This window comes from Mus musculus, chromosome 17 (assembly GCF_000001635.26).
Source record: "Mus musculus strain C57BL/6J chromosome 17, GRCm38.p6 C57BL/6J".
NCBI lineage: Eukaryota > Metazoa > Chordata > Mammalia > Rodentia > Muridae > Mus > Mus musculus.
Window position 1 is genome coordinate 56,560,117 of NC_000083.6, and position 275,643 is coordinate 56,835,759.

The 275,643-nt window shown below is 51.6% G+C and overlaps 13 protein-coding genes, 2 long non-coding RNA genes and 2 pseudogenes across 68 annotated transcripts; 9 read left to right on the plus strand and 8 right to left on the minus strand.

The window, feature by feature from the left end:
- Positions 1–854: 854 nt before the first annotated feature.
- Safb2 (scaffold attachment factor B2) lies at positions 855–24,559 on the minus strand. 9 transcript variants are annotated; one of them, XM_006524157.3, is made up of 21 exons: positions 24,158–24,555; positions 22,868–22,955; positions 18,805–18,869; positions 18,525–18,728; positions 17,727–17,789; positions 16,762–16,789; positions 15,239–15,896; positions 14,787–14,836; positions 14,086–14,186; positions 11,284–11,433; positions 11,094–11,203; positions 8,779–8,906; positions 7,417–7,508; positions 6,763–6,902; positions 6,210–6,500; positions 5,829–5,966; positions 5,103–5,145; positions 4,388–4,518; positions 3,396–3,508; positions 3,246–3,315; positions 855–1,090 (listed from the first exon to the last, which is right to left on the minus strand). In XM_006524157.3, exons 1-21 carry the CDS (start codon positions 24,542–24,544, stop codon positions 1,087–1,089), a joined length of 3,054 nt encoding a protein of 1,017 aa, XP_006524220.1. In that variant the 5' UTR covers positions 24,545–24,555; the 3' UTR covers positions 855–1,086. The 9 variants fall into 9 exon arrangements, 5 of the variants coding, with proteins under 5 accessions (XP_006524220.1, XP_006524222.1, NP_001025150.2 ...); XM_006524159.3 differs by having other exon boundaries at positions 856–3,127; positions 18,521–18,728; positions 24,158–24,417; NM_001029979.3 differs by lacking the exon at positions 855–1,090 and adding an exon at positions 2,826–3,127 and having other exon boundaries at positions 6,763–6,899; positions 24,158–24,469.
- A 306-nt stretch (positions 24,560–24,865) lies between these two features.
- On the plus strand, positions 24,866–46,178 carry Safb (scaffold attachment factor B). 3 transcript variants are annotated; one of them, NM_001374619.1, is made up of 21 exons: positions 24,866–25,234; positions 28,666–28,750; positions 33,574–33,638; positions 33,719–33,925; positions 35,536–35,598; positions 37,672–37,699; positions 38,528–39,104; positions 39,507–39,556; positions 40,222–40,316; positions 40,706–40,855; positions 40,932–41,014; positions 41,111–41,250; positions 41,327–41,415; positions 42,761–42,867; positions 43,416–43,706; positions 44,030–44,167; positions 44,250–44,292; positions 45,168–45,283; positions 45,435–45,541; positions 45,681–45,747; positions 45,860–46,178. In NM_001374619.1, the coding sequence occupies exons 1-21, from the start codon at positions 25,046–25,048 to the stop codon at positions 45,987–45,989; spliced, it is 2,820 nt and encodes a 939-aa protein (NP_001361548.1). In that variant the 5' UTR covers positions 24,866–25,045; the 3' UTR covers positions 45,990–46,178. The 3 variants fall into 3 exon arrangements, with proteins under 3 accessions (NP_001361548.1, NP_001156772.1, XP_017172934.1); NM_001163300.1 differs by having other exon boundaries at positions 45,441–45,541; XM_017317445.1 differs by lacking the exons at positions 24,866–25,234; positions 33,574–33,638; positions 33,719–33,925 and having other exon boundaries at positions 28,676–28,750.
- A 1,157-nt stretch (positions 46,179–47,335) lies between these two features.
- On the minus strand, positions 47,336–49,655 carry Micos13 (mitochondrial contact site and cristae organizing system subunit 13). The gene is made up of 4 exons (NM_153152.4): positions 49,524–49,655; positions 48,730–48,907; positions 48,522–48,576; positions 47,336–47,725 (listed from the first exon to the last, which is right to left on the minus strand). Exons 1-4 carry the CDS (start codon positions 49,550–49,552, stop codon positions 47,628–47,630), a joined length of 360 nt encoding a protein of 119 aa, NP_694792.1. The 5' UTR covers positions 49,553–49,655; the 3' UTR covers positions 47,336–47,627.
- Positions 49,656–49,977: 322 nt separating this feature from the next.
- Rpl36 (ribosomal protein L36) lies at positions 49,978–54,130 on the plus strand. 2 transcript variants are annotated; one of them, XM_030249907.1, is made up of 5 exons: positions 49,978–50,199; positions 53,125–53,332; positions 53,470–53,564; positions 53,791–53,925; positions 54,008–54,130. In XM_030249907.1, the coding sequence occupies exons 3-5, from the start codon at positions 53,472–53,474 to the stop codon at positions 54,095–54,097; spliced, it is 318 nt and encodes a 105-aa protein (XP_030105767.1). In that variant the 5' UTR covers positions 49,978–50,199; positions 53,125–53,332; positions 53,470–53,471; the 3' UTR covers positions 54,098–54,130. The 2 variants fall into 2 exon arrangements, with proteins under 2 accessions (XP_030105767.1, NP_061200.2); NM_018730.3 differs by lacking the exon at positions 49,978–50,199 and having other exon boundaries at positions 53,279–53,332.
- A 50-nt stretch (positions 54,131–54,180) lies between these two features.
- Lonp1 (lon peptidase 1, mitochondrial) lies at positions 54,181–66,787 on the minus strand. The gene is made up of 18 exons (NM_028782.2): positions 66,365–66,787; positions 63,021–63,109; positions 62,318–62,437; positions 61,808–62,042; positions 60,398–60,459; positions 60,107–60,236; positions 59,870–59,953; positions 59,056–59,276; positions 58,202–58,340; positions 57,638–57,816; positions 56,243–56,330; positions 56,014–56,136; positions 55,810–55,926; positions 55,388–55,528; positions 55,134–55,299; positions 54,758–54,975; positions 54,520–54,684; positions 54,181–54,447 (listed from the first exon to the last, which is right to left on the minus strand). Exons 1-18 carry the CDS (start codon positions 66,755–66,757, stop codon positions 54,268–54,270), a joined length of 2,850 nt encoding a protein of 949 aa, NP_083058.2. The 5' UTR covers positions 66,758–66,787; the 3' UTR covers positions 54,181–54,267.
- A 7-nt stretch (positions 66,788–66,794) lies between these two features.
- On the plus strand, positions 66,795–104,340 carry Catsperd (cation channel sperm associated auxiliary subunit delta). 19 transcript variants are annotated; one of them, XM_006523430.4, is made up of 22 exons: positions 66,923–67,029; positions 71,420–71,474; positions 72,174–72,250; positions 73,394–73,466; positions 75,374–75,491; positions 76,155–76,219; positions 81,361–81,474; positions 87,612–87,695; positions 90,627–90,777; positions 91,679–91,774; positions 92,341–92,447; positions 93,464–93,640; positions 94,319–94,432; positions 94,981–95,070; positions 95,873–95,931; positions 97,957–98,035; positions 99,413–99,465; positions 100,055–100,129; positions 101,126–101,254; positions 102,546–102,729; positions 103,152–103,309; positions 103,918–104,340. In XM_006523430.4, the coding sequence occupies exons 1-22, from the start codon at positions 66,986–66,988 to the stop codon at positions 104,237–104,239; spliced, it is 2,424 nt and encodes an 807-aa protein (XP_006523493.1). In that variant the 5' UTR covers positions 66,923–66,985; the 3' UTR covers positions 104,240–104,340. The 19 variants fall into 19 exon arrangements, with proteins under 19 accessions (XP_006523496.1, XP_006523499.1, XP_006523493.1 ...); XM_006523428.3 differs by lacking the exon at positions 66,923–67,029 and adding an exon at positions 67,986–68,134; NM_175350.3 differs by lacking the exon at positions 66,923–67,029 and adding an exon at positions 68,027–68,134 and having other exon boundaries at positions 92,341–92,423.
- Positions 98,033–103,972, minus strand: Gm33461. The gene is made up of 4 exons (XR_385671.3): positions 103,651–103,972; positions 100,958–101,050; positions 100,119–100,167; positions 98,033–99,432 (listed from the first exon to the last, which is right to left on the minus strand). It is a non-coding gene; the product is annotated as a predicted gene, 33461 (long non-coding RNA).
- Positions 104,341–113,108: 8,768 nt separating the features above from the next.
- Positions 113,109–151,653, plus strand: Ranbp3 (RAN binding protein 3). 20 transcript variants are annotated; one of them, XR_003952185.1, is made up of 18 exons: positions 116,650–117,333; positions 125,650–125,712; positions 125,890–125,945; positions 132,405–132,605; positions 136,486–136,522; positions 136,602–136,673; positions 140,907–140,972; positions 141,333–141,425; positions 142,647–142,774; positions 145,341–145,454; positions 146,746–146,849; positions 147,047–147,122; positions 147,695–147,837; positions 148,055–148,164; positions 149,098–149,218; positions 149,878–150,114; positions 150,475–150,661; positions 150,740–151,648. XR_003952185.1 is itself a non-coding variant. In XM_006524944.2 (18 exons), the coding sequence occupies exons 1-18, from the start codon at positions 117,216–117,218 to the stop codon at positions 150,781–150,783; spliced, it is 1,836 nt and encodes a 611-aa protein (XP_006525007.1). In that variant the 5' UTR covers positions 117,201–117,215; the 3' UTR covers positions 150,784–151,648. The 20 variants fall into 20 exon arrangements, 15 of the variants coding, with proteins under 15 accessions (NP_001239395.1, NP_082209.1, NP_001239396.1 ...); XR_001782113.2 differs by having other exon boundaries at positions 149,972–150,114; XM_006524944.2 differs by having other exon boundaries at positions 117,201–117,333; positions 147,735–147,837; positions 149,972–150,114.
- Positions 151,579–152,536, minus strand: Ccpn-ps (calcyphosine, pseudogene; annotated as a pseudogene).
- Positions 153,816–157,583, minus strand: Vmac (vimentin-type intermediate filament associated coiled-coil protein). 2 transcript variants are annotated; one of them, NM_001166474.1, is made up of 2 exons: positions 157,482–157,583; positions 153,816–155,701 (listed from the first exon to the last, which is right to left on the minus strand). In NM_001166474.1, exon 2 carries the CDS (start codon positions 155,614–155,616, stop codon positions 155,368–155,370), a length of 249 nt encoding a protein of 82 aa, NP_001159946.1. In that variant the 5' UTR covers positions 155,617–155,701; positions 157,482–157,583; the 3' UTR covers positions 153,816–155,367. The 2 variants fall into 2 exon arrangements, with proteins under 2 accessions (NP_001159946.1, NP_849257.1); NM_178926.3 differs by lacking the exon at positions 157,482–157,583 and adding an exon at positions 156,518–156,805.
- A 62-nt stretch (positions 157,584–157,645) lies between these two features.
- Positions 157,646–164,132, plus strand: Ndufa11 (NADH:ubiquinone oxidoreductase subunit A11). The gene is made up of 4 exons (NM_027244.1): positions 157,646–157,826; positions 160,919–161,011; positions 161,203–161,325; positions 161,869–164,132. Exons 1-4 carry the CDS (start codon positions 157,724–157,726, stop codon positions 161,979–161,981), a joined length of 432 nt encoding a protein of 143 aa, NP_081520.1. The 5' UTR covers positions 157,646–157,723; the 3' UTR covers positions 161,982–164,132.
- A 9,979-nt stretch (positions 164,133–174,111) lies between these two features.
- Positions 174,112–179,176, plus strand: Fut4-ps1 (fucosyltransferase 4, pseudogene 1; annotated as a pseudogene). The gene is made up of 2 exons (NR_033644.1): positions 174,112–174,792; positions 177,363–179,176. The product of NR_033644.1 is annotated as a fucosyltransferase 4, pseudogene 1 (transcript).
- Positions 179,177–191,206: 12,030 nt separating this feature from the next.
- Nrtn (neurturin) lies at positions 191,207–197,432 on the minus strand. 2 transcript variants are annotated; one of them, NM_008738.3, is made up of 3 exons: positions 197,080–197,432; positions 192,193–192,374; positions 191,207–191,714 (listed from the first exon to the last, which is right to left on the minus strand). In NM_008738.3, exons 2-3 carry the CDS (start codon positions 192,359–192,361, stop codon positions 191,296–191,298), a joined length of 588 nt encoding a protein of 195 aa, NP_032764.1. In that variant the 5' UTR covers positions 192,362–192,374; positions 197,080–197,432; the 3' UTR covers positions 191,207–191,295. The 2 variants fall into 2 exon arrangements, with proteins under 2 accessions (NP_032764.1, XP_006523864.1); XM_006523801.3 differs by lacking the exon at positions 197,080–197,432 and adding an exon at positions 194,518–194,595.
- A 7,202-nt stretch (positions 197,433–204,634) lies between these two features.
- Dus3l (dihydrouridine synthase 3-like (S. cerevisiae)) lies at positions 204,635–209,977 on the plus strand. Of its 2 annotated transcripts, NM_144858.2 has the most exons (13): positions 204,635–204,825; positions 205,409–205,676; positions 206,666–207,172; positions 207,517–207,558; positions 207,667–207,819; positions 207,918–208,034; positions 208,232–208,297; positions 208,402–208,512; positions 208,690–208,786; positions 208,934–209,009; positions 209,134–209,322; positions 209,418–209,546; positions 209,620–209,977. In NM_144858.2, the coding sequence occupies exons 1-13, from the start codon at positions 204,740–204,742 to the stop codon at positions 209,690–209,692; spliced, it is 1,914 nt and encodes a 637-aa protein (NP_659107.2). In that variant the 5' UTR covers positions 204,635–204,739; the 3' UTR covers positions 209,693–209,977. The 2 variants fall into 2 exon arrangements, with proteins under 2 accessions (NP_659107.2, NP_001347334.1); NM_001360405.1 differs by lacking the exon at positions 208,402–208,512.
- A 182-nt stretch (positions 209,978–210,159) lies between these two features.
- On the plus strand, positions 210,160–212,018 carry Prr22 (proline rich 22). Its single transcript, NM_001195673.1, has 3 exons — positions 210,160–210,335; positions 210,420–210,485; positions 210,911–212,018. Exons 1-3 carry the CDS (start codon positions 210,224–210,226, stop codon positions 211,999–212,001), a joined length of 1,269 nt encoding a protein of 422 aa, NP_001182602.1. The 5' UTR covers positions 210,160–210,223; the 3' UTR covers positions 212,002–212,018.
- Positions 212,019–215,780: 3,762 nt separating this feature from the next.
- Rfx2 (regulatory factor X, 2 (influences HLA class II expression)) lies at positions 215,781–270,892 on the minus strand. Of its 2 annotated transcripts, NM_027787.1 has the most exons (18): positions 270,767–270,892; positions 248,118–248,209; positions 245,242–245,331; positions 244,210–244,280; positions 243,362–243,623; positions 239,134–239,208; positions 227,463–227,644; positions 226,493–226,612; positions 225,181–225,296; positions 224,532–224,650; positions 224,184–224,296; positions 223,491–223,645; positions 222,135–222,232; positions 220,639–220,788; positions 219,764–219,972; positions 217,723–217,876; positions 217,316–217,358; positions 215,781–216,958 (listed from the first exon to the last, which is right to left on the minus strand). In NM_027787.1, the coding sequence occupies exons 2-18, from the start codon at positions 248,199–248,201 to the stop codon at positions 216,846–216,848; spliced, it is 2,154 nt and encodes a 717-aa protein (NP_082063.1). In that variant the 5' UTR covers positions 248,202–248,209; positions 270,767–270,892; the 3' UTR covers positions 215,781–216,845. The 2 variants fall into 2 exon arrangements, with proteins under 2 accessions (NP_082063.1, NP_033082.1); NM_009056.2 differs by lacking the exon at positions 239,134–239,208.
- Gm41604 lies at positions 233,746–241,818 on the plus strand. The gene is made up of 2 exons (XR_876890.2): positions 233,746–233,838; positions 234,031–241,818. It is a non-coding gene; the product is annotated as a predicted gene, 41604 (long non-coding RNA).
- Positions 270,893–275,643: the final 4,751 nt, after the last annotated feature.

Below are 275,643 nucleotides of genomic sequence, written 5' to 3' on the forward strand. Positions count from 1 at the left end.
GTCTTCCAGACACAACAGGTCTGACACATAAACTCAGCAAAAGTAGCAGAATGCACAGGTTCAAGGAAGACAGGTCTCCATTTCTGAGAAGGGCTGGCACTCCCACCACTACCTAAGAAGCTATGTCTAGTTGACACCCACAGATGAAGGAAAATCAGCTTTCCCCATTGAAGTGCCCTGGGTTTATTAAGCAACACTTCAGGCCATGCCCCATAGTTGGTCAACACAAAATGAACTCTGGTATTTCTGTACACACTTTTCTTTGCTTGGGAGCATTCTTAAAAATCTTATTGTTTACCTTTATATTTTTGTTTCCACCTTTGTGGTTTTTCTGTGTCTGTGTGTGTGCTACTAAAAATAGAACAGAACAGAACGGAAAGGAAAGGAAGAAAAGAAGAAAGTTTGAAGGGAGCCGGGCATGGTGGCGCACGCCTTTACTCCCAGCACTTGGGAGGCAGAGGCAGGCTAATTTCTGAGTTAAAGGCCAGCCTGGTCTACAGAGTGAGTTCCAGGACAGCCAGGGCTACACAGAGAAAACCGGGGGCGGGGGGGGGGGGGAGAGGAAAGGAAAGGAACATTAAGTTAGTTTGAAGGGTAGGGGAGGATCTGAGGGGTGGGAAAACATGTATGAAAAACTGGGAAAGGAACATTAAGTTAGTTTGAAGGGTAGGGGAGGATCTGAGGGGTGGGAAAACATGTATGAAAAACTGTTTCAGCTGGGTGGTAATCCCAGCACTCAGGAGGAAGAGGTAGGTGGATTTCTTGAGTTCCAGGCAACCTGAACTACAGAATGAGTTCCAGGACAGTCAAGGATATACAGAGAAATTCTGCCTTGGAAAATAAAAACTAACAAGAAAAGAACAACTTTGTTTTAATAAGAAAAGAAAAAAGTAACCTAAGGACGGTCAGGGGTAGGGGACAGGCAGGTATCTAAAAAGGGATAGGCCTGAGAGAACTGGGACCAGGAGCAAGTGGATACAGGTCACAGAAGTTCCATAAAGAACCACAGACAGTGTGCACAGTAGGTGCAGGTTCCTTAATGCTTGTCCCATGAGGGGTCCTAGCATGTCTGAAGAGATGCAGGGATCACCTGGGAAGCGAGAACCCAGAGAACCAGTGTTAGGTAATTCTGATGTCCCTGAAGAACGTAGCCACACTTGTCTAAGGTTACCAGGATAGCATTTCCATGTGTCATCAGACCCAGGGACTGCTGGCGTGATTGATCTGACCAGTGCCATCAGATTTCTTTTTCTTGTCCTGGAACTTGGTAGGTTGTTCAGGATGGCCTTGATCTCAGGCCTACCCCATCATACCTGGTGATCAGGTTTCTTAAAGTGGATTGTACAAGGTCACACAGGCAAAATGCCCACTCTGGACCCTAATTCTTGCATCTGAAAAGATGCAGACCATAGGGATGGGCAGGTAGACAGGATTTGGAACCTGGATACAGGAAGCAGTCACAGCAGTCACCATTTTCTGCTGTATACTAAGCACTATAAACCTTTTCTGCACTGTTAGAAGCCCTCCAGCAAGCAGGATAGGTACAGTGGCACACACTGGGAGGACAGAATTATGAATTTGAGGACAGTCAGCCCAAAGAGGGTAATCCCCTTAAAACACCACCCCAAACTTACCATCTTAGCCTTTTCAGGACACTGCTTGAGGGTAGAAAGCTCATTCTCAAGGCTGGGTGGCCATGCCCACCACCCAACTCCTAAAGATTCCATCTCAGCACAACAAAGCTACGTCTACTTTTCACACTAATTGTATCCTTTCCCAACTTCCAGCACCCACAATGCCACTTCCTTTCTGTGGCTGAGGACTTCGGGGATGTTCTGGTAGTGGGCCCAGTAGTGTCTGGCTCATTCCACTGAGCACTATGTCCTTGAAGTACAATGTCCTGTCTGAACTGGTTTTGCCTCAGCCTTGGCGGTGGGATGACACATGAACTGCTAACACCCTCTAGCACTGGAACTGCTGACATGCTCAGTAGCCCTCAGTCCTACCTGCTAGCCTAGGCTGGCTTTGCCATTCTGCAAATATAGCCTTGGAGACAGATCTTGTCAGGCCAGGCCTACCTGGTATAGGATGCAGAGTGCCCACATGACCAGGGCCCTAGTGAAAGGAGACTCACTTGACTGAAGTGCTGGTGGCAAGGTGGGCTCTGGCAGACTGAGATATGCAGAGGCAGGTTTGCTGCCACTCAGCACTGGTGGAAAAGACACCAAGAGGACAAATGGTATCCTGGCCTCAGAGATGGCCGAAGGCAGGTTTGGGCACCAAACTTGTGGCTTAAAGGACTCTGACTTCATAGGCAGCTAGTGGTAGGGTCAAGTACTAAAAAAAAACCAATTAGACTGTCAGTCACCATGCAAGGACCTCTCACTATGTAAGACGTCACCAGTGCCATGGCCACCAGTGCCACAGCCACAAGGGTTTGGATGCTCTCACTCCTGAGCCTGTGCTCAGACTGGGAGGAACAAATCCAGAGGTGGGTTATTCCGCTGGCATAGGCAGGTCGACGACACTGCTTGAGAAGGCACATAGTGCCTGCACCACCAGGCTGTGGCCTTTCAAGGAGGCTGCTAGGGAAAGGCGGCTCAGGCTTCTGTACTGGTCCTGGAGAAAGGGCAGCTGGCGGCTCTGCAGCTGCCTCTAACACCACAGCCTCTGAGCTTTGATTCCAGCGCCGCCATGTCTGAGATGTGGGGCAGAAGACCTGGACCCTGAGCATGGGCCAAGGGCAGGACAGAGCTGCAGCCACAAGAATAGGGCAGGGTGGAATGGGTCAGAGGGACGCAGAATGCCTGGCAGCAGAAACCTTGTCTTACAAACAGCAGAACAGGACTGTGTTTATTAAAAACACTAGGAGAGTGAGTTCACATCGACACTTGGCAGAACCTGTGAGGGTTCCACAAGTGGGAGGTGGCTGGAGTTGCAGTCTCTGCCTACTTGCAGCAGCAGGGTTTGGTCCAGAGCAGTTCAGTAGCGGCGGGTGAAGTGGGGGTGAGGGTGGGGGTTAGGAACTCGGCCACCCTGGTCCTGGCTGGCCATGCCACCACCTTCCAGTCTACCACTGGGCACAATATAGCCCTGGGAATGTCCACCGTGTGCAAAGCTGCCTTGCCTAGAACAAAGGCAGATAGTTTGCAAGGGCCATGCCTGCCAATGCCAGCCCAACCAGGGTGCACACATGTAGAGGGAAGAAAGGAGGAAGGCAGTGGCAGACGTTGAAACCTTCTTACCCAGCCATGCCACCCCGGCCTGCTGCCACATGCCCATGCCCAGGTCCTCCTGCAAGGCCCCGCTCAGCACCTGCAGGAGAGAGAGAGCTCTGTGGACTCTGCCTGCACGGTAGGCCTGGTGTTCACCCATTCCTTGCAACCCTTTGGTACCTCGCCACCGTATGTGTTCATGGCCCGTCATGTTTGTGTCCACAGCACTGTGCCAGACAGGAACCTGCTGCTCCTCCAACTGTGAGCTGTGCTCCGCCCACTCTCGGCTGACCCTTTGCAAATACAAGGTGACAAATGGCTGCCCCAGGCCCTTCCCATCACACCAAAGATGTGAGCCCAACTCTAGGGCATCTTCAAAGACAGACTGTGACCAGGGGTGGGCAAGGAGGACACCAGGCACCACCAGGGAAGAACAATCACCCACCAAGGCAGCCACACAGTAGGGCCACAAGAAGCCATAGTGGTCCACACTTGGGCCTACCCACTACTGCAAACATGCTGATACAAACACATGGGCATGTGCTGGCAACATGATCCACAGCTAAAAGGGAGCACATTAACACTTTGCTTTACTGCCTGATGGGTAGAAAATGGGAATGTCCACAGTATGGAATTCAACAGTAGATAGGAGCACAGCCTCCAAACACACCACAGCATGGAAGGGTCTCAAGGACACGGTGTTCATTGAGATCAAGTGTATGTATGCATTTCACCATATATGCTTGCAAAGCCATGGTGGTGGATTTGTGGGTAAAAGCCCTGGGTGGGTAAGGGGCAGGCTGCTGGTGGTATGTGCTTTCCAAAATGAAAGCAGTATAATCCAGGCTGGAATTAGGAACTGACAGCAGACAGTATGTAACAGGGAAGCAGGAAAGTGCTTGGGAGGCTAAGGCAGGAGGACTGTGTGGAACCCCAGCCTGTGTTCCACCTCAAACCACCTAACCACGAGTGCTCCTACTGCCTGTCAATGCATTGACGGGCTCCTACTGCAGTGGAGATTCACACCCTGTTGCCATGCACAGAACAGGGACAAGGTTCACACCTGCCATCATAGTCTCTATGGTGCAGCCAAGGATAGCAGGAGCTTTCATTGTTCCCTCTGAGAACACCCCAGAAACCCATCTCAGGTTCCTCCTATATAGAATACTTACCTGGGGGGAGGGGGTAGCCCTTGGCCTTCATTCAACTTCTTGTCAGAGCTGTAGCCATGCCAGCCGTCTCCGGAATCCCAAGCATGGTGCTCTAGGAGCCTTCCATGGCTGTGCTGGTCATCTGGGTAGTACTGTAAGGCACACGAGACAGAGCATGGGTTCTGGGTCTGCCCACAGTGCTTGGCTTCTGTATTCTATCATGCCTCTGCTCACACTGAGCTAAAATCCATGTCCCCTAGAAGTGCTATAAGGCTGGATGGCAAGCATGCCTAAGAGGTGGCTCTGCAGGGGCTGGCATGGGCTGAACATGGTAGCTCAGCCTGTGCATAAACCACCAGGGCTCTCTTGGTAATTCAAAACCAGCCTTCCTGACAGGTGATGAGAAAACATGCTCTGGGGGCCCCCAGGAGATGATCTACTTCTAAATCCCTGTCTTGACCCAAGCCCATCCTGAAGGACCCAACCTCCTCCTTGGAGACTTGGGCCACAGTGTGTTGTCAGGACCCTAGCAACCAGCTAAATCAGATGGGGCAAAGCCTATGGCCAATTCCCCACATGGCTGTAAAGCTGCCATTGCAATGAAGGTCTCCAGAACAAAGACACCAGTTTCCCAAGCAAGTACTAGTTGAGTCTTTTTATCAGACGAGACTCAGAATGGAGCAGCCCCTCTCCCCAACCCTACAGCAGGGGGTTACAGGTGGCTACTCAGACTTACCTGCCCATCCCGCTCCTCCACTCTGGTTCTGGACCCATCCCGCCTGCAAAGGGAACAGGGCATTGGTATGGCCGTGTGCAGGTGGGTGTGTGGGGGTAGAAGCAGAAGTCTCCCTTGGGGACAAGATTTGGCTTTTCCCCAAGCACTGGCTATATGCTAGGACACAGCACCAGGGATGGCAATGGCAGGTGGAAGGCTTTCCTCTGGAGGTGGGACCAAGACAGAACAGGCAGTAAGTCTCCAACAAGTGAGAAACTGAGAGAGACTGTCTAGGACCTGCCCCAGGCAGGCTTTGCCACACATTCCCATCAATGCACAGGGTTAAGATAGTTTGAAATACAGATAGTCTGGGGAGTCTGAGGAAGTCCTCAGGGAAAGAAAGAGACTACAGTTGGGAGAAGGCAGGTCCAGCCAGTGAGATCAAAGTCAGTGACCCCTCACCCCTTACAACCTGCTTCCTCCTCTAGAATATGAAGGCTAGGCTGTCCTGCCCAACCAAGGGGCAGAGGACAGTGGAGCCACCATGTGGATACTAAGAGTTAGGCACAGGGTACTTGGTGTGGGTCCACCTGGTCGGTGTTAGACCTGGTATTCCCCAGTGCCACCTGTGGCTGCCCTGTGGAGGTCCCAGGAAGCAATGAACTCTTCACAGAGAGCATAGGGACTCGTCACCATGCACTGGATAATGTCTGAGGAGCTGGAACTGGTGCAGGGGAACATGCTCACCTGTCTATGACATGCTCCTGGTAATGGCCACGATCTCGGTGATCAAAGTCATGGAAGCGGTGATCTGGCCGTGGAAAGTCTCGGTATCTGTCCTCTAAGGCTGCACGCTTCCCTTCTGGCCAGTAGCCATCGTCTCTCCTGGTTTGCAATTTGCAAAAATACTTAATTCAAGGTGGCAGCAGCATCCCACAGTTGCCAAAGGTACCTCAGGATGGAGGCAGGCTGTTAGGAGCCGACTATCAGCAAGAACACTTGCATGAGCACAACAGTGGATCCTCAAGCCTCTCCCCGAGTGGCTGGGCAATACAAGGTGCTGGCCAATGAAAAGCACTACATGCTTGTCCTCTGGGGAGAGGAGGCAGGACTGGTATCTGTACTCACCTAGCATCCAGGTCGTAGGGTCTGCGCAGTGCCCGCCGTTCCTGCTCAGCACGCAGCTGTTCTTGCTGCCGCCGCAGCTCCTCCCGCTCACGCATAATGCGCTGCTGTTCCTTGCGCCTTTCACGCTCCACTCTCATGCGCTCCCGCTCCAGCCTCTCCCGCTCCAGCCGCTCCCGCTCCAACCGCTGCCGCTGGCACTGGAGCTGCATCCGTTCCCGCTGCAAGCGAGCCTTCTCCCGTCGCTCCTGGAAGGCATCCAGACGCTGCTCCCGCTCTCGCTGCTCCCGCTCCCTGCACACGGGTGGCTGAAACCTCAGTTTGTGGCCTGAGTGCTGCCCATACTCAGCCTCTGGCCTCCTGTCCAGACCCCAGAGGCCTTGGCTGAGTCCCTGCCCTCCCACCAGGGTCTGCTGAGGCCAAAGGTCCATGTACAGCCAAGGCCTTGGTGTTCTCTGCCATGTGAGGGTCACTACCGTCACATTATCTGATGGTACTAGGAACTACTTCCAAGCAGACAAAATCCAAGGCAGGTCACCGCCAGAACCCTGCTCACCGTCTTCGCTCTGTCTCCCGGATTTCACGCTCCCTCTGCCTCTGGCGCTCCCTCTCCCGCTGCTCCTTGATCTTGTCGAATGACAGTATGTCTCTCTTCTCCCTGCCCTCTGACTTTCGGTCTTGACTTTTGGAGCTCTGCTGACCAGAACAACCCAGTGAGAACCAAATAGGCAGGGTGCTGTGGCTCCAACAGCAGCTGCAGCACAGTGCAGAAGGTCAGGGTCTCTCTGAGGTTTCACAGCCAGCCTGGCACACGCCAGCCTGCCTAGATCCCAAGTACTAGGCTTTTCAGTGTTCACCAAAGAGTAGTGACAGGTGCCACAGGACATCTAAAGTCAGGCTATTCTAAACCTTAAAGAACTGCTTGGGGGGATGGGCACTAGTAACACCAGCACTTGTGGGTACAGCAGGATTAAAATTTCAAGGCCAGCCTAGGATACAGAGCCCCTGCCAAAAAATCCAACATCAGATCAGAGCCAAGCCAGACCTTCCAGGTAGAGGGGAGGGTATACCTCATGCTTAGACTAAGATTCTTCTGAACCTGTGGTATCTTTGTTTGTAGACAGGGTTTCTCTGTGTAGCTCTGGTTGTCCTGGAACTCTCTGCAGACCAGGCTGGCCTCAAATTCAGAGATCTGCCTGTCAATGCTTACTCTGTCCTTTGACCTGCTTGTGGCCTTCACACTGATGACGGGCTCGCCCTTGGACTTGTCCATCACGACTGTACGCTCCATGCCTCTGCTTCCTGCAGGGAAAGCACAGCCATGATAAGCATACTGGCACTCTATACCTCAGCCTTGTGTCCATGGCCCTCTTCAGTTTTCAATGCTGTTTCTGCCTTGCAAACCATAACAAGTGTGTCCCTGATGAATGTATCTCCCAGCAATGGGCACATTTCCTCAGTGGGTGGCAAGCGCGTCGTCCCATTTGTCCCCAAGGAGCTGGCTGGCGTCGCTACACTGCTTTGCCCAGGCTGTAAGTACTAGGACGATTGTGGTGACTCTGGAGAGAATCACCACACAAGAAGCTGTATTTCATTTTTTAAAGACAGAGCTTCTCTGTGTAGCCCTGGCTAGCCTGGATCTCACTATGTAGACCAGACTGGCTTTGAACTCAAGAGATCTGCTTGCCTCTGCCTCCTGAGTACCGGGGTTAAAGATACCCAGCAATTTTAGTTTTATTTTAAACTCCTAGCTTTTGTTGTTGAGAAGAGTGTCTCTAGCTGCTGGTAAGGAGCCACACGGCACAATACAGCTCTCTCCAGCATTAGGAAGGGGAGCCACTGGTTTCAACAGAAGATGAAACAGCCCTGGGCAAACTCTACAACAAGAAGTACAATCAATCACTATAACATGGGAGCAAACAGCATGAAATAAACACAAGAACTGGGGCCAGGTAGATGGCTCAACACAGGCCTTGAGAACCAGACCCTAGAACTCAAGAACCACTTGAATGCCAGCTGGAACTAGAGTTCAGTGGAAAACACCCCCCCCCCCCATACAGCACAGGTAAATTCACAAACACAACAGGAGCTGTCCCAGGAAGAGGTGGGCTATTGGGCTATGACTATCAGCTTTTTACTCATCTTAAGATGGGCCAAAATGTCCCTCCTGCCTCGGCCCTGAGAGCAGCCTGTGCTCTAGGGTTATCTACCGTACCCTTCACAGGACAGGACCCCAGAGAAACTGGACTACACACACAAGCCCCCTTTCCTCTTGTGTGGGCAGGGCCTACTACTAGACTCCACTTTCAGCCTGCTGTACATCTGATGCTCTGATTTTGTGACAGGGGTTCACTACGCTGTCCAAGGTGGCCTTGATCACAATCTCTCTGACAACAGTTCTAAGCAGTGGGTGATGACCAGGGCCACTAGGCTTCATCACAGATCCTTCAGTTCCATCACATGGTCTGCAGCTAACCCAGCCAAGTGACAACTCTTGCCTGCCTCCTGCCCGTGACACCCTGAGCCCCATCAGGCTTCCATTTCTTCCACTACCATCCAAGATGCTGCTTACCTGATTTGGTGACTCGAGAATGACCAGCAGCTCCTGGTGTGAGTTCATCTTGATCCTTCTCCTTTTTAATGTCTTCTGGCCCTTTCTCCTCTTTTCTTTCCAGTTTTTCTTCCTTCTTGATCACAGTTCTGTTGAAAATAGTCAGCTATAGCTCCCAGTGGTTTCCACAGGAGCCACATAGCCCCACCCAGCAGGAAAAGGGAGGATCTGTGGCCTGCACCACTCCTGATCCCCTCTGGCAGCCTAAAAAGCTGGAAGCTTCAGGGCAGAGTGCTGCTGAAACCTAGCTCCTCAGTGAACCCAGAGGCTGGACTCAAATTCCTGATTCATCTGTCTCTAGATGCTAGGATGACAGGTGTAACATCATACTTGGTTCTTCATGGTGCTATAGACAGAACTCAGGGCTTGCTACACTCCCAGCCAAGAGTTTGCTTTCATGTGTGGGTAGACCCACAATGTACACATGTGAGACAGAGGACAACTGGTTTTCTCTGTCATGCATATTCTAGTAATCAAAGTCAGGCCATCAGGCTTGGTGGCAAGTACCTTATCAGCTGAGCCACCTTAAAAATATTTATACTTTTATTGAAACTCTTATAGAAAAATAATTTTAATCAAGCATAGTGGGTAAGCCTGTCTCTCTAGCTTTTGAGAGACTAAAGCAGGATTGAGTTTTGTGCCAGTTTAGGCTACAAGGTGAGACACTATCTCACAATAAACTAACACCAAATGACTTCCATGCTGACAAGCAGGACAGAGTACCCATGATGCCAGTCCAGAGGCAACTTAGGGAGCCTGGACTGACCTGCTTCCCATAGTTTCTAGACTCTTACACACCAAGCACACATGTATTTACCCAGGCATGGCGCTCTATCTTCCCAGAAGCACCATCTCAATGGAGTGCTAATACTCTAGTGTGGGTTGCATCTGCCTTCTGCATTTGCTTGAGGCAGAGCACACTGCTGCCTCTTCTCTTCTCAGCTGCTGCCAAGAGCCTGGACTAACTTTTTACACTCCCTTCTGCTCTGGGCGCCCTTATTCTTCCCCCATTCTCCTTCCTCTTGACATCTCATCTGTAGATTTCCAGTGATCCTGTTCTCCCTTTAAATTCTATACATCACACCTTCAGGCTTGCATATGTCTGTTCTTTTTTTCTCTCTTTCTTTTTCTTTTTTTTTTTTTTTGGTTTTTTCAAGACAGAGTTTCTCTGTGTAGCCCTGGCTGTGGCTGTCCTGGAACTCACTCTATAGACCAGGCTGGCCTCGAACTCAGAAATCCACCTGTCTCTGCCTCCCATGTGCTGAAATTAAAGGTGTACGTCACCACTGCCAGGCTGCATATATGTCTGTTCCTAAATTTGTTTATTAATGAGATTCCGAGCCCAAGAGGTTTTCCAGGCATCATATAATGGAAGATTTTTAGTAACACTCATAATCCTTTCATTGGCAGGAAAAAAACACTCTTCTATTACCAGACCTGAAGATGGCAGTACTGGAATAAGCCTCCGCATGCTGTACCTGCCACCTGCCATGCTTGGCCACATAGCTATAGCCAGGAGTTCCTAGAGTGAGTCGTGACCTCACTTATGCTTTGGTGGACAGCTGCTGGGTATTCCCCAGAGCCTGCCTCCCCCACACTGGCCTCATGACCTGATGCCTGATCGCAGTGACACGGACATTCTCAGTGCTATGGCTAGTTGTTGCCATCCTCACTATGGGACTTGAGCACTCTGAGGCCAGCCTGTTCCCCAATGACCTGCATAGAAAGCCCAGCCCCACTTGCACTGACACTACCCATGTGACACCCAACAGCAGAGCCCTCCTGCCAAAGTCTCCCCGATGGTGACAACAGAGACTGTCAGGCACTCGCCAGACCTCCAAATCTGTGCCCATCTCTGCTGAAAACATAAGCCAAATCCTTTGGCAAAAGCGATCCTGAGGCTCTGGGCTCCAAGCTGCTAAAGCATCTCAGGGTGCTGTAAGGATGCATGACATACTGGGATATTTTCAAGAAAAAAATAAAAATAAAAAAGGGAATACCTGGTATCTATCAGGATAGGACAGATGACCTGCTCAAAGTCCATACTGTGGCAACCAGCGCTGCAAGCTGGGAAAGCTGGCGCATGTTTGGGCTAAGAGTCAGCCCAGGAAGCCCTTCCAGGTCTGGAAAGTTCTCATGGCTAAGAAGAAAAAGCTAACAAGCTGTCTGGCTCTAGGCTTTGACTAAGGACTGCATTGTCCCATGGCTACCAGCTAGGAAGTGGGGTGTACAAGGGCACTGGGTCCCCAAAGAACAGGGCCGCCACGTCACTGTACTTCTCCGTCTTGATCTTCACAGGGTGAGGCCTGTCCGGCCCTGGCACCTTCTCCTTTTGGTCACATGCTCTCCTGTCTGACGACTTCTTCTCAGAGGGTTCATTCTTGGCCTAGAATGTAAAGGGGTGGTGGTGACATGGGAGCAACACAACCCTGTTATTGCTAGGGCTGACACAGCCAGACACCTCACCTTCTCCACAGAGATCATCCTCCCATGTAGTTCAGTTCTGTGCAGGTGGCTAATGCATTTGGTGGCCTCATCTGACGTGGACATTGTCACAAATCCATAGCACCGAGCCCCTGGACTGCGGGCATTGGTGACCACCTTGGCTCCGATGACCTCCAAGGGAAAGAACACACCTATATAAGGATGCATCTAGCCTCTGTCACAAAAATCACAGGGCTTATTATAGACCAAGCAACAGAAGACACCCATAACTGCTGTTGTCCTCGGTACTCAGCTCTAGTTAGTCAACCTCTGTGGATTCTAGAGAATCTTAATCTGTTAGAGCAGTTTGCCTTACAAGATTAAGATTCTCAAACAGTACACAGAGCCAGTAGAGCACCACACGGATAGATATGAAACCTAGTCAGACCCTGCATAGCCAAAAGTGCCTGCTCAGTAGCACCTGACCCCTGCCAGGCCCCCTGAAGGCAGCAGCCACTGTACCATAGGGAAGGGCTGACACTTTGCAGACCCAGAGTTTCCAGGACATGGACAGGGAAGGGAAACTTAGGTGGGTTACAGGTGACATGAGAAAATGCAGAGGCTGTGAACTGAATGGTGGTGCCTTGACTCAAGCATGGGGAGCTATGCAGGAGGGACCCTCACAGTTCAGACAGGACAGCCAGCAGCTGGTACACCTGCCCACATGGACAGGGGGTTATTGTGCCCAGCCACGGGTAACATGGGATAAACCTGGTGGACACCAGAATCTGTTCAGCCAAGAAGTAGCCCAGTATGTCAGGAAGGTGTAGGGCCCCCCCCCCCCCCAAACCATATGAACTGAAAGACAGTGACTGGCACTAAATAGTAGAGACCATGGCAGAAAGTGCAAAAGAAATCTACCAGAATGAAACAAAAGAACTGGGAGATACCAACCAGGGCTGGGGAGGTGAGGAAGGGCAGGGAACTTGGCACCAGTCCAAGGCCACAGACTTAGCACCTGCCTCAATCCCATGAAAACAATGATTTGCAGAGTTCCAAGAGGGTTCACGATGTGAGTCCCTAATATAGGAGCAGGAAAAGCAGAGCCCAGAAAACCCAATGTATTCCTCTGAAAACACTCCAAGACAGGGAGGGAGAATGAACTGAAAATGTAGGGAGAAAAAGGCAGTGGGTAGTTGAAAAGACAAAAATCAAGTGCAGCTGGACAGGACGTATCTGTCCACTGAAGAACAAGGCTGTCCTCCTCAGTCAGGAAGCACAAGGGAGGCGGCCTGAGGGCAGGAAGAGCCTGGGGCAGTGGGCTGCAGACCTGAGCCTTTAGTGTCAAGCATAACTACTAAAGTGAACATGGCAAAGCAGGAACTGGCATCATCCTGTGCTCTGGAACCTGGGGCTGTACTCCAGCACAAGAATATCCCTTGTAGACATACACATGTGCTCAACAGAAGAAATTCAGACAAACAGATGGGGCCTGGGGGCATGGTGCCCTGGGACCCAAGTCGGAGAGAAGAATGGCACCATGTGCCCTCCAAACCCCAGGCACCAAGTATCTAACACAAAGAAGCATGTGTCCTGGAACACAACGCTTAAGTCAGGGCATTAAGCCAGGGCAACACCATCCAGTTCTGAGCCTTTGCATTTTCTCATATATTGGAGGTATGGCTGTTTCTAGATACATACTGGCCTGCTGCACCCCTAGTCTGAGCCTTGGGAACACCCTTTGACCACTGTATTTGAAACCTGACCTTCGCCCTGCTGTCCTCACGGTTCTGGCCTTGAGAATTATGCACACACATACTCACTGGCTCTCAGGGTGTAGGTGCCTCTATACATACCAAAGTGCATGGAGGACAGCAGCACCAAACAACCAAAAACTAACTATGGTCCAAGAGTCTGTCTAAGGACACCACCTGTAGTGGGTATGACAACTGCTGAGGGTGGGAAAGGTACCTAGGCCTGCACCCAGGGATAATGAAGACTTCTGCAGTGACCACACCCATGCCCAGGTACTTGCCCAGAGTACTGTGTACCACTGCTCAGACTCATTTATCGCAGGGTAATTTCTTCTGTCCCCAAGTGCTTGAGGGAAGCTCTCAAGTGTATTACCTTGAGAAGTTGGACCCAGTCACCTGCTCAAGTTTCTAGTGCTTCAGGCTGAAGGATGAGGAGTCCAACAGCTTGATCAGTGGCACACAATAATGTTTGGGCTTTAGACTCAGAAGGACCTTTCAGAGGGAATTGTCCTCACATGGTCCTGAGAAGAGCCAAGATAGAATGAAGCTACTCTCTGCTGGAACCTGGGTTTTCTAAGCACAATGTTGCCTAGGATGAAACTGATTCTCATGTCTCCACCTTAGGAATGCCAAGATTTACTGTATGTAGTACTGGGTATGAACCCCAGGACTTCGTGACAGCCAAAGGGGAGCACTCTACAAACTCATCTCTGCCCTCAGGACTCAAGTAGTAGCACAAGCCTGTCACCACAGCTGTCTCACATATGGAAGAAGGCAGACGGTTCAACTGTGAGAACTCAGAATGACAGGGCAGGGGAGCTGGGAGTGGTGGTCCAAGTCTTAGATCAGCCTGGTCTGCACAGCAAATTCCAGGCCACCAAGGGCTACAAGAGCCTTCCCCAAGTTCATACCAAGAGGGTGGGTCCAGTCAGTGACAGAGCATGTCCCAAGCATGCATTAAGTCCCAGGTTCCACCTTCAGCATGAGCAAGAGAAAATATAAAAACACTGAGGAAACGGACACTAAAAGCTAGGAAGCGAGATGCCTTTCCAACCCCACCTTGCTAGCAGGCAGATGTAGGGTGCCCTACCTTCCCATGCTTGCTGAAGAGGCTCTTGAGGTCAGCAGCACGGGTGCTGGAGGACAGCCCACTGACCCACAGGTTCCTTCCTGAGCTACAGCTGGCACGGCCTGGAGAGAGGAGGTTATCAGCACCATTGTGGCAGGACCTATCCCCATGGTGCATAAACTGTAAGATTCCCTTGCCATGCCTGTGCATGAGTGTGAAGGCCAAGGGTCTTCCTCAAATAATTTTCTACCTTACTTTCCAAGACACAGTACAATGAACCTGCAGCTCACAGCTGTCTGGATTGGTGGAGTAGTGAAGCTCAGTGCTCCTCCTGCACCACCTCTCCAGGGATGCACATCTGTTTAGCTTTCTACATGGCACCGGGGATAAATCAAGAGTCTTTGGGCTCATACTGCAGGCACTTTACATGAAGCCAGCAGGCTCTTCACTCAAGAAATAATCAGAGCAATACCCCCATGGCAGAGAAGCCTTGAAAAGATGGCTCAAGGGGTCTTATAGGTGCCTCCTTGCCACTTACAGAGCAGATGTTCCTGTCTAGACATACTACCATGATGTACAACACAGAACAACACACATAAACCCTCAGAATCTTGACAGTGGTTCAGGGAAGTGCCATGTGCATGGACAATTGGCACGTGTGGCAGCCTGGAGCCCATCCCCTCCCTGAGTTACCACATGGCAACAGGACAAGAGAGACCTACCTTTTTCATCTTTAATGACTGGCTTTATATCTTGTTCTTCCTTAACAGAGCTAGAGACAAAAATGAATGTTACTGCAACACAGAAAAGCTAAAGTGAGCGAATTTTACAATAGAAATGTGTCAAGCTGAATACCTACCAGGGAACTAGGCTCACATTAAACTGACAGACACCTTTTGTGAGTTTATGTTGAAAAATCTGACCACATACAATGTCAAATCCCTACAGAGCAATTCAGATTAGCTGACGATACCAGTCGTCAATTTAAGAACCCAACGATGGCAGGTTGAGTAAGGGAAAACCAATCACCCATTAAATATATGCAGAGACATTGAGCTGCCTGAAGGAGCTAGCTGGGCAGAGTGGCTGCCGACTGCAGGCTCTAACAGCTCATATGTATCCTAGTGACAATGAAAGGAGATAGCGTCTGGTCTAGGACTGAGAATCAACAAACCTCATTTTCTGATCAGCGCCCTCACTGGCTGAGGACTCTTTAGGAGGCGCAGGGACGTCATTACAAGCGTCAAAAGCAAACTTCTTCACGTCTTCTTTGCTATCTTGGGGCTCAGGGCTCAGGGCTGCCGTGGGCGCTCGCACCAGCTCCTGGCTGGTGGCCTCCGGGAGCTGGGCAGCCGTGCTACTCTGTTCAACTGGCTCCTCTAGCCCTACAGGCTCGCAGTTCATCCCGGCACCTCCACCTGTGCCCAGAGCTTCTGCCTGCGCCTGATGCTTCCGCCTTCGCTTGCGCTTCCGCCTGTGCCGAGTACCTCCACCTCCACCCGGCGCATCTGCCAGCTCCCTTTTCACTACTGCTAACGGGGCATCTGCCTCGCTCCACTGACACCGAGTGCTTGGAGACTCAGACTTGCTGCTGCTGGCCAAAGCTAAATCTCCCTCCTCCTCCTGCTCCTCTTCCTGATCTTCTTCCTCCTCTTCCTCTTCCTCTTCCGGGTGGCCGCAGCTCTCAAATAGGTCCTCTTCCTCCGCCAGCTTCCTGTCTGGCCCCACGCTACTCGTGGCCTGGGCAAAGGGCTGCTCCAGCTCCGAACCTTCTTCTTTTACTGGCTCAGATTTACAAGTTTCCCCCAAAATGTCGAGTATTTTCTCATTTTCTACGGATTTAACAGGAATAGAATGGCACAAGGTTTAATCACCAGGGAAATAAAGCAATCACAACTGCGGCTCGGGCGCTGCGGCCCTGCTCACACCGACAGAACTGCTGGCTACACAGAGATTGGAAAACCCGCTACACAGCGCCTGCACCCTACCTGCGCCCACGGCCATGGCGCCCCCAGCCTGCGCCAGTGGCAGAGGTGGGCCCCCCCCCATACTTCTACCCTACAACCACAGCGCAGCTTCCACGGCTTTCTTCAGAGGTTCCGTCACGCCTGTGTCTTCCATCAAGCACATTCCTTCCCAATGTCCACAGTGCTGAAGCCATGGCAGTCACCATTTACTGAGGAGCTTGCTGCTCTCAGCTTGATGGATTGCGTGCGGTCAGCACCACAGTCCAAGGCTACTGAACCGCTCTTCACCTTTGGGAACATGGCAGTCCATAGGGGCTGATGATGAACATCTTGGCAGAAACCCGCTTTTCTTCTGACATTGGTGGCTTCCGGGGTAAGTCCCCTACCACAGCCTCAGCCTGCCTTAACTGCATCAACCCCATGACTTTGGCTTGGTAAGGTATCACAAGATCTGTCTTGTGTGTGGACTCGCTGCCTCACCTTGTGGCCACTTACTGCCACTCTGCATGGCCTGATGCAAGCGGCGCATCTGCCCCCAAGACTGTCTTGGGCTGCCACAGCACACGCACAGATCTGGTGATACAGTGGGTTTCCAATCTCTGATCCTGTGCGATTGGGATGGTCAACCACTGGGGTGATTTATGAAACCATAACACAGCTGAGAACAGACAGGACTTAAGTGCGAGCAGCAGGGGCGCAAACCGCACTGTTGTGCCTGCCTCAGCAGTACCTGGTTCCATGGGGGCTTCTTCATCAGCCTGTTGGAGAGAGAATAGAAGGGTAATAGAAGGGTACACGTCACTCCAAATAACACAGCCACAGATCCCATGCATACATCTATCACCAAGGCCTTATCCACTTAAAGGCTTCTCAGTGGACAGCCACACCTTGAAAAAGTGCTCTTGTGTACCAGGCTGAAAAACCCCTCTGGGCCTGAAATTGAACCCTATTCTACAAAGTAGCCAATGGCAAAGACACAGAGAGACTAGACAGTGGTCACCTCCCTCAGTGAGCTTGGGACTTAAGGAAGCCTGTCTCCTCACTCAGAACAGCGGCTGTACTCCCTGCAGGGGCCCGGGACCTCACAGTCTCCAGCACAGGCATCTCTGCATACCAGGAGCTGTATCCATTATTGCTTCAGGGCTACCACCACACTAAGTTCATCCCTGAACTCAGCTACTCTAACTCCAAGCCTGGATTTCTTTGGGAACCACCCAGGCACTTACAGAACCCAGCTGCCTGGCCCTTTAGCCCCACCTCACAGTTTCTCCACAACCCATGTGTCAGCCTCCAAATTCAGGCTCCAGTTACCATCTGTACCACACTGTAAGGTTGGAGGTGACTAGACTACAGGGTTCTGGTCCCACCAATGCTTCCTTCTTTTGGTGGATTGTGAACATAAAACATGAAGATACTGGCTGGGGAAGGAGAGGCCTCTGTTGTCTTTTCCTCCCTCTGTTCCCTGGCCAACATGAAGGGGAGCAGCCTTCTCTGGTATACTCTCCCACTGCCATAATAGTCTGCCTCCTCTTAGACATATAGCAAGTCACCTGACCTTGGACTTCAGTCCCTGGAAATGTAAGCCAAGGTACAACTGCTCCCCTAACTGTCCCTCAGGCAACTGCCACAGGGTAACCAGCCAATGGAACATCAGTGTCTCCTAAACTGCAAGAACCACAGGGAGACTCCACTCACCAGAGTTACTTTAAGGTCTGACACGGAAGCTTCCAGAGTGTTCTTGAAGACCTCCTCATCCACCTGGCAAATGAATCAGAACATGACTTCATGGAGGCCAGAGTTGTGAACACTTCAGCCTGTACCTCACAGCTTCCTACACAACCTATGTCCACTCTCACCAGTGCCCATCACTGTGTCAGCTCAGCTGACTCGTGTGTGTGTGTGTGTGTGTGTGTGAGAGAGAGAGAGAGAGAGAGAGAGAGAGAGAGAGAGAGGACCACTTGGGAGTGTTGCTCTCCTTTCACCCTGGGATCCATGAAAATTCCTGCAGCCCAGAGAGCCTCCACAGGGCCATACACTCAGATTATGCTGAGCAGGGGTCCTCCAGTTTATCTAAGACCCACTGGATGTTCCTATATTCCCTGACCTCAGTTGAGGCTCAATTTCAGCAAGTCCCTCAAGAACAAAACCACAATACCACTGGAATCAACTGTGAGCATCATGCAAAGGCAACCTGCACAGACTTGGGTTGGCCTCAGGTCTTCAGAGCAGACAGCAGCACCACCAGGTAAGACTGTTCTGTTGAGTGTGTGTCCAGAGCAGTTAAAAGCCCTTGTGACCTGAACAGCCTTCATGCCACCCACACACCCATCTCCTGTGAGTCCACAGCACTCCTTGCACTATGCTGCAGCAGTGGCCACTGGCCTACAGTCCCTACCAGGTATTAAACTCGGGGTCTGTTTCTACCAGGGCCTAGGTAGCCATGATGCTGAGCCCCTGGGGCCGCTGGCACACACGTGGCTGCAAGTTACCTACAGCATGCTTCAGGAGCTGAGCTGGAAGCTGTCCCAGCTGCGCGGCCACGTACTCTTTACTGTCATCAAAAGCATGAAGAATCTGGTTGACGGTGTCGGCCTTCCCCAGGCAGGGCACACTGAGGTCCTCAGCCTCCATCCCATCTGGCACACCTGTATCCATGGTGTCCCTGTCTTGTGAACTCTGAAGAATCACAACCCCATCCTGTGAGGGGAGTGAGGATGTCAGTCACCAAGACCCTAGGGCATGGGAAGATGTGCCGCCCCCAGGCCCAACACACCTGCCCATATCTGGAATCTTCCTCCAGGCCGTTGTCCTCGCTGCCCTCCTCCTCCATCTTGGATCCTAGTTATAGAATAGTGTCAGTTGGGTTAGAAACCAGAGTCAGCCTCAATTTTTTGACAGGTGACAATACAATTCCACATTGTTAGCTATTTGCCCATATTGCAGGGACTCTGTCTTGGTCGGTGTCTAAGCCAAGGCTTCAATCACCATAGCACAGTGCTCAGACTTTGCAATAAAAACAGCTTTAAGAGAGCTCATATTTGTCCCAAACTAAACACCTCAAAAAACAGAGGGAAAAAAAAGCTAGGCTGGTCTGGAAACTTCATTGCTAGTTGGGCTGGACTATGCAAGCCTGTGGGACACCTGCAGTGCTGTCTGTGGACACACTGGACTGTCGATGGGTCTACTTGCACTCTGGTACCTGCCTGCATGCTCACTCTGCAACTTAGCACTGGTCATGTGCGATACGTGCACAGCTGCACGGGGTGTTCTGAGTCAACAACGGGTCTTCAGTTGTTACCCATATTATTTCCTAGTACAGGGTCTCACCTGTACCTCACCAGTCGGCCTGGAGCCAACTGACTCAGCGTGGCTAGTCGACCACCAAACCCAACGGACCCTCCTGTGCCTACCTCCCCACCACCGTGGTTATGGATGCACACTTGGTTTCCCATTGTTAATAGGGATCTGAGCTCAGTCCCACACTCATGTTTCTGTGGCAAGAGCTCTGCTGACCGAGCCCCCTTAGCTACACAACTGTTTTGTGGGCAAATCTGCAGTACACAGAACACTGCACTAACGGTTTTGTGGGAAAAAAAAAAAAAAAAAAACAGGAAAGAAAACAAACAAACTCTGTAGGGTGTCCTACTATACCAAGGAAGACAGAGGCAGCTCTTGAGAGTTACTCAAAGCTTGACACCTGGAAGGAGGAGGGAGCAGCATCAGGTGCAGCCTCTTGTAGTTGCCATCATTTCTGATGGATATGATTATCATGCAATGCCCAGGATGCTTCTTCATTTCCTCAACCCTCCAACCCTGGCATCACACAGGACGTTAACACTACCACAGTGTAAACACAGTGGGTCCTCAAATCCGGAGGCCTTCTGTCCATCTGTTTTATTGTTTCAACAGCCAACACATCAGACAACTTCCAAACACTGAATACTGGGAAAGTCCTAAAACCACAAACAAAACCTGAACATCGTCTGCTAAAAGAACAATTGTCTGGGGAGACTGCTCAGTGGTTAACATGGACTCTGAACTCAGTGCCCCAGCATCCATGTAAATGCTGGGTGTGGTGATCCACTGTCATCCCAGGGCTGGGAAGGTGCAGACAAAGTGTTGGACACTGAATCAGCAGTCCCAGGCCAATGGATAAAAGCCAGGTGAGATTTGAATGACAGATGCCAGGTATCCGAACACTTTGTGGCCAGTTCACTACGCTGTTTTGGGAGACTAGGAAACCTTTAGGACAGTGGTCCTCAACCTTCAAAATGCTGTCACCCTTTAATATAGTTCCTCGTGTGGTGGTGACCCCAAACCATAAAATTATTTTCATTGCTAGTTTGTAGCTGTAGTTTTGCTACTATTATGAATTGTAAATTACCTGTTTTCCAATGGTCTTAGGTACTAGGTAACCTCTGGGAAAGGGTTATTTGATCAGAAAGGGTTGTGACCCACAGACTGAGAACTGCTGGTTTAGGAACCTTGCTAAAGAAGTCTGTCATTGTGAGAGGCTCTGAGAGCCTCACTTCATTTCTGTTCTTTCAGCTTCCTGTGCATGGATGGAAACATGACCATCCAGCTTCCTGATCCAGCTACCCACTGGCATGCCATCCCCAACATTACCAACTCTCCCTTTGGAATCAAATGGCCAAGTTCAACCCACAGAATCAACTGTATAAAGCTGTCCTCTGATACCTCATGTGGGCCACCACAGTTATTAAAATGTTAAAACAAAAGTGGGGGTGGGGGGAGGTGGAGGGGGGCTAAAAGGAGTATGAGATGGCTCAGTAGGTAAAACAGTTGCTGCCAGTCCTGACCATCTGAATCTGATTCCTGGATTACACATGGTGGAAAGAAATGGCTCCTAGATAGTTCTCTCTGGTCTCTGTGCTTGCACTGTGTTATGTGTGTACATGCCCTCACGGGTACGCACATACACACACTAAATAAAATGCAAAACCCACAAAACTAGTTAGGGTAGATGTCATCTGAGAAATGCTGGGGAGGTGGAGACAGGAGGATCCTTAGAGTTGATGGTCAACCAGCCAGGCTGAATCAGCAGGCTCCAGGCCAGTGAGAATCTACCCCATGAAATACCATGCACAACAACTGAGGTCAACCCACTGTTAACCTTGTACCTCCTATATGTGCACACCAATCCTCACAGGCACAGAAAGAAATGTCAACTTTTAATAATCCTTAAGACTTTGACTAGATATCCAAATCCTGGCCAAGACTATAGCTTGATACCTAGGCAGTGCCTGGTGGCTCTGGTTAAATTCTCAGAACCAGATAACTCTATGGTTCTCAGAGCAGTTCAGCTGGAGAATGGGACTCTGAATACTCAAGCCCTCTGTGGTGGGTGCAGTACCCTCATGGGACATAGAAAGGACATACCAATGGTTGTTTAACATCAGCACAAGGGACATATTTACTACCCAATTCAACAAGAATTAAACAGGTCAGAACTATTCTTCATGCAGTGATTTCACCCGTATTTGAGAGGCTCTGGGACAAATGCAGGGCTTTCTGCAAACACGTGCCCACTCCAAACCCCTTGTTTGAGCCAGCCCCACTTGTGAGAGGGAGTGACTGTGACTTTCCTGGAACTTCTTCCCACTTTGCCAGAAAGTGGTGCTCAGAGAATCACTAACAGTGTCTTGTGGGCTAAAACCTCACTTCTATCATCCCAGAGCCTCTGGCCTGGCCTGGAAGCCATGGGCTAGCACATCACACCAAACACCACATTCTTGAGCACCTCCAGAGATGGACAGGCATAGCTCTGCCCATGGAGGCACCCTCTCAACCATGCCAGACCTCCCCCAGGCTCATCTGACAATGCTGCCCACTGATCTGATATGCTTGCGGCAGGTCAGGCAAGTGTCTGCAACACAAGCAGCCAGGGTTATACTAGGTCTCCAGGTTAGTGCTTTTTAAAAAATGATTATGGCTGTCTCTGTGAGCACAGTTAGACATATGTGCGCCTCAGTGTGAATGTGGATGTCAGAGATCAACTTTTGGGAGCCAGTTGTTTCTGGTCTCAAGGATCAAACAACTCTCAGATTCAGGAGCTTCTACCTTCGGTAGCTGAGCCTTTTCACTAGCCCTCAGTTATTGGTTTGTTTGGGGCAGTGGTGTTTGGGGATTAAAGGCATGCACCACCATATCTGGCCCTTAAGAGTCTCATGTAGCCAGGCCAACCTGGAATTGGCCATTCTCTTGCCTCAGCCTAGAATGCTGATGAAAAGCTGTCCTCGAAGCCACTGGTAAAACCTGACTTCAGGGCAATGGGCAGATGGCTCAGCTGGCAAAAACATTTCTTGTTTTGAGCTTGGGGGCCTGGGCTCAATCCCAGCACCCGTGAAGAGCTGGGCATGAGGGTACTTATAATCCTAGTGCTGGGGTTTGAAGATGGAGGACACTGGTCCTCACAGGTCAGCAGCCCAGCCAAATCACTATGTAGACAGATGGATCAGCGGTTAAGAAAGAGCACTAACTGCTGTCATACAGGATGGGCTTCAGCTCCCAGGAATCACATGGAGACTGGTAACCATTCCTGACTCCAGTTCTAAGGGGTCCAAGACCTGCTTCTGACCTCTGTGGGCACCAAACACATGTGCATTCACATGCAGGCAAGCGCGCACACAAACACACACACACACACACACACACACAAAATAAACCTTAAGACAAAAACAAAACCTAAGGTGGACACAATGTGACACTATGGCTGTCCCACACACATGCACATCTAAGTATGCATATTACACATACACAGAGCAGAGCAGACACCCATTCCCCAGGCCCAGCGTCAAGCACAGGCAGTTAAGTACCTTTGGTGTTTCTCTTTACAGCCCTCTTGCTCACAGCTCCCCAGCTGATTCCAACCTCCTCAGGTTCTTGTCCTTCCTCCTTAAATGCCTGATGGGAAAGAGTATGAAGTTTTAAATAAAGTTATCTTTTAGGAGGGGTTGACACAAAGTGTTCTTTAAGAAGCAACTTTGCAGTTGCAAGTGTTCACAATCTAGCTTAAGACCACATTTAGCAGCCAGCTCCCCTTCCCTGCTCAAGACCCAAAACCTAGAGAAAGGGAAGCTGAAAGCTTGGGTTGCAGAGTCACTGTCAGCAGGTTGTGGTCATACATGACCTGGCAGCTTGTAGCCCTAGATGTAATCCCCAACCCAAGACAAAAAAATAGAATAAAATCCAAGTATTAACCCCAAATCAGGGTTGGTGACCGCTCATCTTGTGTGCTCTTTCATCAAACACAGGGATGATGGTAGGAAACCTGTCCTTGATTCAGGCAGGGCAAAGAGCTGAATGGGGCGCTCAAAAGGCCTCCCATAACAAAGCAAACCTTTAATTCCAGCATTTTGGAAGTGAAAAGGGGGGGCAGGAGACCAAGAGCTGAAGTCTAGTCTGGGTTTCACAGCAAGTCCAAGGCCACACTGGGCCACAGTAGCTCTCCAAAAAAAGTTTTGCGTGGGAGGGGAGGCGCTGATTTTTGATAAGGAAAAACAACATAGACCGAAGAAGAAAGCGCTGGCCAATTTTCCCTCAAAGTATTCTGGCGCCTTCTACTTGCAGCCAATCAGGAGTCCCTAACCCTCAAGGACCCTGTTCCACAGAGGCAAGCTTGTGTCAAGCGCTGAAGGGCAGTAGACAAGACTTCTTGTCTAGGGGGAGGAAAGTGACATCTTACGCTGACTCGAGATGACAACTAGGCTCCAAGACCAGGGAAGCGCGAGGGGACCGGACCTGGGAGCGAACATGGTCTGTGCAGAGACACTGGGCACCGCCAACAGTGGGGTTGACTGATAGATTCCCCAGAAGAGTAAAACTAGGGTGGCGGAAAAGACAGCTGCAGGTGCAAGGTCATCATGGAGACGTGCCCAGAGCCACCCGATTACTCAACAAGGCCCGGCTTCCTGCAAATCCCGGGGCAAGTGGGAGGCGAGACACAGAGAGGGGCAGCGACTAGTAAAGGTCACACAGCCTCGGCTGCTTCGGTAACTGACAGCACAGACCGAAGTCGGGGGGGGGGGCTCGGGGTGGGAAGGCCGGCCCGAGTCTGCGCGGGCAGTTACGTGCCCGGGTCCACGGCGCCACTCGGGTTCCCTCACCTTCCTCAGCCGCTCCATCAGCACGCTCTTGTTGCCTCCCGTATCCAGGTTCCGCTTTTTCAGCTCCGCCCTCAGGTCGATCACCCGCAGGTCGCTGAGCCGCCGCGTCCCACTCTCCGAGGCGCCCGGACCAAAGGCGGGGTCGCCCGACCCGGTCCCGGGTTCCGCCATCCTCGCTTCCGCGACTTCCCAACTCGCTCCGGAACCCCCTCCACTCGCTGGCACCAGCTGTGGCGGCTCGGAGGTAGTACAAAATGGCGCTGCCGAAGAGGAAAACGCACTCGCTTCCTCCCGCCTCCCTTTGCGGCTGCGCAGGCGCACAGCTCTGACGCACCTCCTAGGTCGCACGCCAAAGCAGTCTCGAGCCTCGCGGGTACAAGTGCACATGCGCAACCGGTCGTAAGCCCCCCCTCCCCCCCCCCCCCCCGGCCCCGTCGCCACCCTCTTTTTAATGCGCACGCGCACCGCCTCGCTACGCTCACTGACCCCCGTTTGCCTCTCGCAGCGTTGCCCGGCTGCGCACGCCACCGCTCTACGGCCAGCGCTCCGACAGTGATGCGCAGGCGCACGACCTGTAGCACGCATGCGTCTTGGTCCGCGGCCAAGCGCGAGCCGGCGAGGCGCGCCTACGTCGTCTCTGCCGCCGCGCACACTGCGCTTGGGTAAAGGCGTCTGAGAGCGTAGGGCTCGCGCCGGCGGCGCCTGCGCAGTGTCGAGGTGCGCCTCCGGGGAGGCTGAAGCGGTTCCCTCTCAGGCGGCGCCATTTTGTGGTAAGAGGGCCGAGATTCAAAAAAATAATAATAATAACAAATCAAAAAAAAAACACACTCACGCAAACCCACTGACCCGGTTCTGTGTGAAGTGGGCGACGGAACCAGGGTCCCTGGAATGGCGGAGACTCTGTCGGGTTTAGGAGACGCGAGTGCGGCGGGCGCGGCGGCCGTGAGCTCCGCGGCGTCAGAGACCGGGACGCGGCGGCTCAGCGACCTGCGGGTGATCGACCTGCGGGCGGAGCTGAAGAAGCGGAACCTCGACTCGAGCGGCAACAAGAGCGTGCTGATGGAGCGGCTGAAGAAGGTGAGGTTCGCGGGGGGGAACCCCATGGTCGCCATGGCGACACCCACCGCCGGGCCCGGAGTGGCCCGTTGGCCTTCGCGCTGGGCGCTAATACTGGGGCTCCGCGGGCGCCGGGTGCAAGGATTCGAATCTCGACGCCCCCAGCGATGCGACCAGAGGGAAATAACACCACGAACGGGTTCGGGGGATCGATGACACCGCGTTCCCTGTACTGCTTAGTCCCAACCCCAAAGGGGGATGAAGGGGACTCGGCCAAGGTCATCCAGTGGGGTCAGCTTGTGGCGGGATTCGATCCCAAGTCCCTTTTCGGCCCCCGAGGCAGAACAGGTGGTTTTTGTTTCTTTTCTTTTCTTTTAATCTGGGAAGACACAGTGACGTTGGGGGCAGGGGTGGTGGAGATGAAACATGAGAAACTCTCAGAGTTCGCAGACAGCCGGAGGATGTAGGTAGCCCAGGGAGACAAAAAACAAAAACAAAGCGGAAAAATAAATTGTTTCTAATTCTTTGCTAGAACTAAGCTAGGGGAAGATACGAGATGGAAGGAAAGAACGTTTTTTTCTGTTGATAAAGGTAAGTCAGATGTGAGTTCAAGGCCAACCTGGGCTGTAGAGGAGTTCCAAACCAACCTGAATATTAGAGTTCAGGGCTAGCTAAGCCTTTTTCAAAGTATAAAGTAGGTCCAAGAGCTACTCATTTGGTAGTGTGCTACTCATTTGGTATTGTGCTTACCTTGCATGCACAAAACCCTAAGTTTTATCCCAAATACTTCCTAAGGCCGGGAGTGGTGGAGGCAGAAGGATCCTAAGTTTGAGGCCATCTTGGGATGCGTGAAAGCCTTTCTGTAAAACATAGTAGGTTTTTGTTTTGTCTCTTTTTTTTTTTAAAAAAAAAGGGGTTGGACACATAGATCAGAGGTAACATGCTTGCCCAATATTGCAGAGGCCCTTGGAACCATCTGCCACACAACTGCTATAACACTCCATTCTGTGTGGTCAGGTGGGAGTCGGAGGATTTAGTTCCAGCCTCAAACTGAGCCCCCTGAGAAAGAGGCTCATTTCTATTGCCTTCCTTTGTGGCCTAGATTCTCTGTCAGGAAGACCTTTAACCTCTTCTGAGTGTCCTCAGATCAAGGCAGTAGTAGCTTGCCTTCAGGGTAGGGTAGGCATTGCTTGGCTTGCAGTCTAGTCCAGGTAAACAAGCTCAGTCTCCACAGGGCCCCCTTTTGGCTTTTGTAGTTGTTTACTCCACCTTAGAAAGCAGACTTTGTTTGTGTTACACCTTGAAAAGCTGTCCCCTCTAGCTTTCAGACATTGTCATCTGCCCAGTCATCCCTTGCACAAGGAACTGGAGATTTAACCCTCCTAGATCCATCCAAAGTCAGTCACCAGTTGCTGTTGAGAGAAGACACTGTGACAAGCAGAGAGGGCAGCAGTGTGAAGGCCTGAGCTCTGTGCCCAGCACCAACAGTAAAGGTCAGGTGGGGTGCCAGCCGCAATCCCAGTGCTCACAGACACAGGACGATCCCTGAGGCTCACTGCCTGACTAGTCCAGTCAAGTCTGTAAGACAAGGTGGATGGTACCTAAGAGAAAGCTGAGGTTGTCTTCTGGCCTCTCATGTACTGTGAACATGTACAGCATATAACATTACTTGCTTGTGAGATGAGGTGTGGAAGTTAGAGGCCAGGGCAGGCACACTACCTACTGAACGTCAGGCACTCTTTTCAGTTGGTTTGGTTTGGTGGCTTTTTGGGGGTTTTGTTTGTTTGTTTTTGGGTTTTTTTTGGTTTGTTGGTTGTGTCATCGTCGTGTCCCCCCCCTCCCCCCCACAGGGTTTCTCTATGTAGCCCTGGCTGTCCTGGAACTCACTCTGTAGACCAGGCTGGCCTTGAACTCAGAAATCCGTCTGCCTCTTTAATCCCTGCTGGGATTAAAAGCATGCGCCATCACTGCCCAGCTTGTTGTTTGTTTTTTAAGGACACTACATCTCTATTGGAATGGGCAAGAAGCTCCCTACACTGGTGTCACCTACAGAACATACAGGGTGTGAAAGGGGGTGGCCAGGGTGATGCTCGGCCTGCTGGTGAGGCACTGTGCAGCCTTGGCAGTACCAAGCTCTCTCAAGACTAGAAGTTGAGGGTTGGCTTTAGGGTGCTGTTCTCATTGTCCTCTTGGGGGTTGCAGAGGGACCCTGGTCTGTGCTTGTCTCCACTCACACCCCTGTATGTTTGTCAGATCAGAGGGTAAGTCTACAGTACTGTCCCTCTGCCTGCTTGTTGTGACCATCTCTGGGTTGGATTTTTAAAGAGGGAGGTGGTGTGGAGGAGCACCTGTTAGAGGGGGTTTACTGAGGTAGCCTGGGAGGGACAGCTCTGTCATTTAGCCCCAAGGGATAAAATGAGATACCTTTCTACAGCTTACCTGGAGTTGTTTGAAAGCTGACTAGCTCCAGAGGAGAGAGAGGACAGGGCTGCTTACAGGTTTGTCTGTGGTCCCCTAATGAAAGCCACAGGAAGCCCCTGGGGATCTGGAAGAGTTGCCTGAGCTTGGAGTTCTGAGGGCACTGCTGCTACCTTCTCTCTGGGGACAGTCAACTTTGAAACATCCCCAGGGTGAGAGGCATGCTGCTAGAAAGTGTCTCATTTCACTCCTTGGGGGGCACTGTTGACAGGGCTGTGTGAGAGAGAGAGAGGCCCTTGCTGAGTTGGCCACTGATGAACAAATAACATTCTTGAGTGTGAAATGGGACTTCTACGGGGTCCTTCCACTACAAGTCCCAGAAGGGGACAGCAAGGTCCAAGCCCTGTCCCCTGTTCCCCTCCCCCTCCTTAGTTACTGGGTTAAGCCAAGGAAGCTGGAATCTCTTTCCTCAGGGACACAAAAGGTGGAGGAGTCCGAAGTTCTGAGCAGTTGCCTCCACGACTCAAGGAGTCCTCAGGATAGTCTTGCAGCAATGCTGGCTGCTATCATTAAGGGCCAAGAGTACTCACTGAGAAAGAGCCCTTACAATACAGGCATGAGAACCTGAGTTTCAAATTCCTAGGATCCCTATAGAAAGCTGGGGCTTAGCTACATGTGACTATGACCCCAGGACCTTGCTGGCTGCCAGCCTAGTCTCACATTCAGGGAGAAAGCCTTTGTCGAGGAGCTAGGGAAAAGAAAATGAGAAAAAAAACGACGTAGAGCTGTATTAATCCTAGAAAACCCATTAGGTGATAATGCAAGGGCCCTGCTGTGCCAGTCTTCCTTCCATGAGCAGCAGGACTGCAGTTTGTAGGGTTAAGGTGGTAGGTAGCAGCAGCTGAGTTTCAATGCCCTGAGAACCGAGCTGGGCACTCCCTGTGTTGAACAGGCTGTTCAAACTACAGGCTTAGATGTTCTTCCTGTCTCTGCTACCTGTGGTTTATTGGTCGGCCTTTCTTCTGTCCCTCCAGGCCATTGAAGATGAAGGTGGGAATCCTGATGAAATTGAAGTCACCTCAGAATGCAACAAGAAGATGCCTAAGAGGCCCAGCAAAGGTAAGGAGTCCCTAAACCACTGTGTCAGTGCCTTAGGTACCCAATGGGTGCAGAGTCTGCTGTCCCTCTGTCACACAGAATCAGAGCATATAGTGAGGATGGATTTGGGAATGGTCTTCCAGCTTCACATAGCCTCTCATTACCTTGTCTGTCAGAAAATAAGGCCCATGTACTAACAGAGCACCACAGATGCAGTCCACTTAAAACCATGCAGCGGGCCTCCCCATCTGACAGTCCCCACTCAACCACCTTTGCCCCCGCCTCTGTTCACGACTGCTGTCTCCAGCCAGTGGGCACCCAGTCACCTACTGCATCTTGCTGTCTGTCCTTGGCACTGACTTGTCATCTTTCTGGAACTCCAGTTCTAGGAACTAAACAGAATTGGAAGGGTTGAGGCTCTTGGGGATGATACCTTGGTCGTTGTGAGGCTGAGCTGCTAGCTGTGGGGTGGCACAGTAGTGGCCATGCTACTCATGTGAACCTGTGCTGAAGGGAGGTCCACTGAACTGTGTGGCCTAATGCACTGCTTTGGGCCACCGGTGGGAAATGATTCCGACAGCGTTGGTTGGAAGTGCCCTATGGTTGGGTCTTCTATTCTTCTTGCTTTCGGCCTTAGTAAAAACAAATGCTTGTTCTGATGTTTTACTAGATGCATGAGTTAAGTGTAAAGTTGATATTCCTTCTTAGTGGGGGCTGACACAGTAGAGTGTACATGCCTTTTTTTGTGTGTTTGGTCACTAGGAAATAGATATATGTGCTTTCCTTAAAATCTGAAAATAAAAAAGACATTGGTATGGAGCATGGTGGCACAGAGGCAAGAGGATCTCTCTTGAGGTCAGGGTTGGCCTGTATACACAGCAGGTTTCAGACCCAGAACTCTGTAGTGAGACCTCTCAAAACAAAGAAAACAGCTGGTCATGGCCTGGGGCAATGGCACAGTGCATGACAGTGCTGCTGCATAAGTCTGAGGGTGAGTTAGAGTTCTCAGTGCCCACTCACAAGCCAGCTATGGCTGCATGTATCTGTAACACTTGTGATTGGGGGTGGAGACAGGGTGAGCCAACCTAGCTGCAGAGTGAGTGGGAGACCCTGTCTTAAGGGAGTGGCTGGAGAGCTGGGCAGTGGTAGCACATGCCTTTAATCCCAGCAATCTAGAGGCAGAGGCAGGTGGATTTCTGAGTTCGAGGCCAGCCTGGTCTACAGAGTTAGTTCCAGGACAGCCAGGGGTATACAGAGAAACCCTAAAAACCAAAAAAAGAAAAGGGCGGGGGGGGGGGGTGAGGAGTGGCTGGAAAGCGATAGAGGACACCTGCTGTCCTGCCTCTCGGGCACACACACCACGTACACGTATGTTCTACACAACATGGTCTTGTTCTGCAAAATCCTTACTGTTTCTATTTCCCTCAGACTATCTCTCCTCAGCTGGCTTTGTGGCACAGTGGACAGCATTTGCCTAACATTTCCAAGGCACTGGGGCTTGGCTCCAACACTGCACCAAAACGAGGTTCACTGAAGGTACAGGCGGGGGCGTTGTCACAAATTTGAGGCCAGTTTGAACATCACTCTCAAAAAAACAAAATCACCAAGGGGCTGGAGAACTGGCTCAGTGTTTAAGAACACATGTGCTCTTGCAGTGGACCTGACTCTGGTGCCCAGCACTCACACCATGTGCCCTACAGCTACTTGTGAGTCCAGGGCCTAGGACCTGATGCCTAATCTGGCTCAGTAAGCATTAGTGCACCTGTGGCAGACATGTAAGCATCAGTAGAAATGAAAACTTTACCCAATGCTATGGATGAATTAACTGAACCTGTCTTTGAGACAAGGTTTGACTATATAATCCTGACTGTCTTAAACTCACTATGTAAACCAGGCTGACCTCGAACTCAGAGATCTGCCTACCTCCTCAGTACTGGGGTTACAGGTGTGCACCACCACCGTCTGGCTAAGATTTTGGATTTTTATTATGTGTATATTGGGGAGTGTGCAAATCAACTAAGTGCCTACAGAGGCCAGAGGATGGCAGGTGCTTACTGTCACAGCTAGCAAATGAATACCTATTCTTTTGCAGACTCACAAAAGAGAGAACTTTGGTACTTCAAAGTAAATACTAACCTGGTTCCTGCTGTAGCCCAGGCTGGCCTTCACCTAGTAGTGTGGTCCAGGTTGACCCTGAAGTCCTGGTCTGCTGGCCTCTGACTCTTTGGCCTATGAGCTCTGGCCACCTGTGTACTGCATTCTTTCCCACCTTTGCCTACCTTTGGTTGTTTGTGATGAGTTGTGAGGGTGTGGGTGGTCTCTGGTTGACCCAAGCTGTTATGGCTGGGTTTGTGGGCTGTGTTGTGTGTATGTGCTAGTTGCAGTGGCCATGCTGTCAGGAATTGCACTGTGATTGATAGGAGTTATGTTCTAAACTAGGAAGGCCCCAGCCTTGTCAGTGGGTGAAGTAGATGGTTTAATGTATGTGGTTTAATTCTGCATATTGTGTGAGGGTGTGAGAAGGGGGGGAAAACAACACCATTTTAGTAAGATCTCACCTCCTTGTCACCCTCGAGAATACAGGGTGCTGACTGCCTCCTGGAGCTGTTGGCTTTGCTCATTCTAGAATCTCACCAATATAGCACTAGAGCCACAAACTCTTAGGGCTGATTTGCAGTTTGAGAGTATGTTACATTTGTGTGGTTGTAGCCCAGCAGAGGGCAAGGGTCTGTTCTTTCCTTCCTCCCTCAGTTCTTTGCCACACAGGTTGTTGTGTAGTGTCACTGAGTTCTCAAGTACCCTGTTGTTGGGTTTTGATCAAGATTTTTGGCAAGAAGTGTTACCTTGCTTCATGAATTAAACTCAGTGGTTTGAAATTCTAGAAAGGTCTGTCTCAGGTTATCTCTGCTTCTCCATGGTAGGCTTTGCAGAATCTTAAAATGTCAGGGTGAACCCCTCTGCCTGAAGGTGGACAAGACTGTACTAGCCTTTAATCCCAGCACTCAGTATATCCTGCTCTATCGAGAGCAGGAGTATATAGAGGGGCTCTGTCTCAGATGGGAGTGGTGGGGTAACATGTTTGGGGACAAAAGGCCAAATGTTCTGGGCATGGCCTCACCCTGACCTCTGCTTTGAGGGTTGTGTTTATGGTTAGTTTCATGGTTAGAAAAAAATTATCAAGTATCAGTATGGCTTCTCCAGTGGTTTGAATCAGAATGTCCCCACAGGTTCAGGCATTTGAGCACTTAGCCCCTAGTTCCTTCTACTATTTGGGGAGGTTGAGGAGGTATGACCTTGCTGGAAGCAGTTTATTACTGCAGAGAACTTTAAGATTTGAGTCTATCTATCTGTCCATTTGTCTGTGGTCATTACCACCATCCACCCATCCACCAGCTCAGCTGCCTGCCCCTTCCCCATGTCTACTGTACCTCCTCTACCGCTGTGCTTCCCTGCTGAGACGGCCCCTTCTGCAGCCACAGCCAGCTTTTCCTTCATCAGCATCTGGTTACAATGCTTTAGCATATTGGAAAATAGCCGAGAATGGTTTTCATGTTTTAGTTTTATTTATTGGAGATGCATGTTATATATAGTTTTGGCTGGCCTAGAACACACTGTGTAGGCCAACTAGCCTTTATAGAGAGCTGGACACTCTGGCTTCCACCCTTCCGCATATTTCATACACACATACAAAACTTAATAGAGAAGTTAAGGAATTCAGCAGCCCCACAGAACTTAACTGTAATGGAGATCATGCCAAGTACCATAGCTAAGAACATTCCATACTGCTCCATAGTGAGAAGGAAAAAAATGGTGCTCTTTGGAGGGAAGAGCTACAATAGCAAAATCCCACTTGGCCAGACTGTCAGAGCTGGTGAGTGAGTGTATCCATTACAGGGTGGAGTAAAAGAACAGGTGCACAAGATCCTAGGGTCTGGTGTTCATGAGCAGTGAAATGAGGTTCCAACTAGGTTTGCTGGCTCATTCCCATGACCAGCACTTGGAAGCACAGGCAGGAGGATTACTGCAAGCTTAAGGTAGGTAACTGGGCCAACATACAACCTTACTTCAGTTCTGAGGGAGACCAGTTTTTCAGACTAACCTGAGTCCAGGGGTGCAGTGCAGCTCCATGGTAGAACATCCCCAGCACAGAGAGACATTGGATACTGCTTGAAGACAGGTCATTGCTCTCCCTGAGGAGAAAAGACCTGTGAGGGTAGCCTGCCCATGTGATGGCCTGCTTACATGTTTTCCTACACCCCAAGTCATGTGGGCGTTGATATAGGATAACATAGTGTTTCAAAATTTGTTTTGTGCCCACACATCCTCAAGTGTGGAACCCCTGCTCAACACCACAAAACAAGAGTCAGGCATGGTAAACTCTTCCGTTGCATCCTAGGAATTGAACCTGAATACAAAGAAGAGTAGTAGCCCATGCTCTTAACTACTGAGCCAACTTTTCAATCTCTATTCCATGTACTTTATTTATTTATTTATTTATTTATTTTTGGTGTGTTTGCATGTGCACTTACTGAAGCTAGGTGTTTCGTTCCACCATATGAGTTCTATAGATTGAACTCAGGTTAATTTTGGCAACATGTGCCTTTTCCCTGCTGAGCCCCCTTGCTGGCCCAATGTGTGCACCTTTTGCTTGCCTGTGGCCCGTCTCCCAGGTGATTCTCCATTCTGTCAAGTTGACGATAAGCATCCCAAACACAGTGCATTGAGACCTGGCTAGATGAGAGGCCAGGTCTGTGCAGTGAACAGAGCTTGGGACCTACAGAAGTTCAGGCACCTGCTTGCACGACACAGACTATTGGCCTCATGCCCACATGCTGTCTCTTCAGGGAGGAAACCAGAAGACGAGGGTGTGGAGGACAACGGGCTCGAGGAGAATTCTGGGGATGGGCAGGTATGCATCACCTTTTTAGTGGATGAGGAGAGGGAGAGCCATGATGGCACGGTGCCATGACAGTGTCCTCTGTATTGCAGGAGGATGTGGAGACCAGCCTGGAGAACCTGCAAGACATGGATATGATGGACATCAGTGTGCTGGATGAGGCTGACATTGACAATGGCAGCGTGGCAGACTGTGTGGAGGAAGAGGAGGAGGCCACACTCCCTGAGGGCCTAGCAGACAGCACTGAACTGGTAGAAGGAGATTTGAAAGGGCTCCCAGAACAGCTGCAGGAGCATGCTGTAAGCAGCTGGTGCTGGGTGGAGCACTGGGTGGCCTGATGCAAAGTTCATGACAGAGCAGAGTAACAGGGACAGCTGCTGCTGGTCATTGTCCCTTAGGGGAGCCTGAGTTATGTATGGTGTGTGAGTACAGCCAACTGGAGCAACCACTCTGCTCAGCTGGCTGCTGCCTCTAGCTGTTCAACATCGATGCAGCTTCTCCATGCAAGTCATGTATGAGACCAGAGCAATGGTTAGAGTGGTTTAGACATGTATGAGACCAGAGCAATGGTTAGAGTGGTTTAGACTGGCCTTCTGAGCACTGTGTTACATCCCTAGGTAACGTGTGGCTCTGGTAAGTGAGAGTCCAGGCACTTGCTGCAGGGTACAAGTTCAAGCTCCCAGGCCTCAAGGCAATATGTGCTGAAGGATTTTATGGTTACAGGGTTGATGTCTGCCTAGAGAGAGGAGAGTGGGCATTAAGGACCCAGGGGCATCTTTTTGGCCTGTCAAACCTGGAGATTTGGTGACCAAAAGCCTCTGGTATTCCAACAAAACCTCAGATCTCCTACAGTGAGCATTTTGTCCCCTGCCATGAGAACTGACTGAGAGCCTATGCCTGTGGGCAGCACACTGGCTTTGAGTGAAGGGTTTGTTTTGCACTGTTAAGATACAAACAAGGTGTCATAATCAGTTTCTAAAAGGTACGGCTCAAGTGGTGGGCTCCTTGTTGGAAAGTAACACAGAGGCCAGGGTTTAGGAAAATGCCGATTGGCTGGTCGGAGGCTAATTGCAATGTGAAGAGAATGGAAGGGTAGGGGAGCATCGGGGTAAAGTGTGTCAGTGCTAATGTGCTGTGATCTTTAGCTGGCTCTCAATTCCTTCTAAGCTTTGGTCACCAAATTCTAGGTCTGACAGGTGAATGGTTGCTGCCATGGCCTTTCATGTGCCTGTGTCTGAGTGAAGTTTACAAGCAAATTGTGTTGTTGCCTCTTACTATTGTTCAGCAGGGCCAGAGGTCAGTGTTACAACTAAGACCAGCCTTCTCTTACAGCCAAGCCAGTTACCTGACCTAGAGTGGTAGCCATGCCTGTCACAGCAAGTGCGATGACTGCATAGTCACAGAGCAAACCCAGCATCCATAGCAATGAAGGCAGTGTCATGAGGGAACAAAGAGCAGCTGGGATGCTCTTTGCTGTGTGTGGCTTTCATGATGGGAGACAGTTGGCTCTAGGGAAGAAAGAGTTGGGGATTGATCTTCAGTAATTGTAATATATGTGTGTATTACAGTGTATATATTATAATATATATACATATATGTGTGTGTGTATATTGTATACATATACACACACCCATTAGGCCATAGGAGGCTGGGTACTTGGTGTCTAGGAACAGCAGGCCTGGCTTCACAGTACTCAGACTCAGACAGATGTGAGGCACCAGGCTTCATTCTGCAGCCCAGTTCTAAAAACCATTTCTGGAAGATTGACCACAGCCTACTATTCTGGTCACCTGGAGAATCCTGTCAGGTGGTGTCTTCCACCTCACCACACTGGGGCAGCACTCTAAGCTCTAAGCGATGGGAACTGTCCCCTCACCTATTACATTTAAACTGCTCTCCCTTTCTACAGATAGATGACAAGGACACCGTTAACAATGTAGATACGTCATCATCTGACTTCACCATGCTGCAGGTAAATTGTCACATGTCTCAATTGTACCCTCAGTGTAGCCCTAGGTTCTCAGACACCTCCTGTTGCTTGGCAGCTTTACCAACTAAAGTCACCTACCTAGACAACAAGTGCTAGAGGCTGTGTACGACACTCCTGCAGTCTCAGTTGTCTTCTAGTCTGCACTCTGGCTGTGAGCAGATTGTCTTTCCTGAGGACCTGCTTAGAAGAAAGCCCAATGCAGCTCCCTGGCTGCAGGGTGAGGGTGAGGCCTGTGACCCATCCCAGCAGTGCAGAATGCACACTGGTTTCGATGTAGGCCTTTTCCTTTTTGGTTCTCCTCCACAGTTGTGGGATGTTAGTTTGATGCTATGAGTTGGGTATAGGGTCAAATGTTGGGGCTTTGTAGCAGCCTGAAGACCTGCTTGGTTTTCAGAAGCTGTGGGGACTGCCTACCATCTCACTTGCCTAGAGATGTATACTTGTAGGGCCAAGCTTTGTGCATTTTGGGTGGGGTCATCTGGTCTATAAGTTCATTGTTAGAGAAGAACATTGGGATAGGGTCTCCCGGGAAGGGGCACATGGTAGGAGGAGTGGACAGCTCCACAGATACTGTCCAGGTTTCCCAGATAACGATGATGGGTTATGTTTGGTGACCATCAGTGCAAATACTAAACATCAGAACCAGCCAGGTGTGGTGATACACCTTTAATTCTAGTACTCAGGAGGCAGAGGCAGCAGATCTCTATGAGTTCAAAGCCACCCTGGTAAGGCTTCCAGGCCAGCGAGGGCTACATAGTGAGACCCTGACTCAAAACAGGAGAAAAAAAAAAGGTGAGCACTAAGGAGTGAGATGGTCTGTGTGGGCCTTGGACCTCCTAGGAAATGCTGTGAGAAAGAGAGTATTGGTATATAGTTTTCTGTCTGTTCTCTGGGCCACTTGAGCAGAGGGCTTCTAGGCAAACCATTGTCTGTTTCATGGAGGTGTCCACCACTTGGAGCCTATGCGTTGGAAAGGAACAGCTGTGTCTGTTTGTCTTAGTATCTTTTTGACACAGGCTCGTGTGTTAAAGTGAAACACTATAGCACATCCCCTCAAGTGTCACTCTGCCACGTAGCTCCTTTTCCAGTTCTAGAGTTTAGTTTGTAGAGCAGGTGGGTCATGTTGGTGAGTTAGCCAAGCCCTCAGCCTCCCAAGGCATTCAGTTTGGACCTGCAGTCTCCAGTAGGGACCTGAACACCAGAGAATAGAACTGAAGGAGTGCCTTCAAAGGCAGCCTCCTTACTTAAGAGCATACAAGGCACTGACATGGGGTTCAAACCCACTCACAGACCCTGCCTCACACATACTGGCCATCCTGTGTCACTCTGGGCCATCATCCACTGGCCTCTTTGAAAGACACCTGTATTCATGCTTGGAGTATGGGGGTTTATGTCTTTGACAGGCATTCAGAGTTCAAGTGTCTCTTTGTACCTTGGGTGTGTGGTTCTTAGAGGACAGCGGACAGAGTCGGAGTGGCCAGTATAGAGAAGCCCAAACTCTGCTTGCAGCCTAAAGGGTGTGGGAAGTCTGCTGTGCAGTGTGGCCCACACTGGTCCTGAAAAAGACAATTAGGCAAGGCAGACCCCAGCTGGAAAGACAGGACTCCTGGGAGAATCTGAGTCATCGCTGAGGGAGGTTGGGAGTGCTGGGGTAGAACTGTGATTACCCATTTCTATTTGGCCCTAGATTTTTAAAAAGTCAGCTCAAGGCTTTTGCAGGTGAAGAAAGTGTCAAGGGGTTTGTGCTAGGCAGTTAGACATACGTGGAAATTATGCAAGCTGTGCTCCTGATTTCAAGTTCAGTCCTGAGGGAACTACACTGGGAAGACAGGGGGACTGCTGGGTGCCCTGCAACAAGGTCAGCAATAGGCATGGGCCTGAGAAAGGCTGAGGCCATTGGGGCAGCTTGCCTCGATCAAGCAGGGCCTCCTCTCTGGGTCTGGGTTGTCTCCTGAAATCCCAGTTTGTGGCCAGCCTCCTTTACTTTCCATGAAAGTTGGTGATGGAGTGGGGCTGAGCCTTGGGGCAGTATCTTACTTGTGCTTTCTGTTGCAGGAGATGGAAGAGGCATCTTTGGAGCCAGGTACTGTCAATGCAGGGCTCAGCAGTGGGTTCTGCCCACAGTGGGGAGGCTCTTGCTAACCAGTGGCCGCACTCTAGCATGCACTGCTCTAGAACTTACAGTCCAGAGCACACCAGGACATAGAGATTGGAAACCCAGCTGTATCACAAGATCTGTGTATATGGCCAGCAATCGTGCGGCATCCTGCCCACATGGCGAAGACTTCGGTCGCCGCCTGCCTTTAAACAGAAGCATGTGCTCTGTGCTGCCAGCAGATCTTGTGATACCGGTAGCATGTCACCATGTGGTGTTGGTACAGGCAGTGCAGGTAGCATAGGGAATGCCACATGAACATGACATGACTGGATCCCCCCGAAGAGGAGTGCACTTCTGAGAGAGAATCGCAAACAAACACTGTCCCTCTGGGCTGCCCAACTTCACATGCCAGAAGACCCGGCGCTCCGCACGTTAACTGCTCTGTAAGGAAGGCAAAGCATCAGGCAATTAGTGATGCATGAAGGCCAGGCACTCAGTTACGCACTTGGACTCAAGCTGAATTGAGAAGAGTTGATTCATACATTGTCACAGTACACAGAACGAAGACTCAAGACTCAGAAGGTTGTGGGGTGAAGTCTCCGGGATGCTTGCCTCTGCCCTTAGTTCAGGCTGGGGGCGCCATGGCCGTGGGCGCAGGTAGGGTGCAGGCGCTGTGTAGCGGGTTTTCCAATCTCTGTGTAGCCAGCAGTTCTGTCGGTGTGAGCAGGGCCGCAGCGCCCGAGCCGCAGTTGTGATTGCTTTATTTCCCTGGTGATTAAACCTTGTGCCATTCTATTCCTGTTAAATCCGTAGAAAATGAGAAAATACTCGACATTTTGGGGGAAACTTGTAAATCTGAGCCAGTAAAAGAAGAAGGTTCGGAGCTGGAGCAGCCCTTTGCCCAGGCCACGAGTAGCGTGGGGCCAGACAGGAAGCTGGCGGAGGAAGAGGACCTATTTGAGAGCTGCGGCCACCCGGAAGAGGAAGAGGAAGAGGAGGAAGAAGATCAGGAAGAGGAGCAGGAGGAGGAGGGAGATTTAGCTTTGGCCAGCAGCAGCAAGTCTGAGTCTCCAAGCACTCGGTGTCAGTGGAGCGAGGCAGATGCCCCGTTAGCAGTAGTGAAAAGGGAGCCGGCAGATGCGCCTGGCGGAGGCACTGGGATGGACCGCGAGCCTGTAGGGCTAGAGGAGCCAGTTGAACAGAGTAGCACGGCTGCCCAGCTCCCGGAGGCCACCAGCCAGGAGCTGGTGCGAGCGCCCACGGCAGCCCTGAGCCCTGAGCCCCAAGATAGCAAAGAAGACGTGAAGAAGTTTGCTTTTGACGCTTGTAATGACGTCCCTGCGCCTCCTAAAGAGTCCTCAGCCAGTGAGGGCGCTGATCAGAAAATGAGGTTTGTTGATTCTCAGTCCTAGACCAGACGCTATCTCCTTTCATTGTCACTAGGATACATATGAGCTGTTAGAGCCTGCAGTCGGCAGCCACTCTGCCCAGCTAGCTCCTTCAGGCAGCTTCTTATTTATTTTGCACTGGTTCTGTAACCTTTCCCCCCACCCCCTCAACCTACCACAGTTGTTTGCTTTTTAATTCTTAATTATTTTTAGCCCGGCAGAAACTTAATTAATTCCTGTGGGTATGAAATCTTAATGTTAGATCAGATATCCAAAACATGTTTGCCAGGGTGTCCTTCTTGAGGTTAAATGCCGGGTAGGTATGCAGCTTTGGCGGGTCCTTAGAGCTCTGGGATGTTTCAATTGCTGCAGCCTCCTTGAGTGACACTGTCTCTTGTCTCTAGTTCTGTGGAGGAGGACTCGGATACAAAAAGGCTTTCCCGAGAAGAGAAGGGTAGGTCCTTGAGGTGACACTGGTCTCCTGGAGTATGGTGGGTCTCAGGTTCATCATGGTCGGTGTTTCCCATACACACACATGCCCAACCCCAGCACCACTTTTAACTCCGTTGTACCTGAGTGTGTTCACAATCTTTGGTCATTCTGACATGTTCTCTGAGTATGGTTCAGTTGGCAGGTACTAAAGTAAGTTACTTGCTGAGCAGGGTGTGGTAGCTCAGGCTCTTCCTCCCAGCTCTTGAGAGGCAGAGGCAGGGGGATTGGTAACAACTTCCAGACTAGCCTGAGCTTCCCAGCAAGGCCCTGTCAAAAAAAAAAAAGTTTGCAGGCTAGGGAGTAATGGAGCCAAGCCAGCAGTTCGGACCATGCGGGCTGTGGGGAGGGAGGCACAACATGAGCATGGGCTTTGAGAAGGTGGCAGCAAGAATACCAACCACCCTTCCCTGGCAGCTCCACGGCAGAAGCCATCTTGGGCTGGGGTCAGATCAGTTGTTTATACCTGCATGGCTACTGGGGTGTCCTGAGATTCATTTTCAGTGTTATATACATGTCACTATCCTGTGGCCTGGCCATGCCGTTGGATCCTGGGCACATGTCCCCAGCAGGCTGGGGATGGCCATTCTGTGGCCCTTGAGGTTCTGACTGGAACTTCCCTTTGCACAGGTCGCAGCAGCTGTGGTAGGAATTTCTGGGTTAGTGGCCTTTCGTCTACAACCAGAGCCACGGATCTGAAGAACCTGTTTAGCAGATATGGGAAGGTGAGCCACCAGTGCCCAAGAGTGAGCAGGGAGAATCTCACTGAACAAATCTGTGTCCTGGACACACTAGTGTGCAGTGAATGTGGTGCAGGTTGTGACCGTCGGTGGCTACAGAGGGCTCACTGCTGCCACTTGTCACATCAGTAATTTGTATTATTATCATCTGCATTCACCAGTTGGTAGATGTGCGGCCATGTTATGATTCAGTCCCGTGGTGTGACTTTGCTTCCACAAGCAGTTTAAACCTTGTTAGGGGAACACGGCAGAGCCTTGCGTTGCCCATTTTAAGCCCCCTCAAGAACCTAGAACAAGGTAGCCCCTCCAGTGACTACACTGTGGCTGCTGGGTCTGCACCTATATATGTTTCTGAGGTAATCTGGTTTCTTCAGGTGGTGGGTGCTAAGGTTGTGACGAACGCCCGGAGTCCTGGAGCTCGCTGTTATGGCTTTGTCACTATGTCCACAGCTGAAGAGGCAACAAAATGCATTAGCCATTTGCACAAGACTGAGCTGCATGGCAAGATGATCTCAGTGGAAAAGGTAGGTGGTCTCACGCTGCAGTGGTGCCAGCGGTGGTGCTAGTGTATGATGGCACTAGCTTTTGACTCTCCTGCAGGCCAAAAGTGAGCCCACTGGCAAAAGAGTGCCTGACAGGCGAGATGGGGACAGCAAGAAGGAGAAGGCCAGCACCAGTGACAGGTACTCCTGCAGAGCACTACCATGCACCATTTGGTGGGTCTCCTGCATCCCCATGTCCTGGGCTTGCTCTGAGGCTTGTGGGTCACTTGATCCTAGATCTGCAAACCTTAAGAGGGAGGAGAAAGGTGAGAGAAAAGACGATGCCAAGAAGACAGATGATGGGAGCACAGAGAAGAGCAAAGACGCAGATGACCAGAAACCTGGGCCTTCAGAGCGCTCGCGAACGACCAAGTCAGGTAGGCCATGACAACATCCTCCTGTCAGGTGCTGCTTATGTGGCTGTCTGAATTCATTTCTTCCCTCTGCTTACAGGAAGCCGTGGCACTGAGCGCACTGTGGTGATGGACAAGTCCAAAGGTGTGCCTGTCATCAGTGTGAAAACATCTGGGTCTAAAGAGAGAGTAAGTATCAGCACTTACAGCATCCTTTTTGCTCCAGGGATTCCTGGCCAGTGGCCTTTGAGGGAGGTTTGCTGCGTTTTAGAATGTAGAGGGGTGGTATGGCTTCTAGACCCAGCCTACTTGCTCTTTTTGATAGCGGCTTTTAGCCACATCTCTTCCCTGCCTCCTGGAAACCCACTGTTGGGACAGCTGCAGACCCGGGTGGATTCTGAACTCTTAGGCCTGACCACTTTAGTAGATGGGTCTGGGGTCCCCAAGACATCCCCACATGCCAAGCCCCCCTAGAGGACTATAGGCATTATAGGTTGCCAGGTTCCTTGGAGCCACAGGAGACAGAAGAAAGCAAGCAAGCTAGGGTTGGCATATGTTTGTAGTATCTCTGAGGTTCTCAAAGCATGGCACACTACTAAGTGAAGAAGAGATTTCTAGCCATTTGCATGTGTACTGGCTTCTTTTTTTTTTTTTAATAAGATTTATTTATTTAATATATGAGTACACTGTAGCTGTCTTCAGACACACCAGAAGAGGGCATCAGATCCTGTTACACATGGTTGTAAGCCACCATGTGGTTGCTGGGAATTGAACACAGGACCTCTGGAAGGAACAGTCACTGCTCTTTTTTTTTTTTTTTTTTTTTTTGAGGCAGGGTTTCTCTCTGTAGCCTTGGCTGTCCTGTCCTGGAACTCACTCTGTAGACCAGGCTGGCTTCGAACTCAGAAATCCACCTGCCTCTGCCTCCCAAGTGCTGGGATTAAAGGCGTGTGCCACCACTGCCCAGCTTGTCACTGCTAATCGCTGAGCCATCTCTCCAGCCCCCATGTACTGGCTTCTTAAGGAGGCTGCTTTTTACCTCTGGTCTTGGAAAGAGCAGCTAGACAGTGAGAACAGAGCGGGTGGGCTCCAGGCCGAGGCGGGCTCCAGGCTGAGGTGGGTGGTCTCAGCAGTAGGCATCTACCTGAGGAATGGGGCATACATGAACGGTTGTACTGCATGGAGGAATTAAGACTGGAGCATTGCCACACACTGCAGCAAGCAAGGATAGGCAATGAGACACCATCTCCGGAAAGTTTCAGTGTAGATGGAAGGCTTGTAGAGGAAAAGTTGAATTAGCCCAGCAGAGGCTTCTCTTTAAGAGGCTGAGGCAGAATGACCACATGGCACATTGACGGTTAAATGGTAAGACCCTGTCTCAAGGAGAGAAAGACTGATTTTAGTCAACTTCACTTGAGCCCATTATGTGTCTTGTTGGGTTCTCCTGTGAGTGCCTCCTCCTGCCAGTCACTGTCCCTGTGCCAGACTCCTCTGTTCCTCCTGCTTTAATCCTCTTTCTGTTTAACTGATCCAGGCCTCCAAAAGTCAGGACCGGAAGTCAGCCAGCCGGGAGAAGCGGTCTGTTGTGTCCTTTGACAAAGTTAAAGAGTCTCGAAAGTCCAGAGACTCAGAGTCTCGGAGGTGAGTGTGCCTTTGTTGCTTAGATGTAGGTACATCCAGGGCTCTGTGCTGAGATGGTTGCCCTCCTCAGAGACCATAGAAAGCTAGCAGAAGGGGCAAGGGACAGTGAGGCTGTCCAGAAGGAGTTCTCTAGGGAGGATCAGGGAAAGTATAGTTTGCCCAGCTAGGCACAGCACTGCTGTGGCTGACAAAAAAACAGCAGTTCCTAAAACATTACTTTTGTTCCAAGGAGTGTGTGTGTTGAAAGTGGACACCAGGGCAGATAATCTCAAAACCTCACACTGGGTTCCCAGTGTGCTGGAGGAAACCACTTCATGCTTGGCTGCCAGGTTGATGGCAGACCTGTCATGCCAATCCTTTTTAAGGAAGAAAGGAGGGGGCAGACTGGAGGCAGCAATTGTCATGCTGGGGACCCACCTGCTATGAAGTATTGCCTCTGGTTTTTAACCTGTGTGGGATTCTGTCCTTAATGTCCCTAGCATGCCCTCAGCTCCTCCCAGGGAGACTTCTGCCTCACTTTTCCTCCTCACTTGGGCCTCTTCACACAGGGAACGGGAGCGCAGTGAGCGGGAGCAGAGGCTGCAGGCCCAGTGGGAGCGGGAGGAGCGAGAGCGGCTGGAGATTGCTCGTGAGCGCTTGGCATTCCACCGCCATCGGCTAGAGCGTGAACGCATGGAGCGGGAGCGGCTGGAGCGGGAGCGGATGCATGTAGAACAGGAGCGGAGGCGTGAGCAAGAGCGCATTCACCGAGAGCGAGAGGAGCTTCGGCGTCAGCAGGAGCTGCGCTATGAACAGGAGCGCCGGCCTGCTGTGCGCAGGCCCTATGAAGTGGATGGCCGGTGAGTAGTCAGATACAGGCTACCAGAGCCTGTGTCAAAATAGATTTGTGCTCAATGTGGCAGGCCCCATGTATTCAGACTATGTGTCACACTCACTGACCTTACTCAGGCCCTCCTGTGACTATCAGTGTGTGAGAAATGCTCTCTCTGTGCCAGCTCAGGGTAGGAGGAGCTTTGCCAAAAACCAAACACTCAGCACTACAATGGCACTGAGGCATAGGTGGGAGTGTTAAGCCAGGCCTTGGAGCCATGCTGGCTTTGTTCAAGCTCTAGGGTGCCTCATGAGCACCTAGATCACACCTTTGCCTCCCACCCAATCACAGGCGAGATGATGCCTATTGGCCAGAAGCTAAACGGGCTGCTCTGGATGACCGTTACCACTCAGACTTCAGCCGCCAGGACCGCTTTCACGACTTCGACCACAGAGACAGAGGCCGTTATCCCAACCATTCTGTGGATAGGTGTGAGCCCATGGCCATGTTGGGAGGGCAGTGTGCATGCAAACCCTCCCCATCTGGGTCTCACTGAAACCACCTTTTTTAGGAGAGAAGGTTCACGGTCGATGATGGGAGACAGAGAAGGACAGGTGAGCATAGGGTGCTGCTTCAGCTGTGGAATGGGTTCCGTGTCTATTGACTGCCAGTAGAGCATAGTGCTACTCTTGAGCATTCATACAATGGCAAGTGTTAGTGATATCCCACATAACCTATCCAGTATACCCTATCCAGTAGGGAGCTTGCAGCTCTGTATGCTGCACTGCTCCTTAGAGAGGGTGACCAGAGGCGCCTAGCATGTCTGTAGGATTGGGGCTCACCCACTGTGTCAAGTTCTCACTGCACAGTGCCATCCTTACTGCCTCTCAGTTACCATCCTACACCCTTAGCTTCCCATTCCCAGGTTGGCACGAGGGGTATCTTATCCCTGGGCCTTCATTGGTGTCAGGTTGTCATCCTGGTTTTGCAACTTTCCACACAGCTGTTTTGTCTCTTAGCAGTGGCCCTTTCCCCATGTGTTTGTTCACTTGCAAAAGGCAGGTGAGAGTGTCTGGTCAGAGGGCTAGGAAGGGAGCTAGAGCTGGCTCTTAGCTCCATTGTCCCAGGACTGTTGATGGCCCAGCAGCCAGGGGAGCTGGGCTTCACTTGGTATCAGATCTCTTCCTGCCTTGGCCTTGAAGCAGGGTCTCAAGTCCAGGATTTGAGCTGGGCATAACTGAAACATCAAGGATAGCCTGGGCTACAGAGTGAGGCCTTTCACCATACGAGTTCGTGTGTGGGTGTCAGTGTGCTCAGTCTTCTCCTGAAGCAAGGGTGCTGTGCACAGGCTGGGGCTCCTATAAACTTGACCCTTGGTGAGGGGGGGCTCTGGTGACAGTAGCCACCTAGGTTGTTATCTGTGAAACCAGGTGTTCTCTCACCTGAGGAACCAGGGATGCCACTGACCTCACCCCTTTCTCTGGTCTAGCATTACCCTGAACGCCATGGAGGACCTGAACGCCATGGCCGGGACTCTCGAGATGGCTGGGGCTATGGTTCGAACAAGAGATTGAGTGAAGGCCGGGGGCTGCCCCCTCCTCCCAGGTTTGTGTCCCTACTAAGACGTCGTGGTGGTGGTGGTGGTAGTGGTGGTGGTATGACTGTCAGCCTGCCTGGTGGAACCTGAGCCCCCCTAGCTGCACTGTCTGTAGAGGCCATACTGTGGCAGCATAGGTCAGAGGTGTCTCTTTCCAAGGGGCAGGCGTGACTGGGGGGAGCATGGCCGGCGACTTGAAGATGACCGGGCATGGCAGGGCACGGCTGATGGAGGCATGATGGAGCGTGATCATAAGAGGTGGCAAGGTGAGGACCGGGTGGGAGCCAGGGCTGCCTGCTGAGCGGGGATCAAGGCTGTGATGAAGTGGAGCTGGCTGAAGCCAGTGGAGATTGTTGACTCCATACTTGCCAAACTGCCCACTTGGACTTGTGTTTTGTCTTGCAGGTGGTGAGAGGAGCATGTCTGGCCACTCGGGGCCTGGTCACATGATGAACCGTGGTGGCATGTCAGGGTGAGTGCCACACTGCCAACCAAGCAGAGGCAGTTTTGCTCTGCAGTGGTTGATTGGGGACCACTGACTAAGTTTTGACCTCAGGACCTAACAGTCCTCTGCTTCTCCTTAGGCGAGGCAGTTTTGCCCCAGGAGGAGCTTCTCGTGGCCATGTGATCCCACGTGGAGGGATGCAGGCAGGCTTTGGAGGACAGAGCCGGGGAAGCAGACCCAGTGATGCCCGCTTCACCCGCCGCTATTGAGCACCTAAGCCACCCAACCGTGACCTTCAAGTCCTATCAGGACTTCCCTCCCACCATTGTACAAAGGAATTTTTTTTTTATCTGCTGCCATATTGTAGCTTGTTACGATGTGAATTTGTTTTCATTTTTGTTCGTGTTTTGTTTTGTTTTGTTTTTGTAATAAAGGTGTTTCTGTTTAAGTGCCCTTTACTTCAGACTTTCAACCTCTCATTTCCATGAGGAAAGTGGCACTCTACCATCAGCCAGAGGTGATGCCTATTCAATTCTGTGTGACACAAGTGAGCTCAGGCTTGGGGCCAGCTATGCTCCTTACTGTGTCTGACATAGCATACCTGCTACTGGTATTGAGGTTCGAATTGCTGAGAGTGGTCCTGGAGGGGGCCACAGACAAGTATAGGGCAGAAGTGCAGGGCCTACATAGGACTCTGGGTCACAGGCAGAGGTAGCCCCTGGTTTTAGTTTTAAGACATGTCACCAGCTTTTCTGGACTTAGTGTGATCCCATAAGCTCAATGCTATATGCCTTCACAGACCAGGGTGAGCCTGACAGTCCTGTGTCCATCCAGCCACCCAGCCTCTGGGAACACCGTTAAGAGTAATGGGCTGTTTCCTAAAGTGGCTTATATCCTGTTGGATGTGGTCACATAACAATCTGCAGAACTCCATGTGGCAGAGGCTAGGCCTGGAGTCCTCACACCTTGGCCACTGTTCTCCATGACTCCAGCCCCTTCTGGGCATGGCTGCCAGTCACAGACTTCTGATATACTAATAGAGACTTTCAGGACTCAGACAGCTGGTGCAGCATGGGACAGGAATGCTGGGGCAGGGTCCCTAGGAAAAGGGACCTTCAGGGGGCAAGGCTGGGAGTCCTGAGTGGCTGTGACTAGTTTGGGCAATGGGGCTGTCAAAAAGAACTGGTCCACTGCAAGTGAAGCCCCTATTAAGGGCCCCAAGTCCAGGCTCCCCGCACCACAGTACCTACTCCATTGTACAGGCTGGAAGAATGGTTCCATGGCTAGTTCAGATCCTAGCACCCATGATGGAGAGCTCACAACAGACAGTGCCAGTGTGTATATACAAGCACACCCACACAAGCACTAAGTTAAGAAAATGCCTCCGTCAGATTGGACTGTGGGACACTTTCTTGATTGATGACTATGGGTAGGTGGTCCTGGGTGTTATTAGAAAGCAGGCTGAGCAAACCATGGAGAACAAGCCTATAAACTAATTTTCCATGGCCTCTACTTCAGTCCTGCCTCCAGATTCCTGCCCTAACTTCCCTTAGTGATGGAGAATGACCTGAGAGTAACAAGCTGAAATAAACCCTTTCCTATCCAAGCTACTTCTGGTCATGGTTTTTATCACACAAAATTTTTAAAAGTTAAAACAAAAAACTAAAACTAAAATCTTTCTGGGCTCCAAACATTACATCTGGAACATAGAGATCCCTGTTAGCCAGGACTCTGCCCATAAAGCAAAGGCTCTACATCCCCCCCCCACCAGAAAACCGGCTGGGGACCATTCCCAAGTCCTTTATTGGGCCAGCAATGCTGGAAGCTGCCCTCAGAGTGAGGTCCCCACTGGGATGTCTCTGCCATCCTGGTCTTGACCCCCATAATGCTGGGGCAGGTGGCATCCATTACTTGCTGTGTTCCTTGAGGTACTCCCAGCCCTCCTTGGAGTATTCTCGGGCCTTGGAGGGGGCCACCGACAAGGCTGACATGACTGAGATGATGCCTGCAGAGACAGCACACAGGTGCCATAAGGTCCCCACCTTGCCAGAGCCACTCAGCCAGCCAACCCCTGGGGAGTGCAAGAGCAGTACATGGAGGAGGAATGGGACTAGCCTTTCCTGATGGACAAGTTCCAGTGTGGATCTAAACCACAACCCCTTCCCTATGCTCTGTTTTAAAAGGTTTCATCTCACTAATATATTCCAAGGTTATCCTCAAACTCTCAGTCCTTCTGCCTCAGCTCTTCCCAGTGCTGAGATTATAGGTGTGTATAACAATATCCAGCTTTTCTTTGTGGAGACAAGGTCTCATATATCCCATATGGCCTGGAATTCCCTATGTAGTCAAAGATGACCCTGAAATCCTTCATTCTCTTGCCTGCACTGAGTGCTGAGATGACAGACCTACAAACACCATGCCTGATTTATGGGGTGCTGACGACAGGACCCAGAGCTTTATGCATGCTAGGAAAGATCTTTACCACTGATCTACAACCCCAACCCCTTAGGGTTTTTTTAAGTATTTTGTTTTTCCTATTTTTGAGAAAGGATGTCCCTGTGTAGTCCTGGCTATAGATCAAGCTGGCCTTGAAACTACAATTTTCCTGCCTCGGCCTCCCAAATACTAAAGTCACAATCATGGGCCACCATACCCAGTCCTTTCTACTTAGTTCCATAGGTGATATACAGGCACACAAACAGGAAAACATGGAGGAGTAGAAAGGGTCAATGAGGTAAACAGGGCTGGGAGAGAGGCTGGGGTGCCCAGGCATCCCCCCAAGCAGGGGCATAGGGGCCTACCTGAGTTCCAGGAATCACGGAAGTTTGGAAATTTAATCTTTGGAGGGGTTGGGAGCTGGGAAGAAAGAGGAACACGGGCTGACACGGGAAACAGGTCACAGCCTTGTCTCCCAAACCCAGAAACACAAAACTCCACCAAGCAGGGGTGGAGGAGGCCCCAAGGACACCCAGAAGCAACCTGTAGGCCACCCACTCCCAGCCAAGGTACCTGTGGCATCTCCAGACCTGTCTGCTGGCACACATATTGGCTGAACTGGTACATTGCTGGTGGCACAACCTCCTCGGCCTTCCGCAGGGCAGCCTCACTCTTGTCACTAGGCCCCAGCAGCTCCTGGTCATAAACAAGGTAGACTGCTCCTCCAGCCACACTTCCCTTAATGAGGAACCTTCAGGAATACATGAAGGGAGACGCTGTGGGGGGCAGGATCTCAGAGATCAGACAGTTGATCATTTTTTGTTGTTGTTGTTTTGTTTTTCGAGACAGGGTTTCTGTGTAGCCCTGGCTGTCCTGGAACTCACTCTGTAGACCTGGCTGGCCTCGAACTCAGAAATCCGACTGCCTCTGCCTCCTAAGTGCTGGGATTAAAGGCGTGTGCCACCACTCCCGGCCAGTTGATCATTTCATTTGCCTTTGTGACACGACTTTTAGCAGTAAACGGAGTCTTAAAGAGAGACAGGGTGGGTCATTCGAAACCCTGCAAAGGATAATGGACACTCAAGATCCCTGGTACAAAACCTTCCAGGGTGTCTGGCGGAGCTTCCCCGCAAGTTACTCAAGTCAGCTACGGAGGGAGATGGGCAGGATTGCCTACGCATCTGAATTGCACCTAAGAGTAAATTGAAGCAGTAGGGTGATAAGGGCTGGCTGAAGCCAGTTTCCCTACACAGACCGTGAGAAAGGTCCGTAACAACCGGAAGTGAGCCGTCGCAGGACCCTAAGCCACGAGGCAGAGATGCCTACAGCCCCGAACTTTCTCAGGGCCTCCACGATTGTCCACGCACCTCATTAGCGACCACACTCGAGCCACCATGGTTAGTCTCTCGCTTCACTCGCCGCGCAAGGACAAGTAATTCGCCCGCCGCTTCCGGTTGGTGTCGCTGCTGAGACTCCTGGGAAATGTAGTGGTCGCTGTCAGCCGCAATGGAGTTAGACTCTTGTAGGTCGAGGTCCGTGGCTGCCGCAATTCTTTCTGGGAAATGTATTAGTTAGGCGGAAGACCAAAGAAGGGCTAGGCCGCGAAGGCTCCTGGGAAATGTAGTCTGGAGGCACGACAGAGACGAGCCCTCGGAAGACACTGGTCGGATTCCCCGCGCCCGCGCGGAGAATTGAGTGTCCCCCAGGTGAAGCAAGCCTAAGTGATGGTTACCACGGCAACGCGAGGGCTGGATTGTTCCAGAGAAGCAGGCCTTTGGTTCACGTGAGCGGTTAGGGGTGTGGCTCTAACCTAGGAAGCTTGGAGAGGCTACAGATGGCCTGTGAGATGGACGCTTGCCAAGGTTGTTGACTTGCCAAGGCCAAGGCGCTGGAGGATCCCTGCCGGGTAGAAGTCTTGGGGTCATGTGAGAACGGGTTGGCGGTGGGTGGTCCGGAGTACAAGGAGCCACACTGGGGTGCGAAGTGCCGCAGGAGGGGTTAGCGGCCAAGTGGACATCATGTAGATCCCTGTTCGGTTGCAAGGTGAGCTTGAGCAGATGTGCACCATGGATGCATGGATGCCTTGTAATTGTCTATGGAGACCTATTGTCCTAATTACTTCTCAGTTGTCCTGACAAAGCACCATGGCCAAGGCAACTCAATAGAAGGAAAAGTTTTCTGCTTCCAGTTTCAGAGGACCATGACCATCGTAACGCGGAGCATGACAGCAGGCAAACCGGGATGGCGCTGGAGCAGCAGCTGAGAGCTTACATTGTGGCTCATAAGCTGAAAGAGACTACAGGGTATTGTGTGGGCTTTTGAAACCTTAAAGTCCACACCACTGTCACCCCTGCCCCAAGAAAACTTATCTCCTAATCCTTGCCAAACAGTTCTACCAAATGGGGACCAAGCATTCAAATACATGAAACTGTAGGGGTCATTCCGATTCAACCATACACAAGACCCCCCCCACACACAACTTTATTTCTTTATTACTTATTTTTGTGTTGGGTTTGGTTTGGTTTGCCTTTGGTTGGTTATTGTTTGCTTGCTTGTTTTGAGGCAAGGTTTGTCTAACAGTCCTGGCTGTCCTGGAACTCACTTTGTGGCCCAGGCTGGCCTCGAACTCACAGCTCTGCCTGCATCTGCCTCTTAAGTGTTGGTATTAAAGTGTGTTCCACCATCACCCAGCTTTGTGGGTTTTTTTCTTTTTTAGACGGGGTCTTATTCTTTGTACGTGATTGGTCTGGAACTCATATGGACCAAAGCTGAATTCTCCTGCCTGGGCCTCCTCATTCCTGCTTTTACAGACATGTCCAGTGTCTATGGTGACATTTTCTCCTTTTCACCCAGAACTAAAATAAACCAACCCTCATGACTAAGAATGGGTGAGAGGAGCCTAGAACATGGCAAGGTAGCATGTGGCATTGCCAGTAGCGCTTAGACAGTGTATCTTTGGACCTAAGATTTGAAAGAAGTAAGTTTTAGGGAAGAGCGTCCAAGCAAGAACTCAGCCAGTGCACAGGCCCAGGACCTGGGACAAAGCTGAGCAGACTGGGCAGTTTGGACTGGCTCCTGGAGGACCCTTTAAGGGGCCCAGGGCTTTGTTTTCCCCCCACTCCCAGAATGACCAGAGTGAGTGGTCTGAGGAAGAAGGAAGGATGTTGGCAGCAGGACATCTTCATTATGTCCCACTAAGGCTCACACACGGAAGGCGAGCCTCCCTGTGTGTGGGTGCAGGGCTGGGATGGGGGTAGGAAGTGAGTGTGAGTGGGAGGGAAGAATGGGAGAACTTGAGAGCACTTTCTTCATCCAACTTCCTTATAACTTGTTCCAGACCTGAGGCTGTTTCTTCCCTGGCTAAATGTCAACAGGAATATACCTTTCAGTGTGTGCTTGTTAACAGAAACTGCAGTGATAGAGATACAGCAAAATACTCTGTGTACCTGCAAATATAGGGGGACATTGGAGGATGGCGCCCTGGGCATCAAGAAATACCTACTCCCCATGGGCCAGAGGCTTGCCTCTTGGATACTAGGCCCCGCCCTTGCCCTTCTTGGTCTCTGCCCTCAGCTCCCACTCAAGTTTAGCCTCCCTCCTGCATTCAAGTCCAGCCCCTGCTGTGTTCTACCACCCCACCCCACCCCCACCTTGGTTTGGACAGCAGGTCCTGCTCATTTCCCCTCCCTCTTGCGTAAAAGACCCCGCCCCTGCCCAGATTGGCTCCGCCCCCTCTCCTCCATTCCCTCTTTCTGTCTTAAGCTCCGCCCCTGCCCAGCTTTGCCTCGCCCCGGCTCCTGCTCAAGTTTCCTCTCCCTCCTGTGTTCTAGGACCTATTCCTACCTTCTTTGGACTCTTCTCAGGCCTGATCATCAGCACAGCCACCCTAGGGTACCAGAGTGGACCCTCTTGGCACGCAGGCTGAGGATCCCCACGAGGGCCTTAGCTCCATCCCAGGGTGATGCTACCCACAGGCCCCGCCTATCTGGGTTGGCCCCTCCCACTCTTATCCAAGTACTTGTGCTGCTGACGAGTTTTGCCCTCTGCTCCCTCCAGAGTACTGCATCCTGGTACATCCATGCCCTGCTTCGTAATGAGAGTTGGATTCTCTTATGTTCTCTACTGTTGGAATTCCTCAGGCTGACAGAGCGTGGAGTGTGGGAAGCTGAGGCAGGAGAGGAGGAGGCTCAAGTACAGCTCAGCTGCTGGAGCACTTGGGTGTTACACGCCTGTCATTATCAGGACAGCCTGGGCTGCACGAGACCATAGCTCACAGAAAAAAAGTGAGGAAGGAGAGGAGTGAGGGGGCACAGCCTGTGATTCTAGATAATTTGCAGCCCTCTCTACCCCAAGGCCTCCAGGGGACGCGAAACTCCTTCAACGAAACAGTTCATAAGGATCAGTCTATTGATCCGGACAGATTTGTTGTGACTGTTGTGACAGATCTATTGATCTGTTGGATCCGGAACCCTCCATGACGAAGGCAAACGGAGTTCTGTAAACTGACTTCTGACCTCTGCAAGTTTGTAGTGGCACATGCTCTCTCTCTTTCGAGACAGGGTTTCTCTGTGTAGCCCTGGCTGTCCTGGAACTCACTCTGTAGACCAGGCTGGCCTCGAACTCAGAAATTCGCCTGCCTCTGCCTCCCAAGTGCTGGATTAAAGGTGTGCGCCACCACGCCCGACACAAACAAAAAATTTTAAAAGCACTCTTTAAAGTCATTTTTAAAAAGATTTGTTTATTTAATTAGTTATTATGTATACAGCGGTCTCCCTGCATGTGTACCATCAGGCAAAATGAGGGCACCAGATCTCATTATAGATGGTTATTAGCCACCATGTGGTTAACTGAGAATTGAAATCAGGACCTCTGGAAGAGCAGACAGGGCTCTTAACCTCTGAGACATCTCTACAGAGCCCATTCCCCTCAAAAGCACTTTTATTGTCAGAGATTAAATTACTTCAACAGCTAACAACAGTGTGAGGCAGCATTCCAACTCCTAACCTAAGGGATGATTCCCAAGCCGAGGTCTCACGGGTGCCGTAGAACCTCCGGCCACCAGAGGTCGCCCGCAGCGCGCCTGTCTCTCTAGCCGGAAAGGCCTGCAAGTGGCATATATCCCAGGATTCTGCGCGGTGCCGTTCTTCCTGTCCCGGCCGCCATCGGAGAGCATCAGGTAAGTGGGCCTCGTCGGGGCTCATCTGCCCCCATCGGGCATCCCGGCCCCATGGGGAGTCCCTGCGGGCCGGCATGCGGGCGGGCGCGGGCCGAGGTACCGTGTCTCAGCCGCTGTCTTGTCCCCGCTGCCCACAGCCATGGCTCTGCGCTACCCCATGGCCGTGGGCCTCAACAAGGGCCACAAGGTGACGAAAAACGTCAGTAAGCCGAGACACAGCCGGCGACGCGGGGTGAGTGCTGGGGACGCGACCGCCTCGTCAGAGATGGGGACGGGGGTGAAGAAGTGAATATCGACACCTGCGTAGATTCTGTGTCGTTGGAATGGGAAGGTCTGAGTGGTTCGTGGGCCCGGTCGTTGATTGGGCGTCTGAGACTGGGAGTCGGTCGGTGGGCTGTTGCGTTCGGCCCCCTGTAAGGCCCATTTTGGGGTTCGTGACCTCGGGGCTGTGCTCGCAGCGCCTCACCAAACACACCAAGTTCGTGCGGGACATGATCCGGGAGGTGTGCGGCTTCGCACCCTACGAGCGGCGAGCCATGGAGTTGCTCAAAGTGTCCAAGGACAAGCGCGCACTCAAGTTCATCAAGAAGAGGGTAGGCAGCGTGCTGCACCGAGCACGGGTGGGGGTGTGGCTGGCTGCAGTGGCCCTGGGTGACATGCGACTACTCCTCGCAGGTGGGCACGCACATCCGCGCCAAGAGAAAGCGGGAGGAGCTGAGCAACGTGCTGGCAGCCATGAGGAAGGCGGCGGCCAAGAAGGATTGATGAACCCTCCCCCAATAAAAGATGGTTCCTACAGTTTTGTGTATGTGTGAGCTCACGGCGACACTGAGACTCAGGCTTAGGGCTTTTGGAAAGGTTTTCTTTATTCATGATTCTACAGCTGTGCTCGTGGCTCCGCCACACCATGATTTATTTAGTCCCAGGCCCCTGTGTCATCTCTCCACGGCCAGTGCCTCCCTGTGCTCTCGCCGGGGGAAGGCAATGGGGAATATGTCCCGATAGTGTTCCACGAAGTGAACTTCAAGGCCCTCTGTGATAAAAGGAGCTAAATCCGAGTAGTCCTTTCTGTTCTCAGCAGGCAGAATGATGCAGGTCACACCTGCACGCTTAGCCTGTGGAAAGATGTGTCAGCTGGGTGCTCTTCCACCCTGAGGTGGTCAGGGGTACAGGCGGCAGACACTCACCGCAATGGTCTTCTCCTTGATGCCACCCACAGGCAACACCTTGCCAGTGAGGGAGACCTCCCCAGTCATAGCCAGGTTCTGCAACACTGGCTGGCCCAGAGCCAGGGACAGCAGTGCAGTGACAATAGTACAGCCTGCGCTGGGACCATCCTTGGGGGTAGCACCCTGTGGGGAGAGGCAGTGGTGAGTTGCTGCGCTGATGGGTGCTATGGGGGGGGGGGGTGAATGATGGGCCTACCTCAGGCACATGCAGGTGGATGTGTGAGGTGACTAGGAAGTCATTTTCAGGGTCCTGCTCCATCAGGAAGGCACGAGCATAGGTGTAGGCTATGCGGGCACTCTCTTTCATCACATCTCCCAGCTGACCTGTCACCTCTAGGCTGCCATCCTTGTCCTCCTTGCTGCCACTAGGCTGGGGCCGCCTCAAAGATGTCTCCACAAACAATGTAGAGCCCCCTGGAAGGTGGAAAAGGCTAAATTTGTTCCTTACACTCCAATTCTGCACTTGAAGACTCCATAGCACTGGTAGCCTGCATTATCTATCCAGGCCCCGTCTTTATTTACATTTGTAGCAGCCAGCTGGCCAGGCAGAAAGATGTGGGTGCTATGCTCACCCATGGCAGTCCAGGCCAAACCCATGACCACGCCAGGAGGTGTGACTTCGTACATGCGCTCCACTGTGAACACAGGCTTCCCAACAAAGTCTTGTAGGTTCTCAGGTGTCACCTGTACTGTCTGGGCCTCCCCACTTACGATCTTGTATGCAGCCTTGCGCAGCACCTGAAGTGGGTGGGTGGGTGGGTGTAGGTGGGCATTTGCTAGGCAGAGGCATGCCCTGTGTAGTGGGTGGGCCCGTGGGCGGGCTTACCTTCTCCACCTGCTTCTGTAGGTTGCGCACACCACTCTCCCTGCAGTATTGCTTGATGAGCAGTGTGAGCACTGCTGCTGACAGCTGGGCCTTGCTCTCATCTAGGCCACACAGGGTGCGGGCCTGTGGCACCAGGTACCGCTGTGGGGAGCAGCTGTCAGCAATGCCTGTTGTCCTCACCCACCATGTTGTTCCTGGTGCCCTAGGGTCCTAATCTCCTCACCCACTGCACCAACCCAGCCCTCCCTTCTCAGAAGCACAGAGTAGAGAATCACAGCCCTGTCCTGAAGACGATAGGCCCCAAAGTGTCACCCTAGGCTGTGCTCACCTGAGATCTTTGCCCATCACCTGCCAGGCACTCAAGACTATTGTGAGAGCCAAGTCTGATCTGGTGCCCCTCCACCCCACAGAACCCCACATACCTCTGCGATGGCCAGCTTCTCCTGTGCTACATAGCCAGACACATTGATCATCTCCATGCGGTCCCTCAGTGGTTCTGGGATGGTGTCAATGACATTGGCCGTGCAGATGAATAGCACCTGGGTGACAAGGGGGGCACAGGATGCTGGAAGCTGGGTGTCCCCTCTCCCATAGCACTAGCACCTAGCCACATGAGTCACACTCACCTTGGACAGATCCACTGGCACATCCAGGTAGTGGTCCAGGAAGTTGGCATTCTGCTCAGGGTCCAGCAACTCCAGCAGTGCTGATGACGGGTCCCCTTGGTAGCCTCGGCCAATCTTGTCCACCTGAATTGGGAAAGGCAGGCGCCATAGGACAAACTATACCTGGCTCCAACACTACAGGATAAGCTGTGCAGTGAACTGTCCCTCCTGTCCCCAGAGCCTACCCCACCTCATCAATGAGCACTAGCGGGTTCTCTGTCTTGGTCTTCTTCAGACACTGGATGATCTTCCCAGGCATGGCCCCCACGTAGGTACGCCTGTGGGAGGCAACACTCAGTATGGGTCAGTGTGCTGATACCACCACATGGCCCACTTGGAAGCCGTTCTGACCTCACACAGGGTAGTTACCCAATGCTCTCCTTTAGCCAGCACTTGGCCACACAGTCTGCAGTTATGCCCACCTCACTTCCCTATGCACTGAGAGGTGGGGGTTGGCCTGGATGAATCTTCACAGGGGCATGGACCCACACTCAGGCTCAGTAGGGCAGACAGCAAGGGATGAACAAGGATGTCATCTAAGCTTGGGAACAGGTGCATGAGATGACAGGAAAGGTACAGAGAAGACAAGGCTGAAATAGGCCAGAGGGAACTGAATGGACAGTACAGGTACATGGGACAGGGACCAGGCAGCTAGGGGAGCAGTGAGACTCTGGTCCATGGTGCTGGGCAGGGTCTAGGGGAGTGGGAGCCATGGGAGCTCTGCTCTTTTGTTTCCCAAGCAGGATCTTAAGTAGTCCAGGTGGGCTAGCGCTCTAGAGCACGGTGTGTGTGGCCTGCCTAACCCTGAGTGCTGGGATGGTAAATGAGGCACTGTGAGGCTACCTGCTCTGACCAGGCCAGGCACTTCCTGTAGTGTTAGACTATAGGACTACCTTAGCAGCCGGCCTCTGTCTACAGAGCCTCTTTCCACACTGGGACCTGGAACAACCACAGGCCTATAATGAAGGCATCTGTCTGCTGCACTCAGCTTGGTCTCTGCTCAACTCAAAGCCTGCTAGGCTCCCATGCCTCCCACACTCTGTTTGTTTTGTTTTGTTTTTTTGAGACAGGGTTTCTCTGTGTAGCCCTGGCTGTCCTGGAACTTACTCTGTAGACCAGGCTGGCCTCGAACTCAGAAATCCGCCTGCCTCTGCCTCCCAAGTGCTGGGATTAAAGGTGTGCACCACCATGCCCAGCACCTCCCACACTCTTGCAAGCTGGCTACTCCTCACATCCAGGATCCCCCACTAGCTGTATGCTAGGGGATGAAGTTCAGGTGCATGTCTTTAATCCCACACTTGGAAGAGGTAGGAGGATCTCTGAATTCAAGGCCAAACCAGTCCACTTAGGGCATTCCATGATAGCAAAGGCTACATAACAAGTCTCAAGAAGCAAAACAAAGACCAGGCTGACCAACAACTAGTGTACCTCCTTGTCCCACCCAACCACATGGACACCCAGGCCTGGCATACTCTACTCTGCCCAGTCCAAACCCCAATCTTCCTGAAGAGAACAGGAGCACGGTTGTAGACTGGGTCACACTGTGTTTGCCCAGTCAGGTGGGTTGCAGGCCCAGCCTACCTACCTGTGCCCCTTGATTTCTGCCACATCTGTCATGCCACCAACACTGAAACGGAAGTATTCTCGGCCAAGGGCACGGGCAATGGAGCGTGCAATGCTGGTCTTGCCCACCCCCGGTGGGCCGTGGAAGCAGAGGATCTTGCCTTGTGTGGAGCCTCTGAGCTGGCTGACTGCAATGAACTCCTGTGGAAGCCAAGATGGCTCAGTGCATAGGATGCAGACCCCCAGAGCAAAGACCAAGGGGCTATCATCCAGCAGCTTCACGGGGTCACAAAGGCTGGGATGACTGGAGCTGTGGCTGCAGGAGCGTGTGGCTTCCCTGGGCTGAAGTCAGGCTGGAGTTGGCGGTGTTAATCATGTTAGGGGCCCCTCTTCCATAGCCTGGCCCAAAGCATAACTTGTCACAACAACCCCCACCCAGTACAGTACACCAAGCTTCTGCCACTCATCCACCAGGGCCATTGTGAGTCCCAGTGGATAGCTTACTGGTTCTCTACTGGGAGGAATAAGGACAAAATGAGGCAACCTGCCCTGGGCAGTATGGTCGTGCACATGCTATGAGCCTCACCAGGACACGCTTCTTCACATCCTCCATGCCGTAGTGGTCCTCCTCCAGCACAGCCTGGGCCCGAGCCAAGTCCAAGTTCTCATCACTCTGCCGGCCCCATGGGATGGATGTCAGCCAGTCCAGGTAGTTTCGAGTGACACTACAGGGACAAGGAACTGTGACCAAATGCTCCTAGTGATGCAGTGTGCAGGGCTGCAGAGCCAACCTGGCACGAACCATATCAATGATCCTGGATACGGTATCCCAGGACAAATGAGTGACCACCCCTCCAGGGGAGGGGCAGGGGGGTGGTGAGTATGGCTCAGGGAAGAAACTGAAGTCAGGCCTGCTGCAGTCTGAAGCTGCCCTGGCTAGTCCCCAAGCTGTGGACAGCAGCAGTGCTCTGTCAGGGATCTTTGAGAAGTGGTCACTGAGGGAGGCCAGGTGCCATAGTAACAAAGATGGAAGACTAAATCCAGGGTCACAGAGCATCCTCAGGTCAGAATTTCAACTCAGTAGTGTTGTCTGAGCGGACTGAACTTAGGGTCCCAGTACCAGATAGCGTGGAGTATCTTGGCCAGAGCTACCACAGGGTCCCTGAGCAGGAAAAAAGCAATGCCTAGAACCTGAGGAAAAGAACGTGTAGAGTCTAGACATGGAGCCCAGGCACACAAGGGTGCTAGGCTTGTGTGTTCACAGACTACGTGGACTCACCACATACTTGCTTCCTGGGCTGCTGTAGACAAAGCCTGAGGATGGGACAGGGTCCCAGAGGCCTTCCACTTTCCCAGCAGCCTGCACAGGAACACGACCAAGCCAGAGGCTTGGGAGACAGCAAGCAGAGGTGGCTATGGGCCATGGCTGTGCGGACTCACTTGAACTCAGAGGAGTGGTTGTCCAGTAGAGCAAGCTTGCTCAGCTCCTCATCCACCACGTCCATCACATGCTTGGGAACCACAAGCTCCCTGAGGCGTTCCCGGAACTTCTCCTCAATGGCATCTTTATCATCTTTCTCCAGCCCCAATTCCTTCTTGATGATCTTCAACTGCTCCTGCAGCAGGTACTTCCTGTGTGTCTGCTTGATCTTCTCCTCTACCTGTGGCAGGTGGAGCTTGGGCAGGGTGTGGTGGGGAGGGCAGGACACAGCCCCTCCACAGAAACCCCTGGCCCAGATCTAAAGTGGTGCTAGGAACTGGAGGTCCTCACACATGCTACCTGAACCCCAAGTCACTCACTGACCCAGGCTTCTACCCTGTAGGCTCCCACAGGCCACCCTGACATGGAATTTGCAGCTTGTTTGGACTGCTGTTGTAATGCCCAAACACACCCAATACACGAGAGTTAAACCTGTGTTCTGTTTGTCTTTGGTCTATGCCAGATCATGGTAGCCCAAGCTGGCCTCAAAACTCCCTATATGGCTGAGGATAGCCCTGAACTCTTGAGCCTCCTGGTCCATCTTGCCTAGGTTATGCTGTGTTCACTCAGCTGCAGCATAGCCCTCAGTAGGGGAGGATTTGCTATGGAAAAATGAAAGACAGCACATGCTTCCTGTCCCACCACACTGGAGGCTGAGGCAGGAGGACTGCACAAGTACAAGGTTCTGGGTCATCCTGTTTCAAAGAGAGGACCCTGAAATGAAAGTGTTAGAGCCGAGATGTACCCCCTTCACCTCCTCTTCCCTCCTGTCACCTCACGGCCTAGGCGTTGCTGAAGCTTGCTCAACTCAAACTCCTTCTTCAAGAGAGACAGGGCCTTATAGAGCCGCTTAAGGATCTGCAAACAACAGAGGACAGCAAGGTATCTGTGAACAAGGTCCACCACAGCCAGAGTGGTGCTGGCACAGGAACAGGCACCCTACATGGAGCCCAGCCCCCAGGATGAGGCTGCTGTTGCCAGCCTGCTCACAACAGTGGATCACACACTCACGTTGGTCTCTTCCAGAACATCTTGCAGCTCATGGGACTCCGCCCCAGTGAGTGCCGCACCCATGTCGCTCAAGTAGATGGGGTTGTCCACCACACGCTGGCCTGCCTGCATCATCTGCAGCACGGACTCTCTGTAGGGGTTCAGTGCCAGTGCCTTAGAGTGCTGTCCTATGCCCCTTACACATACTCTGGCTTCAGTGATAGATAGCTCTGGCAGTGTGCAGTGTGGTGCACTGGGGTCAAGCAGCTGTCACTGACCGTCCCTGTCCTCCTCAGCCCTGCAGACACTGACCTGTACAGAGGGTTCAAGGCGATGATATCCCGAATGGTCTTCACAATCTCTGCAGTCAGGGCCTGGCAGGCAGGAACCATGACAGTCATGAGATCAAAGAAGGGGAGTCTCCCATCCCAGCCAAGTACCATCCACTGGGACCACAGAGCAGAATCTAAGGTCAGCAGCAGGGAAGACCCAGGGCACGGGATGTAAAAACTAAATCCAGGGCCAGTGAAATGGCTCAGAGGATAAAGATGCTTGCTGCCAAGCCTGATGACCTGAGTTCAATTGGTGGGCTCAACATGGTGGAAGAACCAACTCCTAGACACCCAAAAGTCATCCCCTGACCTCCATATGCACACTGTGTACTCCCACTTCACCCCCATGAGTAAATATGAAAACAAGATAAAATGGGGACATAAGCCAGCACTCCTCCAGATACATGGGGTGACTGCCCCACTCTCCACGCTTTCCTTAGCTTTTGCTTTTTGTTGTTGAGGCAGGATCTTATAACTAACACCAACAATTCTCCTGCCTCAGCTTCAGGGTCCTGGGACTGCAGGCACACACTATTACAGCCAGATAGGACAACACCCTACCAGATGTCTAGTTCCCAACTGAGTTCACCTTTGTAGATGAGATCAGAGGTAGTGGTGGCCCAGGCATTTAATGCCAGCACTCAGGAGGTAGAAGCAGGCAGATCTCTGTGAGTTCAAGGCCAGCCAGGTCTTCTCAAAGAAACCCCCCTCAATTACCCATAGAGACCTTAAGGAAGGCAGGTGTACTGGCTAGTTTTGTGTGTTAACTTGACACAGGCTGGAGTTATCACAAAGAAAGGAGCTTCAGTTGGGGAAATGCCTCCCTGAGATCCAGCTGTAAGGCATTTTCTCAATTAGTGATCAAGGGGGAAAGGCCCCTTGTGGGTGGGACCATCCCTGGGCTGATAGTCTTGGGTTTTATAAGAGAGCAGGCTGAGCAAGCCAGGAAAAGCAAGCCAGTAAAGAACATCCCTCCATGGCCTCTGCATCAGATCCTGCTTCCTGACCTGCTTGAGTTCCAGTCCTGACTTCCTTTGCTGATGAACAGCAATATGGAAGTGTAAGCTGAATAAACCTTTCATCCCCAACTTGCTTCTTGGTCATGATGTTTTGTGCAGGAACAGAAACCCTGACTAAGTCAGCAGGATAGCTTAATCTGGGATCAGAGTGGCCCCTGCCTCCTGAGCAGTGGGGGAGGCAAAGGGTGGACACTCTACAGAATGCTAGAAGCCTGTGCATGGTGGCCATGAACCAGAGTGGGATGGGTTTGAATCCTGCCTTTCCTGTGAATAGCCAAGGGCCTGGTGTGGCGTGGCACAGCACAGCACAGCACAGCCCTGCCCACATGTCCTACCATCTGTGTAGGTCACACAAGGTGACTGTTGCTTACCTTCACTTCCTCTGTGACCTGGAAGTCTTCATGGGCTACATTCTCAACCTCCACCATGAGCACCTCCTTGGATGTGTCAGTGGCAGCCTCGGTCACCATCTCCAGCTGGGGCTTGGGGCCCAGCTCATCCTCCACCTCTTTCTTGCCTCGCTTCAGCTTCCTCCTGGACTTTTGTTTCTCTGCCTCTGGCTCAAGCCCCTCTGGTTCCACCTCCAGCTGCCGGCTGATGTGAATCCTGCAGACAGACAGACAGGCACAGGTGAAACCAGGGCTACAGAGTTGTGTTTCAAAGGCCTTGTCACCCCGGGGCCTTCAAAAAATGGAGGAAAAAAAATTCAAGACAGCAAAGAACACTGGAAAGTGTCACCAACATTGAGGCTCAGTGAAAAGACACTGTACCCCATTGTACCCCAAGACCTCAGGGTGGAGGTCTTGCCCACAATCCATAAAAGCCACAATCTCTTCTGTGCATGTTGACAGGCACATCTCATCTCACCCTGGCCTCTGTACCTTCTGTGGCCAGTGACAATCATTCGCAACTTGTCTCCGAGGTCCTGCATCTCATGAATCTGAGCGAATGTTCCCGTATGGTAGATTTCATCCAGGCTCTCCACCACGTCCGACTCATTGCTGAGGAGATGGAACAAAGGCACAATGGACGGGCTGCAGCGCAGTGTGCAGTGTACAGTGTGCAGTGTGTGGCTCAGGCTAAGGGTACTCCTACCCTTAGCCTGGAGACAGAAGCGCCTCTACAGGCCACTACTAGAGACTTGCCATGTCACTACTGGCTGCTATCTGGCTCCTTCAGGGCAATGGAACAACTCCCAGCTCAGCACTATAGTCCTGGGTGGCACATGTCACTAACACAGACTCCATAGAGAACCCATACAGGACTTCTCCACTGCTATGGCACCCACGCTGAAGTAGAAAATCTCATATATACCAGAGGCTCCAACATTTACAGGGAGCTAGCAATTCAATTCCCCATGTGGACAGCACAGAAGTCTCTTTTTCACAGAATGGGGAAAGGGTCTCCTGCCTGCTAGGTAAGTGTTCTCCACCAAGCCACTCCTCATAGAGAGATTTTATAGCCAAGTCCTTGTCCTAGAGTAAAATGGCAGTATGTTGGACTCCTGGCCTTGTCCTTGGCTCCTTTTAGCTCAATATGAAAAGTTCAGACTACAGTTGAGTAGAGAAAAGGAGGAGGACTTACTTGTCATCTCTCTTTAGGAAGACGCCAACATAGGGCTGTGCAAGTCGGACTTTCCTTCTCAGGAGCTCAACCAACTTCTTATTTTTAACCTGCAGGAGAGCAGTAAGTGAGGACCCAGGGACACTGCACTCTAACACCAGAAACAGACTATCTAGCTGCATGACCAATGCTACTGGCAGCGTCACAGCTTCACTAGTGTCACAGACCTGGAGCACCAGGAAGACTGAAGCAGGAGGCTCGAGAGTGTAAACATGGGCTACACAAGGAAACCCAGGCTAAAACAGAGTCCCAACAGGAGCCTCCTGTGTCCTGCAGACTGGCAGTTTCCATCCAGCTTCATGAGCACCATTTCCTAGTCATCCTGTTCAACTACTTGGTAATAACTCCTCTCACCACCTATAGCAGGTGCGAATTAAAACTGACGATTAGTTGGACATTGTGGGTACACCCTGCACTGGGGACACAAGGCAGATGGAACTCTGAGTTCCAGGCCAGCCTGATTCAAAATATTGTTTTAAAACAAACAACAACAAAAAAAAAACAATGGAGCTGGAGAAGTAGCTCAGCAGTTGTTTACAGAGGCCTGGGTTCACATAGTGTCTCACAATCAACCCTAACTCAAGTTGCTAGGGATCCAACAACGTTGAACTACAATGGCACCAAGCATACAAGTGGTGTACATACATGTAGGAAAATATTCACACACATAAATATAAGCACAAGCATATATGCACATATACATACATACACACACACTTGAGGACAGGTGTCATCTGTGGAATCTCTCCACAGTCACCTTGTAATTTACGTTTCCTTGGGACACACTATATAGTTGACTCTAACTGGGAACTCAGGGTGATCCTCCTGCCTCACCATCCCAAGTGCACAATGTACAAGGATAAGTCACCACACCTAGCTTACCTGTGTAATTCTGACATAGCAAGACCCTTTGTCTCAGTGTTTGGGGATCTCTTTTGTTGGTCTGAGTCAGGGGTCACACTGTAGTCCAAGCTGGCTTGAACGCATGACAATCGTTCTAATCCATCTTCCCATGTGTTGGGATTACAGATAGTACCACTCTGCGTTTAGGTGGATTTTATTTATTTGTTGTTGGGTTTGTTTATTTTTTAGATGGGGTCTGTGGTGTTAAACAAGAATGGCTCCCATAGGTTCATATATTTGAACAATTGGTCCCCAGTCATAGGAACTGTTTAGGAAGGATTGGGAGGCGTCACCTAGCTGGAGGTATACCACTGGGGTGGGCTTTGAGGTTTCTCTCTGCCTTCAAGCTGTGGATCAGATGCAAGCTCTCAGCAACTACTCCAGTGCCATGTCTGCCTGCCACTGCACTCCCCACTTTGATGTTCTTAAACTATAAACAAGCCCCAAGTAAAAACTTTTATTTTAAAAGTTGCCTTGGTCATAGTGTCTCCTCACAGCAACTCATGCTGGCCTTGGATAACCCTGAATTCCTGATCGGAAGATTCCTCCTTCTACCCTCTGAGCATTCGGATGACAGGTGTTTGACTCTACATCCGGTCTGTGTGAGCCTCGTGCATGATAAGCAAACAGTCTACACAGAACCCTAACCAGCCTGCAGAGCCAAAGACAGCACATGAGTCTGATGGCTGTAGACCAAAAGCTGAGTTTTGCACCAAAAAACAAAAAAAAAATAAAAAAACAACTATTCACTAGCTCCCAGGTAAGTGTTCTGTGATGGGTCTCAGCATCTTTTTCTCCCTGACTCTGGTCATTTTATGAGGTGATACCAACAGGAAAGCACACACCACTGTCTCAACACCACACCCTTGACAGCTAGCTCCCAATGGCACATTGGGTTCACTTGGAAGAAGCATCTCTTTGTTCTTGCCCCAGCACACATTTGTCTCCACAGTAGGGTTAAGGAACCAGGTGTGGGCAGCCCTGGTCTGAGAAGCCCTGAGAATAAAGAGGATACAGAATGGGCCTCCAGAGCAGTTCTACACTACTAGAGCCTGCCAGGCATAACAAGTCCTATGAGCATCACGGTATGAGGAAACCCCCTCCAAGCAGCAAACAGCAGAGACTTATAACTCAGTCACTCAGGACCAGATGAGGCACTTCTTACCCAAAAGCTAAAGAGATGGAAGATCTGGAGCTAAAGCCAACTTCAACTACACAGCAACTAGAAGGGCAGCCTGAGCTACATGAGATCCTGCCTCAACCAAAACCAAAATAGCCTTTACATACAGTTTGTGTGAGTTCCACAAGAGTTCTCTGATTCCAAGACAGGAACTGCTATTATGTCCATTTCCCAGGTGAGGAAAACTAAGGCCCTGGGGAGCAACTTGTAGATAGGTGATGATGCCGTGTTACCCTACAGAAGTTATCTGGCAAATGTGTGTGTCCTTCTACCAGACAGACAACGTGAGATGGGCCTTGGAAGCATGGGAGTGGAGGTAGGTGGAGGAGCTCGCTTTAACCCTCCCCACATCTGTGCTGATACACTTCCCTTCAAGGGTTGGCAGGGCAAAGAGAATGGAGGGGGCCTGCGGGTGATGTGGCTGTGACTCACTGTATGACCTTGCTAGTAGGTTAACTGATAACCACTGCTCTCTGTGAACTCAAGACATAGGGGAATAGATGGCAGATTGAAAATTCCCCTTTAAAAGTCTCTGCTTTCTGTTGATTTCATCATCCTGTTCTCCCTCCCTCTTCATGGCCAGCTAATTTGAAAGGATCAGATGGGATCAGCTTCCTGCAGTGGAATTTTCCTCCCTTAGTTAAAAGGCTGTTTGAAGTTTCTTTCTTTTTAGGGGTAAATACCAGGAAGATGTCAGGGACAGTGTCAGGGAAAAAAAAAAAATCCTGTCCCTTTTTTTTTTTTGGTAAACCACTCAGACTCCAGTAATTCCGGCCTTTCTCCTACTCCTACAATGTAATACCTAAAGCCTGTAACTTTGTATCCCCACAACTATGCCCGATACATTACGCGGGTAATTAAGGGTGTGAAAAAGGAGAATGTCTCAAGACAAAAGATACATAAGGCTGTCTCAATGAATAAACTCTACACCATTGAACAAGGCTGAGAAGGCGTTACAAAACTTTCACCAGGATGGAAGCGAAATAACTATACTCTGTTGCTAGTCGGCCTGGGATTTCTACACTCACTATCTCGGGTCCTGAAGGACCAGAAAAAGGGAAGAATTTGTGTCCAAGTGAGCCACCAAGGACTGTGGTATCCTCTTGCCTCAGAGTGGTGCGATGACAAGCAGGAGTGCGGTTCCAAAAGTTTCTTAGACGCGAGGGAGCTGAGAGACCACTCGGTCCCGCTAGCAGAGCAGGGGAGCGGGGGCTCTGGTTACCTCCACGATCTTGATAAAGCGCGGGAACACAGGGTTGCGGGTGATGGCGATGAGCGGCAGGTGAGGAAACACATCCGGGACGGTCATGGGCGCGAGCGCTGTGACGACCGGGCCTTCCCCGGTGCTCGCCGTGGCCCCGTCCTCCGCACCGCCCTCGGAGGTCTCGTCGCTGCCACCGCGGTTGCCCGAGTCCCACAGCCCCCGCCACTGGACCCCGCCGGGAAGAACGCGGCCGCCCCAGGGAGCTGACATGTCGCAGGCCCGACATCCTCGGCGCAGCCACGACCCGGACGCGCTCGGGACCCGGCCTCCGGTGACAGCCAGCAGCGGCCGCCGCAGAACCCAGCACCGCGCAGCGGCCCAGAGCCGCACGTAGCCTGTGCTCGCCGCCATGGAACAGCCATACTGACGGCGCACCGCACTTACGTCATCTCTGCTCGCCCCCCGTTTGCGCACGTGATGACGCTCGCGTGCTTCGGGCTGGAGAGGCGGAGCTTGAATAAGGTGAGTGAGTGGGCGTGGTCAGAGGGAGACTGGGTTTGGGGATGGGAGGGCGGAGTAGGGGCGTGGTTCAAGGCTCAGAGCGGGGCTTGGAGTTGGACGGCAAGGGGGCGTGGCCCGATGAAGGATGTTCTAGAGAGGACTTTGAGGATCTGGATGAAAAAGTGAGAGGTGTAGTAAGCTTGAGGAAACATGACGGAGAAAGCAGGACTGGTGTGTGGTCCGAATGGGGGGCGCTCCACCAGGCAGGGATTGGAGGAACTGGAATCAGGGATATGGCCGAAGGCGGGCTCAAAGGTCGGGGCTTGACATAGGGGCGTGGCCAGAGCGGTGACTCCAGACTGGAGCTTGTGCGGAGGGGGCGGGGGGCATCGCTCTAGGAAGGGGGCCTGGAAGAAGCGTGGCCCCTCCCAGTTCCTACAACTACTGGTTTGTCCTGTCCAAGCTGTACCTTAGTACTGCGTTCTGTTTTTCTACTGCCATCAAAAAGGTTTTACAGGGTAAATTCTGTGTTCTGAAGGCATCGGAAGAAAAGTACAGCGCACCCCTCCTTTAACTTTAGTCTTTTCAGCGTTCTTTGTTGATACACAACAACAGGTTTTACTACATCTCCCTACGCAGTTGGTGGCATCTTCACTCCACACTGGAGGAGGCGTGCTTGGAGGGCTTTTGCCTCTCGTATAGTATGCATGCTAAAGGCCGTGCGCAGGTGCGCCTGCTCAGCGTTGCCTTTGTTGTCAGTGGTCCGTGAGGCACTTACCAAAACACTGAAGCTTCCAGGACACGTCCCAAGAGACCCGTGTGCATGCTCCGGCTCCACAAAGCAGGGAGTGGATTGATGCATGCCCAAAGCTCTGCTTCCACACCCACGTGTGCTCATGCTAGTGCTGTGGTGACCTCCTTGAAGTTTGGGCATGCTTTGGATTTTGACTTATGGATCTGGGAACCTGGGTGTAATTTTCAGGTTTGAAATGTGCGAGCTCTGCTTCCATATTGCGCATGCCCACTCCTTCCAGTTTCCTCTGCGTAGACCTAACCGGGCTTTTGTCCGACACGTCCAAAAGGTCCTGCTAGTGGCCTTCTTACCTGGTGCGCGTGCCCAGACAAGAGGCGGGTAGGAGAGAAGCGGCCTAACCTCACGCATGCTCAGACACTTTCTCAAGCTTGGCGGTTGAAGAGCAGTGTTAGCTGTGGAGAACCAGGCAAGATGCTGGTGTTGATGCTAGCAGCAGCAGTGGCCACCATGGTCAGGGCTCACACACTGTGCCGGTACAACTGCCTAACTGGGTTGGATTGCTGCTGGGAGGTTTTTTTTTTTTTTAAATGATATTTCAATTTTATTTTTTTTATTTATATGAATACACTGTAGCTGTCTTCAGACGCACCAGAAGAGGCCATTAAATCCCATTACAGATGGTTGTGAGCCACCATGTGGTTGCTGGGAATTGAACTCAGGACCACTGGAAGAGCAGTCAGTGCTCTTAACCACTGAGCCATCTCTCCAGCCCTGCTGGGAGGTTTATGACAGGAGGAATGGGGCTGGTTCTTGTTGGAGCCCAGGCATACCCTCCAGCCCAATTGTAGAAATCAAATTTGGCATATCTCTCCCAAGCAAATCACTAAAATCCATTTCTGGGTGTGGAGCCAGGGCTTTGGACATGCGTCAAACCTAAGTTCCTTGTGCAGTCTGCAATCTGTCCCACCATCCATCCCTACCTGGCTCAGCAGCAGTGCCATGGGCTGTTGAGGCTGAGTGCATGTTGGGAAGTATGCTGTGCTTAGTGCCATGGTGAGCAGTGTCTCTGATCGCTAACATGCAAGTATGTCTCTGTATGCCCTCCTCCTTCCCACTTTTCTCCCCGGAGGTCACCAGCCTGAGGGGACAAAAGGGGCAGAGGTGGAGAGGAGGGTTCAGACAGCCATGAATATGGACAAAATGATCTCTGGAGACTACTGCAGTGGGATGTCTGCTGTATTCTTCCAGGGATGAGAGCGTATTTAAGGGCTTTTTGGTTTGGTTTTGGGGGTTTTTTTGGTTGGTTGGTTGGTTGGTTGGTTGGTTTTGGTTTTTTCAAGACAGGGTTTCTCTTTATAGCCCTGGCTGTCCTGGAACTCACTTTGTAGACCAGGCTAGCCTCGAACTCAGAAATCCGCCTGCCTCTGCCTCCCGAGTGCTGGGATTAAAGGCGTGTGCCACGCCCGGCTTTAAGGGCTTTTTTGAGGGGTACAGGTGGAAAGGGCCAATGGGTCATGTGGGTGGGAAGCCAGAACAGGCTGTGTGTGCTGAGTTCTGCAGCTGGTCACTTTTCAGAGGCCAGCCACCTGTGTTTAAGGACACTGTCCAAACAAAGACAGGAAGAGACAGGGAAGCCCTGCTGAGAAAGGAAAAGTCTCCCACTTTTGGTGCCCAGCTCAGAAAGCCATCCTGTCGTGGAGGCTGCTAACTAACTGTCCCCTGGGGACCTCAGTTCTTAAGCCCTGAATTCTAGATTATCATCACTGGAGTTCAGCAAGGCAGTCCCTTGCTGTGAGTTTTGCAGCCAGCCTGTGCAACATAGCCGGATCTGTGTCTGAATACAATGCCTTACCTCAACCTCCCAAGTGGCTCATCACACCCAAAAGGCAGTTGTTTGCTACAAACCAGAAAAAAAAAAAAAAAAAAGCTCACCAACAACAAAGTAGGGAAACTTAAGAAATACTTGTGAAAAGTAATTGCTGGTGTGGCTTGAGCTGGAGTTCGCTGGGCTGAGGGCTGACCCACCTGGTGAAGCCAGGACCAACTCCAGCACCACAGAAACCTGGCAGGTGACCCATGCCTGCCATCACAGCAGTGAGGAAGTGGAGGCAAGAGGATTGGGAGTTTCAGGCTAGCCTGGGCTACTTAGTCAGCCTGTCTCTGAATAAACAATAAAAAGAGCCTGGGGAGACCCCCTCCAAAGAAGTGAGCCCCCTTCCCACGAAGGTTCTGGGTTCGATTCCCCAGCATTGTACATGGGATGGGATATAAAAGGCAGAGAGCCCAGAACAGGAAGTGTGAGGTCTTACACGCGTTCTCACGACCGGCCAGGAAGAACACAACAAACCAGAATCTTCTGCGGCAAAACTTTATTGCTTACATCTTCAGGAGCAAGAGTGTAAACCCCCCATTGTTTACATCTTTAGGAGCCAGAGCGCCAGAGCGCCAGAGCGCAGAGCAAGCCCCCAAAGCCCCAAAAGCGAAAGCGAAACCCCCCTCCCTCTTAAGGAGAGTTATCCTTCGCCTAGGACGTATCACTCCCTGATTGGCTGCAGCCCATGGCCGAGTTGTCGTCACGGGGAAGGCAGAGTACATGGGGTGGAGAACTACCTTTGGCACATGCGCAGATTATTTGTTTACCACTTAGAACACAGCTGTCAGCGCCATCTTGTAACGGCGAATGTGGGGGCGGCTTCCCACAGTGAGGGCCCCACCCCCTGGGTCATCCCCAAGCAGAGCATGGAAGGCCTCTTCGCTTGGGTTTGTCAGGGAGAGTCTGGACGTGTTAGGGGTCTCACAATGTAGACCAGGCTGGACTCAAGACTCACAGGATACATCTGCCTCACAAGGGCTGGGAGTAAAGGCGTGCTACCACACCTGACTGATAGTTTATATTCTCTCTCTCTCTCTCTCTCTCTCTCTCTCTCTCTCTCTCTCTCTCTCTCATGCATGTATTGAGGTGTGTGTGTGCACGCACGCACTGTGTGCATGTAACAAGTCAGAAGACAACTTGCAGGAGTCATTTCTCTCCACCAGGGCCAAACTCAGGATGTCAGGCTTTGCAGCAAGCCCCTTTATGTAGTGAGCCATCTCACTAACCCAGTATTTTGTGTATATTAGTGGTTAACCCAGATGTTATATGTTTGTCGATGTTAATGTCAGAGGACAAACTCTGCAAACTCAGCAAGAGCATTACACCTTTCCTATGACATTGCTTAAATCAGGATACTTTGTTCTTGCTGCTAAATACACCAGGCCAGTGCCCTTAAGCCTCTGTGGATTCTCCTGTTTGTGCCTCCTGCCTCTATGATAGGTGCTCTGGGCTTTCAGACCCACAGCACCCTGCCTGTCTCTTACACTTGTTCTGGGGATTGGGGCAGCAGCTATCTCTCACCACTACCCAAAGCTGTAGAACTCCCAGACCTTTCAAAGTATCAAAACTTCATTCTGTGCATTATATCTAAAGGCAGCATGGTAGGAGAGACCATGATGAATATTGAATAAAAGTTAAGGAGCTGAGAGATGGCTCAGTGGTTAGATCACTAGCTGCCCTTGCAGAGACCCCTGTTCAGTTCCCAGCACCCACAGAAGGCTCACAGCCAGGTGTGACTGCAGCTCAAAGGGGCCTGACGCTCCCTTCTGGTCACCTCGGGCACAGCATGCATGTGGTGTGCAGCCAAAACACCCATACACATGAAATAAATAGGAAAATTCTTGAAAATAGAATAAATTAGAAGACAAAGCCTGACTTTTAGTTGTGTTTGTGTGTGTGTGTGTGTTTTAAATTACTTATTGGCTGTGTGTTTCAATCACTCTAGGGTGCACACAGTGAGGACCGGGAAAGTGTTTAAGTCCAATATACAACTTCAAGGGGTAAGTGGTCCCTTGCATGCCCCCTACATATCAGTATGACTATATGGCAGAGCATTTCCTTTTTCTTCTTCCTTCCTTTTTTTCTTTTTGACTTTTGATTCTTTGTGATTTAACATCATGCACTCCAACCCCATTCAACTGTCCCTCCATAGCCACCCACTGGCCTTGCAACTCACCCACCCTGTCAAGAAAACTAAAACTCAAAAAAAAAAAAAAAATCTCATTGTGGAAGCTGCAGTGTGTCTCAGTGCAAGCTTCCACTCAGGCATCTTGACTTGCAAATGTTCACTGCAGTGAGACTTTGGTCTGGTCCCAGGCCTCTGGCTTCTGCCCTTGGGACTCCTCTCAGTTATCCTGCTGTTGCCCTGTGTCATGGAGATTCTGCAGCTTTGGATCTGCAGGACTGGCCCCTTCAAGCGCTCCAGCAGATCAGGGTGGGGTAGATGTGGGTGGGGTGGGCCAAGTGAATCAAAGCCCTGGATCTAGGCCAGCTCTTCCACACCCCTGACACCCTGAGCTCTCCCACACTGCCTGGGCGATGGGCGGGAGCAGGTTGGTTTCTAGCGTTTTCTTTCTGTTCTCCTGAGGCACAGTCTCCATAGCCCAGACTGGCCTCTGTTGCTTATGTTCCGAGGATGCCCTGAGCTCTGATCCTCTGGTGCTCACCTCCTCCTGGTTGACCGTCTGTGCTGTCTGCAGGACCCACTGTTCTACGCCTTCCCCAACACATTTGTGCTCAAGAACGTGTGCAAGGCTGACATTTCTGTGTATCTAGGGTGAGCCTAGCACTCCCTTCCCCTCTCCTTCCTGCCCCTCTCCTTTCCCGGCCCTCTCCCCCCTTCTCCTCTCCCTACCCCTCTTTCTCCCCTGCCCCAACCCTCCCCTGCTCCTCTTTCTCCACCACTTTTTTTTTTTTTTTTTTTTTTTTTTGGTTTTTCGAGACAGGGTTTCTCTGTGTAGCCCTGGCTGTCCTGGAACTCACTCTGTAGACCAGGCTGGCCTCGAACTCAGAAATCCACCTGCCTCTGCCTCCCGAGTGCTGGGATTAAAGGCGTGCACCACCATGCCTGGCTCTCCACCACTTTCTTTTACTCCCTTCCTTCCCTCTCTCCCTGCTTCTCTTTAAAAAAAAAAAAGAAAGAAAAGAAAAGAAAAAAAAAAACCAAGTAGCTCTGGCCCACAGAGAATCCTAGCTGGGCTGGGTAGGACACAAAGAGGAAGACACAGGCACAAGCATTGCCATTCTGGGGACAGGAGCCAAGTCTGTGGCTTCTGCCAACCAGAGATTGACATACACACACGAAAACAAAAAACAAAAAACAAACAAACAAACAAAAAAAACGGAAACCTTTCTTGGCTTAAAATTTTTAAAATTACATTTCTTTATTTGTGAGTCTGTCTGAGTGTGCCACAGCGCCTCTGTAGAGGTCAGATGCTCATCTCTGGGAGTCACTGCTCTCCTTCCATCCTGGTAATTCTGGGGATAAAACTGATAGTCAGGCTCACATAGGCGTCTCAGTTCCTCAGCCTTGGCCTCTGAAGTGCCAGGAAGGCAGGCTGGAGCTACTTAACACCTGCCTATTCCATTTGTGGTCTTTTGTCTCTCTATGTCACTTAAAGAAGTTAAAAAAAAACAAGCCAGGCGTGGTAGAGAGGCAGAGGCAGGCGGATTTCTGAGTTCGAGGCCAGCCTGGTCTACAAAGTGAGTTCCAGGATAGCCAGGGCTATACAGAGAAACCCTGTCTTGAAAAACCAAAAAACAAAAAACAAAAAAAAACAAACAAAAAAACCCAAAGCATACAGGCACATTGTCACCGTTCCTGTGTGACTCTGGCTGGCAGGGAGCTTGTCAGGGAGATAGATGGTCACAGGCCGCCAGCAGAGAAGCATCCTAATTCTACCTTTTCTCTTGGTCACAGGCAGAAAGTTTTCTTGACGATAGACAACTTTGAGTCCAGCCTCTTGCCGCTCACCGTTCCCAAGTCATTGGCGGTAGATATTCCCTCATCCGCAGCTCCAAAGAATTACATGCAGAGGAAACCGTGGGGTTCAGGGGCAGGGGTCTGTCAGTTGTGGGTTCTTTTACTGGATTCTCTTAGAGATGCTGAGTTGCAATGAAGTTGGAGGCCTGGATCTAGTTTCTTCCATCTCTGATAGAGTCCTGCCCCTCCCCTGTTCTCCCTTTCCCTCCGGTCCCTCCCCTACTCTTCCTTCCCCTCTCCTTTTTTTCCTCTTTTTTTCTTTCATACTTGTAGGTTTTGCCTTTCTCCTCTTCTTTTTCCCTTCCCTTGAAATATTTATTTGAGATTTTGTTTACTTTTATTTTATACGTATGTTGTTTTGACAACATGTGTGTTTGTGTACCACTTGCATGCCTGGTGCCCAAGGAGACCTGAGGATGGTGCTGGATCCCCTGGAAGTGGTCTAAAAGGTGGTCCGTAAACTTCTGTGGGTGTTGGGAAACCTGGGTCCTCTGCAAGAGCAGCCAGTGCTCTTAACCACCAAGCCACCTCTCCAGTCTCTCAGGAGTTTCTGTTGAAAAAGAAGGGTGCACACAGGTCAACCAAGAGCAACTTTGCCTTCCTAACTTAGCATCTGGCCAGATAACTACAGCCCCGGTCCCCAGGGAGGAAGAAGCACATGACTTAGTGGCTGAGTGATTTAAGTCTGTAACTGTATGAGGATGTGACTGTAAACCCCCCAAAACGCACAGAGAAACTCGGTGTGCAGAGGTAGAAGGAGGAGGAGGCCTGGGGCTCACTGGCGGCCAAACAGAGAACTCTAGGTACAGTAAGGCCTGGTCTCAGGATATGGATCAGAGTTGCTCATTCGGTGGTTAGAGCACTGGGTTCGATTCCCAGCACCCCCTGTGGCAGCTCACAACCACCTATAACTCAAGCTCTGGGAGACATGACACCCTCATCTGGCCCAAAAGGTGGTACCCAAAGCCATGAGCCACACACACACAAATAAAAAGGACATATCTTTTTTTTGTTGTTTTATGTATGAGAAACTCCATGTCTGTCTTTGTACCACATTTGTGCAGTGCCTGGGAGCATCAGAAAGGAACATAGGAGCCCCTGGAAAGGCTTTACAGGTATCTGCAAGCCACCTAGCAGGTTCTGGGAACTGAACTCTGATCCTCTGGAAGAACAGCCAGTATTCTTAATTGCTGAGCCAAGCCACATCAAAAGAGTATGCTGAAAAGGCAGGAGGAACCATGAGTTCAAGGCCAGCCAGGGCTATACCTTTAAAAATAATAAATTCTAATAAGTAATAAGGTGGAGAGTGGTTAATAGTATTAATCGCTGGCTTCCACATGAGCACGTGCAAACACACACCAAGCAGACACCTATTGCAAGCATCGCTGGCTCACACCTTTAATCCAAGCACATGAGAGGCAGAAGCAGGCAGGTCTCTGAGGAGGTCGAGTCCATCTAGGACTGCACAAAACAACAACAAAACAAACAGTGAGTACTACTGACCCAGGTTGTTTTGGAATCTGTGTCGACAGTGATTGCTTTCGGAACCAATGTTCTACCTAGCTACAGCTGCTAGTGGTACAGCTTGCAGGACAAGGGCTCTGGCAACACCTTGGAGAACGGCCCCAGGCATGTCTGAGAGAGTTTCTAGACAGTATTTGTTGAGGTGGGAAGACCCGTCTTAGTTAACTGCAGGTACCACCACTCCATGGGCTGGGTTCCTTCACTGGATGAAAGCAAGCTGGGTTCTGACATCCGGCTCTCTGCTTCCTGACAGCTGCTGTGACCCCCAACCCCCCACCCCCTACCCCCATGGCATGATGAACCACGCCCCCTCTGTGAGCCAGCACAAACCCCAGATCCAGCCCTGCAGGTGTGTCTGTCAGACCTTCATCCCATGCGTGTCCCTGCTCTTAGGTGGGGGTGCCATCAATCACAAGCGCCCACTTTGTCTCCGGCTCACTAGTACTGTTTGTGATCAGTGGAAAAGGCTACAGTTACGATTACTATGAGAACACCTGGCGTAAATTGGAAGGTGTGTGCCCTAAGCCTTTGCTTCCCTGTTGCTGAGCTTAGTCTTGTTTTGTTCTTGAGACGGGCCTTGAGTAGCCCAAGCAGACCTTGAACTAGTAAACACACAGGCCACCATGTGCTAGAAGTGTCCTCTGACAGATCAGCCAGTGCTCTAAACCCCTGAGCCACCTCTCCAGCCCCTGGTTTGTTTGTTTGTTTGTTTGTTTATTGGTGTTCTCTGTGTTGTTTTGAGAAAAGGCATCACTGTGTAGCACAGGCTGGCCTCAGATTCAAACTTCTCCTGTCTCAGTCTGTCCTGGACAGACAGGCATGTGCCTAACCTAAAGTTTTACTTTGGAGAATTCAAAATATTCAGTCAGGTGCATTGGCACAAGACTCCCAGCCCAACCTTTTTAGATGCAGAGACAGGAAGAGTTTCGTGAGCTGGATGTCAACCAGGGGTGTCTAGCCAATTGTAGGCCAGCGAGAGCCTGTCTCAAAACAAAAGCAAGAACGAGGGGACTGGAGATTCAGAACGGCCTATGGCCCCATCTCCAGGGATCCATCACCCTGTCCTGGCCACTTCAGGTGCCTGCACTATAGGCATACACATAACACACAAGCAAAAGGAAAGAGTTAATTCATATGGTTATAATGTATATGCTTTAACCTATCTTCCTTTCAGGTATATCAGAACCTGTCTCTCACATTAGTGGTGACGTTTGTTGTTTCAAAGGCTCCTTTTGCCTGGTAAGTTGGAAACTTTCATTTTCAAAGTGTTCTAAATGCTAACACTTAGGCATGACCTAGGAATAGAGACTGTGTAGTGGTGACCTTTGGTGGTGTCCCTTCCCCCAACCTCACAGGAAAGCTAGCCGGGAGTATATCAAACAGTCAGCAGGATTTGAAAATCTGTCTTCTTTTATTATTTTGTGTGTGGTTATTTCTTGTTTTTTGAGTCAGGATCTCATATATCCCAGGCCAAATATGACTCTGAACTCTTGATCCTCCCTGTGTCACCTCCCAGGAGTCAAGATGACAGACTCACTCAGCTTACACTGTTTTACGCTGATTTTATTGTTGTTGTTTGGTTTCTTTTTTCTTTCTTTTTTTCTTTCTTTCTTTCTTTTTTGTTTTTTGTTTGTTTGTTTTTCTGAGACAGGGTTTCTCTGTGTAGCCCTGGCTGTCCTGGAACTCACTCTATAGACCAGGCTGGCCGGGAACTCAGAAATCTGCCTGCCTCTGCCTCCCGAGTGCTGGGATTAAAGGCGTGCATCACCACACCCGGCTCTTTTTTCTTATTAATGTACATGTAAGTTCAGGAGGTAGAGTTGCACAGATCTTCTCGAGTTCTAGGCCAGTTTGGTCTTCATAGTGAGTTCTAGGCTATTCAGGGCATTCTAGAGCCTGTCTCAAAAAGAGAGAGGAAGGGCTGGAGAGATGGCTCAGCAGTTAAGAACACCGACTGTTCTTCAGAAGGTCCTGAGTTCAAATCCCAGCAACCACATGGTGGCTCACAACCATCCTGAATGAGATCTGACTTCCTCTTCTGGTGTGTCTGAAGACAGCTATGATGTACTTACAAAAAATAAATAAATAAATCTTTTAAAAAAGAGAGAGAGAGAGGAAAAGAGATGGGGGTGAGGGGAGAGGAAGAGAGAGAGGGATTGTCTCTCTCAGGATCTAGCTGGTGGTCAACAGCTGGGCAGCAGCAGTAGGCCAGCTCGAGCAAGCCCTGCCCCAGGTCCGACTGCCGATTGCCCCTGGGAGCTTATGATAGCTGCGAGTCTGGAAGATAGCCTTTTTTAGGTCCTTCACCTTATTTCCCAGCTTTTAGATTCCTCTGCCCCTCTCTGTGCCCCAGGAGGAGTAAGATGGTGTACTGCCCGAGTCTCTACATCCACTGCTGCTCACCAGTTAGAAGTTTCCCATGCCTGGGGCTCAGAGCAGTGTTTGGCTTTGGTGTAGACAGATGCTAGGAGATCGTTTGATGCTTTCGGTTGAGATAAACTATGGTCTTGGGCCCCACATGCCTGTGACCCCAGAGTTCCAAGCTCGGGCTTTGGCTCCTTCCCTCTGTGGAGTGGGCCTCAGATTCAGATAGAAATGTCACTCACCCCAGAGCAGCTGTTCCCCAAAGGTCATTATCACTCACAGGTGCCAGGTAAGTGCACTGTCGCACATCCGTCCCCCCATCCCCTTACATCTCACACTTCCTGGCTACAAGGAAGCATCCAGCTAGTTTATTCTATATCATGTGACCAAGGAGTGTGGAACTCCAGCAATAGGCACTCATCAGCAGGGTCTGTAGATGACCAAGAAGCCTGGATTGTTTGGGGTCTCGGGGCCTCCCTTGACCAAAGGCTCACATGGAGGCTTGCACATCTGGCTTGGGGCTTTTGTATAATAACCAACAGTTTCTAGGAATGGTAATGTCCAGGCTGCAGGCCCTCTCCCACATAACTCTTTGTTTGTTTGTCTGTCTGTTTGTTTGTCGTTTGACTCAAGCTCTCTCCGTGTAGCCTTAGCTGTTCTGGAACTCATTCTGTAGACCAGGCTGGCCGGGAACTCACAGACATCCTCCTGTCTCTGCCTCCCGAGTGCTGGGATTAAAGTGTGCACCACCATCACCCAGCTCAAAACCACTTAAAAAAAAATGAATTGAACCTGGGCTTGGGGGCCAACACCTGCCATCGCAGCACTCAGAAGGCTGAAACAGGGAGGTAGCCATGAGTTTGAGACTAACCTTGGTGAGACAGTGAGAACCTCAAGACAAAATAGACAAGAAGAAAAAAACAAGAATGAAACAAACAAACAAAAAGGAATAAAGACTGCCCAAGGGATTCACTGAGCAAAGGTAACACACACAGAGAAACAGACACAGAGACAAACACAGACACACACATAGAGAGAGAGGGGGACAGAGACAGGCACATATACACACACAAACAGAAAGAGACAGAAACAGAGACACAGACACAAACACACACAGACGCACACATACACACACACAGTGTGTGACAGAGACACAGACAGACACACATACACACACAAACGGAGAGACAGAGACAGACACACAAACACACAGATATGCACTGACATACACAGACAAACACACAGAGACATGTAGAGGCAGATAGACAGACAGACAGACAGACAGACAGACAGACAGACAGACAGAGACGAACAGAATGTAGACAGGCAATCACACTTGAACACAGCCCCATGAAACCATGTGAAGCTAGTAAGAGACACCTGAGGATGGCCAATGAGAAGACAGTTTGTACAAGGTGGGAACCCTGGGGAGAAATGTGATTCAGGTACAGCATGTGCTGGGACAGGTCTGAGTGGGGTTCAGTGGGGTGGTGGAGGCTTTTTTAATGTGAGAAGTGATGGTCCTGACATCATACTCAGGCCACTGGAGACTCAGAACAGAACAAGCAAATTCGTTGGTTTTTGAACCTTGCAAAATCTGGCATCAGCCTAGAGAAGAGGCAAATATGGCTGTCAAGGGAGTATGAGATGAGGGTTTGGATGTTTGAACAGCTTTCCTCACCACATGAACTCCTCACGAGGTGGGGTTTTCAGAGACAGGTCTTTCTTAGGTCCCCATCCCAGTGGGTCAGGATAGAACCTTCCATCCTGGGGCCGTACAGGGATGAACTGGACGGTCCCAAGCTGGTAGTAGGTGGCTGTAGCCGGGGGAGCCATGTGCCTAGCACCTCCAGTTAGCTGTGACGTCTGAGGAGCACAAAACACATGCTATTGCTTACAGCTTACTTATACATTTGACCCATAATATTTTTGAACTGTGGCTTACTTGAGGAAGAGGGGTGTCACTGAACCCACCAAAAGTGAAATCATGGCTAAGGGGGGGTGTATTGTAGTTTGGGTTTTACCCCTGGGAAGAGACATCATGGCTGTGGTGACTCTTATAAAGGAAAACATTTAATTGGGGCTGGCTTACAGTTTCAGAGGTTCAGTCCATTATCAACAAGGCAGGAAGCATGGCAGTGTGCGGGAAGAGAGAGTGCTGGAGAAGCCAAGAGTTCTGCATCATGATCCAAAGGCAGCCAGGAGGAGGGTCTTTTCTGCACTGGGTGGAACCTAAGCATAACAAATCTCAAAGCCCGTCTGTGCAGAGACGGCTTCCCTTCCAGCAGGGTCACACCTCCTAACAGGGCCACTTCCCGTGGGCCAAGCATGTTCAAACCATCACAGGGTGTAAGCAAGGTACCATGAAACCGGCAAGGTAGATCACTCCATGGGTAGAAAAGCAGTTTCTTGGGGAGCAAACTGCCTGGCTGCCTTACCAGAGTATCGAGCAGCAGCTCAGCAGGACCTCACATGGGTTTTGTATGAGAGTGGGCAAGTTGAGGGTCTGTAAGCTCATGCAGGCTGTTGGAGTTGGTTGGGAACAAGTTGCTAGGCAAGGAAAGGGATGCTTTCCTGATATGGAAGTGTGCACGGAGGGATTTCTGAGGAACACTGGGCTTAAGTTTCTGTTTATCTTATAAGAATCTTCTCTAGACTGGGCTGTTGTCAACAGCACTGCCATTTGAGTGGGGGAAGCTGCTCTCCATCTTGTCCTTCTCCACAGAACTGTCCTGTCACCAGGACCCTTAATAGTCACACCCAACCTCCCTGGAGACCAAGTAACTTCACTGTTTCAAAATTATCTCTTAGTTACTATCCTGTCACCGTCATCAGACACCATGCCAAGGCAACTCATCGAAGGAAGAGTTTCTTGGGGTTCACATTTTCAGGGAGCCCATTCATGACCATTATGGTGGGGCCATGGCAGCAGGCAACACACATGGTGCCTGGGTAGCTGCTTAGAGCTTACATCCTTTTTTTGTTTTGGTTTGTTTTGGTTTGGTTTGGTTTATTTTGGTTTTTTTTTTTGTGTGTGTGTGTGGGGGGGTGTTTCGAGACAGGGTTTCTCTGTATAGCCCTGGCTATCCTGGAACTCACTTTGTATACCAGGCTGGCCTCGAACTCAGAAATCCGCCTGCCTCTGCCTCCCGAGTGCTGGGATTAAAGGTGTGTGCCACCACACCCGGCTAGAGCTTACATCCTTATCTGCAAGTATGAGACAGAGAAAGAGAGAGCAAACAGGGTCTGCTGTCACCCCCAGTGACGCACTTCCTCCACTAAGGTTACACCTCCTGATCCTTCCCAAACAGCTCTACCAACTGGGGACCAAGTGTTCAGACATGAGCTCTTGGAGGCTTGTCTCATTCAGACCCCACAGCCTATGAACAGCAGCATACAGGATGTAGCCTTAGAGATTGCATCAGCAAACTTCACCAGACTTCATCAAGTCTTATGTTTGCGTTCATCCCTCAGCCCCTTAGAATGCCCAGTAATTTGTTTGTTTTCCCCTTTTGACTGTTAGAGGCAAAGCTATGGCCCTTCCTTGCTGTCCCAGCTGTGTGGGCCCCTGGGGTAGGATGTTCACATGAGGGTCTGGAGTTAGTGAACTCTACCTCAGTCAGGTGCTCCTAGGGTATTGATATGATAACCTAAGTGGTGAGACCATATCTCTGAGGTGAGGAATTGGGGTGGGCAGGTGTGAGGGGAAAATGTTACCATGGGTAATAATTTGTATATAGTCCCTATACTTGCTTATAGGTTTCCATGTAAACACAAAGTTGTCCCTCTTTTGGATTAGATGCCCAAGGATAGGTCAGTGGAACTAATCCTCAGGTATAGCCAAGGTTGACCTGGAATTGCTGACCCTCCAACCTCTTAGGCTCCAGGGAAGCATGCATGTGCCAGCAGTAGGGTTTCTGCGGTGCTAGGGATAGAACCCAGGGCATCCCCCAGGCTAGGAAAGCAGTCCACCACTGAGAATCCTTGTGACATCCTCTGTGTGTTCCTCCCCCTAGGAGTTATCAAATAACCTGTTTGCATATCTCCGTGGTGGCCAGATCCCTGGGACCAACATATATTTCTCTGACAATGGAGGATTTTCATTCCAGCTCATGAATACTGACAAACTGGTATGTGACTGGGGAAAGAGAGTCCAAAGCAAAGAGTGGAGGTGGCTCGAGGACGTCCCGACCTCCCTGGTTTATCAGGCAGTTAACACTAGGGGCAAGGAGAGACATTTGCTTCCGTGCTAAAGCCACGGTCAGTGGCTCTGTGAATAAAGCCTGCTTCACACTCCTGCAGGCTACCCTGGTAGAACTCATTGGCTCAGTGTGCCAGATACAATCTACAGTCATTTGTGAAGAAACCAAAGTTGAGAAAATGCCTCTGCTAGACTGGCCTGTGGAGCATTTTCTTGATTGATGATTGACGATAGATGTAGGGGGCCCAGCCCATTGTGGGTGGTGCCACCAAGACAGACCTAGTGGTAGGTATATAAGAAAGCGGGCTGAAGCCTGATGTGGTGCACGCCTTTAATCCCAGCACTTGGGAGCAGAGGCAGGCAGATTTCTGAGTTTGAGGTCAGCCTGGTCTTCAGAGTGAGTTCTAGGACAGCCAGGGCGATACAGAGAAACCCTGTCTCGAAAAAAAAAAACAAAAACAAAAACAAAAGAAAGCAGGCTGAGTGAGCTGTGGGAAGCAGCCACGAAGCAGTATTCCTCTGTGGCCTCTGCTTCATCGCCTGCCCTAAGTTCATTTAGGATCTCTGTGAGTTCGAGGTCACTCTGTTCTACAGAGTAAGTTCCAGGGTAGCTAGGGCTACACAGAGAAACGTTTTCTCAAAAAACCAAAACCAAACTAAAACAAATCAAAACAAAAGACAAAAACTGACAGACATGAGCATGAAGCAACTGTAGTCTTAGCCACTAAGGATGACCTGACTGCATGAGCCTGTGACTAGGCAAGCAATGTAGCAAGATTCCAAGTGAGAGTTTAAGGACAGACAGACACCCAGGCACACGCAAATGTGCATGTGCACGCACACACGCGCAAACAAGCACATACACATACACATACACACTGGCTGTTCCTCTAGAAGACTCAGGTTTAATCCCCAGGTACCAGGACATAAGTATATCTCTCCACGTTCCCTCACTCCCACCATGCAGATGCTCCGCCACAAACCTATAATGAGCCAGCGAACTATGAACTGTAACTTCTCAGCTGATGAGTAACAAGAAATCTTTCCCATTATAGCTCCCTTTCTCAGATTCTTTGTCAAAGTGACAAGAGTATGACATATGCATTTGGGAATCTTGCCTTAAGAGTTGCACTCAGGGGGGGTTGGGGATTTAGCTCAGTGGTAGAGCGCTTGCCTAGCAAGCCCAAGGCCCTGGGTTCGGTCCTCAGCTCCGGAAAAAGGAAAAAAAAAAAAAAAACCAAAGAGTTGCACTCAGGGGCTGGAGAGATGGCTCCAGTAGTTAAGAGCACTGACTGCTCTTCCAAATCCCGGCAACCGCATGGTGGCTCACAACCATCTGTAAATGGGATCCGATGCCCTCTTCTGGTGTGTCTGAAGACAACTACAGTGTATTCATATAAAAAATAATAATATTTTTTAAAAATTAAGAAAAAGAGTGTGCCGGGCATGGTGGTGCACGCCTTTAATCCCAGCACTCGGGAGGCAGAGGCAGGCAGATTTCTGAGTTTGAGGCCAGCCTGGTCTAGAGAGTGAGTTCCAGGACAGCTAGGACTGCATAGAGAAACCCTGTCTCGAAAAAGCAAAAAACAAACAAGACAAAACAAAACAGAAAAAAGAAGAGAAAAGAAAAGAAAAAGAGTGGCATTCAAATAGATTAATCATATTACAGAGGCATTTTAATTAGCTTTTGACTACAGGGTCTCATGTAACTCAGGACAGGCGCAAACATGCCGTGTATCTGACCTCTGCGTGAGTCAACCCACAGACAATGACCTCAGAGGCACCAAAGTTCATGGTGTCCCACTAAGGAAGGAAAACACCAAAGTCCTCTTGGATTCATTTGAACAACAGCAAGCACAAATTTGAATTCTCTACTTCTCTCCCTATATCTTTGTCAATCTAGCCTGTGGTTACTGGGCTATATCTATAGTCTCTTGTATATGTCTGTGCCTGCTTGGCTGACTGTCCCCACGTCTGTCACTTACAAAGGGCTCTGCCCTGCATTTATTGAACACTACAGAAAGCACCATAGGAAAGGGATGAGCATTTCTTGGTATTTTGTTTTTGATTTTAAATACAGGGTCTCCCTGTGTATCACAGGCTGGCCTTGAACTCACAGAGATCTTCCTGCCTCTACCTCCTGAGTGCTGGGATTAAAGGCAAACAGCCCCATGACCAATGGATAAGGGACTCTACAGAAATATCTAACATACTTTACAAGGAAGACGTCACTTTTCTGACCCCAAATGACTCTTTAGCAAATGGACATTACCAAGTGCTATGCTGTTGGCAACAAGCAAAGGAAGCCCCTCCTAGGTACTGCCATTTTGTTTTCAGACTTCATTTTAATCATGGGGGAAACTAAATCCGAGGTTCCAGTCCCTGGTGGAGCTGGGCGGGGGGCTTCCCAGTATCTGAACAGCTTCTGTTACTCAGCTCTTGCTCCTAACCATGCAGAACAAATGGATTTCATTAGCTGGACTGTAGAACCTACATTCTGTATCAGTTGACATAAATGAACCACATGTGAAAAGCCCCTATCCCTAAATCCTGTTTGATGAAAAAAATACAACAGTAACTTGGCACGGATGTTTGTGGTTTTGAAACTTAAATATTCTGTGATATTCTGGCTTGAGGTGCAGTTCAGCTCCCGAGTCTGTTCTGTGGCCCTGGTCAATCAGTAGCAGGTTGAATACAATATTTTTTTTTTATCTGCATTAAGCTGCTGTTTGATTTGTGTTGGATCTAAGAACCCCATAACAGTGCAAAGGCTACTTCTGATACCTGTGGGCTATTTGTTGTTAAGGTTGCTTCTAACACCTTGGCTGCTTACAGCCAACAATCACCATAACACACACACACACACACACACACACACACACACACTACTCTGCATCCAGGGCATGGAAGAGTACATCACTTAAGATTCTATGGGGCTGGAGAGATGGCTCAGTGGTTAAGAGCTCCGATTGCTCTTCTGAAGGTCATGAGTTCAAATCCCAGCAACCACATGGTGGCTCACAACCATCCATAATGAGATCTGATGCTCTCTTGTGGTGTGTCTGAAGACAGCTACAGTGTACTTACATATAATAAGTAAATAAATCTTAAAAAAGAAATAAAGATTGATTCTATGGCTGGATGTGGTGGTGCACACTTTAATGCAGGCACCCCGTCAAGAAAAAAATACAGCTATGTATTACCTTAGGTTGTACAAAATGGTAACATGGGAAATCTAGGACAGCAATATTGGCTGTTATATCATTGTTCTCTAAAAGGTAGGCTGAACAGACAGACTGACCACACAGGATAGCAGTGTTAAGTCTTTTTGTTGTTCTAGATGTATTGAGATAGGCTCTCTCTACATAGCCTGGCTGTCCTGAAACTACCTATGTAGCCTAGGCTAACCTTGAACTCAGAGATTCACCTGCATCTGCCTTAAGAGTGCTGGGATTAAATGTATGTGCCCCACACCCATCAAGCATCCTTAAATTTTGTTTGTTTTGTTTTCTTTCTTTTTCTTTTTTCTTTGTTTTGTTTTGTTTTTTCGAAACAGGCTTTCTCTGTATAGCCCTGGCTGTCCTGGAATTCACTCTGTAGAACAGTCTGGCCTCAGAAATCAGCCTGCCTATGCCTCCCAAGTGCTGGGATTAAAGGCATGTGCCACCACTGCCCAGCATTTGTTTTGTTTTTCAAGGCAGGGTTTCTCTTTGGAGTCCTAGCTGTCCTGGAACTCACCCTGTAGACCAGGGTGGCTTTGAATTCAGAGATCTGCCTGCCTCTGCCTCCAGAGTGTTGTGATTAAAGGTGTTAATTACCAACACCTGGCTAAGCAGCCTTAAGTCTTTTTTTTTTTTAATTTTTAAAAAATCATTTATACGAGTACACTGTAGCTGTCTTCAGATACACCAGAAGAGGACATACAGACCCCATTATAGATGGTTATGAGCCACCATGTGGATGCTGGTAATTGAACTCAGGACCTCTGGAAGAGTAGTCAGTGCTCTTAACTGCTGAGCCATCTCTCCAGCCCGCAGCCTTAAGTCTTAAGTGACCTCAATGAATGTATGGTTTTTTTTGTTTGTTTGTTTTGTTTGTTTGTTTGTTTGTTTGTTTGTTTTTGAGACAGGGTTTCTCTGTATAGGCCTCGCTGTCCTGGAACTCACTTTGTAGACCAGGCTGGCCTCAACTCAGAAATCCGTCTGCCTCTGCCTCCCGAGTGCTGGGATTAAAGGTGTGTGCCACCACCGCCAGGCTGACTGTGAACTTTTTTAAATGTTTCTTTTTATTTTGTATGCATTGGTGCTTTGCCTGCATATGTATCTGTTAAAGGTGTCAGAACTCCTAGAGATGGCGTTTCAGACAGGTGTGAACTGCCATGCGTTTGCTGGGAATTGAACTCAGAACCTCTGGAAGAACAGCCAGTACTCTTAATCACTGAGCCCCCTCTCCAGCCTCTAGACTACAAACTCTTGATCGTCCTGCTCCCCATCTCAAGTCCTGGGATGAAAGACCAGTACCACCTCCTCTACCTGGTTTATGGGATCCTGGGCATGGAACCCAGTGTTTTGTGCATGTAAGGCTACTGTACCCCGACTGAGCCCCAGCCTCAGGTAAAACCCTATACCTAAAACCTAGGCAGAAGGGCTAGAGAGATAGCTCACTGGTTAAGAGCACTGGCTTTTCTTTCTTTTTTTTTTTTTTTTTTTTTTTTTTTTTTTTTTTTTTAGTTTTGGTCTTGGTTTTGGTTTTTCGAGACAGGGTTTACTCTGTATAGCCCTGGCTGTTCTGGAACTCACTTTGTAGACCAGGCTGGCCTCAAACTCAGAAATCTGCCTGCCTTTACCTCCCAAGTGCTGAGATTAAAGGCATGTGCCACCACCGCCCAGCTGGCTTTTCTTTCAGAGGAATGAGTTCAGATCCTACCACTTCCATCAGACACCTCACAACTACCTGGAACTCCAGCCCCAAAGGGATCTGATGCCCTCTTCTGGTCTCTGATGTCATCGGCACTCACCTACATGTAGACACACAGACATAAATTAAGACTAAAAAGTAAATCTTTTAAAAATATTTATGTCAGAGCTAGGTGGTGGCAGTGCATTTTTCTTTCTTTCTTTCTTTTTTCTTTTTTAAAAGATTTATTTATTTATTATATGTAAGTACACTGTAGCTGTCTTCAGACACTCCAGAAGAGGGAGTCAGATCTTGTTACAGATGGTTGTGAGCCACCATGTGGTTGCTGGGATTTGAACTCCAGACCTTAGGAAGAGCAGTCGGGTGCTCTTACCCACTGAGCCATCTCACCAGCCCTTTTTTGGTTTTTCGAGACAGGGTTTCTCTTTGTAGCCCTGGCTGTCCTGGAACTCACTCTGTAGACCAGGCTGGCCTCAAACTCAGAAATCCTGTTTGCCTCTGCCTCCCAAGTGCTGGGATTAAAGGCATATGCCACCACTGCCTGGCAGCAGTACAATTTAATCCTAGCAATCGAGAGGCAGAGACAGACAGATCTCTGAGTTCATGGCCAGAGTGGTTACAGAGCAAGTTCCAGGACAGCCAGGGATACATAGAAAAAACCCGTTTTGAAAATTGTGTGTGTGTGTGTGTGTGTGTGTGTGTGTGTGTGTGTGTGTGTCTCAGTGGTTAAGAGCACTGGCTACTCTTGCAGAGGTTCAATTTCCAGCAGTCACATGGTAGTTTACAACCATCTATAATAGGATCTAATGTGCTCTTCTGGTATGCAGGTGTACACACACATAGGGCACTCAAAACCTTAAGACACATAAATAAATCTTTAAAAATATATCTATACCTTAGAAAAATGTAGGGCCAAAGAGGCGGGAACATACAGAAAGCAGAATTGGCTAATCCGTGTCACCCCTGCCTCCCAGAAGACCGCTGCCGCTGTTATTCCAACAGCAGGAAAATTGCCTTCCTGAGTCTGGTGAATAGTGTAGATTATATTCAGGGCTAAATACAAGATACGGTGTTGTATCGCATGATCAGTATGTTACTGTGTCTAAATGGCACGCACCATTTCCTGTTCTGTTTTGTTTGTTTTCGTAGAGTCACCTGACAGGAACACTAGGAGGCATCTTCCACTTACATTCCATGTCTCAGGTGGGGGTACTCATGGTTGAAAATAATTTGGTGAGTACCGCACAGCGTGTAGAGTTACTTCAGAGACTGGGAGAAGTACTCGTGTGTGTGTGGGGGGGGGCGGGGGGGGCGCGTGGGTAGAGGGGAAGAGGGGAGGGAGAGAGCCAGTGACCGGCCAGAGTTCCTGTGCTCTGGGCGGGGCGGGGAGGGGGGACGCGGAGGACTACTGGATGCTTTCCACGAAGCCCCGGGTGGGCATCTGGCTGTGTCAAGCCACTGACCCCACACAGCGAGGGGTGGACAAGGGGAAGCCCCCAGTACCTGGTTCTCAGTCTCTGGCATCTCACACTGGATATGGCAGAGGAGCTGAGAACAGAATGGGGCCCCGGGCTGGCACTCAGCCCCTGAGATAAGTGGAGAGAGGTCAGGGGGAAAGAGGGGTAGACGTGGTTTCCACGCAGGTGAGTGTCTTTAGTCCGAGATTTGATAAACAGAGACAGTCTATGGTTTTAGAGCTTTATTGTAGAAAGGCAGGGGGAAAGAGAGAAGATAAAAAGAGGGGGGGGGGACCAGCCATGGTCAAGAGGAGAGAAGGGGGAAGGGAAAGAGAGAAAGAGATTTAGAGAGTAAGAAAGGTGAAGGCTTAGAGAGAGAGAGGTAAAAACTTAGAGAGAGAGAGAGAGAGAGCTTAGAGAGTAAGAGAGCTTAGAGAGTGAGGAGGGACCAAGCAGCCCCTCTTATAGTGGGCTGCTTATCTTGCTGTTTCTGGGTAACTGTGGGGAGGAGTGTAGCCGGAAGGCCAGAAGCTTGGGACACTGTGCATGTGACTGCTAGCCACATGCTGCTATCGGGGCTGTGGGGGTGGTAGCTTCAACAGGAGCCAGGGGTCCAGGAGACATGATCAACCGCCTACCGTCCCATGTAGGTGAAAATTACCACCACCGGGTCCTACTGGAGTTCAAGACCTCAGCTCCACCGGAGACCAGGCCTCCATCCATCCATCTTACCATCTATCCACCCACCCACCCACCCATCCATCTATCCATCTGCCCATCTGTCTATTCTTCTACCCAACAGACTATCTACCTACCCATTCATCCACTCATCATTCATCCATCCATTCAGTTATGTATCTGTCAACCCATCCATGCATGCATGCATACATATATACATACATACATACATACATATCCACCCTTCCATCCACTCACCCACCCACCCTTCTTTGGGGTGTCCTATGCACAACTCAGTTGCTGATCCATACCCCCAGCCAAAGCAAAACTTTGAAGGTGATTTTCTGCCCCCTCACTCTATGCCGAGTCCTTTTGTTTTCCTCACCCCATGGCCTGTGGGTCTGTAAAGCTGCAGGTGGGCTTTCCTTATGGCTCTCTCCACACTGGGTAGCCATGCCAGTCAACACCATTAACCCTTTATAAGCCAAGAGCTGAGGCAGCCTTATTGGAACGTGAGTGTGTTTGTTTTATGTGTGGGGTGTTTTGCCCGAGTATATGTCAATACCGCATATCAGCACTGCCTTCTGCATGTCAAGGGTCGGAAGAACCAGTGGCTCCCTGGGCTGGAGTTACAGCCTGAGCTGGGAATTGAACCCTGGTCCTCTGCAAGAGCCTCTTTTTATTTAGTTTGTTAAAACAGGGTTTCACACTATAGTCCAGGCTGGCCTGAACTCACAGAGCTCCTCCTGCCTCTGTCTCCTGGTGTGCGCGAGTACTGCCCTGGCCTCCAGCCCATGTAGCCTTTCTGCAGGCAGGGTCTCACATGAGGTCCAGGCTGGTCTGTACTTCATGATCCTCCTGACCCTGCTTCCCATCATAAGCCTGCTGCACTGTCCTGGAAGGACAGGATAACAAGGAGCCGATCTTCTTCTTCTTGTGAGGAAGGTCATGTCAGCCTCCTTGTGCATAATGGGAACCTGGGCAGTGAGAATGGCAGCCAGAATATACCTGCGGAGCCAGCTCCTTCCCTTGGGTGCCTCAGATATCCCTGCTACCCCCACCTCCCATGCCAGCTAACCACAAATGTCTCTTAACAAAGCTATCACAGACCCCAAGAGACTCTGTGCCACCCACTCACTGACCCTGGTCACCTGTCCCATTGCTGCCCTAGGATGCTGCTGCCTACATTTGAAAGCACAGGCTATAGGGAGTGAGGAAGTTGGTTCCTTTGTACTTTCCTTCTGTAGATGTGACAAACACTTCCACCAAAAGCCACTTTGGAGATTAAAGGCTTTACGGAGGTTATACAAGTCACAGAGTGTCAGAAAAAAAAATAATCAAGTAAGGGACTCAGAGCAGAAACTTGAAGCAGAAGTCATGTGGGAATGCAGCTGCTCGTTCATTCTTGCTCAACTGTCCTACATGCCTGAGAGCTGCTGCCCTGGTACTGGGGCCACCCACAGTGGCTGGATCATCCCCTCAGTTAACCTAATCAACACACTCCCCAACATGCATACCCAGAAACCAGATAATCCCTGCCAGGGGTGCCTGGAAGGTCGTCTCCCAGGTGACTCTAGATCCAGTCAGTGACAATTTACACTGACCACCAAGGGCTGGAGAGGTGACTCAGCAGTTACTACTGAGGAGGACCTGAATTCAGTCCCTAGCATCTGTATTAGTTGGGTCACAGCCACCTACAACTTGAGCTGCAAGGAATCCGGAGCCTCTGTAGGCACCTGTACTCACATGTACATACCCCCACACATATACCAGTAATTTTTAAATGTCTTTAAACACACACACACACACACACACACTTCATTACGTCAGACAGCAGGGAACATCTCCCTATAGGACATGTACTCTGTGGTACCCTGGGAAGACCTGGGGCTAGGCAATGACCTTGGCCTCTCCCCACACTCTCTCTGAGGCTCCTCTGTCTCTATGCCACTTCAGGATGTTGGTTGGACCATACAGGGCTGTCATGGTGACTTGAGGCTACAGTGACTCTGTTCTTCTCTTATCTCAGGGCACATTTCATTACATGGAGTACCCCCTGAACCATAGTATGGGGATAGCCTTTTCATACAAGAATCTCCTTGAAGTCATTATGAAACCATACCAGAGGGGGTTTATGGTCCTCTGGAATCAGAAAAGTATATTGGTGTCCTCCAATTCAGGTGAGCCACACCCTGTCGAGGACTCCACCAGTGGGGATGGACATAGACTGGGAACCCCAGGCTTTTGTATATGTGCACGTGGAGACCAGAGGGGTTCATCAATTGCTCAATTATTTTTTTTTTCATTCCACATTAAAAAACAAAACACAAGTTCGTCAAACTTGGGACTTGCTGGTTGGTCAGGAAGTCCCAAGGATCCTCCTGTTGGTGCATCCTTTGCTAGGATTACAAACCAGTCTAGACTTTTACATAGATGCTGAAGGGCTAAAGTCAGGTCTACACTGGGGGGCGGGGGGGGGGGGTTTCTGGGAGGATGGCTCCACTCCCAAGCCATGTGCCCAGCTCCTCAACTGGGGGACTCTAGGTGGGCGTGCTCTACTCCTAAACCTCACCCTAAGCCTCTTTTAGTTAATTTGATACAAAATTTCACTAAGTTGACCAGGCTGTCTTAAGGGGGTAATAGGGGTGGAGGGTAGAGGGGTTGGACTGGGGGAGGGGTCAGGGATGAAGAGTGCACAAAAACACATGGAGTGCTTGACATTACCCAGCCTTGAGGCCGGCCTTTTCTTGATAGACTGTGAAAAGTCAGTCTGAGGCACCCGCTCCTAGAACATGGGACATTTGGTTTTTTTAATTGGGTCCGGTAGTTACTTTTCAGAGCACAATCACCAAAGAGACTCAGAGGGGTTCCATTTCCCTAGAGTATACTAGTCTCTTGTGTTCTGGAAAAAAAAAAAAATCAGGTATCCGCAGAGCTCCTCTCCTTGTTCTTTTGAATAGCAAGGCATAAAACCAAATGGGGCGTAGAGGGAGGCAGTGCAGGGAAGCCCCACCGCAGCGCTGTGGGTGCTCTCTATGGCAACATTTATGGGTCATCACAGTCCTAACTGTCTTCTCCTAGGCCAGATTGTTGAACACGTGCGGCTGATAGATCAGAAGATCTTTACAGACTTAGATGTCGAACATGCCAACATCAACATCTACAGTGTTGCCTCAAGTATGTGGCCAGACTATTTCACGTTGCTCGCTTTTAATCCTGCCTCCCCCTAACCCCACCCCTCCTATTCGTCCCTGTGATTGGCTGAAGCTTTGCCTGTTTGCTTTGAGGCTCAGCAGTATGTATGACTAGTTGGACCGCTGCCCTGCCTGTCACACACTTTGGATGGAAGCTCGGGTCAAGTATGATTGGTTAAGATTCAGCCCTGTGATTAGCCAAAGTGTGATTGGCTGGGGTTCCGCGGCTTCTCAGCTAGGCTGTAGTTGGCCTCTGACCTCTGGCACATTTGCTGATGAGAGGTACCTGAGGTTTACATTTTGTTGTTTTGTTTCTTACATCTGCTTATTTCTTGCCAGGGGTAACTGTGAGGCTATTTGCATGTGTGTCTGGGTTAGTATGTGCAGGTCAAAGAACAACTTACAGAACTTCGGGATCACCTTCTACTAAATGGATCCCAGCAATGAGACTTAGGTCTTCAGGCTTGACAGCAAGCAGGTCACCCCACCCCAATCCATCCCCACCGTTTGCATCTCATATCACCCCTCCTTTTTCTTTCTCTTTCCCAGATGCTTACGAGCTGGCTTTTTTGGTAGCAGAAGATCATCTGTACTATGGAAGTCAGAGTTACATGGGAACCTATGTAATCAAAGTGTGTCTGAGGGTTTGGCTAACGGTGGGATATGAACCTTCCTTCTTAAGCTTGGGTACCGTGCCAGTGAAGTGTCCTTTTGTTTTGAGGCACGGTCTCTCTTGTAGCTAAGGCTAGACCTATATGTAGCCAAGAATGACCCTGGAGTCCTACTAATCACCCTGCCTCCACCCCTGAGTGCTCTGTTGGCAGACAGATGCCACCATGCTCAGTTTGGGGGTATCCTGCCCACGAATCCAAGGCTTTATGTATAGTAGGCAAGCATTTTAGCCACCGAGACCCACCCTACACCTCACAGGCCTTGTAATCAGGACCAGGCCCCAGGTTAAAACCTTAGAACCAACGGGCAGTGGTAATGCACACGCCTTTAATCCCAGCACGTGGGAGGCAGAGGCAGGCAGATTTCTGAGTTCGAGGCCAGCCTGGTCTACAGAGTGAGTTCCAGGATAGTCAGGGCTACACAGAGAAACCCTGTCTCAGAAAAACAACAACAACAACAACAACAAAAAAAAAACTCAAAACCTTAGAACCATAAAGCAGAACAAAGAAAAACAGTGAAATATACATATGAAGCAGCGACAACTGTTGTCGCTCCTGAGAGGGCATGCAAGGTGTGGCCAAGCTCATCCCAAGCCCAAGCCGCATTCTATTCATACACCAAGCAGAATTGACCCGTGGACTCAGGAGCTGCAGAGATCACAATTCATAATATCACTGAACCGATGACCTCAGTTCTATCCCCAAGAACCACAAACTGAAAGGAGGGTATTGACTCTCACCAAGTCGTCCTCTGGCCTCTGCCATGTGTGCACCACACACTAAATGAAGACAATAAAAATGTGCTTGTTAAAGTACTCAGCTAGGCATACTATGCTGGATCTATACTTCATTCACAGTTCTCTGGAGGGTTGACACAGGAGGGTTGCTGTGTTTGTGAGGCCAGCCCAGTGGGCTACAAAGTGAGACCCTGTCCTTTGACACGAGACTGAGAGCAAAGAAGAAGCAATCTGATTTGACCTCCGGACTTGCTTTCCCCACAGCTGCCCCATCAGCCTCTCTGGTCTACACACACAAGCATCTACTTTGAGGACATCGGCATACTGCAGGTCCTCACCCCTGTTGCTGACCCACACTTTGCAGCCTATGACTTCGACAAGTGTACAGTGAATGTGCAGTCCTCTCTCATGGATGAAAAGCTGGCGCTTCAACCATGTAATGTAGGTGACCCATCCCTAGGATCCAAGTCAGTGCCCCGTGACCTTTGTGGTTATGTGTTTCCGGGTTGCTGGTGTCCCGGGGAACCTAGGGCCTCGTACAGTGGAGTAGAATCACCTTTCAGTATGGTACTCCTTGGGCTCATCTCTACTTTTAGCATGGGGAGGGGGGAACTGAAGGAGAAAATCTGAGAGATCCCAGTTCCTTGGGAGGCTATGATAGAAGGATTACAAATTCTTTTCAAGCTTGGACAACTCCACAAGACTTGGTTTTAAAGAAAAAATAATGACCATGGGGCTAAGTGTGTGGCTCAAGGGTGGGTCCCCAATCAAGAATGCCCTGGTGAGTAGCTGGGAGAGGGGACACGAGTGGAGACTATGCATGGCTTATGCCACCGTGCAGGTTCACTACTCAGTATCGAAAGAAACAAGGGAAAGAAAACATCCTGTAAGACCACGATTTCTAGAAAAGTGTAGTGGGGATGCTTGACTCCATAAGGCTCTCTGGGAGCACTGGGTCTGGCTGTGGCTTCCAGCAGACGGAGGAGAAGAGTACCTGCGCAGCACACAGCATCACCCCTCACCTGTCCTTTGCTTCAGGAGACTGGGCTGGGGAACAGTCTTTCCTGCAGCCTGCCATCTCCTCCCCCCACCCCACCCCACCCCCTGCCCCGCACCCAGGTGGAACTTCTGGAAAGCACCATGATAAATACAATGTTTACAATAGACATGAATAGCAAGCTGAAACTGTCTGCCCTCATGATACCCCGGAAGGGCGAGAACCCTACCCCTCTGGTGAGTATGGAGCCAGCCTGCACACTCTCGCCTGGACCACAGGAGGACACTCGGCCTGTCCCCAGATCTTTCTGCCCCACAGGCTACATACTCCACAGTGCTGCCATGCTGTAACCCCAGAAGTTCTTATTCCTCTCTTCTCCCTTTGCCTCCCCCCTCCACATTAATCCTCTTCCTCCTTTTCCTTTTTTTCCTTCCTCCTCCCCCTCCTCCATCTCCTCCTCCATCTTTTCCATCATCCCTTCCTCTTCCTCCATCTCCTCTATCATTTCCTCCATCTCATTTTTTTTTTGTCTCTTTCCTGCTCCCAGTCAGGGTTCTTCCAGCATATTCCCACTCTCCCTCTCTTGTCCCTGCCATTCTGCTGTGCCTCACAGCTCAGTGACCTTTGGGATCTAAGCCTGTAGCTGATAGGCAGATTCCGGGTGACTGACTATGCTGCACCTAGGAGCTTGTGTGCAGAACTGGCTTCTGTTTGCTGAGGGTACACAGGGGTCCCCCCAGTGTCTTGTTACCTGGGGGACAAGTGTCTGTGCATTCTGTTTCAGGTCATGGTCAGCAATCCCCATGCCCTGGGGTTTAAGGCAAACCTCAATGAGTTTGGCAATACGTTTGATGGCAACTCTAAGTACAAACTGGTATGTGTCTGTGTCTGTATCTGTGTGTCTTAGTCTGTATCTGTGTGTCTGTGTCTGTGTGTCTGTGTCTGTGTCTGTGTCTGTGTCTGTGTCAGGACCCTTTACTAAAACCCAAGCACATCCCAGGCACCATTTTTTGCTTGTTTATTTAGTGTTAGTGAGACATAATGTTGCTCTCTAGGCCAGGACAGCCTTGGCAGATATCATCCTGCCCTGACCTCTCAAGGACTGGATAGTGAAAATGGGCCACTGTGCTCAACCCCCCTGTGCCAGCAATGCTGTGCACTCTGAAAAGATCAATCTCCCTTCTCCCTTCTCCCTTCTGACACAGGCCTTGGCTTCTCTTCCGTGAGCAAGACAGGCAGCCACCACCCACACATGCCCTGTCACGAGGGAAGTCAGGGAAGCACCATACAAAGAAATGTTGAGAGCCATGTTATCTGTTCCCCTGGCACCCATCATGGCAGGAGCTTGGACTTGCCTGTTGCTACCTTGGAACACATGGCGAGTGTACATGACATCACCCTGGTAGGCAGGACTTAGCCAAGCCTATACTTCAAGCAACACCTTGGGATATTAAATGTGGAACAGGAAGACCGTTGCAGCTCATGGGGGACACCTAGGACTGGTGTCACTCATGACATAGAACATAGTGGGGCTGAACAGCTGATTGATAGGCCCCCCATGGTGCCCACCAGTCACCCTTTCTTACCAGTTCATCCCAATGGGTTGACATCCGTGTGTCTTGTCTATCTCCCTCCCTCTGTCTGTCCTGGTGTCTGCCCATGCTACCATTTCACAGGATATTGAACTCAAACAGCAGCATCACTGGGGCAACTCAGATTTCAACTTCACTGCCAGGTATGTAACCCAGTCTCGGGGCCCTAGGCTCTCCACACTGATATCTACAGGGGTCCCCAGAGCACAGTAGAAGCGGGGCAGAGCTGCAACATGGAACATGTTGATAAAACATAAACATGTTGATAAACATGTCGGCTTTGGAACATGATGATAAAATTGATCTGAAGTTCTGTGCGGGGTCTGGGCCTGGAGGTCCTTGGTGGTGCGCTCGCCCAGGATGCATGGAGCTCTGGGTTCTAGGCCAGAGCTCAGGTCCTGAGTGCAGCAGCATGTGGCTGTGACTTCAGCGCTATGGAAGAAGGAGGAGCAGGAGGAGCAGGAGCTTGAGGTCAGCCTTGGCTGGAAGCCAGCCTGGGTAGAATGTGTGTGTGTGTGTGTGTGTGTGTGTGTGTGTGTGCATGTGTGTGTGTGTGTGTGTGTGTGTGTGTGAGAGAGAGAGAGAGAGAGAGAGAGAGAGAGAGAGAGAGAGATGTGTAGAGTTAAAATACTTAACAAATCCTTGCACATGGTTTCTTCCCGCCTTAGACCATTTATGTTCCCATGTGTATGAAAGACACACACACAGCCTTATATTCTAAAATGCCTTAAGCAGCACAAGAGCTGGGCAGCTGCCCACCCTCCATGCTGTTAGAATCTACCTCCTACTGATAACCCCATTAGTACTTACTATGTTTCATGTGGGTTGCTCTTAGCTCCATTAGTCAGGCCTCTGGGCCTCGTTGTCTTGGCCCTTAGCCTATGATGGTGCTCTTGTGAGCAAACACAGTGCTCTCGCTCTCTCTCTCTCTCTCTCTCTCTCTCTCTCTCCAAGCTATTGGCTATGGCATCTATATTCACCAGTCAGAATTAACTTGGGAGCAGGGTTTCAGGGGTTACTTGTAGACTCTTTAGAGCAAAGAGTCTTGAGGGCCCCAAATTAGCATTAGAATATGAGCAGTATTAAGCCAACCTACTCCGTGGGTGTGTGTGAGTGTGTGCCTGTATGAGTATATGTTAACGTCTGTGTGTGTGTCTGCATGTGAGTGTGTGTTGTGTGTAAGTGTTATGGTGTGTCTGTGTGTATGAGTATGTGTCTATGTGTGAGTGTGTATGAGTGTGTGTGTGTGTGTGGGGGGGTTGAATCCTAGTCTGTTTTTGGATGCTCTAATAAACAGTATGACCCAAAGGAACTTGGACAGGAAAGGATTTATTTTGTTTACACATTTCAATCACAGTCCAGCTTTGAGCGAAGCTGAATCAGAAAATGAAGTTGGACTAATGTACAGACCATAGAGGACAGCTGCTTTATTGGCTGCTCCTGATGGCTTGCTCAGCTGCTTTCCTCCTCCTCCTCCTCCTCCTCTTCTCCTTGTTCTTTTTAAAAATATTTATTTATTTATTTATTTATTTATTTATTTATTTATTATATGTATATGAGTACACTATAGCTGTCTTCAGACACTACAGAAGAGGGAGTCAGATCTCATGACTGATGGTTGTGAGCCACCATGTGGTTGCTGGGACTTGAGCTCAGGGCCTCTGGAAGAGCAGTTAGTGCTTTTAACTGCTGAGCCATCTCTCCAGTCCCCTCTCCTTGTTCTTTGTCTTCTTTTTGGTTTTTCCAAGACAGGGTTTCTCTGTGTAGCCCAGGCTGTCCCAGACCGCACTCTGTAGACCAGGTTGACCTCAGACTCAGAGATCTGCTTGCCTCTGCCTCCCAAGTGCTGGGATTAAAGGTGTGTGCCACCACACCCGGCTCAGCCTGCTTTCTTATACAACCCAGGACTACTCTCCCAGGGATGGCAACACCCACTTTATGCAGAACCCTCCCATATCCATCACTAATCAAGAAAAACACAGGCCAATCTGATTGCGACAGATTCTCAGTTGAGGTTCTCTCTCTTCATGCCAGTGTCAAGTTGACCAGCAAGAGTAGCCATGACAGATATGATAGCAGGCAGATGGACAAAGGGTATACGATTGAGGGGGTGGACAGATGGATGGCGTGGCAGAATGGGTGAAGGGTTTGTCCCTGTCCCGTTGCAGCATCAAGCGCCATGCCATCTCCTCTGTAACCGTGGACATAGCTGACAAGACACTTTCGTGTGTGGACCTAAAGCCTCTGGTATGTGCAGATCTGTGTTGCCTAACATTGAGTCCTGTGCTAAGTCATGGGAGCAGGTCCCACCACACTAGATAGGCCCTAGTTTGGAAGCAAAATTACAGTGATATTATCTGGTTGCTGGGGTCACTGTTGCCCACTGCCATTCCTTAGAACCCTCTGCGGAAGTTTCCTGAGAATCCTCAGCGGAAGTGCTGTTTCTTACTGGTTATCTCTAGAATCATCTGTGGACAAGTAGAGAAGATAATACTTCTAAGAACAGAGGTTCTCAACCTTCCTAATGTCACGAACCTTCAGTACAATTCCAAATTCTGTGGTGACCCTCAGCCATAAAATTATTTTCATTGCCAGGCAGTGGTGGTGTATGTCTTTGATCCCAGCACCCAGGAGGTAAGGGCAGGTGGGTCTGTGAGACTGAGGCTAGCCTGGTCTACAGAGAAAGTTCCAGAACAGCCTGGGCTTCACAGAGAAACCTTGTCTCGAAAAACAAAAACAAAAAAAAAATCTATTTGTACTTCATAGACTATAATTTTCTTACTGTTAAGAACTGTAATGTGAGGAGAAGGAAGATGGCTGCTCACCTGTACCTGCATGGCATTTTCCATCCACAAGTAGCTATGATTTCACAAGGTTAGAAATATTGGGGTAAAGCTTTTATCATTATCAATTGGCTCTGAAATTATTATGTTGGCATCTTGTAAATTATGATATTATTGATACATAAATCTGATTGGTTAATTTTTTAAAAAAGAATTATAATGTAAATAGTTGTGGAGACAAGTTTGCTAGGGAGGCCACAACCCTCAGGTCAAGTACCTCTGTTCTGGATGCTTCCAGAGTCTTGAAAATGACATGCCTACAAGCAAAAACCTGTGCATGCATTATTGGCAGCTGTATTATTAACAGTGGGAAAAGGTGGGGAAAACTCAGACAAACAGAATATATGACCTGTATGTCAATCACATATTACTCATCAAGGAGAAGGGATACAGGCCGGGTGTGGTGGCCTACACTTTTAATCCCAGCACTTGGGAGGCAGAGGCAGGCAGATCTCTGAGTTCGAGGCCAGCCTGGTCTACAGAGTGAGTTCCAGGACAGCCAGGGCTACACAGAGAAACCCTGTCTCAAAAAAAAAAAGGAGAAGGGATGCAGTGTTTACACAAAGTTACAATGTGCATGTCTGTGCACTTTTGAGGGGAAGGGAAGGGTCAGGTGTTCCCTGGGGACAGTGCTTCAACTTGGGGTGATGAGTCATGCACTGAGAGGCACTGTGTCAGGATCAGGTGTGGGAGCTTGTCCCACTTAGTACCCCAGCACAGCAGGGCGGACCGTGGCTCCTCATGGAGTGAGTGACCACCTTTCTGCCTCGGTTACTTGCAGTCCACGCTCATCTCAGTTGGCTGTGACATGACAAAGAAAATTGTTGTGCAAAAGTAAGTGTAACAGCCCTGGTGCTGGAGGAGGCAGGGTGGGGCTGGCACATCACTATAGCAAGGTGACCTCAGTCCACCTACTTTTATATATGCTTAATGGTTCTATAATAAGTCAGAACCCCAAAACCCTACATCCGTGGAAACAGCCCATCTTGGGTCAGGAGGGAATTAGCCAGCCACAGTGAGTAAGTGTGTGTGTGTGTGTGTGTGTGTGTGTGTGTGTGTGTGTGTGAGAGAGAGAGAGAGAGAGAGAGACTGTATGATCGTGTGGGTGTGAAAGTAGAAATTCTTTCAAAATGCCAAAGTGTCACACCCCTGGAGGTGGCATTACACGTGGTTGTGAGCCCCTCCCCAGTGTGAGCCATCTCTGTAAGCCTCACATTTTCAACTGATTAAGAAGGCTTTGGGATCCTTTCTGGCATCATCATGAGTGCCTGCCCTCCAAAGCCGGGGCCAGCAATCCCAGCTTCTGCCCACCCCACCCCCACCCCTAGCCTGGCTGGTGACCCTCTAGTTCCGTGCCCTGCCGCCACCACTGTCACGTCCCTGAGTCCCCTTTACTGGGTCTGCCCACTTCTCTTCACTACAGCAAGATCTCCGCCTGCACCATGGGAATCCTGAACCCCGTGCAGCTGCAGAAGAACTATACTTACACCATTGAGAAGTAAGTCCCACGCTGCACACCTCCCAGTCCTCCACACCCTGGGAGAGAGACCCCAGGGAACAAGGGTGATTGATTTAAAACTGAATCGGCCCAGGGGCACCTTGCTAGTGGGACGGTTGCTGTGCAGGGGGGCCCTCCCTTCACAAGGCTTCTCCTTTGATATGGCATGTTGCCTCAAAGCGAAGCCTCAGCCACCGGAATCAGAGTAAAACCAAGATCCAGCATTGAAGATGTGGTCCCAAGCTCAATGCCCCACATCTGGGACTCACCCAGGACCCTCTGGGCTCCCACAGGGCCTTCACAGCTCTGCCCTGTGCAGCACACACAGCTTGTGGGCTAGACGCAGGCAGGTTCCACCTCACACCCGCTGCTGTCCTCAGTGGTCGCCCCCCCCCCCCCCCCCCGTCCCGGAATCTTCTGTGAAAAGAGGCCACACTTTGACCAATGCCCTAGCACAGGCTCTCACCATGAGGCCAGACCTCACCCTCTCTGTGTGACCCCTCAGTCAGGGGCCATCAACTGCCACTGAGGCTGAACCTTCACCAATGGCCTCTTGTGGCCTCTCAGTGCCTTCACGCTGTCAGAACCAGCCCCACCTGGGTGACCCTTGCATGTTACCGAGTTTTTGCTGCAGCACAAGGTATGACCTTGGCCGCCTGGAACCTTAGCTTCTGTGTACTGACTCTGAGGAAACACTTCTCAGAAGATTTTTGCCTCCATGATGCGAAAGCCCAGTGGCTTGCTTTTAGCTTGCTTATAGAACCTAGGACCACCGGCCCAGGGATGGCTCCACCCACAATGGGCTGGGCCCTCCCCCATCAGTCTTACCAGACAGGAGTCTGGGAGAAAGAAGGTGGAGCAGGTCAGTCCTGGGCTGGGGAGAGTTCAGTGGCGGTCAGGACTGAGTTCAACTTCTGGAACCTGTGATTTAGAAAATAAACAAATATGAGTTGCCGCGGCTGGCAGCTGGTCATTGTGCGCCTTGTCTCTTCAAAGGGAAGCATACGATCCTATCAACCACAATGGTGAAGCCCAGGATGACCTGATAGTATTTTACGAGTACAAGGACCTGGGCTGCCCGCGCCTAGTCTACTATGACAAGCCGTGGAAACCTGTGGTGGAACTGTAAGGCCCCGGCCGTCCCCTCCCCCTTGGACAAATTCTCCTCCTTGCCCCTCTCTCCTCACTGGCCTTTCACACCAACTCTGGCTGTCCTGAGCTAGCCCCATAGCTGGCTCAGCTACTGAGCCAGAAGCTAAGGCAGCACACCCCCAGGTTGTAGTGTGAGACACACTTCCATCCCCAGGATGCTTCCGCTTGACTTGAGATCCACACAGTGGCCCTCTGACTATTTTTGTTCATATGATGCCAGCCTCTAACCCACTATGTAGCTCAGCCTGGCCTCGAACCACTCCTGCTCCAACCTTCCAGGTACTGTGATGTCTTATGCCACTTTACCAGGATTGCATCTTTTCTTCCGACCCCTTTCTATGCAGTCTGTGGTTTCCTTTCACCCTCTCCACTCCCAACTCCTTCCCCCCACCTGGAGCAATGTTTGAGTTTCCACGATTGGTTGTTGGGTTTTGAAGGATGATTAGGAGTTTGTCAGGCAGATTATGATAATGAAGTCACGGCCACATAGAGACTCAAAGACACTCAGATAGTTGCAGTTGTACATACTTGTGATCCTAGAACTCAGGAAGTTGAGGCAGAATTGGGTTACACAGCAGGATTCTGTCTTTAAAGGAAAACTTTGCTGGGCAGCCGTGGCACGTCTTTAATCCCAGCACTTGGGAGGCAGAGGCAGGAGGATTTCTGAGTTTGAGGTCAGCCTGGTCTACAGAGTGAGTTCCAGGACAGCCAGGACTACACAGAGAAACCCTGTCTCGAAAAAGCCAAAAGAAAAAGGAAAAAAAGAAAATCTTGCTAAAAAGTTGTGTGGAGGCTGAGTACATGCAGACTTTCTCCTAAATATACAGAAATTTGGGCAGTGTATGTGACTGCTTGCTAAAGCTTTCTGGAAGTAGAACTTCTGTAGTTGCTGGAAGCTGTCAGATAAGTAAGTTGCGATCACCTCTGACTATCTAGAAGCTTCAATGACCACGTTGCTAAGAGCTGTCTTTGGAACATGATTCTGTCATGTGACAGTTTTAAGGCAGTGTCTCACTTAGCCTGGTCACAAACTCACTCTACAACCAAGGTTAACTTGGAGCTCCTGCACAGACACCTCCAGGAGTGCTGTGACCACAGGCATGGACCATCAGACGTGGCTTTCCATAGCCTTGAAGCCCTGTCTAGGTTGGCCGAGGACCCCATGAGTGTCCTCCAGTCAAGATGACCCCGTCAGCGTCCTCCTGTAGGGTTGACCCCATTGCTGCCCTGTGGTTGAGCCTGGCAGCCTCACCTTGTGTTGCAGGTGGAAGAATGGGATTGTAGAAGAAATCATGAACGCAGAGTATGTCATCTCGGAGATAAATGGACTAGTCACCTATTCATACTCCTTGACGGCTGCCACTGCAAACTGCCGGTCACAGCCCCAGAACTGGAGCACCTTTGAATCGGATATTGAGAACGAAGAACCGTTCCTCTGGAACAGAGAGGTAGGCGCACTTGCCCCCACTGTTCACTGTCACCAGACTACATGAAACCCTGGCACCTTTGCAGCTGTGTGCCGGTCTCTACCAGTCATCCCATCATATCCCTGTGGTGTTGGAGACTGAAGAGCAAGTTTGAGGCCAGCCTAGGCTTCACAAAAGTCTCTCAGATAAGGTAACTACCACTTAAAAGACTGGTTTTCTGAATAAGATCATACTCCGAGGTCACACAATTCATGCCTAAGCGGTTGGCAAGGCGATTGAATATCCTGCCAGGAGTCCTAGGAAGGGCAGAGGGAGGTTATGAAGCCCAAGACCCTACATACATGGGTTTGCTCAGAAGTTGAGGGGAAGAGAGTATGTGCTGTGTGAAAGACAGAGGCCAAGACCAAGGCCATCGGGAGTAGCACCTCTGTCCTTGTCCCCAGAACTATGTCAGCTGCCACGAAGACAACAAGGACAACCCCCTGCTATGGCCGAATGTCGAGTATCAGGTCTTAGGTGGCCAGACAAACAACAAGATTATTTTTGGCCAAAGAAATGGGATCTATACCTTCCATCTGTCTGTGGTAGATCCATACTACAGGTGAGTCGGGGGGACAATGCCCCTGGGGACCTCAAGGAGAGGTGCGGCACAGATCCTGTGTGCACCTCACTCATCCCAGTGATGGGGAGCTGGGCAGACACAGGAAGGACCTAGAGTTCAAGGCCATCCTTGGCTACATATCTAGTTTGAGGCCAGCCTGGGCTACAAGAGACCTGTGTCAAAACTCACACACAGAGGCAGTTAGCGCTGTAACCACCTCCTAGGGGAGGTTTTGCCTGCTCTTCCTGTTCAGGCTCTCTATCCCCCTGACACTTGGGCTTCTTGCCCTCACTAAAGACTCCCTCCCCTCGCCAAGGCTGTGTGTCCTCTGTGTGACTAACCTTCAACTTCAGCACTTCAGCTTTGTCCTTCCGCCCACCATTGTCCTCCTCTTGGGAAAGCTGAAGACCTGTTAAGAGCATTTTTCTCTCTATCTCTGATGAAATTGTCCTAGTAGTCCCTGGGCAAAACTCCAAAACCAAAGCAAGCAAGCAAGCAAGCCCTAACACCCTCACACAGAGAGATTCAACTGTGTGACCAAAGGATGAGTGTTGCCATCCAGGACCCAGGTTTACAACCTGACAGGCTGTGCCCGCTGTCCCCTGCAGCTACTGCAACCTGAACACCATATTCAGCGTGTACGTGCACGGGGCCTTACCGGTGACGAAGTTCCAACCATTGCTCACCATCCTCCTGATGGTCACCACAACGCTGCTGACTGCGTGGCTGGCCTATGCTATCCCCAAACAGCTGAGGAGTGAGAAAGGCCAGCGACTTCTGGGTTTCTGCTACCAGATACTCCAGCTCTGCCTAGGGGTCTGCTTCTGCACCTGGCTGCGTGGCAAACTGAGACAGTGGCTGCGCCCCAGAAGGGTGAAAGACCAGAACAGAGGCAAGGTGCGAGTTGCCCAGAAACATCCAGAGACATAGGGGCCGCCCTAGACTCAGAGTGCGCTCCAATGAGAGGCCTTTCCCTTCCCCTCCACGTGTGTCCACGTTAGCTTTTGTCCCAATAAATTGTTAACCGTGAAGGGATCAGGTTGCTAAGTGCCAAGCAGGGAGCTACTCCTGAGGCACGCCCCAGCTCCTCATCGGGGAACACTTCTGGCCACGCCCCTCTTTGTCCTGGCTCCCTTTTCTCTTTCCCTTGCTTTCCTAGTGCTGTAGGGGAGGAGCTCAGAAGGGGCGGGCGGGGTCCTCTAGGTCAGAAGCATGAGTAGGGGGTTGGGTGACTCATTCCAACTGTCCTTATTGCTGAGCTGTGGAGTGAAGGCTCTGGGAAAGGATGGGACAATAGTAAATGGCTTACCCAGCAGGAAGTGCTGATATCACGGCTGGGGACTTGGGCCACCTGACTGAAACTTCCCAAGATCACCCCCCACACAGCCCATGGTGATGAAGCACCCTAGGTGAAGAGTCCAAGAGAAGCCTCTTGGCCTACACTGTGTCTGACAACAGGAAAAGTGGCTAGGGATTCATAGGGTGTCCCTGAGAACAGTAAGTCACATGAGCTCACTGGTATTTATTTACTTGGATTTTGATGTCTTCTCCTGAGGTAGGGTTTCTCTGTGTAGCCCCGGCCATCCTAGACCTCACTCTGTAGACCAGGCTGGCCTTGAACTCACGGAGATCCTCCTGCCTCTGCCTCCCAAGTGCTGGGGTCAAAGGTGTGTACCTTCCCACATCCTTTTTGGGTTTATGAGATTGCAGGGTGTCTGTGCAGGTGCCTGGGATGAGATCAGGCAAAAAATAAGCCAGCGGCCACAAGGCTCACGTGTGGCGCTTGAGAGGGGTCTCAGTCACTGTTCCGTCACTGTGAGGATGTAAGGGTCTGGAATCACTGAAGGACGACCCCAGACCCAGAGAGTATACAAAGACAAAGAACATTTATTCTGCAGAGACAACCAGCAGCAACTCTTCTGCAAAATGGCGACCTCGGGCGAAGGTGTGCAGGCCCTCTTATAGGGAACTAAGGGAACTCTCTAGAAGAACTAGGTAATCTCTAATGTGGTAGGGGCAAAGCAGTAGCATTAATACAGCTTTGATTGGCAACTACGTTAGTTTTATTTTTAGAGAACATGTTAGGTAATCTAAAATTTCATTGGTGGGTCACGGGGGTCGGCTGCTTATTGGCTTGTGCCAGGTGGCCAGTGGTCTGCATTTTTTTTAAAGATTTGTTTATTTTTTTTTCCTTTTTTTAAATTTACATTTCAAATGTTATCCCCTTTCCTAGTTTCCCCTCCAAAAATCCCCTATCCCATCCCCCCTCCCCTTGCTCCCCAAACCACCCACTCCTGCTTCCTGGCCCTGACAGTCCCCTATACTAGGGCATATATCTTTGCAAGACCAAGGGCCTCTCCTCCCATTGATGACCAACTAGGCCATTCTCAGTTACATATGCAGCTAGAGCCATAAGTCTCTCCATGTGTTTTCTTTGATTGGTGGTTTAGTCCCAGGGAGCTCTGGGGGTACTGGTTAGTTCATATTGTTGTTCTTCCTAGAGGGCTGCAAACCCCTTCAGCTCCTTGGGTACTTTCTCTACCTCTTTCATTGGGGACCCTGTGCTCTGTCTACTAGATGGCTGTGAGCATCCATTTCTGTATTAGTCAGGCACTGGCAGAGCCTCTCAGGAGACAGCTATATCAGGCTCCTGTCAACAAGCTCTTGTTGGCATCTGCAATAATGTCTGGGTTTGGTGGTGGTTTATGGGATGGATCTCTGGGTAGGGCAGTCTCTGGACGGTCATTCCTTCAGTCTCTGTTCTGAACTTTGTCTCTGTAACTTCTAAGATATATTTATTTTATGTATATGAGTATACTGTAGCTGTCTTCAGACACACCAGAAGAGGGCATCAGATCCCATTACAGATGGTTGTGAGCCACCGTGTGGTTGCTGGGATTTGAACTCAGGACCTCTGGAAGAGCAGTCAGTGCTCTTACCCGCTGAGCCATCTCTCCAGCCCTGTGGTCTACATCCTTAACCACAGGATGAGATAGGGCTGCCCAGCACAGAGGACCCAAGTTAAGAGATTTTTCTCTTCTTGTGGCTATCTCTAGGCTCTTCTTTGGGAGGGAGTTTTCTGGCCTTGTTCCTGGAATTTATGGTCTGTTCCTGGAGCTGGTGACCTATGGCCTAGTTCCTGGGACTGGTGGCTTTCTTTTTGAAATCAGGCGTGGTCCTAAAATGGAGACCAATGTCATCCTTTCAAAGAGACACCATGACCGTGGCGACTCTTAACTGCGAGCTGGCTTACCAGTTAGGAGTGTTAGTCCATAATCATCATGGCTGGAGCAGACAGGCACAGGAGCAGTAAGCAGCTGGAGAGTTACACAGGGCCTGCTGTGAGCCCTTGAACCTCCTCCAGCAAGACCACACCCCCTCATCCTTCCCCAGCAGTCCAGTAACTGTGGACCAAGCATTGATTTATGGGCCCGAGGGGCATGCTCACTCTGACACCATGGGAAGAGTCTTTCTATTATGAACTGGGCTTCCAGTAAGATCCAGAGAAGCTGCAGGTTTCAGGCTGGGCAGGAGAAAGGCTGCATGCATTTGGGCTCTGCTCAGTGCTAAGTCAACATTTGCGCCAGATCTCTGTCTGCAAACCCACAGCTGTCTTTGAGCTGATCCTGGACCCAGTGAGTAGAGTGTCTAGCATGCACCAAGCCCCGGGGTTGAAAGCCCAACCACCCAGGCTGAGTGTGTTGACATGATGATAACATGTCATCCTAGCAGAAGGCAGAGGCAGAGGAGGCAGAGGAGGCAGAGGAGGCAGAAGAGGCAGAGGCAGGAGGCAGAGGGTCAGTTCAGAGTCCTCCTCAGCCATGCAGTGAGTTTGAGGACAGCCTGGATCACATGAGCCCCCCCTATCTCAAGCAGTAATAATTATTATTCTGTCTATGCTGGTGTCCATTGCAGCCAACATCAATTGTGTTGAAATTCTCGAGGCTCCAGCCAGATTCTTGGAGCATGGATGGGGCTTGACAATGTAAAGAAACACAGTTGTCACCTCATAGGGGATAAGAGAGTTTATTCTGAAGCTGAATATGCCTAGGATGCCAAGAACACGGTTCCCCAAATACCACAAGGGACAGCCGTGGAAAAGTACTAATAGAAAGAGGACACGGGAAGTCACTGTTCAGCACTTCACAAGGACATCGATTGGCATGCACACTAGGTTGCCAGTAACCCCAAAGCTGAAAACTTCTGCTGTGGGTCTCAGACGATGATGCCTGACTTCATCCTTAGCCTTGGGACAGGTAGAGAAGCTAGTGGTCTCTTTATGCAGTTCAAAAAGACTCACCCAGCTGATACAAGGACAGCAATGACACGGAAGTGACTAATGAATGGCTGTTGTCTTAGTCAGTGTTCTGTGGTGTGAAGAGACATCATGACCACAGGGCAGCATGTAATTAGTGTTTCAGAGGTTGAGTACATTGTGAGAAGCATGGTGGAATGCAGGCAGACGTGGTGCTAGAGACAAAGCTGAAAGTTCTACATCCTGACCCACAGGCAGCAGGGAGAGACTGGGATACACTGGCCAAACTTGAGCTGATAAAACTTCAAAGCCACCGGGCATTGGCGGCACACGCCTTTAATCCCAGCACTTGGGAGGCAGAGGCAGGCGGATCCTCCTAATAGTATCACTTCCTATGGACCAGGCATTCACACACGAGTCTACAGGGTGGCATGGGTGGCAGGGAGAGTGGGCTAACCACACCAGCTGTTAAGGGGCTAAACAGTCCGTGATAATTTGGCTCTGGATCTGCAACATTCCAACCCTCTAATGTCAGATGTTCTAACCATCAGTCTTAGAGATTCTTCCCACAGGGGTGGATTTTCTCCCTTTCCAGGAATCTCAGATCACAGGCTCCATCTCCTTACTATGGCTGAGTTCCCCTGTAGCCAGAGTGGGGAACAGAGTGGCTGGTTCAATGCATATATGCTGGTGACACTGGATTGGGTGGAGGATGCGTCCTTCATTCCTCCTTGGATTCCCAGTCCCAAGACTGAACTGACCCTTGTTGTTGCTGCTACCGCCGCTGCAGCCTCCTTCTCCTCCTGCTTCCCTCCCTCTCCCCCTCCTCCTCCCTTGAACAGTGCACCCTTGTCCTGTGGGACTCTCGGGTCCAGGAAGCTCTCCGCGGAATGAGGGAGCCCTTTAAACACCGCACAGCTCTTGGTGCTGGCGACCAGAGCACTAGGAGATGTCGCCCAGACGACCTACAAGTCCTGGGCAGGGCCTCTGCATGCAAGCTTGAGGACATGAGTTCAGCTCCCCAGAATCCACAAAGAAGCCGGGTGCAGGGTCTGTGACTTCAAGAACTGGGAAGCCGGCTCAGTGCGGAAAGGGTGATCCCAAGTCTGCAGTTTGTTCCCCTCAACAGCTGAACAGCAGCGCTGCTGGGCCGGGGTGCATGGCGGCACACGACGGCGCCGGGATTGCAGGACAGGGCGCAGGGGTACCGTTGGGTAAAGTGAGGAAGACACCTGATGGACCTTTGGATCCTCATTGACGCGCACGCACACTCATGGGCGGGCATTCACGCACAAGCACCCGCTGGCTCTGACATCGCAGTCCTCTGCTGCCCCCCAGTGGCCACTGTGCAAAACCTCTTTCAAGTTTGGATTTGGGGGTCTCGAGGCGCCACAGGTTCTGTCCACATATCCAGTACAAGACAAAGAGAGGTAGGAGGATCTCCCACAAATTTGTGCTAGCCTGGGCTAGAGTGAAATCCTGTGTCAGAAATACAACCAACCAGCGCATGGCAGTAAAGGCATACATGCACCTCACAACCCAGCTCGGGAACTGGGACAGCAGGTCAAAGGGTAAGGTTATCTTCGACTGCATAGGGAGTGATGCGAGGCCAGCCTGGGCTGCATGAGTCCCTGGCTCAAAATAATTAATAATAATAATACGACAAACCTACTCTCAAAGGAAGGGAAGCTGTGTTCCTGTCCCCTGTAGGAACTGCTATATACTTCCACTGAAGACAAGCTACGTTGGTTTTGATTAACACATGTCCTAGTCGAGATGAAATGGACCCCTATTTCTGGATGAGAAGTGGGCCAAAGAACTTCTCTTTCTTCTTCTTCTTCTTCTTCTTCTTCTTCTTCTTCTTCTTCTTCTTCTTCTTCTTCTTCTCCTTCTCCTTCTCCTTCTCCTTCTCCTTCTCCTTCTCCTGCTTCTGCTTCTTCTTCTTCTCTCTCTCTCTCTCTCTCTCTCTGTTTTTCAAAACAGGGTTTCTCTGTGTATCCCTGGAACTCACTCTGTAGACCAGGCTGGCCTTGAACTCAGAAATCTGCCTCCCTCTGCTTCCCATGTGCTGGGATTAAAGGTGTGTGCCACCACTGGTCGGCCCTTTCTTATTTTCTTATTTTATATTTGAAGTCATGGAACTCATTCTGACCTTAAACTCACTGTGTAGTTGAGGTTGACCTTGAACCCCTACTCCTCCTACCTTGCATGCCGGTGCTGGGATGACAAGCGTGTGTTTTATGCGGTGCTGCAGATGGAAGCCTGGCCTTGTGCACTCTGTGTGACTGTACGGCCGACTCTGCTACAGCCCAGATTTCAATCCCCGATACACACAGTTCTCAGTCACCAAGGATTATTTCCTGGAATTCTGGCTGAGTGGAACTGAAGGCTGAGGGATAGAAGGCCACCAGCCCCCCACAGCAGAATCAACTCATAGTGTAAACCTAGCCTTCTGGGTCCAGAGCTCCTGAGTCTCCGGATGTCCCTCAAAAAGCCACTGCTGGATTCTATGCAGTTGGTCACAAGGCGTCGCAGAACATGACGTGTGACATAGCTTCAGACTGTACAGAGATTTACTGACACAGAGCCACAGGGATGGCAGCACCGTTGTTAATTTTCAATTCTAATTTACTCCTGGGTACTGTATGGCTGGGGATCTCCCTGGAGGGAGAAGGTACCACGCCTGACCACTTGTACCCCAGTGACCAGAGTAGGAAGCTAGTAGTATTTAAAGTACATTCTTTTTTCTTTTAATTTTTAAAATTTAAATTTTAGAAAATAATTTTTTTTAAAGATTTATTTTATTGATTATATGTAAGTACACTGTAGCTGTCTTCAGACACTCCAGAAGAGGGAGTCAGATCTCGTTAGGGATGGTTATGAGCCACCATGTGGTTGCTGGGATTTGAACTCTGGACCTTCGGAAGAGTAGTCGGGTGCTCTTACCCACTGAGCCATCTCACCAGCCCAGAAAATAATTTTAAAATAAAAATTTTATTATTTTATTCCATGTGGATGTCTGTGTGTCTGTACGCGGGTTTGTGCATGTAAACACAGTTCTTAGGGAGGCCACGAGAGGCCATCACAACCCTGGGAGCTGGGCTTACAGGATCTTGTGCATTGCCTGATGTGGGTGCTGGGGAGAGAACTCGGGATCTCTGCAAGAGCAACCAGTGTGCAGAACCCTTGAGCTGTATAATAACCTGTTTCCTTGTTCAGTTTACAAAGATCTTTCTGTTATGGCTTGGGGCAGTGGTTCTCACATGGTTCCCCCATTTGAGGGTCACACATCAACTATTTACCTTATGATTCAGAATCGTGGAAAACTTACAGTTATGAGGTAGCAAGGAAATGCTTTTATGGCTGGGGATCACCACACCATGAGGAGCTGTACTAAAAGGTTGCACTATTACGAAGTTTGAGGTCCACTAGTTTAACAAGTTTAGGAGTTTATTGGTTTCTTTTGTTTGTTTGAAATAGGGTCTTACTCTGTAGATCAGGTTGGACTCCATCTCACAGAGATGCACCTGCCCCTCCCTCCTGGGTGCTGGTATTAAGTTCTGTGATAACATAGAGACACTGAGTCACTGTGCAAGGCTCATACAGCACTCAGGAAAACATCATAGTGATGGAAGGTCACAGGGTCAGACAGGGAGGTCCACAGGGGAAAAGGGGACTGAGAAGACCTGGAGCAATGGCTTGACTGGTAAAGCATTTGGACAGGAGTTCAAATCCCAGCACCCACGTGAGAAGCCAGGATGGCTAGGAGGGCCTGTGACCCTAGCCCAGTGTAGCTCCAGGTTGAGTGAGGGAGGCTGTCTGAAGTGAATAAAGCAGACACATAGAGCAGGATCCCCAACCCCCCTACTTCTTCATGTACACTTGCTGTGCACATACATCCACACTCACCACATACACCAGGGAGACAGAAGGTTGCGTTGTATGCACACATTCATGTTCCCAGGAGTTGGAAGCTGAGGCAGGGGGATTACTGAAAACTCCAGACCAGCCTGAGCTATGTAATGACACTCTCTTTCAAAACTAAAAACCAAAAACCAAAACCAAAACCATTGAACCTGGGTATGATGGTGACATATGTTAGCCTAACTTTCTGGCTGTGCCGGCAGGAGGATCAGAAGTACATGGGCACCCTCATCTACAAAGCCATTTCGAGGGCAGTCTGGGCTACATAAAATACTCAAAACTGGGGGTGGGGGGGGAGAAAGAAAGTGTGAGTGAGCTCTTTTTTTTTTTTTTTTTTTTTCGAGACAGGGTTTCTCTGTGTAGCCCTGGCTGTCCTGGAACTCACTCTGTAGACCAGGCTGGCCTCGAACTCAGAGATCTGCCTGCCTCTGCCTCCCAAGTGCTGGGATTAAAGGCATGTGCCACCACGCCCGGCAAGAGTGAGTTCTATATCTGTGGCCCCAGCACTTGGGAAGATGAGGCAGGAGAATTTTGAGTTCAAGACCAGACTGGACTACACTGTGACAGTGTCTCCCTATCTCACAGATCTATAGGAGTATACCCAGATTTAAAATACGTAGTAGCTGCTTTCAGGTGTCTTGTCAGTATGCAAAGGTGAATATAGGTTTGGTTTTCCATTCTCCCTTCCTTTCTTTCTTCCTTACTTCTTCTTCTTCTTCTTCTTCTCTCTCTCTCTCTCTCTCTCTCTCTCTCTCTCTCTCTCTCTCTCTCTCTCTCTTTCTTTCTTTTTTCCAGACAGGGTTTCTCTGTATAGCCCTGGCTGTCCTGGAACTCACTCTGTAGACCAGACTGCCCTCGAACTCAGAAATCCGCCTGCCTCTGCCTCCCGAGTGCTGGGATTAAAGGCGTACGCCACCACGCCTGGCCTGAGTTCTTAGCACCCACATAGTTGGCTTAGACCGGTCACCCACAGTCCAGTTCCAGGATAGCCTTTCCTTTTTTAGCCTTTTGTAGGCACTGCACACACATAGCACTCATACACAAATACATCTTTTCTTATTACTTATTGTTTGTTTGTTTTCAAGACATAGTCTGTGTAGCCCTGGACCAGGCTGCTCTCAAACGGAGATCCTCTTGCGTCTGCCTGAGTGCTGGGATTAAAGGCGTGCGCACCAATGCCAAGTCTAATGCCCAGAGAGGTTAAGAGTCTAGTTTTATTAGGACATCCTGTGTTTGAAATCTAGGGTGACCTCTGACTTTGCCTCTTCCTCAACCACCCCAAATAGCCATAGGAAAGCTGTGTGAAAGGGCCTGGCTTCTGATTCAGGGACATGGGCCACTCCTTCCTGTACGCGGAATCGCTAAAAAGCCTACCTAGGCTCACGCCAGAGAAACAAACAGAGAAAGTGGCGGGATGGCAGTCAGGACAGCAAGCAGCGGCACGTCTCTCCTGCGCATGCGTGGGGCTCGGCCATCCTCCTCCCCCCCCCCCACCTCCTTAACATGCTGCCAATGCTAGGAGCTCAGGACCAATAGCAAACTGGCGCTGCCTGTGCGCATGCGTGCCACGCTAGCCACACCCTCTTCCCTTTGCGGGCGGGAAGAGGCGGGCGGAGAGCCGTTACTGCGCAGGCGCGCGGCCGGAGCTCTAGCGGGTGCGAGCTTCCCTCCTCCTCACACCGGCGCTGGCTTATGGGATGCGCAGGCGCAGAACTCTCCCAGCAGAAAGCCCTCGGAGCCCGGGGGCCGGGCGCGGGGCCTTGTGGGAGGGCTTAAGGAAGTAAAATGGCGGACCTGGCGAACGAAGGTAGGGGAGGCGCCGCCGGGGGCCAGCTGGCGGCAGGCGGGCGCGGGGCGGGAAGTCAAGGGAGCCCCAGAGTCGAAGGGCGAGCGCTTCAGGTTGTGGGAGTTCGGCCTCACCCGGTCTGGGCACCCAGCGGGCCCCCCTACCGTGGAGTCTGGTCCCCGGCCGGGTTCCTCGCGGCAGCCCCGGCTTCTGCCTCCTCCCGACCTCGAGGCTCCTCGGCCGCGCCGCGACCGCCTCCCACCCCCCACCCCCACCCCACGCCTTCCGGCCTCGCAGGCCGCCCGGGGAGCCCAACGGGCCTTGAGACGCGGCTCCGCGGCCTCGAACGAGGCGGGCGAGACCTCCGAGCCTGCTCGCGGGCCCAGCCCGCCACGCTCCCTTCCCCGCTTCCCTCGCCTGGGGCCTGGGCCTCCTTCCCCGGCATAGCCTCAGGCTCAGGTCCGGCTCTCCTTCATCCCGCGAAGGTGCTCGGCCACCCCGACCTGTAGCTTACACCCCGAGGTCTGCTTAAACCCGGACCGGGCGCCCCTATTCCCGCCACAGGGCTCCAGGTCCTTTGAGGTGCACTTGATGCCCCCCATTTAGGCCTGGCCATCTGATCTTGAAACTCCTAACTGCTTCTTCACATCCCGTTTTTATTTTTGACACCGTGAAACCTCCCCTCTGGAGTCGACATCCCATTTAAGGGGTTTGAATATGGTAGGACTACCCAGTTGTTGCAGAACCTGCACGTCTCTTCCTACCAGTCTTCAGAGTCCTTTGGAGTGCAGCTTACATCCCCTGATTTAGGCTTGGCCACCTGATCTGTATTTCCTAATTCAGTGGTTCTCAATCTTCTTAATGCCGTGACCCTTAAATATAGTTCCTCATTGTGGTGACCCCAACCATAAAATTATTTTTGTTACTTCTTCATAACTAGCTTTGCTACTGTTATGAATGGTAATGTAAATGTTTCTGGATTTCCTATTTAGACATTTGCCAAAGGGGTGGCAACCCACAGGTTGAGCACTGATATACTAATTGCTTCCACACCCCCTTTTGCCCCGTGGCCCTGACTCCCTGAGCACTCTGGGATGTAACACTTTCTCAGTCAGCCTGATGCTTGACACCCAGTGGTGGCCCCTTCGGGGCTCCTCCAGGGTTCAGTTTGGGGACTTCAGGGTCTGTTTTTTTTGTTTTTTGTTTTTTAGATTTATTTATTTTTATTTATCTAAGTACACTGGAGCTGTCTTCAGACACATACCAGAAGAGTACATAGGATCCCATTACAGTAGTTGTGAGCCACCATGTGGTTGCTAGGAATTGAACTCAGGACCCCTGAAAGAGCAGTCAGTACTCTTAACTGCTTAGCCATCTCTCTAGCCCCCAGAGGTCTATTTTCAGCCCTGTCCTTTTTCCTTAACAACTACAGTCAGGCTGTTAGCAGGGACGTGGTACTTCACTATGCACTATGCAGTGACATGTAGTCTGAGGCTTCTGTAGAACACCCAGGGACATGGGGTCCTTCAGAGAGTACACTGGGAGGGACTGGGCATTGGGAGGTATTTACACTCCATCCAGGCCTTGAAGGGTAGATGCAGGTAAGTCAGTTACTAGAGGCAGGTCAGGAAGCAGAGCTGTGTGAACCTGCATAGTCTGGGTAAGCCGCCCCGCCCCCCCCCCCCCCTTACCTATTTTACACAAGCCATTGAGGATGGAGGCAGTAGAGGGAGCCAGGGAAGTAGAGATTGATGTGATGTGCTTTGTGGGTTGGTTGGTTTGTTTGTTTGTTTTTCAAGACAGGGTTTCTCTGTGTAGCCCTGGCTGTCCCAGAACTCACTTTGTAGACCAGGCTGACCTTGAACTCAGAAATCTGCCTGCCTCTGCCTCCCAAGTGCTGGGATTGAAGGCGTACACCACTACTGCGTGGCATGGGTGTGTTTTAAACACAGACTCCTTTTAAAAATTAGGGGATTTTAGTTGGTTTGACAGAGTCTCATATAGCCCAGGTTGCTCTCAGGTTCACAGCTCTAGCCTTGAAGTCCTGACCCTGCGGACTCTACCTCCCAAGTGCTGGGATGACTGGAATATACAGAACATGGGGCTCGTGCCATGGAGGTCTCCTTTATAGTGGGTAATATCCTGTGTAGAACAGAATCCCATCCCAGAAAGTCACCCAGACCTCAACCTGTTATGGTTGTCAATGGGAATTTTTCTCTTACCCCAAGACTTTGAAGTGCTTAGGAGTCCTCTTCTGTGCCTGCCTCCACTGCCTCCAAGGAGGCCTCTTTCCCTTCTGCCTCTTTTCATCCAGCACCTTAATCAGAAGCTAGAGTAGCTTCTACACAGACCCTTCCTCCTGACTGCTCTGCTCTGACCTGCCTTCCTCTTCCTTGCTGGGCTCCTGGATGTCCTCTGTCTGGAGTGCCCCCCTCCCTGGTGGTCTGTTCTTAATGATACTTTACTCATGAGGAATTCCCAGACTGCCTGTTTTTTTGGTGGCCACCTTTCCTATCGCCTCTGCCCTGCTTTATTTCTTGACTTCAGCTGTCAGCCAACTAAGCCATGCTCTGCTGGTGCAGAAGCACTGCTAAGGCAGGAGTTTCTCCTTCTCTATCACTAGTAGGCTCCTGCTTTTGGAGCAGTGCTTGATACAGAGGCCATCCAAGAGCTCTTCCATGGAAAAGGAAGGTTTTGTTGGTGGAAGGAGTTTGTTGATCAGGACTGACTGGGAGTGAGAGTACACTTTGCCTTGGAGTACAGTTTGCACGTTGTCACCTGGGGCTCGGTCGTCTTGTGGCGCCCATACATTGTTCACTGTCAATACACACTGCTTGTAAAGTGAAGATGGAGAATGTTTGGTTTTGAAGTTTGTGGCTAGGAAGGTCTGTGCCTGCCTGCTGTCTATCCTCTGACATTACTTCTGTCACAGTCTTCTCAGGAGGTGAAGTGTTTGTGCCTTACATCCATCATTTCTGAATCAGTCATTTTGTGTTTCCAGAATACCCCATCTCTTGAGCATGTTCCTAGCATGGTGTTTGATATCTTGTCGCCTTTGTAAAGTAGGTGTGTAGTGTTGGTTTTTCTTTTGAGTAAGGGTGTCATATAATCCAGGCTGACCTTGAATTTGCTGTCTAGCAGAGGAAGGTCTTGAACTCCTGATCCTTCTGCCTCTACTTTCCCAGTGTTTGTTTTTGGTTTTTGTATTGTTTTTGTTTTTTTGAGACAGGATTTTTCTTTGTAGCCCCGGCTGTCCTGGAACTCACTCTGTAGACCAGGCTGGCCTTGAACTCAGAAATCCCCCTGTCTCTGCCTCCCAAGTGCTGGGATTAAAGGCGTGCGCCACCACTGCCCGCCTACTTTCCCAGTGTTAGGATGACAAGTGTTTGACTGAAGTGATGCTGGGAATGGAGCCCTGGGCTTTTCGTACTGGACTAGTGCTCAGCATTTAAGCATCAGCCCTGTTCCTTGTGTGTTTTGAAGCTTTGAAACTTACCCTGTAGTTATGAGCTCTCTTGGGCTGTGGCTCATGTCTTTCCAGGCCCAGATCCCAAGTCCCTGTCTTCATTTCATATCTTCCTGTCCTGGGCTCTCTCCCATCTCAGGCATTCTCAGGTAGTAGCTGTCTGACATGACTGGGCATTCAGAGTCATCTTCCTCCTCCCCCAGCTCCCAGCCCGCTTCAGTGCTTGATTTCTATCCAGTGTGGTGCAAGGTTGCCCATATCTGGAGATTCCTAGGTCCTTGTACCACCAAGGGCAGACCAGGCTGCAGAGCTCTACTCTGTACAGTTCAGGTGAGGTACACCCTGCTCATATGTAAGAAACCATCCTCAGCTGTGGTCCAGCTCTGTAACCTGCAGGCTCTCGTTGCCATGGAGATCTCATGGATCATGAAGGACCGGCAGCTCTCACAGCCCTTCTGTAGAACTTCTGTAGCTCATGGCTTTGAGAAATCCCCTTGCACTGCTTCTCTCCTGGGAGAGAGACAGCCTGGAACCAAGATCTCCCACCCTCGCTCTGTGTTCTGTTTCGGGAGTCCCTCAACACTGGACAGAAGGTGGGTGCAGAAGACAGTTTTGACTCTGGTGGAGGAAGGGTGCACAGAAGAGCAGGATCCCCAAAACAGTGGCTTCTAGCTGTTCAGTGGCCAGCTGAGGTCTGGCTGAGTTGCATATGTGCATAATGGGAACTGGGAGCACATTGAGCTGCACAGATCTGTCCTATGCATTTTAGGCTTAGCACCACAGTTGTGTGTTTAAATGGATGACAGTAGCACTCTGTCTTCTGTCTCCTGTCCTAGGGCCATGATTTCCTGAAATACTTAAGTACATAGTTCCACCTTGGGAGTGGGAGTAGCTTCAGAGTTATCTCCCAGACAGGCTCAAGGGTGCCAGGGGATGTTAGGCACAGGCTCTACTCTAGAGCAAGCAAACTCACTGCCTTGAACTGAGGCCTCCGTTTCCCCACTAACAAAATGGCAATGCAAATCATGGTCTCCATCATGGTGCTGTAAGCCTTGATGAGTCTCTGCCTTAGATAATGAGTACTCACTGGCACCTTGTGTTCCCACCCTGGACCACCCTGGGCAATTCAAAGGCTCAGTGGGGGATCAGAGAGGGAGGAAAAGAATGAAAAGTGCTGGGGGTATGGTCTTGGGTTCCATCTACAACTTTACATGGATGGATGGAAGGGAGGAGGTAGAATAAGTTGTGTTGTCTCTGCTCCACTGACATGACCCTGACTTAGTGGCTGATGGGAGCTGTCCTCTGAATCCTGTCTGCCTGTCATTGTATGATTTTGTAGCTCAGGGTTTTTCAACCTGGGCACTTTTGACATCTGGGGTGGGCTTCTTGGTTGTGGAGGATGCTGCCCTAGGCATTACAGGTCCCTGTAGCAAGGTGTCCTGTCTGATATGTGGCCTCAAGTATCACCTATGACCCTCTAGAGTTGGACTTGGTTCCTGGCCTCTTTTATTTATTTATTTATTTATTTATTTATTTATTCATTCATTCAGTCATTTATTTATTTTTTAAGATTTATTTATTGCTGGGCGTGGTGGCACACGCCTTTAATCCCAGCACTCGGGAGGCAGAGGCAGGGGGATTTCTGAGTTCAAGGCCAGCCTGGTCTACAAAGTGAGTTCCAGGACAGCAGAGCTATACAGAGAAACCCTGTCTCAAAAAACCAACCCCCCCCCAAAAAAAAGATTTATTTATTTATTTGATGTATAGGAGTATAGCTGTTCAGATGGTTGTGAGCCTTCATGTGGTTGTTGGGAATTGAATTTAGGACCTCTGCTCGCTCCAGTTGGCCCTGCTCACTCTGGCCCAAAGATTTATTTGTTATTATACATAAGTACACTATAGCTGTTTTCAGATGCACCAGAAGAGGGTGTCAGATCTCATTTCATGTGGTTGTGAGCCACCATGTGGTTGCTGGGATTTGAACTCAAGACCTTTAGAAGAGTAGTTAGTGAGCCATCTCACCAGGCCCCTGGCCTCTCTTTACCTTTCATGACCTACACTTAACTTTTAGGTCAAGGGAAGAGTACAGGGCTGTGTGCTGACATAGATGGATGACAAGTGGTCCTGGGTATGTCTTTGGACGAGGCCCTGTGCCTGGCCTTGACTCTTGCTTCTCTAGCAGAGGTGGAATGGTGGCAGAGAGGTTTCATGACAATTGGGCTGCAGAACCTTTACCCTCTGAAGAAAGTGCAGGTGTCAGGAGCCACTTGAACTGACTGTTCAATGGTTGGCTTGAGAGGGAGTTGGAGTGTGGAGGCAGTTGAGCTTGGAGAACCCAGACCTGTTGTCCTAGCACTTGCAAGGCTCAAGTTCAGGCTACCCTGGGTTACAATCCATAGTGATTTCAAGATTAACCTGAACAGCTTAGGAAGACCCTGTCTCAAAATTCAGAATGGAAAAAAAGAACAATGCCTGAAGCTAGGTGGTGGTGGTGGTGGTGGTACACACCTTTAATCTCAGAACTGAGGAGCAAAGGCAGGCTAAGTTTGAGGCAGGCCTGGTGCACAGATCGAGTTCCAGGACAAGCCAGGGACACACTGAGAATTGCTGTTTGAGCCCCGACTCCCAAATAAAAAGGAAAGAACCAGGGACTGGTGGGAAAAAAAGAGTTCAGACACTAGGCCGGTTTATGCAGGAGAGGCTGATAGCTCTCCAAGGTGCTTCCTTTCCATCACTCCAGGTTAGTGGCAGTGGTGTGTCTTGTCCTAAGCACCTTTGGTTCTGCTGTCTCTGCTGTCCTGGGGTCTCCTCAGTGTGGTGGAGAGAAGCATGTAGTTTAGAATGCTGGATCCCCCTGCTAGCTTACAAAGTAACCTGCCCTTCCACTCCTTCCACTGTGCCCTGGGTGTGCAGTGTCCTCTCAGCACTGGCTGCCAGGTCAATGCTGAGGCTACACAAGCCAGAGATGGTTACAGAGGCCCAGGGCAGCCAGAGAGTTTAACAATCTCCAGGAAGGCAAAGTGGAACACCATAGGCAGAAATTGTCACCTTACCTGGGGCACAGCAGAGGAGCTGCTGCCTCCTAAAGAGGCTTCTGCGTTAGTTTTTAATTAGGAACTGGCCTGAGATTCTGCAATTGCAGGGAAAGCAGCAGGTTTCTGACTTGTCTTGAAAAATGAGGAGCTGGTTTGGAGCAACTTGCACATTTGGGGTTTGCTGGGGCTAGAGGTCAACTGCTACCCCTTCTCTAGAGAGACTGTACCCCTGGATACCTCAATGCCTACTGCACTTCTCTGTGCTAGAGTGGCTACTGCCTCTCTCCTACCAAGTCCATCTTGCTGTATGCTGGTTGAGTGTTTCCTTAACTTCCCAAGGGTTTGCAGTAACTGTGTAGGACTATGTCTGTCCTTGTCATGGCATCGCTCAGAAGCTTCACTGTGTTCACGGTCTGAGGACCACTGCTGCTGCAACCTCATAATGACCCAAAGCTTCTGCCAGGTAGCTAGGATGACAGGCTTGTGCCGGCAGGCTCAAATACTTGTTTGTTTTTAGAGACAGGGTTTCTCTGTGTAGCTCTGGCTGTCCTGGAACTCACTTTGTAGACCAGGCTGGCCTTGAACTCAAAGATCCACCTTCTGTCTCTGGAGTGCTAGGATTAAAGGTGTGCACCACTACCTTTTTTTTTTTTTTTCTAGACAGGTTCAATGTTTAGCCCAGGCTGGCCTCGAACTCAGAAATCCGCCTGCCTCTGTCTCCCAAGTGCTGGGATCACAGGCGTGCGCCAGCACTGTCCGGTGCATCACCACTTTTTAAAGATAAACATACACCCATATACACACACATACAAACACACACACCCTCTCTGCCTGGATTGTACCTCTGGTGAGCACTTGTTAAACATGTGCAAAGGCCCTGGGATCACCAGAAATTAGGTCAGCTCTTATTCTTTCCTGGTGTCCTTACCCCAGATAAATCCTGGCTCCTTTCTCACAGGGTGAGGGTCTTAGCAGCCATTGCCCCCATCTGTGAAGGTATTACAGCCTTGAGTCATATGATGGCATGGTAGTAGGTCCTACTGCCAAAAAGCTTGAGAGCCAGGAAGGAGCCTGGGTTTGTGAATTGTCTGCAACTCAGGGCATTTTGCCTGGGTCTAGCCAGCAGGCTCCTGTCTCAGTTCCTGCATCTGGAAGCTGGGCAGGAAGAGGAGTCTGTGGTGGGTTTCAGGATAGGGCTGTTCCCAAGTGACTGCCCCTGAAGAGTGTGGGAATACATGTTAGTCCCGCTGGCTGCAGATCAAGATGTTCTCTGCAGGATAGACTTTCATTGGGGCTAGCAAAGGATGATTGGTGATTTTTGTGACCCCCTCCTTCCAGAGCATCAGCCACATTCACTCACCCTCTGTCACCAAAAGAATCAACAGGTTAGGGGAGATCTGAGCACCCCAGAGATCTGCCCTGTGAGGCCAGGGAGAGAGAGAGGTGTCCTGAAGCTAGGTTCTATTGGGTGATGGCATCTGTCCCAGTCAGGTGTGATCAGGTGCCTAGTATGGGAGGGGACCTGACCTCTTTTCTTCCCATGATGTTAAGATGGGTATGCTGATCTTGCATGTGCTAAAGCTTGGGGTTGGTGGCTCTCTGGTCCTGTGCTTTGTGAGTGCTAGTTCTCCCCATTCCCCATCTGCTGTGCCCAGTAAGTGTTGTGGGCATCCTCTTATGGCAGTGAGTTGATGGAGTCAGACTGTGAGGGGCAACTGCCTGCCAGCCAAGTGAGGTGGACTGCCCTCCTTTTCAGTACCATGACTGCTGGCAATTCTGTCATTGTTGGGTGACAGGAAGGATGCCAGAAGTGCATTCCCTCCCACCTCCTGGCACTGACCACCACGGTGCCTTCTATGTTTTAGGCTCCTCAACTTACTTCTGTGAGACTGTCCCCTCCATGAATGTAGCTGCTCTATGTTTGCTTGGTTCTGACTTCCCTAGTTAGCTGAGATCTCATCCCTACTGGTGATCTCGGGCCTGGCACCAGTTCTCAGCTCATCTTGTCTTCCCTCAGAATCTGCCTCTAGGACCTCTGGGATTGCCAGCCACCAGGCATTGCCTCAGGCACGTCATTGTTGGTCACCTGAAGGGTAGCAGTGCTTCCAGATGGCCTCAGTGATTTGTCATGTGGCCTTGGATGTGATTGCAGTGACAGGGACTGACACTGCCTTGGATCCTGCAGTGGGTCACTGCGTCCTTAAGCACTTGAACACAGTTCTTATTTACCTTTTCCTGTTTGACAGTCACCAGGATCTGCATAGCTGAGGCCTTGAATGCACCCACACTACCACCGTCAATCTCAGGCAGCTGCCCAGAGCTGTGTGTTCTGGGGCCTCAGATTTCCTTCCAGCTGGGCTACTTTCTCCACCAGCCTTTCTTCGATTTCACTTCACTGTGTCCATGTGGGCCACGCAGGGCACTTTTCTGCCTTTGTTACACTGAGGGACTCTATATCACTTCCTTTTTGTGAGCTCACTGGGGTTTGCCAGACTTAGTGTGAGCAAACTCTTCCTGGGCTGAAGGGACAGCAGGATGGAGGAGGCAGCAGATGTGGCCTGTCCTTCTCAGGAGCTGATCCAGTGGGCGCGGTCTCCCTCACTTCAGAGGTTGGTCTTTAGCTGCTGTTAGTAGTACTGAGTAGTAGGGCACCCCTGGGGTCCAGGCCTCCTTGGCTTATGCTATGTCTCCTAGACACTCAATACCTGGCCACAGTAGGAAAATGGCATTAAACATGAGTGAGAATGATAGGTGCTTTATGTGTCGGCTACCGGTGGAGTGCTGTTCCCCCTGTTGTGGGAACTGTAAAACACAAATGGTGTGCTTACCCAAGCAGTGCTGTCCCTGATTCCTCTACCAGCCCAGCTAGGAACTTTCAGAGAAGTGTCACAGGAAGATGCTTCCAGGTGTCACCCTGCCAGTCAGGGCCAGGAAGCCTGAGACACATAGGCCAGAGGCCTTCTCATTCTTCCCCACCGTGGACCTCACAGGGGACCAGTGATGACAAGTGGAGACATGTATGGCAAGGGTTTGCCTCTGTCCAGTGCAGATGGTTCTCAGGGCAACTGACAGCTGGCGTTTTTAACTTTCCTCACTGGATTAAAGTGGCTGACTCAGGGCCCAGGGTGCTAGAGAAATATTTACCAATGGTGTTCTTGGATAAGGAGATGGAGACGCCTTGCTGACATGGTGCTAAGCCCTTGGGGGCTGATCAGCTGTGCTGGCTATCTGGAAAGTGAGGCGGCATCAGGAGGCAGTGATGAGATAAGAGCTCCTTCTGCCATTCTGCCTGTCTTTGCCCTGCTTTGGTGGACTCAGGCCCCAAAGTTCCTCCCAGGTATTTGTCCTCTAGGGGTTAGATGACAGCAGCTGTAATATCTGTGAAGCTCTGTGGTTCAGTGAATTCAAGGCTTGCTCCTGTCCCAGCCTTGGGGCTCCTGTTGTACCTGCACCCTCCTCTCCTGCCTTGGGCTCTGTCCATCCCTTCTATGCTGCCCCGGAGAGGAGAGTGGCCAACCTATAGCCTGCATTGTCACCCATTTTAGTTCTGGAACTCAGCATTCAATAAATATCTGTGGGTTGCATGGGGTCTTGTTTATGAAGTAGGGTGTTTTCTTTTTTTAAAGTTTAATTACATGTGTGAGTTGGTATACATGACTATAGTGTTGGTGGAGCCCCGAAGAGGCTGTGGTTTGAGCTACCTGATGTGGGTTCTAGGAACCAAATCTAGGTCTTCTGCAAGAACAGGAACTGTGCTCAGTGGCTGAGTGGCTCTCTAGCACCTTCTGGTTTTGTTTGTACTTAGGACAGCCTTCAGGACAGGTTTTCTACCCTGTGGGTTCCACAGTCCAGTTGGCACCAAGCATCTCACCCTGCTGAGCCATCTCACCAGCCCTGTTTGTTTTTGAGGTAGTCCCACGTATCATGTAGTCATCTTGACCGCCTGATCCTCTGCCTCTACCTCCCCAGTGCTGAAGGGGTGCAGGTGCAGGTGTGTGTGCCACACTACATGTGGTTTCTGTGGTGCTGGGGATGGACATGCAGCCGTGTGCCCTGCTTAGAGAGTGGGTGGATTTTAGGTATCATACTTCAGTTGACATGCTGGCCACAGACGTTTTAGGAGCTTGTCTTGGTGTCCCTGTGCTGATGCAAGCTGAGGACACTGTCTGCATGTTGGCCACAGGAGTGAGCCATGGTGCAAAGCAACCAGCCCATCCTCCTGGTGGATCTTATGCCCTAGTAACTTGGAAGCATGGTAGCTTTAGACATCTGCCACACCTGGGGCCATGATGACTGCAGATGCAAGAAAGGAAGGTCTGGATGATTCCAAGTGAGAACTAGGCCAAAATAGATCTGGTCTGCATTGATGTCACCTGTCTGGCTGCTTCTGTCCCCAGCTGAACATGCCTCTGGATTTTCTACAGCTGTTCTTATCTGATGCTGATCTCTGCAGCTTATCTGATCTCACCTATTCTTTGGGGGACACATACCCCATTGTACTAAGGGGCTGTGTTGGGGCTGCCTCTGAGGAAAGGAAAGAGTGACTTTCTCAGGCTGCAGTCCTGTGCTGGCTTCAGCAGCAGCAGGCACCATTTACTGGCTTGACCAACATCAGAGGCTCGTCAGCCCCACACAAGACCTAGGAACTGAGGCTCCAGCCGTCCACTCTATAGTTGCCCTGTAAGTCCCAGTAGTTGACAGGTGGCCAGGCAGTCCTAGCAGGGAAAAAAAAAAAGTGTCTCATTTCATAGTTCCAGCCATATATTTATGAGATAGTATCCCCTGGGCTGAGGTGCTATCCTCAGCAATCCTAGAGCCAGGGTTGGGTGAAAAGGGACCAAGATGGCCAAGATGGCCAAGATGGCTTCTTGCACATCTCACAGATGCTGGGTGCAGAGGCAGATCTGCGGATGGATGGGCACTGGCCCAGCTGCTAAGCTTGGGCCCAGACATGCTGACAAGGCTCTGGGGAACTGGCACAAACTGTGGTGAGCTGCTCCTCTCTCTGCCCAGTTTGTTTCCTTGCCATCATTTGTATTAGCTGTAGTTACAGGAGCCAGGAGTCTGGTGGTGCTTGGATGTCAGCTTGGGCTATAAGACAGATGAACACAGGTGGTCACAGGAGCACGGGGCAGTGGGGACTGAAGTAGTGAGAGTGTCATTGTCAGCAGACTGCATGTTTTAAGTTCTGTGACCCAGGTCAAGTTCAGTGTCCTGCTTCTCTAGGACTGGGTTATGGGTGAGTGAGGGGTGTCTGTGTGGTCACGGCCTTGATGTTTGTGTCCCTCCTCAAGCCTGCTCTCAAATGGTTACCCTATGGTCCTTTCCTCCCCATCTCCTCGCCACGTGTGCTGAGTGTGGATGTATGCACATCTGCCATCTCAGGACTGTGGCTGTTTTTGGCATCGTGCCTCATAAGTGCTCAGGCCTCTTTCTACTCAACCTCAGGGGCATATGGTGCTAATGGGAGTTAGCACAGCCAGGAAGGCACTGTCCTGTCCCATCAGATGCAGAACCTGCCACTGTTTGCCTCTGGGCAGCACGTCATGGCAGTGCTGCTGAAGTCCTGTTTAATCAGCACCTGTAGAAGCCAGGTTGTTTGGGTTTCTAGGGGTGCTGTCTAGAGAGCAGAAGTGTGAGGACCAGCTGCTTGCCAGTCTGGCGGGTAATGTACACCTTTAATCCCAGCACTTGGGAGGTATCTCTGTGACTGTGGCTAGCCTGATTTACCTACGTAGTGAGACCCAGTCTCAAAAACAAAATAGCAGCAAAACAACCAAGTTGGTGCTTCGCTTTAAGACAGGAGTCATATGGTGGGTGCTCTGGTGTCTTGCACCCCTGTCCTGAATCCTGAACCCAGTACTGTGCTTGTAGAAAAGGACAGGACTGTGCCACTGGTGTGCTCCCTGATGTATCCTCTGAGCAGCTTGGTGTTCGGTGAGCTACTTTTTAATTTGTTTTTTGTGTACGTTGCATATATGAGTATTGTTGGCTACCTGTGGGCACTCATTGGCATATTACACTAGGGTGTCCACCTGACCAGAAACAAAAGAGCCATGTTGACCATTCTCATGCAGTGTTCAGCAAACATTGATTTTTTTTTTTTTTTTTCAGAAAAGCCTGCCGTCGCACCGTCTGTCTTTGTGTTTCAAAAGGACAAAGGACAGAAGGTAAGGGGCCACTGCGCACTCTGAATGCATACCTTCTTCTAGCTTGTTCTGTCATATAATAAGCCATTGAAGGCCAGGCTGATGGGACCTCTGAACTTTACCTTGAACCAGAACATCAGCCCTTGACATGGTCTCAGATCCCAATACTGTGTTTTAGAATTGTCTCCCTATTCTGGGAGAGCCAGGGCAGAAGGACTGAGAAGGGAAGGGACTTCGGGAAGGAGAGAGGTTGGTGAATTCTAGACTAGCAAGTATTGTGCACATTTTAGGGTGCATAGAGCATACACTTAGCACACAGCCCCCATTCTATTCCAAGCACCCTAGGAGAGTGTCTTAGGGGACTGTGTCCCAGCCAGTGTATGTCATTGCATCTGGAATAATCTGCTTACTATTCTTCTGCCCTTCCTCCTTGTCTGTGGACCTGAGTCCTCCTTCTTGGAGGGCATATTACCCCAGAGGCCATTGTACTACATGTCTAGGGGGTGCCATGTTTGGCCCTTGCTAGATATGGAGAGGCAACAGCCCAGGATGCCACTGTCTTCTTGACTGTTTTTCAAGGCCATCATTTGTCCCCTCCTGGACATAACAGAAGACAGTAGCTGCTGGTGGCAGGGCTCCCAGCCCGTGTGAATCCTGTGCATTTGCATCCTGTTGGGAGACTGGCAGTATTTGGGATTTGGTAGTCAGCTAGGGGCTGCTGCTGGCCAGACGGTCGCCACCGTGTGTGTGTGTGTGTGTGTGTGTGTGTGTGTGTGTGTGTGTGTGTGTACGCGCATGTGTCTACTTAGGTGAAGGAAGCTGCTGGAAGCTGCTGTACACTCCACTCCCATGCCTGCCAGGGTGACACTACCTGAGTGGTGGTGTTGAATGGCTTGGCTCTCCATTTCTATTTTTTGCTGAAACATCTGGAGGCCACAGGAAGCTGCAAGTTTGTTTTGGTGACTGGGTGGTTTCCAAAATGCCATGTGGACTTTTGTCCCCTGCTTGGTGACAGTTGTGCCTTGGCATCCTCTTGTGTAGTCTTTGGTAAGAGTCAGAGTCGTGTTAGATCTGTCTCAGTTGTTTCTCTTCAGTGTGGGTACTATCGGGACTTTTCTAGGTCCTCCTGCAGTCATCTGTTAGGCAGCTTTGTTGGGTATGTTGAAACCCCCACACAGTCCCCAGCAGCCCCTCTGCTGCTTTGTGGACAGACCCACAGTAGGGGCCTGTTGTACTCGGGCAGTTGGTGGCTCTGAGGTTTAAATGCCATTGCCCAGGGTTCCATACACAGAAGGTCCTTGCTGTCCAAGTCTTGCAGAAGAAGCTCCCAGTGGGAACTGCCACAAGCCTGTCAGCAGGGTACAGCTCTGAGGGCGATGCTAGGGGCCTGGCTAAGTGTGAGCACACCCACCAATTGTCACAGACCTTGGGGGTCACATGAGATCACTGGTTTGGGTTCAGCTTCTCCAAATGGTGTGCATGACTGGCCTTTCGCGATGGCTTTGCTTCTAAGAGTGCCACCTATTCTTACCAAAGTCATGGGCTGTTTCTGCAGTGTGACCACCAGTCAGAAGTGATAGATACAGGCCAGTCTGGGCTACATAGTGAAGGCCCACCTCCTTACTGATTTTTGTATGCAAGCATGTCTGTATACCACATGTATGCCAGGTACCTGTGGAGGCCAGAGGAGGGTGTTGATTCCCAGGACTAGATGGAGCTAGAGGTGGTTGTGAGCCACCTGATGTAGATGCTGTTGTTACATACAGTATAACTTCCTGTGAGGCATCCCTGTGCACAAGTGAGTTAATGAAGGGATGGCTCTGGTTCCAGCTACTGCCCACAGAGGAGTATGGCTCAGATAGAGGCTTCCTAAGTTATAGCTTAGGCTCCTGCTTTCCACACAGGATGTCATCTCTTTCAGGTCCTGGCCCCCGGTTACACTTTGAGCAATTTAAACAGAGCCAGGAGACTGCAAGTCTGGGCACGTGGGCAGATTTGCCAGAATCATTTCTTCAGTACACTATGTTGTTACCCAGGTCATTTTGCCTACCTTATAGAGTTTTGCTCTTCTCCAGAAGAGACTCAGGGGCTTTGAAGAGGCCAGGACTTGTTGGCTGTGGCTGCCTGTCAGAGATGTGTTCCTGGGGGGTGGCTTATCAGTGTTGTGAACAAATGCTCACAACCTGGCATGCTGTCTGCTTATCTCTAACAGTTCTGAGTAGCTACTGCTTATCTCTGGGTTTGGAGAAGCCACCTTTTAGCTGAGTTCCTTTCCTGATTTAATCAATTAATATCTCCAAAGCAAATGTACTACCAAATCTTTATGGCAGCAGCTCTGTTATGTTTATGGTAGTCTCTTCTACCTCACTGGGAGCCAAACCCTAGACCTCTCTGCAAGGAGAGGCCCCTGGGTCAAAAAACTGTCTGTCAAGCAAGCAGGCAATATCACCGACAAAGAGTGTGAGACTTCTGACCCTCTGTCCCCAGACAGGACCAGCCAGGCTTCTTTCAGGAGTCTGTCTCCCTCTTCCTCTGTTGGTTTGTTATATTTTCAGTCTCACTTTGAAAATTCTCAAATCCTCAGAAAAGATAATGCTAAGGCTGGGCATGGTAATACATACCCTTTAATTCCAGCATCAGGAGGCAGAGGCTGGTGGATCTCTGTGAGTTCAAGGCTAGTCGGGGGTGAAACTCCAGTGTGTGCAGAAGGACTGCAAGATTGGGCCAGCCTGGGTTACTTGGTCTATGTAGAGCAGGATGTACTAGACAGTAGTGCAGGATTGGAAGAGAGCAAGTAGCTCGGTTGCCAGCCAGTAGCTTTCACTTCCACAACAGGTGCATCAGCAGCTGTGCAGTGGTGAGGGCCAGTTCTCTGTGTAGCCCAAGGTGACAGGTTGCAACCTCCTGCTGTTGCCTGACTAGGGAATCTACCCACTCCTGTTTATTGTTGTTTGTTCCTGTCATTATTCCTTTTTTTAAAAAAATGTATATGAGTACACTGTAGCTGTACTGATGGTTGTGAGCCTTCATCTGGTTGTTGGGAGTTGAATTTAGGACCTCTGTTCACTCAGTCGGCCCCGCTCGCTCAGTCCCTGCTTGCTCTGGCCTAAAGATTTATTTTATTATACATAGGTACCCTGTGGTTGTCTTCAGACACACCAGAAGAGGGCGTCAGATCTCATTATAGGTGGTTGTGAGCCTCCATGTGGTTGCTGGGACTTGAACTCAGGACCTTTGGAAGAGCAGTCAGTGCTCTTACCCGCTAAGCCATCTCACCAGCCCCGGCTTTGGTTTTTAATGCTGGGACCAGTGGCTTGTGTGCTGGCCTAGCATCCTAGCACCAAAGCATGTCTCCAGTCTAAGTAAGCTTTTGTTACTTGCTTACTTAATAGTTCCTAGTGATTATTTTTGTTTAGAGACAGGGCCTCACTGTGAAGTCCTGGCTGACCTATAACTTGCTGTGTAGAGCCTGCTGTCCTGAACTCTGTTTCTGAGATCTGCCAACTTATGATTCTGCCTCCCAAGTGCTGGGATTAAAGGTGTGTACAACCATGCCTAGTTTATTTAGTAATCTTTTAAAGATTTATTTATTTTATGTATATTTGAGTATGATGTAGCTGTCTTCAGACACACCCGAAGAGGGCATCATATTCCATTACACATGGGTGTGAACCACCGTGTGGTTGGTTGTTGGGAATTAACTTAGGACTTATGGAAGAACAGTAAGTGCTCTTAAACACTGAGCTATCTCTCCAGCCCCTTACTTATTAATTTTTGAGTTAGAAATCTCATGCTTGGAGTTAGAGAGTCTCATAGCCAGGCAGTGGTGGTGCACACTTTTAATCCCAACACTGGAGAGGCAGAAGCAGGTGGATCTCTGAATTTGAGGCCAGTCTTATCTACAGTGATTTCCAGGACAGTCAGGGCTACACAGAGAAACCCTGTCTTGGGGGGGGGAAAAAAAAACCAACAACAAAAACAGTCTCATGTCTGCTGATTGAGTTAGCTGGGTGGTCATTGTTTTAGTAATTTATTTTAGGTATATGGGTGTTTTGCCTGCACATAGGTTTGCACCCTGTGCTTGACTGGTGTTGAAGCAGATCAGAAGAGGGTGTTGAGTCCTTTAGAACTAGAATTTCAGACAGTGGTGAGCTGCCATGTAGGTACTGAGAATCCAACCCCTGTCTTCTAGAATACCCAGTTTTCTTTGAGTCATCTTTCTAGCCTTTTGGTCATATTTTTGTTTGTTTGTTTGGTTTTTTGTTTGTTTTTTTTGTTTTTCGAGACAGGGTTTCTCTGTGTAGCCCTGGCTGTCCTGGAATTCACTTTGTAGATCAGGCTGGCCTCGAACTCAGAAATCCTCCTGCCTCTGCCTCCCGAGTGCTGGGATTAAAGGAGGGGGCCACCACGCCCAGCTCATAATTTTTAAGACAGAGTCTTTTATGGCTCAAGATGTCCATGAGCTCATTGTGTATCCCAGGCTAGCCTTGACCTCCTGAGTCTCCTGCCTTTACCTCCTAAGTGGGAAGCTGGCATGGGGACTAAGGGTGGAACCCAGGACCTTCCTTCTACATGTGAGGCAAGTGCTCTACAATGGAGCCACAGACCAGATTATTTTGTTTTATTTTATTTTGAGATAGTCTTGATTTGTAGCCCAGGCTGGGATTCACATACCATCTCCTCCTCCTCCTCTTTGTTTTTTTTAGCTTTTTGAGACAGGGTTTCTCTGTGTAGTCCTGGCTGCCCTGGAACCCACTCTGTAGACCAGGCTAGCCTCAAATTCAGAAATCCACCTGCCTCTGCCTCCCAAGTGCTGGGAGTAAAGGCGTGCTAGTGCTACTACTGTTCAGCTGAATTCACACTTCTAAGTGCTGGGGTGACAGGTATGTACCCCCATGGACTCTAGACTTTAGACACCTGAATACTGGTGGCTAGATTGGCAGCACAGGGTCCTCTTACCCTCTCTATCCTCATGTCCTAGGAATGTTCTCTGTATGGTGTGGGTATGAGGCCATCGCTCTGTGTACCTGTGAGGTAGCTGCTTCTCCTCTGTGCTTGCTGTATTTTGTCAGTGACAGAACACAGCTGTCAGTCTCCCCTCAGCAGTAGTTCTCAGAAGTCAGTGCTGCTCAGCCCCATCACTGACTTTGGACATCTGGTCCTCCCTGGGCAAGTGACAAGCTGTCCCCTGCATCTGTGCCCATTGTTCATATGGCATCTGGACCATTTGGCTTTTTAGTGTGGTTGTCCCTGGGGACGACAGGGCCAGCATTGGGTAGCAGGCTGGCATTGCTGTAGTCCAGTAATGGAAGACAGAGGTAGAGCGCCCTTCTTCCTTGTCTTTCTTTTTGGCCCCTGAGAGCCCACTATATACCCTCCATGTGATTCTAGTCAGCTGATTCTGGCTGTTGCTCCCAGCAAGGGGTTAAATTTTACTCTTATGGGTAGCAGTAGGGGCTGGTGGTGACCACTGTGACCTAGGAAGCTGATAGTGTTCTTTGATACTGAGACCTAGGCAAGAAGTGGCTTGTATAGAAGCTTTGTAAGCTCTTTTCACTCCGCTGGGCTAGGGTCTCACTACATAGCCTAGGCTGGCCTGGATCTCGAGGTCCTCCTGCCTCTGCCTCCTTAGTGCTGGGATCGCAGGCTTGTTCCACTACAGCCGGCCTTGAAGGAGCTTTGATGGAGCCGTTTCTTTCCACAGGGCTCTGCGTTTGTTGTATTTTCTTTTGATGGGGGTCATGTTTCAAAGTAGCACCCATGCCACGTCTGGTGACACAGCCCTGCGTCCCAGCCACCCGGGAGGCTGAGACAAGAGGGCCCCTGGATCACAGGACTCAAGGTGACATGGGCATCAAGACTCAAATCACAGCATAGCCCTGTGGGCAAGTCACACCCTTGAGACGTTTCCTTCCTTTCTGGCGGACAGCCACAGCCATTTTAGTTATGGGCTGAGAACAACTGGTGGACAGTGCCATGGGGTTTGGGGCCCTGGACCAGTGTGGCAGGACATCACCTCTGAGAAAGAGTTGGGGCCACAGGTGCTTGGCCTAGAGGCCCTTAGAGCCCCCAGGTCTACCGCAAAGGCTGCTGGATGTTAGCTTTTGCATCCTTTGTCCTTTTCCAAATAAGCCCGCACCCAGGGTGTGTGAGGTGAGCCTGGGAAAACCAGAGGCCAAAAATCTGTGGGTGTCTTGGCTCTTCTGTCACTGATGTGTCCACTGACAGCACTTTAGAATCTGGCTGGAGTGGCTGAGAGCAGTAGAGCACCATTGTTCTGAAAAGGAAGCTTAGACCCTACTTGCCCAAGAGCCCGATACAGAAAGGCAGAGGTAGGGACAGGGCCCCTCCCCTTCTCCAGTGGCCTGTCTTGTCCCCAGGGGCCACACCACATACAGCCCCTGACACTTATCCCTCACCCTTCCCTACAATGTGGCCTTTTGTGTACATTGAAGGAAAATTGTCTTTTTTGCCCCCCAGTCCTCCACAGAGCACAGAGACTTGCCGGAGTCGGGAGAGGAGCCTCGGGGGGAGGCCGAGGCGCCCTGCCCTGATACAGGGTACCCCGAATCCATTGGGGAGCATGCCTTAGACCCTTCCGCCCCTGCTAGCGCTTCCACCAGCTCTCTTCCACCCCCTGCTCCTGCAGCCCAGCCTCCTTGTGTGCGAGAACTGGCAGGGGTAAGTGCCCACAGCCCACCCTGCACTCCATTCCCTGGCCTAAGTCCCTGTCTCTTCAACCCCAAGACCACCTGAGGCATCTGGGAGGGGGCAGCAAGGACTTACTTAGCTCACTTTAGTTATGCAACTGACCAGACAGAGCGACCAAGCCCCTTACTGTCCCTACCCAGTGAGTGATGGGGTCTGCTTCCTGGGAGATGGGAGGGGCCTCAAGAGGAACTGGGCAGCACTGCCTTCCAGGCCCTTCCTGGCCTCACCGGCTTCCTCCCACTTCTCTCCTTCTGAATCTGAGTGGCAAAGTTTAGGGTCTTAGGAATCCAGGGCTCTGGAGACTCTGAGCTTGGGCTGCAGTGAAGCAGGAAGAGGGGAAGCACCTGTCCATCTCTAGCACAGGCAGAAGGCATGAGTGAGTAAATTACACCTCAGTGGCAGGGAATGTCTCTGCTTTACTGCTAGATCAGTGAGGGCTACAGAGGTGGGTGCTCAGTGAATTCAGAACATTTGCTGTGAAACCAGGAGGACCTGAATTCAAGTTCCCAGCACCTAACCTACATAAAGAGCCAGACATGGTATGTGTTGATAGCACAGCCAGGCTCTGCCTGCATCCTCTAGACTTGAGTGGTCCCTCCCTGCACACCAGCCCCAGTTCCCAACACTGCGTCATGCTAGGAGAAGCTCTGCCCAGGGTGAGGCTGGGGTCCTGCCCTGTCATTTGGGGATTCAGGCTTTGAGGGGAAAGAAGCAAGATTTTTATGGTGTGCCAGGGCCTGTGGGAGATTCCTCCTCTGTACTGCAGAAGAGTGGGTGACAGCAGAAGCCACATGAATCAGGGTGCTCTGTTTTTGCTCTGGACAGAGAATCCTTGTTAACTGTATCCAGATGCCTCTTGCCTCTGTGCAGATGCTCTAGCTGAGAGAATAGCCTGGTTGAGTGCAAGGCTCTGCAGGTGTTGGCTTCTAAGCTGAGCCACACGGCAAGTTCATGCTAGAGCTCTCATGACAGTAGCTGCCCTCCAGAGCCAGTGTCCTGTGTGGCAAACTGGGCCCATAAAGCCCAGTGTCTTGATTCTCATCGGCTGTAAGCCTGAGCAATATAGCCCCCAGATCAGCCAGGGCAAGGGGCCTCCAGATAAGGGGAGCTGGAGATCATCTCTACCCCCTGCTTCACAGTGGCTAGAGCAGCACTGTCATGCCACTTGGTGACAGCGCTGAGCCACCAGGCCAGCGTAGGGCTCTCAGTGGGGAAGCTGGGCTGTCTGCCAAAATTAGTCTTGTGGCTGGCGCGTTGCATAGATGTACTATAATTTGGGTGAATTGGGCTGTAAATCAAGTTGGGTGGAATCTGATCCTGGGGACACCAGGCTGAGCTCACCAGTCCCTGTGCTGCAGAGTGGGCTTTTATCTTGCTGTGCCCTAAGTCTTAGTTTAGAGAACCACGTGGCTGCCCAGTAAGCTCCTTCATCACCCCAGTCTGTCTGTACTCTGTGCCACTCTTCCAGGGTATATAGGGTGAACATCTGTGATGTGCGGTTGCCCACCAAGAGCCTGTGAGCAGCCTGCTGTCCTGGAGGTTGTGGATAGACCATGCTGTGCAGCACCGTGCATGCACCTGAGCCCCTGCATTGCCCACAGCCTTTGGGGTGATGCCAGCCTTGAGGGTGAATTTTTGTGTTCTTGAGGGTGGCATCTCTTTCTATATATATTTACTTAAATGTATGTAATTAATAAAATGTATATATAACTTTTAGTTGTGTGTACATGTGTGGGAGATGTGCATGTCAGTCTGTGGCCAGGCAGGCCAGAGGCCAGATGTTCCTGGAACTGAGGGTACAGGTGGTTGTGAGTAGCATCATATAGGGGCTCTATCCTGTAGAATGTAGAAGAGCAGCGAGTGCTCTTGACCACTAAACCAGCCCTCAGGGTGTCCTCTTTGATTGTCATTTGACCACCTCATAGTACACAGAAGGTACCTGTGTGTGTGCTTCTCTTCCCAGCACTTATGCTAAGATCAGCTAGGTTCATAGTTTGTTTTAGGATTTTTCTGAGACAGGGTCTTATGTAGGTCAGGCTGGCTTTGAAATCCTGATCTTGCTTCCACCTCCGACATCTGTGGTTCTTGTGCTCTTGCTGGCAAAACTGAGCCAGTCTGAAGCTATGGGTAAGGATCACTCTGTGAGCCTCCTCCATCTATCCAAGGATCTGTTGCAATGCTGGCCTGGACTTTTCTTCTTGGATCCCTGGTTAGTGAGGTGGACACCTCAGGCAACCTGTGTCTCTCGGTGTGTCATCCTGGAGCCTTTGTCCTGGAAGCAGTGGGACTGCTTCTTCTCCTGAGATACTTTGGTTCCCACGTGCATTCTCGGTGATATCCCACATGGATCCTAAGAACCTGCTCCCTTGATGAAGCTGATCAGCAACAAGGTGGCCATAACATGTGAGGCTGTCTGGAGCTGTGTTGATGTAGCCAAGGGGCCAAGGTGATAGGAATTCTTACACAACAAACCTCCTTCTGCCTTTGGTGATGCCAGAGCCACTGGGCACCTCAGAAGCAGCAGCCTCCTTCCACTCAGTCCTCCCTGAAGATTCACGACAGATGATTGTTTCCTCCAGGACAGCCTTGTGTGGGTGTCTCCTCAGGCTGGTGGCCCCTTCATGGTCCTGTGGGTAGCCTCTTAGAGGGCTGGTAGTCCCAAGGCTAGACCAAGGAGCACCTGAGCCTTGTGGGGCAGCTTTGGATCAGATGTGACCCCAAGTGCTGCAGAGTCTCTGAGCCCTGGGCTCAGGACCCTTTTCCTGATGTCCTTTGCAACCTCCAAGAAATTTGATATCATGTGGAAGGCAGAGCCTGGGTTTGTCCCAGTGACAAGGTCTCCGGGTGGGAATGGGAACCTGTCTGGGGACCATCAGTGTTCCTGCTCTGTGAATGAGAGAACAGTTCCAGGAAGGAGAGTGATGGGCTTGCTTCTCTTGGCACGGACCCAAGCTGTGAGCTTGTACTGAGGAGAGTGCCTAGGTCAGGGTGCTAATCTGTTAGAGATTTACTGTGTGTCATTGTGTTCACCCTCTCTGGGCTCACTGCTGCAGGCTCCAGCCCACTATCTGGTTGCAGTTCCTGAGCTGAGCCAGTGTTTACATTGTTATAGGATTATAAGCAAAAGTGAGGAGATGGGACCTGTGAGCCAAAGTGCTGGCTTTATGGCCATTTATGGGAAAAATGGGTCCGGGTCTACAGCAGGAGGGTCTCTGCTAGTGTTCTTTGGGTTTTTTGATTGCATGGGATCTTGGCAGCTTCTTGAAGGCAGTATCCCCAACTTGGTTCAGCTTGAGCTCGAAGCACTTTAGGATTCTAGGGAAATGAGCTCTTGTGCCTTCCTAAGTTGCCAGCGTCCACCAGGGGTGTGGGTTTACCTACCGTTGGCCTTTGCTTCTGGCTTTGGGGTCTGAAGGATAACACAGTACTAAGTGTGGACACAAGCTCCTGATCTCAGCTGGCAACTCATCACCTGAATACCAGGCTGGAACTGGAGGGCCATGGAACCTCTTTCTAGTTGAAGAAGGGTCCCGGCAGCCTGGCACAATCTCTGAACATTTTGGCCCAGACATCAGAACTTGTTTGTATTGGAACTGACAACCTAGAAGCAGGCGTGCATATGTGCTATAGAATGCTCTAGGGTGAGCATGGGAGCCAGGATGCCCTTGTCCCCAGACGTCCACACTGGTGTAGGCGTTGCTGAGGGCCATGCTAATTCCCTAGGCAGGCCATGGATCATTGGACCTGACCTATGTAGGGCCATCCTTAGCCCCTGGCAGGGCACAGGGGAGTTGGGGACACAGGTTTGGAGCACTTGGGGCCTCTCACCGCTTCTGTGTTCTCATTGCAGAGATCTGCTGGCAGCTCCAGTCCCGAAGCCGGAGAAGGTAAGGAAGTCTCTAGAACATGAGCCAAATCCTGGAAGCAAACTTGAACACTCTCTGACTCCACCCTCTCTGTGTCTAGATTCTGACCATGAGGATGGAAACTACTGCCCCCCTGTCAAGCGTGAGCGGACATCCTCTCTAACTCACTCAGGTAAGCAACATCCTCCAGAGCCAGGTAGTGCCAGCCCCAAGGGTGTGATACCTGAGGCCCCACCTAGGCTAAGGAAAGCTGACACGTTTGCCATAAGGGGAAGTTGGGAGGTTCCCTGTCAAGCCCTGTGGGTACATCACCTGTGAATCTAGCTGTCTTTGCAAGGACATGGTGTTGGTGTGGACTGGACGGGATAGTATTCTCACCCACTAGGTACCATGTACATGCCCATGCCCAGCGGGAGAGCATTCGTTCATCTGTGCTCCCAGCTCAGACATTGTTGGTAGTCAGACTGAGGGGCACCATACACGTGGATGCCAGCCTCCAGGCTTCAACCAGTGCAGGAGTGGGGCTGGATCTAGGCTGAGAGAGTCTGGGGATGCTCATTTGGAGGCAGGCAAAGTCCAGCAGCTCTTTTCACACATAGGCACCCCTCAGGTTAGGAGTGATTGCTGCCTGGATGGTTAGGAGTGATTGCCCTGAAGAGCTAGACCATAGAGTGTCCTGGTCTCTGCTGGTTCTGGTTCTGGTCTTGGTAGACCATCTTGGGCAGCAGGCATCACTTCTGCTCTATGGAGGAGGTCTCCCTCCTTGTCCCACGCCTAGAGCATGGTGGTCCTGCAAAACAGGCATTGCAGTCTTTTTGACAGCTGTACACCACCTTGGTTTAAAGGCCCCATGCCAGCTTGTGGGTGTGTAGAGGTAGCACAAAGGGGATCCCCAGCCTTGTTGTCCTGCCTGCCTTTACTCTGTGAGAGTACATCTGCTTGTGTAGTGTGTTCATGTGTGTGGGAACCAGAGCAAGCCCTCAGATAGTTTCCTCGATGGTCCTGCACCCCACCCCAACCCACCCCAAACCCCGCCCCGCCCCCGCCCCGCCCCCGCCCCCAGCTTCTCTCTGTTTTGCTTTCTCGGGACAGGGTCTCTGCCTGGACTAAAAGCTCACAGTTGGGGCTAGACTCTGTGGCCAAGCAAGCTCAGGATCCATCCTCTGCATCCATTGGTTTCCTTTTCTATGTGAATACTTGGAATGTGAACTCAGGGCCTTAAGCTTGCAGAGCAGGTGCTCTCCCCACTCAGCCACCTCCCCAGCCTACTCTGATGACTTAGATTCTGCACAACTGAGTTCCTTTGAGGGCAGTCTTCAGGCCTAGGGCTGTCTTTGGGGTATCTGTAAGGGTGACTTGGTTTCTTAGGGCACAGTTTCTATCCTGTCTCTCGTTACCTTCAATGTTTGTTTTCCCAGCATGGATATGCTCCACTCTGTGTAGGAGGCTCTCTTCCTTGTTTGCCTCACTACTCTTGTCCCACCAGTGGCTCCCAGAGCCTTCCCTCCCTGCATCCTGTTCTCAGGTCTTTGAGCAGGATAGATGTGAATTCAGATCTTCCTGAGCTGATGGTTTCTGGGCTGTCACAAATCTGTGTTTGGTACTGGGATCTAAACAACCTGAAGACTGTTCCTGGTCATTTTCTGATTTGTCCCCACAGGGAAATTGCTCACCATTCCATCTCAGTCCTGGGATCTGTCTTTCTTTTCTGTTAGGGTGCAGCCTCTAGAACCAGGAGCTTGATGCTTTGCCGGCCCACAGGGTGTGAACCTGGCCTATAGAGTCAGCAGTGGTAGTGTCCTTTAGTGCCCTATCCCTTTTTCCTGACACTAAGAAGCCTGGTTTCAGCTGGATGGTGGTGGCACACACCTTTAATCCTAACACTCAGAAAGCAGAGGCAGGCAGATCTCTGAGTTTGAGACCAGCTTGCTCTATAGTGAGTTCCAGGCCAGCCAGGGCTACACAGAGAAACCCCGCCTTAAAAAAAAAGCAACAACAAAAACAGAAGCCTGGTTGCAGTCAGGTGAGGAGACACACATCTGTCATCTCAGTGCTTGGGAGGTGGAGGCAGGAAGATCAGGAGTTCAGTGTCACTTTCAGCTATACATTGAGCCTGAGGAAGAAACCTGGCTCTACTTGTCATCTTCTTGCCATGCCATCCTGGCCAGCTGTGTTCTTGCCCAGTGCTCAGTCACACCAGCTACTGCTCTGGGAGCTTTGTCAGCCTCAGGCCAACTGGGCTCAGTCTCTAGTGTATTCCCAATTAAGCAGGGAGCTCCCCCTCACCTAGTCATTCCCCTTCTGCCCCATCTGTGGCATGTACCCAACCAGCCAGCTATAGGAGGGTGAAGCCTGGGTTCCCCCGGTCCTGAGCAATGTAACCTCTACTGTTAGCAAAGTGAGTCTTTACAAGACCTGAGAAGAGCCCAGGGTGTATGTCTCTATGGGTGGGGCTGGGAACAGAACTCTAAGCCTTGGCTGCCCACTTAGTGTCAACAGGGAGGCTTGCCTTCTGTCTGTCCCATGTGGTCACAGCAGTGCCCTGCTGGATTCCTGCATGCCAACACAATGGCCAGGCTCTGGGCCCCACACTGGTGCAGGTGAGTGGCTACAGTCCCTGTGGTCAGCTGTGTTGTCCTCAAGTCTTTGGGGTTTGGAGACAGGGTTTCTCTGTGGAGCCCTGGCTGTCTTAGAACTTACTTTGCAGACCAGGCTGGCTTCAAACTCACAGAGATTTACCTGCCTCTGCCTCTCAAGTGCTGGGATTAAAGGCGTGTGCCACCACCACCTGGCTTACCCTCAAGTCTTAAAAGGTTGTGTGAACAGGACCCTAAAGACCTATAACCAAGGGGTGCCTAAAGCCAGCCTTTGGGTCCTCTAGTTATACAGTTTATGAACTTGATCTCAGGTTTGAAAAGTGTGGTCCAGCATTGCCCCCCCTGAAGGCCTCTATCCCACTCCATAGCTGGCTCCAGTGGCTGCTTTGTCACTTGTCTAGGCCTTGTGTGGCTAGTGGACTTAGCTCTTTATTCCCAGGGTTTGAGTGCTGCTCTGACTAGGTGTCCTCCAAGGTGTCCCCTGGGCTTTCAAGTGTGACCAGTTTCCTATCAGAGCCCATGTGACAAGATGCTGGAGTGGCATCAGTGTGTCCAGTATCAAGCTGTCACCTACAAATAAACTTCATCCCTGTGAGCAGTCCTTCTTCAGCCTCCTCCATCCTCAGCTATGGGTGTCATGAATCTGCCTCCTGCCTCCACTTGTGGATATTTCCTATCCATGGGCCCTGCACCATAGCAGCTTTTCTTCACTTAAGACTCTGCCTTTTGTATGTGTGGATGTGCATGTATTGTGGGGTGCTAGCGTGCTCACCTGTGCATGTGCATTTGGCGACCAGAGGTCATTGCCAATACTCATCACTCTGTCTGCCTTCCTGAGGCGGGGTCTCATTGATTTGGCTGGCCCTGCAGGCCAAAGAGCTCCAGGACATTCCTGTTTCTGCCCATAAATACCCAGCTCTAGGACTGAGCTGTGCTGTGTACTGGGGACGGGACTCAGGCACTTTTTTGTTTGTTTGTTTTTTCGAGACAGGGTTTCTGTGTGTAGCCCTGGCTGTCCTGGAACTCACTTTGTACTCCAGGCTGGCCTCGAACTCAGAAATCTGCCTGCCTCTGCCTCCTGAGCGCTGGGATTAAAGGTGTGTGCCACCATGCCCGACTTGGGACTCAGGCACTTATGCTTGCACAGTAGACATTGTGCCTACCGAGCCAGTCTCTCAGCTCTGTGTTTGGGGGTTGTCTGCTGTTGGCCTCTGTCCATGGGTTTTATTCTTTGCTTCCTTCAGGAGGGTTGTGCATATGGGGATGGGGTTAACATCTGTCTGCTTGATGGATGAGCCTCCGAGTCTGCCTGTGGCCTGTGCATTTTTTTCATACCTTCCTCCTGTCCTGGGTCACATTAGACTAGCTGTCCATCACCAGGACAAGGTCACCAGGATGCAGACTCACTGGGTTCCCAGCTGTCCCTGCAGCTCCAGCTCTATCTCCTAGCTCTTGTGAGTGGCTGGCAGAGCTGGCACTGAGTAACAGGCATGTCTGGGAGGCAGGTCCTGCCCTAGTCCTGTGGTCATGAGCGTACATGTCCTCTGTTGTAGGCCTACCCAGTAGTGCCATCACTCACCTTCCTGGGAGGAGTGGCCCAGAGTCTAGCAGATATGTCATTCTGTCTCAGCATCTTCATCCTCCAGGTTCCCTGTGCTGGCCTTGCCACAGAACCATATTCTAACATGGACCTCCTACTTTTCTGTTGTAGCCTGGACCATTCTCTGGGGTCCCAGGCCTACCATGCACCCTGTTTCGCTGTGCTCCTGCCTCCACAGGCTGAGCTCAGCTGTGTCTTATCCTTGCAGAAGAGAAGAGCAGCGGCTTCCGGCTGAAGCCCCCAACACTCATCCACGGTCAGGCACCCAGTGCAGGTGGGTGACATTTGCAGGCCTCTGCCTGGCTCCAGGACCCTTGCTGTAGGCCCAGTCTGCTCCTGGGACTGGGACTGACATGGAGGCAGCCCTGGGAAGTTGCTCTGACCTATGGGAGCAGGGTATCTCCTTCCTGGGAACTCATGTGACCCTGTACCAGCCCTGGCCATTTTCCTTTGCACCGTGCAAACTGTGGGAGGCACAGTGCAAAGGAAGACCTGGACCTTGTCACAGGTCTCAATGGCAGGTGTCTGTCACTATAAAGTGTTGGTGTTAAGTGTGGCCTCCCTTGCACAACCATAGAAGTTGATGTGCCCTGGAGCAGCAGGGTCAAGGTTCCTAGAATCCACTGTGTTCCAGGTCTGCCCAGCCAGAAACCCAGGGAACAGCAGCGTGGTGTGCTCCGTCCAGCTGTGCTGCAGGCCCCTCAGCCCAAGGTGCTGTCGCAGACGGGTAAGGGACTGAGACACAGTTTGAAGTACAGAGGCAAGAGGACCCTTTGGGTTAGTCCCATCCTGAGGGGAACCTCAATAGGGTACTGCCAAGGTTTTCTGTGTCCCCAGGTCTCTTGTCAACCTCCTAAGCTGCTCTGCAAGGGTTTCCAGCTTTGCTGGGTTTTGGTCTTGTTACTCAAAACTCAGAAGTAACCTAGCCACTTTGGACCTGGTTAATCTCCTGCTGATTAATCACCCAAAGTCTGCTTGGGTCCATTGCTCAGAGTCCACCGGATAGAGCCATAGTATAGACCCTTAAAAGATTCCTGTTTCATTTCATCTTGATTTGGGGGTAAGTAGGATGGACCTGGCATGTAGGGCAGTTGTCATTTTGTCCTGGTTTAGTTGGATTTTTGTGACTCAGTATCACCCTGTGCAGCCAGCCCAGGCTCCTTTTGAACTCACTTTGTATTCCTTCTCACAGGATAGTGGGCACACACCACTATTCCAGCTTCCTTCTGGCTTTGTGATTGTATGAGGTGCTGGGGTTGGATGCTGACCCCACACACACAGGCCGGGCTCTCCTTCAGTTGCATGGAGCAATCTGTGATAGATTTCCTTTTACTGCTCGTTTTCTGGGAGTCCTGCTTCTGAGCTCACTAGAAGCCAGTTCTTGTTCATGTCTTGTGTGTGTTCGTGTGTGTGTGCGCGTGCGTGTAGTCCTGAGGATGCATCCCTGGCCCTGAGCATCCTAAGCTATATGCTAATACAGTGTCTTTTAGAATAAAGGCAGCAGCTCTTCATGTCTGTGAGTTTTGAGCCTACTTTTGTTTTTAATTTAAGAATATATGACTTTTTCTTCCTCCCTTTCTTTCTCTTTGTTTCTTTGTTTCTCTCTCTCTCTTCCCTCCTTCCTTCCTTCCTTCCTTCCTTCCTTCCTTCCTTCCTTCCTTCCTCCCTTCCTCCCTCCCTCCCTCCCTCCCTCCCTCCCTCCCTCCCTCCTTCCTTCCTTCCTTCCTCTTTTCCTTTCTTAAATATAGCCCTAGGTGACCTAGAATTTGCTGTCTAGATCTGTCTTTCCTCTGACTCATAGTGATCCACCTGCCTCTGCCTCCAAATGTTGAGATTAAAAGCTCTCATCACTATACACAGCCCAGGATGAATGAACTTCAGAGTCTAGCAGCTTAGTTAGCTGCTGAAGGGCTGGGAGACACCTGTCCACTCTCTTTCCTTTTTGCAGTTCCCAGCAGTGGCACCAATGGAGTCAGTATGCCAGCAGACTGCACGGGGCCAGCAACGTCTGTATCACCAGAAAACCTCACGCAGAGGAGTCCCTCTGAGTCTGCCGAGGAGACACACACACTCGAGGTTGGTCGGTCATGGGGACAGCCAGGGTGGCTGGGCTGCAGTGCCAGGCTCTGGTGTGCTGTCTGTGTGGGTTCTTGGTCTCTAAAGGCCTATAGCAGTTCCCAGCACTCTTAGTTTGGGCAGCTTCTTAGGCTGCCTGCTCTTATACAAGGTTGTTCCCAGTCTAGTCCTCTTTCCAGGAAGGGCGTTTGCAGAGACACAAGATTTACTGGCTCATAGTTTTAGAAGTTGGAAACATGAGCAGCATGGCTATGGCTCTCCTGCCCCTAGCTGATTACAGCCCACTTCACTTGGGAGTGCTCGTGACATGAGCAGTCTTGGAAAGGATAGCAGAGCGTCAAGGACAGTGCCCCTGTAACTTACTCACTTCCACACGATCCTGTCAAAGGTCCTCCCCACACCACACCAGGGACTGAGAGCCTAGCCAGTGGACACCTGGCATTGGTTGATAGGCTGTCAGTCACTGTCAGGATGGTCCCACTCCCAGAGAGCTCCTGAACAACTTTTGTTACTATGTCTCCATGACAAGGTCCAGAGCTCCCCCACAGCGTCCCAGATGAACCCTCAGAATGACTGGTGCTGTGGCAGTCAGCCCTGAAAAGCTGGCGTAAGAGAGAAGAGGTGCCTGTGCAGACCCAGGATTAAGGCTAGGGGCAGTGCCAGCAGCAGCTAGATGAGGGCTGTGATGGTGACCCGCTTCCCAGGCTGGCCACTGTGTAGAGTCACAGGCATAATGATGTCTCTGATCTCACTGAGAAAATGTCTATCCCACCTCAGTGCCCTAAGTGGGGGTAGGAATAGCTCCCAGTTAGGTACGGATTCCAGCCAGGCTATGCTGGCATCTAGCTCCACCACGCAGGGTCTACTTGTGTCACCCTCTTGCAGTTTCCACACTCCCTCCACAGTGCAACTCCTTCAGCTTAGGACGTTCTGCTCCACCTTACTAGCAGGCTGGGTTCTTAGTATCCAGCTTTGATTTGACTCTGAATTCTCTCTCTGTGCCACCCCAGATTTGAGCCCAAAGTTGCACATTCCAGATGTAAGCCTCACTCCCAAGCTGTCTTGGAGTGGACAGGGTCACCAAACTCACTATTTCTGATCACGTAGAAAGAGCAGGCAAGGCCAGGCGTGGTGGTGCACACCTTTAATCCCAGCACTTGGGAGGCAGAGGCAGGTGGATTTCTGAGTTCAAGGCCAGCCTGGTCTACAAAGTGAGTTCCAGGACAGCCAGGGCTACACAGAGAAACCCTGTCTCAAAAAAAAAAAAAAAAAAAAAGGAAAGAGCAGGCAAGACCCCGACTTTATCAGCCATTCCTGATTCACAGTGCCAACACCACACAGCTGATCAGTGGTGCTGAGCTCAGTGAAGACAGAGTGGTATTGTGGCTAGGAGACGATCACCTGGGCCATGAGAGAGTCAGAATGGAGCCAGATTTGTAAGGTATCAAGCAACTAGAAACATTTAAATTCTTAACAGCCTAGCAGAGAACTCAGAACTGTCTCACCACCCTGCCGTACACTGCAAGTTGCTGTCATAGACCTGTTGGAGCTCTTCTACACCACCGTCCATGTGCAGCTAGAGTATTGGACTCAAGTTCTCTTTATCCAGGTCACATGAGTGATCAAGACCTTTTACTCAGAGGAGTCACACTTGTAAGAAGAAAGCATTTAGAAGGGCCAGTGAGGGCTCGGTGAATTAAAAATGCTTCCTTCCAAATCTGAGGACGTAGGTTGGATCCCTGGGATTCACATGGTGATTCCTTCAAACTGGTCCAGGGGATTGTTCTTGGTTTTCTATACATGCACACATAGGCATGTACACACATAAATGTAAGCTTGTGTAAAACAAAAAACATACTGAAGCTGTGAGGTGGAAGTGAGAATGGCCTGGGACGTTAGGCTCCCTGCTGTCATCTCTGCAGTGGGATCTCACATCTGTGACCCACGTCCCACCATTTCCTCTAGTGACTCATCTGATCTGCTACTTGGTGTCTGCCATTTACTGTTTATAGTTTACATCCTGAGTGTTTATCCCCTTGCCTGATGGATCCTTGGTACTGGTTCTAGGTCTGTTGGCACCAAGGTGTGGTGATGTGCCCTGTTGACTCTGACATGCAGAGTCTTCCTGCCTGAGCTGTAGGTCCCCACGAATGGGCCCTTGGAGGAGTCTTCTGAGTACTGGCTGTGATACTCACAGTCTACCTCATTTCCACCTGGGGCTTCTCTGCACCACAAGCGAGTTTGCCTCTCAGAGGGATGCCCTGGGGTCCTGAGCTCTCCACAGGCCCCCTTGCTATCCAGCTGGAAACATCCTTTCCCTCAGCTCTACTGAAGCAGGGGAGTGCTGGTGTTGGCCAGTTTAAACTTCAGGCCGAGCATCATCCCCTCTCTCAGATCCCGGAGCCCGCAGCACAGATCTGGGGTTTAGGCCTTTCTCTAATGGTGCCTACTCCAAGAGAGTTATCCTAGCTTCCAGGAAAGTGTGAGCTTGGCTGACTTCCAGGCTCCTGAGCACTCCATTGTCTTGTTGGTAAATATTGGTTTGTTTGTTTGTTTTTCCTTATAGGAGAAGGTGCCTCAGAAAACCCCACATGGCACCTCAGAGGAGGGGCACTGTGAAGAGGAGCAGGCGGCCCCACAGGCCTTTGTGTTTGGACAGAACTTGAGAGACAGAGTGAAGGTATTTGGCCTGGTGTGTGTTGGGCAGTTGAACAAAAGTGTAGCCTCTGTACATGTGACAGTCACATATTCCTAGACATTCACTGCCCAGGGCCCTCATCCCACTAAGAATCCCTCCACTTTTGGGGATAGTGTTTCATGTGGCTCAAGTCTAGGGATTTTACCTGAGAACATCTTTCTTTCTTTTTTTTTTTTTTTTGGTTTTTTTGAGACAGGGTTTCTCTGCATAGTCCTGGCTGTCCTGGAACTCACTCTGTAGACCAGGCTGGCCTCGAACTCAGAAATCCACCTGCCTCTGCCTCCCAAGTGCTGGGATTAAAGATGTGTGCCACCACTGCCCATTGAGAACATCTTTCCAATAGCTAAACTATAAAATAATGATTGCATGACAGATTTCACATGGGTTTTATTTTGAGATAAGATCTCATATAGTCCGGGCTAGCCTTGAACTCGCTGTATGGCTCTGCATGACCTTGGACTTCAGATCCTCTGTCCTCAGCCTTCTAAGCACTGGGATGAGAGTTGTCTATTAGCAGACTTGACTTGTGTGGTGCTGGACTTGGAGCCCAAAGCTCAAGCATGCTGGGTGAGCCTCAAGCACACAAACTCTTAATTTTGTGCTGTGAGCTGGGGCCTGGGATCAAACAGCTCTCACCCCAGCCTCAGCAGCCAGGACCATGGGTGCACCACAGAATCATCAGCAGATCAGATCGGTCCTGGAAACTGAATCAGATGCCTGCAGTATTGGAAGAATACTGCGCCCCAGGCACCCAGCTCCTCCTTTTCCAGCTTCAGGCTGCCAGGAACCCCCTTAAGCAGAGTCAGGGCCACTTGTAGGTTCTGGGAGCCACCAAGATAGTGGAGCGAACACCAGACATGGAGAAGGACTAGGGTGCTGTTCAGCACCCTGCAGATCCCAGGATGCCCATCAAAGTGATCCAGCCTTGACCTCTAGCTCCTCCTGCCTCAGCCTCCTGAAGTGCTGTGATGTCAGGTGTGTGTGCCCACACTAGACCATTGTCTCTTTGAAACAAGGTCTTATTGTGCAGCCTAGATTAGCCCAATCTCAGAGAGTGAGATCTGTCTCTCAGTGTTGAGATTAAAGGCATGTGCCTCCCTGCCCAGCTTGTCTCTGTGTCTTAACTGCTATGTCAGCTGCAGCCATACTGATGGCAGCTGCACCCCATAACTGATATGCAGTCTATCTACAGCTAATCTTGGCAAACACTCATCAGAGCAAACACTCTTCAGACAGGGCCACATGAGCAACTTGCTTCCCTGTGTCTCTGCAGTTAATGAATGAGAATGCCAGCGTGGCAGATGTAGACAGTGCTGCACATCCCAGCTCAGAAACACCCTCTGCGACCAACTACTTCCTTCAGTACATCAGTTCCAGGTGAGTGCACTGTGCTGTGCAGGTGGGGTCTTCCCAAAACACCAGGACCAGAGGGCCTTCCTACCAAGCCCCATGACTTGGGCTGGGGAGCCAGCCTGTGTGCTAGTATGTTGGGAGGGAGGCAGACATGCTTTGGCTCCCCTGTACTGTGCCTCTGGTGCCCCTTGTGCCACACTGATGGTGCCACTCCTCTCCAGCGCAGACAACGCGACCCACAGTGCTGACAACTCCACCAAGTTTGTGTTTGGCCAGAACATGAGTGAGCGCGTCTTGGTGAGTGGTCCTTGCACAGTGATTTGGTGTCTATTTCCACTTGGGCATACATCCTGTGGCTGACATGCTGTCTCCTGTACTCTCAGGACACTCTGGTGCAGGAATGAGAGAAAGACCAGCTCCACTCATTAAAGGCTTTCTCACAGAGCTGTTGGGCTGCCATCTCCCTTCCTATCTTTATTGTTCACAGACATAGGCTTTCCTGTGGTCAGAGCCAGTTGTAGCACTCAAAGCTGCACCACTGAATCAGATGCCCTATGTTTCTTGTCCATGGAGCCAGCTATGCCTGCCACTTCTGCAGTCAGGCAGCCAGGATAGAAAGCAGGCATGTGTGCACTCCCTGCTTTCTGACCTTTAGCTGCGCTACAACTTCTTCCTGTTGGCCTGCCACAGTGTGGCTTCTCGGAACTACCCCAGATTGCTACACACAGGTGGCACTCTTGTGGCCCTGAGAGGCTGGGCCTAACTGGGAATGGAATGGCTGTTGAGGACAGGCCCAGCAGGGCACAGGAGTCAGGCCTTCAGGAAGTGCTGAGCGGCCGTCCCTGCTGGGCCTCTCGCTCTGTCCTTAGCACCCACAGCAGCTCCGCCCTGGCACGCTTGTTTCCTCAGAGCCCCCCAAAGCTGAATGAAGCCAATTCAGACACCAGCAGGGAGACTACACATGCCCAGTCAGGTTCTGAGTCGTCATCCCAGGAGGCCGCCCCCAAGAAAGGTAGGAACAGCCCTGCATGCACCCCAGGGGAGACTCCTGATTCCCAGCTAGGGACAGCCGTGGCCATAATAGACCTTAGAGAGATTGGCCTGAATTGCCCATTATGGGCACTGGGTGGCTGTGATCTGCTGACAACAGGGCTCCCCAGGTCCCTGGGAGGATCAGGCCTGCCCTGCTGATTTGTGCTTTTTTTCCTTGGGTCTCCACTGCTATACAGAGTCCCTGGCAGAGTCAGCCGCTGCCTATACAAAGGCTACAGCGTGGACGTGTTTGCTGGAGAAGGTGGAGGTCATCACGGGGGAGGAGGCAGAGAGCAATGTGCTGCAGGTGAGACCAAAAACAGGGGTGTTATGGCAGAGGGACATCTTGTGCTACCTACTACGTAGCACACAACAGAATGAAGCTAGGTGTGTTGGTGCACACCTTTAACTTCAGCACTGGGAGACAAAGGTATACAGATCTCTCTGAACTTGAGGCCAGCCTGGTCTACAGATTTCCAGGCCAATCAGGAACTCTTTTGTCTAGAGGAAAACAAACAAAAATGTGTTCCACAAGCACTGTGACAACTTACTCCTGAATAAGGCTTGCCCATAATGAACTAGCACCATAGCACCTTCAAGGCTTCATCATATCCACTTTCTCTGTGATGGAAATTTCTTCTGGTATTCCATGAAATTTGTGTCTGGCGTTGTCCTTGAGTGTAGTGTCCTTCAGTCTGTGCTTAGACTTGTGTGAGCATTGTTTGTGTTCCTAGCTGAGGAATGCTCTGAAGGGAATGCTTGCTGTCAGAGAGCCTCTTTCCGCTTTGAGACTCTTCCAGGCAGTGTGACACGTGCTTGTTTTCTGGGTGGGCAGTAGGAGGGACTTCCCCAGTATGTTCCCTACAGCTGAGTATTTCTTCAAGGCATCCAGTGCTCCTTTGCTGTGAGAACTTGGTGGCATCTCTCTGTGCTTGGATTTGCATTTCCAAAGTCACCCTTGTTTACATCCTTGGACAGCAGGGTGCATGGCTCCAGGCCAGAGCCTCCTGTGTAGGAGCCCTGGCTTCTGTTCCCAGCACCATAGAAACTAAAGCCGTACAACAGATGACTGAACAGAGAGTGACAAAGCGGCCCACTGTCCTCAGTGTCCTGGCCTTAGTCTGTAGACTGTCAGACACCCCAGCCTCACTGCTAACTCTGAGCTTGAAGTGGGACCCATGCTTTGGGGTGCAGAGGGTATGGGTACCCCCAACCTGGTCACTGATCCCATGTGTTACAGATCCAGTGTAAGCTGTTTGTGTTCGATAAGACCTCACAGTCATGGGTGGAGCGTGGCCGGGGACTTCTCAGGCTCAATGACATGGCGTCAACCGACGATGGCACATTACAGTCCCGGCTAGGTGAGCTCTGGGGAAGGACAGACCCTCTCAGAGGTGGGCTTAAGTTGTAGGCTCCACAGCTGGAGCAGGGAAATGACTGTGAGCAAAGGCAGCAGTGAGCCCCACACCTGCTTGCGATAGCCTGGGCCTGCTGCCCTCACACTGGGTTCCTGCTCAAGTATCTTTAGTGGACTTCTAAAAAGTATAGCTTGGAAGGAAGGTGGGGGCAGGAAGAGTGCCAGCCTAGGCTTCAGAGCTGTCCCTCCTGTTTGGGGGACTTTATGTGAAAATGGTCTCTCTCTAGCCCAGGCTGGCCTGGTCTGCTCTGAGCCTGTCATGTCCTAATTTTGTCATGTCCTAACATTTGGTTACATTCCCCTTAAAAGTTAAGGCCAGAAATTGGGAAGCTTAGGCAGGAGGACTGAAAAGAGTTTGAGGTCAGCTCAGGCTACTGAGACCCTCACATCAGGAAAGAAAAGTAAAAAAAAGAAAGGTTAAAGTCAATGTCAACAGGACCTGCTCAGCAGTTACTATGTGTGACCTCTTCCCTGTGGACCCATAGCAGGTGGCAAGCCAGGGGCATGTTAGGACTTGCCCCATACATGTGCTAGGCCCAGGCTCGGTTCTCAGGTGAGATGGAGCAGTCTCTATCTCAGTGTACCCTACCTGCCCTGTTGCAGGCTAGCCCCTTCCCCAAGGGCATGTCTCCCCTGCCCCTTGCAGACGTGGGCTGCAGGTTGGGGCAGGTGTTGCTAAGCAGCTCCCTTGCTGCAGTGATGCGGACCCAGGGCAGCCTGCGGCTCATCCTGAACACGAAGCTGTGGGCACAGATGCAGATGGATAAGGCCAGTGAAAAGAGCATCCGCATCACAGCCACCGACGCTGAGGACCAGGGTGTCAAGGTTTTCCTGATCTCGGTAAGCTTGAGGGAAGGTGGGGGTGGCACACTGGCTCGGTGCTGAAGACCGCTGATGTTACCAGTGGGCAGGCCCGGACACAAACCTCCCCTGGGTAGTTCCTGATGGCTGTGCACACACCTGCTGTCCCCTCGGTTAGACATCAAGGGTAGGGAGGGAGTTGGGGGGGGACGACACGACAGATCCCAGACCTCATTGTCCTGCCTAATTCTCCAAAGGGCACCTTGTTGGTAGTCTCTTGCTATAGAAGTCAGCTGACCAGGCCAGTGTGGCCTAGTCACAGGCTAGGGCCTACATGTGTGAACACTGCCCAGTGTGGCCGTTAGCCACACACTGCCACGTAACACCCTGCCTCCCCAGGCCAGCTCCAAAGACACAGGCCAACTGTATGCTGCACTGCACCACCGCATCCTGGCTCTGCGTAGCCGGGCTGAACAGGAACAGGAGGCCAAGGCGCCCCCACCTGAGCCAGGAGCCACCCGGGCCACCGAGGAGGAAGACAGTGATGAGGATGCTGTTCTGGCTCCCTCCGGTGTCACGGGGGCTGGTGAGCACCATGGGACCAGTGGGAGGGACCCCAGCTGGTGACTGTGTGCTGGGACTGAGAGACCTGCTCTCCCCACAGGCACAGGTGATGAAGGAGATGGCCAGGCTCCTGGGAGCACATAGCGGCGGAGCCACTGCACCAGGCTGCTGCTTTGTTGTCTGTCTGCTGCCCGTCCCTCCCTGCAGGCCGCATCATGGTGGTGTCTATTGCCGGGGTGGCCACAGGCTGGATCCGAGTGTCCCCTCTGCAGCAGACGGGGACGCCAGGATGCGGCTTGGGACTCAGACCTCATCATATTGATGAGTAGAAAGAACGTTCCCCCGCCCTCCTCCGATCGAAATGGCACATTGACACTTGTCACAGCTTCGTGGTGACCGTCCATCCCTGGGCAGCAACAAAGAGAACTCCAGGCTCAGCATTCTGTTGAGTAACTTGCTACCTGCTCGGCTTTCCACTCTGCCAGGTCCACATGGCAGGTGCCTCTCCTTCATTTCTGGTGGCTTGGCTCTTGAGGTCACAGATGAAGCTACACGTGGGCTGAGCTGACTTGATGCTCCTATGGGTGGTGCCCGGCCCCCACGGGGGTTCACTAGGTTTGGGCCTGAGAACACCTGTCTGGACAAAGGTGATGAAACCAAGAGAGCTCCTGCCTTCTTGCCTGCCTACGTGAACCACCTGGGTCTCCCTTAGCAGGTACCCAGCCCTGAGGTGACTGACCACCTAGGGCCCCTGAGAGGCAAAGGGAACCTGCAAAGGGCCTGTCCCCGGGCAGAAGATGAAGCCCCTACCCGTGGACTGTGTGGTTCCATCTCTGGCCAGGCCACTTCCAGCCAGCAAGGACACCAGAGGCTGCCTTAGCAGATGGGTCACACTGCTTCCAGCCTTAGCCAGCCAGTGACAAGTGAATCCAGACGTCACCCATGTGTTTTGGAACATTTATGTAAGATTGAAATGTATTTGAGAACTGCATTAAAACTTTTAACTAAAGCCCCAGACTCTTTTGCACCTGGCAGCCAGTCAGGCTGGATTTGGCCATGGGCCCCTGATGGGGTCAGTAATCAATCCAGCCATTGCTAGGCTTGTGGGTGGCCCTGCAGGAGACCTGGTCCAGCCAGTTCTTCAGCCTCCATTCTCACACATCCCCCCCTCCCTGTGTCTAGCTGGGGCCCCCTGGGACAGTGGTGGCAGAGGATGGCAGGTGGATCAAGGGACTAGGCTAAGTGCAGCTATTAGGCAGGTGAGAGTAGCTATGTCAGAGGTGCCAGGCGCTGTCTGCTGTAGTAGTCTTGGAACTCAGCTAGTGTGACCTGTGGATGTGCTGGCTGTGAGGGGACCCAGACCAATGACACTGCCTTAGGGGGAGGCAGCATCTTCTGTCCACTCCCCACTGCACACCCCTCTCAGGTCATCAACAGTCACCACACCATCCCCAGTTTGGTCCACGTTGGCAAAAGCAGCTGCAGTAACAGCTTCCAGAGTCTGGGACATGGGGGGCTATGGGAGGGGGACAGTGACTGTGGAGTACAGGGGTCAGCACCCATCACCAGCCCGTCAATACAGGCCAGCCTCACCCATAGCACCCATAGGAACTCCAGGTCCAGGGTCCCACTGCCATCACAGTCCCAGCGCCTGCATAATGCCCCTGCCTTGTCCACTTCCAGCCCCAGCTCTGCCAGGCCCTCCCTCAGCTCCCCTTCATCCAGGGGCCGGCTGCCATCCTTGTCCAGGTGACAAAAAAACCCTGAGAATCAAGATGGGGTTAGATGGATAGTGACTACCCAGGCCAGAATCTGCTGGGTTTGCTGTGGGTGAAGGCTCACCTGGCCAGTCCCTGGATGCCTGAGGCCCCTCCATGATGGTGTTCACGGTGTCCATTATGGGTACAGGTGAACAGCTGTGGTGGGGCGGAACTCCCAATGAGTTTCTGTACTCGGCCAGCCTGGCACAGACCTCAGTGATACTGTACAGCCCAGACAGAGCCTGTCTGTGTCCCTGAATCCTGCTCTGGAGCTCCAGGTAGGTTTGTGTGTCCTACCTGGCACAGCTGTTGCTAGGCAGTATGATTCTGGGGACTGGGAGGGCCCTCGCTGTGACCCCATGTCAAGCACATTGGCCAGCACATTGGCCAGCTAAGGAGACTGGGTGAAGTGACTCCCAGACCCACTGTGCACACCCCTGGCCACAGTACTTCCAAGCTTGGCTGGAGAAAGGGCCTTGTTTCCTGTGCCCCTCAGCCTACACTGTCCCTACACGGAACAGCCTAGCCAAAGCCAGTCTAGGGCTAGTTGGACATGGTGGCACTTGAGATGGGGACATATCTGAAAGTCTAAAGCCAAGTTGGGCTACCAATGGAAACCTTGTCTTTAAAAACTGAAAACTGGGGACCTGGTGGCATATGGCTATAATCCTAGCACTCAGGAGGAAGGACAAGAGTTCCAGGCTATGTGAAACTGTCTCAATGTTGAAAGAAAAATTATGGGGTTGCAAGCCAACCAGCATCATGATTCAGTTAATGAGAAGCTGAAGTGACATTTTGCTACCCAAATAGATGATGGCCTGCTAGGCTCCAAACATTGGCAAGTAGCAGAAAATTCTCATTGTTTTCAGATTTTGGTGCTGGCAATGGAACCCAGAGCCTTAGCATGCCAGGCAAATGTCGTTACGCCACACCCAAGGCACTATTGCTTTTCTATAATGTAAAACATAATTAACTCTTACAGTTGCTGCAGTGAATCCTTTCATGGTCTCAGCCCTTGGCAAGCTCTAAGATACAGCCCAAGCTATTGCAAGTCTTAGCAGTAAGATGCAAGGCTAGGGATAGCTTAGCATTACAGACCCCACCCAAGATACATACCCCAGTGAGGGGCTGGGGGTGTGGTCAGGGCGTGGAGTTCCACCTACAATCCCCTAGTGAGGGCTAGAAAGCCTGGGTAATATGAGTTTCGATATTCCTCTTGTCCCCTGAATTGCAAGTGGCCTCAGTTGTGCAGAGAAGTAGTTTTCCTTCACTTCTTCGGGCTGAGTTTCAATTGTCTCTGGGAATAACTTGAACATGGAAGCTGCAGGACAGCTGGCTAACTCCAGCCCCCTCCGCTGTAAAGTATGTATAAGGCCTAGCAGCGTGCTACCCCACAACAGGAAAAAAGGTAGAGTCCAGGTTGAGAAATAGCCAATTTATTCTGGTGCAGACAGGCCCTAGTCTGCCTTCTATACAGATAGCTCCCTTCTTTCCTCCATCCCCAAGAAAAAATGGGCCTCTGTCTCCCACACTGAGGGTCCATGTCAGACTCTGGGTAGACTGGATGGCTGGAGGCCCTTCTGTTTCGAACACCCCCTACCTTCTATCTTGGTGGCTGCTCAAGGACAATTTCCCTGAGCGCACAGGTCATGGAATTCAACAGACACCACCTCTGGGTGCAAGGGCTTGTGGGGCCCCTTCCTCTCACTGCTCTAACAAGGGCAATGCACCCTCACCATCATAGGCTCTAGGCAGCACAGAAACCAGGATTTAAAAAATAGATTCTCTTAGGGTATCAAAAAGGCGTCTTGCTACAAAAACATCATTGTCCCTGGAAACCAGGAAAGGGCTTATCAGGTATCCAGAAGGCTCCTGGCTAAGGCAGGGCCTCCCGGGCTGTGCTAGGCACTGATGGAGACAGAAGACAAAATTCCCTGCTTCATAGCCACTGCCTTCCCACTGAAAAGGTGGTCCCAGGATGGGGCTGTGGGTGTTTGCACAAAGCCTGTCATACTAGCACTGGAGATGCTGAAGCAGGAGGATCAAAAGTTTAAATCCAGCTTGAGCTACATAAAAATTTTAGAGGCCAGCCTGAGCTACATAAGACTAAGCTTCAGAAAAACTAGACCAAACAATCACAGTACAGGGCAGTGACCAGCTGGCAGGAATGACTTCAGAGATGCTGGTTGGAAGGCCCCTCCAGAAGGGGGCATTTGAGAGAGACCTGAGTGTCAAGGAACTGAGTGTGGAATCAGGGAAAGACATTGAGGCACTCTGGGTTGTGGTGTCTCAACCCACTTGTTCTTCCTAGAAGGGTAGAGCTATGGGAGAGAGATCCAAGATTAATGATTTGTCTTGGCATTAAGGATGGTTCAGGAGGCACAAGAGTGAGTAGAAAGAAAGGTAGGGAGTGCTCCCATCAGCAGGGCACGGTGGCTCACATCTAGATTCCAAGTACTTGGAAGGAGGATTCAAGGGAAGCCTGGGTTATAGAGAGAGACCCCATCTCAAGCAAAAAGACAAACTCCCCACAGGCAGGGCCTGTAGTGGGAGCCTGTCAGCCTAGCAGGGATCCATGCCACACTCCTGAGACAGCAAGCCTGGCTACCTGGGACCCTGTCCCAAACAGGAAACACCGAGGTTTCAGGGTCAGTCCCCACCATCTCACTGATGCTGGGGTGCCTGTCTGGCTTGGGCTTTGTGTATGCCTGGTGGAGAATGCTCCTCCCAGAGTTACCACCCTTACCTTCATTTGTTTTTGAAACTATTTAAAACCAGTGGAATGTAGCAGATACTCCAGCACTGGGGGGGGGGGGGGGGTTTAAATGAGATCTTGAGTTTTCACTTGTTGTGATGTTTAGATGGGATCCGGGTAATGTCTCAAGACCCCTCTAGGTGATGTCCAGGACTCTAAGAGTGGAATCCCCATGGGGCCGTGACCACAGATTCTGAGATCTGTCAGGACAGCTCACACCGTGGTCCCAAACACAGCAGGCTGCTGGTCGTCCTGGTCGTCCTGGCCCTCCTCCTTTCCCATGTTGTTGCCCAGGGGTGGGCCAGGCCCATCAGGAAGTAGCTGGGCCCTATGGCTGTGGCTGGCCGGCAAGGGGCCCAGTTCCTCTGCCTCCTCCAGGGTGGCCAACAGTGCGGCCAGGGGTGGTCGGTGGCGAGTGATGTCCTGCAGCAGGTCAGCCCGAGGCTGTAGCTGCTGGATCATCTGGTCCCTCTGGTCCACTGCGGCCTGCAGGCTGCGAACTGTGGCCTCAGAGCTCAGCAGCTGCTCTTGGAGGGCAGATATCTCCCTGGTAAGAGGACCAAATAAGGTAGTTACCTACAGGGGGTGGGGGTGGGGGCATCTACCTGCTCCAGAATCCTCTGAGACTCCCTATGTCTCCTCCTGCACTACTTCTTTGTGTGCTTGTTTATGTGCATAGGCGCACACATGTGACAGCAAACATGTGGAAGTCAAGGTACAATTTTCAAGAGTTGGTTCGCTCCTCCTGCCCCATGGGATCAAATTCTTTGTCATTCTTAGTGGCGAGTGTCTTTATACACAGAGCCATTGATGTCATTGGTAAAGCACCCTCAGCCCCACAGCAGGCCTGGCGCTCTGTCATCCCAGCACTCGAGAGATGGAGGCAGAAGGATCAGGGGTTGAAAGCTACATAGTGCCTTTAAGGCCAGCCTTCTCTCAAAAAACAAAACAGTGCCAGTTTTGTGTGTCCTTCGGTAGGACTTCCGCATGGTCACAAATGGTTGTCACAGATCTGACTATTCTATATAGGGGTGTTCTGTGCCTTTGTCTACCGATGTGGGCCCCTACCCAGCAGCTTCCTTCGATCATCAGACACAATACTCTTGCACCTACCGGCAGACTCGGCCTTGTGGGTGGGACAGCTGGCTTCATTTTAACAGTTTGAAATGCTCTCAAGTAACCCAGGCTATACTCTAAAGTCCCCATGTAGTCGAGGATGGCCCGAACTCCTGATCCTCCAGTCTCAGCCCTCCTAGTGCTGTGATGCCGGGCATTTAGTGCTCCGGAAATTTTTGCTCTCGGTTCCCAGCCCTTTCCACCCGCCTCCTTTGGGATGTCCGCCGGGCCTCCTCCAGGGCCTCACCGGTCCTTGGCGCGACCCAGCTCATCCAGGGCGGCGCGCAGGTGCTGGTCGTGGCAGGCCAGGCGCTCGGCCTGCGCACCAATCGTGCGCTCAGCCGCCAGCAGCCGCCTCTCCAGCTCCGCTGCGCGTCGGTGCACGGCGGCCAGGTGCGCGTTCGCCTCCCGGATCTGCAGAGGTGGCGGCGCAGACATGGCCCCCGGCTGCCGTGCAGGCCCCACCCCGCCCTGTCGGGTCACGCCCACAACGCAAGAAGCCCCGCCCCTGAGCCCGACCCCCACCCCCCACCCCCTCCCTCACATGCAGCTGCCAGGCTGCCGCTGCATTAATTTAAACCTTCTCAAGAGGCCCCGCCCAACTTCGAAGTGACGTCAAGAAAGACACGCCCCCCGGAGGAAGGCGTGTGCTTCCTCTTGGGCTCTCACTATTGGCCACGTTTCTACCAGGGGCAGGACTAAGTGCGGCCACGCCCCGTAGCCAATGTTCACGTCCCTTTCAGGACCAGCTCCTGAGTGTGGCTGTGCCTGCGAGTGCAGCGAGGACTTAAAACCAAAGCAGAGTGGGCCTGGTCTCCGTCAATTATAATCCTCACGCTAAATCCTCACGATTGGTCCCCTTGCCCCCAGCCTGGCCACGCCCCCAAATAGTTACACGCGGTCCTGATTGAGATGGGCATGAAACCACACCCCTACACAGTCCGGATCCCTGACGAGCCAACCGCTTTTGCGCTGTGTCCCGCCGCGTCCGTGCAGCTCCGGCTAACTAGGGTATCACTAGCCTCGCGCTGTAATATCTGCCCTGCGATTGTCCTACCTTCTGTTAGTTTCGATCGCTGACCTGCCTGACAGTGTAATGGCTGTCCTGCGACCTGTCAATCCCATCCTTGGATGCACTATCAACATTCTCCGTACTAGAAACCTCGTCTTCGCTAGGGCTGGAGGCGTTTTTCTTCATGGCCTCAGTTTACCTTTCCTGACGTCACGGGCGTCTCTGTCCAGATTCACTTGTGGACCGAGCACGACACAGATCTTGCTACGGGATTAATAAGACCTCGGTACAAACCTGCACTGCGCGCATGCGCGCACGCCTTGTCTGCGTCCAAGGCGTTCAATAAAGTTGCGCGCTGGAAACCTCGCGAGAGTTGACCTAGCCGGCTACCCTTGAGTTCGCCCAGACGCTTTAGGGTCGGCCGAGCAAGCCCAGCTAGGTATGGCGATGGTGAAGCGGTTCTTTGAATCTTACCATGAGGTCCCCGACGGCACCCAGTGTCATCGCAAGACCTACATCACCACGGCCTTAGGCGGCATTTGCGGTGAGCGCGGGCCGGTGGGCGGGCGGAGGGCGGAGGTCTGGAAGCAAAGGTCAGAGGGCGCGCGGAGGTCCCTGGGGCGCCGGGGCGCAATGGCTGTAAAGGCGGAAGAGGTTGAGACTTTTGAGGGGCGTAGACTCGTCAGTGCCTAGGGGCTTCAGAGGTCGTAGGTCAATATCAGGGAGCAAAAGCTGGAGAAAATGTGAAGGTCATTTCAGCGTCGTCAGGAGTTTTTAGGGTTAAGGGGTGATCGGGTCATCGGAGTTTTTGAAGACAAGTTCTAGGGTTGCCTTGGCAAGACTGCAAACCCTCTGTGTAGCGGAGGATGGCCTTGAGGTCTTGATTCTCCTGTCTCCAGTCTGGCCTGCATGATCCTCCTGCCTCAGCTGCCCGAGTGCTGGGATGACAGGGCTACACCCCAATCTAGCCTCTGGAAGATGTTTTTGTTATTTTTGTTTTGTTTTGTTTTGTTTCTATTTTCCGCCACCACGGAACCTATTAATTTGCTCTTATTTTTAAATGATTTAAAGTGATTTAGTTTTGTCTTACGCTCATTGGTGTGTTACCTGTATGTCTTGTGTGTCCGATTCTCTGGAATTGGAGCTGCAGACAGTTGTGAGGTGCCCGTGTGGGGCCTGAGAGTTGAACCCAGGTAATGTGGAAGGGCTGTTCTATTTCTCCAGGACTGAGAGAGAGCCATCTCTCCAGCATGATTTACTATTATTTTGGACATGATCTCCCTATGTAACCCAGGCTGGCTTGGGATTCAAAGAAAGTGTCCCGCCTCTGCCTCCTGAATTCCCAGATTAAAAGTATGCATCATCATGAGGACCTGATTCTGGAAGATTCCAAATAGGGCACACTTGTTTGGAAGGTCAGATGTCCTTTTAAGGCTGTCATGGGGTTACCTTTGGCATTTGAGACTCTTAAGGTGCCCCCTCATGCCTAGTTCATTCACTCACTTATGCTATCCCTCAAGGCCTCATTCAGTCATATATTTCTGGTGTGTCCACAGGCCTCACATTCATGAGTTTACCCAAGGCTTTGCTCCCACAAAGCAGGTGTTGTAGGGTCAGGTGATTGGGGGATTTTAAAACAGACAGAACAAGCCTAGTCGTGGTGGTGCATGCCTTTGAGCCCAGAACTTGGGGGGCAAGGCAGGCAGATCTCTGTGAGGGAGGCCATGGAGAGAACATGGGTGTTGATCCAGAGGAGGACTGTGTGCACTCTTGGTGTCTGGCTGGAGTCTGTCTTGGGTAGATGTGGAGAGTAGGCAGGCCCTTGCCAGAGGTGCCATGTCAGAGCTACTGAGGGAGGAAGTGGACAATTATGTCAGCTTTGAAAATTCTTCCCTGTGTCCTAACTCCTTTGTTCCCAAGCTCCCTGCTTGGCTCCCCTAAGGGGGATATTGCAGAAAGGCAGTGACCCTGCCTTCCCAGCAGGATCTAGCAACTTGGAGGCGTGGTGGAACTCACAATTGAATGAGGGAGGTCTTTGGGGCCTCAGTGGAAGGATGGATGAATAAATGAACGTGGCTTGTGCAACACAGTGAGTGAATGAATGAATGAATGAATGAATTCCTGCCCTGCCGGCACAGCAGTTAGGAATGGATAGCTCCTGGGCGCAGCTGCACCTGGAGGTTCCATGCTGCAGCTGGTGCTCCTGGAGGGTCCCGTGCTGCAGCTGGTGCTCCTGGAGGCGCTCCATGCTGTAGGTGGTGCTCTTGGAGGGTCCCATGTTGCAGGAGGTGCTCCTGGAGGGTCCCATGCTGCAGGTGGTGCTCCTGGAGGGTCCCATGCTGCAGGTGGTACTCCTGGAGGGTCCCATGCTGCAGGTGGTACTCCTGGAGGGTCCCATGTTACAGGTGGTGCTGAGGCTTGGCTGTGGTTTGGCTGGGCCATGGGAGAATCACCACAAGGGAGCAGTTAGATGGTGAAGGGCAGTCACTCTGGGTCCCATGACATCTGGCTTGTTAGGTGTGGTCACCAAAGTCACCCAGGGTCCCTGTGGCCTCACCAGTCCCCATCAAGAATCCCAGTGCCCCTGGGTTCAAGTCCTGCTGCATCTGGGAAAGACATTTCAGCAACCTCCAACAGTGAGGTTGGGTTCCCGTGTGAGCTTTCTCGCACCCTGTGCGTGTACACAGAAGCCACAGTGATGCTGAGGCAAAGGGATGGCTGGGCTGGGGAGCTACAATGTCTTCAAGGCCTCCAGCCCAGTGCCCAGCCTCATCTTTGAGGCCCTGCTAGGGTCTTCAGTCTGTGTTGATACTGAAACTCAAGATCTGTAAGTGCTCGGTGCTCAAATCAGAGCTCCAGAGCTCACCAGGAAGGGTGTGTGTGACATCCCCAGAGGCTGGAGAAGAGTTGAGGGGCCAGACCCACTGCCCCATGACCAGCTATGCTGGGCCACCTTGGGCTACTTTTCTGGGCCACTTCAACTCCGATGGAAGGAATAACAACAGAATTCATCCAGCCTGGAGGGTGAGGGGCAGTAGTGGGTCTTGTCGCCCCTGTAGCAAGGATCCTGTGTCAGCTTCCCCAGAGAGCTTTGCACAATGGAGTGGTGTGGGGCTGCTTATGCCTGGTCTGGCCTGATTGTGATGCTTGCTCTGCAGCCCACCAAGGCCTGGGCTCCTGACTTAGCACCCACCTTGGCCCCAGCTTGCTATGTAAACTATGGTGTAAACTCTGGAGAGGCAGGGGGTGGAGGAGATGGAAAAGCTGACTGGTGTGGCAGTGGGGTTGGCGTGGGAGGAATGGAGCCAGCCAGATGTAGGGACACGTCTGGGCCGAGCTGCCGGCACGTGGAAGGATTGGCATCCTGAGACCCATTGCTGCCAAACTGGATTAGGCCGAGGTCCCAGACCCTTGGAAACTATGGCCTTTGATGAGCCTGGAGGAGGCACTGTGGCAGCTGCATATTGATGGCTGGAGGTCTGGGTCAGGGGTCGTGGACCAGCATCAACCCACTGGGGCAGGGCTCTGCCTTAGGTATTGGGCTCTGGCCTAGCAGCCGTGGCCCTGGATTTGAGTTCTGCTGTATCCTGGAAAGGCATCCCAACAACCTCAACCCTCTCTCCCTCCCTCCCACAGGCATAATCGGCTCCGCTTACAGCGTCTCACTCAACCCCGCAGATTCCACCCTGGAAGCAGTGGCCAGAGTCGGCCGGTACACATTCACTGCAGGTGAGCTAGTGTCCTGCTCACAGTGACACAGGCCATTCAGAGGCGACTGGAACCACTGAGTGGGGTCCTAGGACACTGACTACAAGACTGGCTAGGGGGCTCAGAAGGGCAGAGGGTGGCACCCAGCATTATCTGCACAGGACAGTCACTGCCTCAGTTTCCCCACCTCCAACCCCCATTGCCCCTTACAGCTGCTATTGGAGCGATGTTTGGCCTTACCACCTGTGTCAGTGCCCAGGTCCGAGAGAAGCCAGATGACCCCCTGAACTACTTCATTGGTGGCTGCGCGGGAGGCCTGACATTGGGAGCTCGCAGTGAGTGGCCATTCCCTGGGGACAGTATGTAACCACTGATCACTCCAGCCCCTCCCACTCTGTCCCCTGCCTACGGCAGTCGCTGCCTTCTCAACAGCAGGCAGCTCCGTGATAGGGGAGACTGTGCCCTGCAGTGGGCATCCCTGCCCATCTCTTCACTATTGGGGTGTGACCCACAGCCTGACTCTAACTCGGACAGACTTAGCCCCAAACTGCCTCTCTCCCTCTTTGTATTCCTAGGGGTCTGGGGACAGGAAAGCCATGCCAGCCACAGTTCAGCTGTGGGAAAAGGCTTTAGCAGGGGAGTATCCCCACTGCCAGGAGTCAGGGCTGACCACATCCACCCTCCCCACACGATGTCTCTTGAGTTAAAGGGATTGATGCAGGGCAGCCTTTGGCCTCAGTTTCTCCATCCCCTTAACTCTGTTGCTGGGCTATTAGAGAGGCCCCTGAGGAAGCCTCGCTCTATCAGACCCCATCTTCCTGGGAGGCTCTTGGATCACACCTGGAGCACCCCATACCTGATGCTGTCCTTCTCCACAGCTCACAGCTATGGGACAGCAGCCATGGGCTGTGTCTACATGGGCACTGCGGCCGCCCTGTTCAAGATCGGCAAGCTGGAAGGCTGGGAGTTGTTCCCTACCCCCAAGGTGTGAGCCAAACCCCTGTGACAAATAAACGCTGTATGTTCCTGTGTGCAATGTCTTAAAGGCAGGCTTGCTGCATGAGATGGCCAATTGGGAGGGGGTATAGCAGAAGGCAGATAAGATGACAGAGGCCTGGGCCTGCACTTGGCACACAGGGTTCACAGGCAGGCCCGGAAGCCCACATGCGCCTGCCCGCCAGCCTGCTGTGGGCTGCCCAGAGGCCACTGACCTGGCTCTGCAGATACAGCTCAGAGCCCCATGGTCAGCCACCAGTGAGTAGCAACCTGGCCACCCCCACGCTCGGGTTGTGGGCTTCCCCTCCTGGGCCTATTCCCAAAGCCAACAGCTTCTGGAAAACATGCCTGGGCCCCACATACCAGTTGCTCCAAATTTCTGGGCAATGGAGCAGAGAGCCCTGTATGGGCTGTCCTGTCCTGCAGGCCTCCGCAAGCCCAAGGCCAGGGATGGAGTCTTTCAGCCTGGCCAGGTGACACAGGGCCCAGTCCCTGCCTTGTAGGATCCTTGCCCAGCAGCTGACAGCCTTTGATTTAGGTGGCCCTGGAATGCTAGCGACGCCCAGCCCAGCACTGGCCGAGCTTCCTGGCAACTGTGGAGGAAGCAGTGGGCTCCAGCAGCCTCTGGGGCCATAAATCAAGGTCTGGGTCCTGCCTGAGAAGCCTAGCTCCTGAGGCCCCTGCTGGACCCAGACACTTGCTGGGAGAGGGCCACATCGTCTGCCCTCCTGGAAGCCTAGACCTGAAATGAGGGCCAGCCTGGTGGTATGCATCCCCTGCCTCCCTGAATCCCATCCTTTGTAGCCTCACGTGCCAGCTCAGGGTTACCATGAGGGCTGTTTGAGCTGGACTTGGGGCTCCCCAAGAAAGGAATGGGAAACCCCAAGAGGCACAGAAGGCACAGGAGCCCAGGCCCCAGAGTGCTGTAGCTCAGATGTGTTCCAACTTTGAATCCTGGGCTCCTGGCTGTGTCCCTCAACACAAGCACCAAGCCTCAGCTCTGCCCCAGAAATGGGAAGAACGACTTCCCTCTGGTCATCACGACAGGTCCCTCCCAGTTGGGCCCTGTGTACCTGGATCTGACTGTGTCCCCATAAAGGTTTGAATGGACTGGAGTATCTTCTTGGGAGTGCAGTCCTGTAACTTCACGTCACGCCTCCATCTTCTTTCCCATCCATCCACCCTGAGGGACAGAGGCGCTCCACCAGGACCTGGCATGGTGCTGCCTTGCCCACTGGTCACCATGGCTTTGTCTTCCATGGGTCTGACAAGGAGCATTCAAAGCTGACACCATTCTGCTCCCTGCCCCCTGCCTTTCAGGGTGCTGCTGGCTCTGCACATAGCCCACCCAGCCCTTTCTGGGCCAGCTGCCAGGGCTAGAGTGGCCTGCCAGCCCACCCCCACCCCCCAGCCCCCTGCCGGCATCCAGACCTCCAGAAAGGGGCAGGATGGGGTGACTGCTCACCAGACTCGAGGGAGCCCCAAACCCAGGCTACATTGGCTATAAACATTTACTAGCCAGAGAAGGGCTGACGTCACCTCCACACAGAGGCCCCCATCTGGAATGTCCCAGCAGCCTTCTGTATGGAGCAGTAGGACCATCATGACAACACAGGTCCAGTCTTGTCCCCTGAAGGCCTAGAAGAGACCCTAAGAAGGAGGGCCATCAGCAGAGACAGAATGTCCTCGGTTGATCGCAGATCTGGGGATACTGAACATCCCCTCTCCTGAAGTCCACCCCTACACACAAGGCTTCCAGAACCCTGGCCTGGCCACAGGTGGCGCACGGGCCTCTGCTGGTGAGCACAGGTATCAACAGGAGCCCCACCTCTTGCCTCCATCTACCTCAGGGCCAAGGCTCAAGTCCTCTCTGCTCCAGCGGCTGCACCATGTTGTCACGTGTCATCTCGTCCTGTGTGTCCCTATGTGGAACTAGGCTAGGTTTTGGCTGTTATACCCCTCGTCCCATCCCAGCACATGGAATTATTGTCTGAGTGAGGCCTCTAGTTAGCTGCTGGCCACCAAGGCCTGAACTAGCAACCCAGGTTCAATCTCTGAAATCTACACAGCAGAAACAGAACAGGCTCCCCTGGGTTGTTCTCTGACTGTGGCACAAAGTACACAAATAAATGTGATTTTAAATGCACTGTGGGAGTCTGGCTCCTATGGAAGAGCGGCCCAGCCAGGACAGCCAGCTATCTTGGGTCAAGCCTAAGCTAAGGTATATTTCCCACAGGACAAGGCAAGTTGGGGTGGGAGCCATTCAGGCAGACTCACAGAGCATGCACGCCTGAGTCACAGGGGGGTAAGAGTGGGACACAGTGCCATCCCAGTAGTGCAGGTGGAATCAGGAGAATCATTTGTCACATAGTTTCAGGCTACCCTGGGCTACAGGAACCCTGTTTTGAAAAAAGTCAAATGAAAAAACAACAGCAAAAAAAGTCATCTTAGTAAAGCCCTCTCCTAAGGACAGACTAACCAAAGGGAAACCGAGGCACACACTGCCTGCCTTCTACTCCTGGGTCCTCCTGGAAGCACACCCCTCCCCCCACCCCCATCAGCACACAGGCAGGCCCCTCACAGCCTGCCAGGCCCCCGGGGCTTCCCAGAAGTGCTGGGTGGTCGCTGCCTCCCTCACCTCCAGAGGCCCCGTGGGCCCTAAACCTGAGCAGGGAAGGTGTGAGCCAGGTCGTGGGTGGGGAGGAAGGGGGGCTGCTGAGTATCCCGCCCACACCTGCATGGAACGGGCCGCAGCTGCCAGGGCCTAGCTCGAAACTTGCAGGCCCACTCATTAAGGAAATCACTTCTGTCTTTATGTGTCTAAAATATACTTTATGGTGTGTGTGTGTTTCAATAGGGAAAAAGGTTTCGCAGGCTGTTGAGAAGGAATCTCGGCCACCTGCCCAGTGTCCCCTTTCTCCTGTCAGCAGGCCTCGGGCCTTTGTATTTCTCTTCTCGGGCTCTACTGACCTCATCTGTTCTCTAACTGCAGCTCGGATCCCAGCGTACCGAGCATTTGGAGTCCTGCCTGCTCTTTTTAATGGCAGTATAATATTTTAGCCCTTGTAAGAGTATGCCTCCCCAATCCTCATTAAAGCCCACTCCCCAGGTAGCCTGCCCCGTGCCCACAACCTGTAAAGTGCTAATCAGTGAACAATTTTCAGTTTCCAGAGAAACAGCCTGAAGGACAGAATCCCATAAATCACCATTTTTGTTCCTTTGCTCACACAGCTCCCAGACTTGTAGGAACAGGGACATTTGTTGCCGCTGATAGGTCCTATCAAGAGCTGTTAGAACCCGAGGCCTGGCTGACCCCAGAGCCTGTGAGTGTGCAAAAGTGTCCACTGCTCTACCCTAAAACCCTCCATGTTTCACGGCTGCACTCCTCTGCCCTGTAGCTCAAGGACCACCAACTTTTCAAAGTGGCTCCTTCCACTCAGTCCATTTAAAGGGCTTCTCTAGTCTTCATGCCCACTGGCCCCTTCTTTAAAGCTGCATACTATTCCATTTTCTAGACGTACCACATAGTGCTCCGTTCACTGGGGAGGGCATGTAGATATTTGTTGTTGCCCTTGCTCTTTGCGATACAGTCTCACTGTGTGGCCTAAAACTCATCCTCCTGGCTCCACCTCCTGGGTGCAGATGCCAGCATGTGCTACTGATGGATATCCTGCCTGAAGGATATCCTGTCTGTCTCCAAATCATAGAGATCACATAAACAGTTCAACAAACAAGCCGGGCGTGGTGGCACACGCCTTTAATCCTAGCACTCGGGAGGCAGAGGCAGGTGGGTTTCTGAATTCGAGGCCAGCCTGGTCTACAAAGTGAGTTCCAGGACAGCCAGGGCTATACAGAGAAACCCTGTCTCAAAAAAACCAAAAAAAAAAAAAAAAAAAAAAAAAACCCTCAAAAAACAAAACAAAAAATCAAACAGAGGTGGGTTCAGCATGGACACAAGTTTTTATTTTCTTTGGGTAAATACTAAGAATATGACAATGGGATCCTGTGGTCACAGCAAGTTAGCTTTGTGGGAGATCACCATCGCCCCTCCTCAGTGCTGCCGAGTAAGTACCCTTGGCCCCGGGTCCTCATTTGTGCCATTGTGCCCCCCCCCCCAGCCTACTTAATGTGCATGAAGCTTCATTTATCTGTTGTTATTTGAGCCTCTTGATGGAAGCATGGTAATTATTTTTGCTATTTTAGAAGACAAGGCTCAGGCTGGAGAGGTGGCTCAGAGGTTAAGAGCACTGACTGCTCTTCTGAAGGTCCTGAGTTCAATTCCCAGCAATCACACGGTGGCTCACAACCATCCATAACAAGATCTGACACGTGTCTGAAGATAGCTACAGTGTGCTTATAAATAAATAAATCGAAGAAGAAGGAGGAGGAGAAGAGGAAGACAACAATGACGACAAGGCTCAGAGAGAATAACCACATCCCTAAGGTCACACAGCAAATGGAGAGAAAGCCAGGAATCTGACTGATGCCACAGCACTTATATCCCTGTTATATCCAGACATCCATGGAGTAAGGGGTATTGAAGCATGTTGTAGGAGTTTACTGGAAGAAGACAGGCAAGGAGCAGCATGGGAGATGGATTTAAGGACGGAAAGTGGGATGGCTAGGAGAACCCAGGGTGCTGGGTGCTCAGTCCCTTCCCTGAGCCGAGTCTCCTTCAAGTCCCCAGCACAGTTGTGAAGATCCAAATGTCCGGCTGTCACATGTGCAGCCTCACTCGGCCCCACAGACGCCCCTTTGGCAGCTAGAGGTCCAGGACCTGGTCCCCATCTGCATGGTCTGGGGACAGCCAAAGGTCATCTCTGGTCTCTCCCCTCAACATTAGAAGAAACTGAATGTGAGTGCGGGGAGCAGGGTGTGATAACTTCCTGTCCTGGGCTGGTCCTCTGAGGTCTCCCTTCCTGGTCTGCCTTCATTTCTTCTGACTCCCATTTTCCAGCCCCCTCCTACTCACACCGTCCTGACCCACACCATCCTGCCTCCCTACCCTGCCCCCACTAAGAATAAATCACCAGCAGTGTGGAGCAGGGACTGACAGGCAGGGGAGGACGGAGGAGGGTTAGAGAAGTGGCCTGCTGTCCCCTCCCATGCAGCTGGTCTCTGACACCTGACACCTGGAAAGACCATCAGTAGTCACCTGACTGACACCAAGGAGGCCTCTTTGAATGGCCCTCATTAGACACCCCTGAGGCCTGTTTTTCTGTTTTGCCTGGGACTCATAATCCTCTTGCCTCACTCAGCTTCCCGTTAGGATGACAGGTATGTGCCACTAAAGCCAGCTCGAACCTTGTTCTAAGGCTGCATGGCTCTGGGGAGCTGCAGCTGCCTGAGCTGAATTACAGGAGGAACCACAGAAGGTGAGAAATCAGAGATGGAGTCTCCCAGCACGGCAGGCTTGTGCTTGTTCCAACTGTCTGCTGGAGGTTGGGACTCCTGGCGACCCAGCGTGACTGGGAAAGTAAGCAAACTGAAGCAGATGTCCCTGATGACTGACAACCTGTCAATGGTACAGGACTAACTCTAGATCCTTCTCCAGGCAACCTTAAGCCGAGCCACGGAGATCAAAACTTGGGGACCCTGGCCCCACACCTCTTGGGAATTCGCCCAGAAAAAAACAAAGCTGCTTAGAGTAAAGTTCAGAGGTGGAGTACCTACCTAGAATCCCTCCGTGAGAGGCCAGGGGTTGTGATCAGAGGTGAAGTCCCACCCAGAATCCCCCAGGGAGGGGCTGGGGGCGTGGTCGGGGTGGAGTCCTGAATGAGGCCCTGGGTTCCTTAGCACATTAGCAGAGAGAAATACCTCTTAGCGCCCATTCAGTTCGAGTCCCCGAGCAAGGCGAGGGCCCTGTGCCTCTTCCCAGTTACATTACTCTGGTTCTTTCAGCCTTCAGGGAGCTGTTAAAGGCGATGCTGCAGTCTATGGTCCCTGGATCGAATTGGGGCTTTACCACTTTGTGGGCCCTGTGACTGTGAGCTCATTTGTGTCGCCATACCTCAGTTTTTCTGTCTGTCAAATGGAAATAATAGACCAACAATAACTATGTGGACACCCGGGTGGCTCCCTGGATCAACCGTTCTGATTTATGCCTCCTGTCTGGCCCACCATACTTACTGGCCCCGCCAGGCTCCAGCCTCCCTCCTGGCCGGCGGGGAGGGGCTGAGCGGGAAACAGGCTAATTTTAGTCCTGATGACACCCCCCTGGCTGCCAGCCCTGTGCAAACATCCCCAGTCAAGCTGGAGGTTCAAAGCGTCCCCCACCCCCAGCCCGCCGCGGAAAGATGCTGTTTATTCATTCTTGTTGGCCCAGCAGCCCCAGCCTGCCTGTGCCTGCCACCCAGGACTCTGTCCAGAACCAGTGTCGCCCCACCCGTGTCACCCTGGAAGGCCCAGCTCACCTGAGACCTCTCCAAGGCCAGCGGGGGGTGGGGGGGCGCTAAGAGCTCTCAGGGTCCAGCGGGGGGTCTCTCTGGGAGCCCAGACCCCAGAGTCTGTCCAAGCCCACTCAGACACTGTTCTTCGGAGACTTGGGGATCTAGGTCGTGCTCCACAGGTCTGGGGGTAGAGTCTGTCAAGGCCGGGAGGTTTGGGAATCAAACTTAGGATGCTCATTTATTCATTCATTCATTCATTCATTCATTCAATTTACTGAGCTCCCATTCCATCAGGAAACAATGTCAGAGACAAAGGAGTTGGTGAGATAGATGAATAAGCCAGGATAAATGATGCAAGGATTGTAGCATAGGATGCTTCTCTGAGGAGGAGCAGGCACGTTGGGGAGTGAGAGAGGATAATTTCCCCGAGTGAGGCAGGTCTCACGGAGCCCACCCAGACTGTGGCCTCCAGCTTGCTCTGTAGCTGGGGGTGGAACTTGGGGCCCCATGCATGCTGGGTGAGTCCTTTACCCACTGAGTCGCAGTCCCTGCAGCATTGGGAGGTGCACTCCACATGCGCAAAGGTCCTGGGGTCAGAACAGTGAAGAAGCAGAGGGTCCTGGGAGGGTGAAGGGCAGAGATTGGCCTTACACCCAATTCTCCTCCCATTTGGACAGGAAAGTTTCTGGAATTGTCACCATGCTGATTTGGGAGGTGACAGGTCTGAGGACTGCAGCTGGGCTGCTGAAAGGCTCAGCGGCTGGCAGGTGGATTCCAGCTGTAAATGAGAGCTTCCGGAACATTCTGAGAGTCCAGGGAAGGGGAAATTATGGCTCTCTAGAGAATGCTAATGGGATGGCAGGGCGGATGGGGACAAATTCCAGAGCATCTTCAGCACGTGGCATCTCCATACGCTCCCCATGGCGCTGGGCCTGTTGCCCAGGTTGTTGACATTCTAGCTCTTTTTTTTTTCTTATCCTAGTGTGGGGCAGGTGTCCTAGAAAAAGAAAGTCCCCCAAATAAAAGCCCTAAAAAATCCTGTGTTTTTTAACCTCTTCCTCACAGCCTCACTGTTTTCTTTCTGGCAAAATTCTTGACTCTTTCTTCCTTTCTTTCTTCCTTCCTTTCTTTCTTTCTTTCTTTCTTTCTTTCTTTCTTTCTTTCTTCCTTTCTTTCTTCCTTTCTTTCTTTCTTTTGCCTTTTCTTTCTTTCTTTCTTTCTCTTTCTTTTCTCTCTCTCTCTCTCTCTCTCTCTCTCTCTCTCTTCCCTTTCTTTCTTTCTTTCTTCTTAACTTTTCAAACCACCACACCTCTACTCCTCAAGACATGCCTGAGAGAAAGGCCCCTTTGTTCCATCCCAGCATGGTCTCTGGAATGTTCTCTGCCTCCCAGCTGCCCTGCACCTACAAGGTCTTGTTTCTTCACACACTATTTGGCAAGGGGCTTTTTTCTTTTCTTTTTAAATTTCTTCCCTCTACTTGACAAAAGATGGCCTGGTGACATTTATTTCCAGAAATTGGAGATTAAGCATGCCTGGCCCACCTCTTCGCCCACCACCCGCTGAAACCAAGGCAGCATGAACCTGTCAAGTTTGGAGTGCCAGGGCAGGCAGACCCCAACGTGTCAGGGGCCCCAGGGTGAGGACAGTCCGGGGGCGGGCAACAAGGGGGATGCCAGGTTTCTGTCACACAGAGTCCCCCACCCCTACCCCCACTCCGCCCCACTCTGGCTGGATTCCACTGCTCCCAGCACTGGAGGGATGGTAGGCAGAGAGGGGCCAAGTCATTCATTCATTCATTCATTTTAGACATGGTCTCTCTACATAGTCTTGGCTGTCCTGGAACTCACTCTATAGACCAAGCTGGCCTCAAATTCATGAAGGTCTGCCCCTCACCCCCAGCCTCCTTACTGCTGGGATTAAAGATGTGTGCCCCCACACCAGTCCAGGCCAAGTTCTTAACAATAACAGGGGGAGGATACTGAGGCCCAGGCTTGGGATGCTGTGTTTTCCCGCTCTTGTTCACAATTCTGTAGAAACATATATAAAGACCCTTGAGGTTCCTGGATAGATGTCACAAAGCCTCCCATCCCCACAGACGGTGCTGGCATGGTAAGGGTCCATGATTCTCTGAATGCTGAGGGAACCAGGCCGTGGTAATCTCAGCACTTGGGAGGCAGAGGCAGGCAGATTTCTGAGTTCAAGACCAGCCTGGTCTACAAAGTGAGTTACAGGACAGCCAGGGCTATACAGAGAAACCCTGTCTCAGAAAACAAACAAAAACAATGCCTAGGGGAGACTGAGATAGGATGGGTAGTGGTGAATCAAGGCCTCCCCATCATCACAGTGCGTACACGGGGAACCCAGTGGTCTGTTCCAGCTGGTCCAGGTGGAAAGATGCAAAGAGCCCTTGAAAGCCACCAGTGACCCTGACCTGAGTTAGATCCTGTGTACCTGTGGCTTCTGAGCTACCCACACAGCACAGCTGGCTCAGGTGTGTGCAGAGGGGTGCAGGAGGCCTCTACTGGAGTTTCTGTGAAGCAGCAGGGGGAGAGCTGGTCCTGAGTCCACAGGGGATGGACATGGGGCCCCACACCCAGGGTGATGAGGTGGTGAAGCATTGCCCAGCCTGGGAACAGGTCCCCTCCATCATTGCAGCCTGTGGTCTCAGGGATGAAATCCCCAGCAGGCCTGTAAGCTGGGGCTGAGGGAAGCATTCTTAGGACCTAACAAGAGCCAAGACCCTCATCAGAATGGGCGATGGCTCTGGGTCTGGGGAAGGAATTTCTAGCCCCTGCCTAAACGGACAGCATCCCTTGCTCAGAGAGAGTCCAATGAAGCCTCAGGTCCTACAGCATTCTCAGGAGGAATGCTGGTCCCCCACTGGGCAGGGGTCCCCTGTCCTCAAGGAATGGCCCTGAGGAGTCAGTGGCTGGTCCCTCTGCTCATCATGGGGCTGGGCAGCTGTGTTCAAGTCCTTGTCTACTTTGCCCTGTTGTGGGCCGTGGTGGGGATCAGGAAGATCAGGTAGTACAAACATTTCTGAAAAGAAAGTGTTTGCAGAAGAGGAGGCATAAAAGCCAACAGTGACTGAGGAGGTGGCTTGAATTGGGGACAGAGTTGTGAGGGGGCAGGGTACTCAGGGAAGATGTGACTCTTGCAGTCCTGCCTGCCATCAAAGGGCTGGGGGATGTCCTAGCATGAGGACCTGCATTTAAATCTCCAGAACCCATGGGAAAGCTACACTTACTGGTGTGTGCCTGTTCCCCAGCATTGGAAGGAGGCGACAAGAAGATGCCTGGGACCTGTTGATCACCAGATGGACCAGTGAGGTCCAGGCCAGTGAGACTTTGCCTCAGAAAACAAGACTGAGAACAAGGGAGACAGCTGAGGCTGACCTCTGTCCTACACACACACACTCATTTATACACATGCATGCACACACACAATACATACGTAGGCATGCACACACACGTGCACACACTTGCTGCACTCATGTATGCATACAAACACTTGTACACACACTCATGCACACACACATGAACTCATGTACCCACATACATGCACTCATACACACATGCACACATTCCTGCACACACTTAATGAATGCACACACACACCTGCAGGTTCATTCCTAGTTCCCATGAAGAGATGGAGTTCTCTGGAAGGGGTCAGAAGAAAGCATGGAAGAGAAGTTCTGAATGACTTCTGAACCCCAACCCTCCCTCATCTGCGATTGAGATTCCAAGTTGGGGCTCAGCTAGGACTTGAGCTCAGCGTAGGTTAGGAACTCAGCCCAAGGCCAGGTGCTGGAGGCCAGATCCAGCATGTTTCAAAGACCAGAGAAGGTCCCACGTAGCTCAAGTCTCTCTCTTCACTTCATCCTAGTGTCACAAAGCATATGGTTTCAGTTTTATAATCTTCAAACATGCTCCAAGGAAGCAATTGACAACTTTGTGAAGTTTTTTTTTATCTTTATCAGTTTCTTTCTTATGCGCTTTCTTTTCCCCAACAGATATTGAACCTTTTGCCCATCACTGGCATCACATCTTTAGCATCACAGTTGGCACCCTGTGTCTTAAACACCTACTCCAAGTGCTTACCTGAGCTCACACTGGCAGGATCTTTCTTTCTGTCCTGCACAGCCATGGCCGTAATGAGAAAGTTTATTCCATTGCCACATGGTCTGGTTGTCTGTTGGCCAACCTTTTCTATTTTCTAACTACTTGAGGTTTTGGAATCTACATAGATGAGTTCCTTGTTCCTGAACTCACGTCATAATGTTCATGTGTATTCATTAACTTCTCCAATCTATTCTTGCAAGGACTCCTCTCTGTACCTTTCTAAGAATAATTATGTACCCAGGGGAAACTGCTTAATTTATATTCTCTTCTTCATAAAACTTTCTCTAAGTTGCTAGTTGATTCAATAATCATTATTTCAATTCTGTCATACATTTTTTTAAATTCACCTTAGAATTATTAAGAAATTTCTACTATGATATTACTGCACTCAATACAGAAAAAGTGATAAAGAAAAAAAAAAGCCACCAAGAGCATATAGTGTTATACTAGAGAAAAGAGTATATCCCCCGCCAGTCCCAGGAAAGACAGCTTCGGCTGCAGATTCTGTCACACTGGTCTGTGCCAGGCTCCCATGAGGAGACCCATCCGCAAAGTACTCAGATGCCACTAACTGGGACAGAGTCATGGCTTCTACCATGTCAAACCAGGATCAGGGCTCAGCCCGGGGTCATAGGCTTATGGTTCTGCCCCTGGGAGCATGGCCCTGTCACCGGCCGGATGATCTGGGCTGCACCCAGGGGCTTCCAGCCTGCAGGAGGTTCAGCAGGGTCGGGCTTAGGACTGTGGAAAATTCCTGCCAGCCCCGGGGCCTGCTGGAGCCCACTGCTGCCCACGCTGCTGATGGATGGATGCCTGTTGCTCCAGGGGCTTCAGGGGCCCTCACACCTGTGTGCTGATGTGTGCCGATCCCCAGCGCCACCCCCACAATCCATCTGGCCATGGGTCAAATGAGAGTAAGCCACTTCGCGCCAGAGCTGGATGGAACGCAGGGGTCTTGGACCTCTCAGACTTCTGTACACTACCTCCTGGGCGGGAAGGCAAGGCCTCCTGGCACCTCGGCGACCCATACTGGGATGGCCAAGCTCTCTTTATGGCAATTAGGGACATCTAGAAACCAAATCTCAACGAAGAAGCCCGCTGCTAGACCGTGGATCAGGGAGGTGTGCTGTAGAAATGGGAAATGAGCCCAGCTCTGGGCTGCCTTGGTGACCAAAGCCAGGCTCAAAGTCGTAATCCCACATACTTGCAGACAGCAGGCCCGTGTTAAACGACAAGAACGCTGCGGCACTGCCCCGTAGACGTGCTTCAAGAAGTCATTTTATTCCATGAAATAAAATCCAACATCTTTTCAGCTCTTTTGTGTCATCCTAGCATCTCTGTCCTCAGCCAGGGGGAAAAAACTGAGCCACTGGGGTCTCAGGGGAGGCAGAGAGCTGGAAGGACTGGGGTGTTAACCCGGGGTAGCTTCCTGGAAGAGGTGCCACACAGAGCACCCACCCATCCTACGCTTGGCCATGGGCCTAGGGCAAGGTGACATTAAGATAGACAACTCAGAGGTCATTCTGCTTGACTAATTCAGCCCCAGAGAGGGTGGGCATGTCCTGCAGCAAGGGTGCCAGGATACCCACAAACGCAGCACGGCAGGACTGCGGGTGGCACAACGCAGAAAAACTTGGTGGAACAGAGAATTCAGGCTTCCATTTACATCTCCAAGATAAGACAGATTCTGATTCAAAAACCAACCTTCCAGAACATTCTCTCTGTCTGCCATGAGAAAGCTTCCTGGATCGCTAGGACAAGTCATGTAAGGAAACAACGGTTTTACAAACACGAGTGCGTCTGCTCTGCTGGAACAGTGACTCGAGCCACATGCCCATGTGCCCATGTCCCTCTACCTGATGCCTGTCTGCCTGTCTGGCTCCAGTTGCCCTGTGCTCAAGGGTGACTTTGTGTGACACCCCCCCCCCCAGCCTCGTCATCAGCGGCCATGAAGATCTGTCTTTGTCACATTCCCACAGCACTCTGGACTTGTACTGCCTCACGGCTCTGGTGCAAGCTCTTCAGCCCCTTCCTTCGCATCTAGATGAGGGGGCTAAGGAACTGTTAGTGTGCTGAGCCACACAGCCTCAGCCAAAGGCATAGGTGGGACCTTGAATTCAGGGCACTGTTCCTCCGGAGGCTGATGCCTGTGGCTGAGATAGCCCTGGAAATGGGCTGGGAACATAAAAGATAAAATTACACACGCTTCCTTCTTCCTCTTCTCTCAGTTCTTCAGCACCCAGGGAAGGCAACTGGTGCTGACAAGCTCTTGGGGCAAGGCTGCTTCCTGCTCCAGGTAAGGCCACCTGGGATGACAATTGCACTTGTCTCACTCTGGAACATCTTTCTTGGAAGAGACCGTTCTAGACTGTCCTTCCTCTAATCTGCCCTTGCTTATTTTTGATTCCTGTAGCAGCCAGGGCTGGTCTAGAACCAATGGGAAGGGTCTGATGGCTTGCAGAGTGGTCTAGACCAGAACCAGCAGCCAGTGTCCACCAGTTCTGGGTTTGTGGAGCAGGGAGATTCTTCCTGGCTTTTGAGGGATGGAGTTAGAGGAGTTTAAACCTTATGCTGATCCAGAGCTGGACTGGAAATCATATAGTCCACAGGCTACCTGGGCCCTTGGGTATGTTCATTCACTCACACGACAAAGAACATACCCAGAGAGGGGCTTTTCCGACTGTCTTATCTGTTGTTCCTGTTGTTTTTTTCTTTCTGAGGGTTTCACACAGCACAGGCTGGCCTCAAACTTCTTATATAGCTAAGGATGACTCTGAACTCCTAATTTTCCTGCCTCTACCTCCACCGTGCCCGGATGACAGTGGGTGCCACCATGCCTGGCTTGTGGGACAGAACCCAGGCTTCTGTGCACGCTGGGTGAGCACTGCCCACAGAGAGCCTCTGTTGTTTTGGGATGGGGCTGCCATAGAGTCCAGGTGACCCTGAATGCAGCATCCTCCTGCCTCAGCGTCTGGAGTACTGGGATCAGAAGTGTGTTAGCATACCAAGCTGTGGTTTGCCGGCATTTTTCTTGTTTGCTTGAGTTTTATGGCTTTTGTTCCATTCCAGGAAGGTGGGCTTTTTCCCATTGTTCTAGGGAAAGTACCTCATGGTGTAGACAGAATTTGGGCCCCTTCTTTGTTCTCTGATTTGTGCTCTTCTGATCACTTTTGGAAGCCGTCACTCCCAGTGGGTTAGGGCTGCCCATCCCAGGATTATGTAAACTCTGATCCTGAACTCTATATCCTTGAGAGACATAATTTATCGGAGTAACAATCGTCAGGTACAGGAGAGGACCCAGTCAGACCCAAGGCTGGGCCAACCTGCTGTGCTGCTTTCTTCTTTCTTTCCAGACAGCTTGCTAGGAGTCAGGACTTATCCCTCACTCCGCCTAGCCTACCTGCCTGGTTCAACTTATAGGGCAGGGAATGTAAACAGGAGGGTTATAGGATAGGTGAGAACAGGGGTGGACCTCCAGCCTAGGATACCCCCAACTCCACTCCACACCCCACACCAAGGAGTGAGGGGCAGGGGCATGGTCCGGGAGTGGAGCCCAGAAGAGAATTCCCAGTGATGGGTTGGAGGTAGGGCTCAGCCTCACTCCCCTTACTTGCCCCAAACCCTGGGTTCCATCCCTGACAGAAGGAAAGGAAAGCTTTAGGAAGACCAATAGCCATCCTTGGCCACCTGTTTCTAGAACTTTTTCAGCTCCCAAACTTCACCATAGTCCAACAGACCTACCATGATATTCCTACATATGACCCACAAAAAGTTAGTATACATGCTACTTTATTTTTAAAACTTGCATTAATTTACATATAATGTGTCCATGCATGCCATGGCCCGTGTGTGGAGGTGAAATGGCAGCTGGCAAGAGTTGCTTCTCTCCTTCCACCATGTAGGACCAAGAGTCTTGTTTGCAATGAAAAGGCAGTAGGAGGAAACATTCAGAGATCGACATTTTCATGTGGAATTTCTTAGTGACAGCCGTGCACAGCACCTGTGTTTCTTTTTCTTTCCTTATTTTGTTCCTACTGCTCCCCCCGCCCCCAACCAGGTGTATTTTATTATTCATTCGTGTATGTATATGGGTGCAGTGCCTGCAGAGGCCAGAAGGGGGCGGCACATTGCTTAGAGCGGGAGTTACAGGCGGTTGTGAGCCACTGTGTGGGAGCTGGGAATGGAGGAACCTGACTCCCCTGCAGGAGCACCCAGTGCTCTAACTGCCCAGTCATCACCAGCCCCAAGTGCCAGGATTTTCAGGACCCTTAAGCCAAGCAGGGTCAAATGCCACAGCACCCAGGGAGACTGCACTCGGGAGATCACCGTGGGTTTTAGGTCAGCCTGGGCTACATGAGACTCTGTCTCAAAAATTCAAACGATAAGGGCTGGGGAGTCGGCTCAATCTGTTGCCCTGGAGCCCTGAGCACAAGTCCCTCGCACTCACAGAAAAAGCCTGCAGGAGCACACGTACATGCCTCAGATCCCAGAGCCGGGAGGTTCAGGCATGAGCTCTGGACTCTGTCTCAAAATATAAGGCTGGGAACATTGAGGAAGACACCTGACATTGACCTATGCAGCTCCCAACAGTCATGCAGAAAGGGCTCTGTGGTCCCCTAGTCAGATGGCATCCGAGGATGACTTCCCCATCAGTCCATAGGTCTGAGCTGTGTGTAGATCGGGGCAGCACTGGGTAAGTCTGGGAGATGTTGGGGAAGGGATAAGGGTGGATCTGAATCATCAGTGGCTCTGACTGTCCATGGTTGGATACATTCCTGTCTCTGACACTCAGCTTCCTCTTTTAAATGATGGATGCTTCCAGGACTGGGTGAGTGCAAAGGCCCTCACAGTGAGTTTCATCTGCAGATGACCATGGGACCTCATCCGTAACATCAGACCTTACGAGTCGTCTTACCCCTTCCAGCCAGAATCCTAGAATTAAAACTCCAGTAACTTCTGTGAGAATTTCTATCCAGAACAAGCAAGAGGAGAGTATGGGAAGGTGTGGCATCCAGATGAAACCAGAAAGCAGCTTTTCCTGGAGACGCCTGCCCAGGTGGAGGGTCATTTCTTCTGTATTTAGGAGGAGGTGGACCCCAGAGGCCAGGTCCTTGGGTCTGTGGTTCTTGGCTGTAAGTGACATTCCCTTGAGTACCGTCACCAGTCATATAAGAAACAAGAACAACCTCTATCAGATTTGGCTGGAAGTGGACGTACACGCTGGAGAGGGAAGACGTTCAACGGCATCCCCAGCTACGGAGCAATCTGAGGCCAGCGTAGGCTACACGAGGCCCTTCAGAAAAACTCAGGTGGCCAGTAACGTTAACACCTCATGTTCACACAGCACACGCAGACACAGCACAGCAGTCACAGCAGTCAGTGACCTCCCTCCTCTTGCCAGGTCTCCTGGCTCATGGATATGACCCAAGTAGCCAGGGCACCGTGTTCCTGGTGTCTGTGCCTCTCAGGGCTGCTGCTGCAGCTTCTGTTGGCTTTGTGCTTCTTCTCCTGTGTCCAAGTACCCCGTGATCAACCTGTTCCTCCAGCTCCTGGTAGCCACCCAGGACCAACCTCCACCCCAGCCACCTGTGTCCTCCAGCCTTTTCTCATCTTACTGTGGACATGGCCCCTTCCAGTGCTCAGTAGCTCTGTCCTCCTGCAGTCGTCCAGTCACTGCTGCAGTCTATCAGCCCTGGATGGTTAGTTCACCCTCACCATGTCCTGTCGCAGCAACTCGGACATCTTCACGCCCTGTGGCTGGCTGGAGCTGTGGCTGGAGCCTCTAGTCCAAACCCAGGCCAACATCTCTGCCAAGACTGAGTCGTGTCCAACTGGGATTCCAAGTCAGCTTAGGTGCCTTGGAGTCGCCTCCGCGTGGATATGTATGGCCAAGGACATGTGAGGCTCCCTGAAAGGAACATGACGGAGACTCTGGCCAGATACAAGTTTTATCTGGCATTTGAGAACTCCCTCCACCCCGATTACATCACAGGGAAGCTGTGGAAGGATGCTCTGGAAACCTGGGCCATGCCAGGGGTCCTGGGGCCCAGCAGGAAGAGCTACAAATGCTTCCAGCCCCCTGATGCCTTTATCCATGTGGATAACTTCGAGAGCCCAGGGGATCTGGCTAGTACCTGCAGGAGTCAAACAGGGACAGCCTGGGCTACCGGCGATACTTTCGATGGAGGGAGACACTCAGGCCTTGTTTCGGGAGCATAGCCCTGGCATTCTGCAAGGCATGCAGAAAGCTGCAATGGAACCAGAGGTACCAGACAGTCCCCAGTGTAGCCTCTTGGTTCCAGTGAGGTGGCTGACCACGGTCCTGCAGGCAGGAGTGGCTAACCCAGAAGACATCATCTGGAGGCCCTGAGTGACAGACATCCTTATCTGGGACCCCTCTGTGTGTATCTCAGCTGCCCAGAGCCTTGGTTCTGGGATCTTCACATAGAACTTTGCCCACCAGGAACATGGGGAGCCAGAAACCTGTGCGACATCAAGGGAACCTGCTCCCAACACACACTGCTCCAGGACCACTGACTTCCCAGTACCACTCCCACTGGTTGGTGATGGGTCTGCCTCAATTGCTCGTGGTGTCTATGACACAATTAACTCCTGTGGGGATGGTAGGACGATCTGTTATAGCTGTCCAGATGGGACCTTAATATATGAGTCTCACCAAGCGTGACTGTGTGTCCTTTCCCTGGGGACAATCCATACCAACTGGGAGTGGGTGTGACCGGGACGCTCGGCCTTCTGGGTGGCCCTGTGTGGAGCCTGAGACTGGGTGCAGAGCCCAGGCTGTGGGAGACACTGTTTACATTTCCATCTCCTGGTGGGTTCCACCCCACTCTGTGGCTGGCATGTTGGAAGTGGGTGGGAGACAGGAAGCCAAGGTCCCTGCAGGCCTGGGTGGGAGCTGCTTCCCCCTGCACGGGGACACACACCCACCTGGGCAAGGGAGTCTCAAGGAGTACAGCTTTGGACTCCCAGACCAACTCTGAGACTCTGCTCTGACCACACTGGAGAACCCGAGGCCAGGAACAGCCCCTAAGGGGTTTCCACAGCACGTGAAGGTTCTGGTGTTTTGGCCACCGTCGGCTGATTCAGCTGAAACTGAGTGGGAAATCCATCTCCTTGCTCCTCCTGTCTCAAGAAGGCTGTAGGCTGCTGGATAGAGCTCTCAGCCAGGGGCCTGGCTCCAACTCCTCTTCCAGAGAACAGCCATGGGCTGGGGCCAGCACCATGAATCCCTGCAGGGCACCTTGGGAAACCTTGTTGAGTTGATCTGCATGAAGAAGGGATGGTCTTGGGAGTGTTGACTCTGGTGAAGGGGTGCATGCCCTCAGCCCACAGATCTTTGGGAAAGCTGGACAGAGACAGACACCCCTGAAAACCCCATCCCAAGTATTTGCAGATGCCAAGGTCATAGCAAATTGGCCAATGCAGCCTCACCCTGCCCCTCACAGGCCCCCTCCGCCCTGATCTCTGGGAAGCCGACACTGCCCGCCACCCTTTAGGCCTGCCAAGCGTCGAGGTAACACCAAAGCAGAGACACCCACACCCCAGCCCGGCATCTCAGCGCATGGTGCACCCTGTCATTCCATGCCCAGCCAACGTTTTAAGGATGCAAGGTCCAGGTCCTTGGGGACCCAGTGGAGCCGGCAGGCGCTGACTTGGGACTGGATGGGGTTGGCACTCGCCCCAGACCTGTCCCCGCGGGGAGGTGGGTAGCGAGAAGAGGGTATTTTTAGCTAGGGAAGGAGATAGAGAGCCAGGGCCCCCGGAAGCCTGTCCGGTGCTGAGGTCCACCCAGCCCTCAAACTCTTCAACAAGATAAATGCTATGGCTTCCATCCATATGACCCAACCCTGTATCTCTCATTTACCTGGAAAATACACGTCGTGAGTGGCATGGGTCAGCACAGCCATTGCTGTACACTCCAGAGTCATTTGTCACGTACAGCTGACACCTCTGCATATCTTGTTTGTTTGGGTTTGTATTTGAGACAGTCCTGGGCAGGCCTAGAACTTGAAATGTGACCAAGTTTGTATGCTGCTGCAACCTGCTTCAGCCTTTGCTCTCTCTCTCTCTCTCTCTCTCTCTCTCTCTCTCTCTCTCTGTGTGTGTGTGTGTGTGTGTGTGTGTGTGTGTGTGTGTGTGTGTGTGTGAGACGTGTCCTGTATCTCCACCACTGGACCCACTGGTCGCTGAAGCTCGAGGCCCCATATTCCATATGAGTTCAATGTCTGAGAAAGTCCTGCAGCCTCAAGGTAGTGGCATGAACGCGCAGATGGGTTCGACTGACTGTGGCGCTTGAGAACCCATCCTGATAGTCATCGGGTAGGAGTGGGACTGCGCATGCGCTGCCCGTGGAGCCCTCAGTTCCTCAGTTCTGCACATGCGACACCACTTGAAATTCCACAGCGCAAATTCCAGCTTCTGCCAGCCTGCGGATAAAGTTCTTGAAGATCTGCCGCATCCCTGGTACCTGCAATAGGGCTCAGTCCGTGAAGGCGGGAGATAGAGGGTTCCGGGGTGATGCCATCTCCACATCCCGCCTTAGCCCACACCGCTCTGCAGTGCACAAACTCCCTTCTGGGTCGTGACTCAACAACTCCCCCGCCCCCCCAAAAGAGGGCTCTTATTCCTCCCTCCATCTGGACCCCAGTAGGCTGCCATTGTCCCTACTCTCTGTCTCCTGGCCTAGTAGGTCTTAGGATGCCTGCTCTAGGAAAGAGGGGCCCGGTAGCACATGCCTCTCACCTTGATAGTTGAAAAGCTGAGGCAGGAAGAATAGGGGAAAGTTTGCCAAAGACAGTTTGGAATGAAGTGACTTTTTTTTTTTTATCCTCCCAAAATGGCAGAGTCAGATGGGTCTCTGTGAGCTGGTGTCCAGCCTAGTCTACATAGTGAGTTACAGGTCAGCTAAGCTACAAAAAGAGAGACACTGTCTTTTGTTTTTGTTTTTGTTTTTTGTTTTTTGCTTTTCAAGACAGGGTTTCTCTGTATATCCCTGGCTGTCCTGGAACTCACTCTGTAGACCAGGCTGGCCTTGAACTCAGAAATCCACCTGCCTCCCAAGTGCTGGGATTAAAGGCGTATGCCACCACTGCCCTACCTGACCCTGTCTTAAAAAGCAAAACAAACAAACAAAAAGAAATAATTAAAAAAAAAAAACCTGGGGGCTGGTGAGATGGCTCAGAGGGTAAGAGCACCTGACTGCTCTTCTGAAGGTCCAGAGTTCAAATCCCAGCAACCACATGGTGGCTCACAACCATCTGTAACGAGATCTGACGCCCTCTTCTGGTGTTTCTGAAGACAGCTACAGTGTACTTACATGTAATAAATAAATCTTTAAAAAAAAAAAAACCTGGATGTGGGGTGCACACCTTTGATCTCAGCACTGGACAGGCAGAGGCAGGAGGATCTCTGTGAGTTTGAATCCAGCCTGCTCTACAGAGTGAGTTCCAGGACAGCCTGGGCTACACAGAGAAATCTGTCTCCAAAGACCAAAAAGGAAAACAAAACAAAACAGCGTCAGCCTAGTGCCCTGCGTCAGCCTCCCTCACCCCCTGCATGAGACCCAGAACCCACATGAACCACACGGAGTTGGGAGGAGAGAGAGGGCACCCTGGAGTTAATCCCAGACCTCCATAGACCCCACATCATGCACACGTACATTATTACATTTTTTAAAAAATTAAACATTTTAAATTATTTATTTATTTTATGGATGTGAGTACATTATAGCTGCTGTCACACCAGAAGAGGGCATCAGATCCCATTACAGATGGTCGTGAGCCAACATACAGTTGCTGGGAATTGAACTCAGGATCTCTGGAAGAGCAGTCAGTGCTCTTAACTGCTGAGCCATCTCTCCAGCCCTCTAAATTTAAAGAGTCGAGTGCAGTGGTGCTCCTGGCTAGTGCAGCGTTAGGGACACTATGCCATCCTGGCTGGCCTGGAACTCACAGGCACCCACCTGCCTCTGCCTCTGGAGTGCCAGGAGTACAGACTTGCAACAGTACAGCAGCATACCAACACTTGGGAGACTGAGGCTAGAGGAGTCCCATGAATTTAAATCTATCCTTGATTACAGATAGATAACTTGTCTCTTTAAAAAAATCAAAAAGAAAAGAAGATCCTCACAGGCCTCGTGTGGTGGCCTGTCCATTATCCCAGCAGGATAGGCTCAGGAGAGGCTCGGGAGTTTAAGATACCTAACCTAACAAAACTGAGATGTCAGGGGCTAAGTGCTTATAATGCTTTTGCCAAGAACTTGAGTACCCAGTACCCAAGTCGGGCAGCCCGCAGCAGCCTGTTGCTCCAGAGCCTTTGTGCCCTGTGGACACCCATGCCCATGTACACAAACCAATGCAGACAGTTGTGCATGTGATTTAAAAAGAAAAGAAAACAAAACAAAACTATATGCTCAGATACACTCTCCCAGTGAGGAGTTCGGGGCGTGATCAGGGGTGGAGCCCCTGCTTAGAATCCCTCAATAAAGGACTGGGGCCAGCGCTCAGCCCCCTCTTACTTGCTCCAAAGCCTGCATTCCATCCCTGACAGAAGGAGAGGAAAGTTTTAGAAAAGATATGTGTGATGTGCTACCAGCAGCTATCCCTGGTCATCTGTCTCCAGAACTTTGGCAGCTCCCCAAATTGCCCCAGAGTCCAACAGACCCACCATAATACCCCCACCTGTGACCCACAAGTGAAGTTATTATTAACACTCCTTTTTAAAAGCATGTTTATTTATTGTATGTGCATGGATGTGGGGTTTTGTGTGCATTCATGTGTGTTGTGTGCATGCACGCACTTATGTGTGTGTGCAGGTCTGTGTGCGTGCATCATGTGTGCATAAACGAAAGTGGAAGGCAGAGGTCGACTACGGGCGTTGGTGCTCTTCCATGTGGGACCTAAGGATCACACTCAGGCTGATCCCTCCCTCCACTGTCCTTCCCTTCTTTAATCCCCGAGAGCTGAGTGCATGTTTATGCTTTAGGAAACATCTGTTTGGGTGCCAAAGTTCCCTTTTGGTGGAAATATATAATCTTATACAAAAGTATCAAAAGTCGGTTTCATGGGGAAACATTTTGAGATTGAAACATTTTTATTTAAACTTTTTTCCCCCCTCAATGTGAGGCTCTGGATATAGTGGTTAACCCTGTACTTGGAAACCCTAGGCAGGAGAAACAAGCATTTAAGGTCATTCTAGGTTACAGGGCGTGGCCAGCCAACTACATTAAATCAGTCAAGTTCTCTCTCTCTCCTCTTCTTTTCTTTCCTTCCTTCCTCCCTTCCTTCCTTCCTTCCTTCCTTCCTTCCTTCCTTCCTTCCTTCCTTCCTTCCTCCCTCCCTCCCTCCCTCCCTCCCTCTCTCTCTCTCTCTTTCTCTCTTTCTCTCTTTCTTTCTCTCTTTCTCTCTCTCTCTCTTTCTTTCTTTCTTTCTTTCTTTCTTTCTTTCTTTCTCTCTCTCTCTTTCTTTCTTTCTTTCTTTCTTTCTTTCTTTCTTTCTTTCTTTCTTTCTTTCTTTCTTTCTCGAGACAGGGTTTCTCTGTGTAGCCCTGGCTGTCCTGGAACTCCCTCTGTAGACCAGGCTGACCTCAAACTCAGAAATCCATCTGCCTCTGTCTCCAAGTGCTGGGATTAAAGGCGTGCACCACCACTGCCTGGCACAATCAAGTTTTCTAAAGAGTTCAAGGCTAGCTACGCTCACTGCTCTTGCCCCTGCACATTGTGGCAAAAGTACATACACAGGATGCAAGGAGGAGCCTGAAGACAGAAACCGGCCTGACAAGGAACAGGCAACAGAGGAATTCCAAAACTATCCATCCCCCTGCCTGGAGCTTCTTGCTAACAAAGGGGCTGGCATCATGTTCTTGTTTTTCTCTCTCCCTTTTCGGTGATTTTTTTTTTTTTAATTTGGCTTCCTGGTTGTGTCTTTGAGACTGCGTCTGGTTTCCTACCTACTCTGTAGCTGAGGATGCCCTTGGATCTGATTCAGCTACTTCCTTTCTAAGTGCTGAGGTGGCGTGCCACCGAGAGGGGAGGGTCACTCCTGGATGACAAGACACTTTCTGCTGGGTAGCTTTAATCAACTTGACACAAGCCAGAGTTATTTGAGTAGAAACAGTCACAAATGAATGAATGCCACCACCAGAGTGGCCTGTGGCATGTCTGGGGTGCATCCTCTTGACTGACGGTTCATGTAAGAGCACCCAGCCCACTGTGGATGGAGCTGTCCCTGGGCTGGTGGTCCTGGGTTCTGTAAGAAAGCAGACTGAGCAAGCCAGTAAGCAGCAGTCCTCATGGCCTCTGCATCAGCTCTGGGCTCCAGGAGCCTGTTCGAACTTCTGACCCAACTTTGTGGATGATGATGTGTGACTTGAGACAGGGAAGCTGAAGTAATTGCGCTCCTACAAAGTTGCTTACCGGTCGCACTGTTGTATCACAGCTATAAAAATCCTAAGGCCGCCTCCTTTACCTGCTCCTGACACATGCTGCTCAGAAGCCCCCTGACTACACAGGGTCCCTCCCACCCGTGGGTCTGCCTCAATTGCTTGTGGTGTTTATGACAAAAAACTCAACTCCTGAGGTGGTGCGGGCAGAATCTGTCACAGTTGTTCAGATGGGGCCTTAATCTATGAGTCTCACCCAGGGTGACCATGCATCCTTCCCCCAGGGATGTTCAGACTTTCGTGTGCCTGATGTCACCTGTGGTTGTCACCTTAGAGGAGAGGGGGCTGGGGACCATCCCAGTTCACTGGAAATACCATGGCCCACAAAGGGATCTGAGATTAGATCCCCAGCACCTATGTAAACTGCCATGTGTGACAGAACATGGCTGAGTCCCCATGTTGGGAGCTAGGGAAAAGGAGACTGTTGGGCTCACCAGCCAGTCAGTCTCGCTCAATCAGTAGTTGCATTGTCAGTGAGAGACCCTGCCTCAAAACGCACTGTGGAGAGCTACTGAGAGAGAACGGCCCAAGCCTCTGCCTGTGTCCTCCATGTCTGTGCACATGCATAAAACTGCTCAGTCAAGCTGGGCGTGGTGGTGCACACCTTTAATCCCAGCACTCAGGAGGCAGAGGCAGGTGGATTTCTGAGTCGGAGGCCAGCCTGGTCTACCAAGTGAGTTCCAGGACAGCCAGGGCTACACAGAGAAACCCTGTCTTGAAAAAACAAAAGCAAACAAACAAACAAACAAACAAACAAAAAAAACACCCTGCTCAGTCAGCTTCCAGCTTTGCTGTTTCTCAAAACTGATGCCCCCTGGGATGAATTCCAGGAAGAGGGTCTGGTCAGGCTGAGTAGGGGTGAGAAAGGGGACCGGGCTGCCTGGCACACTAGGTGGGCCACTCAGCCAAGGTGTTTGGGTAGGAAAGCAGGCTGAGGGTTGAGGCTCCTGAGGGTGTCACCTTCACTGGGAAGTACACAGCTGAGAGCAATGAGGCACAACTGACATCAGCACCTGGGAGATGGGGCAAGATGACCAAGGCTTCATAGCCACCCTCCTCTTCGTTGAGTTGGAGGCCACCCTGGGCTCCTGGAGACCGTTGGCAACAACAGAAACTGGGAGTGGGTGTGACTGGGACGCTCGGCCTTCTGGGTGGCCCTGTGTGGAGCCTGAGACTGGGTGCAGAGCCCAGGCTGTGGGAGACACTGTTTACATTTCCATCTCCTGGTGGGTTCCACCCCACTCTGTGGCTGGCATGTTGGAAGTGGGTGGGAGACAGGAAGCCAAGGTCCCTGCAGGCCTGGGTGGGGGTTGCTTCTCCCTGCACGGGGACACACACCCACCTGGGCAAGGGAATCTCAAGGAGTACAGCTTTGGACTCCCAGACCAACTCTGAGACTCTGCTCTGACCACACTGGAGAACCCGAGGCCAGGAACAGCCCCTAAGGGGTTTCCACAGCACGTGAAGGTTCTGGTGTTTTGGCCACCGTCGGCTGATTCAGCTGAAACTGAGTGGGAAATCCATCTCCTTGCTCCTCCTGTCTCAAGAAGGCTGTAGGCTGCTGGATAGAGCTCTCAGCCAGGGGCCTGGCTCCAACTCCTCTTCCAGAGAACAGCCATGGGCTGGGGCCAGCACCATGAATCCCTGCAGGGCACCTTAGGAAACCTTGTTGAGTTGATCTGCATGAAGAAGGGATGGTCTTGGGAGTGTTGACTCTGGTGAAGGGGTGCATGCCCTCAGCCCACAGATCTTTGGGAAAGCTGGACAGAGACAGACACCCCTGAAAACCCCATCCCAAGTATTTGCAGATGCCAGGGCCATAGCGAGTTGAGATCAAAATGGTCTTGCCCTTTGCTGGGCGCAGTTTCCTTCTAGACAAAAATTCCATCCTGCAGGAAGTTCCTAAAGCAGAATGTTAAACCAGCTTCAGGAAGTCCCTGAAACCGACCAGCTTCACTAGGTCTCTCCCTGCCAGAGTGAGCACTAATAAAAGCTGAGCTCAGAAAGCCCATCTGCCTGGAAGATGCTCAGACCATCTGAGGCACTGGAAAGGACAGTCTGCATCCTGACATCCTCCCTGCAGGCTGTGCGGTGAGCATCAGGTTCCCAGCTTTCTGAGCTGTCACTCAGGCCTTGGTGATGCAGCTGTCTGTGAGTCATTTCTGCTCCAGTAGGTGACCCCTCACGCATATGCCTGTCAGTGACCCCAATAAAACTCATGGCATCATGCTGGACTTTGGTGGTATCCATACTTGGAACCATGGGAAGGGTCAGAGTGAAGAGGAGTGGGACATGGCAAAAGCAACAGAAGATGTCTGCAGGCCTGTTCTGACCTGTAATAGAAAAGAGGGAACATCTGTGATCCAGCCTGCCGATGGAGCGTTAACCATACCTAGCACGAGAAGGTATGGGGACCCTGGTATGCTCAACATCTGCACTGGTGGAACTGAGGCAAGCCTGAGGCCATGCTCATAGGAGTGGATGGCAGCTGTCTGAGGGCTGTGGAGACAGGGAAACAGCCATCTGACTTGCCATTCCACCTTCAGGCACAGGCTGCAAACCTGCTAGTGAATCAGTCCCTGAGGGACTGGCTTATCAGTGCCATTAGGGACACTTGGTTATCTCCATCTAAGGTCCTACATATAGGATCTGGAGGACCATGGAGGGGAGGCAGGTGCTGTTGAGGGAACCAGGGAGAAGTGGAGCTGTGTTTGAAGCCCAGTTTATTGGGCCAAGTAGAACTGTGTTTACAGCAGATTAAAGAAAAGGCTGTCCCAGTGGCGACCTCAGAACAGGTCTGCAGTTTTGGTGGCTTCACTGAGCCTCTTGGGGGTGGGGAGGATGACAATAGCTTTATGAAGTAGTAAAGGCTTTGGCAGATCTCAGTGACTTAGATTGGCATGTAAAGAACAGCCGAATACTGAGAAGAGAACAGAATGAACAATCACCAGCGCTGACAAGGAAGTCTGTCTGCATTCCTCACAGAGAAATGTGGCAAGACCTGTGTCTGGTGGAGTTCCTACGGAGGAACTGATAGAAAACCCCCCACTGCATGCTGGGAGCATGAAAGAACACAGATGACCAAGCTATGTTCGCTGTGCCAACCTGGGCTAGTATGACTCAGTGAGCCATTGGTGCAGGGGGTTGGGAGGGGGGAACGACAGCAGGGTCTTGTGCTGTCTGGTCCTGGGCAGGTTTAAGTGGATTCAGTCAGGCGCCCTGATTTCATCAGACATGAAGAAGTGTAGGCTCAGGAAGAACTTCAGGACACTCAAATCAATGACTGAGGGCAGTGGGGAGCTAAGTAGAGCCTCCTAACTATGCTTTGCCCCCAACCATGATCTGTGTGGGAAATGACTGAAACAAACGAATGGACAATTCCCGTGCTTCTGTTCACCTGCATATCTTCTTAGTTGTGGACTCCCATCACTGAGTACAGAGGAAAATGAACTTTGATAGTGCCTCATTGCTGTTATCTTTGTGACCCCACCATTTGTTCCATAACAATGTTGCTGGGTCCTGCCCATCCTCTGGACAAGGTTATATAGATGGTGTAATGCCAACCGGAATGTCCTGCAGATGAGATACCCAGGTACAATGACACTTCCACCTGCCTCACAGCCCTGCCAGGGCTGGGTTAACTGGAAGGAAAAATGACTCAAGAAAATAACTAAAACATTTAAATCCTGGGGCTGGAGAGATAGCTCAGCAGTTAAGAGCATTGACTGCTCTTCCAGAAGTCCTGAGTTCAATTCCCAGCAATCACATAGTGGTTCACAACCATCTGTAATGGGATCTGTATGCCCTCTTCTGGTGCGTCTTCTGGTATGTGAGCTACGATGTACTCACATACAGAAAATAAACAAACAAATCTTAAAAAAAAAAAAAAGATTTAAATCCAAAACAAACCCTACTTTCTGCAAAGTCATAGGGTTATTGAATGAAGACTCCAGTGCTGGGAGGACTACTGCCATGTGCTGTGGACAGCTGAGTTCCCACAGACACAAAGACTGTGGCTGCTGCTGTCGATTCTAATCCAGGAGTAGACCCCACTGCTGAAGATACCACATGCACACATTGTGACTTCAGGACTCCGAGAAATTAAGCTGATACTGACCTGGAAATTCTCAACCTGTTGGCTGGCTTTAGAGGTCGCACAGGCTGCTGGTAGACAACAGGCACCAACACTGCTGCTCAGCTAAGGATCCCACGTGCTGAGACACCACTTGCCTATGTACAACAGTGGCTTGGTAGTTGTGGTTGAGACCAACAACCTTCAGAACCGACTTAAAAGATGCTCCACACCTGGCACTGACAGAATCAAACCTTTGGCTGAGAAGGTCCTAGACCCTGACAGGGAAGAAACGTCTACAGTCTTATTAGATGGATGTGATGTACCTGTCAAACTGCCATCAATATCACTTTCCTCTGATATTGAAATATCCCATCTGCAGAAAGCTCTTGAAGCAGGAAGTTAAAACAGCTTCAGGAAGTCCCTGAAACCGACCAGCTTCACTTGGCCCCTCCCTGTCAGAGTGAGCACTAATAAAGCTGAGCTCAGGAAACCAGTCTGCCTGGAAGATGCTCAGACCAACTGAGGCACTGGAAAGGACAGTCTGCATCCTGACATCCTCCCTGCAGGCTGTGTGGTGAGCATCAGGTTCCCAGCTTTCTGAGCTGTCACTCAGGCCTTGGTGATGCAGCTGTCTGTGAGTCATTTCTGCTCCAGTAGGTGACCCCTCACGCATATGCCTGTCAGTGACCCCAATAAAACTCATGGCACCACGCTGGACTTCGGTGGTGCCCATACTAGGAACTGTCATAGGCTCCCTATGTGTGTGTCTGTCTGTCTATCTGCTGTGTTGTACCTCCTCAGGAAAAGTCTTGTCACACAGCACCCTTCCCCACCCATTCTCCATCGTGGATCCCACAGACATCCCATCCTGATCTCTGGGAACCCAACACTCTCTGGCAACCTTCAGGGCAGCCAGGCATCAAGGTGACACCAAGGTGAAGACATCCACACCCCAGCATATGGTATAGCCCATCCTTCCATGCCCAGCTAAGGTTTTAGAAATGCAGGACCAACAATGGGGACCCAGCCATGCCTGGAAGGTGCCAGCTTGGGGCTGGATAGGGCTGGGACCCACTCCAGACTTGTCCCCATGAGGAGGTGAGTAGTGAGAAATGGGTATTTTTAGCTAGGGAAGGAGATTTGGCGCCAGTTCTCTAGAGATGACAGGCTCTCGGGGAGTCTGGTGCAGCCCAGGCTAATCTAAAAGTCGTGACCCAGGGTTGGAAGGACAAACTTGGACAACCACACTGGGCATCATCTTCTTTCTCCTCTCTCCTTCCTTATGCTGTATTCACTCTTTCTCTCTCTTAAAAAGAAGATGGACATATTGTAACTATGTAAGTTTTGTTTGTACCATAGGCATGTGGTACCCAAGGACAGAAGAGGTTGTCACTCTGGAGCTGAGTCACTGGCTGTGAGTTGCCATGTGGGTGCTGAGATTCGAACTCAGGTCCTCTGCAAGAGCAGCTTGGTCATCTAACTGCCAAGCAGCCTCTCCAGCGCCCACCTGTCTCTCTGTATGGTATAACAATGTGTGGGTGGTCTCAGAGGGTGTCCTGCCAGGATCTGTGTGTCAACTTAACAATCTAGAGTCGTCCCAGAAAGGAGCCTCAGTTGAGGAAATGCTTCCATGAAATCCAGCTGTAAGGCATGTTCTTAATTAGTGATTGATGTGGGAGGGCCCAGCCCACTGTGGGTGGTGCCATCCCTGGGCTGGTGGCCCTGGGTTCTGTAAGAAAGCAGACTGAGCAAGCCAATATAAGCAGCACCCTCCATGGCCTCTGCATCAGCTCCTGCCTCCAGGTTCCTGCCCTCCTTGAGTTCCTGTCCTGACTTCCTTTGCTGAGGCACAGTAATATGAAAGAATCAGCCAAATAAACATTTTCCTCCCCAACTTGGTTTTTGGTCATGGTGTTTCCACACAGCAATTAAGACAGATGGTGAACTCTGAGCTCTATCCTGGGCCTGTGCTATCTGTCCAGTGCCTTGGTTATAGACCCCACGGCCATGTGCATCATTTTCTGTGGGCTCTTCCAGCAAGGCCATTTCCCACGGTTGCTCTTTCTTCGTTCACATCTAGTTCCCTTTGCTCCCAGGCCATCGGGAACCATCACCTCCCTTGGGCACAACCCCCATGCACACCCTGACCCCCCGCAGAGCATGAACGACCAGAGGCTCGGGAGTTCCCACACTTTATGTGAAGTCAGTTCTCAGCGAGGGTCGGCAGGGAGGGCCCTTTCGCAGGTCGGGGGGCGTGAGGTAGCATCACACGCACGCGCACTCCCGCGCCGACAGCTCTTGCAGCGTGTGGTAGCGGCTGTGCACGTCCAGGAAGGACACCTCGTCCTCATAGGCCGTCGGGCGACAACACGGGTGCGCCCGCGCCCGCTCTCTGCGCACGCGCCTCCGCTGGCGCAGGCGCCGAAGGCCCAGGTCGTAGATGCGGATGGCCGCCTCGCACGCGCCTGCGCAGTAGCGGAACAGCACGGTCTCATCCGACGTGTAGCCCAGGCCCAGCTCGCTCACGCGCACCTCGAGCTCGCGCAGCCCACAAGGCCGAGCCCCCGGCCGCGCCCGCCGACGCCGGGGACCCGCTCGACGGCGCGGTCCCGGGATGCGGGCAGCCCAGGGAGAAAGTTCTCGAAGCTCCACCGCGTCGGGGGCGCCCTGGAGCAGAGCGCGATCTGTGGGCGGGAAGAAAGAGACAAGGGATTGGGTCGCGAGGGCTCTGGTCCGCGCTGCGTGTGCGCAGTCCTGAGTGCCAGGGGACCTACACCCTGGTTCCAGCATCCCTGTGGCTGCCATTGCCCCCTGCCCCCCCCCCCCACTTGGCTGTAGTTGAAGTGTGTGCAGAACTGAGGGGGTTCAGGAGGCAGGAGGATTACTTCAGGGGCATCCTCTGGTACTCTGTGAGTTTGAGGCTGCTCTGGGCTACAAGAGACTGTCGAAAAAAGTAAAAAGAAAAATCAAGTAACCCCCCCCCCCAAAGCTAAGGGGCTCAGCATTGCAGCCTGCTACACCCTCTCTGGTCAGTGTTGGTTGACTGCTTCCACGACCGCCTCTGACTGCCTGTGCCTTGGTTTCCCCCACAGGAGGGTGGACCCCACCCACCCCCAGGCACCTTTTCCAGGAAACCCCCTCCCTCCGGGGGGCGGGACTTACACTGGGCCAGGCGGGCGATGCGGGCGTCCAGGGTGCGTGGAGGGCGTCGTAGCGGGGCAAGCGCGGGTCCCAGGCGGTGGCCCAAGAGCAGACCCTCCTGGCACATCCAGACAGATAGCAGGGAGCTGCAGATGAGCGACACCAGGGCCGCTGCCTTCCAGCGCCTCATCCTGGGCCTCGGCCTGCGGGGAGATGATAGGGAGGGTGGGTGTGCGCGTGGCGGGGTATGGAGGGAGGACAGTGGGTATTTCATTTGGGGCCATGGTGGGTGCAAAGGCCTTGAAGTTCAGGGTGCTTGGCGTGTCCTAGCAATGGATAGGGGACCCAGGTAGGGATAGGGTGACAGCAGAAGGTGACCCAGGAGGTGGTCTCTCCCCTTGGTAACCTACTATGTGCCTCAGTTTTCCCTACCAGGCTGCACCTCTTCCACCAAGGTATTAGTACTCCTGCTCACTGCACACAGTTATGTGTCTAAACACCGGCACACTCCCAACTACAGTGCCCACGTTCCCTGAGGTTAGGCCACCTCCTATCTTACCCAGTGTGCTGTGGCCTGGAAGACATTTGCATTCAGTTTGCGTGGCCCCAACACAGGTGCCAACTGTGTACCAGGCCTGATGCTGAGTACGCAGGAGACATTTGGGGAAACTGAGGCACGGTGTTTGGCTATTTTGTTTTGTTTTTCCTTTTGAGATTTACCCCAGGCTGGTCTGAAACTCTTGTGTATCAGAGGCTGACCCTGAGCTCTGATCCTCCTTCCCTGCTTGGACCCGGGGTTCAGTCTGCAGCTCCAGCTCGCTTGGTTATTGAACACCAACTGTATACTGAGGCTTCAAGACTCTCCATTGTCCACTGTACCAGTAAACCATGTGTCTATTTGTCCTCGTCTGACATTTATTGGGCGCCGATGGTTTGCCTAAGCTCCACTCTGAATTCAACTCAAGTCCAAGTCACATGCACTACCCATGGAAGCCAGGAGTGGATGTGGGGTCCCCGGGGCAGAGTGACAGGGGCCTGTGCGCTGCGCGCGCGCGAGTACCAAACCCGTGTCCTTAGCGTCTGTGGCCCGGGAGTTAGTTGTCCTGGCATGACCGCCCTCACGCCCAAGGCCTGTGCCTTATTATCCCTCTGGGGGCAGTGCCTCAGTTTCCTCTCTGGGTTCTATGAGGAAGCATGACAGCGGAAATGCCAGTACTGGGGGTGGCACGGTCGCACCCACCCAGTGGTCTTGGACCAAGCACCCCCAGCTGAGCTCTGAACCCATGAACAATGGTCCCTCTGTCCGGGGTCACCCGACTGGTTTGTGTCTGGCACGGAAGGGGCGGGGGTATCCTAGGGGGCGTGACGTAGGTGCACAGAGGCTCCTGGAAGGGGGCCAAGGGTCACCGCATCCTGGCAAGCGTTCTGCCCAGGGTCATATTCTCCTGTTCCTCCCTCTTCCCAGCCTCAGTTTCCCCATTGCAGTTATGTCCAGCAGACCCACACGTGTATGCAGAGAAGGTGTGCGCATGCCTGGGCACCGTGGCGCTCAGCCTGGCTAGTAGCCAGGGCCTGGAATTGGGCCCTAACCGCAGCAGCCTCAAACTCCTATTCATCCTTCAAAGCTTGGTTCCTCCACTATAGGACCAGGAGAGTTGCCTTGCCCCATCTCCATGGCAACTGCTCCCCCCCCCCCCGCTGCCGTTCCCGCTGTGACTTAGTTTCCCCATCTTCAGTCAGAGCCAAAAGGTGCGGGGGAGGGGAGGGCCGAAGTTCAGTTTTCTGAACCTGTTTCTCAGCCTGCTCACTCCTTGTAACCCACAGGGTCTCCTGTAGCCCAAGTATGTAGCTGAGGGTGACCCTGCACTCCTGCCTCCACCTCCTGAGAGCTGGCGTGATATGTGCTACTGCCTGCGGTTTGGGGAGGTCATTCAATTCTAGAAAATCATGGGGGCACCAGGGGAGGAGGGACTCCCAGACCTACACTTTCCAGAGTCCGTGCTTCAGTTTTCCCACCAGTCACAGTTTTTCCCAGACAGTCTATGGATTCTTAGTGGTTCCAGATGGGGAAACTGAGGCCTCCCGGAGCCTGGGTCCTCACCTCCTTCCGAGGGCCCCACCCGCTGGCGGGACGCACATCTGGGGGCAAAGCAACAACATCTGCGGAGCACAGCTGTTTCCGATGAGCTGTGGGGGCTGTGGCCTGGGGAGGCATTTGGGGCTTGATGGGTTGAGGGGGGGAACATAGCCGCTCCCTCCCAGTCGAGAGAAGGGGCAAGACCCCCCCAGGGCTGCTACACCTCTAGAGCCCAAGCGATGCTGTACTGACCAAACTCCTGCTCATACCTCAAAGCCCCAATTCCAGTGGCCCCCTACACTTAAAGAGATTTCATCTTATTTCCATGTGTATGTCTAGGGGAGCACGCGCCGCAGCGTGCCTGTGCGGAAGTCGGAGAGCAACTGTCAGCTTAGCCACCCCGTCACCATACATTCTTCAACACAGGACAGTGGTGGCTCAAACGTCGCTCAGTAGTTGGACTTAAAATGGGGAAGGGGGTGGAGTCTCCGCGACTCTGCAGCCTCTGTTGGGAAGCCCTTTTCCTTCCCACCCTGTTACTCCCTGTTCCCTTCACCCCCTCCCCAGCCCGCGACAGGCAGAACCAGAAAGGTGGACTTTGCGCGGCAGGGCACACAGCACAGCAGCTGGTTGTGAGCAGGAGGCCCCACGCATAACCGGATCAGGCTAATGCGGGCTGAGCCGCTGGCGCGGGGCCCTGAGGGTGGCTGGGAAGAGTCACCCGCTAGAGTCCTGGCCATCTGGCTTGGAAGGGAAACTGAGGCAGGCGCCGGATGCGGCAGTAACAGGGTGGGGAGGGAGGGCACTTGCCTGTCCTCTCCTTCCTTCCCAAATTCAAAGTTTGGTCTCAGGTCCTAGATAAAGGTGTCTGTTCTCCGAGCCTCAGTTTCTCCAGGCGAGAACTGGGAGCCTATCTGAACCTCAGTTTCCCCAGCTGGGAGATGGGAGAGCATCTGGGCCTTAGTTTCCCCAGACGGGAGCTGGGAGTCTAGGCGGCCCGGCACTTTCTTTCTCTTCTTATTCTGTTTACTTATTGAACTTTTAAAGGAATTCTTTTCATTATTTTATATATACGTGTGAATGCGAGGCAAATGCAGAGGCGTTGACCACCCGAACTGGCGTCACAGGCTGCGTGGTCAACAGGGAGAGCTCTGGTATCAAGGACTTATTTGTAAGTTTGCTCTCATCTCTCTTTTGAGTCAGTGTAGCCCAGGCTGGACTCTATGTATCCAAAGCTGACTTTGAACTCCTGATGCTTCTCCCTCCAGATCCTGAGTAGCTCTGACAATGGCCAGAGGCGCCACACCTATTCCCCATTCTTCCTCTGTCATACTTCCAGAATATTCTCCCCACCACCACCACCACCACCACCACCACCACCGGGTCACCCTGACTGTCCCCAAACAAGCCAAGCACTGTCCCTTTCTTCCTCACTTACAAAACTCCTACTCATCCTGCTCAGCCCCAGTTGTAATGCCCCTCCTCCAGGAAGTCTTCCCTGAGTCTCCTGCTCCTCCAGAGTCTCCGGTCATCACCTAGTTACACGAGTTCCCACGTCCCACGTCTGTGCATGCCAGTGTGTCTGCCTCTAAGACACTGCCCACAGGCAAACATTTGTCAAAAACATCTCTAGCTTTTGTGTTGTTTTGGTTTGGTTTTTGGTTTTTGGTTTTGTTTTGGGTGCCTGGCTCAGAGTTTGTGTGATTGTTTTTTATTTAATTCTGAGAAACAGGATGGTAGCATTTCGGGACAGGATGCCCGGCTGAGGGGCTGAGGTGGGGTACCCAGCTGAGGAGGGTACCTGAGGTGATGGGGTGTAATCCGGCTGAGGGGGGTGCCTGGCTGAGAGGGACATTTCTCACTACCTGGCACAGCCAGCCCTTTGTGGTAGCATAGGGGTTTGCAGCAGGCTCAGGAGGTCCCCTATGGAAAAGCAGATGAAAGAGCAGAAGGGATGGGGGGGGGGGGTGGCCTTGGGGCTAGGGGCTGGGGTGGGACAAGCTGGTCAGGCTGGAATCTACCTGCTGCTGATATCCTGCCAGTCACACCCCATAGGGCTTCCTCAGCCCGGGGCACTGACACACAAAAAGGGTGTCCCAGACACCAGGGATGTGAAGCCCCACGAAGGCAGTGGGACAGAAACCAGTTCCCAGCACTCTCGCCCCCTCGAAGTTCCCCAGCCAGACCCAGTGAGGCAGGCAGGTGGCAACCTCAACACACACACACACACACACACACACACACACACACACACACACACACGCATCTTAGCATCCTGGGCTTTAGGATTTCTGCCTCCCTGTCCCACCTGATGTCTGCCCACTCTCTGCAGCAAACTTGGGTGGGCCTGGTGACTTCTTACCCATAAACCGAGTTATCTGGGGATAATCTGGAACAAGAACTCGGAAAGTGGGGAACACACCCCCGTTTCTAATCTGAGCTTTGCCCTTAAGGGACCCCCCCTCCACTAAAGAGCCCCACGCCCTCTTGTGGCTGAACAGCGATTCAGGAGCCCAGTGGCCCGGCCCTTACCGGGGAGGACACGGTGTCCCCAGGAACGCAGGGAACGCGCCCCTGACTGTTTACTTCTGTGCGCCGCAGGGCTGCGCGCCTGGGCCCCCTCCCAGGGTTTCCTGTGACCACGAAGTACCCCTACTCCATTCTCCCTGACCGACGGGGCGCTCACGGGGGCCCGCTGGTCCAGCAGCCTTCCACAGGCATCGAGAGTCGTAGGAGCCCAGAGCGCACCCCGTCGTGTACGGAGCCCGGCACTGACCTGGTAGGGGAAATTTGGGGACGCCCCCCGCACTGCACTCCGGGACTCTGCTTACCTGCCACGGGCTCCAGATGACCCGGTCAGTGGTGACTCCTCCGACCACCCGAGCCCGGCCCGGCCCCAGCCACTGCGTGCGCCATCCGGATCGCGGGGACCGGAGGCGACCCGGGGACCCCGTGCCGGAGGAGGCCACCGCACAGGGTGCGGGACACGGGCCGGGCCATGGGGTTCCCCCCCTGGCCTCTCTTTCTCTGTCTTCCCCGGGCTCGCCGGGCTCAGTGAACCCCGGGGTGGCGCGCGTGGGAGGCTGGAGCGCGCTCAGGACGCGGGGCCACGCGAGGAGCGCCGGGCGCGGGGCACACGGACGAAGCCACCGCGCGCTCTCCCTCCGCTCCCGCCGCGCACCTCAGGCCGGCTGGGCTCGAGGGGGCGTGGCCTTCCCGGAGGCGTGGACGTGGGCGTGGCGTAGGGTTTCCCGGGCTCGGGAACCGCCCTCGTCCTGCCCACAGCTGTAGGGGCGCTCCGGGAGAGCAGGTGGCAGGAACGTGGGAGGCCCTAAACAGCCACACTGCTCCATCGATCAGTTGGTTGATCCACTCCTCCCGGGGACTCTCCTTTATCTGAGACTTTGCGCCCCGAATCTAGTCCTCACTAACTTTGCACATTCCTGCCCCAGGTCTCCAACTCCCTATCTAGCTCCTCTAAACTACCAACCAGGGAGAATCTCTATAGCATCGCCCCTCAACCCAAATTGCTGTTCCGGCGCTCTGAAGCCATCTAAGAATCTCAAGACACACGTGACCCTCCCTCCCAACCAAAGGCCACTCTGCACTCACCCATGGTCCCCTCACAAGTCCTCCCCACCCCTAAGCCCACCCCTCTATCCTCTCCAAGAAAACCCTCCCAGGGAAACTAAGTTCAGTCTCTTAGATAACCTAGATTATGTAAAATTGAAGATCCTGTTGTCCGCGGTGAACTAATGCTTCCCACCATCCTGCCCCTCAGAGCACCATTGGGAGCGGGGGGGCGGGGGGGGGGCGGGGACGACCTCTGTTTCTCACAAATGACTTCCCTCCTAAAAGCACCCTATCTGGGACTTGATCACTCAAACCCACCACACCCTACTCTTCCTGTGATCCGCAAGCGCCCCCTAGCGGGGCCCGGTCACTCAGAGATGGGGTGGGTGGGGCGAGACCTACTGTGGCCACGCCCCTGCCACACCTGGTTGCCGAGAAACCAGGGTTGAGGCTCCTCCCTCTTTGACATCCTTTGCCAAATCTTCAGCTCCCTTGGCTGCCACCTGCCCCTGACTTAAGGTTCACTTATCCCAGAAGCCTTTTCAGTACCAGCCTCCCAAACAGCCCCACCCCTTCCCAAGGGCCTAACGCTGGTCATAGAGTGTGCTCATGTGCATGTCAGGTGCAGTTGGTAATGAGGGTTTATTTGACTCCGTGGGTCAGAACAGTAGACTCTGAAAGTCACCTGTATGTTCAGAGACCTGAGGCTGATTCCTTCCTGTGCCTGAGGCTTCCCAGGGCCCAGGGCATGGCAGGGGTGAGGTGGAGGATAGGGTCAGGGTGTTTGTGTGTGTGGGGAGATGGGACAGGGAGATGGGGCAAGGGTGTGGGTGTGGGAGATAGGGCAAAGGTGTGGCACGGGGAAAATGGGGAAGGTGGGGCGGGGTGGGGGTCTGGGGGAGACAGGTGAGGGCCTAGCATGGGGGAGACAGGTGAGGGTCTGGCATGGGGAGTCGGATAAGGGCCTGGCATATGGAGATGGGACATTCAGGATGGGTCCTTCCAACCTGTGCTTTACATGAAGGTACATCTTTCCCATCCCTGTTGTCACTCAGAGCTGGACACCTGGTGAGTGCGTGCTAGCACACACAGAGTTTGACAGCAGGACACTTAACTGTAGGCTCTGTACATACCAGAGGCAAACTGACTTTACACACAGAGGATCTCCCCTGAGGCTGGCTCCTGCACACACACTCAATTCTGCTACAGCCTGGTGCTGGATGACATACACAGACCCACACCAGGCAATACACATAATAAACAATATAGCTGTTCCCTGTCTCCTCTGTCACACCCACCACTGGTGCAAAGCCCACCCCCCCAGCATACAATATGTGCAAGAAAATCCCACAGCTCCTTCAGGCACACACATGACACACATGGGGGGCTGGTATGGGAGGCCAGGGCCTCCTTGCACACAGAGCTAGCCAGAGCCCACCCCTACTGGGCCAGCCCCCATGAAGCTGTCACCAGCCGTCCTGTGGCCACCTCTGTTCACCCGGCCCAGCTGTGACGGGGGGTGGGGCAGACAGACACATGGAGTGCAGGACACACACATGTGCCCACCATGTGGACGCTCATAAAACGGTTGTCCTGGCAACAGCAACTTGAAAGACTGGGCTCTTCCTCTGGGATAGGGGTGCAAGGGTAGAGCTGACAGCGTCAGGCGAGTCAGGAGCAAAAGGTGGGGACACAGAACTTGCACCCACCTATGACCCCATTTTTGAGTCACATGGTTTGCTACAAAGACTTACAGGGAATCTCATCAGCCTCAGATACACAAAGTGGCTGCCTTGCTCAGGGCTGGTCGTGGTCACACCAGAAATACAAGTGTCATCTATTCCAATAGCCTTCCAGATCACCCACACATTCTGCCACCCCTTGAGACAGACAGCAACTGACAGACGCCCTGTCGTGCTCTGTGAGTCACACCTCAGCTGGGAACTGGGACAGAGAGAGAGAGAGACACAGAGAGAGAGACAGAGACAGAGACAGAGAGAGACAGAGAGAGAGACAGACACAGAGACACAGAGAGACAGAGACAGAGACAGACAGACAGACAGACAGAGACAGACAGAGACAGAGAGAATCAGAATTCTTCCAGAATTCTTCATTCTTACACCAGCTAAGATGAGGCTGATCCCCAACTGGGATCTGGGATCTTGTTGGGTGAGGGATATGCTTCATGGAGACCAGCCAGTTGATGTCACCTCCCTTGGAGAAGGGTCACAGCCATCTAGGCAGCTGACCCCAGGGCTGCTGGGCTTCAGTGTTTACAGTATTTTATGTTTAGACTCTTGTCCCGGATGCAGGCTATGTAGGACTAGAGACCAGTTTCAACAACATTTGAACCTCCCACAGCATGGGAACAAATGTGGGGTAGCATCTAGTGTCCCATCAGAGCCTAGCATTGGGAAACTGAGGCTCAAAGATGCACAGACACATGCAGTCCCTTTCTTTGATCCATTTCAACCAGAATGCCGGGCCCTGTTAGAGATGGTGGCAGCCTGAGTTCAGAGCCCCCACCCACCTTGTGCTGGAATTCATTTTCCTTCTGCATCTATCTGTTCCCGCATCTCCGAGCGACACCAGCCACAGCCTGCCCTGCCACCAGCCTGTTTGGTAATCGACAGGTTGTTGTGAAACCAGAGGCTCAGAGAAGTCATGCAGCAGGCTCCAGGTCACACAGCAAGAGTCTGTGTCTTGGGTGTTGGTATTCTGTCCAGACTCCACCCTCACAGTTACCTGGCAGCAGCCAGGTATGCTCCTCCCCACAGTTGGCAACAGCCAGGTTAGGCCGGTCCACTAGAAAAGGGGCTGCTTGGCCACTCTTCCCTCTCTTACTCTCTTGTCTCTCTTAATCTTGCTTCCCGCTTACCCCCTCTCTCCCCATTCCCTTCTCCCCTCTCTCCACGTGGCCATAGCCAGTCTCCACTTCTCTACTCTCTCCTTCTCTCTGTCTTTCTCTGCCTCTTAACTCTCCTCCCCATGCCCTGAATAAACTCTATTCTATACTATACCCTCATGTGGCTGGTCTCTCAGGGGGAAGGGATGCCTTGGCATGGGCTGGTGGGGCACCCCCTTGCCCCACACCTCACCACACCCCCATAGAACATGTCTCCTTATATTTCTTTATCTTTTTATGATCACAACATTGGGGACTTTGCAGAATGTCAGGGTCCTGTCCACCCCCCCTCCACCCCCTTTCCAGAGCCAGCCTGGCCTTCCTGGAGGCCATCAGTCCCAAGGGGAAGCACTCTGTCTTTGGGTGGAGACCCAGGCCAAGGTTCTGGGAGGCTGGCGGCCTCTGGCCAAAACATGAACTTGGCTGGTGAGGAAGTTTCCATCTTAGCTTTAGGAACTGGCCCAGGTTCAGCTGTTTGAAGGATGGACCCCCCACCGCCACCACCACTGCCGAGGGAACTCCTAGTGACCAGCCCAGGGGGGTTGGAGGTGGCTGGGAACTCAGTGTGTCCTCCATCCCCCTTGGCCATCTCATATGATTGTTAACTTCCCATGCACCATGCAGCATTGTGTGTTGAGATCAAAGAGATTGCTTAGCCTCAGTTTGGCCATCTGTAAAATGGTGGTTCCAGGCCCAGCCTTGGGCACCCCCTGTAGAACAGGATTATCCTCAGAGCTCCCTTTTAGCACGGGTTGGGTTTGGGGGCTAGTTGCTATGCAGTCAAGGATGACCTTGAACTCCTGATTCTCGGGGCATGTTCCCTGTGCTGGTTCTGAGGTGCTGGGGATGGAACCAGGGCTTCAGCGCTTCCAGTGAGGGCTCCACCCTTTGAGACCAGCAAAGGCTTTGTGCTCTGTAGCCCAGGCTGGCCTGGAAATCCCCATGCTCCTGCCTCCAGGGTTTCCAATATTGGGTTCTGGGACTTTGGGGTGACTGTCACGCTTAGTTTGGGAGACGCAGAGGGGCCTCCTGCATCACTTGACACACTCTAGTGGGGGTGGGGTGTCACGGGCAAACCGAGGCCAAGAAGGGACCCTAGCAGCCCGTGGGCGGCAGGAAGGAGCGAAGCTGCAGATCTAGGCTGGGATGGTAAAAACAGGACCGGAGCTGTTCCTCTGGGAGCCATCGACAGCACGGGGTCAGAGGTGGAGGCCGGGTCCCTGCCGCCTCCGAGGTCAGGAAGGTGGGAAACGCATCAGGCGGGCCACCTGGGCAGCGGCTCCTGCGGAAGGAGCTGGGGGGCCGGGGATGGGCGGGACCTAGCTCAGTGGGCGGGGCTGCGGGGCAGGCTTGCTCGCAGGCTGTGTTGCGCACGCGCACTCTTGCGGCGCCGCCAGCTGCTGTAACGCTGAGCTCTCCGCAACCCGCTTGGCCCTGGCTGCTCTAATCCCCCTGCTCCCGACCTGCAGCCCCGAGATAAGGACCCAGCTGCAGGCATAGATAAAGGAATCTGCCACACAAATCCGGGAGGCCAGGCGTGGGCACCCAGCCCAGGACTGCACCTGCTAGACCTAAGGAGGGGGGGGAGGGGCGGCCCAGAGGTGGGGGTGGGGGTACCCAGGTGAACACAGAACTGGAGACAGAAAAGGAGGGAGCCTAGCCTGTAAAGCCAGGCCATTTGGGAAGATGAGGCAGGGGCATTGCCGTGAGTTTGGGGTTGCCTTGGAATGGAAAGCGAGTCTTTGTCACAAAAGGACAAAAATGAGAGACAGGAAAGAGAATGTCAAGTATGGTGGCAGACACACTTTGAGAGGTGGAGGAAGGAGAATCAGGGATTCAAGGTCATTTCTGGCAATAGTGAGTTGGAGACTAGTCTGTGCTACCTGAGACCTTATCTTAAAAAAATAAAAATAAAATAAAACCGTTGAGGAAGAATAGAAGAGACACACAGAGAGGAATAGGGGAGGAGGCAGCAGTGGGGCCCTTCGGTCTTCCCTGCCCCCACTTGGTGCCCAGGTCTCCAGTGCTAGCAGGGCCACAGCCACCTGCCTCCCTCACTTCCTGGTGTCAGCTGAGATCAGGCTGGAGCTGTAGTTCCAGGGGGCTATCTGGATCCCTCAGTTCAGGGAGCCACAGACTCTCCCGGAGGCACGTTGCCAGGGGACTCGGGTGTGGAAACTGGCCGAGGAGGAAAGGGGGGGGGCTCTATTTTCCGTGTTAGGTGGAATGGTGTACCTGGAGGAGACTAGGACGGAAGGCTGGTTCTCAAAAGGGTACGGAGTAGGTCATCCTTGGACGCGGAAGGACTAGGGGTGGGGTAGGAGGAGAAATGGAGGCCCAGATGCTAGTCTGTGCTCAGGGTTGGAACCGGGCCTGGCGGACAGTAAACCCTCACTAGCTGCTGAGCTCCCCGTAAGGATCCAGCACCATTGTATTCACATCACCATGAATGCTGCACCTCATGGTTAACGGTCTGTACGGTTTCACAGTTATCAACTGCCAGGCTGTCACGCCTCCTGCGGGAAGCCAGCCTGGGTTGCCTTGCACAGAAGAGGACGGAGTTGCTTTGAGGAAGGGATCTTGTTTCTGTCGTTGCCCTTTGCAGCCCTGTTTCTTCCAAGAGCGTGTCCTTATCACAACCCAATTGTAGACGCTACAAAGGAGCCTCAGCCTTAAAATGCATTGTTATTCCCATCTTGCCCAGTAGGGACGGTAGAGAGCAATGGCGCAAACAGGGTGCTATTGTGGTCTAAGGCTAATTAATCGCTTTACCTCTCTGGGCCTGTTTCCCCTTATGTTATACAACCAGCAGAGTCTAGTTCGTGCGTTGCGGGACAGCCTGGGCTACAGGGTGAGACCCCCATCTCCATGAATTAAATAAATTTAAATACTGATTGGTTTGACTTGGCTTTGGTTGAGACATGTAGCTCAGGCTGGCCTCAAACACCAGGACTGCCAGGGCTATACAGAGAAACCCTGTCTCGACCCCCTCCCCCCCCCCCAAAAAAAAAAAAACCAAAACAAAAACAAAACACTACCTCCCGATCCACCCAAGTGCTGTTCTTACATGTTTAAGCACATTTTTATTAAAATAGTAATTGCAGGATCGGAGAAGTGCCTGATGTCAGGCTCAAGGGGCTGAGTTCAATCCCGGGACCGACATGGGGATGCAGGGACCCCCGCCCCCCATTGTCATATGACCTCCACATAAGGGTGACACACAGGAGACCCACACACACACAATAGATGAGTAAATGTCACTTTCAAAGTAACGCTGGCACACACCTTTAATCCCAGCACTTGGGAGGCAGAGGCAGGAGGATTTCTGAGTTTGAGGCTTGCCTGGGCTACATAGTGAGACGCTGTCTCAAAAAAAAAAAAAAAAAGAAAAAAGAAAAGAAAAGGCAGTACAATAAAAATAATTCAAATTGCCACGCGTTTATGGGCCACAGTGGCTCACGAAGGGCACTGTCAAAGGACAGCGTGTCCCCGTGAAGTCATTTGATCCTTCAAAGCTGTTGGTATTTTTTGTTTGTCTTCTGAGACACGGTTTCTCTGAGTAGCTCAGGCTGTTCTGGACCTCACTCTATAGACCAGGCTGGCCTCGAACTCATGATTCACCTGACTCGATCTCCCCAGTGCTGGGATTAAAGGCGTGCGCAACACCGCTCGGGCTGCGGTTTTTTATTATAAAATAACAGACTCGTTTGTAAAAGGGACAGAAGCAGAGTAGGTGAGTGTGAGCTGCACCCACACCCACACCCCCAGATTCACTTCCACGGATCAAGAGTGACCCACGGATGACCGACAAGAACCCCTCCGGGACCCTTGAGCACTTCCGTTTCCTGCGCAGCCTTGGCCCCCCCCCCCCCCGCCCCCACGGTCGTGCGCACGCGCGCCTTAGCAGCATTGCTGTAGTCTGAGCGTGCGCATTTCTTTCTGTAGGCTCCAGAGGACACGAGCGACCCGGAAGACTTTCCTGCCACACTCCAGAGCTGGTGTGAGGGGCATCGATGGCGGAGACGGCAGCGGAGAGCGGTGGTGGCGGTGACTCCGGGGTTGGCGCGTGCGAACGGGGGGTGGCGCCCATTAAAGCTCAGTGAGTCGCTGGCGCCCGTCAGCGAAGCTGATGTGGCCTTCCCGGCGTCCGTGGCGGGTGCGAGTGGTGCATGCTGGGAGGTGTGGCGGCATCCTGGAGAGCGGCATCCCGGAGGCGCCAAAGTCTTTACCTACCTTCTGCTGACACACGAGTGTAACATGTGTTGGTTGTCACAAGCCATGAGGCCGGCTGTGCACATAGGCAGCTTTGGGGAACCAGAAGCAGGGCCCGAGGTGCATGGTGGGGCTTGTAGTCTCCACGAGGGAAAAAAAAATGGCTCGCAGCGAAAGACCTGGGAAGGGTGGTAGCTTGAGTCTCGCTGCCAAGCATGCTGGGGTTTGTAGTTCCTTCGTAGCCTACCAAGGATATTGATATTTGTGTGTCGCAACCCTTAAGGCAATTCAGTTCTCAGAGCAGAGACACAAATGGCTCCTTCAAGTGTAAAACAGGTGTCCCCGTGGCACTGGGTGAAAACTGGCTGGTTCTAAGTAGGGAAAGCTTCCTGCAAGCAGGAGCACGTGAGCTTGGCATTAGCCCCCAAGCCCCTTTCCCTGTGCACATCGAGCCTCTCCCGCTCTGGCAGGTACCGCACAACCAAAGAACGGTTCCACGAATATCTGGATGGAGACAAGCAGGAGGGTGCATGCCAGGAAGTGCCCACAGGAGACCCAGCTGAGCCAGGGGCCAAAAGAATTCGCCTGGAAGATGGGCAGGAAAATGGGAAGACAGAGGTGGCAATTGAATCCCGTGAAAGGCAGGTGCCCAAGAGGGCCCGTGGCCAAAACAAAAGCCGGCCCCATGTGAAGCCAGCACACTACGACAAGGACAGGCTCTGCCCGTCCTTCCTCCAGGTGAGGGGTGGCTCTACAGGCTTGGCTTAAAGTCTGAAGATGCTGTGCTGTGACAAATATATATGACCCTTGACCTACAGGGACTCGACCTAGTAGTGCCTTGCCTTGGCCCCTGGTGCTGCCTTCAAAGTCATTGACCCTCAGCCTATCTACACATCACACTTGAATTTATTTATTTTTGGTTTTTTTGAGACAGGGTTTCTCTGTGTAGCCCTGGCTGACCTGGAACTCACTCTGTAAACTAGGCTGGTCCTGAACTCAGAGAGCACTCCCAAGTTCTGGGATTAAAGATGTGCTCAGCTATTTCAATTTACCTTTTTTTTTTAAAAAGATTTATTTATTTATTTATTTATTTATTTATTTATTTATTTATTATATGTAAGTACACTGTAGCTGTCCTCAGACACTCCAGAAGAGGGAGTCAGATCTCGTTACAGATGGTTGTGAGCCACCATGTGGTTGCTGGGATTTGAACTCCTGACCTTTGAAAGAGCAGTCGGGTGCTCTTACCCACTGAGCCATCTCACCAGCCTCCCTTTTTTTTTTTTTAAAGATTTATTTATTTTATGTATATGAGTCCACTGTAGCTGTCCTCAGACACACCAGAAGAGAGCATCGCACCCGTTACAGATGGTTGTGAGCCACCATGTGGTTGCTGGGAATTGAACTCAGGACCTCTGGAAGAACAGTCAGTGCTCTTAACCTCTGAGCCATCTCTCTAGCCCCCTTAATTTACCTTTTAAAGAGGGTCTTGTATGTCCTGGAGCTGGAGTTTCAGGTGGTTGTGAGCTGGGAAATCAAATCCAGATGGTGTGCAAGAGCAGCTGGGGTTCTTGACCTCGGACCTGTCACTCCAGCTTGACACTGTTCCAGCTTTAGGTGAAACAGGCACACTGGGGACACTCCCCCAGGACTTGCAGATGGAAGAATCAGCACTTGGCCCACCCTGGCCACTCAGTCCTCTCCTGGTCCTTTCATGTCCCTCACAGGAGCCGGCCACCCCATGTGCATTTGGAGACCGTTGCCGCTTCCTGCACGATGTGGGGCGCTACCTGGAGACCAAACCGGCAGACCTGGGCCCCCGCTGCGTGCTCTTCGAAACCTTTGGCCGGTGCCCTTTCAGCATGACCTGTCGCTTTGCTGGAGCACACCTGGGGCCTGAGGGGCAGAACCTGGTGCAGGAAGAGGTGGTGGCCCGCTGTGCACAGCTCCCTTCAGTGCGGAATGGCTTAGACAGGGCCCTGCAGCAGCAGCTGCGGAAGCGCCAAGTGTGCTTTGAGCGAGCTGAGCAGGCCCTGAACCGCCTCACCCAGAGCCCCATGCCCACTGTTGTCCCTGAGACCACTGTGGCCATGGCGACCCCAAAGCAGAATAGCTGCCATGCCCAGCTAGATACCGTAGGAGGGGCTGGCACCCCGCAGAGCAGCCCTGTGCCAACCTGTGGCCCCTTGACAGACGAGGACGTGATCCGGCTGCGGCCCTGTGAGAAGAAGCGGGTAAGGTGCAGGCATGGGAACTGGATTCCTGCATTGTCCACAGTCCTGTCTTAGCAGCAAGAGCCTGAACTGCCCCAGAGGATCAGGGCTAAGGGAGAAAAGGGTACGATGGAAGGCTCCTGAAGGGCAGGCACCGAGACAGGGTTTCAGAGCTTGAATAGGAGCTCTCCAGACAGAAGGCCAGTCATTGGCGAGCTTTCCCCTTAAGACAAGTGAACTTGGTGTGTACAGTGGCCAGCAGCAGAGGGAGGACGCTGGGGGACGGGGGGTGGGGAGGAGTGTGGGAGGGGGACGGGGACGTGTTAGTGGGGGAAGGAGGCCTGATGTGTTCATTTCCCTTCCAGCTAGACATCAGCGGAAAGCTGTATCTGGCTCCTTTAACCACGGTAGGAGGTGGCTGGGGGTGGGCGGCCCAGTGGTCCCTGGGGCATTACTCATCCAGCGTGCCTGCTTTCCTGACCTCTGAGGACTGACCATGTCCCTGTCCCGGTCAGTGTGGAAACCTACCCTTTCGCCGCATTTGCAAGCGCTTTGGCGCGGATGTGACCTGCGGTGAGATGGCCGTGTGTACGAACCTGCTCCAGGGACAGATGTCTGAGTGGGCTTTGCTCAAGCGCCACCCCTGTGAGGACATCTTTGGGGTGCAGGTCAGTGTTTGCCCTGGAGGAGGTTGCCATGTTGGGGACGTGCTGTGGCCGTGTGTGGGACTGCCAGTCACTGAGCAGATTCCGCCTGCCTGGTGCAGCTGGAGGGCGCGTTCCCTGACACCATGACCAAATGTGCCGAGCTCCTCAACCGCACCATTGACGTGGACTTCGTGGACATCAACGTGGGCTGCCCCATCGACCTCGTCTACAAGAAGGTGATGGCTGCTCTACCCTGGAGCCTGGGCTGGGTGTGGCCCAAGCCCGGGACCCTGCCCTGCTGGCCCTGTGTCTCAGTTTCCCCATCTGGACACGGAGCACACTGAGTTGGGCGGCAGGCAGTTCAGCTGTATGTGGGTGCCTACAGGGAGTGTGTGTGTGTCTTGGAGTTCACCAGGGTCTCTGTGTCCCACAGGGTGGTGGCTGTGCACTCATGAATCGCTCCGCCAAGTTCCAACAGATTGTGCGGGGCGTGAATGAGGTAACCTGGCTCTTGAGCGCTGTGCCTCTCCTCTGTCCCCACGTGATTCTGCCATGTAGCCTCCAGTCCCGCTGTTTGCTCCCCCTCTGCTCCTGTCCTCAAAGGTGTTGGACGTCCCACTGACTGTGAAGATGCGCACAGGTGTCCAGGAGCGTGTGAGCCTGGCACACCGACTGCTGCCCGAACTGCGGGACTGGGGTGTCGCACTGGTCACGGTGGGTGTCGGGCAGTGCGGTCACACGTCAGGGTTCCTGTGGCTCTCCCGCTTCCTCGTTCTGTCTCTCTGTTTGGTTTCTTGCTGTCTCTCTGTGCCCCCTCCTGCCCTTCACCTCTTGATCCCCTCGGCCTGTTACCTCCACCTTCAACCCTCATTACTGCTGCCCCACCCCCAGCTCCATGGCCGCTCCCGGGAACAGCGCTACACCAGGCTGGCTGACTGGCCCTACATAGAACAGTGTGCCAAGGTGGCCAGCCCCATGCCCCTGTTTGGTAGGTACCCAGAACCACTAGGGTCACATCTTTCAACTGGGAAGACTGGGAGGGATGCTGGGTCCCTTGGAAATCTCCAGACTGATTGATGATGCCCCCCATGTCCATGGGGCCTGCCACTGTCAAGACCCCACTGTGTCTCCTCAGGAAATGGGGACATCCTTTCGTTTGAGGACGCCAACTGTGCCATGCAGACAGGCGTTGCGGGGATCATGGTTGCCCGGTGAGCAGCAGCTGGGCTGGGGCAGCAGTGCTAGGACCTTCTGCACTCCTGTGAGGGCGAGGCCTGGCTGTTGAAGGGACAGAGCTCGGAGGCACAAGTCCTCACTGGGCATCTCCCTCTGTAGTGGTGCCTTGCTCAAGCCCTGGCTGTTCACGGAGATCAAAGAACAGAGGCACTGGGACATCTCGTCCTCCGAGCGCCTGGACATCCTGAGGGACTTCACTCACTACGGTTTAGAACACTGGGGCTCCGACACACAGGGCGTGGAGCGGACCCGGCGCTTCCTGCTTGAGTGGCTCTCTTTTCTTTGCAGGTGGGCATTGGACAGGCAAGCAGCTAGGGTAAGAGATCGGAGCCTTGGGCCTCCTCACTCGGCCTTCTTGCCTCCCCTACCCTCCTGGCCCACAGGTATGTGCCCGTGGGCCTGCTCGAGCGACCCCCACAGAGGATCAATGAGAGGCCACCCTATTACTTAGGCCGTGACTACCTGGAGACACTGATGGCCAGCCAGCAGGCTGCAGACTGGATTCGCATCAGGTACTCACAGACCAGGGCTCTGCGAGTTGATGCTGGGAGGCCCAGGCCTGACCTGTCCATTTTGTCCCCACAGTGAGATGCTGCTTGGACCAGTACCTCCTGGCTTCGTCTTCCTGCCCAAGCACAAGGCCAATGCCTACAAGTAGCCAATACAGACAATAAATATTATTCTTCTATCATTTCTTTTATTTTGTTGGTTTTTTGAGACAAGATCTCCTGTTGTCTGGGCTGGCCTTGAACTCCTGGAATCCTAGGCACTCACCGTCCATCATACTTGGCTTTTTTTTTTTAGGTGTCCTGTTTTGCTGGCCAGTGTCCTTGTGACTTTGGTTTTTCAAGACAGGGTTGCTCTGTGTAAACCAGGCTGGCCTCAAACTCAAGAGAGCCACTTGTCTGCCTCTGAATGCTGGGATTAAAGAAGTGTACCACCACTGCCTGGCTCTCCTTGTGATTTTGAATTAGGTGACTTGCGTGAAGGCAGCAGCAGCGACCTGGCTCAGGGAGCAGAGGGAGTCACCTCTTGCCCACCCCCTCCCCCTCCCCCGGAACCCAAGTGATGAGCCTGCCCTGGACTGGAACCCTCCACCTAGCAACGGGGCAAACAGAACCCAGAGGGACTCTATCCCCAAGGTGCCTCTGCTGCCACCCAGGTCCCCCCGGGGTGGCTTGTCTCACCCATGCAGCATCCCAAAACCCTGTATCCCCCAGCCATATCCCAGGAAGGCTTCAGCCTGCAGAGCCTGGAGGGCCCTGAGGTGCCAGGTGGCCCAGAACCCCTTCCCACCGTAGGTACGATGGTGGTGGTGGGCAGGGGTGTGTGATGGCCATGGGGCCTGGGCTCCTGCCCCACCCACCGGGCACCTTTGTCCACAGCCAATGCTAACCTGCACTATCAGACCCCCGGCTCGGACCAGGATGTGCTTCCAGCCCCTCCAGCAGGTATCAGCCAGCACCCCTGAGCCCTGCTATGAGCAGGCTCCATACTCTCCCGAGATGAGACCCTAAAATGACCCTGGGTCCCCTCTGTACTCCAGACAGATTTCCCTATAGCTAAACTCATGTGTCACATTTCAAGTGACACTGGAGACCAAGCCGAAGCCTGTTTTGGTGATGGCAGCTGCTACTAGGCAAGGCTTTCTGAGAGGCCTGGGCACCCAAACTCAGGTCGCTGTTCCTCTGAGAGGCATCAGAGGAGAAAACCCCAACAGTTTCTCTGTGTCAGATGACTGGTAGTCAGGGCCAGGTCACAAGGCCCCTCTGAGGTCAGGGCTGTGTCCTATGTGCCTCGGCTTTGGGCATCCCGCCCCCCCTCCCCAAGGCCTGGTTGCCCCATGGAGCTCCACTCAGGTGTCTGCCACCCACAGGCTTCCAGATGGCTCCCTGCGGCTGCTTCTTCGACCCCCGAATCTACCGCATCGAGTGGGCCACCTCCGACTTTGGCCAGTCATCCCTGTACAAAGTGGCAGTGGCTGGGGGTCCTGCCTTGTCTGGTGGTTACTTGCTGGAGGCCCCATCCTACCTCAAGGCCCCGGGGCCACCACCTCTACTGTACCCCCACTACCAGCCGGCCCCCAGCGGGCCACAGTACCTCACACATTACCTTCCAGCGGAGGAGCCTGTGCCTGAGGCTCTGGGCTTCATGCGGGACGGAGGGCCTCTCAACTTCATGGAGATGCTCAGAGACCGCCTGGCACCTCCGCCAACCCCCAAAGAGACTACGCCATCTCCCTTGCTTATCACAGTCCCCACGGCACACACGCTGCCACCCGGGCCCTATGGCCATCTCGGTGGCCAAGCCAGCCAGTTCCCAGGACCCCAGGTGACCATGAGGCCCATTGAGGCTTCCAGGGAGCTGCAGAGCAGTGGTGTGGCCAGGCCAGGTCTGCGATTCCCACCCGGGCCTGTAGAGCCCAAGGTGGCCAAGGTGGAGGACGTCACCCCAGTGGGCTCAGGGGAGACCATGCCTGCCGAGGCGGCACGTGCGTTCTTCCTACCGGACAAGGTCCTTCTCGAAGATGCCATGAAACTTTTTGATTGTCTCCCTGGTGGCACTGAGCCTGAGGTGGCCTTGCACAGGGGTCCTGGCCCTGGACTGCGGGACAGTGGTGGCGGTGGGGATGACTTCCCAACCGACATTCGCTCCCTGCACCTGCCAGATGACCTGCTGTCCTTTGACTACAGTGTCCCCGAGATCCTAGATGCGGTGGCCAATGTGGACTACTTTTTCAGCTTCAAGGCCCTGGATGATGAACCACCAGTGCCGCATCTCGGGGTCCCTGCCACTGACACAGTGGCCCCAGGCCTGCGGTCCCATCAACTGGGGAAAAAACCCAGCATGCCCACCAAGAAAGGGAAGCCAGGCAGCAGACACAGGCAGACCACAGGCCCAGCTGACACAGCTGCCGCCGCCGCTGCTGCAGGACCCAGGCTGGACCCGGGAGCCATCCCCAATTAAAGCCATTTGATCTCTCAGCTGTATGTGGACACGTGTCCTGTGGCCACGACCAGGCAAGCCTGCTAAGACATTGGTGAGGCCAATGTGTGTGTGTGTGTGTGTGTGTGTATGCGTGTGTGTGCTGGGGGGGGTGGTGGGGGGGTGGCAGTCACATGCCTTCAGAGTTGAGCCAGAATCCTCAGAATTGAAGTGTCAGGCTGAACTGTTAGCCCTGCATTCAGGTTGCCTGGGTAGGGAGATTGCAGACCAGTCTGGGCCACAAAGTACAGCCTCATCTACAAGAAATGAAGATGGGGTGCTGTAGCTCAGTTGCTAGCATGTTGGGGCTCAGTTGGTACAGTGCTTGGGACTCAGTTGGTACAGTGCTTAGGGGCTCAGTCGTTATTCACAAGTATAAACTATGTTTGGTACCTGGTTGTAACCCTAGCACTGAGGAGGTAGGAGGAGACAGGATCCACATTTCAAGGCCAGCCTAAGCTTTCTGACACTGTCTCAAGAAGAAAGTTAATCACCTGGGGCTGGCCATGTTGGGAGGTCTCTTGAGAAGTGGGATTTTCTTTTCCAGACACCACACTGAAATGGGTTCCCTTGTATGTTTGGTGATCAGAGTCAAAGTGTCCTGCGAGGAGTGACACTCACCTGGATGTCTACTCAAGTGGCTGTCCCCATCCTCTTGCTCGGTCACTGTACCTCACCTGTGCCCCCATGAAGCCACAATTTATGGAAGGCAGGCAGGGAGGTGGCCTCTGCTGTTGTAGGGGCTTTGGTGTTCTCTGGGGGAAGCTGGGCTCAGCCTCGGCATGGTTGCGGGTGGGGCTTGCAGGGATGGTTGACTGCAGGAGCCGTGGAGTTTTGTGGGAACAGGTGTGGGCTTTTGGGAAAGATGCTGCATGCTGTGGGGGAGGCCTGGTGGGCAGGCAACAGCCACTTTTCTCAAAGGGTATCCATCTCCCATAATGCCACAGCGGTTAAGGGTGTGTGGAGGGGGTGGAATGGCTTGGCAACCCAGAACCCGTGCGAAGGTGGGACCGACTGACCTCACTTAGCTGTCCTTTGACCTCCACACCCTGTTACCGGCTGTCACTCACTGCTTGCCTCTTGTTCAATCCCAAGGCCACCTACCCACTGGACCCTCGTTCTCCCTAGCACCTCTTCATGTTTCTTAAGACAGGGTCTCAGGATGTAGTCCTGGCTATCCTGGAACGTATGTCAACCAGGCTAGCACAACAATTAGACTCCCTCAAGGCATTCACCACTAGCTTGCTCTTCTTTAAGACAGGTCTCCTGTAGCCCAGGCTGGCCTCAATCCTCTGTACTTGAGAAATGGCCTTGAACTCCTAATCTTTCTATCTCTGCCTGTAGAGGGCTGGGCTGACTGGTTTCTCATGTGCAGGGGCACAGGGCCTCCTATGTGCAGGCCCATTCTCCACCCATCTACTCACTGAACACATCTCAGTGTGATTTCACCAACAGCTTCTGGTGTGAGAGGCATTCCCTACTCAAGGCTCCTGCAAATGTTTCTTCTCTTCTGGCCAGGACCCCTCCCCCTGCTCCCACCTTTTTAAGGTCACAGTGGAGAGAGACCGCCTTTTCCTGGTGCCTCCCCCAATCTAGTGCTGAGTAAGCAGAGTGTTGTGATGGGTTTGGAAGATTCAGCTGTTTGTAGAGCGATGGACGGGCTTCACATCACTGCTGTGCATCGTGGGGAGGAAGCACGATGCGGGGAGAAAGTGCTCCGTGTTTGGCTGGGGACCCCTAAGAAGTCCTCTGGGAGAAGCACCAACAGAGATAAAGGATAAAGGGGCAGTGGGCAGAGGCTTCGGATGAAAGGCACAGGTTTGGCCCCTGGCACCACATAAAACTGGGCATTCTCCCCCATGCTTGGTGAGGCAGCCCTTGGGAGGCAGAGGCGGAGGCAGAGAGGCAGAGGCAGAGGCAGAGAGAGGCAGAGACAGGGCTACAGAGTGGTAGACCAGATAGGTAGTGAGTCCCTAGCTCTGAAAATAAAGTTTCAGCTGGTTGTACACGCCAGTAATTCCAGCATTTTGGGGACAGAGACAAGGACTGTTGGATCTTGCTGGCCTATTCCAGTTTTAGTGAGACTGTCTCTTACAACCTCCTCCTCTGTCTGGCTTTACATCATTCACACAGATACTAAAGAAAATGGCTCCCAGGGGATCCTAGGGGATCCTGGGACATTTGTGAATTCATGGTTGTGTTTTTATCGGTGGCATGGCGCAGATAGAGCCCAGGAACACTGCTTAGTACTCTAAAGTGCCCCAGAGTTTGCCCCAGTGTTTACAATGACACTGAAGACAAGACACTTGGTTGGAGGCTTGTCCTGAATGTCTGGCAGGCAATGCTGAGCTCTGTTGCCCCCATGACCTGCCATGACCTCTGCCACCATCCTAAGAATCTCTGGAAAATCTGAGCTCATAGCTGCTTCTGTTCAGGGTCAGGTGCTGACAGGTCTGAGCATGGGAGAGCAGTCTGAACAAGGGGGGATACCTTTGTCCTGGGAGTGGGCGAAGTCACTAAAGCTGGTAGGGCAGGGCCTAGGGCAGGATGGAGATACATGAGCCAGGGAAACCTAGGAAACCTAGAAGGCAAGGGCACACTTCAGAGAGAATGTTTACCTGTGAGGGGCTTTTTTTGTTTTTGTTTTTTGAGACAGAGTTTCTCTGTATAGCCCTGGAAGTCCTGCATTTCCACTTTTTAAAAAAAGATTTATTTTATGTGAGAACATTGTCACTCTCTTCAGACACACCAGAAGAGGGCATCAGATCCCATTACAGATGGCTGTGAGCCACCATGTGGTTGCTGGGAATTGAACTCAGGACCTCTGGAACAGCAGTCAGTGCTCTTAATCGCTGAGCCATCTCTCCAGCCCCTCCACCCTTTCTTTTTAAACAACAAAAAAAGTATTTCTTGTGTGTGGGTGCTTTGGCTAAATGTGTCTGTGCACTATACATGCAATACCTGTGGAGGCCAGATGGGGATGTCATATCTCACAGAACTGCAGTTATAGATGGGTGTAAACCACCATGTGGGTACTGGGAATCAAACCTGGGTCATCTACAGAAGCAGCCAGGGCTCCATCTCTCCACTGACCCACCTCTCCAGCTCCCATCTCTTTAATAAAAGGTTTTTCTCAAGCCATGAAGGACCAGTGTCCCTTGAGCTCTCTCTCCATCATGTGGGAGCCCAGAGTTGAAGCAGGTTAGGCCCACCACCACCAGACTCATGTACTGGATACATCTATGAACCAAGGAGGCACTGGACCCACACCCCAAGTTCCTAGGAGAGGCCATTTGCCCTCACTCAGAGAAGCACCTGTTGGGTGCCATTTTTTCTGTTGGGTCTGGAAGGGCTACCCTGTGCAAACAGATCCTCCTGTCACCAGCTCCAAGCTGGCCTTGCTGGGGACACAAGTCCATTTGTGTCCATCACTCCCAGAAGGGAGAGACCTTGAGGCCAAAGGCTCAGTTTTTGAGGAGCCATTGGGCTAAATGGGAGGCTGGTTGTCCCAGAGTGAGCTTGGAAGACATCCATTAGCTCCTCTGGAGCTGGAGTAAGGATGGGGACCTGCCTAGTCAACAAAGGCCAACACAGTGCAAGGCTGGCATCCAGTGTGTGTTGCTTTCCACAAGGGGGACCCTGGTCAGTCCAGCCACGGAAAGCATCAATGTCCCGAAGGACACCATCCTTTAAAGCTGTTCTGTCTAAAAGCTCTGTGTTGGTGACCATTGCCGCCTGAATGAACAAACACGGACACCAGGTATGTTGCGATGGACACATTCATAAGAACCTTCTAAGAACAATTACAGCACAGAACTATTGGGGGGAACAGTTTTTCAAAAAAAAAAAAACTATCATATTTCATTAGGCGCTTCCTAGGTGTGGGAGGGCAGGGCTTGTGTTGGGAAAGAATTCTCAACATGACGACAGCAGCAAGGTGTAACATGTTAGGGCCTCTAGAACTCAGGGCCCAATAGGCATTGGTGTTCATTTGTCTGCAGAGATCTCATGGTCTAGGGTTGAGAAGGGGTTGGCCACTGGCCAGCAGCAAGCATGGCTAGTTTGGGGGAGGTGTCTGGAAGACTGCAGGGGCTCAGGCACTGCCCTGAGCACAGGTTTTGGAGTTTTGTTGGGAGGCGTGGATATGGTGCTGACCCCTGTGGCTACTTGGGGAACCCTAACACAGGCCCCCCAGGTTATCTTGGTATTAACCATGAATTGGACAGAAAGTCTATAGTCAAGCAGATGGGTCGATCATCTGGGCTTGACTGGCCCTGCTTGGAGCCTGTTATCTCTTTGGGGCTTGGACCTGTCCAGGATGAGATGAGATGCCGTTAGCATGTATCCAGGGTGTGTGCCTGGAGTTCTTGGCTGTCCATGAGAGGCCATTAGATGCATGGAGACTACAGCGCAGGGGACCTGCAGAGCCTCCACACAATGGCCAGAGAATAGTAGGCTCCTACCCCTCTGGGCTCTGTTGGAGTGGTTTTTCTTTGACATGGTGGTTAGCTGAGTGGGAAAGCCACCGAGGTGGTTGGGACATTTCTGGGGATGTGCCCCACAACTCACATACACACAGCAGGCTGCTGTATCCTTTGGGGGACAGCCCAGGGTCAGGGCCACTTTAGCAGAGTATGGCAGCTTGAGTGACCATCTTAGTTGCCCACAGTCTCTGGCACCCTGTGGGTGGGGACCCCATGCCACCTTGGGTCACAGTAAACATGGCATCATTGAAGAGGCACTAGTGTGATACAGCTGAGAGTCCAGGTCCCTAGAGGGCCAGGTGACGCCTTCCGGAAGCACGTGGAAGACGCCCAGGGAAGGGGCTAGATGCCCTGCAGTGGGTGGCTGGGGTCACTCCGTTCCCGTTTCACGAGGGGCTCACCCAGGCTGCGGCCATCCACATCTGCCTCACTGCTGTGTCCATCCCCAATGTCCTCTGCAGGGATAAGGGGACAGAGGTGCCACTATGAACAGAGTTGCCTTGCCTTTTCTTCAGGTCAATCTGCCCCCATGTCCTGCCTGGTCACCCTTGGGTTCATCAACAGGCTGGGCTTCTAACCTGGGTCTCTAGTGGTCACTAGCCACTGGCCTCAGCCGCCCAGACTGGCCAGTGATAATCTCTCCTCACACTCTGTTAAGCTACCACAGGATGTCACTGGAGCCCATGCCCAGTTGCCAGGACTCCCACCACCTGCACACTAGTCCCTGGGATCCTCAACCCAACACAGAGGCTGTCACAATGGTACCTCTTATAGATACTGTGCAAGGGGGCTGGGAACCAGGGCACACCCACCTTTGTCCAGCAGGGTCAGTGACAGGGAGGCCAGATCGTTGAACTGTAAGGGAAGGGAGAGTCACAGGCTTGCAGGGTGACAGTCATGAATCCCTAAGGTGAGTGACTAGGAAGGGCTGGACTCTGAGAGGGTTGCATGGCTGAACCCCTGCTCTTGCAGGTCCCCCAGATGGCTCCCACAGAGCACGAGTCTTCCTGTGGCTTCAGTTCTTTGCCTTTTTAGTAGGTAAATTGTGTGTGTGTGTGTGTGTGTGTGTATATATATATACATGTGTGCAGTACCTACAGATGCCAGAAGGTGGCGCTGGGTTCCAATAGATTCCCCTGGAGAGGGAGTTACATCTAGTTGTTGAGCTACTATATGGGTGTCTGGGTGGATCTGGGCCTCTGGATCACCCTGGCCTCACCTCGCCCATGACGGCAATGGGCGTCTCCCCGGTGGCCTGGGCCACACGGTGCTCCACCAGGTAGAACATGTACTCGTCATAGAGCAGCCGGATGAGGTGGAAGGAACCGAAGCTGGCAGCACTGCGCAGGGTCAGGTCACGGATCACCATGGAGCTGGGGACACAGGGACAGAGAATGGGCACCATCACTGGAACTGAGCCTGGGGTACTGGCCTGGCTCCTCTGGGATGCTCTGAGCCTGCAAGCACTGCAATGGCTGCCTGCTTGAGGTCATCAGGTCCACAGAGGCAGGGGATGGCCACCCATTCCCAGACATACACAGGGACATAGGGGGATACAGGTGGGTACAACGCAGTACATCTCAGTGCTTTTTGCTTTATTTTTAGCTCTTTTTTTTTTTTTAAGATTTATTTATTTATTATATGTAAGTACACTGTAGCTGCCTTCAGACACTCCAGAAGAGGGAGTCAGATCTCATTACAGATGGTTTTGAGCCACCATGTGGTTGCTGGGATTTGAACTCCAGACCTTTGGAAGAGCAGTCGGGTGCTCTTACCCACTAAGCCATCTCACCAGCCCCTATTTTTAGCTCTTTTAAAACATACATCTGATTTCTTTAATACCTATTTATTTTCGAGACAAAGTCTTTCTACACAGTCTGGGGTGTCCTGGAACTCACTATGTAGACCAGGTTGGCCTCAAACTCAGAAATCCTCTTGTCTCTGCTTCCAGAGTGCTGAGCTGAGATTAAAGTCACATGCCACACATGGACACACACACACACACACACACACACACACACACACTTTAAAAAAAAAACCATGTTGCTGCCCTGTGGTAGTGCCCCAGGTGCAGTGCCCCAGGAGGCCAACTGACTGGAATTGGAGCTGCAGATGTTGTAAGCCACTACCTAGGTGCTGGGAATTAAATCTCAGTCCATTGCAAGAGCAGAGCCTCCTGTCCCAAGTCAGAACTGACATCACAAGTGAAGGCTGTCACGTGAGCTCTTCTGTGTTTTTAATTTGTTTTGTTTTTATTCTTTTATTTTGTAATCCCTCTTTTTTGAAGGGGTGGGAGTGTGTGTATGGGGGTCTCATTCTGTAGTCCAGGCTCATGCTGCAGTCACCATACAGCAGAAAACTCAGGCTTTCTTCTATGATTCCCTCCCACACAATGCTTCAATCAACAGCTTCCTGTGACAGCATGTGACTGAGGGTCACTCTGCAGCTGTGACTGGAGTTTAAGGACCAGACTGACCTAGGCCTTAGCCAGCCCTGTGAGAAGCCTCACACAAACACTGGACTCCCTCTTGGGCAGTAACATCAGCCCAGCCCCACACTCGGAACTGCCGCTCTGTCCTGCCAGTTTCATGTCCACTTGACACAAGCCAGAGACATCTGAGAGGAGGGAGCCTCAACTGAGAAATGCCTCCAGACAATTGGGCTGACATCCAGCTGTAGGACTTTTTTTTAGGGGGAGGGCCCAGCCCATTGTGGGTGGTGACCTCTCAGGGCTGGTGGTCCTCGGTTCTATAAGAAGCAGGCTGAGCAAGCTATGGGAGCAAGCCAGTAAGCAGCACCTTCCATGGCTTCTGCATTGGCTCCTGTCTCTAGGTTCCAGCCTTGTTTGAGTTCCTGTCCTGGCTTCCTTCTGTGTTGGACTATGATGCAGAAGGAAAAACCCAAATAAACCTTTTCTTCTCCAACTTGCTTTGGGTCACACTGTTTCCTCACAGCAGCAGTAACCCTAGTTACCACTGAGGTTTCCAACTTTGGGGGCCACAGTCTCATCTCTATATCTTGGAGTGTGCAAGGCCCTGAGCAGCCAGCTCTTGTCCTGGAATTTTCAAATGCTATTTTCCTGATGGTCCCACTAGGGACTTGTGTTGGTAGCTCCTGCATCTCTGTCTGAGGCCATGGTGGGCTCCAGCCCTGCCTTCAGATCACATGGCCCCACTCTGTTTTTGGATTAGAGGCCCAGAGGGTATTTGGACCTCAGGGATGACACTTCCCTATCATGGATGTGGGGTGACCCAGCTCACCTGTAGAAGGACCACTTGAGCAGGAACTGGCGCGCAGCCTTGGGGAAGCTGGGGCTGCCTGAGTGCTGCTTCAGGACCTGGGTGACCACGTTGTCTAGCCAGCTGGCCCACTGGTCCAGCGAGCTCTGCTGCTGCAGGGTGACCTTGAAGTCATGCTCCAAACGCTGCACCAGGCTCTCCTCACACTGGCACACCCACGAGGCCTGCTCCTGCAAAGGCATAGCTGGTGAGGGCAGGCCTGGGGATCTTCTAGTGTATTTATTTGAGACAGGGTGAACTCATGTAGCCCTGACTGGCTTCCAACTGCTGAGATGACTCTGAACTCCAGGGTTGATGTGTTGCTGGGGTTGGGGCCCAGGATTTGGTGCATGCTAGGAGGGTGCTCTGCCCACTGAACCCCAACTCTACCTTTCATTGTGTATAGACAAAGTCTCAAGAGGTAGCCCAGGTTAGCCTAAAACTCCCAATCTCCCTGGCTCAGTCTCCTAAATGTGATGACAGGCATGTGCCACTGAGCTTCACAGACTCACAGTCTGCTGAAATGATGACCTCGGAGCCCCAGGGGCTGTCCTTAACTCTGCAATTGTTTGTACTTTTCTGGCAAGACAGAGCCAGACACACAAGGTCCAGCAGCTGGGAGCATTTGGAATGCAAACATACGAGGGCATTGCTTGTTAAACTGGCTACCAAAGGAATCCAGACACGGTAGGAGGTGGTTGGTGGGCTGTGACCAGACCTCAGACTTTCCATTGCAAACATACAGCCCAAGGAGGGATGAACTGCCTGCTGCATCCAGCTGTGTTTTGCTGGTCAGCCTGAGTGGGGAAGACCAGCCCTGAGCAAGGCAGAGCAAGTGGATGTCACTGCCAAGTCACCTGCACATTGGCAAAGTCCACGCGGTTGAGGTCACTCAGCATCTGGTTAATCTGTGACGTGTTCTGCAACACAGCACGTGCCGCCTGCGCCAGGTGGTTGAGGGACGTGTAGCGCCGCAGTGTCTGTGCGAAGGCACTTACAACACCCACCTACAAGGGACCCAGGTGACAGGTCAGCAAAGCCCCTGCATGGGGGATGGACAGACAGATGTGCACACACACACACACACACTTGCACACGTGTACACATGCATGCACACCACCCTGCTCCCTGCAGGCCTGTGGAGACTCAGGATAGCAGGGGATGAAGGGGCAGGATGGGGGACCCTGTAGGGAAGAGAGACCATGTTAGCCCATGTGCCCATCTCACTGAGGAACCGTCTAGATTGTCTAACTGAGGAGGAGAACATCCCACTGGCTGAGCTAGTGGCTGGCTGTACAGCAGTCTTGGGCTCTGCCTATGATGGACTGTGCCCTCCAAATATGCTCCAGGATAAACCCTTTCTCCTTTGTGTTGCTGCGTTAGGCAAGTGGCTACCCATACAGACTGAGGGTGCAGGGGTGCGTGAAGGTGGCAGCGAGCCCATGACACAGCACATCTAAGGGCTTTCCCTCCTGGCCCTGTGGTTGTCCCTGCTTCGGGAAGCCTCAGTGGATGGTAAAGATTCCGATCCCGATGAGGTGGGTAGGGGACTGAAGCAGGAGGATTATGAGTTGGAAGACAGAACTTTTGGGCTACTAAATGAGATGTTCTTGGAAGATTCAGGGAGTGGGGTTGGGGATGGAGAACCCTCACACCCACCAAGCTTATGTGTGGGTGTGGGTGTGGGTAGGGATATGGAGGCCAGGGGTTGAAGTTGGAGTCTTCACTCTCGGCCTTAGTTTTTAATCTATTTAATGCGATGGTGCGTGTGGGAATCGGTTCTCTCCTTTCACCATGTGGGTCCCAGGGATCCCTCAGGGGATCTTGGTGGCAAGAGCTCTTCTTACCCACAAAGCCACCTCCTAGGCCTCTGCACTCTACTTTTTTGAGGCAGGGCTTACAGATTAGGCTAGTGGCTGTTCTGGCGAGACCCTTAGTGCTGATGTTACAGTGTGTACCACGCACAACCTTTTTTTTTTTTTTTTTCTGTAGTGACAGAGTCCAAATTCAGGTCATGCTGTGTGGCAAATGTTACCTCCTGAGCTGTGGCCCCAGCCCCAGCCCCAGCCCCCAGCATCTCTGTACACATGTTCCAGAGTACCTGGGCCACAGATTTACACTGAAGACTCAGGTCAGGTAAGGAAATGAAAGTCCCACCTGCCAACCAAGGTAGCTGTCTGCTCTACAGTGTCCCAAAAATGTCATCTCCAGGGTCATCTATGGTCTTCTCCCTGCCAGCTCCTCTCCTACCCCCACAGCATCCTGGGAGGCCTATTTTCCTAGACACGCAGGGAAAGTGGTCTGGGAAACACAGGGAAGCCAAGGGGTCCCCCAGATCCACATGTGCTGGTACCTTGGTCTGGATGACCTGCTGAGGGAAGCCACTCATGGCATTGATGAGCCAGCCCTCTAGGCTCTTGGCGAAGTTCCTGATGGCCTGGGTGAGGGAACCTGGAGGGGTGAACCAGAGGCTCATGGTGAGTGGGGTGAGCACCCTCCCAGTGGGTCCACCACATGCCATATACATGATATCAGGACAGGTGAAAGTGCCATGGAGGTACAAGTGGCAGCCTGAGGGTGACTGGGGCCCTGGTCACCTAGGGAGGAGGTGCCAGGTGAGAGCAGGGAGCAGAAACTTGTCCCCAGCTCTGAGGAGACACTGGGCCTTGTCTGGGAACACGCATGGCCGGCACAATGATGGAACTCCTGGTGAGGAGACCAGGGACACTGCCCAGCACCTGGAATTGCCTGAGCTGCCACAATCAAGACATATTCATCACCAGAACCACAGTATCAGGGTCAGATACTTGCACACACATGCATGCACACACATATGTGCACATATGTGCACACACAAAGTGTGTTCTGTCAACATTTGAATTTATTTTATGCTGATTTGCCTTAAGAAGAAATTTAGACTTTCTGATTTTGATTTCAGGACAGGGTCTTTCTACATAGCTGATCTGGAACTCACTCTGTAGCCCAGGCTGGCCTCGAACTCATAGAGACCTGCCTGCCTCTGCCTCCCCAGTGCTGGAGTATAAGGCATGAGCCACCATGCTGGGGTCATCAGACTGCTCTTACTTTCCTTTTAATTTTAATTTATTTTCAGACTGTTTTTGAAGAAAATATGTTCCAACATCACTGTCTTCCTGAGATTCAAATGTCACCCTGGCTGGTCCCCAGGAAAGGCCACAGTTCTCTGTGTTTCTAACCTCTAGCAGGAAGCTCCTCAGGGCACTTAGAAAGATCTAGACTGCTGGACACTAATAGTCCCACACACACACACACCTGCAGGGAGTGCAGCGAAGGCTGAAGCTGGCTTTGCTGCCCACTCTGGGACCATGGGCACTGAGCTGGGCAGGGCCTGTGTGGGTCCAAGGCTGTTGTCTGGCTTTATGGGTAATCCCCTCTTTAATGGGCCAGTCTTGGCCATTTTTCCTAGCAAGCATCCCTGGTGCCCACAGATGGCCTGATGTGCCATTGAATCTGAGGTGGTCGCAATGGTTTTCCTAACTGATGACTCTTGGATGCCCTTGCTCCACGGAACCTTCTGGAAAGCCTGGTACCTGCTCTGGCCCATTCTTAGCACCCTGCTGCCTGGCAGAGCTCCCTGGAGTCAGGAATGGGGAGGAGTTGGCAAGTGAGGGGATACTGCAGGATTGAGAGGTGGCTCTGGGGGGCAGGGCCTCGGGATGGGGCCACTTACTGGGGACAGGCCGCAGCACATCTGGGATAAGGGTCTCCACCAGCGTCTGGTACAGGATGTGATCGCAGCTTCGCATCCACTGTAGGATCGGCTCACATTTACACAGAGAGATGAGCTTCTCCTTAGGGAGGAGGGTGACTTCTGGGTCCTCATCGCTGTGGGAGAGGGAGGGGACACAGGGGAGTTTAAGCAGGCTCTGCTCGGGGGCTCAGGCTCTTGCCTCTCACCCATGCTGCTCAGGGAGCCATGTGGTCCCTTGGGTCCCCAGGATGATGCGAGTTACTGTAGTCTCTGGTCTGGGTCACAACTTGGTAGCATAGATCCTGATACTCAGGAACCCAAGGCAGAAGGATGACAAAGCCATACCCAGCCTGAGCTACAGCAAGAGAGCTGGGGCCATGGCTCAGGGAAACAGATCCTGCCCAGCATGTGCAGGCCCAGCATGTGCAGGCCTAGCATGTGCAAGCCCAGGGTACCCAGAACTACAGCAGACCAGGCATACAATTGCCGTAGAAGCAGGTGGTGCCCAGACTCATTTGTCAACCACACCAAGTCTAAAAGCACGGAGAAGGGGTGTCTAGGCACCTCCTCAGACAGCCTAGACACATGGAAGGTGTCATCAGGAGACTGCCTTGGGATTAAACTGGGGAGCACATGGGCTGAGTCTGCCCTGTCCTGGGGTCAGGGTGTCACCTGGCAGGCAGCGAGGCACAGCTATCGCTGGAGGTGGCCTTGCAGTTCCAGAAGGACAACCAGAGCTTCTCAATGTACTGAAACTGGAGGTTCATGACGACATCTAAGGTAGCCTAGGAGCAGAACAGCCTGTTACAAGTTAGGCCTGGTCATGTGCCTGGTGCTCCGGGCAGCTGTGGGATCTTCTGAGGTCCCCAAAGGGGCCTTGCTAGTGAGGAGAGAGAAGTGCCCAGGGAGACGGTCCATCCAGTGGGAGGACATGGGCTCTGGCCTCCAGTGGGACACAGATATAGTGGTGGTGCGAGGGAGCCGCGGGTGGGGGTTGGGTCTGGCTGAGTAGGGCGTCACCTCACAGTGCCTGCGATACACCAGCTGCAGGGCCTTCACATCATGAAGGGTGACGCTCTCCTGCAGTAGCGTGCTGCCTAGGTCAGGTGCCGGGAACTCTGGGAAGACGTGGGACACATCTGGGGAGAGACAATCCGCACATGTCACACATACAGGCTCCAGAGGACACAGGCACTGGAGACACACAATAGTGCTGTCCTCATTTGGTGACTGTGGATGTCAGCTCCTTAGGTTATTATTCTGGACTTAGGGTAAGCAATGTCTCAGAAACATCACCTAAGCAGACAGTCTGGGGCTGGGTTAGTGGCTAGAGTGCTTGTCGAGATACATGAGACCCTGGGTCCCATCCCCAGCATCACAGTGACCTGTCACCCCAGTACTCATGAGGATTAGGAGTTCAGGTCAGCCTGGGTTATAGGACAGTCACAGAGGAATCTCTATGCTCAGCTCTGGGTACACTGCCAGTACCCAAAGTCACCATCGTTATGACAACCACTTTGTCAGTCACTGTCTCTGCCATGTCCCAGTCATTCTTTAGTCTATGGTCATCTCACATATCTGCTGTCCGGGTATACACCCATCATTCTAGAGGTGTCAGAAGAAGACTCATCTACAACTGTCTATAAGGTAGAGCAGGCCCCACACTCACCTATGTACTGCTGGTGATGCTGGCCCTGGGTGGCCATGGCCTGATCGGGCATGCCGTGCATGTTGCTGTGAGCGCTGCCATCCCCGAGGCTGTCTGACTTCTGGGCTGGCCGATACCTGGGCAGAGGACACACATGCTACCAGGAGCCCTCAGCAGCCCTTTCTGGGATGAGCCCAGTGAGCACAGAGGACTCAATGTGTGTGATGTGCCAATTGTAATAGCAGTTAACAGCAGCAAGTGTTCTTTCTCTCCCAGTGGTGGGGCCTGAACCGTGGAGGTATCCAGCACCCAGACAGACCTGGGCCCAGGAGTAGCGCTGCTGGGTACCAGGCTCAGGGGCAGGAAGCCATCACACAAATGTCCCCACCATCCAGCTCCAGAACTAACACTCTACCCTTTCCTGTCTTTGTGACTGTGCTGGTGCCAGGAACTTCCTGGGAGGGAGACGCTGCCATGTGTCCTGCGTCTGGCTCATGTGCCCATTCACATTGGAACAGATATTAGAATGTCCTTCGTTTTCCTGGCTGACTGGTATTCCAGTGTGGGCAGACTCCCCTTGTGCTGCCGTCACCTGTAGCATGTCTTCATGCTGTTTCCCTCTGGAGGCAGGTGACCCTTGACACAGACCCTAGATGTTTCATTACTGTGTGGCAGTTCTGACTTTGGGCTGGATCTACTAGAAACATGAGGGGAAACATACTCAGACCAGTCAGCCCCCTAGACACTGTTGGGCAAGCTGGCTGTGACAGCCAGCCAAGGGCCATGAGGTGAGGTCTCTTGAGGGAGGAAGAATAAGATACCACTGAGGTGTCTCTGGGATGTCCCTTGACAAGGATGAAGGCTTGCTCATGTCTGCTGGTCCTGAAAGGAACCAGTGAGGGGCTTTGGGGTGTGGCCAGGGGTGGAGCTCTGTCTAGAATCTTCCAGTGAGGGGCTGGAGGTGTCGGCAGGGGTAGGGCCCCTGCTTAGGGTATTTGAGGTCTTCAGTACCTCAACAAAACAAGATAATTAGGGTCTGTGGCTTCTTCTAGAAAAAAATAGAAATATAGATACCTAAAAAGAAAATAAATGAAAACAAAAGAAAAGCGTGTGTTGCCAAGATCTGGGTGGGAGGGAGGCATGGGGCAGGACATGGTTTAGACAATAAAACTTCCCTCATCTGAAACCGCATTTCACTGAGTGTCTGTCCAAACACACTGGAGGCACAACAGAAGACTCGTGGAGTGTCTTGCCCGTCATGTTTGGGGACACAGTTGCAGCACCCTGGGATCAAGGGCTGCGGGGCTCAGCCAGCCTGGCCAGTGTCACCCACCTAGGCTTCTGGTGTGTGGGTTGCTGCCTCATGGCCATGTACTGTGTGTCTTCCTGCAGTCGGTTCAGTGGGGAGTCTGGCTTCAGGCGGATCCCATAGTAATGGTACTTTGAGTTGCCCCTGGAATAAAACATTACAGGGTAGACACTGTTGAGGGACACTCTCCTTAGGTTTGGCAATCATGGGGCCATTCTCTTTGTAGCTGCTGCCTCTGGTGGGGAAGCCCCTCTCTTGTTAGTGTGATAAAGGCTCTGGGATGTCCTGCACTGATAAAGTGGCCTCCTCTGTCCAGCCCAGGTCTGCCCACTTACTGTGACTATGACTGACAGCTCTTGCCCAGTGTCCCTCACATCTCATCTCACAGCTGGCCTTACAGACCGCATGGCAACACATCTCGAGTGTGGATGACAGGTGTGCATCTCCACACCAGGCTCTAAGACTCCATTTTGAAAAAGGGTGTATCTTACAAAGTAACAAGAGCATGCTCAAGGGATGACACACAGGTAGAGGCAGAAGGGGCAGCAATTCAATATCATCAGATAGTAATGAGTGTGAGGCTAGCCTGGGCTATATGAGACTTTATCAAAAGAAAAAAATATTTAAAAAGCTTGTTCAGAGGAATTTAAAGTGGATTTTAAAAAGTGAAATGAGCCCAGTATACAGGCTTTAATCTGAACACCTGGGAGGCAGAGGCAGGTGGATCTCTGTGAGTTCAAGGCCAGCCTGGACTACATAGTGAGCTCCTGTCTCAAAGCCAAACCAACAAAATTTACAAAATGAGAGTGAACTCCATGTCTCAGCCCTCTCTCCCTAGTGTCTCCCCACCTCCGGCCTGGACAGCTGGAAGTCATGAGGCCTCTACTGACTGGGGCTGGTGGCCTGTGGGCTTTGGGGAGCTGGGTCTCTGACATGGGAAGAGAGGAGGTGGGGCTGGCATGAGATGCAGGGAGCCCTGGGGGTTAGCACCCACCTGGTCCCCAGGCGTCGTGTGCGCAGGCCCATGAACACAGAGCGGATGAGTTTGCCAAAGGATGCGGCATTGACTGGCTCCAGCTTGTGCTCCTGGCAGTGGCGCAGGTAGTGGTTGTACAGGGAGCTGCGGGGCAGGCTCACACCCTCCGCTGTCTCGTAATTGTCCAGAAGCCACTGGAGCTAGAGGACAGATAGGCATCAAAAGCCTAGAGTCCCAGGATAGCAGCTCACTTCCCTGTGCTGGCAAGGGCAGTGACAAAGCCACCTGTGTGATACTCACATCAGTTCCCTGAATGAATTGCCATACTTTTGTCTCTCCATCATCTACCCATCATCCTACCCACCCATCTGCCCATCCATCCCACCCACCCGCCCATCCATGAACCAACACATGCATCCAGGTGCAGCTTGGCCTCCATGCTCCTTGACTTGTTTTATAAACCCTCATGGGATACAGACACACCACACCACATCTCTAGGCTGAAATGCCCACAGCACTACACTCCTGGGAACACTCAAGTCTCCTAATTCCATAGCCAAGGGGCAGATTCTGATGCAGAAACACAGGACAGTGGGCAGGGAGCCTACCACCAGGCTGATGGCCTGCCCAGCCCCAAAGGCCAGAGGGCTGTGTAAACCTGGATACCCAGAGAGGCCCTGAGAGGACTGAGGCTGTATGCAGAGGTCATGGCTTAGAGAGGTGCCAAGAACCCACCACCTGGTCCCTGCTGTGGGTGTTGCCACCCTGTCTTGGGTCTATCCTACAGGTAAGACACATGACCTGACCCAGTGGCTGCCCTGTGACTAGATATGAGCTACGATGCTGGCAAGGAGGCTGAGTCCATGCATGCATGAAGCCATTATGTCTTGTGAATGGTGCCTGATGCCTGGAGGGTCCCTCCTAGGTTTGTGTCCTTTGTCCCCATGCTTGCACTGTCTTCCAGGGGAGTCAGTGTTAGCCACTGACAGCTGCATGGCCACATGGCTGGGTCCTCGCTGCTGAGGGAAGCTGGCCCGTGCTCCTCTCTAAACAGGGAGTGCACTCTGGGAAATTCCTCTATGGGGTCAGGCAAGGTCACCACACAGGGGCCCATGTTGCTTCTTACTGGTCTCCCCAACTCCTGTGTCCCTCCCTCCTCCATCACCTTGGGGCCAGACTCAGCGTGGATCAGAATCCAGGTCGGAGGGCTGCTTTGGGGAGACAGCAGAGGCTCCAAACAAGACTGTAGATGCCACATCTGCAGGGTGACCAGTTGAGTGGACAACAGGCTGCGGGCCACACTGTGCTCAGAGAGCACAGAAGGTCTGGGAACGTTTTTCGGGCACCACAGGACTAAGAGCTGTCTCTCTGGAGATGGCAGGCCAGAGTTGGCTAGAGGTGGAACTGGCTCTGCCTCTGGGCAGACAGAGCCAGCTTCAAGGGTGGAGTAGGAGTTGCCCTCCAGTGCTACCATGATTCATCAAGACCTTGTGGATCTCTGAGCACTGGGTTTATTTGGGCCATTCTGCCACCTTGCTCATACCAGCCAGCAGCTGTGCCCAACCCTCCACGCATGAGCCTGCCTTGGCTGGCACAAGTCCAGCAGATGTCTCTGCTGTCTTCTCCACCCCACAGAGCACAGTCCTCACTTTCTACCAATAAGGTGAACAGGTGGCAGTTTAAACAAGGTAACAGACACATGCTTGCTTCCTGATCCCTGAACTTGGGAGGCCAAGACAGAAGGACTGAGACGTGGAGGCCAGCCTGGGCTAGGGATAATATTCTCCAAGGGGACTGAGCTTGCCTGCCCAGGTTTTGCTTCCATCCTGAGGTATGAACAGTTTGCTTTTGCTGTCCCCTCTGACATGCTGAACACAGTGGCCTTCCCCTCTCCTTATCTCAGTGCAGAACTCAGCCACTTCAGGGCCACCCTCGTGCCTCCCACTTGACAGAACACTGAGGACCAGGGTTGAGGGCCAGCGTTAGTCCAGGGTTTAGCCATGAGTGAGCTCCTTCCACTCCTCTGGGAACTTCATCCATCCCTGTGTGCTGCGTGACACTGCAGAACCTATTACTGTGTGAGGATCCAGCCATCCCTGCGAGCTGCACGACACTGCAGAACATTACTGTGTGAGGATCCAGCATGAATGTGGCTCTCACACATCAGGGCCACTTGGACCCTTGGGCTTCTCTTCTCAGCTCTCTATCCACTTAGGTCTGTGCTATGTCCCTGATACCACAGCTCCGTGAGGCAGGAGCAGAGCTGTGTTGTTTTTGTTGGTTCCCCAGGACCCTGACATGGCACTTCAAGACCAAAGCTGAGACCAAGGAGTCATTGAAAGGAGGGAATACTGAAGGGGGCTCTGGGTATGGAGGCTGCAGCCCTGCTTTTCTTTGTCATCTGATTCCATATCTTTCCTGAAGGCTGAAGATCTGAGGAGGATGAAGAGGGCAGGAGGAAGGCTGAGGTTTAGACAGGGTGATAGGAGGACTCACACGGGGAGGTACAAGAATAAGAGTGGGGTTCACAAGATGGCTCAGCCAGCAAAGGAACTTGTTCGATCTCTGGGACCCTCATGAGGGAAGGAAGAAATGACTCCCTCAACTCGGCCTCTGAGATCTGCAAGCACCATGAGGTTATCTCACACCTTCCACAATAAACAGAATACTTGTTTTAAAAGAGTGAAGGCTGCTAACTGGGCCCTTGAAATTTCAGTGTTGGGGTGTCTGACAAGGGTCATGTGTTTGATGGCTTTTGTTAACTTGACACCAACCTCGACTTCTCTGGGAAAAGGGACCTTCAACTGAGTGAGGGATTGCCCCATCAGATTTGCCTCTGGTACATTTCTGAATTGGTGATTGTACTGGCTAGTTTTGTGTCAACTTGACACAGCTGGAGTTATCACAGAGAAAGGAGCTTCATTTGAGGAAATGCCTCCATGAGATCCAACTGTAAGGCATTTTCTCAATTAGTGATCATGGGGGAAAGGCCCCTTGTGGGTGGTGCCATCTCTGGGCTGGTAGTCTGAGCAGATATAAGAGAGCAGGCTGAGCAAGCCAGGGAAAGCAAGCCAGTAAAGAACATCCCTCCATGGCCTCTGCATCAGCTCCTGCTTCCTGACCTGCTTGAGTTCCAGTCCTGACTTCCTTTGGTGATGAACAGCAATGTGGAAGTGTAAGCTGAATAAACCCTTTCCTCCCCAACTTGCTTCTTGGTCATGATGTTTGTGCAGGAATAGAAACCCTGACTAAGACAGTGATTGATGGGGAAGGGCCCAGCCCATTGTGAGTGGTGTCATTCCTGGGTTGGTGGCCCTGGGTTCATGGCTCAGCAGGCTGAGCAGGCCATGGGATGCAAGTCAGGAAGCAGCACCCTCCATCACCTCTGCACCAGCTCCTGCCTCCAGGTCCCTACCCTGACTTCCCATGCAATGAAACAAACCCTCTCCTCTCCAACTTCTTTCTGGTCATGGTATTTATCACAGCAATAGAGACCTGACTTCAATCCTGCTATGGTAGAGTCTGCAACAGCCACCAATGGGCCCTATGTTGAAAGACCAGCATGATGCTACACTTCAAGGTGGTGGGCTTTTAAGAGGTGGGGTTGGGTAAGAGGACTTTGGGTGGCAGTCACCTCTTCCTCTCTATTTTGGCCTCATCTGGCACAGATTCCTGGCATGTGTCCTGTGTGGCCTGGTCCCAGCTGGCTGCAAGATGGAGCCTCTAATGCTATGAATCAAGTTAACTCATTTTCCTTTCCATGTGGATGCAGGTGTGTTACGGTAGTGGAGAGCTGTCCGCTGTAAGCACGACCCACAGCAGAGCCACATCATGTCTACATTTCAGTTTCTAAACAAAACGTCACATCGTTCAAATCCATCAGACATACTCATTCTGCCCGGCAGTAAGGAAGGGCTAAGGTGCACTTTGCAGACAGACAGGGTGGGCCTATGGGAGTTCCTGTCTTAGGTGAGCATAGAGGCCTAGCCTCAGGAGAAACTGTTGCCTTCCTGGAGGTGTTGGAACCAGTGCTGCTTCAGGCCAGGCCTTGATGGCTGGTTGGATGGGTGGCCAGTCCCACCAGTTACTGTAGTGACAGCTACAGATAAAGCTGTGATTTCTCCTAAGGGCCGTTCCTGCCATTAATCCTGCTCTAGCTGCCTCTGCTCTCCAAACCAACTTTAGAAACAGGGCTAGCGCCAGGCGGTGGTGGTGCACGCCTTTAATCCCAGCACTTGGGAGGCAGAGACAGGAGGATTTCTGAGTTCAAGGCCAGCCTGGTCTACAAAGTGAGTTCCAGGACAGCCAGCGCTATACAGAGAAACCCTGTCTCAAAAAACCAAAAAAAAAAAAAAAAAAAAAAAAAAAAAAAAAAAGAAAGAAAGAAAGAAAGAAAGAAAGAAAGAAAGAAAGAAAGAAACAGGGCTGGCAGAACGTAGCATGGGGAGATTCATGGCTCCATTGCTAGTAGCCACCCTGCCAGGTAACACTCAGTGGCCACCAGGAACATGGCTCTGCTGGACATGGTGCCCCATGATCCCCTGTACCTAGTTGGAAGATATAACAGCTTTGCTGAGGCTGTGACATTCCCACCCTCCAGAAAGCCCTACTAAGAGCTGCAGTACCACAGCCAGCCCCAGGGACAACAGAAGTCACTGCAGGGACAAAGGCAGGTCACTGATAACTCTCCTCTCCCTCCCTGGCACTACCTCCAGCCAAATGCTGCGTTCTCTTTCTCTGCCACTGATACGGCAGGTTTTCTAATAAGATCTGATCTCTACTTCCCTTGCTCCTATGTCACCAATACCCCAAAGGAGAGAAGAGTGTTCACTTTGGCGAACACTGACGGAGGAGGGGGTAGCCTGGGGTCCATCATGTAGACTCAGGTTGGAAATCAAGCACCCGACACCCTGCAACAAGCACTCCGAGTAGTCCCCACACACATTCTGAATGCCCTATAGACACAGGAACTTGGGGCCTCTGTCCTCATGATTGGCTTCCAGGCGCCCCACAAGCTGTTGGTGGTCACAGGCACTGCCTTTAGTCTGAGCCTGGCTTGCTGAGTAGATCACAGTGTGATCTAGGTCTCTTTCCTTGAAAATGACAAAGGCTTCTTCACCCTTGGGCTCTGTCCCCAGGAGGACTGTCCAACAGTGGCGAGCACTGTTCATTCTGGAGGGTTGGGCCCCAGTGTCCTCGGTTTCTGGGACAAGGCACTCACTGCATGCTGTCTGGGACAGCACCCAAGCTTGTGAGCTCTCAAGGCTTCTAGACCTTTCTCTAGATCAGTGTCTGTCCCTCTCCCAGAGAGTCACGGCCTCCCACAACAGTTCACCATGAACCTGGGCCAGCAGCAAGGTTTTGGGGAATCACTAAATCAAACTGGACAAAAAGCAACTGTTAGGAGTCTCAGGGAAAGGTGGCATTTGAGGGCCATGTCAATGGCCACAGCCCAGTCCAGGTTCTGTGGCAGGTGTTAGTTTTTGAGAGGCCAGCCCAGTTAGGTATGGTAGCACACTCCTCTCATCTCAGCTCTCAGGAGTCTGTGTTAGGAGGATTGCAGGTTGAAAGCCAGCCTCAGATAGACAGGCAACTCCAGGCTAGCCTAGGCTACATGAAAGTCTGCCCCAATAAACAAGAATAAAGTAAATCAAATGTCCAACACAGTCAGGCATGTGATCCCAGTACTTGGGAGGCTGAGACAGGAGGATATGGCGTTTGGGCCAGCCTGGGCTACATAGCAAGGCCCTGCTCCCAAGTAAATGAGAAGGCATGGAGGGGCCACATGTTGGGCAGGAGGCATTTTGGGAGACCAGAGCGCCTGCTGCCTGTCTCACATTTTCCAATTACAAAGCTGAGGGGCTTCATGGAGACCCAGTCTCAAGCTACCTTCCCCTCTCAGAAAGCTGCATTTTATTTTTCATTGCTTTGCTTTTCATTATCACTATTTTTGGATTTGCCTTATTTCATGTGTCTGGGTGTGTTTGGCTCCATGTGCATACAGTCTGTGTACCGTGTGTATGCAGTGCCCCTCCGAGGCCAGGAGCCTTGGGAGTGGAGTGAGATGGTTGGGAACTGCCACATGGATGCTGGGGACCTGACCTGGACCCTCTGTGAGGTCAGCTGGTGCTCTAACCACCAAGCTGTTTCTTCTGTTGGGGATTGGTTCTAATGCTATGTATTAAAGTAGGGACCACCCAAAAAGCTGTGCTTCTAGATCTGAGAGTCCCTGCCCCCAGCTGGCTTCGACTGATAATAAAGAATTGCTGTATAGACATTGGCTGGGCAGGGAGATGGGTGGCACTTTTAGATTACGCTGGCAAGAGACTGAGAGATGGGGAAGGAAAGCAGAGGAAAGTAGGAGCTGCAGGAAAGACAGCACCATGTCAGCTGTGTAAGGGCTCGGGAAAGGGGCCCTGGGTCCACTCCCCTGATCAGGTCTGGGGTAGCAGAGATGGAATGTTAGCAAGATGACTCTGGAAAGTTGGAGGGGAGAATATATGCTAGCCACGGGGAGGATTAGAAATGCCCAGTCACTGAGTTAATCGAGGCCTAGCTGATGTGTGTCTCTCATTCTCAAATCCAGGGAGCTCTGGGCAGGTGCAGCATGGCTTGCTGGGAGCCAGAGCAGGTAAGTAATTCACCATTATAGACTATTAAAAACTATTTAGAGATCCTCAGATGGAATACACAGACACCAAGATATAAGATTAGGAGTTGGGGAAAATTGGCTTTTAAACAGGCTACAGATTTTGCCCGAGCCACTGTAAGAATTTCTTGCTAGTTTGGAAGTATAATTACACAAAGAGCTGGAGCTCAGAGATGCTGGGAGCCCCTGCTGTGCAGAGAGACAGTCCTCAGAGACAAACAACAGATACTGCCTGCCTCCCACAGACAGGTAAGTAAAGGACAGAGATAGATAGAACTGTATTGGTTTTAAGGATAGAAGGAAGTATACTGGTAATTGTTTAATTGTTTTTAAGTACACATGGAATAAAGAAATCCAGGCCTTTGATCTCAAATGTAGGAAATAAAGGCAGGGAGAGAGAATATAAGGAATTAAAAAATGCATTTAAAGAAATTTAAAAGTCTTGCCAGAGCAAATATTCAAAATCTTTGAACATGGTCTACATGGAATTCTTTAGCCTGGTGTGACAAAAAAAAAAAAAAAAAAAAAAGAGCCTGGAGATAGACTGTGGGAATAAGGAGACAGACTGACAGAGTAAGCAGACAAACTGAGAGAGTAAGGAGACAGAGACTGAGGGAGTAAGGAGACAGACTGAGAGAGTAAGCAGACAGACTGAGAGAGTAAGGAGATAGACTTAGACCGTAAGGAGAAGGAAGTGAATTAGCCTAGAGATAGACTTACACAGTAAGGAGAGGGGAGATAATTAAAGCTAAATGCATAGAGGAATTAAGTAATCGATCTTAAATTATATGTCAAAGAGCAGGGTGTAAGTAGAAAAACTTACCTCACACATGTAATAGAAGCTTATGCTAATTCAAGTTACATAAAAGGAAAGAAACATATGTACTCACAGATATATTAATTTCCATAGAAGGGAAGATTTAAGTATACTTAGATAAATAAATAAATGAGGCTTTTGATATTAAATTATAGTTCCAAAAGCAGGGGGTAGGAAGACTAACCTATCTCAGACAGTAGAAACTTAGGCCTCAATCTCACTATTTAAAATTAATCATGTAAGAACAAAACAGGAGATGGTAGGGGAGTGCTGTTTCAACAGATAATATTTGTTTAGATTGCTTTAATTCCCTTGTTTTAATTATAAAATAAAGATGATTATAAGTTTGGTGGTATTTATGATATTAAAATTCCTCTGGGAGAGAGGGCAAGCTATACATTTAATGATTTCTAGTTACTGGACCAAGGATATGCTATTTTGGGAAGAAGGCTCTGTATTTGTTTTGATAGGAAAGGAGAAAAGGCTTTGAGCCCCTTCCAGAGCGATATGGATCAGCTATTACAGGGGAAGACCCCCTGAAGATCTTGGCTACAGAAAAGAAAAATCAAACAGGACAGGTAACTTGACCTGCTGATTCCTGGACATGGAAACAGCCCAATAACTGGCTTAGACATAAAAATGTCTCCAGCCAAAACGTCAGCTAAAATTAGACAACAGATCTTGTTGGTTATGAAATCCTTAAGATTCTTTGTGCCATCCTTCATATAGCATGAATGAAGATTTATCACAATTGGTTATTGGTCAAATTAACTCAAAAAGTCAGTTGTCTTTCACCTGCTCTAACAAGGAACAAAGATTCATCCTTAACTGATCAGTGCATCTTGCATAATCCATTGCTTCCAAAACAGCTTCAGGAATAGCTGGTGATTCCAGATGACCTTACGTCATCCAATCTTTCAGACAGATGCAGTCAAAACTTCAGTCAAGCCCTGAGCCTTCTAAGCATACAGAGTCTGGATAACAGATGCTAAAGCTAACTTTCTTAAGTCTAACCAAATTTTCTAATTTTCCTATCCCTCCCCACCCCTTTAAAAAATAAGTCATCACCCAATTCAGCCATGGAGAAGAAGCCATGGAGAGCCATCAGGTGATCCCTTGGGTGTGGGTGTCTGGTTATGGTTATTTTATAAATTATAAATAGGTTGTCATTTTAAGGGATATTTGGGAATGATCATAATTTTGAACAGGAAGAAAATAAATGGGATGGATTACTAAATTTATTCTTTTTGTTTTTTTTGTTTTGTTTTTGTTTTTCCGAGACAGGGTTTCTCTGTATAGCCCTGGCTGTCCTGGAACTCACTTTGTAGACCAGGCTGGCTTTGAACTCAGAAATCTGCCTGCTTCTGCCTCTGCCTCCCGAGTGCTGGGATTAAAGGCATGTGCCACCATGCCTGGCTACTAAATTTATTCTTAAGCAAAGCCTTATATAGTCACAATCTTACATTGGTAGAAATCTTTATAACTGATTCAAAATTGAAGTTATAATTTCTTACATTGGTACAGAATTTATATATTGATATAGATTTTTTTTTGTTTTTTGTTTTTTTGTTTTTTGAGACAGGGTTTCTCTGTGTAGCCTTGGCTGTCCTTGAACTCACTTTGTAGACCAGGCTGGCCTTGAGCTCAGAAATCTGCCTGTCTCTACCTCCCAAGTGCTGGGATTAAAGGTGTGCGCCACTACGCCCGGCTTGATATAGATTTTTCAATGGTATACATTTCTTATGTTGATACAAAATTTGAAATTAATATTGTTACTCTTGGATAGGCACTGTGCCCATGTAACTCATTTCAGAATACAAGGCTTAGATCCAGTCCTTCTAATAACGGCTACTACAAACTGTTTAGGATGCTTAAATAACACAAGGTCTAGGTAATAAAAAAAAAACCTCATGGTTATATTAGATTCTGATTTAATTATAATAAAGTATTTTAAATATTACTCAAATAGAAATGCCTAAGAGTAGTTAAAGTTTAACGGTTTAGACCTACTTTATGTACACAGTCTTTAAAAACATCAGAAACCCACAAAATATGACATTTAATGTTATTTCATTATGAAAGATCATTTGACAAGGAGACATGTCTGTCCTGACAGCTTCCCCATTCCCCTTCAAAGAAGAATTTGAGCATCAAAACCTCCATATAGAGTTGCTCCACTAGTCACTGGACAAAAATTGCCCTATTCATCTACAGACAAAAAATACTGTCCAGGAAAGGACACACAATGCAAGATCATTGACAGTTTAGTCCCTCATGGTTCCTGCTTCATTTCAAGGTCTGTCAGATGGATCTGGGCCAGGAGGCTGAAGACAGATGCTCCAACATTAGGGAAATTAAGAAATTAAGGGACTTTCCAGGTAGTCAGTTGTCTCTGTAATCTGTTTCAGTTTTGGAAACTATATTTTTGTGTTTCCTACACATTCAAGTAATAATTTGCTCCTGAGGGGGTTGAAGACTAGTTATAGTCTCATAATCAAACTCGAGTTGTTTATCATTGAGAGAGATGATATAGGTTTGGAAGGATGGTTTTTGCTGGTAATGCAAGCTAAAGTCAGAACATAACTCAAGTATAGAATTGTAAGCTCTCTAAGTTAGGATAGAAGGTAGAGTGCTTTATCTAACTGACAAATAAGATAGGCTGGATGCTAATTGTATATCACACTTTGTAATTTACATAATTGTAATGGTTATGCTCAATTTGTATCTAAGAGAAGAGCCTTTTTAAAAATTTGAACAGAAAGGTGAGATGTTGGGGATTGGTTCTAATGCTATCTATGTCTTATTTTGGCTCCCAAAAAGCTGTGCTTCCAGCCCTGAGGGTTCTTGCTCCCAGCTGGCTTCAGTTGATATTAAAGAATGGCTGGACAGAAAGATGGAGGTGGGACTTCAGATTGTGTGGGCAAGGGGCAGAGAGAGGGAGAGAGAGAGGAGCGGGGAGGAAGATGGACAAACGGACAATAACTATGACTCGGAGGCAGATGGATCAGATTTACCATCCAGCAGTGTAGGTGGAAAGGGAATGCATCCCTAAGGTGAGGGGGCACTGCCCAGAAGGTAGCATGGGAGCACAGATGAGATACAGAATTAGAAGGTGTTGAGCCAGGAGTACCAGAGGAAATGTGTGCTAGCCGTGGGGAGGTTTAGAAGTGCCCAGCCATCACTGAGCTAATAAAGGCATATCAGAATTAGCTGGTGTGTGTATGCGTGCATGCGTGCGTGCGTGCGTGCGTGCGTGCGTGCGTGCGTGCGTGCGTGCGTGCGTGCGTGTGTGTGTGTGTGTGTGTGTGTGTGTGTGTGTGTCTTTTATTCTTGACTCCAGGAAGCTCTTGGGCAGATGCAGCATGTGTGTGACCCGCCCACCAAAGAAGTTGAACTAATTCACTGCCACACTCTTCCAACACTTTCATTATTATTTTTGAGACAAGGTCCAGGCTCTTCTCTAGCTCCCTATGTAGACCAGGGTGTCCTCCTGAGTGCTCGGGTTAAAGGCACACATCACCACACCTGGTTTATGTGGCTACTGGAGTTTGAAGTTCATAGCAAGCACTTGACTGACTAGACATCTTCTAGGCCCTCTTCCCTCCCACCCCCTTAATCAGGTTCCCATGTAGCCTAGGTCAGCCTTAAGCTGTGCTGTGGCAGCTGACCTTCATCTGATCCTCCAGTCTCCATGTCTTAAGTGCTGTTGTAGGTATGAAACACCGCACCTACCTATGTAATCTTAGGAATGGATCCTGGGGCCTTGGTGCCTGACCCCTGAGCCTGCCCCAGCTTTTCTGTTTTGAGACAGGGTCTTGTTATGCAGTACAGGCTGGCCTCAGACCTGCCACCCTCCTGCTCTGGCATCTTGAATCTGGGATGACAGGCATAACCAAGCCAGTCCCTTCTGTCACCTTTCTTGATTATCTTAGAATTCATTCTTAAGATCTCACCACAGGTCTACACATCTCGAGATAACTTGACCCCAGGGACAAGCCGGGGACATGTGCCATCACCAGAGAACCTAGTGCCCACAGAGGCCATGCCTTGGCCTCTTCCTCACTACCTAAGGCTGCTTCTTCTGAGATTTTTGGTTAGAGGTTTTCATCTTTCTTTAACCTTTTTGAGGTCGTATTTTGCCAGGTCTCTGGGCTTTTCTAAGACCTGTGAGCACTCCAGGCAGAGCAGGTTGCCCGGGTGAGGGGGGGTCCCAGCACACTTACATGGCTGTTGAGCAGGCCGCCTTTGTGGGGGGCAAGGCCTTCGCTTTTTTGGAGAGTCTCAATCGCCATTTCAAGCTACAAAGACATGTACAGAGACAGGACAAAACCAAAAAGGTGGTGGGGGTTGGGGGGGGGGGAAGAGAAGGAAATCAGATGGTTAGAGGCAGGCAGCCCACACCAGTCTCTCATTAGCATCCAAGTAACAATGGCAGCTAGCAAGGCTCATGGCAGGGGGTTAATGGTGAGTGAAGCCAGGGCAAGTTCAAGGCTGTGTGCCATGCACCTAAGCCCTGACCCCAAGACAGCAGCAGCACAAGGAAGAAGTCACTGGCTGCTCCACATCATGTCCCAGCACAGGACGCAAAGCACCAAGAGTCAAGCTCATGCAGACAGAGGCTGAGGCCAATAGCCAGAGTCTTCCTCAGGCACTCTCCCACTTCACTTGCGTGTGTTAGGTTAAGTTTGGGTGTTTTGCCAGCATGTCTGTCTGTGTATCCTGCATGTGCAAGCCAGGTGCCTGCGGAGGCCAGAGAGGGCACCTGATCTCCCCTGCAACTGGAGTTACATACAGAGTGCTGGGTGCCAGAATGCGGGTTCTTGGACCTGAACCCTCAGGGTTAGACACTGGGTCATCTTTCCACCTTACTTTTTTTTTTTTAAGAGTTATTTATTATTATATCTAAGTACACTGTAGCTGTCTTCAGATGCACCGGAAGAGGGCGTCAGATCTCATTATGGATGGTTGTGAGCCACCATGTGGTTGCTGGGATTTGAACTCAGGCCCTTTGGAAGAACAGTCGGTACTCTTAACCACTGAGCCATCTCTCCAGCCCTCCACCTTACTTTTTGACACAAGGTCTCGCTATGAACCTTGAGTTTGCTGACTGGCTAGCAAGCTCCTGGATCCTTCTGTCTCCACCTCCTCAGCTTTGGGTCAGAGGTAGGCACCACCATGCCCAGCTAAGAAGGGTGACACTTCACCCATTGAGCCCTCTCCCTAGCCCCTGAGAACCAAACTTATACACAGCTGCTGGGTGAACTCACATGTGAACCAGGCCAGTCAGCCCCCATCCCCCACACATGCCCCACATCGCACCTGCTGCTGCAGATGGTGGGTAACACTGATCCCTGGGCCACCTTCCCTAGTGGCATCAGGGCCTCCTAGACAGATGCTCAGGGACTCTGGGCCACTGTACGCTGCCTGACAAGGAGCTGGAGTTAGGAGACAGTGCAGGGGAAGCAATGGACATGGAGCTGAGGAAAGTGAGTGGGGACAGAATGGGCTGTCAGGGGTGTGGTGACCTGGCTATGGGCCTGGGTGGAGCAGAGGAGGAAAGACCTGTTGCTGCATTGAGTGTGACCTGGCCTTATAGTGCAGTCGGCGCTAACATCAGCCAGGAAAGCACCTAAAACACTCAGGGGAGTGGGGGCTTCTCAGGGTTTTAGGCAAGGGCAAGTAGAATGTTTCACTCACCAGGCACACCAGAACTACAGTCAAAACAGAGGGCTCAGGGGTAAAGGTGCTTGCTACCAAGCTGTCCTCCTGAGTTCAATCCCTAGGACCCACGTGGTGTAAGGAGAGAATCCACTTCCACAAGTTGTCCTGCCGTGGCACATGAGTGCACACAATAAATACAGTGTGGTAAGGAAATAGGAAGGGTCATGGCTTCTGAGGCCCTCAGAGTCGTGCTGCATCTGCGATCTCCCTCAGTGCGCCTGGATGAGCCAGGATACCAGGCTGTCTTTACCCAGCACGGAGAGCACCACAGGGCATGGGTGAGCAGACACCAGGTCCACTCTCTGCTCCCATCCGTGCTGGGCACAGGCAGGCAAGAAGACAGAAGCACGCCAGCAGCAGCGGCAGAGGGAGGCACAGATGGCCTGACAGGCAGCGGCGGTGGCTCCATGGTTGTCAGCTGAATGTATGGGCTTCTTCCCACTTCTGGAACCTTCCATGAAGGACCCAGTCTCAAGCCCCACAAAAGAGGCGGGCAGGGAAGAACAGCAGGTTTGAACCTGCGCTGAATGACTCTGTCACACTATTTTAAATAGCAAGGCCCCAGTAAAGGAGAGTTGGGGGCACTGTGGTAGGCTCATCTCCCCCACATGGCGGCCAGAGGTCAATGCTAGCTAGAACTCTCTTATCTTCTGTTTTGAGACAAGGTCTCTCCATGAACCTGCAGCCTGTTAACTCTGCTGGGCTGGCCAGCGAGTCCCAGGGACCCTCCTGCTCCTGGCTGGGATGAGAAGTATGTACCTCCATGCCTTGCTTGTATAGGGCCTGGGGACTGAACTCAGGTCCCCACACTGGCTCACCAGGCATCTTAACACTGAGGCACCTCCCCAGGGCCCATGTCTCTCTCCCCCCTTCACTCCCTCCCTCCCTTTCTTTTCCTTTCTCTCTCTTAAATTTGAGACAGGTTCTTACTATGCAACTCTGGCTGTCCTGGGACTCAGAGCTCCACCTGCCTCTGCTTCCTGAGATGTGGAATTAAAGGTGTGCACCATTACGCCTGGCCCGATTTTATTTTTAAGGGTTATTATCTTTATCAAGTCAGATATGGGGAGTGCCACTCACCAACCCTATGCTGGGGAGGATGAGGCAAGAGGACGTCAAGTTGGGGGCCAGCCTGGGGTAAACGGTGAGATGTGATTTTCGCAAACAATAAAAAGGAGTAAAATTGACCAATGTTTCCCAGAGTTTATGGTAGAAAGGTTAAATCTGTGTTTTCACTCTTTTTTAAAAAATCATCACTACAACAAAAAAATAGATTTCACAGTGGCCCTGGAAGGTCATCAAACAAGTGACCAATGACCACAGCAAGCCCCGGGTGGAGGGTACAGCACACAGAGCAAGAGCAACCACACAGGAATGCTGAAGATGCCATTTTCTACAGAAAATTATGAGGCATTCAAATACGGAAAAACCATTCTGTACACTGACAGCGTCAACAGAGACCCTGTAATTTAAATAATTAAAAAAGAAAGCTCAGCCTCGGGAACTGTTAACAAACTGTGCATCTGACGGGGACTTGTTCCCGGGACCTGAGAACTTCTCCACACCCAGCTGCAAACGCCAGCCTGGCTGAGCAGAAAGCAGACAGCTAAAGTAACATTCAACACAGAGCAAGTTAGTGAGCCCCTAGTTGTCCACTGCTCCCAGCTAGCGAGGAAACACCAATTACCACCACAGAGATTCCATGGCACACCTAAAGGATGGGGATGCTAAAAAAGTGTCGACAGCTCCAAGTGCTGACAAGGAAGTGTCTCTTATGCCCTGGCAGGGTGGCTCAGTGGTCTTCCAGGGAATAGGGAATGATGGAGACTGTGCAGGGAGCCAGCAACCCCACTCAGAGGGGTCTACCCCAGAGAAGGGCAACCGTACACCCATGGCTCGGCCTGACTTCTTCACCAGGCTCCCAAGCCAGGGGCTTTCCACTTGGCCTCCAGCTGGGGATACAAGGAAGAATTGAGGCTCACACCACTACCCACTAAAGGTGACTTGAAGGCCACACGCTGAGGGCAAGAAGCAGCCACTGCGACTCCATCTCTGATAGCCCACAGGTGTCAAGCATGACAACAGAGACCAGAGCCCTAGCTGCCAGCACTGCAGGGAAGGGGGCTTTGTTTCTTATGTTTCGTCTGGGTGAGGAATGTGCCACAGGAACGCAGGAACTCACACACACACAAGTCCTTCAGGGCTCTGCACCAAAGAACCATGTGACTTCATGTTAATTTACAAAGTGATAAAATAAAATAAACATTAAAACGTGAGACACAGCTGGGTACTTGGGAGACTGAGGATTATGGGATTGAGGTCAACTTCTGGGCCAGCCTGGGCTACACAGCAAGACTCTGACTCAATTCCCCTTTCCCCACAAAAACTCCAAAGTCCAAACCACAACTATATTTAAGGCAGGTGAGCAGTGAGCAATGATAGGAGGCTGTGTCCCTACAGGATGTATCCTCTGGAGGTGGCTCTGGGAGGCTGACAGTGAGGATAGTAATGACCAGGACAGCAGCAGGACCACCAGAAGAGGACACTCTGCTCCCAACATCTTACAGGGCCCAATCCTAAAGGCCTTTGTCTTCTCTTACTGGTACAGCTGCCTCTTTCCCTCAGCAGCTGGCAGAACGTGGACCTGGTCCTTCCTACTCACCTACCTGAGTGCTGGGTGCTGCTGAGGTTAGCAGGGCTACCCGCTGGCCACAGGGCCTTTGTACATACCGTGGCAGGTGAGGATCGTGCAGTGTGGGCCAGAGAGTGTCTTGTGCCGTCCATGCCCCCATGGATGAGGTAGGCTCCTGCGCCAGACACAATGGGGGTCCCCGAGACGTCCATGGTGATGCCCACCATGCCGTGGGAGGGGACTGCAGGTGGGGATGAGGCTGCCACCGTCACCTGAGTGCCACCTGGAGTCTCAAAGTAAGATGCTGCGCTGCTGGGGGCGTAAAGCTGAGGGTCTGGGTTGTAGGCGTAGGCAGCTCGGCTGTGGGAGAGAAAGCATCACCATTTTATAATTAATCAAGCTACGGAGAGATCTAAAGGAGACAATGGGCTTTAACAGAGCCCTCTGCTCTGCACCCACATGGTAGCTCACAACTGCCTGTCACTCCGGCTCCTGGGGACCCTATATCTTCTGCTAGTTCCAGTGGGCACTGCACTCACAAGCACTTGTGTACACTAACACATGTACACATGTGAGCACTCACATATATCCATCCATTCACACATCTGCACTACACACAAATTAACACAAACAAAAGATAGAAGAAAATTCTAGAAAGTTCCAGAATATCTTAAAAACTGGAAAATAAGTTTTGTCAACAGTCCAGGAAACTCAAAGGTCTGGATAGACCCAAGTTATCACTCTCAGGGGCCTATGACTTAGTTTGATATTTTTATTGAGTTTTCTAGAGGCCAAGAACACAAAAGCCGTGGCCCTGACCCCGGACCTCTGAGGTTGGGGTGAGAGAGAATGACTGTGGGGAGCTCAACACTTTCACACCAGTCCCACAGGGAGCACTGGAACTGTGAGTCTGTGGGGTATCAGGACTCTCACGGAGCACACGTACATGGCTCCGTTGGCGTAGACAGCGTCCCCACCCTCCACGTACTGCACCTGCGCGGGGTACACGTGCTGCACCTGCAATGAGAAGTGAGTGCGGGTCACACAGGGGACCAAGCTGGAAACAGAGGTAAGCCTGTGGGGGGGGGGCACCAGCACCCATGACAACATCCTTTTCCCCCTCCTCCCTCCCCTCACTCCGAGGGGCAGCACAGCCCTGGGCCTATGTTGTATAAAGAATGTCCAGCATGTTGTGGCACCGACTTCAGCCTCTCCCTGGCCAGGCTGTGGGGAGGCAGCTCCGTGATCTTGAGCTGGGATCCCAGACTATAGTAGCCTTCCCACAGCTTGGGTGTTCTGTGCTCTGCATAGAGTCCCCAGGGAGAGGACAAGAGGGAAGCCTGAGCCCAGCAGGAGACAGGAGCTCAGTGGGAGGCCTGAGGCCCCAGACTAAGAGGACAGTTCCAGACCACAGCCAGAGTGGGTAAAGCTTCTGGCTCCCACGCTAGTCTTTGTTTGCCCTCCTACAGAGCCAATGGCCAGGTCCTGGGAACCCCTTGATGCCCCTGGTGCTTTCTGGAAACCCTGCAAACCTTCTCCACTCCCCAAAACAGTCAATCACTATTACCCATTAGGTGCCAGGCAGTTCCTTCAGAAGGAAAGGGTGACCATACCTTTATGTGAATAAAGTTTTATTGGCACCCTGCCCGTCCCATACATCACTATGGCTGTTTGGCTGTTATAGTCACATTCTTGGCCTTTTCTAGGAAAGACCGCCTGAGAGGCCTGCCCCCATCCTTACAGAGCAGCCTCTCTGGACAGCTGCAGCGGGCACTGTGCCACTGAGAACAAAAGAGAAGCCACCGTCCTTGGCTTGTTGCATTTGCCTGTGATAAGTCAATTTTTTTCTTTTACCAGAGCTTCCGGAACTTTCCAGTGACTGTAGACACTAGTGACAACAGCAGAATGACACACAGGCTGGAGGCTGCACACAACTGCAGAGAGCTCACAAGTGCCAGTGCTCATGGGGTGTCCTTACCTGTGGTGGCACTGGCTGGACTCTGGGGAGGGTGAGTGTCTGCATCGGGGTACCCTTGGGAGTGGAGCCTGCAGCTTGGACCAGCACCCTCTGCAACAGACAATAGGAGTGTCAGACCCACTGGAGTTCAGCACCAGGGAAGACCCCTTCTGAACCGTGACCTGGCTGGCTGTCCCACTCTGCTGGCTGTGGCAGCATGCTGGGACCCATGGAGATGCAGACACAGGGCAGGGGCAGGGGCAGAAGTTGCATGTGCAGATACACACAGAGACACATATGGATGGACAGGCAGGCAGGCACGCACGCACGCACGCACGCACGCACGCACGCACGCACGCGCACACACACACACACACAAGCACACACACATGAGCACACACACAAGCACATACACACACATGAGCACACACACAAGCACATACACACAAGAGCACACACACATGAGCACACACACGTGCACACTAGAAATACCCAGTTGGGAATATGAAGTTCAAGCCCAGGAGCTAAGGTCAGAAGTGGGTTCTCCATGACAGGGCTCCCTGGTGCAACCCTGACCCTCACTGGTCTGAGTCACATCTTGGCTGTTTGGATGAAGGAAGCAGACCAGACTGATTTGAAGAGAGAGGATACTAGGGACTGTGGTCACCCACTTTCTAAGTGCTGAGAGGACCTGTGAGGACACATCTCTCTCTAGTGTTCCAGAATGGAACTACAGGTCCAATACAGTCCTGACCAAGACAGAGCCTGGCCCTGTGGGTGAGGGGGCTCCAGTTATCACAAGGATCCAAACAGATGAGTGTAAACACACATGGTGTCTGTCCTTAGGCAGGAATGTCAGTTAACCATGAACAGGTGCAGGGCTCTGACTCCCACCACAGCATCAAGGGTCCTTGAGGACCAATGGACATGGGGCTCAGATGTCACAGTGAATCCAGAGACAGGAAGTCGACTCAAGGTAGGGAAGGGGTCAGCAACTGCTGATAGGGATGAGCCTCTGATAGACTGTTGTGGAACTAGAGAGGCAGGATGGCTTAACTCTGTGACTACAATAAGAACCCTTCTACTTTCACGAGGTTCACTTTATATTGCGCCAATCCCTTCTCAGTTAAAGGGTAGTCAGGAAGGGCTATGCGCACATGGCTCTAGGTAAGAGGCCTTGCTGCACAGCATGAAGATGTGAGCTCGAATCCCAGCACCCACACAGAAAGCCAGGTGTGGCTACAAGCTCCTATGATCCCAGTGTACAGGAGGCAGGGACAACAGGACCTCTGAGGCTTGCTGGCCACCAGGCCAGCTATAGTCAAAGCCGCCGCTTCAGGACAATAAGGTGGAGAGGGACAGAGGCCTCCATCACCTTCACCTGGTAGCCTGTGTCCACACCCAGCACATCCCCTCCACTATTGTGGCACACACCTCCAATACCAGCACTCGGGAAGCCGAGGCAGGAGAGTAGTTGAGAACTTGAAGAAAGAGTGCATTACAGAGTGAGGGCTGTAGTTTGCAGGGCATTTTCAGCATTGCAGAAACTGCCCTCAGGCACCATCAGCCGTGGTCTCAAACAACAAGAGCAAAACAAAAACAAACAAACACACACACACACACACACACACATCCCCTGAAACACTAGGGGTTGGGTTGGATGTGATGATAAATAGCTGTAATCCCAGGATTCAGGGTGGAAGAAGGGGTGAGGCTGAGGCAGGGGGATTGCTGACAGTTCCAGGTCAGCCTTGAGTTACATAGTGAGACCTTGTTTCAACAGATCAGCAGAACAAAAGCAGAGGCACAGAGTTGCTAACACTGAGAGTGTGATGGGGCAGCTCGATCTGGGCAGTGGAGGGTCACGACATCAGAAAGCATGTAAGGAGCTGGAGGGGTGTGGACGAGGTGAGCAGCTTTGTGATGGAGCCCTTTTCTGACACGTGTAAAGGCACTGGGTTCATCACCAGCATTTCAGGAGAAACAAAGGGCAGCATCTGAAGGTAACTGCCTATCTATTGTTAATTTCCCCTCCTTTGGCTCTCTGAAAAAATAAGTTAGTATGTGTCCTATGCCTGTGTCCCTGACCTTTCAGTTTGCCTGGCATGCCCATGTGTCCTGCCCCACACTTTACTCTGAAGGCTGGTGTGCTCATGGCTACAGAAAACAGTGGTGGACGTCTCTCAAGAATGAATCTGGGCTGGGTGGGAAGCACATTCAAGACCCCGGGCTCCATTTCTAATATGAGGTAGGGGGAGAAGGAGATGGAGGAGGAGATGGGTAGGGGATGGAGGAGATGGAGGAGAAGATGGGGAGGGGATGGAGGAGATGGAGGAGGAGATGGGTAGGGGATGGAGGAGATGGAGGAGGAGATGGGTAGGGGATGGAGGAGATGGAGGAGAAGATGGGGAGGGGATGGAGGAGATGGAGGAGGAGGAAATGGAGGAGATGGAGGAGAAGATGGGGAGGAGATGGAGGAGATGGAGGAGGAAATGGAGGAGATGGGGGAGAAGATGGAGAGGGGATGGAGGAGATGGAGGAGGAGGAGGAAATGGAGGAGATGGGGGAGAAGATGGAGAGGGGATGGAGGAGATGGAGAAGGAGGAGGAAATGGAGGAGATGGGGGAGGAAATGGAGGAGATGGGGGAGGAGGAAATGGAGGAGATGGGGGAGGAGGAAATGGAGGAGATGGAGGAGGAGGAGGGTTGAATGGAGCTTTGGGGAGCATCCTAAGATTTCTCTCTACTTTGAATTTTTCAGTTATTTTTCCTTAGGCACAGAAGCTCTCCAGAGCGAGAGCCAGTTGACTGGTGGGGTGTGTTCTCTCCTCATCTGTGTCATGGTTCTTTGGTGGCACTTTTCAAAGAGTGCCGGGATGGCAGGGCGGGCACAGTCACCTGTGGGGAGGCTGGCATGGGCTGGGCTGCAGGACGCAGAGCCACTGACGCTGGCGAATCTGCTCCTCCCTCGGAGTTCTGCATGCTGGGATCTAGAGCAGAGAGAGTGGTGGTGAGGTGTCGGGGGGTCACACACCTGCAGCCCATGGCCCTGAAGCTGAGCAGCCATGATCACTGATGGCGGCAGGGGGCAGCTCCAAGAAGAAAGCGACCACTGCACCAACAGTGACCACCCAGGTTCAAATCCACAGAACCCATGTAAAAAGCAGGCTTGGTGTTTGTGCCTATAGCCCCAGAAGCGGAGAGGGGCAGGAGGACCCCGGTCTCAGATTCAGTCAATAAGCTCCTGTCTCAACAGTCACTGGAGACAGCCTATGACATAGAGTGCCCACAGGAAGAGGGGATGAATCCCTGTTTGGTGACACTGGGTTCTGCACCCGCCTGTGCTGCCCCATTGGTGATCACTAGATGGAGCCAGAACCACGCAGTACAGTGATGCGCGTCAGTGTAGCGGTTTCCAGAGGGAAGGCACTTGGAGTGGCTCAGGACACAAGCGGAGGGAGGCAGGAGCGTAAGGAGTTCAAGATGAGGAGTCTAAAGCCAGCCTGGGCTACAAACATAAAACAAAAAGTATTCTGTAAGAAAAATCTTTTGTGTATACACACACTGGAATGAGTAACTAAGCTGATGAATGAATAAATCAAATTCAGTGTTTTAATCCGACAGAGGGGAGGACGGCTCAGTCAGCAAAGAGTCCTTCAAAGGCTCAAGGACCTCTCAGTTCTGAGCCCAGAACCCAGTAAGAATCTTGGAGTCTCAGTGACTGTGAGATGGGAGGTGGAGATGGGGCAGGGGGAGTGTTCCTGGAGTTCATGGGCCAGCCTGGGCCACAAGGTGAGTTTCAGGGCAGCCTGGACTACTGAGTGAGGGAGGCTCTGTATGAAACAAAACTTGTCACCAAAGACTCACAAGAATGTCTGAAATGAACAAATCTAGTAACACCCAGTTGCTTCCATTCCATTCCGTGTCTGAACAATGGACACCTCATTCATACAAAGAGACAGACAGACAGACAGACAGACAGACAGACAGACAGAAACACACACATACACACATACACACACACACACACACACTAGGTGTGGTTGATCATGTCTTTGGTCCCAGTACTAAGATGGGCTGGGGTGGCCCAGGTCTCAGGTGGGAGAGATGATAACAGCCAGTGATGGCTGGTGGGTTTGTTGTTGGTACTGCTGCATGGTGCATGAGGTTTCCATGAGGGAAGTTCAGTGGGCCCACAGGTACTAGCCCTGAGGGACACGTGGAACATGTCCCCTGCCCAGGCTGGGTCTCTCTGTCCCTGTACTCAGCATGGGAGTCCTCTGTGGCTACTGAGTCCTCACAGTATGCACCACCCTCCTCACTCAGGAGCTGCCCAGGTTGTGGGATCAACTGTCAAGGAGCCCAGAGCTGAAGTTCAAGTGTGCCCTCCTCTCCTCATTCCACCTGAACCTCGGGATGACACTAGTGGCTGGCAAGCCAGAGAGAAGCTGGGATGTATCTGAGTCAAGTGAAAAAGTTAAAGGTTGTCATTCAATAAGGGAAGGCCACAGATGTCAAACTGAGGTTGATAAGCTACAGTTAGGTGTGTCGAATGTGTGTGTACGTATATGTGCATGCATTTGCTGCATGGGTGAATGTGTGTGTGTGTGCTTGTGCATTCTGGTGTGTACTGGCTGGAAGGACTGCAATAGCAATGGTGTGGCTGAGCTTGCTGGGCACGGGAGTCTTGCTCACTGGCCCTCTGCTTCTCTGCTTGGTTCTTTGCCTCTCCTGAGTTCTCTCCTGGGGGGACCTGGCTTTCTCTACCTGTCCTCACCTGATTTCCTCCCCTATGGGGGTCTCAGGAACCTGAGAGCACTCTGTCATCCTGCCTCTCTGAGCCTGGCTCATGGTTCCCTGGTGACCCAGCTCTACCACATACTGCCAGTCAATGGTCCAAAAGAAGGCCTCAAGTCTCCCCAAGACCAGCCTCTAATCCAGTCTGTGCATTTGACCTTGAACTTGACAGAGTGCCCAAGTGGAGTTGCTGGATGGCAGATTGCAGTGGCCAGTCTCCTGCTGTCTCCAAGGACTCCAAGAGGCAGGCACAGGCTGCAGTGCGCTGGGGTCTGGCCTGGCGCCAGGTGGATCTGCTGGGGAAGCGCCCTTTGTTTACAGGGGGAAAAAAAAATCTTGGGTTGCCTAGCAACAAGTGGGCAGGCAAGGAAGGGCAGGGAGGCTGTGAGCCATTTCTGGGCTGGGTTCCTGGCTGTCCTGACTCACTGTGACCTTAAGCAATTTCTCTCTCTTTTATCCCCACCCCTCTATCCACCCATCCAGGGGTGCTGTGACTCTGTCACTTGCCACTTGGTTAAGCTCTGCTGTGGGGGAATCAAGCCTCAGTTGGTCTTTGTTAGTCTTGGTGGCAAGACTGGCACCTGAGTCCTACCCACCAATGCAATTTGTATCCCTGCTCTGAGTAGGGGGACAGGTCCAGCCAGATGGGCCCACACTCCAGCTCCCCTACAGACAAGTTCTCTTGGTTCCCTGTGACCTGAGGTCTCAGGAGTAAGTGGCCTGTGTGTGACACTGGGCATTGGTGACCTGTGCTGGGGGCTGCCCTGCTTAGCATGGACCTGAAGGTGATGCTGGCAACTGTAGCGGCTGGCCATGGTGGCTGCATCTTGTCTCCCTCCCCACTGTGGAACTGAGTTCTTCTCTTCCATGCCCCTGAACTGCCTGCCTCTTGGTATTCATCAGGGTTGAGAGAGCTGAGCACTGTTCATGCCAGTCACACTGTGTGACAGTCACCCATGTCCCCAGGAAGGGTCAGGGTCCCCAGGGATACCAAGAAACTCAGCATTTTCTGGCTATCAACCCTCTGAAGCCTGAGGTTGAACTCACACAGACACCCACACACTGAGTGGAGAGAGGGCTCAGAGGTCCAAGGGCGGGGGCGCCCTTGCCAAGTGCCGGCCACCCTTGTAAGATTTCCTTCAGCTGAACTTTTGCAGTGCCTGAAGCCAGCCCTGTTTTTGCCATTTGGAGACTGGGTCTCCAGTAGGCCTGAGTTCACTGAGTGCTGAGGTTGGCCTTGAACTCCTAACCTCCAGCTTCCACTTCTCCAGGGCTGCAGTGTGTGATAGCCGTCACCACACATGATTTAAGGGGTGCAGGGGATGGAACCGCCTATTGAGCCCCATCAGTTTGCCTCTGGCACAGGTGGGTTTCCAGTTGGAATTGGCAACTAGTTCCCCACTGTGAATCTTCACATTCCATTTCTTTTTCCGGCCTACAAGGGGGCTCAGTGGGTCAAGGCACTTGCCACCAAGACTGACAACCAGGCCCATGATGGATGCCAGCTGTCCTTTGGCATGCAAGTTGTGATACAAGTACCCTTCAACTCATACACAACAAATAAATACAACAAAGAAATAAGAGTTTCAGAGGGGTCACACGGCTTGCTTTCTGTCACAAGGGAGCAGCTCTGGGAAGGACCTGTGCCTGCAGAGGCCCAGTGACAGACGGAAACTTCAGTGACTGGGGAGTTGGAATGCTGCAGGTCCTGGGCCTAATTCACTTTATATCGGGCTAGCCTTAGCCTCCTAAGTAGCCATTTCTCACTCCTCTGTATCAGACTTAACATCTAGACTAGAGATAAAAACCCTCTGGGATGTTATCACTTAGAGAACCCCAGTTACCACCAGCCCAGAGGCTGAGTCCTCAGGGTGTCTGAGGCCCGCAGCTGTACTTCTGTCCTGTGCGGTGGCTGACACTGGGGTCTCCAGCAGGGAACGTAGTGCATCCTCAGTTACTGCTTTGTCCCATTATGGCAAAGCTCCACTGAATAGCCTTCATGCTCAAATGAGGAACTTGAGGTCAGCTAACTCTGTGCTCCTGGATTCTCAAGTTTGCTCTGGAATAAACTCACCCCATGTGAGTGGAGAGCCATGGTTTTATGTCTACATGGGGAAAGTAAACTCACCCGTCATGTCCGGGTGCTCGGAAGTTACCAAGGTGGTGACTTGGGACTGGGGTAGAGCTGGCGGCTGACAGTGCTCTGCCTTCAGGGAGTGGGTGTCAGAGGTGTCACATGGACATGCACAGACACACAGTGCCCACCTAACATGGCTCAGTCACTCCCAGGACAGCACCATTTTGTCCCTGTAGACAGATGCCTGTCTGTAGCTGCACCCTGGGTCCCAGGAAACTGGCTAGCTCTGGTTTTCACTGCACACGAGGCTCAAGGCATGTTCACCCTGACTAACTCCCTTATGCCTCACTATGGGTTCCTCCACAGTGTACAGCCCTGAGGCCTGAAGCTACGCCACTCCCTCCTGCCCACCTGGACCTGTGCTCTGTCCTGGTCCCATCATCCCTTCCTCTTGCTCACTGCACCTTGACCAGGGGAACCAAACTGTGGATGGCAGCTGACAGCCAAGGACAAGATGGAGCAGGAGGCACTGTCCCCCATCCCTCCTGCCTGTGGGCAGTCACAGCACAGCTCACAGGTCTTCCCTCTGCCCCACAGCATCTTCTGGGCTCTGAGACTGGTGATGATGGGGGAGGGTATAGCTAGTGTTTACTCAAGTGGCAAAGCAAGCACTTCCATGGGAAATTAAAAAACAAAAAGCAGTTAGGCCCAATGAGATGGCTCTGAGCTCTGATGTCCTGATTCAATTCCTGAGATCCACATGGTGGAAGGAGGGAACCAATTCTCAAAAGCTGCCCTCTGACCCACCCAAGTGAGCTATGGCATGCCTGTGAAGATATACATACACTCACATAAATAGAACATGTAAGATAATCCACTAAAAAGGTGCTGTGTGTCTACTCTTATAAGCCAGGAGCTCACACAGCCCAGGCTGACCCAAGCTCATGATGTCGGTGAGGCTGGGCTTCGACTCCAGGGACTCTACTTCTCTCCTCTCTGCCTCCCAATCACTGGGGTGACAGGCACGTGCCACTGCACAGAGAGCACTAGATCTTAGCCATGGGTTGGGTATGATGGAGCAGAGCTGCTGGCTTGTCCTTCAGTTTTTCATACACCGAGCTTGCTTCCATTTTTATAGGACACTGTCACATTCAGTGCTGGGAGCAACCCTGAAAGTTCAGAAACCTGTTGAAATTCTTTTAAATGTCCCAGACACAAGCTGAGTCACTATAGCTGGGACACTGGGCCCCCAGGCAGTGGTGGCGCACGCCTTTAATTTCAGCACTTGGGAGGCAGAGACAGGTGGATTTCTGAGTTCGAGGCCAGCCTGCTCTATAGATTGTGTTCCAGAACAGCCAGGGCTACACAGAGAGACCCTGCTCAAAAACAAACAAACAAACCGCTGAGACAGTAGCCACTCAGCATCAAATGATAGTCTTCTGAAAAGTAGGGGGTGAGTGATGTACAGAGGAAGTTAGTGACAGGCTCCAGGGTGCATCGTGGGAGCACCCGAGACCCAAGTAAAGGTGGCAGCCAAATCCCCTCAGAGCAGCCCTGCTCCCAAGTCTGGATTTATAGCTTCTTGTGGGGGCAGGGTGTCTGAACAGAACTCAGGCCAGTGTTTACCTCAGCAACGGGGCCCTGGGAAATAGTCCCTGTCCCTAGCCACAGGGAGGAGTAGGAGGGCGGTGGGTCTGATCCTGATCCAGCCAGGGCTGGAAAGCGGCCTGCAAGAGGCACCTGTCGTGAGCCTGCCCCAGCATCTTTGGTGTACCCTATCAGATCACTCTGGGATCCCAGTGTCAGGGGGGATCCCAGCACAGGGGATCAGAGTGTTCTGGGTTCAGGTTCCAACACCAGCCCGTCCCGAGTGGGAGTGTTTTGGGGGCTCTGCTCTGCTTTGTCAGCCATCAGAGTGGCCCAGATAGAGACCCTAGAAACACAGGAATTAAGAGTTTCTTTAAACGCCTTTAATCCCTGCACTCAGGAGGCAGAGGCAGGTGGATTTCTGAGTTCAAGGCCAGCCTGGTCTACAGAGTGAGTTCCAGGACAGCCTGGGCTATACAGAGAAACCCTGTCTCGGGGGGAAAAAAAAAGAGTTTCTTTAAAATTCCACTGAAAACTAAAATCAGAGTCCGTGGGACTCTCGGTGCCTGCTACCTGCCAGCTCCCCACCCCCTCCCGCGAACCTCCACATCATCTAATCAGAAAACACATGCAGATGCTGGATGGGAACCGGGCGCCGGCCTCTGGCGCCGCGTGCCCAGCCCTCATTGTTTGCTGAGTAACAACGGTTGCCAGGGGCGACGCAGTCCACTCCCGTTTCCAAGCGCCCGTTGCCCAGCAACCCAGAGAATACTTCCCAAACCAAACAATGTCATCCCCGGGGCAACTTCTCTATCTCACGTTAAGCAGATCTAAAATAAAAATAAATAAATAAATAAAAAAGAAAGCCCTTCCAAATATGTAATCTATTATTTTCAGAGGCCTGAACAGCAAGACAAATAATTTCTTCTCTATAGTAACCAGGATGGACCGGCAGCTCACCAGATCTGTTCTGAGGCTAGAAGCCCAAACCAATGCTTCGCTCAGCTCCCAGTGATCCTGAGGCCGGCTGCCACCCTTCCCAGTCCTGGACCAGGAAGAAGGATGGGCTCAGTTTACCCTTAGGCAGCAAGTCACACACAAGTCTTCTCTAGGCAAAGAAGCAGGGGTTAAGCTATTTGAGAAAAGTGCAAGATCAGAGCAGTTGCCTAACATCCTGGACTCCACAGAAGGTAGCAAGCATGAGCGGAGCCGCACACACCAGTGGCTCAGGGTGGCCCTGTCCCAGAGGACTCCACGGAGAGTAGGGACTGCTACTCTGTCTTCTGCCCTCCCAGAGAGAAGCAATGGCTAAGAAGAATTGGGTGACTTCAGAGGCCCTGCTGGGCTCGAGGGTGCGGCCTTTAAGGCCCATGTGAGGAACAGCCCTGGCCAACATCCTTTGTAAAGGCCAGTGAGCTTGTCATCCAGGCAGGGCCTAGGCTCTGAAGCCATCTCCTTTCCCTGATAATTACATTACTCAGTAGTGTATGTGTGAGCATGCACCCGCTATGCACAGAAGTCTGCTTTCTCTTCCCACTAGGTGGGTCCTGGGCATCCAACTTGCATTTTTTTAGGCTTGGCAGCAAGCACCTTTACCCACAAGTTACTTCTGTAGCCCTTGAGACAGATTCAATCAAAGCACAGAACCAGTGTCCAGCCTCCCGGGCCAGTGCTGGATCATTCCAGCACTGCATCAATAAACATGGGTCAATTAAGTGGCCCTGTGGCTTCCAGTGCAGACAGGACAGGGCCCCGGTGAAGTCAGAATTTGGTGGTGGTGGTTTGTTGTTTGTTTGTTTTTTGTTTTCTGAGACAGGGTTTCTCTGTGTAGCCCTGGCTGTCCTGGAGCTCACTTTGTAGACCAGGCTGGCCTCAAACTCAGAAATCCCCCTGCCTCTGCCACCCGAGTGCTGGGATGCTGCTGCTCAGTGACACTGGGGCAGTCACTGACTGCTGGGGTGGCTGTATTGCCACTGCTGCTCTGGGGATACATCTGGTGTTCTACATTGGCTTTGGAGGTGCTGTGGTGAGGCCATGGAACCTCCTGTTCAAAGGAGGAACAGTGCAGGGGTCTTAGCTGTCTAGGGCTTGGGCAGCAAGATGGAACAGAGGAAAAGGCATGAGGGCCTACGGAAACTCACACTTGGTAAACCTGGCCAAGGACCCATGGCTGGGCACCCACAGGCCCCACAGGTGGGTCCACTTCTATCACCTTGCTAAATGGACATAGTATCAACATGTCTCTAATGAAGTGTCTCTCCTCTTTCTGGATGTGAGGCCAGGGTTGAGTGCAGCACCCAAGCCTTATCAGAGAAGTATCTTTGTGCAGTGGACGGTCGGGTCGGTGTCAACACAGAAGCATACAATTGACCAAAAAGAGAGAAAAAGACACCACGTGCTCAGCCACAGACGGGGGTCTACATCACAGCTTGCAGGGACTGTGTAATGACAGGAGAGAGGGCAGAGAGGCTGGAGAGCCTGATGGGGCAGGACCAGAGCAGCCATAACGGGAGTCCAGCACCAGCATTAGCTCTGGGCTGTCAGGACAGGCTCAGGTCTGTCCTCTTCTGTTTTTGGTGACTCCATTCTTGGGTCTTTGTTAAGTCAATTTCCAAAAGAGGAGCTCGGGATCACTCTGGGGACATGGAATAAAATGTTCTGAGCGCTGGAAAGGCAAAAAGAGAGGCATGGGGATTCTTTTAAATATATTTGGGAAATGTTTGATTTGTTTGTTTTTGTGTTGAGATGGTGTCACGTAGCACAGGCTCAAACTCTCTATGTGGCCAAGGATGACCTTAAACATCTGACTCTCCTGCCTTCACCTCCCAAATGTGACTGGTGTGTGCACCATGCCCATCACATCTTCTTGCATTAACCATGTAAAAGCTTACATTTAAGATTTTACATAGCCAGGCATGGTGGCACATGTCTCTAATCCCAGCATCCAAGAGGCAGTGGGAGAGGGATCTCTGTGAGTTCGAGGCCAGTCTGGTCTACACAGTGAGTTCCAGGACAGCCAGGGCTATGTAGGGAGATCCATGGTCAACAGCAACAAAGCTAGCTGTGCTCAGGACTGGGGACCTGCCTGGCATGTGACACTCAGCACCACAGTGACACTATGGCTGACCTGAGACTGGCCAAATGCTTACTTGGAGCTGGAGGTCTCTGACCTGGCTTTTGTCTCCTCTCCTCCTAAAGGCCTGTTTGTGTTTTGTCGAGGTTGTCACAGGCAGCAGGACAACCTCGTGTCACCCCCAGGAGCCCTGCCGAGGGAGCTGGTGCTCAGCTCTGCTGCTGGTTTGGCCACTGCTTATGTTAAGGTCAGCAGTGAAGTGGGCACGGGAAGACAGCGGAGCATCCATTGGCAGACAAACAGCTGGGACTCCACAGTGGGACAGCATGGGACAGACCTGATGCTGATGGTGTCTTCCCACACTTACTCTCCATCCCAGGACCTTGTTCACCAGGAGCTGAGTGAAGGAACATCAGCACCCACCGCTCGTGTCATCACCAAAAGCTTTTGTAGGACCCATGATTGCCCAGTTGAGAAGGCAGCTAACACAAGGTCACAGAAGATTAGATGACAAACATGCTATGCAAAAAACATATGGGAAAAACAGGGAGATGGAGGAGGAGATGGGGAGGAGATGGGGAGGGGATGAAGGAAAAGTATGAACTCACAGGGAGATCATGAAATGTTCTGAAATTAGTGCTGATGGCCACATAACTTTGAATATACAAAAGTGTGGTAAGCAATATATTTTAAATGGGTGAACTCTGTGGATGTAAACTATAATTCAATAATCTTGTTTTTGCATACATTTGCATATGCATGTACTTTCATATCACAGCACACGTGTGAACATAGGAGGACAACGTGGGAACTGGTTCTCTACTCCCACCACACGGGTCCCAGATTGTACAAGGTAGTCATCTTAGTGGCAAGCACCATTAACCACTGAGACACTTTGCTGGTTGTGGTAAATTGCTTTTAAAAATGTATATGGGTCTCAGGTGCAGAGGCTCACATCTTTAATCCCAGCACTCAAGAGGCAAAGGCAGGAAAATTTTTATGAGTCTGAAGACAGCCTGGCCAACAGTGAGAGCTCCAGGACAACTTAGTGAGTCCCTGTCTTAAAAACACTGAAAAGGGCTTGGAGAGATGGCTCAGCGGGGTAAGAGCACCGACTGCTCAGAGGTCTTGAGTTCAATTCCCAGCAACCACATGGTGGCTCACAACCATCTGTAATGGGTTCTGATGCCCTCTTCTGGTGTGTCTGAAGACAGCGACAGTGTATTCATATAAATAAAATAATAAATCTTTTTTAAAAAACACTAAAAAATTAGTGGAGAGTAAATGCAGCTTTGAGCATGCTAGGCGAAGACTCCACCCACGGACCACGCCCCCAGTCCCTCACTGGGGGATTCCAGGCAGGGGCTCCACCCATGACCACGCCCCCTCATGAAACAACAACTAACCGACCTGTCCAAGCTGAAACAACAACTAACCGACCTGTCCAAGCTGGTCTTAACTTTCAATCCTCCTGCCTCAAACTCCCATTGTCTGGGGTGGTTGGCCTGTGCCACCAGGCCCAGCTCAACAGCTTTTCAACATAACAGCACTCCCGGACCTGTCTGTAAAATCCCGCGGGATCATAGCATCCAATAGGGCAGCTGGCTAAGGTGGTGCTTGTTGAAAGAAGAATAAAGTAATTAATCACGAACTGAAATGGAAGCAATGGCATCTGTGGGTTTTAATGCAGGTAATTATACTCACTGTAAAATCACCACAGCACAAAACAGTAACAGGCTTATTCATTCACTGTTAATTGCCTGGTTGTATTTCAAATGTTCTCTCAAAAATTAAATCATTTGACTGCACAGTAATTTTTATGTAAAGAGGTCCACAGGAGGTAGACAGAAGTTCAGGGTGGCAATGTATGCTTGTCACCCCGGCATCTGAAAGCAGAGAGAAGCGGGAAGATCACAAAACAAAATAAGGACTAGCAAGATGGCTCAGAGAAAGGGCTTGCTGCTGAGTCTGGTGGTCTGAGTTCAATCCCAGGGACCCACACAGTAGAAGAGAGAACGGATCCCCATAAATTGTCCTCTGACCTCTGCACATGTGCACACACACACACACAAAAGTAAATAAATGTAATAAAAAATTTAAAGGTTAGCTTTATGTTATATGGATTTTTATTTCCATTTATTTATAAAAATAAATTTTATAAAAGGATAAGTGTTGAGGAATACCTAGTCAGAACAAAAGGCGCACCTGGTGCAGGGTGGCTGTTTTCCTCAGAGAAAGGACATCGCTTGTGATCAAGTGACAATTGGGCGGGTGCAAAACCTCAGAGGCAAAATCCTTGTGACCTTTGCAGCAATGGACTTGGGGACCAAACAAGTCAAGAGGCTTTGCAGGGATGGTCCCACAGGAGGGGGGAGGTAGGAGGGAGGGATGATTTAGAAAGGCTGGGCTTATGCTGCCAACACTTGCCTCTGCAAGGCCCATAAATAGACCAGCCCAAGGGGGATGAATGGGGAGCAGAGAGCGGGAGGCTGGCATTGCACAACACAAAGTCCGAAACAAGATGAGGCTGGGGTTTGGGAACCTAGACAAAGGCAGCCAAGAGAACGTGGGAGCAGCAGGGTGTGAAACTGGTAGTTTCTAAAAGATCTTACAAGTTTCTGGAAGAAGATTCTAAAAGTTTCTAGAACATTAATTGGGAGGTCAAAGGAAAGCTATTTGGGATCAGTGTCTCAGAATCATACTGTATTATCAAAAAATTATCAACTGTATTTTAAAATACGAGGGAAGTTGACATTAGGGCAAATAATCTCATTCAGGGTGAGGTCTTGCTTGGGTTTCTGTTTCGAACTGTTTGTTTAAAGTGCAAGAAGGCAAACTACAGCAGAAACCACAGAACTCGTGTGAGGTTCCGGAGTAGAGCCCTGTATTCAGGCAGCAGGACACAGATGCCATTGGTGGTTCACGGTACATGACAGGACACTGTGGGCAGGGTGGTCTGTAGGCTGTGTGTAGACTGCACTAACTGGAGAGGAGCACCTGCCTTGGTGGTGTCTGTGGGAGACACACACCCACCCCTCGGAGGGACTTGGAGGGCCAGGAAGCCTGGCTGCTCCATGAGCCCTGGCGTAGTCAAGGCAACAAGCACAGACTTGTGGCTATGGAACCAGCCTGGCAGGGCACATGGGTGCAGCTCCTGGTGAGGAATGTGGCTGCATCAGCACAGGGGAACGTGAGTGGGTGGGGTGGACCTGACACAGCGACATGGGCTCCAGGAGGCGCCTCAAGGGGCTCAAGAACCATCTCTGGTGCCTTCAGGATTCAAGGTGGCATTGAAGTATATGTGTTGCTGGGGAGGGCCTGTTACCTAGCATTCTGGAACACTTACAAGATTGCAAATTGGTTGGGCCGGGAGGCAATGAACAGGGAAAGGAGGAGAGGGCAGTGTGCATGCTCACTCGTGGTGGGCATGGAAGTGGTACTGAGGCCACAGCTTCTTCTTCTTTTTTTTTTTTTTTTTGGTTTTTCAAGACAGGGTTTCTCTGTATAGCCCTGGCTGTCCTGGAACTCACTCTGTAGACCAGGCTGGCCTGGAACTCAGAAATCCACCTGCCTCTCTGCCTCCTGAGTGCTGGGATTAAAGGTGTGCGCCACCACCCCCATCGAGGCCACAGCTTCTTAAGCAAAGGTGCAGCCTCAGGCAAGGACAATAAGAGTCACCGTCATCTGCACTGCAAGGACAGTAGAAGGCAGTCACAGTCAAGAAGCCTCAGAACCAGCTGCTTCCTTTTGACACGGGCAGTGCCACAACCTGCCTCCTAGCCCAGAGCTGCTGGGCATCCTAGGACACACCTACATAGCGGAAACTTAGGCAGCAAGGAAAAAGAAGCATTGGCAGCAGAGCCAGAAGGAAACAGATGGTGGGTGGGGAGGCTGCTGAGGGCTGCTCGATGCGTGCAGAAGCACAAAGGTAAGTATTAGCTCAGCCATGGACTCCAGTTACCACTCCAAGGACATAAGGACAGTGGCTCAGAGAAAGACCCAGACACCAAAAGGCCACACAGGGTGTGGGGCTCGGTGACAGATGTCCAGAGTAGGGAAACTCAGATACTGGAAGTGGATTCATGGGCGCTGTTCAGGAGAGGAGGTTTCGTTGAGAGCGATGGACTGTTTGGGAATTAAATAGAGGAAATGCTTACACAACCTTGTGAATGTATCCAAAGCCCCTCAACTACCTGTACATAAAGAGTGAATTTAAGTCAAGGTCTCTGGGCTGGGGAGGGGACATGAGTGGGCAGAGAGCTTGCCCAGCACCCCTTAACTGTGGTGGCTCATGCCAGTTATCCCAGCACTCAGGAGGCAGAGGCAGGAGGGTCAGGGGTTCAAGGTCAGCCTCAGTTACATAGGGACTTTGAAGCCAGCCTGGAACACAGGAGACCTGTTCAAGGTGAAGGAGGGGAAGGGGAAGGGAGGAGGAGGGAAGGAAGAGGAGGTGGGCAAGGGGGAGAGTGAGGGGGTATGGGGGATGCTTCTCTTGGGATGTGGCTCAGGAGTTAAGGTAGTCCAGGAAAGCTGATACAAGCTTCTGATCCCATAGCCAGACCATGGAATGACGGCCACCGTACAAATCTGGCCAATTGCTGCTTGGTTTTGCATTATCTACTAGCTACTGAGGGTTTTCATTTTTCTTTTTTCAAGTGTTTGGAAGGCATCAAAAATGAAAATATTTTGTGACAAGAGAGTGCTCAGGGGTAAAGGTGATTGCTGCTAAGCCTAAGACCTGAGTTCCAGCCCTGGGTCCTACATGACTGAGGTGATGGGAGAGACCCTACTGCCACACAAACACAAAAATAAATTTAAAAGTGAAGTATAATCTCAATAAACAAAGGACAAAGATGTAATAAATAAAATTGCAACACTGGGGATTTTCCTTCCAACTTCCTTTTTCTAGAAGTCAAAAGGAAATTTTCCCCGGCTTAGGGATGGATGGATGTTTGGATGTGAGGACAGACAGATGGCAGGGCTGCTCTACCTGCTGAAGGTCTGCATTTGTCCCACACTGTTTTAAACACACCGAAATCTCTGGAAACTTCCAAATAAGACCAAGAGCCGAATCTGAGCACTGCCATGGTTCAAACAGAACTGAGCTCGTAAGTCTTCCACTGTATATTCAGCCCTTCAAAAGGAGGCAGGCTGCACTTCCGTTCTAGGACCTCACATCTGGGCAACTTTCTGGAAGAACAACTCACAATTTTGACCAAGCCACAGGGCTTGAAGATGCCTAGCTGCCTAGGCATGTGCATGGTGCAGGTGTAGCAGCGGACTCAGCATCAACAGGCGCCTGCCACCAGGTCTCATAGAGCGGGTTCGATCCCCCATCCTCAGAGTGGAAGACAGGGTCCCTGACTCCCCTTGTCCACTAGCCTCTGGTATGAATGTGCATTTGAGGTACTGTCCTCCTGACATACTAAGTGTGCTAGGAGAGCCTGGAAGCCGAGTGGGGCAAAGCCTCTAGCTGCCCTGGTGCCCAGGAAGGAAAGGAAAGCGGGTTAGGTAGTGTGAAGGCTGGGCTGATTCCATGACAGGCTTCAACTTGGCAGTTAAAGAGACTAGGCCTAAAAACTCAGGCTTCAGGTAGCTAGTCAGAAACTGCCCCACCATCTGGCCTGAAACAAGGGCAATGGGTCAGCAGTTTCCAGACAGCCCCAACACCCCAGTAATGGAATGTCCTTAGAGATAGCTTAAGACACAGCCTACCTACCCCAGGATTCCTTGGCAACAGTTTCCAGCCACCACGCCCTGACTGGTTCTGGAATGCCTAAAGATAGTCAGACAAAGCACACCTTAGGATTCCTCTAAGGTGCGAACTCACTTCAGAGTCTCTCTTTCTTGGTAATGGGGAGACCCCAGCATGCTGGACTTCTGCAGAATAAAACACTCTCTGTGTTTACATACTGTTTGAGTCTGGAGCCTGGAGCATCATTCTTCAGTGAATCATGGACCCTAACAGTAGAAGGGTTGGTTCCAGACCAGAAGTCGTCAGCTGAGCAGGAGACTCTTTTCCTGATCGGACATTGCCAGGGTGCCATGTTTGGCCAACACCACTAAGTTAAGTTAGGGTAGAAGTATGATTCAGGCTAGGAGTATGGCTTGACTCTTGCTGAGCTTCACAGCTCGAGGCAGCCTGCAAGTAACATACACTCCTGTTCACACACCACACACTCCTGTTGCTTAGGCTGGGTGCTCACAGGGGTTGATGCTAGTGCGCAGGGGTTGCTTCCATGAGACTCTCTCTCCAGCACCATCCTTAGCTTTCCATATGGTGAAACACAGTCACCCAGTTAACTTCAGGGATGGCAGCTGATTGAGCCCATAAATATCTCCTGAATGAACACTGGCTTCAGAAAACTGGACAGAAACAAAGGCCCCAAGGAGTTTTCTCAAATCAGAAGTCACCCAGTGTTTGACCTTCCTGTGAACATGAAATTCCAACAGGTTTCTGGGAGTTGCATCCCAGAGAGGCAGGAAGGACCAGTGGAGACATCATGAAACAGGCACATATTTCTACAAACTTCCAAGACCTTAGCCCACAGCCCACCTCTTGGACACAGAGTATCTGGATAGTGTGGGACGTTTCTCAGAGGTAAACAGCTTGCAGGGAACAAGACAGCAGGATTGGGAGGAGCCTGACTAACAAGGGCTTCATGTGTTGGCCAGTGACTTCCACAGTGAGTCAGACCAAGGCCACAAGCCCGCTGTCTTGTCTTTCTAGGACACAGTCCCTTCCTTTCCTGGGGTTTGTCTGCTTTGACCATTCCTGTTTTCTTGGTCTTCAGTCCTAGAAGTTACTTCCTCCCATGCCACCTCAGCCTCTTTCAGCTTCTTCAACCTCAGAGGCCTTGGTTCAATGTGAGCCAATGTCCAGAGGTGGAAACAGCTGCAGAGTACATGGATGGATGGACAGATGGGTGGGTGGACTGGTTGGTGAGTGAGTGGATGGATGGGTGCAGGGATGGGTATGTGGGTGGATGGATGGATGAACAGGTGGATAGGTGGATGGATGGATGGGTGGAAAGATGGACAGATGGATGGACGAGTAGGCACAATGTAGTCCATCCATACACTTAAGTATTACAGGATGAAGAAGATTCTGGTACCTGATCCAGCTATATCAGGGTTCTCTGAGGAATAGAAGCTGATGGAATGCACACATGTGTACAAGAGGTTTATCAGAGTGGCTCACAGGCTGCTGTGTGAGACTGGACAACTCAGCGGTCCCATCTCATATTGCAGTCATGGAGATTCTCGAGAGCTGCCGGATCCAAAGTCCACACTGGGATCCTAAAGCTGTGGGTTCTAACACCATCAGAGGAGTGGCTCAGGATAGATGACCTTGCCAGTGAGCTATGGTAAGCAAACAGAAAGTGCAAGCGTCCTTCCACATGGGCTGTGAGCACAAGTGTGCCCCAGATTTAGCATGGGTCTTCAGACCTCAAATGATGCAACCAAGAAGAATCCTTCACAGATGTGTTCAGCTACTTGGGTCTTGGTTAATTCTAGATGTAGTCAAGTTACAACCAAGATCACATCAGCAAAGAGGGCTTTAAGGACACAATGTTCATTTAAAATGAGCCAGACACAGAAGGCCACATACCAAGGAATCCTACCCACAGGAGGTCCCAGTACCACCAGATCCACAGAGACAGGAAGGTGAGCCCCAGGGCCTGGATGCTGGTGTCGAATGACTGCAGAACTGTCATCTGGGAAGAAGGGGGTCTCTGCAGAGGCTGCATGGCCACACAGATGCTTTTCATTGGCCGGTGTGCCATCATGACAGAGGCCAGCTATGAGTTGGGTAGATTGCTTCCTCAGCTTCTTCCTCTGCTTCTCTTACCCTTGCTTTCCTCTCAGGGCCTCCTACCCTTCCTGGAACCTCATTCACATCAACACACAGCCCTGAAGGGCCTCTAGCTTGGACACCCCAGATCTTATGGATGTCCCACCCTGCTCCCTACTTCACTGCTGTCCCTCCATTGTCTGACGCACACAGCTGGCTGTATGACCTTTTCTGGCTCCCAACGCACCCCCTCCATATCCCTGAGGTCACTGAATTGGCAGGATTTGCCTGGCCCTGAAGCCAGACATCCAGGAAGGTTACTGATCTCCAGGTCTGAGAGGCCGTGATGAGCACCCAGGTCCTGGGGAGCCCTTGAGGACAGACAGCCACCAGAACCTCTGATCCCAGAGACCACCAGCCTAGCAAGACAGGAGACCAGGTGGCTGGCTGGGCAGATATAGTTCAAGCCTAATGGTGACATTCCTCTTTGTCACAGATGCTCATCTTTGTCACTGCTTCAAAACTTGGGAAAGTTTGGAGGCCCAGGATTCAGTGGATAGAGCAAATCACCTCCTATCATGCAAGGAGTCCTAGGTTCCTTCCCGGGTGCTGTCTAAAGGAGGTGTGGTGGCATATGCCTTCCATCCCAGCACTCAGTAAGTGACAACAGAATGATCAGGAGGAGTTTAAGGTCATCCTTGGCTACACGGCAAGTCTAAGGCCAACCCAGTGTACAATGCCCTCCCCATCAATGTAAAAATAACCAACAGGATTTGACCCAAGAGTCATGGTTAACAACCCCTGCTTCGTCCAAGACCTTCCACAGTCTACCTTCCTTTCCTGTGGGCCTTTGCAGTTGGCCATCAGTAGTTTCTGGAAGACTCTTGAAAACACGGCCATACCCCTTCTCCCCATGAGCCACTGTAGCCAGTCTAAGGTTTGCTAAAGTCCTGATTACCTTCCCACACTCTTGGCGCTTGGGCACAATGCCTTCTGTATCCTCAGGGGAACGTTGTCTGCTCCCCCTGGCTGGTCCTGCCTGTCACAAGAGGGCACTCAGTCAGTGGAGGATAGTGACTGGCATCTATCTGATGAGCCAATGGTGTGGCAGCCCTTTCTGGACACCTCCACCTCACACCTGCCAACTCTTCTCATGGCTCCACCTCCATCTCTCCTCCCTCCAATCACCAGGAAGCAACCAGCCCCCTTCCTCTGTCTTGAGCGTGCCAGTGGATTCCATAAAGCACTTTACCCCAGAGCCTTTGCACTTCCTGCCCCTGCGAATCTGAGATTCATTACCTAATAATGTTAGGCCACAACATGTCCCTCTATCTTGGGAGTGGGGTTCTCAGGTAGCCCGGGCTGTCCATTCAACTCATTATGTAACCAAAGATGACCTTGAACCCCTGATCCTTCTGCCTCTGCCTGTGTTCCATGGGCTGGACAACAGGCATGCTTGCTCCACATACCTGGTTTCTGTTTTTCCTGGTGCTGGGGACAGAACCCAGGGCTTTGTGTATGCCAGACAAATGCTTTACCCACTGAGCCCCAGCCCATCAACACTCTACCTATTTTTAAATTTTGTTAACATGTGCATGGATTTTATTTTTTGCTGCTTATATCTATGTATTATGTGGATGTTGAGTGCCCTGGAGGTCAGGAGAGGGCATGCGATCCTCCACACCTGGAGATGTAGAGCTAACTGGGAGCTGGGACCCAAACCCAGGTCCTCTACAGACAAGTCAGTGCTCTTAACCCCAAGCCACCTCTCCCGCTCCACTCTATTTTTTTAAAAGATTTATTTTATGTAGATGAGTTCACTGTCGCTGTCTTCAGACACACCAGAAGAGGGCATCAGATCTCATTACAGATGGTTGTGAGCCACCATGTGGTTGCTGGGAATTGAACTCAGGGCCTCTGGAAGAGCAGTCAGAGATGGCTCAGGGACTGGGAGCACTCTACCTATTTCTAATGGGTGTATGATGTTTCCCGAGTGAATCAGTGAGTCCCTGTGAGGCATATCCCAAGAGCAGAAGTCTCTGGGTTTGTAGGGAACAGGGGCCAGTCAGCCATTTTGTCAGGAAATCACAGGATTCCCTAGGGCCAAAGAAGCAGTCAGAGGTACCAGGGTGCTGGGAAGAGTGGCAGAACCTGCCATGCTGTAAGGAACAAGATAAGGAAACCATGGGTGAATGTAACCATGGAAACCAAGCCTAGAGTGTGGGTGTGAATATGATAAAGTAACCATGGAAACCAAACCTAGAGTGTGTGTGTGCACAAGTATGATAAAGTTGAAGTAAGGTAACTGCCTGATGAGGTAATGTGTGAACACCTTAACTGACCGCCTATCAGCATGGCAGCAGTTAGGGAGGAGGAGGATTGTGGTTCAAGTTCAGAAATACGTGAGACCTTAAGCAACAAACAAAATGTCATTTGATGACAGAACATGAACCATGCGGGTGATCCAGTTCATCTCCACCTTCTAACACCCATGTCACCCACCCATCCATCCATCCACCGTCAGTCTGTCCATCTAGCCATCCACCCACCTATCCACCCACCCACCTGTTGAGGTTTGGTCCGTTGCAATGTATTGCAAGGCTAACACTGGCCCTGGTTGTCTCAGGGTTGGGGAGATCATCTCACACACCTTGCTCCTTAATTTAAAACTACTGGTTGATTAAAGTTGTCTACAGCCTGTAGCTGGGCAGAAGAAAGGTGTTGGTTCCCAGGCTTAGGGTCTGAGGCAGAGACCACAAGGGAGAGAGAAGATGCCGCTGCCATGGGGTAGGTGAGTCATGAAAGCATAGCCACGAGGCTGGCCAATTGGAATCAAGAGCAGCCCAGATGGAGCGTGGCAAGTTATAACTCGGGGTTATTGATGGGGGAGTAGACATAATAGCATCGAGGGTAGACATCTGCCCAGCTCTAGTGCTTTAAGGCTTACTATAAATTTAAGTTTTGTATCTTATCTGGGAACTGAATGTTCAAAGGTGGGTTAGAAACTCACATATGAGATTGAAAATGTAATACAACATCTACCCATCTACCCATCCATCTACTCACCTGTCTGTCCATCCATCCATCCACCCCCACCCCCACCCCCATCCACTAATGCTGGGCAAAGCTGGGCGGAGCCATCCCACACATACTGAAGTTCCAGTAAAGGAGCTCAAAGGCTTAAGCAGCACCCAAGCCCTCTGTCCTGCCAACACTGCCTTCAGGAAGCCCCAAGCACCAGGGTGCCAAGCCTTTAGTCCCACCCCTTACTTAGTCCTGGCTTACTTGATGGGGACAGAGCTACAGCTGACGCGAAGTGACTTCTCTGTGATATTCAGAACCGAGGTAGGAACTATGGCTGGGTCATCTCAGCCCCAGAGCTCCAAACACGGGATGGGAGGTTGCAACATCCATTAGTGCAGTTTGCTGGGGGCTGCATCCTCCAGACAGCTCATCTCATTTTCAACAAGCGTCCATAGTTACAAGCACACAGGGGAGGTGCTGCATTTTTAAAGTCAACGTCAGTTAGTTTAAAAGAAACAGGTGGCACTCGGGAGGCAGAGGCAGGTGGATCTCTGAGTTCGAGACCAGCCTGGTCTACATAGCAAGGTCCAGAACAACCAGGGCTATATAGTGATGCCCTATCTCAAAAAATACAATAAAATAAAGAAACAGGGCTGGGATGCCTGGGCAGTGGCAGAACACTTGCATAGCATATGCAAAGCCAAGCACCTCAATAAATAAATAGGTAAACAAACAAAGAAAGAAAACAAAACCTGTGACTCCTTCTAGTCAAGGACTTAACAAACCAAGCAGCCTTTATACATGAACTATTAATATTATATGAACACACTTGCTATATTAACATACATTCATATATGGATAATCTACATGAATATTTTCATTATCAATGGGAAGGCTGAGGGGGCTCAGCAGGAGAAAGGAGCTTGCTGCTAAGCCTGGTAACCTGTGTTTGATCTTCAGGGCCATCTCCTGCTTGTCGTCCTCTGATCTCTAATGTACACACCATAGCCCATGCAGATGTTGCAGATGTTCACACACACACACACACACACACACACACACACACACACATAATAAAGATTTTTAAAATGCCACTACTAATACAGTCTAAAGTGCCAGGGATACTTCATGCAGCAAGAGAATGACAGGCTGTATTTTAGAGGGCCAGTGTGTTGACAAGTCCTTCACAGCCCTGTAGTGGCCCTGGGGCTCAGGTATCCACAGTGACCCACCAGACAGGCGGTAGGCCTGATGCTAACAGCCTTAGATTCCTCTCTCTGAGGCCTGAGCCCTCCTTCTCCAGTGGGAGTGGATGAGTGGCCACACCTGGGTGGATTTTCTAGTCCATTCAGTCCCTGAACCCAAGCTCCACTGAGGACCGGCAGGGACTCAGCCAGAGCTCAGTCCCATCAAACAGGCACCTTCACAGGCTGAGGCTGACGTTAAAAACTCAAACAGGAAAACATTTTAAGAGAAGTTTTACGTCATTATTATTTTATTAATATCATCACTGTTCTAGAATTGTCTTCGCTTCACTTTAAGTTTAAAGCTCATTCCACTGGCAGGGAGATGCGCAGGTAAGGGCTCTTGCCACCAAGTGTACTGAGCTCCCAAGATCAAGTGCTGAAGGGAGTCTCCTGTAATCTGTCCTCTAACCTCCGGGGGTGTGTGCACGTGCAGTATAGTCACACACAATAAATACACGTAAAAATTTAAATCGGAAAGCAAATCACTTTTGACAATAAGAAAAGAGTCATCTGACTCCCGAGGACCTGACGGCCACTTCTGAGGAGGGACCCACTGTCCTCTGCGCCGTGGCCCCAACTGAACTCTGTTCCCTTCAAGGAAAAAGGGAGCAAAAAGTAGAAGCAAGCCAGGGCTGGAGGAGTGGGGGTCATCAGGGTCAAGAGAGGCGAGTGGTGGTTATGATTACAACACATTATACACACAGGAGAAGGCCACACTTATGTACATGCTAATAAAGTTACATTTATTAACACTCAATCGTTGTAGGATTTTTCCTGGGGGACCTGAGTACCGGAGTGTTCCGGAGACGTACTAAAGTAGGGGTGAAGTCTCAGGAGAGACAGCGGTCCCAGCTGTTTCTTGGTGCGTTCCCCGCCCCAACTCCCCTCCCCGCCACCCTAGGGGGCTCTGTCCGGAACCGAGCTCTCTAGGGTCCAAGGAAACAACCGCAGCCCTAGCGAATCCCAACTGCGAACTCGGATATGACCCATGGAAAGGGGCGAGGAAGACAATCCGGTGTTTTGGGATGTGCTGCCTGTGCACAGGAGGGCTGCGCACGCACTCTCCCGGCCTCCTGGATCTTCCTACAAACGGTTCACACAATATTTTCCTTCGGGAAAGTTTTCTAGATTGGGGATCTCGGCAAAGAGGACGCTATGGGTGCGCTTGAGCTTCCCGGAGCGGCATGGTAAAGGACCCCCAAACGCAGCGGTGTCGGGTTCCAGGGGAGAGTGGTCCGAGGATTTGGGGCGCCGGGGGTATTTGGGATGGGCAAGAAAACGCGAAGGGAGGAGTTCCTTCCAGAACAGAACAAACGCAGTGACTATTTTGGTCAAAGCACAAGAAAACGGTGCCGGAGCCCCCAAATCCTAAGTCAAGAAGGAAACCCGAGGGTCAGAACTATGAGGCAAGCAGAAGAGTACCCTCGGAGTTAAGTACATGGATAAAAGCCAGAACCCCGATTTCATAAGTATAAAAGGGAGACGGTGCCTCTGGGTTTTCAGACTTGGACGAGAATGGCTGGCTCTGTGGGAGCCCCCAACTCAGGTTTTAGGGGGATGACAGCAAGGAGCGGGTTTGGGGCAACTCCAATTCAGGCTTTGGGAGTAGTCAAAGAGAGGACTGACTAGTTTGAGGGCGCCTCCGAGTTTCAGGTGTTGTGGAGTAAGAGACAAGGAGGGGTCTTCTGGAGTCCCCGCTCCTCAAAGTCAGATTTAGTGCGTCAAAGGCGAGAAGAGATCGCTTCACTTTACAAACTTTTGAGAGTGTGAGAGGGGTTCCACCCAGCCCAGGGCTCCCCCAAATCAGAGGCGCCTATCAGGATTGGATGAGGTTGGCGTCTGCAAAGTTGGGGCGCCGGGTCCGGCCGCGCCCGCCCCCGCGACCCCCCTCCAGCGGGGTCCCCCCCCCCTCCGCCACCGCCCCCTGCCCCGGCCCGCACCGCTCACCTGGAGTTCGGCAGGGAGTTCCGGTAGCGGCTCCCGCGGCGTCGGCCGCTGCGTGTCGCTCCGCGTTGGTAAGTAACAGTCTCCACGGCTACAGTCTCTATGGCGGCGGCGGTGGCGGCGCCGGCCGCTCCTCCTCCGGCTCCCGCCGCCCTCCCGCCCGCCCGCAGCGCCCGCCCGCAGCAGGCGCCCGCCCGCCTCAGCCTCGCGCTGCCCTCACGGGGCGGGGCGTTGCGCCCGGCAACGGTTACCAAGCTGCACGCCCCGCCCCCTCCAACGGCCCGCCCATGCCCGCCTCCAACGGCCTCGGGGAGGGCGGGCGATCTCCCCATTGGCTTTCATAGTGCCCGTCAGAGGTGAAGGGGCAGGTCCTTGGGTAGAATACCAGCCAATCGCTGAGAAGGAGGGCGGGGCCTGGCGGGAGGCGCGCGGCTCCCGGGAAGGGTTGGCTCTAAGGAGGTGCGCGAGGGCCCACTGGTGGCAGTGCGTGTTTTGCGGAGTTACGGTGATTCCGCTAGACCGGAGGCGCTCACCGTCTAAGGGGAGCAGCAGACTCTGGCCTTGCGCCTGCTCTTTCATGGTCCACAAACTGAAAACTTTTTTTTTAAAGATTGTTGTCTATGCGTGTGCATGCAATGCGCATGAAGACCCGAAGAGAGCGTTGGATCGCCCTGGAACCAGAGTGACCGTCTGCTATGAGCCGCCTAATTGAGCAGGGACCGATCCCGGGTCCTCTGCAAGAGCAGAAGCCTCCTCTCCAGCGCTTCTCCTTTTTTTTTTTTTTTTTTTTTTTTTTTTGAGCCGGTGTCTTGTATACACTCACTACACCGCTTAAGCTGGCCTCCAACACCTGATTTTCCTGGCTCCATCTCCTAGTGCTGGGATGATGGGTGTGTGTTCACCAGTCCTGGCTAAGCTGACAACTCCTCACCCACCCCATCTCGCTTCTCTGTCCTCTCTGGTTCATATATATATACAGGTCTCAATGTGGACTCTTCATAAAGCTTATATTTTGGTGGGATGACACAAACAGAATGAAAAGTTAACGCAAAAGGAAAGGTTTAAACCCAGAGACCCAAGTGCGGAGGAGCTGTCAGACCATAGCTCCATTCATTCATTCATTCATTCATTCATTGAACGTCCAATTGCACCAGTGAACATGGGTAATTTGGGCTTATGTGCCCAAAGCGGTGAGTCAGGGTCTTGCTAAGTAGTCCAAGCTAGACTAGATTCCCACTATGTAGTCCAAGTTAATGTTCTTTTTGTCTTAGGTCCTTGACTACTAGGGTGAGAGGCAGGTGCCACCAAGCATTTGTGCACAGTCTAACTCATGAAATCCTGAACTTAGGCCGCGAGAAAGGCAGTAGACGCTGCCTCTAGGACTGGAGTTTCCAAAATAAATATATTGGAGCAACTGGAAGCCTGGTGCCACAACACCACTTTGTTGGCTGCCTACACTACAAAGCTAGTGTCCGGTCCCCATCCCCCACCCCCACCCCCACCCCCGTGCTGAGAGACCCAGTCCCATAGACTCAACTGTAACTATCATGGAGGCAAATGGCTATGCATGAATGAGCCTGAATCTGTTTGGACCAAACTGTGGCCCTTCAGAACTCATTGGTTTTAGAGACTGAGAAGTGTGTCCCCAGAGCTCATGGGTTGGAAACCTGGTCTTTAGCAAGGAGACTGTGGAAAGAAGTGCAGGAGGGTTTCTAGACCTGGGACACTTGTGGATGGGAAGGAAAGAGAACCTCTCATCTCAGCCACACACCTCAGAGTTCTAAGCCTCTCACTCGCTGACGATACAGCTGGCTCACTCCTTACATAGAGTTTTAGTATTTTTACATTTATTTCTTTAGGATGTGATATGTACATGATATGATACACATGTGATCAGATGACAACTTGTGAACACTTTCTGCCTTTCCCCTGTGTCCTCCAAGGATCATTCGGCTTGGCAGAAAGCCCTGTTCCCCTCTTCCAAACATATGTTTTTTATGTTAGAGTAACAATGGCAGGCAGGAGTCAGGGTTTTTTATTTTTTTGTTTTTTGTTTTCCCCCAGTTTTTTTTCCATGTCAACTATCCAGGATTCACCTGTGAGTTTACTTGGGTTTCTCAGAAACCCCTTTGGAAGACAAGAGCTGTGAATCTGCCAGGTCCTGCATGGCCTTGGTGGGGACAAAATGACATGGTTCCTGCCCCTGGGACAGGGCCATTGGGCATGGGCCTACTAGAATGTCAATGGCCGCTTTGGGTGTAGGGCTCCTTTGGATAACAGTGTACACATTTTATGCCCTTCCTTCAAGGAGTGTCCTGCCTGTTACTGTTAATGACTCCATGGTAGTTAGAATACAAGTCCAGGAGGTAAAGATGAGGCTAATGTATCATAAATGGTGAGCCTTGGAACCTTCAAGACAACCCTTAAGGCTGTGGAAAAGAACCCTAAAAACATGAGTTCAAAAATATATAATTTCTCAAAAAGAAAAAAAATATAGATATCAAAAAATATAAGGATGCAATATGAAACATGAAGGGCTTCAAGAATCTAAAGGAACAAGGACAGCGGTGCTGTGAGCCAACTTGTCAGAAAGATACTAAACTAGGAGACAAGGAGATTTAGGGAGTGGTGATCAAAGGAGATTCCACCCAGCTACATCTTTTTGTTTATGCTTACAAAGGCAGACAAACACCTGAGTTCAGGGTCAGCCTAGAATAGAGCAAGGTTAGGCCCAGGTGTAATACAAATGGTAATTTCAGGATGGGTCCCACCCAGCTGGTTTATTCTCTGTGCTTAACAGAGGCAGGCAGATCTGCAAGAGATGAACTATTCAGAGAAAAACTTTATAATAGCAAGAGAGAACTGTCTTGTGCAGAACTTGAGAGAGAGCTGTCTGGAGATTTCCAGAGAAAGCAGACCAGAAAGGAAAAAGAAAGCAGAAAGAGAGGAAGCAGGCTGGAAAGCTGTCTGGAGTAGAGCATAGGCTGCCAACTTGGACCCACAATTTGACTTCAAGTAGTTTGTTTTTGCCACTTCTAATCACCCCTTCCTCAGAACCCCTCTCTCCAAGCTGAGGCTGGTCCTTGGCAGAACCCACTCACATTCTATGACTATTGTGAAGACTCAGAGCAGCTCCGCTCCACAGAAATTGGCACCCAAATGTGGCGGGGGGTGCAGGGGGAATTCTTTCTGTCTCTTAATCATCATGCTTAAAGTCTTTCGTTGGAAGTTAAGACAAGATTTCACTGTGTAGCTGCCCTGGAACGTGCTCTGTACACCAGGCTGGCCTCGAACTCAGAGATCCACTTGAGTCTGCCTCCCAAGTGCTGGGATTAAAGGGATGTGACACCAATACCCAGCTTTATATTAAAAATAGTCTTATTCTAGCCGGGCGTGGTGGCACACGCCTTTAATTCCAGCACTCGGGAGGCAGAGGCAGGCAGATTTCTGAGTTCGAGGCCAGCCTGGTCTACAAAGTGAGTTCCAGGACAGCCAGAGCTATACAGATAAACCCTGTCTCAAGAAACCAAAAACCAAAAACCAAAAACCAAAAACCAAAAAAAAAAAAAAAAAAAAAAAAAAAAAAAAAGTCTTATTCTAAATTGCTGGCTGGAGAGATGGCTTGGCAGTTAAGAACACTGACTCCTCTTCCAGAGGGCATAGGTTTGATTCCCAGCACCCACATGGCAGCTCACAACTATATGTAACTATAGTGCCAGGCGATCTGATATCCTGCTCTGCTTTCTCTGGACACCAGGCAAGCATTTGGTGCACAGACATGCATGAAAAAACACACATGCCTAGGAAATAAAAACAAGACTTTTTCAAAAGTTAATTGTTTTTAAAGATTTATGTTTCTGTGCATTGGTGTTTTGCCTCATTGTATGTCTGTGAAAGTGCCAGGTTTTCTGGAATTGGAGTTACAATTCCCGCTGCCATGCGGGTACCGGGAACTGAACCTGGGTCCCCTGGAAGCGCAGCCAGTGGTCTTAGCCACTGAGCCGGCTCTCCAGACCCTCAAGATTTAAATCTAAGAAATCTTTTAAAGGGTGTGATGGTTTGTATATGCTTGGCCCAGGGAGTGGCACTTTAGAAGGGGTGGCCCTGTTGGAGTAGGTGTGTCACTGTGGATGTAGGCAATAAGACCTTCAACCTAGCTTCCTGGAAGTCAGTATTCTCCTAGCTGCCTTCAGATGAAGATGTAAAACTCTCAGCTCCTCCTGCACCGTGCCTGTCTAGATGCTGCCATGTTCCCACCTTGAGGATAATGGACTGAACCTCTCAACCTGTAAGCCAGCCCCAACTAAATGTTGTCCTTATAAGAGTTGCCTTGGGGGCTGGAGAGATGGCTCAGCGGTTAAGAGCACCTACTACAGAGGTCCTGAGTTCAATTCCCAGCAACCACATGGTGCCTCACAACCATGCCTGTAATGAGGATCTGATGCTCTCTTCTGGTGTGTCTGAAGACAGTGACAGTGGATTCACATACATGAAATAATTCTTTTAAAAATATAAAATAAAAAAAAAGAGTTGCCTTGGTCATGATATCTGTTCACAGCAGTAAAACCCTAACTAAGATAGGGGGCCAATAAGATGGCTCAAGGAGGTAAAGGTGGTTGCTGCCTAGAATTGAGTTCCATCCCTGGGACCTGGTGGAAGGAGAGAACTAACTTGCACATGTTGTCCTCTGACCTCTTGTACCCCAATACATAAATAAATCATCAGTCCAACCACAAATGTCTTCACAATGTCTTCTGGTGCCAGCCAGGCTGCTTCATCTTGAAATTCAATGAGTGTTGGTGTACATGAGCCCAAATATGAAGCCAAGTGCTAGGCAGCTATGGATGGCTGTGTCCTGGGCTCAGTCCTCTCTCCACTGA

Excerpts from the sequence above, each read along its gene's own strand:
- Ranbp3 (XM_006524944.2), top strand. The coding sequence starts at position 117,216 with ATGGCTTTGAGAAATCCCCTTGCACTGCTTCTCTCCTGGGAGAGAGAC. Across the intron at positions 145,455-146,745 it reads ACTTGAGAGACAGAGTGAAG|TTAATGAATGAGAATGCCAG; the intron begins GTATTTGGCCTG and ends GTGTCTCTGCAG. Across the intron at positions 146,850-147,046 it reads CTTCAGTACATCAGTTCCAG|CGCAGACAACGCGACCCACA; the intron begins GTGAGTGCACTG and ends ACTCCTCTCCAG.
- Micos13 (NM_153152.4), bottom strand. The coding sequence starts at position 49,552 with ATGGTGGCTCGAGTGTGGTCGCTAATGAG. Across the intron at positions 48,908-49,523 it reads CGAGTGTGGTCGCTAATGAG|GTTCCTCATTAAGGGAAGTG; the intron begins GTGCGTGGACAA and ends GTATTCCTGAAG. Across the intron at positions 47,726-48,521 it reads CCGTGATTCCTGGAACTCAG|GCATCATCTCAGTCATGTCA; the intron begins GTAGGCCCCTAT and ends CTGTCTCTGCAG.
- Nrtn (NM_008738.3), bottom strand. The coding sequence starts at position 192,361 with ATGAGGCGCTGGAAGGCAGCGGCCCTGGTGTCGCTCATCTGCAGCTCC. Across the intron at positions 191,715-192,192 it reads CATCGCCCGCCTGGCCCAGT|ATCGCGCTCTGCTCCAGGGC; the intron begins GTAAGTCCCGCC and ends TCCCGCCCACAG.
- Safb2 (XM_006524157.3), bottom strand. The coding sequence starts at position 24,544 with ATGTGCACTTGTACCCGCGAGGCTCGAGACTGCTTTGGCGTGCGACCT. Across the intron at positions 11,434-14,085 it reads TCTTCAGCAAGCATGGGAAG|GTCATCGGAGCCAAGGTGGT; the intron begins GTAGGGCACCCT and ends TTTCCCTTGGAG. Across the intron at positions 6,501-6,762 it reads CGGGAGACAGAGCGAAGACG|GGAGCGGGAGCAGCGAGAGC; the intron begins GTGAGCAGGGTT and ends ACCCGTGTGCAG.
- Rpl36 (XM_030249907.1), top strand. The coding sequence starts at position 53,472 with ATGGCTCTGCGCTACCCCATGGCCGTGGGCCTCAACAAGGGCCACAAG. Across the intron at positions 53,565-53,790 it reads GACACAGCCGGCGACGCGGG|CGCCTCACCAAACACACCAA; the intron begins GTGAGTGCTGGG and ends CTGTGCTCGCAG. Across the intron at positions 53,926-54,007 it reads TCAAGTTCATCAAGAAGAGG|GTGGGCACGCACATCCGCGC; the intron begins GTAGGCAGCGTG and ends TACTCCTCGCAG.
- Dus3l (NM_144858.2), top strand. The coding sequence starts at position 204,740 with ATGGCGGAGACGGCAGCGGAGAGCGGTGGTGGCGGTGACTCCGGGGTT. Across the intron at positions 204,826-205,408 it reads GTGGCGCCCATTAAAGCTCA|GTACCGCACAACCAAAGAAC; the intron begins GTGAGTCGCTGG and ends CCGCTCTGGCAG. Across the intron at positions 207,559-207,666 it reads ATCTGGCTCCTTTAACCACG|TGTGGAAACCTACCCTTTCG; the intron begins GTAGGAGGTGGC and ends TGTCCCGGTCAG.
- Lonp1 (NM_028782.2), bottom strand. The coding sequence starts at position 66,757 with ATGGCGGCGAGCACAGGCTACGTGCGGCTCTGGGCCGCTGCGCGGTGC. Across the intron at positions 59,954-60,106 it reads ATGTTCTGGAAGAGACCAAC|ATCCTTAAGCGGCTCTATAA; the intron begins GTGAGTGTGTGA and ends TGTTGTTTGCAG. Across the intron at positions 59,277-59,869 it reads AGCAACGCCTAGGCCGTGAG|GTAGAGGAGAAGATCAAGCA; the intron begins GTGACAGGAGGG and ends CACCTGCCACAG.
- Catsperd (XM_006523428.3), top strand. The coding sequence starts at position 68,073 with ATGCTGGTGTTGATGCTAGCAGCAGCAGTGGCCACCATGGTCAGGGCT. Across the intron at positions 68,135-71,419 it reads AGGGCTCACACACTGTGCCG|GGTGCACACAGTGAGGACCG; the intron begins GTACAACTGCCT and ends CAATCACTCTAG. Across the intron at positions 94,433-94,980 it reads GCGAGAACCCTACCCCTCTG|GTCATGGTCAGCAATCCCCA; the intron begins GTGAGTATGGAG and ends ATTCTGTTTCAG.
- Rfx2 (NM_027787.1), bottom strand. The coding sequence starts at position 248,201 with ATGCAGAACTCCGAGGGAGGAGCAGATTCGCCAGCGTCAGTGGCTCTG. Across the intron at positions 225,297-226,492 it reads CCCACACACCAGAAGCCTAG|GTATCGGCCAGCCCAGAAGT; the intron begins GTGGGTGACACT and ends TCCTCTGCCCAG. Across the intron at positions 220,789-222,134 it reads AGCAGGTCATCCAGACCAAG|GTGGGTGTTGTAAGTGCCTT; the intron begins GTACCAGCACAT and ends GGTCCCTTGTAG.
- Safb (NM_001374619.1), top strand. The coding sequence starts at position 25,046 with ATGGCGGAGACTCTGTCGGGTTTAGGAGACGCGAGTGCGGCGGGCGCG. Across the intron at positions 39,557-40,221 it reads GCTTTCCCGAGAAGAGAAGG|GTCGCAGCAGCTGTGGTAGG; the intron begins GTAGGTCCTTGA and ends CCCTTTGCACAG. Across the intron at positions 44,293-45,167 it reads TGGGAGACAGAGAAGGACAG|CATTACCCTGAACGCCATGG; the intron begins GTGAGCATAGGG and ends TCTCTGGTCTAG.
- Prr22 (NM_001195673.1), top strand. The coding sequence starts at position 210,224 with ATGCAGCATCCCAAAACCCTGTATCCCCCAGCCATATCCCAGGAAGGC. Across the intron at positions 210,336-210,419 it reads AGAACCCCTTCCCACCGTAG|CCAATGCTAACCTGCACTAT; the intron begins GTACGATGGTGG and ends CTTTGTCCACAG. Across the intron at positions 210,486-210,910 it reads GCTTCCAGCCCCTCCAGCAG|GCTTCCAGATGGCTCCCTGC; the intron begins GTATCAGCCAGC and ends TGCCACCCACAG.
- Ndufa11 (NM_027244.1), top strand. The coding sequence starts at position 157,724 with ATGGCGATGGTGAAGCGGTTCTTTGAATCTTACCATGAGGTCCCCGAC. Across the intron at positions 157,827-160,918 it reads GGCCTTAGGCGGCATTTGCG|GCATAATCGGCTCCGCTTAC; the intron begins GTGAGCGCGGGC and ends TCCCTCCCACAG. Across the intron at positions 161,326-161,868 it reads CCTGACATTGGGAGCTCGCA|CTCACAGCTATGGGACAGCA; the intron begins GTGAGTGGCCAT and ends CCTTCTCCACAG.
- Vmac (NM_178926.3), bottom strand. The coding sequence starts at position 156,708 with ATGTCTGCGCCGCCACCTCTGCAGATCCGGGAGGCGAACGCGCACCTG. Across the intron at positions 155,702-156,517 it reads CTGGGTCGCGCCAAGGACCG|GGAGATATCTGCCCTCCAAG; the intron begins GTGAGGCCCTGG and ends TCCTCTTACCAG.